Genomic DNA, 288,358 nt, shown 5'->3' with positions numbered 1-288,358 from the left:
TAGTGCACTTCATAGGGTGCCATTTGGGATGCAGACTTGGATGTTCTTTACATTCTACCCTCTCTGAAACTAACACATTAACCAAAACTAATTTACTGTCATGATCACTTCATTATTCCAATGGTATTAGTCTTAAATAGACTACAATCTAATTAAGCGAAGAGAAAATTGAATGAAATTCAATTAGACAATCCGACCAGCAACAACCAGCTAGAGCTCTGTCTAATGATCCATCTCATTTTCAAGGCAGTGATTGGAGAGGGCAACGTACAGCCTCATTTTACATTGACATTTTAGTCATTTAGCAGACGCTCTTATCCAGAGCGACTTACAGTTAGTGAGTGCATAATTTTTTTAAATTATTTTTTCATTTATTGTTTCATACTGTCCCCCCGTGGGAATCGAACCCACAACCCTGGCGTTGCTCTACCAACTGAGCTACACGGGGCCCATCGTGAGCTACACGGGGCCCAGCCTCCTCATCGTGTCAGACGTATCTCAATTCTCCACTGACATTGACCGGCCGTCTCTGGGGAATTAGTAAAATCTCTTTTAATCAGACCAAATGATTCCACAGCGGGGCTTGTGATTCCACTGTAGAGCAGCAGCACATGCCTCTATCTCTTTTCTGCTGTGAACCCACAGAATGTGAGAGTGTGTGTGCTCGTGTCTGTGTGTCTGTGTCTGTGTGTATGGGGGTTTGCACCTAGTGGTGGTCCGTCACAGACAGAACAAAAGATATCGCCATAAAATACACATTACAATGAACAGATTCAATTGGTCAAAGACAATCAGAAAGTAGAATTCTTGGAAGCCATGAATTGGGAAGGTGACATTGTTCTTCCTTTTCAGATTTGTGTGGCCGACCAGTCGTCTAAGCTTCATGTTGGCATTCTGATATGTGTCCTTATATCCCTGTGTCAATATTTGTGGATAAAATGTGCTGCTTTCTCTGGCATCGGTCTTGTTTTACTTCTAGACACTGTTTTTGCATACCTTCAATCCCAATTCTAGTAAGGAAGCAGATGCTTGATTCTAGTCTGTTTGATATGCAGGCTAGGACCCATGAGTCTGTCATGATCCAATTCTCTCATTGGATCATAGTGTCTGTACAGGTGTGTGAGGGTGTGTGTATGTGTCTGTGTGAATGTGTATGTGTGTGTGTGTGCGTGTGCGTGCGTGCATGATCCAATTCTCTCTCCCCGATGCTCACTAGACTGTTATTCCTAGTACTACGGTGTGAGACAGAATATGCCAGATTGCCTCAGATTGGACCAGGTCACTCAAGAGCCTGACAATAATGAGATTCATATCCTTTATCCTAAAATAAATTGCATATATCAATATCCTGTATTGATTTCAGTGGCCTTACGTCTTAGCTAGTACTACACCTTTTGGCTGATTGATTGATTGATTGAGCGAGTGAGTGTAGAAATATTGTTATGATTTATGGACAGCGGTATTACATGATTATGTTGGATACTGAACAAATGCGTTATTCTTAGGTTTATGTGGTTTTTGAACGCTGATTTGTTTCCTGTGGCCTGTAAGTTAGGTATGTAGATGCTGTTTGTTAGTATATGCCTGGCCTGCACATATTGATATTGAGTTGTGTATCGATTTCTACTTCTTAGTATGGACCATCTACTCTATCTATGTGTTCCCTATCGCTTTCACACACAACTGTCACTGGCAGGTTTCAATATCAGAGCCTGGACCCTGAAATGCCTTCACGTCTTCCTTTGCATGTTTGTTTGTTGCTTTGTTTGTTTGTGCCTTGCCTCAGGTTACTGTCCTACATCATGACAACATGCCAACATCCTTAAATAAATGACTAAACAGAATGTACGAGATGTATTTCACTGTAGGAGATATAAATCTGATCACATAATAAATCACATGGTCTTATTGAGGGGCATGACCACAGACCAGAGCCTATGTGGAAAGGTTATATATATACAAGCCTAACCTCCCTGGGGTATAACAAGAAACATGTTGCCCAGAAACATTAACTTATCAGCCAAGTGTAGCTGGTTAGTATTGTTAGTCACCAGCATATCTCAGTCCTTGACCTCAGCGGACAGTCCAGAGGAAGAAAGGGAAGCAATAGGAAGTAGGAAAGACGGGGCTATGACACAGTAAGAGATATGGATGTAGATTAGACCAATAAATACTAGCCCAGAGACAGGGAGGGGACAGATGCATTAGGCTACTTTAATCCACTTTGATAATTGTTGAGAGGCTGGCGATGCCAGGAGCAAGGTCCATATACTGTATAGTGTTCTCGGGATGAATTATGGGATCCTTGAGGGAAGTAACACCAAAATGTGTCTCATTACCATACAGTGGGGAAAAAAAGTATTTAGTCAGACACCAATTGTGCAAGTTCTCCCACTTAAAAAGATGAGAGAGGCCTGTAATTTTCATCATAGGTACACGTCAACTATGACAGACAAATTTAGATTTTTTTTTACAGAAAATCACATTGTAGGATTTTTTATGAATTTATTTGCAAATTATGGTGGAAAATAAGTATTTGGTCACCTAAAAACAAGCAAGATTTCTGGCTCTCACAGACCTGTAACTTCTTCTTTAAGAGGCTTCTCTGTCCTCCACTCATTACCTGTATTAATGACACCTGTTTGAACTTGTTATCAGTATAAAAGACACCTGTCCACAACCTCAAACAGTCACACTCCAAACTCCACTATGGCCAAGACCAAAGAGCTGTCAAAGGACACCAGAAACAAAATTGTAGACCTGCACCAGGCTGGGAAGACTGAATCTGCTATAGGTAAGCAGCTTGGTTTGAAGAAATCAACTGTGGGAGCAATTATTAGGAAATGAAAGACATACAAGACCACTGATAATCTCCCTCGATCTGGGGCTCCACGCAAGATCTCACCCCGTGGGGTCAAAATGATCACAAGAACGGTGAGCAAAAATCCCAGAACCACACGGGGGGACCTAGTGAATGACCTGCAGAGAGCTGGGACCAAAGTAACAAAGCCTACCATCAGTAACACACTACGCCGCCAGGGACTCAAATCCTGCAGTGCCAGACGTGTCCCCCTGCTTAAGCCAGTACATGTCCAGGCCCGTCTGAAGTTTGCTAGAGTGCATTTGGATGATCCAGAAGAGGATTGGGAGAATGTCATATGGTCAGATGAAACCAAAATAGAACTTTTTGGTAAAAACTCAACTCGTCGTGTTTGGAGGACAAAGAATGCTGAGTTGCATCCAAAGAACACCATACCTACTGTGAAGCATGGGGGTGGAAACATCATGCTTTGGGGCTGTTTTTCTGCAAAGGGACCAGGACGACTGATCCGTGTAAAGGAAAGAATGAATGGGGCCATGTATCGTGAGATTTTGAGTGAAAACCTCCTTCCATCAGCAAGGGCATTGAAGATGAAACATGGCTGGGTCTTTCAGCATGACAATGATCCCAAACACACCGCCCGGGCAACGAAGGAGTGGCTTCGTAAGAAGCATTTCAAGGTCCTGGAGTGGCCTAGCCAGTCTCCAGATCTCAACCCCATAGAAAATCTTTGGAGGGAGTTGAAAGTCCGTGTTGCCCAGCGACAGCCCCGAAACATCACTACTCTAGAGGAGATCTGCATGGAGGAATGGGCCAAAATACCAGCAACAGTGTGTGAAAACCTTGTGAAGACTTACAGAAAACGTTTGACCTTTGTCATTGCCAACAAAGGGTATATAACAAAGTATTGAGAAACTTTTGTTATTGACCAAATACTTATTTTCTACCATAATTTGCAAATAAATTCATTAAAAATCCTACAATGTGATTTTCTGGATTTTTTTTCTCTCATTTTGTCTGTCATAGTTGACGTGTACCTATGATGAAAATTACAGGCCTCTCTCATCTTTTTAAGTGGGAGAACTTGCACAATTGGTGGCTGACTGAAAACTTTTTTTCCACCACTGTATATTGAAATGGTGACAATAGTTACATTTAGCCATTGTTATATGTTATATGTCATCTAAACTGACTGTACACTCTGAAACATGTTGGGTTGTTTGGTTGACTCAGCTGCTGTGTTGCAGGTGTTGGGTTGTTTTCTTTAAAAAGAGCAAGGTTGGGTTGTTGATGTTGGGTTATTGGTGCTGGGTTATTGAGATTTGACCCAGCGGGTCAGATCAGAAGACTGGAGGCATTTAGTAGGGATGTGGTATTGATATTTTTGTAATTTCAATGAGGCTTACAGAAGTGTATGAGTTCTCTAAAAGCCTATGCAAATCACATTGTTGGGATAGTTACCACCTTATTATAATATGTAATAAATAAGCTTAATATACTAGAAGAATGTGTAAAATGCTTAACAACTTAAGAAAAAACTAAACTTAACAACTTGATGAACAGGAATGACATTTACTCTCACAGTTGGCCAATAAGAGCTATCTGAAAGCCATGCCCCTAATAAGCCACGCCTCCTGAAAATAACCTAAGAATTACGTTTAAAAAGACCAAGCTGCTAGGTCAACCCAGCATGAAAGTAAAAATACCCAACTGATGGTTAAATTAGCACATCTGAGTAATCCCAACAACCCAACATGTTTGGTTATTCACGCAACCCAACTGGCTGGGTCAAAATAATCTAGCGTGGGTTCTGTCCAATATTTACCCAGCGCTGGGTTACCAAATAACATAAATTGGGTTGTTTTTAACGTAGCATTGTTGTTTTTTTGTGTATATGTGACATAACTCTTGGAACCTGGTGGATAGGTTGCTTACTCTACAAGAGGACTTGGTCACCTCTGTGAAAGTCCTCACAATGACAATTACACCTATAGACATTGAGGATCATATATGTCAATGTTGCTATATTTTTTATTTTTTGGGGGGGTGGTGGGGTTAAATCAGAACCAGAATCAGAGTCCAAATGAAATTATCCTTATTTGACAAAACTGTGTTTGTAACTTGGCTGAGGCTACGAATAGAGTTTTCGCCCCCGGCCCGCCCTGCCCCCGTCTCGCCCCTTTCTCAAATCTAAGGATCCTAATCACGTTCTGCACGTATTATTTACATACATTCACGTTTCTCTCTTTACTCACCCTCTTCTGAAACCTCAACCAATTTGATCAATATTTCTGAACAGCTGTGATTTGAACTAGGAGTCTGCCTCCTGTTTAGCCAATGTTTGCAATGATGTTAAAAAATTAACATTAAATCATTATTGACTGCCTGTCTGTGTCTTGCTTGTTTGATATCTTGTGTAGGCTACATATACAGTGACTTCAGAAACTATTCATACCCCTTGACTTATTCTACATGTTGTTGTGTTACAGCCTGAATTCAAAATTGATTAAATACATTAAAACTCTCACCCATCTACCCACACTACCTCAAGTGAAAACATGTTTTTATAAATTTTTGCAAAAATGTATTGAAAATGAAACACATAAATATTTAATTTACATAAGTATTCACACCCTTGAGTCAATACTTTGTAGAAGCACCATTGGCGGCGATTACAGCTTTGAGTCGTCTTGGGTATGTCTGTATCAGCTTTGCACATCAGGATTTTTTTTACCTGTCTCTCCTCTCTGGGGAGGTTCCCAGTGCTTGGAAGGCAGCCACGGTATGTCCTTTATTTAAAGGGGGAATTTAAGCTGATCCTAACTGTTATAGGCCAATGTCTATCTTGCCCTGTTTATCAAAAGTGTTGGAAAAACTTGTCACTAGTCAACTGACTTGACATCTATAGTACTCTCTCCGGTATGCAATCTGGTTTCCGCTCAGGTTATGGATGTGTCACTGCAAGCTTAAAGGTCCTAAATGATGACACCACTGCCCTTGACTCTAAACAATGTTGTGCTGCTATCTTTGTTGACTTGGCCAAATCTTTTGACACTGTAGACCATTTCATTCTTGTGGGTCAGCTAAGGAGTATTGGTGTCTCTGAGGGGTCTTTGGCCTGGTTTGCTAACTACCGCTCTCAAAGAGTGCAATGTGTAAAGTCAGAACATCTGCTGTCTCAGCCACTGCCTGTCACCAAGGGAGCACCCCAAGGCTTGATCCTAGACCCCCTACTATTCTCAATTTACATCAACATCATAGCTCAGGCAGTAGGAAGCTCTTTCATCCATTTATATGCTGATTATACAGTCTTATATTCAGCTGGCCCCTTTTGTGTTGAACGCTCTACAACAAAGTGTTCTTAGTGTCCAGCAAGCTTTCTCTGCCCTTAACCTTGTTCTGAACACCAAACAAAGGTAATGTGGTTCAATACAGGATATCTTTTTCCTCTTGTTAGGCCAGTATTGTAAATAAGAATTGGTTCTTAATTGACTTGCTTAGCTAAATAAAGTTTAAATAAAAAATATTAATATTAGGTATTTTCACCGATTCTTCCTTGCAGATTTTCTCAAGCTCTGTTAAGTTAGATGGGGAGCGCCAGTGAAAAGCAATCTTCAAGCCTTTCCACAGATTTTCAATAGGATTCAAGTCTGGGCTTTGGCTGGGCCACTCAAGGATTTCACATTCTTGTTTTGAAGTCATTCCAGCGTTGCTTTGGCTGTATGCTTGGGGTCATTGTCCTGTTGGAATGTAAATCTTTGCCCCAGTATAGGGTCATTTGCACTCTGAAGCAGGTTCTCATCAAGGATTTGCCTGTATTTGGCTCCATTCATTGTTCCCTCTATCCTTACCAGTCTCCCAGTCCTTTTTGCTGAAAAGCATCCCCATAGCTTGATGCTGCAATCACCATGCTTCATGGTAGGGATGGTATTAGATGGGTGATGAGCTGTGCCTGGTTTTCTCCAGACATAGTACTTTGCATTCAAGCCAAAGAGTTACATTTTTGTCTCATCAGACCACATAATATTTTTCCTTATTATCTGAGTCTTTCACATGCGTTTCTGCAAACTACAGGCGTGCTGTCATGTGCCTTTTTCTCAGGAGTTGCTTCCGTCTGGCCACTCTCCCATAAAGCCCTGATTGGTAAGGTGCTGTAGAAACTGTTGTCCTTCTGGCAGGTTTTTCCATCTCAGCCAAGGAACGCTGTAGTTCTGTCAGAGTGGTCATTGGGTTCTTGGTCACCTCCCTGACCAGGGTCCTTCTTGCCCGTTGCTCAGTTTGGTCAGACGGCCAGCTCTACGCAGAGTCTGGGTAGTTCCATATTTTGTCCATTTTCCAATGATGGAGACCACTGTGCTCTAGAAATTGTTTTATACCCTTCCCCAGATATATGCCTCATCACAATTCTCAGAGCTCTACGGACAGTTCCTTGCACTTCATTGTATAGTTTCTGCTCTGACATGCAATGTCAACTGTGGAACCTTATATAGACAGGTGTCTTTCTTTCTAAATCATGTCCAAACAATTGAATTGGCCCCAACATGTAGTGATATCTCAAAGATGATCAAAACAAATTGGATGCACTTGAGCTCAATTTGGAGTGTAATAGCAAAGGGCTGTAAATACTTACAGTGCCTTGCAAAAGTATTCACCCCCCTTGGTGTTTTTCCTATTTTGTTGCATTACAACCTGTAATTTAAATGGATTTTCCTTTATATTTCATCTAATGGACATACACAAAATAGCCCAAATTGGTGAAGTGAAATGAAAAAAATAACTTGTTTCAAAAAATTCAAACAAATAAATAACAGAAAAGTGATGCGTGCATATGTATTTACCCCATTTACTATGAAGCCCCTAAATAAGATCTGGTGCAACCAATTACCTTCAGAAGTCACATAATTAGTTAAATAAAGTCCACCTGTGTGCAATCTAAGTGTCACATGATCTGTCACATGATCTCAGTATATATACACCTGTTCTGAAAGGCCCCAGAGTCTGCAACACCACTAAGCAAGGGGCACCACCAAGCAAGCGGCACCGTTAAGACCAAGGAGTTCTCCAAACAGGTCATGGACAAAGTTGTGGAGAAGTACAGATCAGGGTTGGGTTATAAAAAAATATCAGAAACTTTGAACATCCCACGGAGCACCATTAAATCCATTATTAAACAAATGGAAAGAATATGGCACCACAACAAACCTGCCAAGAGAAGGCCGCCCACCAAAACTCACGGACCAGGCAAGGACGGCATTAATCAGAGAGGCAACAAAGAGACCAAAGATAACCCTGAAGGAGCTGCAAAGCTCCACAGCGGATATTGGAGTATCTGTCCATAGGACCACTTTAAGCCGTACACTCCACATAGCTGGGCTTTACGGAAAAGTGGCCAGAAAAAAGCCATTGCTTAAAGAAAAAAATAAGCAAACACGTTTGGTGTTCGCCAAAAGGCATGTGGGAGACTCCCCAAACATATGGAAGAAGGTACTCTGGTCAGATGAGACTAAAATTTAGCTTTTTGGCCATCAAGGAAAACGTCTGGTGCAAACCCAACAGCTCTCATCACCCCAAGAACACCATCCCCACAGTGAAGCATGGTGGTGGCAGCATCATGCTGTGGGGATGTTTTTCATCGGCAGGGACTGGGAAACTGGTCAGAATTGAAGGAATGATGGATGGTGCTAAATACAGGGAAATTCTTGAGGGAAACCTGTTTCAGTCTTCCAGAGATTTGAGACTGGGACGGAGGTTCACCTTCCAGCAGGACAATGACCCTAAGCATACTGCTAAAGCAACACTCGAGTGGTTTAAGGGGAAACATTCAAATGTATTGGAATGGCCTAGTCAAAGCCCAGACCTCAATCCAATGGAGAATCTGTGGTATGACTTAAAGATTGCTGTACACCAGCGGAACCCATCCAACTTGAAGGAGCTGGAGCAGTTTTGCCTTGAAGAATGGGCAAAAATCCCAGTGGCTAGATATGCCAAGCTTATAGAGACATACCCCAAGAGACTTGCAGCTGTAATTGCTGGGGGGGGGGGGGGGTTTGGTCTAATTTTTTGTTTGTTTCATAATAAAAAATATGTTGCATCTTCAAAGTGGTAGGCATGTTGTGTAAATGAAATGATACAACCCCCCCAAAAGTCAATTTTAATTCCAGGTTGTAAGGCAACACAATAAGAAAAATGCCAAGGGGGGGTGAATACTTTCGCAAGCCACTGTATGTAAATAAGATATTTTTTTATTTCATTTTCAGTAACTCTGCAACATTTTCGACAAACTTGCTTTCACTTTGTCATTATGGGGTATTATGTGTAGATGGGTGAGAACAAATCTATTTCATCAATTTTGAAAACAGGCTGTAACACAACAGCATGTGGAATAAGGGGTATAAATACTTTCTGAAGTCATTGTAGCTTGCCTGAATAGCTGCATGTAACTCCCCTCCTGAAAAAATAACATTAAATTGGGAGACAACCTGTTTGTATCTTGCCTCTGTTTGCAATAGCCTACTGTAACAACAGACAGAACAGTTTGTACAAACTGTTTTGTGTACAAGCGGCAGCTGCTGAAAGGAGATAGGCTAGTGATCCCGCATGCGCAGAAATCTCCGTATTTTTAGCAACAGTAAGTTGTGTTCCAGAAAATCCGGAATCGCAGCCACTCCATTGTGATGTGAGGAACACAATGGCTGACAGAGCAAGAAAAAATTGTCAATCAATTTGAGTTTTGTTTGCATGGCAGATGTCTATAACAGAAAATATGTCCTTGGGTCTACATTGTGATTGATGAGGTGGGCCTCAGAGAAAATATAAATGTCTCTGACAGTCCAATTGCCGTGGCTATAAATCTATATGGAGAAAGTTTGGATGGATCTTTGGGTGTGTTCCAGATGGCACCCTATTGCCATTAGGCTTCGGTCAAAAGCATTGTACTAAATAGGAATAAGGGGCCATTGGGAATTGAGATGCATCCTGTCTGTCCGTGGTGTTGTGGACTGTCCAGTAATGGGAAAGATACAGTATCAGTTATTTACAGTACCTAGAGAGTTGGAGACCTAGTCCTTGTATTTTTTTACTTTTACCCCTTTTTCTCCCCAATTTCATGATATCCAATTGGTAGTTACAGTCTTGTCCCATCGCTGCAACTCCCCTACGGACTCGGGAGAGGCGAATGTCGAGAGCCATGCGTTCTCCGAAACACGACCCTGCCAAGCCGCACTGCTTCTTGACACACTGCTCGCTTAACCCGGAATGTGTCGGAGGAAACACCTTCCAGCTGGCGACCGTGGTCAGCTTGCAGGCACCCGGGCCCGCCACAAGGAGTCGCTAGAGCGCGATGGGACAAGGAAATCCCGGCCGGCCAAACCCTCCCCTAACCCGGACGACGCTGGGCCAATTGTGCACCACATCATGGGTCTCCCGGTCACGGCCGACTGTGACACAGCCTAGGATCGAACTCGGGTCTGTAGTGACGCCTCAAGCACTGCGATGCAGTGCCTTAGACCCTTGTCCTTTCTGTTGGTTCATTTAACCTTTATTCACAGGTCTCATTAAGATAAAATCTGTTACAAGAGAAATACCTGTTATTTTGTATACATCCATTCCACACAGACCCAGGCCGTAAAGAATACTTCTCTGAAGGGGGAGAAGAGGGGGAGGAGAGGTGGATTAGAGGGGGAGGAGAGGGGGAGGAGAGGGGGAGTAGAGGTGGATTAGAGGGGGAGGAGAGGGGGAGGAGAGGTGGAGAAGAGGGGGAGGAGAGGGGGAGCAGAGGGATGAGGCAGGGAACAGAGGGGAACTAGAAAGTGGAGAAGAGGGGGAGAGTTATGGGGGAGGAGAGGGAACAGCGATAACAGGTTCTGCTTCAGGCATCCCTCAGGACAAGAGCCAAATCACCGGCTCTAATGGTCTCTGTCTGACACGCTGGCTTTTCCTGTGAGGTCTTCCTTTCCTCAGCTACAGAGACAATACACCACAGTGGGAAAAAATGTATACTCACCCTTATGCATACAATGTACATAGGACAGCTAAAAATGAGCCATGCTTTCTTTTAAACAAACTCAAGCAGAGTCTGAATTAAATACATAAGGACAGTGACATACAGTATACGTAAAATGCCAATGCAGGTGACATACAACCAATACGTCAGCTATGGTGACATATAACCACTGTGGTTAAATGTCACTATTCTTGACGTATTCCAATGAGACCATGTTGTCCCAGTCCTGGATGTGCTGAATCCAAAAACAAACACAGAGATTTAAAAATGGCAGTCAGACTTTGGCTTTAGCAGAGGGTGTCATGCCATCGTGTTTTTGGCACCAGGGAAGATAATCTGTCCACAGAGGAGGAACAGCAAGATTAATTTGACACGTGGTTCTGCAGACTGCTATTGATACATGTCATCTATTATATCCCCTCTAACCGTCCCCATTTTGTGCCACTGCTCACAAATGGGAGGGAAATCAACGCTTAGTTCTGCAACGAGATGGATGGCAAACAATCTCTATCGAGCCACTATCAAGTTTCTCTCTTTGTTTTAGTAAGCATATTTGTTAACTGTTTAATGTACAGTAGAAAAGATAGAGAACGGAATCAGTGTCATTAATAATGTGAGGTCCGGCCGGCCTTGTCGGATGCAGAAAAACTGAGACAGACAACTTGACTCACCGTGTGTGTGTGTGTGTGTGTGTGTGTGTGTGTGTGTGTGCGTGTTGTGTTGTCTGCTGCGGCAGCATTATTGTACCCTACTCTGCCTGGGTAAGGAGATGCGCCTCGATGTCCTGTACCACATCCATCTTGCCCAGTGCCAACCTGGCATCATCCACTCAATCCTATTCCCTTTTAAAGTGTCTTTGTGAAGGACAACAGCAAGTCAAGCAAACCTAAACTTGACTGTACTGTTCTCTGTGTTTGCATCCCAAATGGCACCCTATTCCCTTTATAGTGCACTACTTTTGACCAGGGCACACAGGGCTCTGGTCTAAACTAGTGCACTATATAGGGAATAGGGTGCCTTTTGGGATGCCGCTGGGTGTCTGCTATACATATACCTGCTCAACAACAGCCGTCACCTCCACAATGCAAAGTTGACAGGACATGTCAATGACAGGGAGAAGAGGGCTCTAATGATGATTGATCAACCTTTTAGAGAGAAGAGCTGCTGCTGTGTGAAAGGAACATTCTGAATGAGCTGACATTTTATACCTTTGAAATTGAAACACTTTGGCAATCATTTGGTGTTATAGAAGCTCAATGACAGGCAGAAGTCCACCCACATGTGTGTCATGGTAGCCAACTTGATACTAAAACACCTTGAGAAAATTCTAATAGTAGCATTCCAATTGACATATTGAACGTGCAGGTTTGTTAACTCATACAGTGCATTCGGAAAATATTCAGACCCCCCTTTACTTTTTCATAAAAAAATGTATGTAACAGCCTTATTCTAAAATTGATTAAAAAAAGAAAAAACATAAATCTACACACAATACCCCATAATGACTAAGCGAAAACAGGTTTTTAGAAATGTTTGTAAATGTATTACAAATAAAAAACAGAAATACCTTATTTCCATATGTATTCAGACCCTTCGCTATGAGACTTGAAATTGAGCTCAGGTGCATCCTGTTTTCATTGATCATCCTTGAGATATTTCTACAACTTGATTGGAGTCCACCTGTGGTAAATTCAATTGATTGGACATGATTTGGAAAGGCACACACCTGTCTATATACTGCAAAAACCAAGCCATGAGGTCGAAGGAATTGTCCGTAGAGCTCTGAGACAGGATTGTGTCAAGGCACAGATCTGGGGAAGGGTACCAAAACATTTCTACAGTGTTGAAAGTCCCCAAGAAAACAGTGGCATCCATCATTCTTAAATGGAAGAAGTTTGGAACCACCAAGACTCCTCCTAGAGTTGGCCGCCTGGCCAAACTGAGAAATCAAAGAGAAGAGCATTGGTCACGGAGGTGACCAAGAACCCAATGGTCACTCTGACAGAGTTCCTCTGTGGAGATGGGAGAACCTTCCAGAAGGACAACCATCTCTGCAGCATTCTACCAATCAGGCCTTTATGGTAGAGTGGCCAGACGGAAGCCAGTCCTCAGTAAAAGGCACATGACAGCCTGCTTGGAGTTTGCCAAAAGGCACCTAGGGGACTCTCAGAAACAAGATTCTCTGGTCTGATGAAACTAAGATTGAACTCTTTGGCCTGAATGCCAAGCGTTACGTCTGGAGGAAACCAGGCACCACTCATCACCTGGCCAATACCATCCCTACGGTGAAGCATGATGGTGGCAGAATCATGCTGTGGGGAAGTTTTTCAGCGGCAGGGACATGGAGACTAGTCAGGATCAAGGGAAAGATGAACAGAGCAAAGTACAGAGAGATCCTTGATAAAAAACCTGCTCCAGAGTGCTTAGGACCTCAGACTGGGGTGAAGGTTCACCTTCCAATAGGACAACGACCCTAAGCACACAGCCAAGACAACGCAGGAGTGGCTCGGGACAAGTCTCTGAATGTCCTTGAGTGGCCCAGCCAGGGCCCGGACTTAAACCCGATCGACCATCTCTGGAGAGACCTGAAAATAGCTGTGCAGCGATGCTCCCCATTCAACCTGACAGGGCTTGAGAGGATCTGCAGAGAACAATGGGAGAAAATCCCCAAATACAGGTGTGCCAAGCTTGTAGCGTCATACCCAAGGAGACTCGAGACTGTAATCGCTGCCAAAGGTGCTTCAACAAAGTGCTTAGTAAAGGGTCTGAATACTTATGTAAATATGATATTTCCGGGGTTTTTTTAACCTGTTTTTGCTTTGTCATTATGCGGTATTGTGTTTAGATTGATGAGAAAAAACAACAACGTTTTAATCAATTTTAGAATAAGGCTGTAACGTAACAAAATGTGGAAAAAGTGAAGGGGTCTGTGCACTGTACATCTTACCGATCATGATTATTCTCATTCAATAACACCTGCAGGCAGTTGTGGGGTTATATTGACAGATATATGGAAATTAGGACATCATAATCCCGATCAGGTTGTGTTCTGTCGGCTCTTCGGTTTATCAAGTGCATGAGGCTCTGCAACCTCTCGGTAATTGCCTACTGCCAATCTGTTAATTCTTGCACGACGTACCGAGAGGTTGCAGAGCCTCATGCACTCGATAAGCCGAAGGCCCCTGTTGTTTTCACCAATGACTTTGGAAGAGTATAGAAGTCTCTCTCTCTCTCTCTCTCTCTCTCTCTCTCTCTCTCTCTCTCTCTCTCTCTCTCTCTCTCTCTCTCTCTCTCTCTCTCTCTCTCTCTCTCTCTCTCTCTCTCTCTCTCTCTCTCTCTCTCTCTCTCTCTCTCTCTCTCTCTCTCTCTCTCTCTCTCTCTCTCTCTCTCTCTCTCTCTCTGCCTGCTCTACTGCAGATGGATGGGGGGATGAAGAGGAAATAAGATTCTGTGGCAGTACAGTACTCACCCCGGTGGTGGAAGGGTGGGAGGGGACAGAGGACACGGTGGTCTGCTGGGTGGCTACAGAGGAAGACCTCTGCTGCAGCTCCACGGTCTTGGCGTGTGTGTAGCCTGCAGGAGGCGATAGGAAAGACATTAGTCAAGTCAGCTGTCAAAGTTAGGATGAGGGTTAGGTATGGATACTTCTTCCATAGAGGGCTGGGCACAGGGCACTGACTGTACCAAGTATTGAAGAGGCTTGAATATAAAGGTCTCACATCTACACTGAGTGTTAAAAACATGAGGAACACCTGCTCTTTCCATGACAGACTGACCAGGTGAAAGCTATGATCCCTTATTGTTTAAGTTAAACTGTGGCATTTCTCTTGCATTTTTGATTAATAAAAGAAGCTGTATCAAACAATGCAGTGGAACTGCAATATGTTTACCAAAAGAAGGGAGGGTATTTCCGGTAGGAAAGACTCAAGAGTCTTTCAAAATATGAAGGGTCCTCCTAAATTCTAACCCACCCCCACCCCCCCATCACTGTCGACAACTCCACGGTGTCCCCCTCCCAGAGTGCAAAGAACCCTGTTGTTCTCTGCAAACATCAAAACTCCTGCAGGTTTTGCTCCACAACATCTGTAGAGTGCGACCCTACCTCACACAGGAAGCGGCGCAGGTCCTAACCCAGGCACTCGTCATATCCCGTCTGGACTACTGCAAATCTCTGTTGGCTGGGCTCCCCATGCAACTTATCCAGAACGCCACAGCCCGTCTGGTGTTCAACCTTCCCAAGTTCTCCCATGTCACCCCACTCCTCTGGACACTCCAGTGGCTCCCAGTCTAAGCTCCTTCAGGCTATGCTCAAACCCTACATCCAAACCTGAGCACTCCATTCTGTCACCTCTGGTCTCTCCCACTTGGGAGGTCTGCTCCCGCTCAGCCCAGTCAAAGCTCTTCTCTGTCCTGGCACCCCAATGGTGGAAACAGCTTCCCCCATCTTCCAAAACGTCTGAAACCCTACCTCTTCAAAGAGTATCTTAAATAAGACATCTCAGAATTTTATTGAAATGAGGTTTACAGTAATTATCTTATACAGTAGGTCAGTATAGGTGGAAAGAAGGAAGTAAGGAAGGAAGGAAGGAAGGAAGTAAGGAAGGAAGGAAGGAAGGAAGGAAGGAAGGAAGGAAGGAAGGAAGGAAGGAAGGAAGGAAGGAAGGAAGGAAGGAAGGAAGGAAGGAAGGAAGGAAGGAAGGAAGGAAGGAAGGAAGGAAGGAAGGAAGGAAGGAAGGAAGGAAGGAAGGAAGGAAGGAAGGAAGGAAGGAACAAACTATTATGCTCAGAGGAGGACAGTCAGTGGAACAGGGAATATGTCTGACTGGAATCAGCATAGCACATATTTGCTGCTTCCTTAAATTGAATTAGAGACATGGATGGCAGCAGGTAAAAGACTGGGTAAGAGGCTTCTTGTATCGATTAAACTAATTGTGTCGCAAAGCAAGGGGCTGCATCGCAAATTACACCCTATTCCTTGTATAGTGAACTACTTTGACCAGAGCCCTATGGGTCCTGGTCAAAAGTAGTGTACTATATAAGGAATAGGGGATAATTTGAATAGGGGATAATTTGGGATGCAGACAGGGTTCAATAGAAAATCTGCTATAAACAATGGCCTGTGTTCTCTGAACTGGTCATCAGTCTGCCACCTTTATGCACCACTGACTCACTCCACTCACTGCTCTCTGTAACATAGGACTGTGTCCCAAATGGCACCCTATTTCCTATGTAGTGCACTACCTTTGACCAGGATGCCATTTGGGGTGCAACCAGGGCTGAGGCTAGCTGCACGGCAGAACCAACACTTTGGGTCTTCATGGAATACAACAATTGTAAGCAAAGGCATACTAGGCATATGATATGACTTTTGTTTGTATTACCGCATATACTGTACCGCATGTCAATATCCGTCCAACATATGAACAGGACCACTGTTGGACTTAGATGTACCTATCTAACACCAACCATCTAATGCTGTATCCTGTGCATGTGACAAATACATTTTGAAACTTGAAACACAACTTCACACCATTATCAAAAATAGGGCCATAATGTGACAGCAACATAGAGTCTGTGTCCCAATGGCACCCTATTCCCTATATAGTGCACTACTGGCCTTGGTCAAAAGTAGTGTACTATAAAGAGATTAGGGTGCCATTGAGAACAACAACACATTAGCCTTAGAGGTATATTTGCTACCCGTCTTTTTAACTATTGTATGGCATCACATTTGATGTGTGATTCACATAAATACAATGATGTTAAATAAACATGAGATTTAACCTTAAAGATTCATACAGGGTTCTGAGAAGAGCTGCATATGTTATAAATAATATATTATATGTACTGTATTTATTGATTTGTTGACCTCCACTTAACTCAACAGAGGCCTATTCTCACTCTTCTACATATCCATGGTTCCGCCCTCTTCACCCTCCGTCTTACGGTCATGACTTTGCCTAGTAGGACAGGTGTCTGTAACACTTAACTTGACGCCCAGCGTCATAACACGTTATGACATGGTCATTACCATGTCATAATATGTCATAACAGCTGATATAACTTGTCACCTGTTATAATATGGTCATAATACTGTCATGACTCATATATTTAGACCTGTTGTGACATACTGTATATTAACGTTATTTTATGGTTGGTTATGACACCTACATAGGATTGTAAAAACCCACAAAACCTACCACGGTAGTTATTTTATGGCTGGTTATGACACCTACATAAGAGTGTCAAAACCCACAAAACCTACCACAAAAGGCAAAACATTCCATTACACAATAGCCTACGTGTCAACAGTAGGTTTATGTTATACACCACCAGTCAAAAGTTTGGACACACCTACTCATTCAAGGGTTTTTCTTCATTTTTACAATTTTTTACATTGCAGAATAATAGTGATGACATCAAAAATATGAAATATATGGAATCATGTAGTAAACAAAAAAGTGTTGAACAAATCAAAATATATTTCATATTTGAGAATCTTCAAATAGCCACCCTTTGCCTTGATGACAGCTTTGCACACTCTTGGCATTCTCTCAACCAGCTTCACCTGGAATGCTTTTCCAGCAACATCTCAATTGGGTTGAGGTCGGGGGATTGTGGAGGCCAAGTCATCTGATGCAGCTCTCCATCACTCTCCTTCTTGGTAAAATAGCCCTTACACAACCTGGAGGTGTGTTGGGTCATTGTCCTGTTGAAAAACAAATGATAGCCCCACTAAGCCCAAACCAGAAGGGATGGCGTATCGCTGTAGAATGCTGTGGTAGCCATGCTGGTTAAGTGTGCCTTGAATTCTAAATAAATCACAGACAGTGTCACCAGGAAAGCACCCCTACAGCATAACACCTCCTCCTCCATGCTTTACGGTGGGAAATATACATGCGGAGATCATCCGTTCACCCACACCGCGTCTCACAAAGACACAGCGGTTGGAACCAAAAATCTCAAATTTGGACTCCAGACCAAAGGACACATTTCCACCGGTCTAATGCCCATTGCTCGTGTTTCTTGGCCCAAGCAGGTCTCTTCTTCTTATTGGTGTCCTTTAGTAGTGGTTTCTTTGCTGCAATTCGACCATGAAGGCCTGATTCACACAGTCCCCTCTGAACAGTTGATGTTAAGGTGTGTCTGTTACTTTAATTACTGGCTGCAATTTCTGAGGCTGGTAACTCTAATGAACTTATCCTCTGCAGCAGAGTTAACTCTGGGTCTTTCCTGTCGCGGTCCTCATGTGAGCCAGTTTCATCATACCGCTTGATGGTTTTTGCGACTGCACTTGAAGAAACTTTCATAGTTCTTGAAATGTTCCGTATTGACTGACCTTCATGTCTTAAAGTACATTTACATTTACATTTACATTTTCGTCATTTAGCAGACGCTCTTATCCAGAGCGACTTACAAATTGGTGCATTCACCTTATGATAGCCAGTGGGACAACCACTTTACAATATGTTTTTTTCTTTTTCTTTTTTTGTTCTTTTTTTGTGTGGGGTGGGGTAAGGGGGGGGTAGAAGGATTACTTTATCCTATCCCAGGTATTCCTTAAAGAGGTGGGGTTTCAAGTGTTTCCGGAGGGTGGTGAGTGACTCCTCTGTCCTGGCGTCGTGAGGGAGCTTGTTCCACCATTGGGGTGCCAGAGCAGCGAACAGTTTTGACTGGGCTGAGCGGGAACTGTGCTTCCGCAGAGGTAGGGGGGCCAGCAGGCCAGAGGTGGATTAACGCAATGCCCTCGTTTGGGTGTAGGGACTGATCAGAGCCTGGAGGTACGGAGGTGCCGTTCCCCTCACAGCTCCGTAGGCAAGCACCATGGTCTTGTAGCAGATGCGAGCTTCAACTGGAAGCCAGTGGAGTGTGCGGAGGAGTGGGGTGACGTGAGAGAACTTGGGAAGGTTGAACACCAGACGGGCTGCGACGTTCTGGATGTAGGGGTTTAATGGTCACAGGCAGGGAGCCCAGCCAACAGCGAGTTGCAGTAAACCAGACGGGAGATGACAAGTGCCTGGATTAGGACCTGTGCCGCTTCCTGTGTAAGGCAGGGTCGTACTCTGCGAATGTTGTAGAGCATGAACCTACAGGATCGGGTCACCCACAGCCTTGATGTTAGCGGAGAACGACAGGGTGTTGTCCAGGGTCATGCCAAGGCTCTTTGCACTCTGGGAGGAGTCTTGCCGAGGTTCAGCTTGAGGTGGTGATCCGTCATCCACACTGATATGTCTGCCAGACATGCAGAGATGCGATTCGCCACCTGGCTATCAGAAGGGGGAAAGGAGAAGATTAATTGTGTGTCGTCTGCGTAGCAATGATAGGAGAGGCCATGTGAGGATATGACAGAGCCAAGTGACTTGGTGTATAGCGAGAATAGGAGAGGGCCTAGAACTGAGCCCTGGGGGACACCAGTGGTGAGAGCACGTGGTGCGGAGACAGATTCTCGCCACACCACCTGGTAGGAGCGACCTGAAAGGTAGGACGCAATCCAAGAGTGAGCCGCGCCGGAGATGCCCAACTCGGAGAGGGTGGAGAGGAGGATCTGATGGTTCACAGTATCAATGGCAGCAGATAGGTCTAGAAGGACGAGAGCAGAGGAGAGAGAGTTAGCTTTAGCAGTGCGGAGAGCCTCCGTGACACAGAGAAGAGCAGTCTCAGTTGAATGACCAGTCTTGAAACCTGACTGGTTTGGATCAAGAAGGTCATTCTGAGAGAGATAGCAAGAGAGTTGTCTAAAGATGGCACGCTCAAGAGGTTTGGAGAGAAAAGAAAGAAGGGATACTGGTCTGTAGTTGTTGACATCGGAGGGATCGAGTGTAGGTTTTTTGAGTAGGGGTGCAACTCTCACTCTCTTGAAGATGGAAGGGACATAGCCAGCGGTCAAGGATGAGTTGATGAGCGAGGTGAGCTAAGGGAGAAGGTCTCCGGAAATGGTCTGGAGAAGAGAGGAGAGGAAAGGGTCAAGCAGGCAGGTTGTTGGGCAGCCGGCCTTCACAAGTCGCAAGATTTCATCTGGAGAGAGAGGGGAGAAAGAAGTCAAAGCATAGGGTAGGGCAGTGTGAGCAGGACCAGCGGTGTTATTTGACTTAACAAATGAGGATCGGATGTCGTCAACCTTCTTTTCAAAATGGTTGACTAAGTCATCCACAGAGAGGGAGGAGGGGGGGGGGGGGAGGAGGATTCAGCAGGGAGGAGAAGGTGGCAAAGAGCTTCCTAGGGTTAGAGGCAGATGCTTGGAATTTAGAGTGGTAGAAAGTGGCTTTAGCAGCAGAAACAGAGGAAGAAAATGTAGAGAGGAGGGAGTGAAAAGATGCCAGGTCCGCAGGGAGTCTAGTTTTCCTCCATTTCCGCTCAGCTGCCCGGAGCCCTGTTCTGTGAGCTCGCAATGAGTCGTCAAGCCACGGAGCAGGAGGGGAGGACCGAGCCGGCCGGGAGGATAGGGGACATAGCGAGTCAAAGGAAGCAGAAAGGGAGGAGAGGAGGGTTGAGGAGGCAGAATCAGGAGATTGGAGGGAGAAGGATTGAGCAGAGGAAAGAGATGATAGGATGGGAGAGGAGAGAGTAGCGGGAGAGAGAGAGAAAAGGTTGCGACAGAGCATTACCATCTGAGTAGGGGCAGAGTGAGTAGTGTTGGAGGAGAGCGAGAGAGAAAAGGATACAAAGTAGTGGTTGGAGACTTGGAGGGGAGTTGCAGTGAGATTAGTAGAAGAACAGCATCTAGTAAAGATGAGGTCAAGCGTATTGCCTGCCTTGTGAGTAGGGGGGGACGGTGAGAGGGTGAGGTCAAAAGAGGAGAGGAGTGGAAAGAAGGAGGCAGAGAGAAATTAGTCAAAGGTAGACGTAGGGAGGTTAAAGTCACCCAGAACTGTAAGAGGTGAGCCATCCTCAGGAAAGGAACTTATCAAGGCATCAAGCTCATTGATGAACTCTCCAAGGGAACCTGGAGGGCGATAAATGATAAGGATGTTAAGCTTGAATGGGCTAGTGACTGTGACAGCATGGAATTCAAATGAGGAGCTAGACAGATGGGTCAGGGGAGAAAGAGAGAATGTCCACTTGGGAGAGATGAGGATTCCTGTGCCGCCACCCCGCTGACCAGATGCTCTCGGGGTATGCGAGAACATATGGTCAGACGAGGAGAGAGCAGTAGGAGTAGCAGTGTTTTCTGTGGTTATCCATGTTTCCGTCAGCGCCAAGAAGTCGAGGGACTGGAGGGTAGCATAGGCTGAGATTAACTCTGCCTTGTTGGCCGCAGAACGGCAGTTCCAGAGGCTTCCGGAGACCTGGAACTCCACGTGGGTCGTGCGCGCAGGGACCACCAGGTTAGAGAGGCAGCAGCCACGCATTGTGAGGCATTTGTATAGCCTGTGCGGAGAGGAGAGAACAGGGATAGACAGACACATAGTTGACAGGCTACAGAAAAGGCTACACTAATGCAAAGGAGATCGGAATGAAATTAACTAAACATCTGGGGAAGGGAGGCCTCCCTCACTAACCTTTCACTGAAACACTCAAATACAACTCTTCCAACTTCCACTTTAGAAATTATAATTGTTGTAATCTACAGTGGTTCAATGTTTCCAGGAATAGACTCTAACTTAGTTCATTCAGCTAGCTAACTTGGTAGAGTATTCTTCCGTGAAAACCGCGCAGGGCACCGTATCCTATGACGCCATAGCTAACTAGCATCCAATAACAAACGGTTTAGCACCAATACTTGGTTACAACAAACTACCAACGGATCATTTGTGTCCGTGTCTAGTTCCTTTCATAACGCAGAAGTAATTAAACGTTGGCTAGCTAGCACAAAGTCAGTCATGCTAGCTACACAAGTTGACCACACATCTTGAATGTTCAGAAAGTGAAGCTTACGTTGCAAAATTCTCAATACTCGGTTACCACAGACTACCAATAGTGTGTTAACATGCTAAACAGATCATTTGTGTCCGTGTATAACGTTGTGTAAGGTTTTGGGTTAGTTTTGACAGTTTGAGTGAGTATGTCGTCAACTTATTCAGCCAGTTAGTTAGCTAGCTAGAATAGTTAGCATATTAGCTAGCCATTGCTCTCAGTCAGCGAACCAACCCCTCCCCCCACGATATTAAACACAGAGAGCCAAGCTAACGTTAAGTCACCCATGTCTTGAATTCCTATTGAAAGACTCTGGTTACCAGTATGTACAGATGAAAAATAAATATAGCTTATAACTTACCCTTAGTAGCTACTGATAGCTAGTTAAGTGTAGAGCTAGCTACTGAATTGATTTAGCCAGTTCGCGTCTGTCCCAACCGAGAGAAAGCGTCTCCAAATATTACGCTAGGTCGTTCCAGCTGTTGTTGAGTTAGCTACCCAGGTAGCAACAAGCTCGCTACATTTGAGTACAGTAGGTGCTAACTACCTAGCGTTAACGTTTCAGATAATGAGGTTAGAAAAACAGCTGAATGGTAGGTAGCTAGCTAGCATAATTACTGGTACTCTTAAGCATGAAATAACATTGGAAACAACTATCCACAGTTGCCAATAGTTACCAGTAGCTTCCCGCTAGCTAGCTAGCTATATTGGTCCAGGTAGTGGGTTAGCTAGCCTCGTGCTTCACCGGGCTCAGGCGAATACAATACAATAACTACAATAACTACCTACGATTCCAAACTACAATTCCTAACTACAATACCTATCTACAATCTAAATGCATGGTTTAAGCTTTACTTTACTTTACTCGACACCATTTAAAGAAGAAGCCAAGCTTACCTCCCGCTTATAGAAACACAACCTCACCCATCGCGTCCGTCTCTCATTAATGATGGACTGTCGTTTCTCTTTGATTATTTGAGCTGTTCTTGCATAATATGGACTTGGTATTTTACCAAATAGGGCTATCTTCTGCATTCCCCCCCTACCTTGTCACAAAACAACTGATTGGCTCAAACGCATTAAGAAGGAAATAAATTCCACAAATTAACTTTTAAGAAGGAACACCTGTTATTTGAAATGCATTCCAGTTGACTACCTCATGAAGCTGGTTGAGAGAATGCCAAGAGTGTGCAAAGCTGTCATCAAGGCAAAGGGTGGCTGTTTAAAGAATCTCAAATATTACATATATGTTGATTTGTTTAACACTTTTTTGATTACTACATGATTCCATAAGTGTTATTTCATAGTATTGATGTCTTCACTATTATTCTGCAATGTAGAAAATAGTAACAAATAAAGAAAAACCCTTGAATGAGTAGGTGTGTCCAAACTTTGGACTGGTACTGTATACAGTTGAAGTCGGAAGTTTACATATACCTTAGCCAAATAAATTTAAACTCATTTTTTCACAATTCCTGACATTTAATCCTAGTAAAAATTCCCTTTCTTAGGTCAGTTAGGATCACCACTTTATTTTAAGGGTCAGAAAAATAGTAGAGAGAATGATTTATTTCAGCTTTTATTTCTTTCATCATGCTTCCAGTGGGTCAGAAGTTTACATACACTCAATTAGTATTTGGTAGCATTGCCTTTAAATTGTTTAACTTGGGTCAAACATTTCGGGTAGCCTTCCACAAGCTTGCCACAATAAGTTGGGTGAATTTTGGCCCATTCCTCCTGACAGAGCTGGTGTAACTGAGTCAGGTTTGTAGGCCTCCTTGCTCGCACACGCTTTTTCAGTTCTGCCCACAAATGTTCTATAGGATTGAGGTCAGGGCTTTGTGATGGCCACTCCAATCCCTTGACTTTGTTGTCCTTAAGCCATTTTGCCACAACTTTGGAAGTATGCTTGGGGTCATTGTCCATTTGGAAGACCCATTTGCGACCAAGCTTTAACTTCCTGACTGATGTCTTGAGATGTTGCTTCAATATATCCACATAATTTTCCTTCCTCATGATGCCAGCTATTTTGTGAAGTGCACCAGTCCCTCCTGCAATAAAGTACCCCCACAGCATGATGCTGCCACCCCCGTGCTTCACGGTTGGGATGGTGTTCTTCTGCTTGCAAGCAACCCCCTTTTTCCTCCAAACATAACGATGGTCATTGTGGCCAAACAGTTCTATTTTTATTTCATCAGACCAGAGGATACTTCTCCAAAAAGTATCATCTTTGTCTCCATGTGCAGTTGCAAACCGTAGTCTGGCTTTTTTATGGCGGTTTTGGAGCAGTGGCTTCTTCCTTGCTCAGCGGCCTTTCAGGTTACTGTATGTCGATATAGGACTTGTTTTACTGTGGCTATAGATACTTTTGTACCTGTTTCCTCCAGCATCTTCACAAGGTCCTTTGCTGTTGTTCTGGGATTGATTTGCATTTTTCGCACCAAAGTACGTTCATCTCTAGGAGACAGAATGCGTCTCCTTCCTGAGCGGTATGACGGCTGCGTTGTCCCATGGTGTTTATACTTGCGTACTATTATTTGTACAGATGAACGTGGTACCTTCAGGTGTTTGGAAATTGCTCCCAAGGATGAACCAGACTTGTGGAGGTCTACACATTTTTTTCTGAGGTCTTGGCTGATTTCTTTAGATTTTCCCATGATGTCAAGCAAAGAGGCACTGAGTTTGAAGGTAGGCCTTGAAATACATCCACAGGTACACCTCCAATTGACTCAAATTATGTCAATTAACCTATCAGAAGCTTCTAAAGCCATTACATCATTTTCTGGAATTTTCCAAGCTGTTTAAAGGCACAGTCAACTTACTGTATGTAAACTTTTGACCCACTGGAATTGTGAAACAGTGAATTATAAGTGAAATAATATGTTTGTAAACAATTGTTGGAAAAATTACTTGTGTCATGCACAAAGTAGATGTCCTAACCGACTTGCCAAAACTATAGTTTGTTAACAAGAAATGTGTGTAGTGGTGGAAAAACAAGTTTTAATGACTCCAACCTAAGTGTATGTAAACTTCCGACTTCAACTGTATATATATTTTTTAATTGACCATATTAAATTATCATTGTAATTGCGCACACATTGATGTCAGATATGCACCTACCCCAATGCTCTATTGCTGATGACTGAGATGAATGCAGGAGCAGATTTCAGGAGCAGGACAAGACACCCTCTTTTTGTCTGATGACTGACAAAAGAGCATGTACGTGATAGGCCTATCAGGCTTGTATGTTCTGTAGTGGTCCTTTGTAGCTTATTTGGTAGAGCATGGTGCTTGTAATGCAGGGTAGCGGGTTCAATTCCCTTGCCCACCCATATGTAAAGATGTATGCACACATGACTGTTAGTCCCTTTTGATAAAAGTGTCTGCTAAATGGCATGTAATTATAAATCAAATCACATTTTATTTGTCATATACACGTGTTTAGCAGATGTTATTGCGGGTGTAGCGAAATGCTTGTGCTTATAGCGCCGACAGTGCAGTAATATCTAACAATTTCACAACATATACCCAATGCACATAAATCTAAGTAAGGAATGGAATTAAGAATATATACATAATTTATATGGACGAGTAATGACAGAGCAGCATGGACTAAGATAAAGTAGAATATTATAGAATACAGCATATACATATGAGATGAGTAATGCAAGATATGTAAACATTATTAAAGTGACTAGTGTTCAATTTCTTAAAGTGGCCAGTGATTTCTATAGGCAGCATCAGCCTCCAATGTGCTAGTGATTGCTATTTAACAGTCTGATGGCCTTGAGATAGAAGCTGTTTTTCAGTCTCTCTGTCCCATCTTTGATGCACCTGTACTGACCTCGCCTCCTGGATGATAGCGGGGTGAACAGGCAGTGGCTCGGGTGGTTGATGTCCTTGATGCTCTTTTTGGCCTTCCTGTGACATCAGGTGCTGTATGTGTCCTGAAGAGCGGGTAGTTTGCCCCCGGTAATGTGTTCTGCACACCGCACCACCCTCTGGAGAGTCCTGCGGTTGCGGGCAGTGCAGTTGCCGTACCAGGCAGAGATACAGCCTGACAGGATGCTCTCAATTGCGCATCTGTAAAAGTTTGTGAGGGGTTTTAGGTGCCAAGACACATTTCTTCAGCCTCCTGAGGTTGAAGAGGCTCTGTTGCGCCTTCTTCACAACACTGTCTGCGTGGGTCGACCATTTCAGTTTGTCAGTGATGTGTACACCAAGGACCTTGAAGCTTTCCACCTTCTCCACTGCGGTCCCGTCGATGTGGATAGGGGGGTGCACCCTCTGCTGTTTCCTGAAGTCCATGATCATCTCCTTTGTTTTGTTGACGTTGAGTGAGAGGTTATTTTCCTGGCACCACACTCCCAGAGCCCTCACCGCCTCCCTGTAGGCTGTCTTGTCATTGTTGGTAGTCAAGCCTACTACTGTTGTGTCGTCTGCAAACTTGATGATTGAGTTGGAGGCGTGCTTGGCCACGCAGTCATGTGTGAACAGGGAGTACAGGAGGGGGCTGAGCACGCACCCTTGTGGGGCCCCAGTGTTGAGGATTATCAAAGTGGAGGTGTTGTTTCATACCTTCATCACCTGAGGGCGGCCCATCAGGAAGTCCAGGATCCAGTTGCACAGGGCGGTGTTCAGACCCTCGAGCTTAATGATGAGCTTGGAGGGTACTATGGTGTTGAATGCTGAGCTATAGTCAATGAACAACATTCTTACATAGGTATTCCTCTTGTCCAGATGGAATAGGGCAGTGTGCAGTGTGATGGTGATTGCATCGTCTGAGGATCTATTGGGGCGGTAAGCAAATTGAAGTGGGTCTAGGGTGACAGGTAAGGTAGAGGTGATATGATCCTATATATTATATACTGTATATATAGTCATAATGCACCTTGACAGTTTCATAAAGTGTATTTACTTAGTCCAAGTAAAGTGACACAGGATGGTCATAATGCTTCTTGACAGTGTCATAAAGTGTATTTTCTTAGTCCAAGTAAAGTGACACAGGATGGTCATGATGCTACATAACTGTGTCATAAAGTGTACTGTATGTTCTATAAGTTATTTAAAATATGATGAAAACAAAAATCATTATAACAACAACAAAGGATTTAAGAAACAATCTTTCAAACAAAAGGAAACTTTTTGGCAGGGAAACAAACTAATTTGAATAAATGTGGGTTTTGACACTCTTATCTAGGTGTCATAACCAGACATAAAATAACACAATATGTCACAATAGGTGTACATATAAGGGTCATGACAGTGTTATGACCATATTATGGCAGGTTATGACAAGTCTGTCAGCTGGGTGTCAAGTAAAGTGTTCCCCAGGTGTCTATATTCAAGGTAAACCCTGGTAGCTTTATTATAGGGAGTGAGAACTAGATGTTTGGACAGCACTGTGCTGATAGAAGAGCACGGTTCTCTCTCTGTGGAATGAGTCAATGTCATCCAGTGTCTCTGATCTCCACACTCTGCATTCAGGCCACGTTATGCTACGCCTGATCGCTAGGGTAATAAATAAATGATTACAGTCAGTGAGAGACTGGGGATAGGAAGTGTGAAGTGTGTAGAGCCTGAAATAAAAGTACAATGGCATATTTGCAACAGCACAGTGATTTCCCTCTCTTTTAAATAGTGGCTTGGTGTTAAATATCATGCATGTAAATACAACATAGAGGCAGGCGTTTGGGGTTTGGACTGGTAAAGTGAGGCCATTCTCCTGGCTACTTCAGTGATCCCTGAACTGGCAATAATCACATCAGATGCCCTTGGCCTCCACACAGGGAGGGAGGCAACAAAGTGAAGAGAAGTCTTATTCTGTACTCTGGCAGGAAGGAAGCAGAGCACTGCTTGTTCCAAGTGGAGCATACAGTACTGTAGGACTTAAAGCGTAATGTAGTGCCAAGGCAAGCAGCCCCGCAGGCATGTCTGTTCTGCCTTGGAAAATTTGTACACTGGTAGTTCTTAAAGTGTCACTGAGGCATTTCCATGCTAAAGTAGAGAGCTTACCACCCGTGTGAGTAGTACAGATCAGAAGACATAACATAATGGTGATCATGCAGAACAAACATACTTTAACTAAACACGTTCTAGTGTACTGTAGGGAGCTTTGTTACACTAGGTATACATACACTGAGTGTTCAAAACATTATGAACATCCTGCTCTTTCCATAACATAGACTGACCAGGTGAATCCAGGTGAAAGCTATGATCCTTTGTTGATGTCACTTGTTAAAGCCACTTCAATCAGTGTAGATGAACGGAGGAGACAGGTAAAAAAAATATTTTTAAGCCTTTAGATAATTGAGACATGGATTGTGTATGTGTGCCATTCAATGGGCAAGACAAAATATTTAAGTGCCTTTAAACAGGGTATGGTAGTAGGTGCCAGACATACCGATTTGTGTCAAGAACTGCAACGCTGCTGGGTTTTTGACGCTCAAATGTTTCCCATGTGTATCATGAATTGTCCACCACCCAAAAGACATCCAGCCAACTTGACACAACTGTGGGAAGCATTGGAGCATGGGCGGCTTGTTCAATAGGGCGATATGGGCGACGCACTGCCAAACGGGAAAAGGAAGGGATTTTTTTTCTAATCAATTATATCACGGCAACAGCAGTTATCAGTGTTCACGTCTGATCTGCCAGCCACTAAATGTCAAATCAGGCTAAAGTCGTGCTTCAAATGGCCCCGCCCGTTTTTTGGGCGATTTCAGTCAGGTTGAAAATCGCCCAGAAGTCTCTCATAGCCTGTCATGTAAAATCAATTTTTTTCACATTTCAAAGCTTTCAATACATTCTCTATGGGTGTCTGTGGGCATGCACTTACGCGCTTTCGTCATACGTGACGTAACGTTGAACGTAACTAAGACAATGGCGGCTAGCAGCGTCTATGTTTCGACCTGCAGTGTGGCGTTATTTTATGTTTTTAATTTGTAGACTTAGTTTACAAACATTCTGCAAACATTCTGCTTTGGACTGATCTTCGGTTTTGGACTGATCTTGTTGATCGTGTACATACCCGCTACGAACGGACTAAATAATGAAAACGCTGCAGGCAGCTGTAATCCCAATACAGCTGGGAGACTTGGCTGGATGACAGAGTCCCGGACAGAGAAGTGGAGCCGGCCGGCTTCACCCTGGTCAGAGCGGACCGCGATCCTGGTAAGAGAGCGACTCTGTACCCCGACATTGAACTGCTTTCTGTGTCATTGAACCTTACTATTGTTGATAAAACAAGTTTACTGGAGAACGGAGACCAAGTAGAGACTTTTGGACAAGGTGGATAATTGTATAATATAAGGCAGTTTATTCAGAGGTAAAGATATCTGGAATCGCGTGCACGGACCCGTTCGTCAAACTCGTAGGGAGTTTATCAGAAGAGCCCCTAAACATTGTGTGCTGACATTTTATACAATAAAATGAAGTAGGTTGAATCTAGTAGTTCTGATCTTCTGATTGGTCCTGATGAGTTGGGCGAGGTCACCTCCAGGCTAGTGTCACTGTTGCATTGGCTCTGAGTCGGGTTCTCTGTCTTCAGATGTTCAGCCTAAGAGAAGAGGATTTGTGTGTGTGTGTGTGTGTTTGTTATCAGTGTGTGTGTGTGTGTGTGTTTGTTATCAGTGATGATGTGTGTGTGTGTGTGTGTGTTAATCAGTGATGATGTGTGTGTGTGTGTGTGTGGGTGTGTGTGGGTGTGTGTGTGTGTGTCCTCAGGGCAAGAACTCGTGAGTTGGAAGAACTGAGAGACCTATGGCGTGGGTGTTATCCTTAGCCACCTGCTGACAAGGCTGACAAGATAGGACTCTTGTTCATTATATTGAATACAAAGGCCCAACACAAAATGGGTCATGCACAAGATTTTAGTCAGACCAAGCTATAACATTATATATTTACTACGACAGTACATTCAACCAAAAGCTAATATAACAAAGGCATCAGAGATTATTTATAATCTGTCACAGAAACTGGAATCCATCTCCCCAGATCAGTCAATAAATGCTTCTGGTATTGACTTATATGCTGCCCCTGTCTTCATGTTGTTGCTGGACATATCTTTTTAAAAATGTGTGTAGGTCACCTAAATCATCAGAAAAATTGCCCCTCCTGAGAATTTTTTCAGGAGCCGCCACTGCATTGGAGTCAACATGGGACAGCATCCCTGTGGAACGCTTTCACCACATTGTAGAGTCCATGCCTCGACGAATTGAGGCTGTTTTGAGGGCAAAAGGAGGGTGGGTGGGGGGGTGCAACTGAATATTAGTAAGGTGTTCCTAATGTTTTGTACACTCAGTGTACAGTGAGGGGAAAAAAGTATTTGATCCCCTGCTGATTTTGTACATTTGCCCACTGACAACGAAATGATCAGTCTATAATTTTAATGGTAGGTTTATTTGAACAGTGAGAGACAGAATAACAACAAAAAGATCCAGAAAAACGCATGTCAAAAAATGTTATAAATTGATTTGCATTTTAATGAGGGAAATAAGAATTTGACCCCCTCTCAATCAGAAAGATTTCTGGCTCCCAGGTGTCTTTTAGACAGGTAATGAGGTGAGATTAGGAGCACACTCTTAAAGGGAGTGCTCCTAATCTCAGTTTGTTACCTGTATAAAAGACACCTGTCCACAGAAGCAATCAATCAATCAGATTCCAATCTCTCCACTATGGCCAAGACCAAAGAGCTCTCCAAGGATGTCAGGGACAAGATTGTAGACCTACAAAAGGCTGGAATGGGCTACAAGACCATCGCCAAACAGCTTGGTGAGAAGGTGACAACAGTTGGTGCGATTATTCGCAAATGGAAGAAACATAAAAGCACTGTCAATCTCCCTCGGCCTGGGGCTCCATGCAATATTTCACCTCGTGGAGTTGCAATGATCATGAGAACGGTGAGGGATCATCCCAGAACTATACGGGAGGATCTTGTCAATAATCTCAAGGCAGCTGGGACCATAGTCACCAAGAAAACAATTGGTAACACACTACGCCGTGAAGGACTGAAATCCTGCAGCGCCCGCAAGGTCCCCCTGCTCAAGAAAGCACATATACAGGCCCGTCTGAAGTTTGCCGATGAACATCTGAATGATTCAGAGGAGAACTGGGTGAAAGTGTTGTGGTCAGATAAGACCAAAATCGAGCTCTTTGGCATCAACTCAACTCACCGTGTTTGGAGGAGTAGGAATGCTGCCTATGACCCCAAGAACACCATCCCCACCGCCAAACATGGAGGTGGAAACATTATGCTTTGGGAGTGTTTTTCTGCTAAGGGGACAGGACAACTTCAACGCATCAAAGGGACGATGGACGGGGCCATGTACCGTCAAATCTTGGGTGAGAACCTCCTTCCCTCAGTCAGGGCATTGAAAATGGGTCGTGGATGGGTATTTCAGCATGACAATGACCCAAAACACACGGCCAAGGCAACAAAGGAGTGGCTCAAGAAGAGACACATTAAGGTCCTGGAGTGGCCTAGCCAGTCTCAAGACCTTAATCCCATAGAAAATCTGTGGAGGGAGCTGAAGGTTTGAGTTGTGTGGGACAAAATCCCTCCTGAGTGGGACAAAATCCCTCCTGAGATGTGTGCAAACCTTGTGGCCAACTACAAGAAACGTCTGACCTCTGTGATTGCCAACAAGGATTTTGCCACCATGTACTAAGTCATGTTTTGCAGACGTCCTTGGAGAGCTCTTTGGTCTTGGCCATGGTGGAGAGTTTGGAATATGATTGATTGATTGCTTCTGTGGACAGGTGTCTTTTATACAGGTAACAAGCTGAGATTAGGAGCACTCCCTTTAAGAGTGTGCTCCTAATCTCAGCTCGTTACCTGTATAAAAGGCACCTGGGAGCCAGAAATCTTTCTGATTGAGAGGGGGTCAAATACTTATTTCCCTCATTAAAATGCAAATCAATTTATAAAATTTTTGACATGCGTATTTCTGGATTTTTTTGTTGTTATTCTGTCTCTCACTGTTCAAATAAACCTACCATTAAAATTATACACTGATCGTGTCTTTGTCAGTGGGCAAACGCACAAAATCAGAAGGATATCAAATACTTTTTTCCCTCACTGTATATATTTAGGCCTGCAGTAAATGCATCTTGGGAGGAAATTAAAATATTTATCTGTGAAACAAATGCATGCACTGACATCATTGAATCCGTTAAATCTTTATTTTTGTGTTTCTTTGTATTGAAAGGAAAGGGTTTTCAATTCATAATGCTTTTAACTGCATGACTCAACCCACGACTTATATTATGTTGTTGTGCTTTTTGGTCTATAGTTGGATGGAGCCATCAAGGTCCTAAGTATTTCTTTAGCTAAAATAAAATGCAGAAGGGGCGAAGGGATGGAGGGACAGAGGGATGGAGGGGGGGGCTCTTGGGCTGTGTCCCAAATGGCATCCTAATTCCTACATAGTGCACTACTTTTGACCAGAAGCATATGGGGCACTGGTCAAAACTAATGTAGGGAATAGAGTGACATTTGGGACGCAGCCTTGAAAAACAGTGTTGTATGATGAAAACAAACAGTCTGGGCTTGTCCAGGTGACCTCTGCTGAGAATGACATTGTGAATCCTATGGGATTCCTGATGTGCTTGTCTGAGTGAAAGGCCTTTTATAACCCACACTCAGCTCTCTCTCCACCACTCAGATCTCTCTCCAATCCGTACCCGAGGTCGAATTCATTTTGGAATATTTGGTCCATATATAGTGACTTACAAGGATTGAGCAGTTTTCCACTGGCCTTCATATACAGACACTACATGACCAAAAGGTATGTGGACACCTGCTCGTCAAACATCTCATTCCAAAATCATGGGCATTAATATGGAGTTGGTCCCCTCTTTGCTGCTTTAATAGCCTCCACTCTTCTGGGAAGGCTTTTCACTAGATGTTGGAACATTGCTGCGGGGACTTGCTTACATTCAGCCACAAGAGCGTTAGTGATGTCGGGCACTGATGTTGAGCGATTAGGCCTGGCTCTCAATCAGCGTTCCAATTCATCCCAATGGTGTTCGATGGGGTTGAGGTCAGGGCTCTGTGCAGGCCAGTCAAATTCTTCCACACCAACCTTGACAAACCATTTGTATGGACCTCGCTTTGTGCACGGGGGCATTGTCATGGGGCGGCAGGTAGCTTAGTGGTTAAGAGCGTTGTGCCAGTAACCGAAAGGTCGCTGGTTCTAATCCCCGAGCCGACTAGGTGAAAAATCTGTCGATGTGCCCTTGAGCAAGGCACTTAACCCTAATTGCTCCTGTAAGTCGCTCTGGATAAGAGCGTCTGCTAAATGACGTAAATGTAAATGTAAATGGTGAAACAGGAAACTGTTGCCACAAACTGTTGCCACAAAGTTGGAAGCACAGAATCATCTAGAATGTCATCATTCCTCCTCCACCAAACTTTACAGTAGGCACTATGCGTTGGGGCAGGTAGCGTTCTCCCGGAATCCGCCAGATTCGTCCGTCGGACTGTCAGATGGTGAAGCATGATTCATCACTCCAGAGAACGTGTTTCCGCTGCTCCAGAGTCCAATAGTGGTGAGCTTTACACCGCTGACGCTTGGCATTTCGCATGGTGATCTTAGGCTTGTGTGCGGCTGCTCGGCCATGGAGTTCCCAACGAACAGTTCTTGTGCTGATGTTGCTTTCAGAGGCAGTTTGAAACTCGGTAGTGGGTGTTGCAACCGAGGACTGATTATTTTGACGCGCTGTGCGCTTCAGCACTCAGCAGTCCCGTTCTGTGAGCTTGTGTGGCCTACCACCATGCAGCTGAGCCGTTGATGCTCCTAGATGTTTCCACTTCACAATCACAAAACTTACAGTCGTGGTCAAAAGATTTGAGAATGACACAAGTATTGGTCTTCACAAAGTTCGCTGCTTCAGTGTTATGAGATATTTTTGTCAGATGTTAATATGGCGTACTGAAGTATAATTACAAGCATTCCATACGTGTCAAAGGCTTTTATTGACAATTACATTAAGTTTATGCAAAGAGTCATTATTTGCAGTGTTGACCCTTCTTTTTCAAGACCTCTACAATCCGCCCTGGCATACTGTCAATTAACTTCTGGGCCACATCCTGACTGATGGCAGCCCATTCTTGCATAATCAATGCTTGGAGTTTGTCAGAATTTGTGGGTTTTTGTTTGTCCACCCGTCTCTTGAGGAACAACCACAAGTTCTCAATGGGATTAAGGTCTGGGGAGTTTCCTGGCCATGGACCCAAAATGTTGATGTTTTGTTCCCAGAGCCACTTAGTTATCACTTTTGCCTTATGGCAAGGTGCTCCATCATGCTGGAAAAGGCATTGGTCGTCACCAAACTGTTCTTGAATGGTTGGGAGAAGTTGCTCTCGGAGGATGTGTTGGTACCATTCTTTATTCATGGCTGTGTTCTTAGGTAAAACTGTGAGTGAGCACACTCCCTTGGCTGAGAAGCAACCCCACACATGAATGGTCTCAGGATGCTTTACTGTTGGCATGACACAGGACTGATGGTAGCGCTCACCTTGTCTTCTCCGGACAAGGTGTTTTCCGGATGCCCCAAACAATCAAAAAGGGGATTCATTAGAGAAAATGACTTTACCCCAGTCCTCAGCAGTCCAATCCCTGTAACTTTTGCAGAATATCAGTCTGTCCCTGATGTTTTTCCTGGAGAGAAGTGGCTTCTTTGCTGCCCTTCTTGATAGCAGGCCATCCTCCAAATTCTTCGCCTCACTGTGCATGCAGATGCACTCACACCTGCCTGCTGCCATTCCTGAGCAAGCTCTGCACTGGTGGTGCCCCGATCTCGCAGCTGAATCAACTTTAGGAGACGGTCCTGGCGCTTGCTGGACTTTCTTGGGCGCCCTGACACCTTCTTCACAACAATTGAACCTCTCCTTGAAGTTCTTGATGATCCGATAAATGGTTGATTTAGGTGCAATCTTACTAGCAGCAATATCCTTGCCTGTGAAGCCCTTTTTGTGCAAAGCAATGATGACGGCACGTGTTTCCTTGCAGGTTACCATGGTTAACAGAGGAAGAACAATGATTTCAAGCACCACCCTCCTTTTAAAGCTTCCAGTCTGTTATTCTAACCCAATCAGCATGACAGAGTGATCTCCAGCCTTGTCCTTGTCAACACTCTCACCTGTGTTAACGAGAGAATCACTGACATGATGGCAGTTTTTGTGGCAGGGCTGAAATGCAGTGGAAATGTTTTTTGGGGATTAAGTTCTATTTCATGGCAAAGAGGGACTTTGCAATTAATTGCAATTCATCTGATCACTCTTAATGACATTCTGGAGTATATGCAAATTGCCATCATCAAAACTGAGGCAGCAAACTTTGTGAAAATTAGTAGTTGTGTCATTCTCAAAACTTTTGACCACGACTGTACAGCTGACTGGGGCAGCTCTAGCAGGGCAGAAATTGGACGAACTGACTTATTGGAAAGGTGGCATTCTATTGAAAGTTCTATTGAATATTCTATTGCCACGTTGAAAGTCACTGAGCACTTCAGTAAGGCCATTATATATTTGTCTATGGAGATTGCATGGATGTGTGCTCTATGTTATACACCTGTCAGCAACGCGTGTGGCTGAAATAGCCAAATCCACTAATTTGAAGGGGTGTCCACATACTTTTGTATATATAGTGTATGTTCTACAAAATACACCCAAAGATGGAGGGGTTTGTCCTGTCACTGGCCTTCATATAGTGACTTTGAAAGGGACAAAGATGGAGTTTTTTTTATTCCTGGCCTTTATATGTAACTTACTAACGAGACCCAAAGATGGAGGGATGCCCTAACCTTGAGGACCTCTGTCTCTGGAACTGAGGCATCAGTGTGGTCCATATCATTCTGTAACCCTTCTCTAGTGTGTTCCACTGTTCCATTTCATTCTCTAACCCCTCTTTAGTGTGTTCCATTCTTCCATTCCATTCTATAACACTTCTCTAGTGTGTTCCATTGTTCCATTCCATTCTATAACCCTTCTCTAGTGTGTTCCATTCTTCCGATATATTCTATAACCAGTGGATGAACTGCATATAATCTACACCCTGCTGTTTTCATAGGAAGCGATAAAGAAGAAGAATACGGATGTGGCCCCTCCACTTTAAGATACTGGAAGGAGTAATATAGAACAGTGTTAGATTACCCACCTAAAATATGACCCTTACAGTTATATTAGAATGTACTGATGCCTGATGCCATCAAAAAAAAAAAAGAGGAGACTAGCTGCTATGATAAATGATGACGTTTATTTGATTTTGGAGATATTACTGTAGGCTCTGTCAGGATATAGAAATGGATGAAGTTCCAAAATCGTTTTTCAGCTCCAAGACCAATACTTTTTGTCTGATGTCAGGCTCGATTGTCAAAGGCAGACGCTTTGCAGCATACAGTATATGGGGGGGCAAAGCATTTCTCCTTTGCCAATATAATCCATCCACCTGACAGGTGTGGCATATCAAGAAGCTGATTAATCAGCATGACCATTACACAGGTGCACCTTGTGCTGGGGACAATAAAAGGCCACTTTAAAATGTGCAGTTTTGTCACACAACACAATGCCACCGATGTCTCAAGTTTTGACGGAGCGTGCAATTAGCATGCTGACTGCCGGAATGTTCACCAGAGCTGTTGCCAGAGAATTTAATGTTCATTTCTCTACTATAAGCTGCCTCCAATGTCGTTTTAGAGATTTTGGCAGAGCATCCAACCGGCCTCACAACCGCAGACCACGTGTAACGTCAGCCCTGGACCTCCACATCCGGCTTTTTCATCTGCGGGATCTCTGAAGGGGGGTGCTGAGGAGTATTTCTGTCTGGAAATAAAGCCCTTTTGTTGGGAAAAACTCAATCTTTGAAATTGTTGCATGTTACGTTTATATTTTTGTTCAGTATAGTTGGGTATTGTTTTAGGGGGTATTGTTTTAGGGCTAAATCTTTGACAGCATTGCCAGACATGGGAATGCATATCTGAAGTATTATATGGCTTGCAGTTGATTTGTTTTTTTGCTTTTGTTTTTATGAATCTTGTTTATTTTTTGCTTTTGTTTTTATGAATCTTGTTTCTTTTTTGCTTTTATAGCTTTTTTGGGCTAAATTTAAAAGAACTGCCAATACCCATGGATATGGGAATTATACACATTTTGCTCCATCAGTTGAATAATTATTCAATAGACAGACTGTATACACAGTCATCCCTGTCATGGCACATCAACACCAATGTTGTATTCCAGGAATGTAACCCTTCAGGGAGGCCCTTTAACCCTTTATGTGATTCACATTGGCAAAACCCAGCTGAAAGCCAAGTCTTCTCACCACTGTTGGTGCCCAGACATGGCTTTATTAATGTCTCATTACTCTCTACTCAAGGGCTTTGAATACATTCATCTCAGTATCATAGGATAGTATAGTATGGTATAGTACAATATAGTATAGTAGTATAGTATAACATCATAGAGTGCAATAAGCTCTTTAGTTGCCCTCAGCCAAGCCCACCTCTAGTCTTGTGGGAGGTGATTGTGAGTTGGAGATTTATAGCATAGCAGCATGTGGGGATATTCTGCATTTTTAATAATGTCAATTTATCATTGTTTGGTTCATGACACTTCCCTAATACTCACTGGATCTATTATGAGTTGACTCACTGTTTGTAGCATTTGACATTTGTGGGGCATAAATTACAAATTATACACATCCTTCACAGAATGCCATAGAAGGTATTTACAGTTTGTTATAGTTTCCCCAATAACATCATAAAATGGCAACAGTTTAATCATCAGTATTATACAGTGGGGAAAAAAGTATTTAGTCAGCCACCAATTGTGCAAGTTCTCCCACTTAAAAAGATGAGAGAGGCCTGTAATTTTCATCATAGGTACACGTCAACTATGACAGACAAATTGAGAAGAAAAAAATCCAGAAAATCTCATTGTATGATTTTTTATGAATTTATTTGCAAATTATGGTGGAAAATAAGTATTTGGTCACCTACAAACAAGCAAGATTTCTGGCTCTCACAGACCTGTAACTTCTTCTTTAAGAGGCTGCTCTGTCCTCCACTCGTTACCTGTATTAATGGCACCTGTTTGAACTTGTTATCAGTATAAAAGACACCTGTCCACAACCTCAAACAGTCACACTCCAAACTCCACTATGGCCAAGACCAAAGAGCTGTCAAAGGACACCAGAAACAAAATTGTAGACCTGCACCAGGCTGGGAAGACTGAATCTGCAATAGGTAAGCAGCTTGGTTTGAAGAAATCAACTGTGGGAGCAATTATTAGGAAATGGAAGACATACAAGACCACTGATAATCTCCCTCGATCTGGGGCTCCACACAAGATCTCACCCTGTGGGGTCAAAATGATCACAAGAACGGTGAGCAAAAATCCCAGAACCACACGGGGGACCTAGTGAATGACCTGCAGAGAGCTGGGACCAAAGTAACAAAGCCTACCATCAGTAACACACTATGCCGCCAGGGACTCAAATCCTGCAGTGCCAGACGTGTCCCCCTGCTTAAGCCAGAACATGTCCAGGCCCGTCTGAAGTTTGCTAGAGTGCATTTGGATGATCCAGAAGAGGATTGGGAGAATATCATATGGTCAGATGAAACCAAAATATAACTTTTTGGTAAAAACTCAACTCGTCGTGTTTGGAGGACAAAGAATGCTGAGTTGCATCCAAAGAACACCATACCTACTGTGAAGCATGGGGTCGGAAACATCATGCTTTGGGGCTGTTTTTCTGCAAAGGGACCAGGACGACTGATCCGTGTAAAGGAAAGAATGAATGGGGCCATGTATCGTGAGATTTTGAGTGAAAACCTCCTTCCATCAGCAAGGGCATTTAAGATTAAACGTGGCTGGGTCTTTCAGCATGACAATGATCCCAAACACACCGCCCGGGCAACGAAGTAGTGGCTTCGTAAGAAGCATTTCAAGGTCCTGGAGTGGCCTAGCCAGTCTCCACATCTCAACCCCATAGAAAATCTTTGGAGGGAGTTGAAAGTCCGTGTTGCCCAGCGACAGCCCCAAAACATCACTGCTCTAGAGGAGATCTGCATGGAGAAATGGACCAAAATACCAGCAACAGTGTGTGAAAACCTTGTGAAGACTTACAGAAAATGTTTGACCTGTGTCATTGCCAACAAAGGGTATATAACAAAGTATTGAAAAACTTTTGTTATTGACCAAATACTTATTTTCCACCATAATTTGCAAATAAATTCATTAAAAATCCTACAATGTGATTTTCTGGATTTTCTTTTCTCATTTTGTCTGTCATAGTTGACGTGTACCTATGATGAAAATTACAGGCCTCTCTCATCTTTTTAAGTGGGAGAACTTGCACAATTGGTGGCTGACTAAATACATTTTTTCCCCACTGTATACTGTTTTACACACTAAAATGTGAATTAAAATGAGCTTGAGGTCATCAAGGTAAAGATACTCCACAAACAATTTATTCTCCTTTCTGTGACTGTCTAACTAACAGTACTGTCTGTAAAGATGCCTACCTCAGCGGGAAGCCGTGAGTCATAGGCTACCAAATAACCCTTACGGAAAAACCATACGAATTTCACATATGAACACATGATTTAATGTGAAGTTAATGTGATAACACGTGACAACATGTGAAGCAACATGTGAAGCAACATATGATAATTTAAAACTACACATGACAACATGTGAGCACATGTGAGAACATGATCTCATGTTAAATGAATATGAAATAAATGTGTCAACATGGGGATGCAAAATTTCAACATGTGATACCATGACACTGCACATGTGATAACATTTGAGTACATGTGAAAACCAAGGTGTCAAATGTAACTTAGAATATTTTACTTTGAAAGGCATAATTGGCATTCATTCAATTTAAACTGTCATGGTCCGGTGCAGATTTTGTCTTGTTCCCAGTTTGTTCCAGAGACGTCCCCAAGGACGTTTTTAGGACGTTCTTAGAACATTGTGTCTTGGTCCCCTCTAGGTTTTTGTCAAGTTGTGGTGAAAATAAGGTAAATCTACAACTAGGTAGTGTATTTTTACATCTAAAAGCAGGTGTTAATGGACAGTATGCTGATTACTTGGGACACAGCCTAACTTGGGATTTGAACTTTGGCTAAAGTTGCAGTAAAAATAAAGTTAATATATAGACGGGTTAGCTGACAACATCACAAAAACAATGTGCATGCTTCAATGGGGCAGAAGTCCGTGTGGTGTTGTGATTCTGGATGGCCAGATAGCTAGCAACAATGACAAGAAGCTGCCATGTGGGGAATCCTAGGTGTCTCGTTTCATCTTTTTGTATCTTTTTAGTGATACCATGTCTTGTTTTGAGGTGTTTTGACTGATGTCACGTCTATGCTTGTATGGGAAAAATCTGCAAGCTAGCTAACCAACAACTGTAACAATGTATTTGAGATACAACAAGTGTTCATTGTACAAATGTATTTGTTTTCAAGAAACATTGGAGACTAAATAAAGTTTACATGTTGTCAACAATCTAAGCCAAACCTGTCTGTTTTGCGCCCTAGTTGCACATGCGGGGGTTTTGTTGCTAAACAACCAACCCGTCTATACAACAACTTGAAGGCATTATTTCTATAAAATGACATTATGCGGCTGTATTCTGATTTCAGTTAGTGTAAAATAATTGTGTATAATCTTGTACTGTGACCCCCCTTGGGATTCCTGCTATAGTACAGCTATATCACCAGATCTGTGTGCGTGAAAGAGATATGGCCACAGATTTATAGGCAAAAATGCATTTCTGCACTTTTCTAAAAGCTGCCCAGAATCTAGTAAATAATTGTCCAATTATGCTAACTGCAGGAATGTCCACCAGAGCTGGTACCAGAGAATTTAATGTTTATTTCTCTACCATAAGCCGCCTCCAACATCAATTTAGAGAATTTGGCAGTACGTCCAACCGGCCTCACAACCCCAGACCACGTGTATGGCGTTGTGTGGGCGAGCGGCTTGCTGATGTCAACGTTGTGAACAGAGTGCCCCATGGTGGCGGTGGGGTTATGGTATGGGCAGGCATAAGCCTTGGACAACACACACAATTTCATTTTATCGATGGCAATTTGAATGCACAGAGATCCTGAGGTCCATTGTCGTGCCATTCATCCCCCACCATCACCTAATGTTTCAGCATGATAATGTTGAAGGCATTACACTATATGTAGTTGTGCTAACCGTCAGTAGAAGTGTTGTAGCAGTTTAGGTGTTTGATGGTTATGCCAATGCAAATACAGCATTGTCATTGACAAACTGTTCTGCAAACTTTGTAAGAGAATGTGGAAGTAATGAGCCACACTGTGAAGAGGTTATTTTGCATTTTCCATTACCTTAATGGCAACTTGTTCCTGTGAATTTGTAATTTTTTAACTGGAAACTACTTGATAGAAAGTTATTGTTAAAGTTACAAGAACTTACTGGCAACATTTTGCCAGTAAGTTCTTGGAACTTTAACAATAACTTTCTAGCAAGTAGTTCCAGTTAAGAAATAACAGTTAAGCTGATGTCCCAGTTCTTCCATGGCCTACATACTCACCAGACATGTCAGCTATTGAGCATATTTGGGATGCGCTGGATCTAGTCCTTTGTAGCTCAGTTGGTAGAGCATGGTGCTTGCAACGCCAGGGTTGTGGGTTTGATTCCCACGGGGTACCAGTATGAAAAAAAATATATGCACTCACTAACTGTAAGTTGCTCTGGATAAGAGCGTCTGCTAAATGACTGAAATGTAAATGTAATCGATGTGTACGACAGTGTGTTTCAGTTCCTGTCAATATCCAGCAACTTCGCACAGCCATTGAAGAGGAGTGGGACAACAGGTCACAATCAACAGCCTGATCAACTCTATGCATAGGAGATGTGTTGTGCCGCATGAAGCAAATGGTGGTCCACTCCCCTACATTTTTTTAAAGGTATCTGTGACCTAGAGATGCATATCTGTATTCCCAGTCATGTGAAATCCATAGATTAGGGCCTAATGAATTTATTTTAATTGACTGATTTCCTTATATGAACTGTAAATCAGTAAAATCTTTGAAATTGTCACATGTTGCGTTTATATTTTTGTTCAGTATTGTAATGATGAGTTTCTCAGGTATCAAAGAATCAAGGATGCAACAATTTACTTAGACATTCTGTGGAGATTTCATACCAAGTATTTATTGAATCACGAGCTCGTGGGTTCATCTAACAAACGGACATGGCTTTGCCCTTCATCAGTTGAACTAACTAGACAAAGAAGACTCTCTATCTTATATAGCCTTTGGTTCTCCTGCCTTTCACATACATCTGGCAACCATCATAGGCACTCCCTGTCTTTGATGTTCATCACTTTTTACCCCAAGTCAGTATCCTAAACATCACTCATGGTTTCCTAAACATCACTAATCTACCTTGACATAATGGAATGTAGACTTCATGGCCCCAAACCACTCATCTCTTAACTCTTCCTCATCATTATACCATAAAAACATCATATCAATCCACTCTTTTTTTCTTTTCTTTTGTGGTTAGTGACATGACTTAACCCCAACACTGCACATATAACTTTATATAAAAATACAATATTCTCCCATCAGTAGTACACACATCTCTGACTAGATCCTAAACTATGCTAGATAATTGAGAATTGATCCCCTTCTACATTCTATACCTGAATCCAACTCGATTCTCCATATATTTAATCAACACAGGTATAAATTCTCAGTCATCTATCTTATGCGATATCAAACCTCTCAAACCTCTATAAACTCAGTCTGAGTAAAAGATAAACACATAATTAACTACAATATATTCATGCTAGTAATCTATGTAGTCAAAACCTTATTTTTTATATATATAAGGAAAAATCCCACATAGATCATTATCCCCCCTTTTAAAATAACCCCTTTTTCTGATACACGCAATCAAAAAAAACATACATAGAAATAAATTGTGACCATCATGACATCATCCCCACCAATACCAAGATCCATGACACTTTGTAAATTACATGGATATTACAATATATTCAAATGAATATATCAAAAATAAAAATAACTTCAGTCTTCTTCATCTATGTTCAGTCAGAGGAACCCCAAGCTTTTCCTGGTCACTTGGGGCGCTATCTGATCCACTGATATTCATCTTATTCCTGTAACCCTTAATTCCATGGCATACAATTCAAATTTAACAGTCCCATACCTCAATCAACATTATCAATGGAATCTGAACTGAAACAAGCTGGAAAAGAAGAAAAATTAGTCCTCTCCCTCCTTGCATTAACATTAACTAACACATCTCTAACTGTAATAAATGGCATGTTAATAATCATTTTTACATATCCTAAAATCAATCCCCAATTTTTTTTTAAACAACACCCCATAACTATTGCTACAATAATTACTATGGCCACTATAGGACCTAGAATGCTTGCCATCCATGTTCCTATGGAATTATCACTAAAAAACCTTTAACTGCATTCAAATTACCATATCATCCTAATCTTAATATAATATCATCCAATGCCATGTGATTATCAATTAACCATTCTAATGATTAACATCTCAGACCCAATTCTTAAAACCTCATGATTGTTAAAATAAACAATATTCAACTCCGACTTTGTCCTCCTAATATACCTCAAATATAACATATTCACATTATAACACTCTAGTATCACTCCCTGTTAAATCATCATATCCCTCAACTATTCCTGCTTTAATAATTCAACCAAATTCATATAATATGAAAATATCATAACCCCATGATAATAACCAATTAATTACGTTCCTATCAACATAGATATTTACCACTCTAAACATCCATATCAATATCACCCAATACTCAAAATCTATATCATTACTATTATGTTAATACTTTAACCAAATTAATCAACATCTTCATTATTTCATCCACAATCCTCACCCTAACTTCCATATTAAAACAGTAGGAGTCAACAATGTGTATTCAAAATAAATCATATAAACGCATCTTAAGACATTACCCTAATGTATCACTGTTTTAACCCCTAATATCTATATAAAATATTTCTCAATTGAACAATCACTATCCTTCATTTTGAAAATAATTTTACTAATACATACCAATAATTCACTTAAATCACTCATTAATCTTATAAATTATAACCAACCAATTACTTAACTCAACCAAATTTAAAAATACCAATTGTTATCCACTTTATCCTTATCACTGAAAATTAAAACCCCCAACTTAATCACCCATTACAACTTTCCGAACGTATACTTATATTATCATACATTCATACTTCAATCATGACTTTCCTCCTCCTGAAAATAAATACAGATCATTATCTCAATGCATTCTTAATCCTATCAATTTATCAGTGTATATACCTACTACCCAACTTATCAAATTTAGATAAATCCAATTTTATTATTAACAAGCAACCCCTTTATTCCACCCAGCACTTAAATCTTCTGGCGTCTCTTCATTATGTTATTCATACATCTTCATATTTCAAAATGACTTGCCCATTATAATGTCACAACTATAATGTCCCATTCGATTTACCACCAACTCCACAACTTCAATGTTATGTCCATTTGCCAACCATTATACCAACAACATGAGAAATGTTGCATTTGAACAGATCTTTCTCCATTCTCACTCAATGGTGGACTCCTTTCCCACTCCTTCGATATAAAAACATGAGAAAATCCTTTGATACCTTCGATTGGTTGTTGTAGACCAGTTGCATGTAGAAATTGTATTTTACAAAAACGTCTTCAACGCCTCTGATATTCATCTTCAGCCGGTTCATAGTTTGTTACTTTTACTTATTTATAGGTACACACCATTCTATACCAAATTATCCCTTATTATGCATCACGATACCATCTGTATTTACCTCACTAGAAGACAAAAAACACAACAGTTTAATTGCTTTCATTTCTAAACCAATAAATCCCTATAAACATTCACCATATGACAAATTATTATGCTTTAACAATTATTCCTAATACCAATTCCTAATATATTTCCCTTATTATTAGATAAACCCTTTAAATACATATAACCGAATGGAATGACAACCATTTGATTCCTGAAAATCTGAAAATCTTGAAATTATTGTAGGTCTATAGCTCTGTTCCTCCACTGAGGTATCAGCCATAACCCACATCTCATCATTGTCATTCCTCAAACATCGTCCTCTATCACCTGATAATTGTCATCAACAGTATCCTCATCTCTAATCGTCAATTTCCTCGTAGCAATCCGTTGCATTGGTTGACATGATACCTGTTCAATCTCCCCTCTATCCATACCTCTGGTGTAGACTGTGTGATGCTGCATTAACTTTCTTCCTTCACTAGTTCTATGATCATGCAGAGTCCTTCTCCATTTATCACCATCTCTCTGTTGTTGTGTCCTTCTATCACCGTACCAATATTCCCTGCTTCCAAAAACACACAAATAAAACAAAACAATGCTCCGCCGAAGCAGTGCCACCTTCCTCCTTTGTGTTAGAAAAGTCCTACAATGTTACATATAGATCTAGGAATCTCTCTCTCTTACTTGCCCCTCCATCAAGGTAGCCATCAACACCTATTACTAACCTTCCCACTTGGGTGTTGTCCATCAATGACTTCATTAATCCTTTACCACCACATAGTCTCCAAGTTGCAAAAAATGTCCAGATTCTCCTGGTAGGTCTGTCAGAGAAGCCTTCACCTTTTCTAAAGAAAAATCTTCATAACATTGTTAGTTGAGACACAGCATGCTACTTCATCCTGTCTTCTTATCATTCCTGATAAGCCTTTTAGATTAGGAAGTGCACATTCTTGCAGCTTGTTATAGTCTCTAATGTCATAGAAAAACCTCCTCTACATTCTTCCTTACCACAAATACATTTTCCCCTAAAACATTTAATCTAACCCATACATTACTTACTACTGCTCAAATTCTTACTATGATATGCACATATACCAATAAATCTTCATACCATCAATACTACCCCCTTTTTGGAACACATGAGTCACAACGTGATTCATGCTTTCAAAAACAAAACACCAACATTGTTAATTAAATCATAATAAAAATGAAATTAAAAAGACAACCTTTGATAATACCTAAATGTACTTCTATCCCGTAAAGTAATCCAAGATTAGTACACTTAACTATCAACAGGTATCCCTCATTCAGGATAGCACTCTCTCTCCCTTGTTATTATATAGCCCAAACCATATATATCAAAATCAAATTATAAACCACTACACAATATTCAGTTATAATAAATTACCCCCAACTCAGTAAAATGAACTATCTTAAATTCCTCAGCCCTTGTTTCTATGAATACTAGTGTGGATGATCAGATCACACCAGCAAGTCAGAACAGAGTTCAGAGGTCATTGAAATCATTCAACGAATTGATAGTATACTAATCATTACCACATTCAAAACATCTAATAAATGTTATGTACCCCAAGTGTACATTAAATCCTCCATTTACTCTCATAAGAAATCATGTATACCCAAAACTCAGTCAAAAATAAAAACTTCATAAAATTGAAACTCCTAACTCTCAAAATAACAACCCTTTATAACATCAGACTAGGTATGTTGTGTGTTTATTTGAAAAACCCATTTGGAAAACAAATGAAACAAACATGGCCAGGACTTATTTAATTTGGTAGCTCCCTATTACAACCTAAAAATAAGACTATTTAATTTTACTAACTAGTTCCACCCTAGCCTACAGACTTTTTAAACATCCCAATGAGATATAAAGAAATCCCCATGTTCCTGGAAGAGAAAGTATACATGTCGTTAACATATAATCAACAATCCAAAGAAAGTAATTACACACAAAACATGATACATATATCCCCAGTCCTATCTCATCAATAATCATTTGTATCAATCTCACTCCTCATAACTACTCCATAAAACTATGACTATATAATACCTTTCACAAAATTAAAACCACTCAAAATTCCTCTGAGTTTACAATGATTATGTTGAATTGATTACCCTTCAGATCATATCCTCTTTAAATCTCACCATGATTATTGAACCCCTACATCTGCTCCGTATCCCATATCAAATAAACCATTATCGTTTACATTATCAACAACTTAAGAAATATCAGTTACCCCTAATTGTTCCTAACTTCCCTCTAAATGTCAAATTTTATACATTTTCCAATACAATCACACACTCCTCTTAAGTAAGACTAGATATTTTTTACATTTACGTCATTTAGCAGACGCTCTTATCCAGAGCAACTTACAAATAGGTGCATTCACCAAATAGCCAGTGGGATCACCACTTCACAATGTTTTTTTTTTTTTTTTTTTTTTTTTTGGGGTTGGGGTTTGGGTTGGGGTAAGGGGGGGGTAGAAGGATTACTTTATCCTATCCCAGGTATTCCTTAAAGAGGTGGGGTTTCAAATGTCTCCGGAGGGTGGTGAGTGACTCCGCTGTCCTGGCGTCGTGAGGGAGCTTGTTCCACCATTGGGGTGCCAGAGCAGCGAACAGTTTTGACTGGGCTGAGCGGGAACTATGCTTCCGCAGAGGTAGGGGAGCCAGCAGGCCAGAGGTGGATGAACGCAATGCCCTCGTTTGGGTGTAGGGACTGATCAGAGCCTGAAGGTACGGAGGTGCCGTTCCCCTCACAGCTCCGTAGGCAAGCACCATGGTCTTGTAGCAGATGCGAGCTTCAACTGGAAGCCAGTGGAGTGTGCGGAGGAGCGGGGTGACGTGAGAGAACTTGGGAAGGTTGAACACCAGACGGGCTGCGGCATTCTGGATGAGTTGTAGGGGTTTAATGGCACAGGCAGGGAGCCCAGCCAACAGCGAGTTGCAGTAATCCAGACGGGAGATGACAAGTGCCTGGATTAGGACCTGTGCCGCTTCCTGTGTAAGGCAGGGTCGTACTCTCCGAATGTTGTAGAGCATGAACCTACAGGTTCGGGTCACCGCCTTGATGTTAGCGGAGAACGACAGGGTGTTGTCCAGGGTCACGCCAAGGCTCTTCGCACTCTGGGAGGAGGACACAACGGAGTTGTCAACCGTGATGGCGAGATCATGGAACAGGCAGTCCTTCCCCGGGAGGAAGAGCAGCTCCGTCTTGCCAAGGTTCAGCTTGAGGTGGTGATCCGTCATCCATACTGATATGTCTGCCAGACATGCAGAGATGCCATTTGCCACCTGGTTATCAGAAGGGGGAAAGGAGAAGATTAGTTGTGTGTCGTCAGCGTAGCAATGATAGGAGAGGCCATGTGAGGATATGACAGAGCCAAGTGACTTGGTGTATAGGGAGAATAGGAGAGGGCCTAGAACTGAGCCCTGGGGGACACCAGTGGTGAGAGCACGTGGTGCGGAGACAGCTTCTCGCCACGCCACTTGGTAGGAGCGACCGGTCAGGTAGGACGCAATCCAAGAGTGAGCCGCGCCGGAGATGCCCAGCTCGGAGAGGGTGGAGAGGAGGATCTGATGGTTCACAGTATCAAAGGCAGCAGACAGGTCTAGAAGGACAAGAGCAGAGGAGAGAGAGTTAGCTTTAGCAGTGCGGAGAGCCTCCGTGACACAGAGAAGAGCAGTCTCAGTTGAATGACCAGTCTTGAAACCTGACTGGTTTGGATCAAGAAGGTCATTCTGAGAGAGATAGCAAGAGAGTTGGCTAAAGACGGCACGCTCAATAGTTTTGGAGAGAAAAGAAAGAAGGGATACTGGTCTGTAGTTGTTGACATCAGAGGGATCGAGTGTTGGTGTTTTGAGAAGGGGTGCAACTCTCGCTCTCTTGAAGACGGGTATCTTATCCCCAGCATCGATTTAAAAATTGTTTGATACGTTGTGTCCTACTTTACCCCTAACATAATATTATAGGAGACTTCCATCAATCCTGGAAAAAAAAAACACCCACTTAGAAGACACTAGATAATAACACGTTTCATTATGTTAACTACACCTTCCACTATAAACCTATAACCCCTTTTTAGTAATTCAATCATCGCAAACTGTTGCATTGATGTTATTACAATATAAACCTATTGCTTAATAACTTCAAAACCCACAAAAAGATGTCTACTTAATCCATTAGGCCAACAGCAACAACTATCTCCCATCGTTCAACGTACTATAAACAAATTATCGTTATCTGAAGTAATGAACCATCTTCATAATTCACCGCTGTTTAAACAAACTATATAATGACATAATAAAAGGATCAATTATCAAATATTGTTCCTTATTCAACTATCTAGACATGTTCTTCATTAGTAAATCGTCTCCACAAAGCAATACTACCTAATAACATATTCTCATTCTCCTAAATATAAATAATTACTTCTATTGAACAATCCCATTCAACATCAAGTCAACCTATCTCATCACCCAATTAACTTACTTACTTTTTAAACCCTCTACAATATCTATCATGCTCTACCACTAATTTTCCTCATAACGGTACCTCAACAGATGACAAATTATTTTACATTTATAGTAAAAACCAATAAAACATCAAATTCAAACCTATGCAATGTTAATTACTATGTTATCCTATCCGACATTGATTGGTAGGACAACATCTTTCCTATAATGTTATCAATGAAAGTAGTAATTCACGTCAATAGCATCAATGTAAAATATTTGCTTTCTCTCCCTTACTGGATTCGAACCAGGGACCCTCTGCACACATCTACAACATTCACCATCGAAGCACTGTTCCGTTCACCATCGAAGCCCTTGCAAAGCAACTACTTCCAGTTCATAGAGCAAGTGACGTCACCCAATGAAAACCGCACTAGCTCTCACCGCTAACTAGTTAGCCATTTCCTGCCGATAATATTCAACCTCCTATGACTTCCTACAAATACGCGATCCTTGTACACCTAACGTAACCCATATTATCCCTTACAGAGCTCTCACGTTTCAGCTAGCCCCAATGGTTAACACCCGCAGACAAAAACATGGAAATTCTTAAATTTTTACTAGCAGACCTACTAATAAAACACACTTTCAAACAGCGTTCTTCGTTTAAAAACGAACTTAACAACATTAACCATCCTAAATTGCCGTAGTAACGTCATGTTTGGTTCAGTTCATCTATTACCATATAAGACATTCACTTCTCCATACGTCGTAAACTATATCCTATTTCTCTTGTAATCAACTAAAATCATAGCCACGCAATGAAACCATCACTCCGCCATTATAAGACTGAATGAGATCTAGTCAACTATCCTTTCTAAGTAGGCTACAAGTAAAACCAAACACTTGTTGTAGTTTACCATCATATATCAAAATCATTTATCACTATCCAATTTATTTATTGACATATTCCACCATTCTCACTCGTTTAATCTAGCAAAACCTTAATCAATGCCCCCCCAAAAAATACTACCACGCATTCTTCTCTCCATACTCGTTAACATTTTTACATTTTATTCATTTAGCTGACGCTCCTATCCCGAGCGACCCACAATTAGTGAGCTCATACATTTTTATACTTATACTAACCCCCTTGGCAATCAAACACACAACCCTGGCGTTGCAAGCACCATTCTCCACCAAACGAGCTACCAGAGTCCTGCTATTTAAACCACACACACTTCAAATCATACATTCAACATCACCAAACCAAATACTCCGTCGTACCCATTCAATCAACACATCAGCAGTGGAATTTACACTCATAAATGCAGATTGTTACTCCACGCCTTGAAATGATAAATAAATTCCACAAATAGCGCCATTACAATGAATTCTCATGTTACCCTCTGATACAAAATGATGTTCCATCACTTTACTACGTTAGCTCTACCATGATAATTATTTCAATTGAACCCTCTATTAGCTTTGTACTATATTATACGTTACGTCTAAAACAACATTACTTATGGTCAGTTTATTCCACCATCACATGATCCAACAATGGTATAAATTTAGAAAACCCATATTAATTACTTTCTTCATCCACGACGTACGTCTACGTTTGGGTGAGAAAGTATAATACAGACATGGCACTCTAATTATGATTTTGTCATTACCATTTCCAAATCGTCACAACTCCTTATAGAACGTTAGAAAGTTCTATATACTCACATGAAATAATCCCTTCGTAGTGTTTTTAACCATTCTTAATCGACACAAATCTCTACAAACATTTTCCCAGCGGAACCAAAAAAAAATTCTCTTCCACCACTTTCTACAATAACATCAATCTCTATTTACCCCTTATAAATACTCTCCTGAGGATATTCATGATCACCCATGCAATGTTAGTAACATTCAATGTTAGTAATTTAAATACTTGCATCAAATCCACTTCTGATAATGTTTTTAAAATGTAGTTCGCCTTTACATGTCAAATTTTGGTGCTATGATTCAATATGTTACATGTCATTGGCTCCATCTCCTGGTCGTTTTGAGTATTACACAGGGATTTATTCTCCCTTCTGTTTATGACGATTTACTACATCAAAGGTCCATAACCTATTTCTCTCTTTTGTAATGTCTTTCACACTACGGGACTAAAAACCCACTACTTTATAATGTACCATACATTAAGGGTGTCTTCCGCCCATTCTCTTTATGATGTCTTTTAACATCAAGGGTTTACCTGAGGCCATCCAATGGAATCATCCACTCTCTTTATAATATAATGTTTTAAATCATATTAAAGGTGCTCTGCGCCTTATCTCACTATTCTGTTGCAATTACTCCTTACTTCGACCACACTCTAATTTGAATCATAGCACCATGTAATAGTCAAATTATATTTTCCTCCTTACATCCCTTTACATAATTCAGTACCACTCATCATCCCACTTTAAAAATATTGAATTTTAAAGGTCCGTTACAGCTATGCCTTACCACAGATAAGCAGATTTTGACATAATTAAAAAAATGAAAGTCTGCTTACCTGTTAGATGAGCTGTGAACTGCATCCTGTTCGTTTAGACGCCAGTCTGTTATGATGAGTTTCTCAGGTATCAAAGAATCAAGGATGCAAGAATTTACTTAGACATTCTGTGGAGATTTCATACCAAGTATTTATTGAATCACGAGCTCGTGGGTTCATCTAACAAACGGACATGGCTTTGCCCTTCATCAGTTTAACTAACTAGACAAAGAAGACTCTCTATCTTATATAGCCTTTGGTTCTCCTTCCTTTCACATACATCTGGCAACCATCATAGGCACTCCCTGTCTTTGATGTTAATCACTTTTTACCCCAAGTCAGTATCCTAAACATCACTCATGCTATCCTAAACATCACTAATCTACCTTGACATAATGGAATGTAGACTTCATGGCCCCAAACCACTCATCTCTTAACTCTTCCTCTGTCCTCACAACACTATGGCATGACATCATTATACCATAAAAACATCGTATCAAGTATAGTATGAATAAGTATGAACCTGATGGCAGAAACATCTATGCCCTCCCAACCAAGAGTTTGCAAGTTCAAATCCCCAAATAATTCATCTCTATGTCAAGTGTCCATGAGCACTGATAGTTTTATGTTGATGTTACGTTGGCGGTGATAATTTGACAATTATTTACTTGATTCTCGGCAGCTTTTAGAAAAGTGCAGAAATGCATTCTTGTCTATAAATCTGTGGCCATATCTCTTTCACACACACAGATCTGGTGGTGTAGCTGTACTATAGCAGGACATTTCAGCTGTTGCCAGTAACCTACAGGACACTAGCAGTAACCTACTGTGCCTTCACTGACTCTTCTGTTGACAACATGCACGTCACTTCCTGATTGGCAGCAAACTGTAACAATGGCAGCCTATCAGAAGATTGCAGGCGTGGCTTATTCAAGGCGTGGCTTTCAGTTAGCTGTTTTTAGTCTCCCAGAAGAGGGAATGTCATCCTCGATAATATAGTCTGTTCATAAACTTTCAGTGAATGAGGGTGATTGAGTAAGTTAGTGGATGAGCTGAAATTAACCAGTAAAATATAGTTGAAAAAGTACTCTGTATAATTCCCAAAAGTAATAATTAATCAATAACTAGTAATGCTGCATTCTTAAATGTTAAAATTTCACCTTTCAAGTGAAAATAGTTATACATTGCTGAGGTGTAGTCACTTTTGAGGACATAAGTGCAAGTACACAGTACAGATATGCAAAAAATATGAAATATTTTATATGATGTATTTCCTATTCAACAAAACTGTATGAATGAGGCTTGAAATGACTTATGCTTTCTAAATATAGCATCATCCAATTATATAATGACTGACTATAAGATTTCACCTTATAGCTCGCTTGCACACCTATTGGTGTCACCTCATTAGTCAGTATGTGTTACATAGTGTTTAATTTGTAAATCGGGAGGTGCCGGAACAAAAAGTGAGTGAGAGCGGGGTGACCTGTGGAGCTCTGAAGTACCGGAACGCATGAGAAAAACAATCACCTTTATAATAAAGCATTGCTTGTGGCACAGAGTAGAGGCACTTAAAGAAGTAACACACATGGGAAAATTGTTTAGTGGCCTAGGGTCCATTTTACATGACTGGAGACTTTGGCATAATCTTTTCTAATGGCGCGTTCAAAACAACTGGGAACTCTGAGCTGGGAAATCGAGAGCTCCGACTTTCCGACCTGAAGATCACTGACGTCATGATTCGACCTCGTTTTATTTTCGAGGTCCCAGTTGTCTTGAAAGCACCATAATACCGCACAAATGATCGAAATGGCAGTCTACTTTGACACTGACAAACTGAGAATCTGAGATCAATGAAAGTGACCTTGTCTTGAATCCGTCAATAGGCTAGGCCTAGGTGTGTGGAGACACATATTGTAGGCTACAATATGAGTAGGAAATTATAGTCCTAAAAATGCTTTTTAGTTTCACTGACTCACCCAATCATGCGCAGCTCACTCGCTATTGATGGCCGATGCGCTCGTGCCAAAAGCCTCTCTTTCTCTTGTTTTACTTGCTACTTTGTAAAACAATATTTGGAAGTTCATCAAATATTTTGGTATCCTACAGCAGACAGATTAGTATTCTCCATTTGTTTCCAACCTGTGTTTTCCCGCGATTTTTGGCTATTTGAAATATTGAGAAAGGACAGTTTTTTCTGCACGCTGTTTGTTCACTGTCATATTTGCTGCCCGTTCCCGGCTGTAGGCTATGCCTTGTTATTGGGCTACAAGCTATCTTTAAACTAAGCTATTTATGATCTGTGGCAAAATGTTTGGCTTTCTCATTGTGTAGTAGGCTATTCTGGATTATTTTATTTATTCATGAACAGACAGCTGTAACTCTATAACTTTGGCATATTTATTGAAATGTATCAGGCGTGCTGCAGCTCCTCCAGAACCTTTCGCACGGCTATGATTCTATAAGGAAATAAATTATGAAGTGCAACGCTGGAGAGATGAGCGTAGCAGGTGCATGTCTATCAGAGCAGAGAGAGGGAGAGAGATCACAGAAAGGGAATCTCATTCTAGTTCTGAGATATAGGCGCGCTTCGCACACAGCCACGACCATGGATTAGTCTCAAATGTATGTTGCAATGTTGCACAAACCATAAGCCCGGTCCGGCCCAACCCGAATCAACTCTTAGAATATCAGGCCAGGGTTGCTTACAACCATTTTCAAATAGATTTAAGTCAAAACTGTAACCAGGACACTCAGGAACATTCAGTGTTGTCTTGGTAAGCAACTCCAGTGTTTATTTGGTCTTGTGTTTTCGGTTATTGCCCTGCTGAAAGGTGAATTAATCTCCCAGTGTCTGGTGGAAAGCAGACAGAACCCGATTTTCCTCTAGGATTTTCTCTGTGCTTAGCTCCATTCCGTTTCTTTTTTTTTTTGTCCTGAAGAACTCCCCAACGATTACAAGCATAATAGTACTCAGTAATGTGTTGTATTGGATTTGCCCCAAACATAACACTTTGTATTCAGGGCAAAAAGTTATTTGCTTTGCCACATTTTTTGCAGTATTACTTTAGTGGCTAGTTGCAAACAGGATGCATGTTTTAGAATATTTGTATTCTGTACAGGCTTCCTTCTTTTCAATCTGTGAATTAGGTTAGTATTGTGGAGTAACTACAATGTTGTTGATCCATCCTCAGTTTTCTCCTATCACAGCCATTAAACTGTTTTCATGGTGAACACCTTGAGCGGTTTCCTTCCTCTCCGGCAACTTAGTTAGGAAGGACACCTGTATATTTGTAGTGACTGGGTGTATTGATACACCATCCAAAGTGTAATTAATAACTTCGCCATGCTCAAAGGGATATTCAATATCTGTGTAATTATATATTTTTCCGATCTAGCAATAGGTGCCCTTCTTTGTGAGGCATTGGAAAACCTCCCTGGTCTTTGAATCTGTGTTTGAAATTCACTGCTCGACAGAAGGACCTTACAGGTAATTGTAATGTATGTGTGGGGTACAGAGATGAGGTAGTCATTCAAAAATCATGTTAAACACTATTATTGAAGACAGAGTGAATCCATGCAACTTATAATAATAATAATAATTATAATATGCCATTTATTATGTTACTTATTAAGCAAATCTTTACTCCTGAACTTATTTAGGCTAGCCATAACAAAGGGGTTGAATACTTTTTGACTCAAGACATTTCCGCTTTTCATTTTTAATTAATTATATTTAATTACTTTTTTTTACATCATTCCACTGTGACATTATGAAAAATCGAAATTTAATCCACTTTAAATCCAGCCTGTAACACAACAAGTCAAGGGCTGTTAAGGCACTGTACGTCATGTATGTCAAATATGTACAGTTGAAAAAATTATGTTAAAAGCACTGTGTGTGTATCAACATTTTTGTTTGCACGGAATCACCTTTGAAAATCCACATGTGAAACTTGATGTGAAATATCATCACATGTAAAGTGTTCCAAAAACGCATGGTTTCACATGATTTCCCATGATTTCCCATGTAAAAATACACATCATCACATGTGGTGTTTGAAAAACACATGGTTTCCCATGATTTCACATGAGCAAAACATGTGTTTTTTCCATAAGGGAACGGCCTATTCCCTACAGTGCCTTCGGAAAGTATTCAGACCCCATGACTTTTTCCACATTTTGTTAGGTTATAGCCTTATTCTAAAGTATATATACACAATTTACAAATCTGAAATCTACACCAAATACCCAATAATGACAAAGCGAAAACAGGTTTTTAGAAATGTTTGCAAATGAATTACAAATTAAAAACAGAAATACCCTATATACATAAGTATTCAGACTCTTTGCTATGAGACTCAAAATTGAGTTCAGGTGCATCCTCTTTCCATTGATCATCCTTGAGATGTTTCTACAACTTGATTGGAGTCCACCTGTGGTAAATTCAATTGATTGGACATGATTTGGAAAGGCACATACCTGTTTATATATATATACCTGTCCATGAGGAGGAGAGGACGTGTTTTTCTCTGGCTGGAGGTAAGTAGGTAAGTAGGTAAGTAGGGGTAAGCTACATGTAGTGTTGAGTAAAGCTTAACCATGTATTAGATCGTAGGTAGGTAGTTAGCTGTAGTTAGGTATTGTATTTATTGTAGGTTAGTATTGTTGTTATTGTAGCTTTCCGTGGGTAATTTGTGGGTTAGTTTCGAGGCATGAGGCTAGCTAGCTAGCGGGTAGCTATTGGTAACGATTAGCAACGCTGGAGAGCTGGTTCCAACGGTAATGTACTCCTACCCAACGTTTAACTTTTGCTTAACCATGTATTAGATCGTAGGTAGGTAGCTAGCTGTAGTTAGGTATTGAATTTATTGTAGGTTAGTATTGTGGTTGTAGTAGCTTTCCATAGGTAATTGTGGACTAGTATCGAGGCACGAGGCTAGCTAGCTAGCGGGTAGCTATTGGTAACGATTAGCAACGCTGGAGAGCTGGTTCCAACGTTTAATTATTATTATTATTATTATTATTATTTTTTTTTTTTTTTTTTTTTGCTGCGTTGTGAAGGGAACTCGACACGGACTTGAATTGTCTGTTTGGTGTGCTGACACACTCTTGGCAGTTTGTTGTGGCCAGGTGTTGATGCTAAGTTGTGTGTTAATAGATGCTAGCTTGCAGGTTGGCTACGGCGTCATAGCTAGGCTTCGTGGGTTGTTGTGGGTAGTTACTGTGTCTTGGCAGTGTCCTCGGCCGTGCCAGCTGTAGCACGAAGCTAGCTAGCTAGCCGTTCTTCAAACAGAGTCGACACAGTGGCCATTGCTAGCTACCCAACATGACCATTTGGCTGTACTGTAGTAGCTAACCACAATTTACTTGTCCTAGCTAGCCAACGTCTAATCATTGCTGCGTCATATAAGGAACTTGACACAGACACGAATGATCTGTTTAGTGTGATATCACAATATTGGTGGTTTGTTGTGACCAAGTGTTGGCGCTAAACGGTGTGTTATTGTTATTGGATGCTAGTCTGCTAGTTGGCTATGGAGTCATAGTTGGCTAGCTGAACAAAGTGGGTTGAGTCTACTCCTTTAAACATTGAACCGCTGTGGTTCACAACAATTCTGATTTCCAAAGGCGGAAGTTGGGAGAGTTTTTGTTCGGGTGGTTCAGTGAAACAATTTTAGTTTCCGAGCTAGAAGATTTGGTGAGGGAGGCCCTGCTCTCTCCACTCCCAGATGCTTAGCCCATTTCATTCCGATCTCCTCTGCATTTTTGTAGCCATTTGCTACAGCCTGTCAACTATGCCTCTGCCTATCCCTGTTCTCTCCTCTCTGCACAGGCTACACAAACGCACCACACCGCGTGGCTGCTGCCTCTCCAATTTGGTGGTCCCTGCACGCACCACCCACGTGGAGTTCCAGGTCGCAGGCAGCCTCTGGAACTGCCGTTCTGCTGCCAACAAAGCTGACTTCATCCCAGCCTATGCCAACCTCCAGTCCCTCGACTTCCTGGCGCTGACGGAAACATGGATCACCACTGAAAACACCGCTACTCCTACTGCTCTCTCCTCGTCTGACCATGTGTTCTCGCATACCCCGAGAGCATCTGGTCAGAGGGGTGGTGGTACAGGAATCCTCATCTCTCCCAAGTGGACATTCTCAATTTTTCCCCTAACCCATCTGTCTATCTCCTCATTTGAATTCCATGCTGTCACAGTCACTAGCCCATTTAAGCTTAATATCCTTGTCATCTATCGCCCTCCAGGTTCCCTTGGAGAGTTCATCAATGAGCTTGACGCCTTGATAAGTTCCTTCCCTGAGGATGGCTCACCCCTCACAGTTTTGGGGGATTTCAACCTCCCTATGTCCACATTTGACTCATTTCTCTCTGCCTCCTTCTTTCCACTCCTCTCCTCTTTTGACCTCACCCTCTCACCGTCCCCCCCTACTCACAAGGCAGGCAATACGCTTGACCTCATCTTCACTAGATGCTGCTCCTCTACTAATCTCACTGCAACTCCCCTCCAAGTCTCCGACCACTACTTTGTTTCCTTTTCTCTCTCACTCTCCTCCCACACTACTCACTCTGCCCCTACACAGATGGTAATGCGCCGCCGCAACCTTCGCTCTCTCTCTCCCACTACTCTCTCCTCTTCCATCCTATCATCTCTTCCCTCTGCTCAATCCTTCTCCCTCCAATCTCCTGATTCTGCCTCCTCAACCCTCCTCTCCTCCCTTTCTGCATCCTTTGACTCTCTGTGTCCCCTATCCTCACGGCCGGCTCGGTCCTCCCCTCCAGCTCCGTGGCTTGATGACTCATTGCGAGCTCACAGAACAGAGCTCCGGGCAGCGGAGCGGAAATGGAAGAAAACTAAATTCCCTGCCGACCTGGCATCTTTTCACTCCCTCCTCTCTACATTTTCTTCATCTGTTTCTGCTGCTAAGGCCACCTTCTACCACTCTAAATTCCAAGCATCTGCCTCTAACCCTAGGAAGCTCTTTGCCACATTTTCCTCCCTCCTGAATCCTCCCCCCCCCCTCCCCCCCTCCTCTCTCTCTGTGGATGACTTCGTCAACCACTTTGAAAAGAAGGTTGACGACATCCGATCCTTGTTTGTTAAGCCTAATGACACTGCTGGTCCTGCTCACACTGCCCTACCCTATGCTTTGACTTCTTTCTCCCCTCTCTCTCCAGATAAGATCCTGCGACTTGTGACTGCAGGCCGCCCAACAACCTGCCCGCTTGACCCCATCCCCTCCTCCCTTCTCCAGACCATCTCCGGTGACCTTCTCCCCTACCTCACCTCGCTGATCAACTCATCCTTGACCGCTGGCCATGTCCCTTCCGTCTTCAAGAGAGCGAGAGTTACTCCCCTTCTCAAAAAACCAACACTCGACCCCACTGATGTCAACAACTACAGACCAGTATCCCTTCTTTCTTTTCTTTCCAAAACTATTGAGCGTGCCGTCTTTAGCCAACTCTCTTGCTATCTCTCTCAGAATGACCTTCTTGATCCAAACCAATCAGGTTTCAGGACTGGTCATTCAACTGAGACTGCTCTTCTCTGTGTCACAGAGACTCTCCGCACTGCTAAAGCTAACTCTCTCTCCTCTGCTCTTGTCCTTCTAGATCTGTCTGCTGCCTTTGATACTGTGAACCATCAGATCCTCCTCTCCACCCTCTCCGAAATGGGCATCTCCGGCGCGGCTCACTCCTGGATTGCGTCCTACCTGACCGGTCGCTCCTACCAAGTGGCGTGGCGGGAAGCTGTCTCCGCACCACGTGCTCTCACCACTGGTGTCCCCCAGGGATCGGTTTTGGGCCCTCTCCTTTTCTCCCTATACACCAAGTCACTTGGCTCTGTCATATCCTCACATGGCCTTTCCTATCATTGCTACGCTGACGATACACAACTAATCTTCTCCTTTCCCCCTTCTGATCACCAGGTGGCGAATCGCATCTCTGCATGTCTGGCAGACATATCAGTATGGATGACGGATCACCACCTCAAGCTGAACCCTGGCAAGACGGAGCTGCTCTTCCTCCCCGGGAAGGACTGCCCGTTCCATGATCTCGCCATCACGGTAGACAACTCCGCTGTGTCCTCCTCCCAGAGTGCGAAGAGCCTAGGCGTGACCCTGGACAACACCCTGTCGTTCTCCGCCAACATCAAGGCGGTGACCCGCTCCTGCAGGTTCATGCTCTACAACATTCGGAGAGTGCGACCCTGCCTTACACAGGAAGCGGCGCAGGTCCTGGTCCAGGCACTTGTCATCTCCCGTCTGGACTACTGCAACTCGCTGTTGGCTGGGCTCCCTGCCTGTGCCATTAAACCCCTACAACTCATCCAGAATGCCGCAGCCCGTCTGGTGTTCAACCTTCCCAAGTTCTCTCACGTCACCCCCCTCCTCCGCACACTCCACTGGCTTCCAATTGAAGCTCGCATCCGCTACAAGACCATGGTGCTTGCCTTTGGAGCAGTGAGGGGAACGGCACCCCTGTACCTTCAGGCTCTGATCAGTCCCTACACCCAAACGAGGACATTGCGTTCATCCACCTCTGGCCTGCTGGCTCCCCTTCCTCTGCGGAAGCACAGCTCCCCCTCAGCCCAGTCAAAACTGTTCGCTGCTCTGGCACCCCAATGGTGGAACAAGCTCCCTCACGACGCCAGGACAGCGGAGTCACTCACCACCTTCCGGAGACATTTGAAACCCCACCTCTTTAAGGAATACCTGGGATAGGCTAAAGTATTCCTTCTAACCCCCCCCCCCCCCCCCCCCCCCCCCCAAATTGTAAAGTGGTTATCCCACTGGCTATAGGGTGAACGCACCAATTCGTGAGTCGCTCTGGCTAAGAGCGTCTGCTAAATGACGTTAATGTGCCCTTGAGCAAGGCACTTAACCCTAATTGCTCCTGTAAGTCGCTCTGGTTAAGAGCGTCTGCTAAATGACTAAAATGTAAAATGTAAATGTAAATATAAGGTCCCACAGTTAACATTGCATGTCAGAGCAAAAACCAAGCCATGAGGTCGAAGGAATTGTCCGTAGAGTGCCGAGACAGGATTGTGTCGAGGCACAGATCTGGGGAAGGGCAACCAACATTTTCTGCAGCATTAAAGGTCCCCAAGAACACAGTGGCCATCATTCTTAAATGGAAGAAGATTGGAACCAGCAAGACTCTTCCTAGAGCTAGCCGCCCGGCCAAACTGAGCAATCGGGGGAGAAGGGCCTTGGTCAGGGAGGTGACCAACGACCCGATGGTCACTCTGAGAGAGTTCCAGAGTTCCTCTGTGGAGATGGGACAACCTTCCAGAAGGACAACCATCTATGCAGCGCTCCACCAATCAGGCCTTTATAGTAGAGTGGCCAGACGGAAGCCACTCCTCAGTAAAAGGCACATGACAGCCCGCTTGGAGTTTGCCAAAAGGCACCTAAAGACTCCCAGAACATGAGAAACAAGATTCTCTGGTCTGATGAAACCAAGATTGAACTCTTTGGCCTGAATGCCAAGCGTCACGTCTGGAGCAAACCTGGCACCATCCCTAAGGTGAAGCATGGTGGTGGCAGCATCATGCTGTGGTGAGGTTTTTCAGCGGCAGGGACTGGGAGACTAGTCAGGATCGAGGAAAAGATGAACGGAGCAAAGTATAGAGAGATCCTTGATGAAAACCTGCTCCAGAGTGCTCCGGAGCCCTCAGACTGGGGCGAAGGTTCACCTTCCAACAGGACAAAGACCCTAAGCATACAGCCAAGACAATGCAGGAGTGGCTTCAGGACAAGTCTCTGAATGTCCTTGAGTGGCCCAGCCAGAGCCCGGACTTAAACCTGATCGAACATCTCTGGAGAGACCTGAAAATGGTTGTGCAGCAACACTCCCCATCCAAGCTGACAGAGCTTGAGAGGATCTGCAGAGAACAATGGGAGAAAATCTCTAAATACAGGTGTGCCAGGCTTGTAGCGTCATACCCAAGAAGACCAGAGGCTGTAATCTGTTGCCAAAGGTGCTTCAACAAAGTGCTTAGTAAAGGGTCTGAATGCTTATGTAAATGTGATATTTCAGTTTTTATTTTTTATTTTCATAAATTAGCAAACATTTCTAAAAACCAGTTTTTGCTCCGTCATTATGGGGTATTGTGTCTAGATTGATGAAAAAAAGCTGTAACTTAAGAAAATGTTAAAAAAGTCAAGGGGTCTGATACTTTCCGAAGGCACTCTACATAGTGCACTAATTTTGACCAGATGCCTATGGGTTCTGGTCAAAAGTAGTGTACTACAGTGGGGAGAACAAGTATTTGATACACTGACGATTTTGCCGATTTTCCTACTTACAAAGCATGTAGAGGTCTGTAATTTTTATCATAGGTACACTTCAACTGTGAGAGACGGAATCTAAAACAAAAATCCAGAAAATCACATTGTATGATTTTTAAGTAATTAATTTGCATTTTATTGCATGACATAAGTATTTGATCACCTACCAACCAGTAAGAATTCCGGCTCTCACAGACCTGTTAGTTTTTCTTTAAGAAGCCCTCCTGTTCTCCACTCATTACCTGTATGAACTGCACCTGTTTGAACTCATTACCTGTATAAAAGACACCTGTCCACACACTCAATAAAACAGACTCCAACCTCACCACAATGGCCAAGACCAGAGAGCTGTGTAAGGACATCAGGGATAAAATTGTAGACCTGCACAAGGCTGGGATGGGCTACAGGACAATAGGCAAGCAGCTTGGTGAGAAGGCAACAACTGTTGGCGCAATTATTAGAAAATGGAAGAAGTTCAAGATGACTGTCAATCACCCTCGGTCTGGGGCTCCATGCAAGATCTCACCTCGTGGGGCATCAATGATCATGAGGAAGGTGAGGGATCAGCCCAGAACTACACGACAGGACTTGGTCAATGACCTGAAGAGAGCTGGGACCACAGTCTCAAAGAAAACCATTAGTAACACACTACGCCGTCATGGATTAATATCCTGCAGTGCACGCAAGGTCCCCCTGCTCAAGCCAGCGCATGTCCAGGCCCGTCTGTAGTTTGCCAATGACCATCTGGATGATCCAGAGGAGGAATGGGAGAAGGTCATGTGGTCTGATGAGACAAAAATAGAGCTTTTTGGTCTAAACTCCACTCGCCGTGTTTGGAGGAAGAAGAAGGATGAGTACAACCCCAAGAACACCATCCCAACCGTGAAGCATGGAGGTGGAAACATCATTCTTTGGGGATGCTTTTCTGCAAAGGGGACAGGACAACTGCACCGTATTGAGAGGAGGATGGATGGGGCCATGTATCGCGAGATCTTGGCCAACAACCTCCTTCCCTCAGTAAGAGCATTGAAGATGGGTCGTGGCTGGGGCTTCCAGCATGACAATGACCCGAAACACACAGCCAGGGCAACTAAGGAGTGGCTCCGCAAGAAGCATCTCAAGATCCTGGAGTGGCCTAGCCAGTCTCCAGACCTGAACCCAATAGAAAATCTTTGGAGGGAGCTGAAAGTCCGTATTGCCCAGTGACAGCCCCAAAACCTGAAGGATCTGGAGAAGGTCTGTATGGAGGAGTGGGCCAAAATCCCTGCTGCTGTGTGTGCAAAACTGGTCAAGACCTACAGGAAACGTATGATCTCTGTAATTGCAAACAAAGGTTTCTGTTCCAAATCTTAAGTTCTGATTTTCTGATGTATCAAATACTTATGTCATGCAATAAAATGCAAATTAATTACTTAAAAATCATACAATGTGATTTTCTGGATTTTTGTTTTAGATTCCGTCTCTCACAGTTGAAGTGTACCTACGATAAAAATTACAGACCTCTACATGCTTTGTAAGTAGGAAAATCGGCAAAATCGGCAGTGTATCAAATACTTGTTCTCCCCACTGTATATAGGGAATAAGGTGCCAGTTGGGACACAGCCACAGACAGTCAACTCCTCTCAGGCAACGCAGGATAATGTAATGATCAGCTGCACGATGTTAAGTAACCTGAAATAATGTGTGTGTGCGTGTGCATGTGTGCCCAACAAACAGGAAATGCTGACGTCTTATATAGTGGACCTAAAAATGATTAGTCATGGCTGGTTCCACCCCTCCCCGGCAGATCAGGAGCTACCTTGTTTTCTTCTAGTGGCTACGTGTATCGGGTCATAGCGCACAAACTAGTGATAACGTTAGTTCTGTTACTACTCATATCTCCACACAGCTGTGCCCTTTGAAGATAGTAAACGACAGGATGAACTGAAAAACTATGGTAACTCTGAGGCTCTTTGTCTTATGCCGTGTGAGCAGGTTACTCAGAAGCAACGAGAAATTGAAACAATACAGGTCTATCTGTTCCTGAAGTTTATCTCTATCCCATATCCTTGACTACATGCCCAGACCAGCTGCAGGGAGCTAGAGGGAACCATCCTTATGAAAAGCGCAGCAGTGGTAGTTAAGACATTTCTCTACTATTGTTAAACATATTAATTGTTAATTATTCATATTAAACAAATCAGGTAAATACGTGATTTTTCTCCCACATTCCCCTCTTAGAAGATTCAGTCTTAAATAAAATAATATGACAAATTCACACCATATGTAAAGTAAAAAAATAAATATATATAAAACCTTCCAGATGTAACATATAACATGTATATCATCCTTATGAGGAACCTCCCTTCGGGTTACTGAGTCTCAAACCTTTTACCTTCTACACATACCTTATACAGTTCTAACTTACCAGTGTCTGCTGATGGTTAGGTATAACAAAGATAGCCAAGTGGATTCCATGACCATGTAAAGGTCATCTGTCGAATACAGTTGTATTTTCCTCCCTATGGTGGTTGGCTGCATCATTATATCGATTTATATCAATTACTGCAACGTTACATCAAAGGGATATTTATCCAGCTCGACTGCTTCACGGCACAGACATTTGGCTCAAGCAGGCGGATCTAAATGTACATAATTTTCATAGCTACAATAAAGAATGCGACCTTCACACTTCCTTAAACCTAAAATAAATAAAGAAGTAATTTTGTGTGGAAGTCAAACATTTGTTTTACGTCGGAGGCAGACACATTGCATAGGCTCAGAATGACAAAATCGAGCCCTTTACATAGTCCTTCTCCCCTTGTCTATAGGAGGAAACACACTGTTTAAATGGCCCAAATGTTGATTTAGACGTTCACATATTAAGTCGATTTTGACTATCACTAATGTCATGATATGTTTGGTAAAGTAATAAAGAAGTTGAAATATTTTGGGTAGATGTTCCTAAAACAGATTATAACTATATATGGACATATTATAAAGTATGAAAAGGCTTATTCATTCACATTATTATTATTATTATTATATATTTTTTGTTATCATATCATCGTACTGTATTTGTATATGTTTTGTTATACTTTTATTGTGTAATAGATCATATGGGTTGAAAAGTGTTTTTTTCTCAGACGTAAATAAACAATTCCAGGTGAAAGTCAAAGGTCATAGCTTTCTGACTAAAGCCATAGCGAAATGGCTGTAAGCTCAACTGGTTTTAATTAAATACAATTGTTTGGTCCTTCTCTTTCTGTTTGCAAAGGGCAAAATGTCAATTTTAGTTGCTTTCCATTCAACCATATTTTTGTTGTTGTTGAAGTTGGTGTATGATGATGAATCATAGTCTTATATTGCCCAGGCCAGGACACCGAATATGAAGTTATTTCTGAGTTTGTGTTGTTGTTGTTGTTGTTGTTGTTGTTGTTGTTGTTGTTTGCCTCTGGCTCTGGAAATAAATATGATGGGTCAGAAGCATAACTAAAGGTTAAAAGTCAGAGAGGGGGAAGTAAACCAAGATGTTACTCATCCTTCCATCCTAAGGTATGCCCTCATAAGTTTACTGCCAATGGGATATTTGCTAATGAGTTCAGTGACCATTTACCCGTTGCTTGCATAAGAGACGTTAAGCTACTGTAGTGTACCTTGCTCTCGCATTAATTTTTTTCTGAGCTGGAGTTGAGTGACTGGTGGATTGTCTCAACTATCACTGACTCGGATCAGGCCCTTAATTGTTTTATTTTCCTTTTTAACTCTGTTGCAGATAAACATGCGCCATACAAAATCTAAGATTAAAAGACAGATCTAAGGGATGGATTGAAATGTACAGAATGGTTACCTGGAGGACAATGGGGTAGGGTAATGCTTTTAAAATTTCAGTCAAGGGGAGGGTTGAGTATTTTTTAAATCTAGTCCAGGGGAGGGTCATGTAATCTGTAATTGATGAATTTTTTTAGAATTAGTTTTAGAATTAGTTGCTTATTAGGCTATATATCAATGTGTGCCCGATGCCACCGCTCATCTCTGATTCTCCGCTGGGCGTGCAATATCAAGTGTTCCCATAGGCTATTTAGTGTGGTCTGAATCAAAATATCCATAGCCTATAGGCTACGAAGCGCATGCTTGAAGAAGCACAGAGCAAAGTTATATTTCTAAGATAGCTGCTGGCATGGTGTAAATAAAACTAGGATGCATTACACACTGCAATGGATATTCCAACGCTGAGCCCCGACCTGCTCTGCTCTTGCTGATTACAAAAAAATGTGTGTGCTGCCTAACCAATGGTTGTGCTGAATAATTGCTGAATCAGAAGGGATAGTGTTCCCCTGTGCAGTGTAGAGCCAGTGGAAGTAATTGGGATGGGAAAGAAGCCTGCTGACAGCGCAGTGGAACGTTTACACAGACTAATGGGCAGCAAGGAATGTCACTAACACTGTTTGGAAAAGACAAGGCAAGAGACAGAGAAAAGGTCCAAATGGCACCATATTCCCTATGTAGTGCACTTTTTCTGGTCAAAGGTAGTGCACTACATAGGGAATGGGTGCCATTTGGGACATAGTGTGATGTTTGGTTGTAATAACGTAGGAAGCAGGTAGACTGGGGAGACTGGCAATGTCACAGAGAGGTAGAGAGGTATTGGTGAAGGAGAGATTCTGTTGCGTGCCTGTGTGCGTGACTAGCATTACCACGCTACTCTGGAGAAAAGTGTCCGTATGCTTTGGTCAAGAATGGGGAATTGAACATCGACAGTGAACACCCACTATGGGCTTTGATCAGCTTGATTTTCTAGCTGTTAGAATCCTGTAGTAAACTTTCCTGCACTCCGTGGCCCAATATCAACTGTCTGTACCTGCGTCCCAAATGGCACCCTATCCCCTTTATAGTGCAGTACTTTTGACAAGGGCCCAAAGGCCTCTGGTCAAAAGTAGTGCACTACATAGGAAATGGGGTGCAATTTGGGATGCATGCCCTGTCTGCGTTAATTTTCTGAAGAGTCCTCCTGATGCTCTTAATGAAGAAACTGTGTCAGGAGCTCTTCTTAGACCTGCCATCACCTCCTCTTCAAAGCTACATTCACAGGTAGCTGGAACATAATATAGCACTATGGTAAGGTACTTCACAGCAAATTGGCCAGTGATACCTAGTGTTGATTTTTCAGTGTAACATTTACTGTATGTGTGGGAATAACTGTCGGCCACATGCAGAACTCCCATCCTTAGCGAACCCACACAGAATGTTTAATTTTGATTATACAATCTCCATTGCTTTATATAACTCAATGATGACACACCCCAGGAGCTGTGATGATCCATATACAGCAGCCCAAAATCTAAGTTTGCTATTTAATAAGTAAGTCCAGTGAAGATTGATATTTTGATCCTGTGAAATTAGTAGAGAAATACCAGTGCTTGTGTGTGTGTGTGTGATTTGCTCATTATCTAACACAACAATGATTGGCCATGACTGTTTTGTACTGTCCCAATCGTCCCTCAGTAGACAGAGAGAGAGGATTAATAGTAGAGGGTCCCCAATACAATCAAAGGGGAACACCCTTCAACTCCATCCCTTGTCTTGTCACCATGCAGCAATCAGAATTGTGCCTTTCTCCCTACTGGTTTGTGTGCATCCTGGATTCCCTCTGTCGGTAGGAACATAGGCTTGAATAAGAACAAGGCTTCAATAAGAACAAGGCTCATTTGCCTAACATGGTTAGCCAAATACCCACCAAACGCTTTTAACATGGTTAGCCAAATACCCACCAAACGCTTTTACACTCTCTTATCTTTGTTCAAAAAGAGATTGCTGCTTCACTTTTATATTTAAGCTGTCATTGCTTTCTATTTTTTTCAGCTTGCACTTTTTGTTATGTGTGAGTGGAGTTGGTTCAAGAACACAGTCTATGTTTGAAATAAAATAAAACGTAAAATGTACTGTTAGAATAAATGGCTGATGTAGAAAGATTCACATTGCAGAGGCTTTGAAGTGTCAGCACATTGACAGAGCAGAAAGTAGGCCTTGTCTACTTTACATTCAGACATTTTATATTCCTGTCATTGCTCAACAAAAGTTGACTGTAATGTCTTCATGAATAAAGTGATCATAAAGAATATGGCAGGACCACAGTCAAAGGACATTGCATATCATCACAAACAAACAACTGTATTACATTTGCCTATAGTTGATTGTCCATTGACAAAGATTTCCAAAGGACAAATACATTTACAGATTCATTTTCCAAGCAGAATGAAAGTAATGAATGCCTAACATATTCAATTTGGTCTGAAAATAAAGAAAAAGAAAGAGACCTCAACAACAACCTCCATCATCATATAAAGCTGCAAGGGGAAGGCTGATGCTGACGACGATGATGCTGACGACGGTACTGTTCCCAGATAGAGCCTTTTCTGACTGAGGAGGGTCCTGGATGCTTCTGGTTCTGCTACACACACAAACCTGCTGGAGGGATGATACATCTGCATGAAGTTTTGCTGCTCCAGCTGATTTGTGAGTGAATGGAAAGGAGCATCCATTAATTGTATTAGCATATTGGCTGTTGTCTTCTGTCCAAATTAAACTGAGCCACACATTTTGGACAATGGACACGACAGGTCTTTGGGAATCTGCTCTGGGAATTTTGCCCTGTTTTCTCTGAAATACATTGTAACCTCGTTTTTGGGGGTATGTTACTACACAGCACATTCTCCAGCGTTAAATAAACACTGAGGCCTAAATTCAATCAGATCAAGCATTAACTGGCAATAACCAATACCCGCATAGCTGATGTTTTGTCGTAGGTGGAACTGCGTTGGAGCTGTCAAATCAGTGAGCAGCTGCTCTTGTTATTATTGTCTCAAAGTCACACCCAACCCACTCGCATTAGAAGTTCAGACCGAGAAAGTACAGGCTATTGTTACAGGTTTTGTTTTTTCCATTTATGTTTGGAGGTTGGACTTTAGCACATATAGTTCGTTAGCACGTAGGGGGCACAGATTGGTGTTACCAGGATAGTCACTATGTGTTACACCTGTGCGCGTTGCCATCTCGTTAGTGGGAATGTTTTTCACCTGTGTTGGCCCGGGTGCTATTTAGATGTGGCTGGCTCAGTGCTCCAGTTGAACTTGAGAGATGTTGGGTAGAGTTATGCTTTACGTCAGCTGAGGTGCTTTTCGAGCTCAACCTATTTAAGATTGAAAGAAGCCTGAGTTTAGGTGTTTTCCCTGTTTGTTTTGCGCCATATTTTTTTTACTCTCTATCCTAAGTTGTTGTGGGTTTTTATTTTAGTCTTTTCAGAGGCATACCTAGTGGGCATCCATGGTGGGTGTCTTTCAGAACCCCTTAGTAGTGGCTTTGCCAACTTTCAATGGGCACCCACATGGGCACCCACATTTCAGAATGCTCAAATTGAAAATCGTTAAACAAAATAATGAGGATTTCTATCAGTCTTATCGAGGTGTAGATTACATCTCACATTCCAGTGTTCAAACTTGCAAACAAGGCTGCATGGGATTCCTCTTAATGTGAAATAGTGTAGCCAATGGCAATGTCCGCTTTAAGATTTGACAGCTCTAACACAGTTCCACCTCTGAAACCGTCAAAACATCAGCTATGTGAATTTTGGCTAAAGCGGATCTGATTGAATCGGCCTTGAGAGTGTTAAATCAACACTGGTCCAGTGTCTATGTGGGTCCACACTTTTCAGTGTTAAATTAACACACTGCTTAGTATAAAGACTTATTTGCATAATTCCCAGAGTGCCTTGCCTTTTGAGTGAATTGCAGAGTTACCAGCCATAACTGTATTTGTTAGTGACACAGACATGGTTGTTGCATTCATACATTGTTCAGTCCTGTGGCCTTCACCAAGTGAGATCCTAAGCAAACATGTGATCATTAAAAATCAATTATTTAACACAATACGTATTTCATAAGGACTTGTTTTGAGGGCCTAGCTTTACCCTATACAGCACAGAAGGTTGGTGGCACCTTAATTGGGGAGAACGGGCTCGTGGTATTGACTGGAGTGGAATGGTATCAAATACCTCAAACACATGGTTTCCATGGTTTCCATGTTTGATGCCATTACATTTGTTCCATTCTGTCCATTATTATGAGCCGTCCTCCCCTCAGCAGCCTCCTGTGCTATACAGTGGCCTGAAACTCATGGTTTAGAGGCCACATCAGGCCTGCAAGTCACTTTATGCTTGCTTGCAAAGTGATGTGCAATTCCTACTAGAATTCAGCCAGAGTGAGAATATCCAACATTTAGAATTTTTATTCACCCGCAACCTGCATTCAGAATGACTGCCGGGTTGGGAAGACTAAGATATGAGACTAACTAAAGCATCTAAACTAGAAAAACGATTTCAGTAACAGGTGCAACTAGTCCAAGTAACAAGATTGGATTAGTTTAGAAAAATGTATGTTATTTATATTTGAGTAGCATAAGATTAATTAGTCAATCAATGTAAATGCAAAAGCATAGTAATTGAAACAAACAATTCTAAAAACCAACCTGCAATAGAGCATGCAGGGAAATATGTTAATGTTGGTTTTGGTTTAATACTGGTTATTAACACCAACAATTAACATTTACGGTGTAGTACCTTACCTTAGTGCTATTTTCTGTTCCAGCTACCTGTGAATGTAGCTTTGAAGAGGAGATGATGGCATGTCTAAGAAGAGCTCCTGACACAGTTTCTTCTTTAACAGCACCAGGAGGACTCTTCAGAAATTTTACGCAGACAGGGCATGCATCCTAAAATTGCACCTTATTCCCTATGTAGCGCACAACTTTTGACCTGTGTAAATGTAGTGCACTATACAGGGGATAGGGTGCCATTTGGGACGTAGATACAGACAGTCGATATTGGGCCACGGAGTGCAGGAAAGTTTACTACAGGATTCTACCAGCTAGAAAATCAAGCTGATCAAAGCCCACAGTGGGTGTTCACTGTCGATGTTCAATTCCCCTTTCTGCGTGGTAATGCTAGTCACGCACGCAGGCACGCAACAAAATCTCTCCCTCACCAATACCTCTCTACCTCTGTGTGACATTGCCAGTCTCCCCAGTCTACCTCCTTCCTATGTTATTACAACCAAACATCACACTCTGTGTGTCCCAAGTGGCACCCATTCCCTATGTAGTGCACTACCTTTGACCAAAAAAAGTGCACTACATAGGGAATATGGTGCCATTTGGACCTTTTCTCTGTCTCTTGCCTTGTCTTTTCCAAACAGTGTTAGTGACATTCCTTGCTGCCCATTAGTCTGTGTAAACGTTCCACTGTGCTATCAGCAGGCTTCTTTCCCATCCCAATTACCTCCACTGGCTCTACACTGCACAGGGGAACACTATCCCTTCTGATTCAGCAATTATTAATGCTCTCTGTGAAAATGACCTAATGTCTCCAGAGACTCCTGTCCTGAGGCTCCTTCGCTTCTGCCACCTCGTCGTCTTCCTCCACCTCCTTCTCCTCTTCCTTTACCTCCTGCTTGGCTGTCTATATACTGAACAAAAATATAAACGCAACATGTAAAGTGTTGGCATGCTGACTGCAGGAATGTCCACCAGAGCTGTTGCAGGAGAATTTAATGTTCATTTCACCACCATAAGCCACCTCCAACGTCATTTTAGAGAATTTGTCAGAACGTCCAACCGGCTTCATAACCGCAGACCAAATGTAACCACACCAGCCCTGGACCTCCCCATCCGGCTTCTTCACCTGCGGGATCATCTGAAACCAGCCACCCAGACAGCTGATGAAACTGAGGAGTCTTTATGTCTGTAATAAAGCCCTTTTGTGGGGGAAAACTCATTCTGATTGGCTGGGCCTGGCTCCCCAGTGGGTCGGCCTGGCACATAAGTGGGTGGGCCTATGCCCTCCCAGGCCCACCCACGGCTGCACCCCTGCCCAGTCATGTGAAATCCATAGATTAGGGCCTGATTAATTTATTTCAATTGACTGATTTCCTTATATGAACTGTAACTCAGTAAAATCTTTATCCATGTTGCGTTTATATTTTTGTTCAGCATATATGGAGGGCTCTTTCACGTTCACCTCCTTCTCCAGAGGCTCCTTCACTAGTGCCTCCTCCTCCTGCTCTCTGTTATCTGTCCGGAGGGTACTTCAGATGGAGTGATAGTTGGACAGAGGCCAGGTTTGGAGAGAAATAGATATCAAATAAAAATCTAATTTTATTCATCACATGCTTTGTAAAGAACAGGTGTAGGCTAACAGTGAAATGTGGCTTCTCAACAATGCAGAGAGAAAGAAAAGAGAGAAATTTTAATAACACAATTTCTGCCTGCTGGATACTAACCCACCAGTATCCTTGTTGTAGATGTATTCCTCTTATGACTTACCATGTATCAAAGGGAGAAGGAGAGAAGGATTGTTGATTGAAAGATCATAAATATATCTTGATACCACATGATGTTGGTGGCACCTTAATTGGGGAGGTGTTGCTCGTGGTAATGGCTGGAGTGGTTTGAGTGGAATGGTATCAAATACATCAAACACATGGGTTGATGCCATTCCATTTGCTCCGTTCCAGCCATTATTATGAGCCGTCCTCCTCTTAGCAGCCTCCATTGCTTGACACCTCTTATTAATTGTAATGGGAAAATGAAGGAGAGGATAGTGGGAAAAAAAACTGTGCACTCTTCAAATGTCTTTCAGCACTTGTCATAATCAAAGCTTGTTGTCAGACAGACGACACCAAACCCACATTTAGTCCAATTTACTGATCCACAGATACTAATCCATCATCATCTCAGAGAGCAGTAGCCAGTGACATTGTTGATGGTTAGGGAAACAGTTGTTGTTCTATTTAAAGAAGGTTATAGGGGAAAATTGTTCAGCCAGGCAATTGCTCTCAATTGCTCACCTCGTGTAGCTCAGTTGGTAGAACATGGCGCTTACAATGCAATGGGTTGTGGGTTCGTTTCCCACGGGGGGCCAGTATGAAAAATGTATGCACTCACTAACTGTAAGTCACTCTGGATAAGAGCGTCTGCTAAATGACTAAAATGTAAAAAACTGACAATGACTTTGAGACAATGACTTTGAAACAACATCTGCATTCCGAATGGCACCCTATTCCCTAAATAGTGCACTACTTTTGAACAGAGCCCTGTGGTCAAAAGTAATGCACTTTATGTATGGAATAGGGACCATTTGTGATGCAGACAGTTTCTGAGGTTAGCTGACGTAACAGAATGGAGTGATACCTAGCCATACCATGCATCAACAGATTCTCATTGGGTTGAGAACAATGGCCACAACATGTCCAGGATGTAGTAGACACATTGTTTATCTGTTCCTTTTAAAGTCTTGTTTGGAAGTTGCTTGGAAAGCATTAATTACATATGTGTCTAGATGTACTGTATTTGGTGCTATCTGTTAGCATAGGACTAACCTTTGCTAAGCTCTAAACTGGTTTCATAAATATGCTAATGATTACCCAGTATTTTGGAGCACAGTAGACGTTTTCAGTTCTCCAAACTCCCTATCCCATTTCGGCAACACTTTATTTGGATAGTCCATTATACTGTAGATGCTCTGCAGCAGGGGTCTCCAACAGGTCGATCACCAGCTACCAGTGGTAGCTCGCAGCCCACCTATGAGTAGCTTGCCAAATAATTCTGAAAGTATATGCAATTTTCATGTGTTCTACCACAAACTGTCATAAACAGATTTCACTGGTATCAGACACCGCAAGCACCCAGCTACTACCTAATAAACGCAACTTGACATTATCCCACCCCTGGTTAGCCAATATTGGCTTAAAAAGCCAAACCTAACACATTATCTGCTAATTCATTTCCAGCAATATTGCCCCTTTCTGCCTGTGTGCTGCGTGCATTTGACTATCACTCTGGGAGTAGCCAGTGATAACCGTCTTTTGGGAAGACAGAAAGACTTTCCCCAAAAACCTTTACCCAAAAACCTTTACCCAAAAACCTCAATTAAATGTTAACTGCAAAGTAGGCTTAACTTACAACCGATAGTCCTCCAAAAAAATTGAAAGGAAGTTTGTTCTGAAGTGTCTGTCCTATATCTGAGAGATATAAGAACGATCAGGAAATGTATTTTTATTTTTTTAACTAAACAGTCTCCATATACTGTATACTTCCATTCATTTTTTTCAACTGGTACCAGAGTGGTCACATTAGTGTGTAGCCCAAACCGTTCGGACGCTACAGACAATTTTGTGAGAAGACCGATTTTCTGGGTGTCTCATGGTCTGACGAACACCGCTCTAGCTCTGTTATCTTTCACCGCAGATGCGGAAGTGTTACATAGGCGGAAGTGGTGGATTGAGACGATATCTCTAGCTTAAACTGATATCTCTAGCTTAAACTGGCAGTTTTGTATTATATTATTTCGATTTCCGCACGGACTTCCCCCTCTGCGTCACAATGGGATTCGATAAATTATTAGCGTCTGTTGCTATATCAACGGTGTGATGACTTAATGATTCACATTTTGGAGATCATTACAGCCTAAATTACATTATTTTCATCATCGCTATGCAAACAAGGCTGATTTCCGCAACAATTCCGCTGTTTAAACAAGTTTTGATTAGCTAATAAAATGAAAACATTAATTCAAACTACTTTTGGGTACCTTGTTAACATTACAACATGAAATCCATATCTTAAACGTTGCTACGGTTTGGAAATGGCAAAGAAAACGTGGAATCTGCTTGACACATTAAAGTTATTTGCCTTACAGATCACAAAGTCAGCTAATTTCCACTCCATTCATATGCAAATCAGTTTGATTCATACACTGGCTTATCTGGCTGTCATGTTTTTATTTTAACCCGCCCTTCCCTTATCTACACTGAAATAATATAATTTTAGTAGTCCTCTATTATGATTAAAAATAGATATATCTCGCATAGCTCATTAGTACACCGTTGTGGTTGAATGTATATGTATCTATTGTAGGTCCTAGGATACAACGATGAATAATGTGGAACACATAAACGTTTATATTTTTGTGATACAGGCGTGTCATTCATTTATTTTCACAGATTATTTTTTGTACACTCACATGGCAACCAGACTGAAATAATTAATTCTGGTGTGTGGAATAGAGAGGTGGGTGCTGTGTGGTTGGGAGGTTCTTCCTGCCACTTGTCCTCGACAGGCAGCCAGTCTCAGTCAGGGGTGGTGTGATGGAAAAGTAAACATAAAGGATACTTCATTTTCAATAACATGGACCTTGTTTAGTTGGAAGCCCTCTCACCATGTCAAGGTACAGGCCGAGAGAAGGTTATTTTTTTAAATCCAGTTTAATTAAGGCCTTTAACCCCCTACTTTTTAGAGTTTGACCCGATGGGGCTTGGATAGGTGTAGCAGTGTGGGGATGACTCAACCCTGCTGTGTAATGGACTCCGGGACACTTCTGCCATATTACGTACACAAATCTAGAACCTCCAGATATGCAAACACTAACTAGAAACCAATGTCCAATTCCATACCAACCCTGGCCTAAAATTTGATTTGGAATTGGGTACAAAAGATTAATGGCTAGGGAGAAGGGGTTAAGATCTGTAAGGAACTGGACAACTAAACAGGCAATTTCAGTCAATTGAAAATTGTACTTGCAATGAATACATTTAATATGCAAATGTATACATTTACAGCCAATTCAAGCAAGTTTCAAATATTTACCAGCAAACAAATGAAAAAATATACAAATATTTACATGCTTGTAAACGTTACTTGCAATACAAGACAGATACATGTGCTATATACTTACCAACCAACTTACCAACTTCACAGCCAATGTCTGCAAGAAAACACATCTTTATACAAATTAAAAACAATATTACAACCGGTTATTAAAGTTATTTACAATAACATGCAATTTACAACAAGATGGAATGTAGTAAAATACCTACCGTCTTGAGGTGGGGAGCCGGCCAAGCAGTGAAAACAAGGGTGGGGAAAACATCAGACAAAACAGATGACGGATGATGGACAGACAAATTCACGCACATTGTCGACATGAGACAAACAGGACACATGAAAATGCTTGCCGCATCTCCTGCTCCGGGCCACCTCCTTACCTTCTCTCACATATTTCCAACAGAAGCAGTGGATGCTGACCTATGTTGTGTAGGTTGTGGACACCTTGGGAGACCTGGACCCAGAACGGGGACTGGAATCGGGACCGGGAAATGGTGACAGGCGCCCAGCCTGAAAACAAGAGAAAATATGTTTCCTCATGGATTTCTGATGGTTTCGTGCCATGGAGGGTTCCTCATCTCTGCAGAGAGTTAGACTGTTTGCAATAGCAAACAGCCCACAATCTGTGCACCTTTTTGCAGCTGCACTGCCAGCCACTCCACTGTCACAGAGGTCCCTGGAAAAGATAAGAGAGAGGTGAGTTGTGAGAGAAACTCTGGGGTGGTGTCATGACCACTGGAGATTTTTTATATTTACCTTAATGGATGATGACCCCAGCTAGGAGTAAAAAATCAATGAGGTTTCCCAGGTCTCGCCTTCTTTTCGTCATTCTTCCAAACCAAGTCATTCGCCCGGATGTGGAAGCACTTCTTGATTCTCCTCCAGTAGCTCTCCTTCTGCTTATCCTGTGCCTTGTCGATGTTCAGTCTCACCTTGATTAATAACATAAATAAATGCAAATATATTTCATATTATTACAAATACATCTCTTACATATCTTTTGGAGGGCCAGAAAATAAATTAACAGCAGACAATGTTTACCTGGTCAAAAACCTCCACGTCCTTCTCAGCCCATGCCTGAACGTGGTCCTCGAAGGCATTCTGATCTGACAGCAGTATACGCAATAATTTGATATAATTGTATATACAATTGCATTGTTTACCTCAGTCAACAGCTTCGGCTCCCGTCCGTACAGCAGGCGATAGGGTGAGTACTTGGTGGAGGCCTGGACACTGTTGTTGTGTGCAAAGAGAATTACCTTAAGGTTGTCCTCCCACCGTTCCTGGTACCCGTCAAGGGACTTGCCCATGGCAGTCATGAGGGTCTGGTTGGTCCGTTCATCCAAACTTGGAGGAGGGGGTAGGAAAGGGATATCTGTTGACAATGTAAGATATTGAAATCTGTCTAATTATGTACTATGGAAAAACAATAAAAACTAATTGTAAAAAAACTAAAACAAACCGTTAGTCTGTGGATGATATGCAGCGGAGACCCGGTGCTTCACCCCCCCAGTCCTCAAGCAAGGCTTTGTTGGTCTAAAGAAAATCGCACATCAGTAAATACACTTGGCTATTTATATGGTGGTGACAGAATATATTGCCTATAATATTATTGCCTTGTTCCAGAGTTCACGACCTCGGTCACTCAAGATGACCTCAGGAGCATCGTGGGTGTTGAAGATGTCCATCATCGCCTTGGAGGTGGCCTCGCCAGTCTTGTCCGTGATGGGTATCATACAACAAGTAAATCACTTTTTTGGTTCCAAGCACCCTTTTCAATGAGTTACAGAAGGGAATTTAAAGTTAAGCACATTCTCTTCCTTTACTGACCTTAATGGGTGTTGCCTCAACCCACTTGGTGAAGTAATCGGTAGCTGTCAGACACCAGCGGTTGCCATTCCTGGATTTCGTGAAGGGTCCGATGAGGTCCACCCCTAACATTTAAAGTGTTAGAGAGAAGATTACTTTATTCTGACCCGTATCTGTGTCATACAGTATGCAGTTTTCATATTTGTAAGGATACTGACACAAACATTTGATCATATTGAACTCTGCTGTGGTCAAATAAAGCAACCATTAAAAAACAATTTATCAATGCAAAATTTGAATTGTGACACACTTACCGATCATGTGCCATGGTGAAACGACTTTGATGGGCTTCAACTCCGGCGCCACAGTCTTCACCCTCTCAAACTTCTGGCAGGCTAGACAGGTACTGACCTATAAGCACAAAGTGACAAATTGAAACACTGTGATGAAAATATAATAATTTCAGATATAATAGCATGTGATAGATAAACAAAAGGTTATTTCACTTGCCCAGCTGTCCACATCCTTGACAATCCCACGCCAGAAGAAGCGTAGGTTGATTTTGGCAATCATGCGCTTCACTCCGAAATATCCAGCATGCATCTCTGTCAGCACGGCCTCCTTCTCCTCCTTAGTGAAATTCACCCTCTTGTGTGGCTGGCCATCCTTCCCCCGTAGGTACATGTGATTGCCTAACAAGTTGGAAGACAAGAGTTGTTGAAATACTAAAGTCTAAGTAAATTTGCACTGCTGTCTTTCTCTTTCTGTTTCTCTCGCTCTCCATCTCTCTCTGTCATTCACTCTCTTCCCAACTCTCTCTCTCCCTCTGTCACTTTCTTTCTCACTTTCTTCCTCTCTCTCTTTCTGTATGGGTCTCTTTCTGTCTAGCGAAGACACTAGTTAAGGGCAGTTGGAGTTATCTAAATTACTTACATCTTTCCATTTGATTGATCAGGGTTAACTTATAGCTAGATACCTCAATGTGACAGACATATAACTAAATGTATAGCTAGCGACATGTAGATGACCAACTAACGTTATCTAGATGGAAAATGGTTGTTAAATGGTTGTACATAAATCCTTCCAGTTATCTAACAGTAACAGTAATGGAAATGAACTACCTAACGTTACCCTGAATTGTGAATTTCTCTGCCCCCCTACGAATGTTGCGCCTCTTGTTGAGATCAGTGGTGCCTTCATATTACTTCTTCTGGTTGGAAAGATAAAAGAAAATTTCCTTGAGGGACGCCATTAAAGTGCAAGCTACATACAAACATAACGCAGCTACAATAACAGTAAGTTAGCTAGATAATGTTAGCTAAATAAAACTGTCAGGCTAGCTAGCTAGCTGACTAGGCAGGCTGAGGTAAATAAGTAGCTAGCAATGTCAATATAAAATCAATCTAAAAACAGCTTCAATTATTTCTTCCTATTTAACAATATTTTCTTATATAAAAGACAAATATATGGTAAAGAAAGAGTGTTCTCTTTCCAGTCTTTTCAGTCCTCTTAAGCAGCAGGTAGTCAGAAGGTTGTCAGCATCAAATACACCATCCTTGGAGAGCAATTCTGAAGTAATAATTTTGTGTGGACTGAGCGAGTGCTTCTGAGTTCAAATAAAACTAGAACTGCCGGCGTCCTCCTTCCTTCGCTACCGCTACGAGGTAAAATAGGGCCAAGCAACCAGCATAGCAATGGACGCTTTGGTTCATTATTTAATCCGGTCAGAATTTTGCAAGTTCTAGCAACAGCCCTAGCAACAGAAGCTAGAATTTATCAAATCCCATTGTGATGCAGAGTGGGACAATATTTTGCCGGGGGACAATATTTGGCATGACAGGCCCCCATAACCTCTTAAAGATCGGACCCTTTTTTAAAATTGTCTTGGAAGTAAACTGCGAATCCTCAGGAAACCTGCTGTGTATAACAGTCTCAGCTCTCTCTCTTTCTCTCTCTCTCTCTGCACAATGTTCCTCCACATTGCGCAGTAGTCTACATCTCCTTTGTTTACATCCCACATTTAAATTCCCTCAGAAAATTCCTGCTAAAATTTTAAATGTTAACATTGAAAAACTGTATCTTCGATTCCGATAATTATCCCCTAAAAGTATTTTGGCATTGTTGCCTTCGGTTAAACTAGAATAGACAATGTGATAATTCAGTTCAATAGATAAGCAAGGGAAAGAATAGGTTGGCTCCAGCTCGAAACAATCTGTTCAGTCATCCATTTTAGTTACACAAGATTCTTACTTCAATGAAGACATTACTGTAGGAGGAATGCAGTGTGATGAAGAGAAACAGAGACAAAGAAAGGGTAATGAGTGTGCCAGAAAAGACTGTTCCTTCCCTCTCTTCTCCCCGGCATAACCTTGAGGCCCATGGCACTTATCCTTCTATAAATGGAAAGCTCTTGTATGTCACTGTCAACAATTGTGTCCAGCCTCTTGCTTTGAAATATGTTATTTTCTTCTCAAGACAAATAGGTCCCACTTTGTCTGTAGTGGACTATCCAAATAAAGTGTTATTGACAGATACAATGTGATTCAGACTAGAGACACTTATATTAGACCCAGTGAAAAGGCTATTCCCGTTCCAACACAGCGTGTTCTTCTAAACATTGGTTTGGAGTAAGTAACAAACACAGCATTCTCTTTTGTTGCCTAAATCATGAGATGAAACTGACACTCTAAGTTTACATCCCAAATGGCACCCTATTCCCTTTATAGTGCACTACTTTTGACCAGAGCCCTATAGGGAGTGGGGTGCCATTTGGGATTAAAGCCTGCTTGGCAGAGTGCTTGCTAAATGGGGATACCACAGTAAAGCTGATTTTTTTGTTAGAAAGATATCTCCCTGTAGATTCCAGATCAGCTCTGTAGGTTCTGGGCCATCAGGGTGCACTGATGCATGTACCACACAAGGCCTTTGACTGTCTGTCATTCCCTTAACTTCTGATGCATGAGCAGATAGGGAGTTCAATTCCATCATGGAAGGAGGACCCTGGTGACACTGTAAGTTCCCTATGGGCCTGGTCAAAAATAGGACACTATAAAGGGAATAGGGTGCCATTTGGGATTTAACCAGTCAGTTGAAGGATGACCCTGCCACTTATGGGGAATTACAAATGGACAAACTGAAATATATCAAGTGGAGCAGAAAGGCTTAAACTACTCAATTATGATTCCAGTCAGTGGAAGACAGTACCAGAATCATTATATTTCTATGGTATCATTCAATGTACAGTATGTTCAATGTACAGTATGCTGGTCATCTATGAACGTTTGAACATCTTGGAGAAAAATCTGGCCTTAAAGGCCATGTACTATTATAATCTCCACCCAGCACAGCCAGAAGGGGACTGGCCACCCCTCAGAGCCTGGTTCCTCTCTAGATTTCTTCCTAGGTGTCTGCCTTTCTAGGGAGTTTTTCCAAGCCACTGTGCTTCTACATCTGGATTGCTTGCTGTTTTGGGTTTTAGGCTGGGTTTCTGTATAGCACTTTTTGACATCTGCTGATGTAAAAAGGGCTTAATAAATAAAATGTGATTGATTGATTGATTCTAAATTTGTTCTAAATTTCATATGTATCGGTACCTGTAATGACAAAAAAGCAATAAAGTAGGCCTATACACGCAAAAAAAAAAAAGAATCGCCATGCTTCGGCAGTCCACTTTGAAAATGGCCATTACATTTGATCAGTGACATGTTCACCATTTGTATAAAAAAATTAAAAATAAAGCTGCCTCATCAATGTTAATTTAGTCAACATTAACAAAAAATATTTGTCAACAACCTATAATGAAACGAGGTGCCATGAAAAACATATGATAACTGTAACAAATTAGTTTTCATTTTAGTTTACGAAAATATGATGAGACGAGAATTCCACGTGAGACTAATGGACATTCAATGTGACATGAAGCTCCTTTTCATCTGTTTTGTCCAATCATACGCATGCATGCCTTTGTACAATATTTAATGCAATCCTCTCATTGGCAGAATGAACGTCTTTCAGTTGCGCGGTCTGATTGAGTTGATCTGCCCCGGCTCTCCCACACAGCTCCCGGGTGGTCACTCCAGTCACTCCAGTCACTCCAGTCACTCGTCAATCTTTTGAACTGATTGGCAAGCCAGGGCACTTCAAATGTAATTACACAAAAAAAAAAATCCTTGTGTTTTTATGGTAACTTACTGTCAGCCAGTTATCTGTCAGCTACTGTAAAAAAAAAAATCAGTATGTTACCGTAAATCCTAAAAAACGTTGGTTTCACAGTATATTACTGTAAAGTTTGCAGTAAAAACAAATCTAATGTATATCAACATTCATAGCAACATTACTTTCCCATTACTTTCTCCAATTGCAGTGCATGATATACCTTTTGAATCTCTGAGTCTGTACGTTTATAAACTGTAAAGAAACGTTTTTGTAAAAATTACAATAAGCCTAGGATCGTGTAAACAGTCACATTTACCATGATGTCTGCATTAATATGGAGGAATGAAAAATAATCTCTCTTTCATTTACTGGTGGTGCGTGGCTAAACTGAAAATGTTGACTCAATAGTTAACTTTGTGATAAAAGCACACATTTGGCACAGAGGTAGATGTATGTATCCTGAAAAGATATAGATATGGAGCCACCCCAGATTTGGCCCCCGGGGGCGTGGCTCAGTCAATGTCTTTATATCAAGTTGAGAGTCTCATCTTTCAGATGCAATAGGAACTGAGTTGAAAGCACATAGCGTTCCAAAGTTAGAGCTAAAAGTCTGATTTGCCTGTATTTCCCATATTGGTGGCCATCTTAGGTCGTACCGGTATGTTAGATAAGCTCAACCGCCAATTTCTCAGCCTCTGAGTATCACAGAAACACAGCACTTGGAATACATAACAGACACGTGTTCATAACAAGTTGCTAAGGATGACATTTATCAAAATATCTGTACAAAACATGAAAACATACGTCAAATTTGCCTCTGAATGTGTGATAAAAAATAATAATATATATACAGTACCAGTCAAAAGTTTGGACACACCTACTCATTCAAGGGTTTGTTCTTTATTTTTACTATTTTCTACATTGTAGAATAATAGTGAAGACATCAAAACAATGAAATAACACATATGGAATCATGTAGTAAACAAAAAGTGTTAAACAAATCAAAATATATTTTATATTTGAGATTCTTCAAATAGCCACCCTTTGCCTTGATGACAGCTTTGCACACTCTTGGCATTCTCTCAACCAGCTTCATGAGGTAGTCACCTGGAATGCATTTCCCGAGTGGTGCAGTGGTCTAAGGCTGTGCCACTAGAGATCCTGGTTCGAATCCAGGCTCTGTCGTAGCCGGCCGCGACCGGGAGACCCATGGGGCGGCACACAATTGGCCCAGCGTCGTCCAGGGTATGGGAGGGAATGGCCGACAGGGATGTAGCTCAGTTGGTAGAGCATGGCGTTTGCAACGCCAGGGTTGTGGGTTCGATTCCCACGGGGGGCCAGTATTATTATTTTTTTAGAAAAAAATAATGTATGCACTCACTAACTGTAAGTCGCTCTGGATAAGAGCATCTGCTAAATTACTAAAATGTAAATGTAAATGTAATTAACAGGTGTGCCTTCTTAAAAGTTAATTTGTGGAATGTCTTTCCTTCTTAATGGTTGTGTTGTGACAAGGTAGGGGTTGTGTACAGAAGATAGCCCTATCTGGTAAAAGACCAAGTCCATATTATGGCAAAAACAGCTCAAATAAGCAGAGAGAAGTGGAAAAGTGATGGACTACTTTCTGCACATGGTCAGTGTGAACCAGAGTGACTTGACACAATGCAGGCCAAACAAGCTGTACAAACAAAACAGAGTTAAAGGGGTTCCAGTCGGCCGTGAAGCGTTCATCCTTGTATACGGGTAAGTCTAGCAACATTTGGGGATATTATGTGTTTTTCGAATTTAGTCAGAAAGTCGTTTTCAATGCAATTTAAAGCGTACTGATAGCTAGCTAGCGAATGTTAGCTTGCTGGCTCGCTAGCTAACGATACATATATGATCTGTGTAGTAATATCATTTGTGTCTCAGAAATCTATTTGCATTGCTAGTTAAAGCCTAATGTTAGCTAGCTAGCTAACATTGAACCTAGTTGGTTAGCTTTAGCTACCTGCAGATTCCTATTACAGCATTGCATGCATGGTGGCTAGCTATGACAATCAGTTTGCATTGCTAGTAGTATGAATTGGGATTATGGTTAATTGTTTAGCTTGCTACATGTCTAAACAAAAGACTCCACTTAAATTACCCATCAAGTTAGCCAGGTGTCTGGGGGTGATTATTACATTTCATGAACATGTGTCTAGACAATAGTGACCCTCCACTTAGCTAGATGTGGCTGTGGGGTGGTTATAGCATTTATTTCACATGACCCATCAATTTAGACAAGTGTGTCTGGGTAAGCATAATCTAATAATCATAAAATATTTGTTTAATATTTTTTATGTTTACACTTTCTATTTTTGAAATTGCTACCATGCAAATATGCAAGTAACCATTTCACTGTGCCATTTATACCTTCTGTGTCCTGTGCATTTGACAAATAAACTTTGATTGTATTTCATATAGTGTGTGTTTACCAGAGACGGTAATGTGAAGAATAACATGATCTGCACCAAAGCCAGATTAGGATATAAATCAAGGACTAGATAAAGTATTGTTTTACCTGGAGTTTTTCCTTATTGTATGCTACTACTTCACCACTTTTAGTCTTGAAATCTTTGGTTGTTTACTACAATACCTTACTCACTCTGTTTAGCACATGGCCTCACAATTGAATCCTTAAAGGGATGGGTGGGGCTAAGGCTTAAGAGGGTGTGAACGATGCTGAATAAGTGTAGACAACAAAGATTCAAGGGCCAGATTCTCACAAGTGGGTTTACAAGTTTATCCACTTTCAAAGCAGAATTACTTTCCCATTGTTCCTCAACTACAGTGTATGATATACCATTTTGTAGCTCTGCTTTTATCCAATGTGAAAAACACAATTTCAAATGTTGCTATATAAGACCGAATTCGAGGTGGTCGCTCACATATATGCTCATTTTGGGGAATTTAAACCATTTACTTGTTACTAAAAGTTTATAAAATAAAATGTGTTACCGCTTGACAGACAGTTTCTCTTTGCAATCATTAACAATTTGGGGGGAAAAATGACCCTGTTGGCGCTTTTAGGGTTAAGTACTATGTGGTAAATTACAGAAAGCGATAGAGGGGATCCACAGGAAGACGGATATCTGTGGAATACATAATAACCATGGTTACGTCCTAAGTGGCCCCCTATTCCCTATATAGTGTGATACTTTTGACCAGATCAAAAGTAGAGCATTATATAGGGAATGAGATGCCATTCAGGACACAGTCAATGCAAAGCTTCAAGAGGCCATTCTCTCTGCTGTTCAGGTTCAACAACCCTAAGGTTCCTTCCCTCACCACTCTGCAGTATTTAACCCTCCTATTGATTTGGCTGGGATTTAATAATGAAGGTCTACAGCATGGAGAGAAGAGAGGAAAGCCCTAAGGACCAGGAATCAGCCCTGTCTTACAGCTGCGGTGTGTTTATCTCTCTCTGTGTGTGTGTGTGTGTGTGTGTGTGTGTGAGGGGGGGGGGGGGCATAACATACATAAACTGAGTGTACAAAACATTAGGAACACCTTCCTAATATTGAGTTGCACCCCTTTTCACCCTCCGAACAGCCTCAATTGGTCGGGGCATGGACTAAAAGGTGTCAAACGTTCCACAGGGATGCTGTCCCATGTTGAAACCAATGCTTCCCACAGTTGTGTCAAGTTGGTTGGATGTCCTTTGGGTGGTGGAACATTCTTGATACACACGGGAAACTGTTGAGTGTGAAAAATCCAGCAGCGCTGCAGTTCTTGACACACTCAAACCGGTGCGCCTGGCATCTACTACCATACCCTGTTTAAAGGCACTTAAATATTTTGTCTTGCCCATTCACCTTCTGAATGGCACACATACACAATCCATGTCTCAATTGTCTCAAGGTTTAAAATACTTCTTTAACCAGTCTCCTCCCCTTCAACCTGTCTCCTCCCCACTGATTGAAGTGGATTTAACAAGTGACATCAATAAGGGATTTCTTTCAGCTGGATTCACCTGGTCAGTCCATGTCATGTTCCTAATGTTTTGTACACTCAGTGTCAAAACATTTTGTACACATTTGTGACCGACGACCTCGTTTTTTTTTCTTTACATTGGATAAAAGTAGAGACTCAGAGCTACAAAATGGTATATCCTACACTACAGTTGAGGAACAATGGGAAAGTAATTATATTTTAAAGTTGATCAACTTGTAACCAATGTTCCCTCAAATGTTTGGCACTGAGCAAATTCAGGTCTGCTGAGCGCAAACTTGAATATCGTGAAAATTCTGTGCAACTTCCAGCACGCGTTTTCTGTGAACGCTGAGGCTGTACCCGGTTTAAGTTACAGTTTTAACAGTGGCCATGTAGGCTACTGTGGCTATTTTATCATAATGTAGGTCTACCAGAGTAGCCTACCATCAAAAGCAATGGAGAAAATGCATCCCATAACATTTTAACATGGAAATAGCTATTCTATCATTCAGCCTAAAGTAGCAGCCAATGTGTGGTGTTCAATGTAGGCCTACATTCCATGAGACTTTTGAAAAAACTAAACATGCAGGACTTGACATTAACGTGTTTATCCACTTGTCCTTAAGACAAGGTGACTGAAAATGTTGTGTTGTTTGATGCAAGAAACCACTTTACAAAATAAATATAATTATTATTCCCATACCGTTATTACAGAGAATCGAAAAAATTACGCTACACTCTGCCTATTGGCTACTAGCTTATTCAAGCCTGTCTCAAAATACAACATTGCTCCTTTAAGACAAAAAAAAGAGGGAGAGAGCAGCAGACTGAGGGTCCGCCTCTCAACATCACTTCACTCTCCCTTTCCTCCACTGACACTGACCAAAAAGGGACACTGTCTTCCAGCTGATGGCGAAACTCGAGTCGCACCGCATTATTTCTGCCTCATGCAAAAATTCCTGTTGTTACTCCTATGAACAGAGAAAATGAAATATTCCTTGATATTAAAAAAGACCCAAGCCGCTAATAATAACAACAACGCAAGCTTATTGATACACTTTCCTACTCATTCATTACTGCTGCAGTGCTTGTTTTAGCGCTGAGTGGAAATAGGAAGAATGCACATCTTATGGCTTATAAAAGTGTTGAATACAAAGTGTTGACAGTGCTGAGTAAGAACTTAAACATGAACTCACTCATAAAAACAGATTATTTTTGCTGTACTCGTTGACAGTCTCTCTTTAGTCATGGTTTTAAAAGTTTTGAAATCTCACAGTATCAACTTGGCTGTAGCTTTCTTTTATGCCTGCTACGTTACTACAGACACAGTCATCTGAGTCATCCAATTAGCCAGCGGTAGGCCTATAGTGCACTTGATTTGCTCTCTGGGCCCACCGGGAAGGTATAGTTTGTACCTTCAGACACATGAAATGGTTCAAAATGGCAACAGTTTGCCTACTGGGTGCACAAGGCAGCTGAATCGGGTGCACCTACCGCCAACAGCCTGTGCCGAATAATTTTTTGGGGAAAACAATGCTTTATCGTTGGGTTTTTAACAGAAATGTTTGGCAATCATTCTACATTTTTGTCATTTAGCAGATGCTCTTTTCCAGAGCAATTTACAGTTAGTGCATACATTATTTTATACCCCCTGTGGGAATCAAACCCACAACCCTGGCGTTGCAAACACCATGCTCTATCAACTGAGCTACATCCCTGCCAGCCATTCCCTCCCCTACCCTGGGCCAATTGCACGCCGCCCCATGGGTCTCCCGGTCGCGGCCGGCTACAACAGAGCCTGGATTTGAACCAGGATCTCTAGTGGCACAGCTAGCACTGCGATGCAGTGCCTTAGACCACTGCACCACTTGGGAGATTATCGACTAGGAATGCCTTGGAGATTGACGACCACTGCTCTAGAAAGTTTGGTGAAGTTCAATCTTCTCTCTGTGGGCTGATATTTCTGCACGCGCGCGCTCACAGCTTAGAAGGAACATTGCTTGTAACCCCACTTTTGAGAAAATGGCCCTTAAATGTTTTGGTACACCTACTGGAAAGCTTTTTTTGTCTACACCACAGGATATTGGTGGCACCTTAATTGGGGAGGACGGGCTCATGGCTGGAGCGGAATTTGTGGAATGGTATCAAATACATCCAACACATGGTTTCCATGTGTTTGATGCCATTCCATTTGCTCTGTTCCAGCCATTATTATGAACTGTCCTCCCCTCAGCAGCCTCCACTGGTCTACACCTATTCAGCATCGTTCAAACCCTCTTCAGCCTTAGCCCCATCCATCTCTTTAAGGATTCATGTGAGGCCATGTGCTAAACTGTAAGGTAGTGTAGTAAACAACCAAAGATTTCAAGACTAAAAGTGGTGAAAGTAGTAGCCTACAATAAGGAAAAACTCCAGGTAAAAATACACTTTATCTAGTCCTTGGCCTACAGTGGGGGAAAAAAGTATTTAGTCAGCCACAAATTGTGCAAGTTCTCCCACTTAAAAAGATGAGAGAGGCCTGTAATTTTCATCATAGGTACACGTCAACTATGACAGACAAATTGAGATTTTTTTTCTCCAGAAAATCACATTGTAGGATTTTTTAGGAATTTATTTGCAAATTATGGTGGAAAATAAGTATTTGGTCACCTACAAACAAGCAAGATTTCTGGCTCTCACAGACCTGTAACTTCTTCTTTAAGAGGCTCCTCTGTCCTCCACTCGTTACCTGTATTAATGGCACCTGTTTGAACTTGTTATCAGTATAAAAGACACCTGTCCACAACCTCAAACAGTCACACTCCAAACTCCACTATGGCCAAAACCAAAGAGCTGTCAAAGGACACCAGAAACAAAATTGTAGACCTGCACCAGGCTGGGAAGACTGAATCTGCAATAGGTAAGCAGCTTGGTTTGAAGAAATCAACTGTGGGAGCAATTATTAGGAAATGGAAGACATACAAAACCACTGATAATCTCCCTCGATCTGGGGCTCCACGCAAGATCTCCCCCGTGAGGTCAAAATGATCACAAGAACGGTGAGCAAAAATCCCAGAACCACACGGGGGGACCTAGTGAATGACCTGCAGAGAGCTGGGACCAAAGTAACAAAACCTACCATCAGTAACACACTACGCCACCAGGGACTCAAATCCTGCAGTGCCAGACGTGTCCCCCTGCTTAAGCCAGTACATGTCCAGGCCCGTCTGAAGTTTGCTAGAATGCATTTGGATGATCCAGAAGAGGATTGGGAGAATGTCATATGGTCAGATGAAACCAAAATATAACTTTTTGGTAAAAACTCAACTCGTCGTGTTTGGAGGACAAAGAATGCTGAGTTGCATCCAAAGAACACCATACCTACTGTGAAGCATGGGGGTGGAAACATCATGCTTTGGGGCTGTTTTTCTGCAAAGGGACCAGGACGACTGATCCGTGTAAAGGAAAGAATGAATGGGGCCATGTATCGTGAGATTTTGAGTGAAAACCTCCTTCCATCAGCAAGGGCATTGAAGATGAAACGTGGCTGGGTCTTTCAGCATGACAATGATCCCAAACACACCGCCCGGGCAACGAAGGAGTGGCTTCGTAAGAAGCATTTCAAGGTCCTGGAGTGGCCTAGCCAGTCTCCAGATCTCAACCCCATAGAACATCTTTGGAGGGAGTTGAAAGTCTGTGTTGCCCAGCAACAAACCCAAAACATCACTGCTCTAGAGGAGATTTGCATGGAGGAAAAGGCCAAAATACCAGCAACAGTGTGTGAAAACCTTGTGAAGACTTACAGAAAACGTTTGACCTGTGTCATTGCCAACAAAGGGTATATAACAAAGTATTGAGAAACTTTTGTTATTGACCAAATACTTATTTTCCACCATAATTTGCAAATAAAATCATTAAAAATCCTACAATGTGATTTTCAGGATTTTTTTTCCTCATTTAGTCTGTCATAATTAACATGTACCTATGATGAAAAGTACAGGCCTCTCTCATATTTTTAAGTGGGAGAACTTGCACAATTGGTGGCTGACTAAATACTTTTTTCCCCCGCTGTATATCCTAATCTGACTTTAGTGCAGGCATGTTGTTCTTCACATTACCGTCTCTGGTAAACACACACGATATCAAATAAAATCAAAATTTATTTGTCACATGCACAGGATACAGAAGGTATAAACGGTACAGTGAAATGGTTACTTGCATATTTGCAATATCAAAATAGAAAGTGTCCAGATATAAATATTTTATAATTATTAGATTATAATTATCCAGACACACTTGTCTAAATTGATGGGTCATGAGAAATAAATGCTATAACCACATCTACTGTAGCTGTGGATGGGTCATATTGTCTAGACATGCACACATGTTCATGAAATACAATAGATGGCTGTAATCACCCGCAGACGCACCTGGCTAACTTGATGGGTCATATAATCATCTGGCGAAGTGTAGTCTTTTGTTTAGACATGTAGCTAGCTAGCTAGCTAGCTAAACAATTAACCATAATCCCAACCCATACTACTAGCAATACAAAAGGATTGACATAGCTAGCCACCATGCATGAAATGCTGTAGTATGAATCTGCAGGTAGCTAAATGGATTTCTGAGACACAAATAATATTACTACACAAATCATACACGTAATGTTAGCTAGCGAGCCAGCAAGCTAACATTCGCTAGCTAGCAGCTAGCTAACAGTACGCTTTAACTTGCAATGAAAATTACTTTCTGATAAAATTAGAAATGTATAATGTCTGAAAATGTAGCTAGACTCTTACCCATTTACATGGATGAACGCTTCACGGCAGACTGAAACCCCTTTTAGCTAACTCTGTTATGTTTGTACAGCTTGTTTGGCGTGTGTTGTGTCAAGTTACTCCAGTTCACACTGACCAGGTGCAGAAAGTAGCCCATCACAACCTTTTCTCACTGATCTTTGTCGATAGCGCCTGCTAAATTCAGGGCAGCAACGTTGTTGAGAGCAGTAGCAACACTTTTGCAGTTCTCCATGGCTAACGTTATAGCTTTTAAAAAAGCAAGGTCGCAAGGATTATCTACGCATACTGAGCAGCTCATGGAAGAATGCTACATGGCAGACCAATCTGAAATCATCTCTCGGCATGTCCAGCCCATTCATTATCTCAGCCAATCATGGCTAGCAGGAAGGTTCCTGTATTTTTCCGTGGCTAAACCAACTAGGCTCGTAATTTAACAGTTGTATTCATATTTACAGATATCATACAAGTCTGTTATTAAGGCACATGAAAGTTCACATGTTCCAGAAGGCATTTATGCTCCCCAAAAAAGCATTTTGATATTTTGTTTAAAATTACATTCAAATTCCTCTCCTGTGAAGTAGTAACGTGCGACATACGTGTAGCTTCCTGAAACGGGTCTCATTTTACCAAAGAGTCTATTCCTAATCCATTTCATGAGCAAATGACTGAAAAACAACATGGCTAGATTCGAATGGTCCTAATGATACTATCAGGACACCACTAATGTATTCACAGACATTAATAACTTTCACCATGCCAGCCACATCTTTCTTTCTTTCTTTCTTTCTTTCTTTCTTTCTTTCTTTCTTTCTTTCTTTCTTTCTTTCTTTCTTTCTTTCTTTCTTTCTTTCTTTCTTTCTTTCTTTCTTTCTTTCTTTCTTTCTTTCTTTCTTTCTTTCTTTCTTTCTTTCTTTCTTTCTCTCTCTCCTTCTCCACCCCTGCCCCCCTACCCCTTTTTATGTAAGTGTCCTTAGCCAAATGGATGGTTGGTTTAGGCATTATCATCTATGAATATCAAAACACAAATGTTTGTTGAGTGAGCCAGCGTGGGATAGTGCCTGAGGCCATGCACCTGCTCCTGAGGATGACAAGGGAGAACACCCCCATTCAGAACCCTTCATTTTCAGCTATTTATTTGGATAAAGAAGGCTCTGGTCCCAATCGGCATTGCTGTGTATTATAGGAAATATTTGTCAGTTGTATCTATCTGATTAGTTATCTGCTTTGCTACTTATAATCTTCCTATCAACTGTAAAATGATGTCATTAAAATAAACAAATAGCATGTAGATGGGATTGCATGAAAGAAGCAATGGGCCAACAAAGGATTGTGTATCTGAAACTGTATTCACTGCAGCTTTTCTGAGTTCACTGTATTCAATAGAAAAAACTATAGGGAACGGTCGACAGCCCTAGCCGGAAGATCAGGGGCAGCACTGATTCTGAAGTCCTTATACCCCTGTAGGTAAAGGTAATGAGTACAAACTGCATTAGCCAAGCAGCTTTCCAGAAATATTTGATGGCAGGGGCTTGTCCTTTAAGACAATGGTGGTCATATTTCAAACAGGCATAACAGGAATGAGAATACATATGTGCTTTAGCGTTAGCTCAATGTCTCGTCTATGGAGGAATGGGACATGTGTCTGCATGTGGACACTGGCTATGTGTCTGCCAGTGGACACTGCTATCTATGAGGATAGATAGCAGTGGTGTAAAGTACTTAAGTAAAAATACTTTAAAGTACTACTTTAGTAGTTTTTTTGGGTATCTGTACTTTACTTTACTATTCATATTTTTGACAACTTTTACTTTTACTTCACTACGTTCTTAAAGAAAATATGGTACTTTTTACTCCATATATTTTCCCTGACAACCCAAAGTAATCATTACATTTTGAATGCTTAGCAGGACAGGAAAATTGTGTAATTCACGCACTCATCAAGAGAACATCCCTGGTCATCCCTACTGCCTCTGATCTGACGGACTCACTAAACACAAGTGCATCTTTGGTAAATAATGTCTGAGTGTTGGAGTGTGCCCCTGGCTATCCATACATTTTAAAAACAAGGAAAGGGTGCCGTCTGGTTTGCATAATGTAAGGAATTTGAAATGATTTATACTTTTACTTTTACTTTTGATACTTAAGTATATTTTAAACCAAATACTTTTAGACTGTTACTCAAGTAGTATTTTACTGGGTGACTTTCACTTTTACTTGAGTAACTTTCTATTTTGGTAGCTATACTTTTACTCAAGTATGACAATTGGGTACTTTTTCCACCACTGATAGATAGGCAGGGAAGCATTTACAAGGATGGGTCATACACATTACCAGAGGAACTGACGTAAAGGGAGAAATGTCACTCTATTGACTGTCCATACCATGTTGCCTTGCCACATATCTAATGCTAATGGTCTAATACATATCTTAGATAAACATATGAATTGGTAACACTTTACCATGGCACTATTTTGACATATTCTAATGAGACCATGTTGACGATAGGTAGTATGGTCAAGTCAGTGCAATACAATATCTTGGTGAAGTGAATTGAAGTGCCTGTCTCCAGTAGACCTATGTCCTGAGATGTAGCTATAAATGCCAGGCAGGCAGCTCAGATAGTGAATAGTTTAACACAGGGACAAAGATGGTTGAAGTAAGAGGAATAAGAGGAATTAAGATATATGGGTCTTACTAATTTATAAATAATGGGGCCAATGTGTGACATTGGGATAACATTTTCAAAATGGTTTGAAACAAAAATGAAAAGGATTTTCATGCATTTACACATGTGTACTTAGAGGAATAAAAGTGAATATATGCAAATTGGCCCATAATTCCACCTATACAACAAAATAGGCCTAGGACTATACATCCTGTAAGCAGAGGCCATAAAGCCATTGCCATGTCAAATTCAAGTATTTTCAGGGACATTTTCAAGCACTTAATTGTAATTTCCAAGGACCTCAAAGTTATACAAATGTATAATTTATATAGTTGTACATATATGGCCCCCCTTCCTCCCCCCCAAAAGCATGCAACAAGTATAAAAAAAGTAGGCCATTACCGATTTAAGAATAATACATTTTTATTACATTCTAAAATATGTGACAATAATGTGGACATTGCCTCACAAATACATTATACTGTATATACAAAAGTATGTGGACACACCTTCAAATTAGTGGATTCGGCTATTTCAGCCACACCCGTTGCTGACATCTGTATAAAATCAAGCACAGAGCCATGCAATCTCCATAGACAAACATTGGCAGTAGAATGGCCTCACCGTGGCACCGTCATAGGATGCCACCTTTCCAACAAGTCAGTGTCAAATTTCTGCCCTGCCAGAGCTGCCCCGGTCAACTGTAAGTGCTGTTATTGTGAAGTGGAAACCTCTAGGAACAACAACGGCTCAGCCGCTTAGTGGCAAGCTACACAAGATCACAGAACGGGACCGCCGAGTGCTGAAGCGAGCAGCGTGTAAAAATCGTCCGTCCTCAGTTGCAACATTCACTACAGAGTTCCTAACTGCCTCTGGAAGCAACATCAGCACAATAACTGTTTGTCGGGAGCTTCATGAAATGAGTTTACATGGCCGAGCAGCAGCACACAAGCCTAAGATCAACATGCGCAATGCCAAGAATCGGCTGGAGGGGTGTAAAGCTCGCCGCCATTGGACTCTGGAGCAGTGGAAATGCATTTTCTGGAGTGATGAATCACGCCTCACCATCAGGCAGTCCGACGGACTAATCTGGGTTTGGCAGATGCCAGGAGAACGCTAGGAGAGTTCTGAATGTATATACATTTTACGGACACAGTATATTTGACATTAGTTATCTTGTTGTTTTTAGTCCCACCCTCCAGCTACATTCAATCCCTCCCATCTATCTCTGAACACCATCCAGTTTTGATTTCTAGTTGCCATATATTTTTCAACTGTGCTGTGATGTTTCACAAAAGTTCTGAATCTTTCTATTCTCATACTCTCATACTACAGATTTTTGTTGCTAAAATTATTATTTTATTGATCGATTGACTATAACTTTTCAAATCACCCAGCAGTGCTATTTGCAGGGTTAGCTCCAGGAATATGTTGCAATTCTTCAGCCATTCCTGAACCTGCGACCAAAAACAAGCTACATATGGACAGTACCAAAACAATTGATCTAATGATTCTGTCTCTTCGCAGCAAAATCTGCAGAGCAGGGATGATTGTATCCCCCATATATACAACATTAGTTTGGTTGCAATAATTTTGTATAATAATTTAAATAGAAAAATTGTATGTTTTGAATCCGGCGTCGTTTTGTGTATTAGTTCATAAACCCTGTGCCATGGAATCGGTACATCGAAAATCTCTTCCCAACTATTTAGCAATCTACAGTGGGGAAAAAAAGTATTTAGTCTGCCACCAATTGTGCAAGTTCTCCCACGTAAAAAGATGAGAGAGGCCTGTAATTTTCTTCATAGGTACACGTCAACTATGACAGACAAAATGAGATTTTTTTTCTCCAGAAAATCACATTGTAGGATTTTTTATGAATTTATTTGCAAATTATGGTGGAAAATAAGTATTTGGTCAATAACAAAAGTTTCTCAATACTTTGTTATATACCCTTTGCTGACAATGACACAGGTCAAACGTTTTCTGTAAGTCTTCACAAGGTTTTCACACACTGTTGCTGGTATTTTGGCCCATTCTTCCATGCAGACCTCCTCTAGAGCAGTGATGTTTTGGGGCTGTCGCTGGGCAACACAGACTTTGAACTCCCTCCAAAGATTTTCTATGGGGTTGAGATCTGGAGACTGGCTAGGCCACTCCAGGACCTTGAAATGCTTCTTACGAAGCCACTCCTTCGTTGCCCGGGCGGTGTGTTTGGGATCATTGTCATGCTGAAAGACCCTGCCACGTTTCATCTTCAATGCCCTTGCTGATGGAAGGAGGTTTTCACTCAAAATCTCACGATACATGGCCCCATTCATTCTTTCCTTTACACGGATCAGTCGTCCTGGTCCCTTTGCAGAAAAACAGCCCCAAAGCATGATGTTTCCACCCCCATGCTTCACAGTAGGTATGGTGTTCTTTGAATGCAACTCAGCATTCTTTGTCCTCCAAACACGACGAGTTAAGTTTTTACCAAAAACGTATATTTTGGTTTCATCTGACCATATGACATTCTCCCAATCCTCTACTGGATCATCCAAATGCACTCTAGCAAACTTCAGACGGGCCTGGACATGTACTGGCTTAAGAAGGGCGACACGTCTGGCACTGCAGGATTTGAGTCCCTGGCGGCGTAGTGTGTTACTGATGGTAGGCTTTGTTACTTTGGTCCCAGCTCTCTGCAGGTCATTCACTAGGTCCCCCCGTGTGGTTCTGGGATTTTTGCTCACCGTTCTTGTGATCATTTTGACCCCACGGGGGAGATCTTGCGTGGAGCCCCAGATCGAGGGAGATTATCAGTGGTCTTGTATGTCTTCCATTTCCTAATAATTGCTCCCACAGTTGATTTCTTCAAACCAAGCTGCTTACCTTTTGCAGATTCAGTCTTCCCAGCCTGGTGCAGGTCTACAATTTTGTTTCTGGTGTCCTTTGACAGCTCTTTGGTCTTGGCCATAGTGGAGTTTGGAGTGTGACTGTTTGAGGTTGTGGACAGGTGTCTTTTATACTGATAACAAGTTCAAACAGGTGCCATTAATACAGGTAACGAGTGGAGGACAGAGGAGCCTCTTAAAGAAGAAGTTATAGGTCTGTGAGAGCCAGAAATCTTGCTTGTTTGTAGGTGACCAAATACTTATTTTCCACCATAATTTGCAAATAAATTCATAAAAAATCCTACAATGTGATTTTCTGGATTCTTTTTTCTCAATATGTCTGTCATAGTTGACGTGTACTTATGATGAAAATTACAGGCCTCTCTCATCTTTTTAAGTGGGAGAACTTGCACAATTGGTGGCTGAATAAATACTTTTTTCCCCCACTGTATATGGCATAGCTGTCAATTTTTGGGTCCTTAAATGAAACTGGTATACTTTTTTATTTATCATACTGTTTTTAAATCAATTTTGGTCTTTAATGCAGGGCCGACAGGCAAGTTCCTTGCTTTTCCCCCTTCCACTTGCCTCTTCCATTTTTGCGGTAATTTTGGGTAGAGCAGACATTTCCATATATGTTTGTTAGATGTACTGTATGTGTGACATAACTCCACCAGTCCTATTTATGATATCATTTACAAAGATTGTACCTTTTTTCTTTTAAAAAATCCCAAAACATATGTTTTTAATCAATTAGTATATTTGAGTTTAACCATAATATTATTTTTTTTATTTTTTTCTTGTGGATTAAACTGAAATTGCAACCAAATTTCTATGGCTTGTTTTAAAAATAGCGATATTTTGTAGATTATTTCATTTTCAAATAACCGAAAGTGAGAGGTTGTAATCTGAATAAAGGGAAAAAGGTCAATCTTGAACATGGGGTGAGACATTCTTACAAATCTGCTAGAGAACCAGTTCAGATTTAAGTATAACTTTTGTATGACTGAAGCCCTTAGTGAGAGGTCTAATGCTTTAATATTTCATTTCTGCCCTCCGAATTCATATTCATTATATAAACAGGACCGTTTAATTTTGTCTGGCTTGCGTTCCAAATAAAAATGAATATTTTTTGCTCATATAATTTTAAAAAGGTTCCTTTTTTAATGGAAGGATTTGTATGGAAAACCAATTTGAAGCCAACAGATGTTGTCGTCCTCATAATAACCGCACATGGTTTTACAGCAACAGAGTAGCACAACACCCTTCGCTTGAAGCGCCGGGAAACAAACGAAAGTGGCAACATCTCTCACAAAAACGGATCAAAAATGAAATCACAGATAAGTATAAGGGAGCAGGAGAACTTATAAACTGGCTACAGTCATTACAAGGACTTTTCAAGCACCAAATTGAGGAAATGTTATTTCATTACCAGATCATATTGTGAATGTAATTTGTTGTTATTATATCCAGAGATGATGATGTGTGAAAATATCATGGTGTAACTAATCAGTTGGACACCAAATACGCATCAAACAAGTATTATGCATAATTAATGAAGAACCACGTTAATGACAGTATCAAGATAAGGTGACTCTTTCTGTTTGAATAATTATATTTTGCAGTCGCACACATAGTTTTGGATTTTTGTGCCCATGAAAACTGTTTTCATAAGGAGACACTAAATGTTATGTACTTACACTGCATTTCTGAGATCACTATACAAAAAACTGCCAAACAGCTAGATCCAGGATTCTTGCAGGGTTCAAGTTCAATGTCTAATTTAACTGATTAATACTTAAATAATGACAATTTACATTGGCATAAATGAAGGACAGAAGAGTAATGTTTTATGTCACACAATTTTGGACAAATCTGTCAAGACACCAACCATGAAAGGTTTAAACGTGAATTGTATTGAATATGGCTATGATCCCACTTATATCTTTATGTAATAACATGGAACATAATTTGCAGATTATTATCAATGATTTATCAACAGCTGTAACAAGTTGTCCAGTGTAGGAAATCCTAACTGGTACTATACTTTATAGAAAGACCCATATAGGCTGTGTCTCAAATGGCACTCTATTCCCTATGTAGTGGCACTACTTTTGACCAGAGCTCTTTGGGCCCTGATCAAAAGTAGTGCACTATTTAAGGATTAGGATGACATTTGGGATGCAGAGATAGTTACTAGGAGAAGCTTACATTGGGAAGGAACTGATGTTTTTGTAAGTGCCCCCTCTTCCCCCCTGTCAAACACAGCGCAAAGAGGCTTAGAGCTATTGTCAAACGTTAAACTTCTAAAGTTTAGTAGAAAGTACGGGAACTGTGTCGTAATCTTCAATGTGTCTAGTAGCTTGCTGTACAATGATGTCCAACTCATCCCCAGTAACTGTGGCAGTACAGTGCACACCAGAGAAGCATACTAAATGCATGATATTTTTTAATGCTCACATTTGTCATGGCAAATTGAATATAAATAGGGAATAAGCATTGAGTGGTATTTGTTTGTGCCTGTGTGTCATGATGTCTCTACACACTTCTATCGGGGGCCGTTATGCCAGATGATGGTGTGTCAGATTAGGGAAGTCACACTGTAGGTGTGGAATTAGAAATCAAGGAAGGCGTGAAGCAAACAAATGAGATGAAGAACAAGCATTCAGTGTCCCTCTGAGCGAGCAAAGGAAAACAAAGCACTCCTAATCAGAGATTCAACGCAAATTTACTTGACATACTCGTCACCTTCACACTCTGTCTGTCTTTAATGAGAGTCATGCAAACTACTTGTACTGCTGCATGACATTTCGTGTTTTTTCCCAACCTCTAGTGCAGTTATAGACCATTTTTATTTATGTTTGATACAGGGTATTTCCTTTCGATTTAAATCACTTTTTGATCGCACCTGGTAGAAGTGGGCAGAAAGTGACTTTTTGGAGGTGCTCAAAGTTTACCCATTTTGCATACCCCACCATACCATGAGACATCCATGTCTTCATCACTGGAAAATATTAAAGGAAAAGTCCACCCAAACTATATTTTGGTATTTGTTTCATTAGTCTATTGTTTACATAGTCCCAAAATGTTTTGCTTGCCAGCAATCAAGTTTTCAAGATAGATAACATTCTAAATGCAGAAATCATCCCCGTATGATGCATTTTGCATCATATGATGAAAAATGCAGCATTATATGATGCAAAATGCATCATACGGGGATGATAGGGTGATATGGAAATTGAAATATATACAGGTTAAAAGTAATGACTAAATGTTCCACCCTTAAATATAGTTGTGAAATGTTCTTGTTTTAAGTGATTAGTACTTTCTTAGTAGTGACTAATTATTATACTCCGAAACTGTGTGAGATGTGTTAGAATCTACTACCTGGTAATGCTATTTAGCAATGTGAGTAAGAGTTAGGCCAGACAACAAAGGACAAGGAGAACTGTCTACAGGCAACTGAGAAACCAAGATAACTGATGAATTTAGGGAGGAGAGAAACTGTTAGGCTTGGAAGTGTGTGTGTGTGTGTGTGTGTGTGAACTGATGGTCAGGAGAGCAATGATAAAGTGGAAAATTACAGCCTGCCTACAGGAGGGATTTTTTCTATGACGTGTGCATATAAAAATATTGTACGACCATTTTGTTTTAGAACGTTCTCATGAATAAACCCTAATGATTGTATGCTGGGCTGCTTGGTCTGATTATTAGAGATTTACAACCTCAGGGATACAGACTGAGTAATAAGTTCATTTTTGAAACATTGGGATATAAATTCTCGTAACAGCTTGGTCCTTTCGAGCGGGATCTCAACACCCGTTGTCTGTCGTCCCAGGGAACCCAGAAACCGTGCACGGTTAGAAGTCCTGACCTCTAAGATTGAGGGTTAATTCAGGCCGGCGGTGAACTGGTTCATGACAGGAACGGTGACGAGATCCAACCAAATTGAGTCCCAGCTACAAGAATAAGGCTAGTAGTCTTTATTCATGAGTTTTGGGGGAAATTATCTGAACTTGCAATAACTGTTGTAATTCTTGTAAAGGACAGAGAATGATTACCAAAACCCTCAAGGAAGTCTTGCCATCGTGTTTTTAGACGCTTATCTATAAAAAACCACCCATGAGTATTCTAAATAAGTAGGAAATACGAGTGGTGTAGCAAAGAGGGGGGGTCCGAAATAGACTCCGGGTAGAGAGGCCATTAACGAACATAAACTAGCCTTGTGTTGAGACAATATGAAAGAGGGTTGTCAAAAGTACACCAGGAGGAATTAAAATAGTATGTGTGAGGAATAGAATATTATAAGTCACAAACAACTGTAGATTAGCAGTAACTCTATCCGTTCCATGAAACTGGAGCCGTAATTTGTCTTAGTACAAACTCCAAGTTGCCGGTAGTGTTAACCAATAATCTTGTGTGAGACTTAATATTTGCTCAAAAGTCATATGTAAGAATAAATTCCAAAGACAGTGACCAAAATAGGTCATGTGAGGAAGTAAGTAATTATAATTGACTATTTTGAGGAAGAAACATATAACAAGTTAATTAAAGATCGAATAAATCATTAAAAGCAAAATTGTAAAATTATTTCATACCTAACAACTCAGTTAAAGTGACAAAAACAATTCTTAGAGAGTTGGAAGTAATCTAAATTCAAATAAAGGTGAGATTCAGGAATTTGGTAAAAGCCATAAAGTAATTGTTCAAAGTTTTGGGTATAAGACGATCAAAGAGTCCTGCCAATATGGGAAGCAAACCCTCCAAGGAGGTCCCGGGGTCAACCAGAGATGAGAGATTTATGGAATCCAGGGATAGAAGAAATCTCCATTATGTAACCAGGTGGAGGGAGAGGTATGGTTTTGAGGGACGTCTGGACGCAGATAAACTCGAATCCATGCTTAAACAGATACATAAGGTGTGTAAAGGAGAAAGAAGCAGTGAGAGAGAGAGAGAGAGAGAGAGAGAGAGGTCTAAGACAGAACCCACAGCTCCCCCTGTAGAAAGGTCTAGATCAAGACTATACACCTCCCTGGCAGATCAGGCCTGGAGGAATAAATCCAGACGATGAGGTGGTAGTTGTGAGGGGAATGGTGCCACAGCAGGCTGCCATTTTGGAGTTTCCACCCCCTTACCAGAACCAAGGGGAAGCTGAGGGAGCACAGAGGGGGGTTGAGGATAACGCAAAGGAAGATAGTACAGTTGAGGTTCTAAGGAAATGTTTGGAATAACAGCAGCAACCCAATTGGTCATTGCAGAAATTTGAGAGAGAGAGAGAGACGGAAAGAGAAGGCTAAGAAAGTAACTAGAGTACTAGGGTACAATAGGGGGGTCAAGGGACCGAAGGGTGGAAGACCCAGGTCCCTGAGGAGACTTGAACACCACAACAAAAGTCCAGTTAGGAGCTGAGCTCAGGAGGGAGTCAGTGTGAGTCAGGAGATGAGAGAGTAGGAGGGGGACAGTACCCACTGATAGCCTTACCTAATCTATTGGCAGGGAAGAAGGGGCCCCAGCAACCGAGCGGTAGAAGGAATGACCCACCCCAAAACAGGAATAGTAAGGTTTGGGCTGCCGTTAGAGGGCAGTGGGTTTCAGGGGATGCCCAGAGTACACTTTTGCCATGGGCCGGTCACGGAGAGTATGTTGGGAAAACAACTGAATTGTGTAATAGCCTCAGAGAACATTACCATCGTCATGCAGACTTCTCTAAAGTACATGAGTGTAAACAAGAGGATAGTGAGACTGTCAGCCAGTACTTAGAGAGAGTTAAAGATGTGTTTAACGTGTTTGGTGTTATTTGTAGCCTACTTAGAAAGGACAGTTACCTATATCAGCTGTATTCTAAACAATGACAGATTGGGGGTTTCATTAAGAGGTGGCTATAATTTTTGTTGATAACAGAGGTAATTAGATTTGAGAAATTTTGAAAAGTAATGTTAGATGGAAAGTCAGCAATAGAGGATAGAGATTGTACAGGGTTTCCTGTGTGAAAAAAGTAATAGAAATTGGGTGATGAGAAATGTTGAATTGCATTGTTTAAGCAAGAATGGCATTAAATTCATGCTTTCTAGTTATGTGTATGCAAATATGTTATTCGTTTTTGGTGGTGTGTGGATAGAATTTACTAATGCCAGGATTTAGTAAACGAAGCAGAGAGATGTAGTGAGAGCAGTGGTAGGGATACTCCACCCTAAGACGGGGGTACACCAGTTCAGAAGAGATATGGAAGGGCTGACCGCCAGCTTTAAGCTGAATACAGGGGAACTAGAGAGGGCAGTCAGACAGATAGTGTTAAAGGACTGGGCGGCAGTGAGAGGAAACTGGGTTCCCGGAGATGGGAATGCGCCGGTTCTAGAGTGGGCAGAAGGAGGGATTATGGAGATAAATTGGCACAACTCTGTGATAATCTGAGAGAATATTGTCACAGACATGCCGACTTCTCCAAAGTCCACGAGTGTAAGCAGGGAGACAGTGAGACTATTAGTCAATACCTAGAGAGACTAAGAGATGTGTTCAATGCAAACAGTGGATTTATTAAACAATAGGTTTATATTTTAAAAACATCAATGCAACAGGTTGCGATGATTAAATTAATAGAAAGGGGTTATAGGTTTATATTAGGTGTAGTGAAATTAATGAAACGTGGTATTATATAGAGTCTTCCAGGATTGATGGAAGTCTCCTATAGCATTATGTTAAGGGGATGCCTGGGATAAAATATAATGTCTTACTTACACGGAGTATGTGATTGTATTGGCTAACGAATTAAATATGACATTTACAGGGGCGACAGGAACAATAGAAGGGGAGACAGATTTTCCTATGGTGTTGATCAAATAATTAATAATGGATCATTTGAGATGAGATCACATGGAGCAGATTTAGGGGTTCAATAATCATTGTGAGATTTAAAGAGGATATGATCTGAAGGGTAATCAATTAAACATAATCATTGTATACTCGAGGAATTTTGAGGGGTTTTATGGATTAGTTATGAGGAATTAGATTGATACAAACGATTATTAATGAGTTAGGACTGGGAATATCTGTATCATGTTTTGTGTGTATTTACCATCTTTAGATTACTGATGGTAATTGAAGGTTAATAAAATGTATAATTTATCTTCCAGGAGAAAGAGATTTGCTTATCTCATTGGAATGTTTCCCAGGGCTAGGGGGAGCAGTTTAGTGGAGTTAGGCAGTATTTAGGTCGTAAAAGTGAGCTACCAAATTAAGTGGGGCTGGCTATTTTTGGTTGTTGTTTTTCAATTGGGTTTTTCAAATAAAAAACAACACACCTATTATGATGCTTATAAAGGGTTGTTATTTTGATTTTAGGGGGTTTTCAACAGGTCAACGGTGATAAGTCTTAAAGGAGCACACACAGTGAATTTTATGGAGTTTTTCGGTTTTGACTGAGTTTAGGGTATATATGATTTTTTATGAGAATAAATGTCATGAGGACTTAATGAACACTTGGGATAAGTAACATTTATGAAATATTTAGAATGATGGTAATGTTTAGTATACTATGGGATGGAACAGTTCGTTGAATGATTTCAATTGTCTCTGAACTCTGTTTTGACTTTCTGGTGTTAATTAATCATCCACACTGGTAATTCTAAAGGCATGAGAGGAGGACTTTAAGATAGTTTATTTTACCAAGTTGAGGGTAATTTATAATACTGTGAAAAGTGTGAAGATTATAATTTGGTAATAATATATATGATTTGAACCATAAAATAACAGAAGAGAGAGCTTTCCCTGAATGAGGGATATATGTTGCTAGTCAATTGTACTAATCTTGGATTACTTTTACGGGATAGTAGTAAGTTGAGGTATTATCAAATGTTGTCATTTAAATTTCATTTTTATTATGCTTTAATAAACAACAAGTTGGTATTTGAAACTAAATTAATGCAATGAGCTGCAGTAATCAAAGGAAGGCACAATCTAATGCGAAACAGCTATTACCTAGATCATTGAAGATAGCAATAATAGGAAGCTGGAAATGAGAATTTAGGATAGGGACTAGCTGTCCAGAAATAGATGAAGAAGGATGATACATTACCAATATTACCTAAGTGATTGTTTAGGTAGGTAGTAATAATGGGCAGAGACATGTGTCAAGAGGGGGGATGATGGTAGATGGTAGGATTAAAGATAAAAAAAAGTTTTTTTAGATACAGTCTAGAAAGAGAATACTAATGTGAACGGTATGATTAGAGAGGGGTTAAGGAAAACACACAGGAGAGCAGGAAGAAGTGGGGTACAATGTCTACCGATAGTATTAATGACAATCAGGATAACTCCAGATAAAGAAGGGTTATTGCCATTGGAGAAGGGATTTGGTAGACCATACAGAATGCCCGAGTTAGAAGGACCGGAGCAGGCAGAAATAGAAATTGAGAGCACCCTAGCAGAACACGTGAGAAGTTGTTTATTAACCACACCTTTATGTCAGAGGTTTTGTCCCCCACAGGTGAACTAAAGGAGAAGGTGACCCACTCTATCTAACCAGGTGACTGGGTGTGGATCCAATCCTTAAAGAAGAAAAACTGGAAGCAGCCCTGTTGGTAAGGTCCATATCAGGTCCTGTTGGTGACGGCCTTCGCTGTAAGAATTGCGGAAAGATCCACCTGGGTGCATGTCACACACTGTAAAAAGGTAAACCCAGCTACACCTGACGAACAAACACGGAGTTAGGAGAAAGAACCGATCACCACTAGGGCTCGGGGGTTGGCTCCTTAACGAAGATTCCCTTACCCTGTCTGATCATCCCTGTGTGAGTTCAATAGAAGGTAAAGCAATGGGTTGGCCTCTGGCGTCTGACATGTTCTCAGGGTGAGGGTGGGGATTCACAGGTCTCCTGACGGTAGGTAGCTGTCTGATTGTGGGGGCCATATTCCTAGAACACTCAAACCCTCCTGATCCACCAGAAGTAGTAGTTAACCTAACACAAGTTGATAAAATAATACCCAAGCACAGTCTATGTAGGCATAGGAGACAGCTTGACGTAGGGAAAGGAGAAGTACTAGTGACTGTAGGAAAGGACATCACCTTTGAGGTCTTTGCGGACCAGTTGGGGAGTTGGGGACTACTGGCTGGTAGTATCGTAAAGGATGGGAGATATATATGTATGTCACCATGTACATCCTGGGACCATGTAGTTGCTCATACCAAGAGGGAGGGGGGGGGGGGGGGGATATGTCAATCTCTATACACAGTTTACCTGACAAGTGAGATATCCTCTTCAACTGGGGCACCCTATAGAGTACACCTTTCTGAGGGAGGTAGTGAGACTGGGGCTGTGGTGAAGATAGTGCAAACTATAGACCTGAAGGAAGTAGTACAGGTGGAGACTGGGTATAGGCATCCTAACCTATGGTTGGAATGGATACATTATACGGCAAGAACTATGTCCAAAGAAGACTGTTACGCCTGTTGGACAGCCAATCCAAGGTTAACAACTACTCCATTCCCCTTGACGGGCTTTAACGCTCTGTCAGGTTTATCCTGCATGATTAAACTGTTCAAGCCACCTGGTAATGTGGTGAAGGAGTCTTGTAGTAACTTGCACTATCTGTATCCCCCGATAACAAAGTCACCCCGACCTAGGTTACCTCCGTTTGAAGTCTCAGGGGATTCTTATTATTGTTTTTCTAGGACTAATACGATAGGATACAGGGTAGGGCATCTTCACTCCTGCTCCCACACAGAGAAAGTCACAACTGTTGCAGCAAGAGGATTTTAGGAACCAAAACCAGGCCCGTGCTGACATCTGGTGGTTGTGTGGTGATAACAGATTGTGGCCTCACCTACATACGCAAACAATCAAACATGTCAGAGACTGGTGAGTTGTCACGTAGAAAGCGGGACCTCCTCCCGGGATCCTTTAATGAAAGGATATATATTGATGGGATAGGAGTACTTCGAGGGGTTCCAGAAGAATTCAAAGCTAAGAATCAGATCGCAGCTGGGTTTGAATCAAGTCTTTTCTGGTGGTCAACAATTAATAAAAATGTAGATTGGATAAATTATATTTACTATAACCAGCAAAGATTTATAAACCACACTCGTGATGCAATAAAGGGATTGGCTGAGCAGACAGCGGCAACTAGCTTAATGGCATGGCAGAATAGAAAAGCTTTAGATATGCTTTTGGCTGAGCGGGGCGGAGTTTGTGTTATGTTTGGATCTATGTGCTGTACTTTCATCCCCAACAATACAGCACCGGACGGGTCCGTGACCAAAGCTCTTCAGGGACTCACCACGCTGGCGAACGAACTGGCCGAGAACTCTGGTATTGATAGCTCCCTAAAAGGTTGGTTTGATCAAATGTTTGGTAAATGGAAAACTATTGTTGTAACTATTTTAGGCGCGGCAATCGCGTCTATGGGTATGCTTGTTCTTTGTGGATGTTGTCTTATTCCCTGTTTCCCAACAGTTGGTGAGATACGGCCCAATCCCGGACTCCGACCTAAGGAATGAAGAATATGACCCACCAGGCTTGGTGGAGGACGACGACGATTCAGATAGTTTGAGAATGGATGTTTACCTAGAACTATAAACTCTAGTTTAAAAGTAATTGTAATGATTTTCTGTGTATTAAAGTGTTGATAATTTAGTCAAAGGGTGGATTGATATAGAAATTAAAATATATACAGGTTAAAAGTAATGACTAAATGTTCCACCCTTAAATATACAGTGAGGGAAAAAAGTATTTGGTCCTCTGCTGATTTTGTACGTTTGCCCACTGACAAAGAAATGATCAGTCTATAATTTTAATGGTAGGTTTATTTGAACAGTGAGAGACAGAATAACAACAACAAAAATCCAGAAAAACGCATGTCAGCAATGTTATAAATTAATTTGCATTTTAATGAGGGAAATAAGTATTTGACCCCCTCTCAATCAGAAAGATTTCTGGCTCCCAGGTATCTTTTATACAGGTAATGAACTGAGATTAGGAGAACACTCTTAAAGGGAGTGCTTGTTACCCGACATTATCCAAGATGGCGTAGCAGTGCGGTCGTGGTATTATTCTGTGTCCTAGTGTAAATATCCAGTTTCTTGTTTTTTTGTCTATTTTGTATATATTTCTCAATTTTACTTTTCATTCTTTAACTATATATACTTTCCTGCAACCCGCCTCACCCAACGTGGAAAGGATTCTATTATTTCTTTATAACTTTCATCAAGAACCTTAAGCTGAAACTAGTCTAGCTGCAACTGAATGGCTACTTGCTATTAGTCACCGTTAGCGTCTTCACCATTGTCCGTGGCCTACACTATCCACCAGCCAGCTCTAGCTCTAGCCTGGACAATTCGTCGGCCAGTCTGCACAGCGTGCTATCGACCCAGGGCATATCGGACTTTCTGCCGGAATCACTGGACCCTAGCGCCTGATCATCGCAACCAGCTAGCTGCAACCTGTTGTTGGCTAATTACCATTGCCCCATAGCAAGCACCAGTTAGCCTTGAGCTAGCCTCAGGCCCATCTCCCGGCTATCTACCTCTCTGTCAACCGGACGGGACCTCCTAGTGTTGACACTGAGCCCCGCCGATCCAACACGACTGGTTTGCCGACAAAATCGTCTGATGTGATTTCAACAGGCTTCCCGTTGCGACGACCACGAAGATCCATCTGCTAGCCCCGGCCCGCTAGCACACGCAAACTACAACTGTGCTTCCTGCTAGCTGTGCTGAAGCACCAATTTGAACTGCTCTCGGACTCACATATTGCTGTTCAATGGACCTTATGATCACTCAGCTGCACAGCTGATGCCTGCTGGACTGTTCCTTTACACGGTACCCTGTCCGGTTTATTCTGTTTAGCCTCAGCCCAAACTTTATCGCTATTACCAGTTGTTGTCTTAGCTCTCTCTAATAACACCTGTGATTGCTTTATGCCTCTCTCCCATGTCAATATGCCTTGCCTATTGCTGTTTGGGTTAGTTCTTATTATACAATTTCACTGTAGAACCCCAAGTCCCTCTCAAACTGCCTCAAATAGTTCCTTTGTTCCACCCCCCATACACGCCGAGACCGGCTCAATCGGTGCCTCCAGTGATGCTATCTCTTTCATTGTTACCCAGCGCTTAGGTTTACCTCAACTGTACTCATATCCTTCCATATACTTTTCTGTACATAATGCCCTGAATCTTTTCTACAACGCCCGGAAATCTGCCCCCTTTATTCTCTGTACCCAACGCACTAGAAAACCAGTTCTTAAAGCCTTTAGTCATATCCTTATTCTACTCCTCCTCTGTTCCTCTGGTGATGTAGAGGCTAACCCAGGCCCTGCAGCCCCCAGTATCACTCCTACTCCCCAGGAGCTATCATTTGTTGACTTCTGTAACCGTAAAAGCCTTGGTTTTCTGCACGTAAATATCAGAAGCCTCATTCCTAAGTTTGAGTTATTCACTGCGTTAGCACACTACGCCAACCCTGATGTTCTAGCAGTGTCTGAATCCTGGCTTAGGAAGGCCACCAAACATTCTGAAATTTCCATCCCCAACTATAACATTTTCCATCTAGATAGAACTGCCAAAGGGGGTGGAGTTGCAATCTACTGTAGAGATAGCCTGCAGAGCTCTATCATACTATCCAGGTCTGTGCCCAAACAGTTTGAGCTTCTACTTCTAAAAATCCACCTTTCCAGAAATAAGTCTCTCATTGTTGCCGCTTGCTACAGACCCCCCTCAGCCGCCAGCTGTGCCCTGGACACCATATGTGAATTGATTGCCCCCCATCTATCCTCAGAGTTCGTACTGCTTGGTGACCTAAATTGGGATATGCTTAACACCCCGGCCATCCTACAATCTAAACTAGATGCCCTGAATCTCACACAAATTTTTAACGAACCTACCAGGGACAACCCTAAATCCGTAAACATGGGTACCCTTATAGATATCATCCTAACTAACTTACCCTCTAAATACACCTCCGCTGTCTTCAACCAGGATCTCAGCGATCACTGCCTGCGTCCGTAACGGGTCCGCGGTCAAACGACCACCCCTCATCACTGTCAAACGCTCCCTAAAACACTTCAGCGAGCAGGCCTTCCTAATTGACCTGGCCCAGGTATCCTGGATGGATATAGATCTCATTCCGTCAGTAGAGGATGCCTGGTTGTTCTTTAAAAGTAATTTCCTTTCAATCTTAAATAAACATGCCCCATTCAAAAAATACAGAACTAAGAACAGATATAGCCCCTGGTTCTCCTCAGACTTGACTGCCCTTGACCAGCACAAAAACATCCTGTGGCGTACTGCATTAGCATCAAATAGCCCCCGCGATATGCAACTTTTCAGGGAAGTTAGGAACCAATATACACAAGCAGTTAGGAAAGCAAAGGCAAACTTTTTCAAACAGAAATTTGCATCCTGTAGCACTAACTCCAAAAAGTTTTGGGACACTCTAAAGTCCATGGAGAATAAGAGCACTTCCTCCCAGCTGCCCACTGCACTGAGGCTAGGAAACACTATCACCACCGATAAATCTACAATAATCGAGAATTTCAACAAGCATTTTGCTACGGCTGGCCATGCTTTCCACTTGGCTACGACTACCCCGGCCACCAGCTCTGCACCCTCCGCTGTAACTTGCCCATGCCCCCCCCGCTTCTCCTTCACAAAAATCTAGACAGCTTATGTTCTGAAAGAGCTGCAAAATCTGGACCCTTACAAATCATCTGGGCTAGACAATCTGGACCCTTTCTTTCTAAAACTAGCTGCCGAAATTGTCACAACCCCTATTATTAGCCTGTTCAACCTCTCTTTCGTAACGTCTGAGATCCCCAGAGATTGGAAAGCTGCCGCGGTTATCCCCCTCTTCAAAGGGGATGACACTGTAGATCCAAACTGTTACAGACCTATATTCATCCTGCCCTGCCTTTCGAAAGTTTTTGAAAGCCAAGTTAACAAACAGATCACTGACCATTTCGAATCCCACTGTACCTTCTCCGCTATGCAATCCGGTTTCCGAGCTGGTCATGGGTGCACTTCAGCCACGCTCAAGGTCCTAAACGATATTATAACCGCGATCGATAATAGACAGTACTGTGCAGCCGTCTTCATCGACCTGGCCAAGGCTTTCGACTCTGTCAACCACCGCATTCTTATTGGCAGACTAAATAGCCTTGGTTTCTCAAATGACTGCCTCGCCTGGTTCACCAACTACTTCTCAGATAGAGTTCAATGTGTCAAATCGGAGGGCCTGTTGTCTGGACCTATGGCAGTCTCTATGGGGGTGCCACAGGGTTCAATTCTTGGGCTGACTCTTTTCTCTGTGTATATCAATGATGTCGCTCTTGCTGCTGGTGACTCTCAGATCCACCTCTACGCAGACGACACCATTTTGTATACATCTGGCCCTTCATTGGACACTGTGTTAACAAACCTCCAAACGAGCTTCAATGCCATACAACACTCCTTCAGTAGCCTCCAACTGCTCTTAAACACTAGTAAAACTAAATGCATGCTCTTCAATCGAACGCTGCTGGCACCCGCCCACCCGACTAGAATCACTACTCTCGATGGGTCTGACCTAGAGTATGTGGACAACTACAAATACCTAGGTGTCTGGTTAGACTGTAAACTCTCCTTCCAGACTCACATTAAGCATCTCCAATCCAAAGTTAAATCTAGAATCGGTTTCCTATTTCGCAACAAAGCCTCCTTCACTCATGCTGCCAAACATGCCCTCGTAAAACTGACTATCCTACCGATCCTTGACTTCGGCGATGTCATTTACAAAATAGCCTCCAACACTCTACTCAGCAAATTGGATGTAGTCTATCACAGTGCCATCCGTTTTGTCTCCAAAGCCCCATATACTACCCACCACTGTGACCTGTACGCTCTTGTTGGCTGGTCCTCACTACATATTAGTCGCCAAACCCACTAGCTCCAGGCCATCTATAAATCACTGCTAGGCAAATCCCCGCCTTATCTTAGCTCATTGGTCACCATAGCAACACCCACCCGTAGTATGCGCTCCAGCAGGTATATCTCACTGGTCATCCTCAAAGCCAACACCTATTTTGGCCGCCATTCCTTCCAGTTCTCTGCTGCCAATGACTGGAACAAATTGCAAAAATCTCTGAAGCTGGAGACACTTATCTCCCTCACTAACTTTAAGCATCAGTTGTCAGAACACCTTACCGATCACTGCACCTGTACACAGCCCATCTGAAATTAGCCCGCCCCATCTACCTCATCCTTATATTGTTATTTATTTTGCTCATTTGCACCCCAGTATCTCTATTTGCACATCATCTCTTGCACATCTATCATTCCAGTGTTAATACTAATTGTAATGATTTTGCACTATAGCCTATTTATTGCCTTACCTCCATAACTTGCTAAATTTGCACACACTGTATATATATTTTTTTGTTGTATTTTTGACTTTATGTTTTGTTTTACCCCATATGTAACTCTGTGTTGTTGTTTTTATCGCACTGCTTTGCTTTATCTTGGCCAGGTCGCAGTTGTAAATGAGAACTTGTTCTCAACTGGCTTACCTGGTTAAATAAAGGTGAAATAAAATTTTTAAAAAAATAAATAAAAAAAAAGACACCTGTCCACAGAAGCAATCAATCAATCAGATTCCAAACTCTCCACCATGGCCAAGACCAAAGAGCTCTCCAAGGATGTCAGGGACAAGATTGTACACCTACACAAGGCTGGAATGGGCTACAAGACCATCGCCAAGCAGCTTGGTGAGAAGGTGACAACAGTTGGTGCGATTATTCGCAAATGGACGAAACACAAAATACCTGTCAATCTCCCTCGGCCTGGGGCTCCATGCAATATCTCAACTCGTGGAGTTGCAATGATCATGAGTATGGTGAGGAATCAGCCCAGTACTACATAGGAGGATCTTGTCAATGATCTCAAGGCAGCTGGGACCATAGTCACCAAGAAAACAATTGGTAACATACTACGCCGTGAAGGACTGAAATCCTGCAGCGCCCGCAAGGTCCCCCTGCTCAAGAAAGCACATATACAGGTCCGTCTGAAGTTTGCCAATGAACATCTGAATGGTTCAGAGGAGAACTGGGTGAAAGTGTTGTGGTCAGATGAGACCAAAATCGAGCTCTTTGGCATCAACTCAACTCGCCGTGTTTGGAGGAGGAGGAATGCTGCCTATGACCCCAAGAACACCATCCCCACCGTCAAACATGGAGGTGGAAACATTATGCTTTGGGGGTGTTTTTCTGCTAAGGGGACAGGACAACTTCACTGCATCAAAGGGACGATGGACAGGGCCATGTACCGTCAAATCATGGGTGAGAACCTCCTTCCCTCAGCCAGGGCATTGAAAATGGGTCGTGGATGGGTATTCCAGCATGACAATGACCCAAAACACACGGCCAAGGCAACAAAGGAGTGGCTCAAGAAGAAGCACATTAAGGTCCTGGAGTGGCCTAGCCAGTCTCCAGACCTTAAATCCCGTAGGAAATCTGTGGAGGGAGCTGAAGGTTCGAGTTGCCAAATGTCAGCCTCGAAACCTTAATGACTTGGAGAAGATCTGCAAAGAGGAGTGGAACAAAATCTCTCCTGAGATGTGTGCAAACCTGGTGGCCAACTACAAGAAACGTCTGACCTCTGTGATTGCCAACAAGGGTTTTGCCACCAAGTACTAAGTCATGTTTTGGAGAGGGGTCAAATACTTATTTCCCTCATTAAAATGCAAATCAATTTATAACATTTTTGACATGCGTTTTTCTGGATTCTTTTGTTGTTATTCTGTCTCTCACTGTTCAAATAAACTTACCATTAAAATGATAGACTGATCATTTCTTTGTCAGTGGGCAAACGTACAAAATCAGCAGGGGATCAAATACTTTTTTCCTTCACTGTAGTTGTGAAATTTTCTTGTTTTAAGTGATTAGTACTTTCTTAGTAGTGACTAATTATTATACTCCGAAACTGTGTGAGGTGTTAGAATCTACTACCTGGTAATGTAGTACATTGTGCTACTATTTAGCAATGTGAGTAAGAGTTAGGCCAGAAAACAAAAGACAAGGAGAACTGTCTACAGGCAATTGAGAAACCAAGATAACTGAGGAATTTAGGGAGGAGAGAAATTGTTAGGCTTGGAAGTGTGTGTGTGTGTGTGTGTGTGTGTGTGTGTGTGTGTGTGTGTGTGTGTGTGTGTGTGTGTGTGTGTGTGTGTGTGTGTGTGAACTGATGGTCAGGAGAGCAATTATAAAGTGGAAAACTACAGCCTGCCTACAGAGGGGAGGGATTTTTTCTCTGACGTGTGCATATAAAAATATTGTACAACCATTTTGTTTTAGAACGTTCTCATGAATAAACCCTGATGATTGTATGCTGGGCTGCTTGGTCTGATTATTAGAGATTTACAACCTCTGGGATACAGACTGAGTAATAAGTTCATTTTTGAAACATTGGGATAGAAATTCTCGTAACATACAGGGTTGGTACACCATTGACATTTAAATTTAATTGACATTTTTACTTCCAATTACTACCACAAATATGGCCGCTGGTCCACCCACTGTCGAATGTCAACTTAAATGGGAATGTCTAATCTATTATCTATATTTCTATGATTTCAATAAGTTTCATATGGAAGATTGACAGCGTCATTTAAAGCAGCTGATAATCCCATTCAATTAAGTCCATTCATTCTATGATGTGTGGACCTGCAACCATCTTTGTGGTACCATTTGAAAGTTGAAATGGCAATGTTATTCCCATTTTAGTACATTTATCAGCCAAAACATGTCACCAACCCTGTATTCAAGAGCATGCTGTGTTTCAACCAATGGCGGGTAAAACAAACACCTCAGATGATGTAAAATAGGGTCTAAGCTACAACATAGGAAAATGAAAAAAATCTGAGTTAAAAGACGTGATTCTCATAAAAATAAAAATAAAGAAATTATCAAATAGTTTGACAACCCTGTTTGTAAGCTTTTAAATGATATCAAAGTCAACCATTTATCTTTTCAAGTGATGAAGACATGGATGTCTCATGGTATGGTGGGGTATGCAAAATGGGTCAAGTTTGGCCACCTCTATCTCCTGAATGTTTTGGCATTCAGGTCCAAAAAGTAATGTTCTGTCCAAAGTTTCGTTCAAATCAAAAAGGGTGCGGTCAAACAGCTAAGGGAGAAAGCAACAGGAAGTAAAACAAAAACTGCTATAGGAAAAGCACAGTGACACAAGGCGTATCTCATGTAATGGGGCTGGCGTTAAAATGCACACACACACAAACACACGCACACACAGCACACACAAACACACACACACACACACACACACACACACACTAGGAAGACAACAGTGACACAGGGTGGATGTCATATGAGGAGCTATTAGCGTTACAGAGTAATGAGTTTTGACTCTTCCTGTCACATGGCTCCATCAGGTCCTACCACCTGTGATTAAAGACTCATATTGTCTACCACACACACGCACACACCCACGGACCCTTTAATGTTAAGCACTATTAATTGGACACACATGGGCCCATGGACTCTTATTAATTAACATAATTACCCCATTACGGCCTATCAGGACTCTAAAAACAAATGGTCCTCCATTAGACAGCAACACACCCTTAATGAGAGGAGAGAGGCTAGCAGATAACTGTGGTCATGAACATCTTGCAATGGGCATGTTCTTGTGTTTCATTATTCATAGTATATTTATGCTTAGTTACAACCAGTATGTTTCATTGTTGATTAACAAATTATTTTTCTGAACTCAGCGGGTGATTTTTAATGAGTTTATAAATTATTCAAAACTTGGGTGAATGAATAAACAAACAATTCCCCAGTTCAGAAAAATCACTGATTAGATATGGGTGACTTTGACTTCATTGATGCTTGATCACAATTTACAAAACTGAAGAAATGCAGAATTTACATAATAGACAATTACATAGAAAATAGCATAAACAATACTCACAGTAGATACACAATACAGGACATAAAAGCAAACAGGATAATACAGCTTTTTATTTTCTTGATTTGGAAAGTGTATTATTTAACATTTATTTAAAAGGCTCCCGAGTGGCGCAGTGGTCTAAGGCACTGCATCGCAGTGCTAGCTGTGCCACTAGAGATCCTGGTTCGAATCCAGGCTCTGTCGTAGCCGGCCGTGACCGGGAGACCTATGGGGCGGCGCACAATTGGCCCAGCGTCGTCTAGGGGAGGGAATGGCCGGCAGGGGATGTAGCTCAGTTTGTAGAGCATGGTGTTTGCAACGCCAGGGTTGTGGGTTCGATTCCCACGGGGGGTATGAAAAAAAGAAAATAAAAAAAAAGTAATCTATGCACTAACTGTAAGTCGCTCTGGATAAGAGTGTCTGCTAAATGTAATGTAAATGTAAATTATCACTTTGAAAAGGTGCAACCCTCGCTCACCATTTAAAAACTGAATGTTTAATTTCAGCAAAGTTAAAAAGCTTCTTAAAATATAAGATATTGAGTTTTTAATGGTGAGCAAGTGTTGCACCTTTTCCTTTTTAATGATGATCACAAGTTTTCCATAAAATGATTTGAAAAACATTTGAAAGCTACAGTCTGACAGCAGTGGGAACAGTGACGTTTCTCAGGCGGTTTGTACGGGCGTTGATACAGGACAGTTCATTACTTACTAATGAGCCTGTTGGTGCAGTCACCTCTTTTTCGAAGCTTAAAGTTGCACATAAAAATAATGTGACTATATCCAATCAGCTGATGTTTTCACGGTGTTTGAGGTGGAACTGCGTTGGAGCTGTCAAAGCCACACCCATCCCACTCGCGCTAGAATTTCAAACTGTGAAAGTGTAGGCTATATAGATATAATGACGCTCAAATTGAAAATCATGAGGATTAATGAAATCATGAGGATTTCTATCAGCCTAATCGATGTGTAGATTACCTCTCACATTCCAGTGTTCGAACTTGTAAACAAGGCTGCATGGGATTTATCTTAATGCGACGTAGTGCAGCCAATGGCAATGTCTGCTTTAGGTATAATTCCGGGAGCCACTTGTGGATTTGACAGCTATAATGCAGTACCACCTGTGACACCGGCAAAACATGCAGATGATGGCTAAAGCGGATCTGATTGACTCGGGCCGTAAGTCTTTAACTATGACCCTGTTAAACCCTGTAACTGGGTTTACTCACACGTCTCTCTTTCATTGTGTCTAAGAAGTGATGCATTGGTTGTGTTTGTCTAGGATCTGAAGAGCTACAGGCCAGCTAGCTGCAGGAAGATAAATGATACTGCTGGACTTGTAGAGTTGCATTTTCTCTGAGCACCAGATTTAGTCCTGCACTAGCTGGGAGGAAAATGGACAGAGAATTGAAGAGGTTGTTCTGAGGGTAAAGCTACTGTAATTGGTAGTCATTCTGAGAAAAAGAAAACTGCCTACAGAAATGGAGGACCTGATATGTCATCCCTGTTGTGGTAGGGATATGTATGATACAACTATTCTTACAATCTCAACCAGACTGCAATATTCTCATGGCTAGCTTTTTACTGCACTAGTCTTTGAAAGCTGACTGTGTAAGGTATAATAAATGGTTGACGTCAGTGGAAAATGTAGGCATTTTATGTTACATAATACCTTAGCTACAGCATATAGCTCAGGTGTAGAAATTACAGCACACACTTTGTTTACCAATTGCCAGAGTCCCAGAGAAAAATACACTCTAATAATGTACCAACTGACATCAAAATTCATGTTCATATCTTTACTTATAATGGCCACTCACTGGGTGAAAAGACGGTATCAGGTTCCTGCTGAAAATATATCTAGAAGTAATTATTAAAAGTCCTGAAAAGTCATTCTGAAAATTACTTTTTCTCTCCTGGTTAACTACAAGAAAGTTTACAAAGACATGCTGGGTGGGCAGGGAGCTTATAGTCATGAGCTCACCTTGACTGACATCTCTTTGAAATGCCTATGTCAAGCAACTTGGATGCAGTGAGCAGTGTAGTGTCGTATCGGGTGAATGGTGGCCATTATTGCTGTCAACAAAGAGTCCGTCTATGCTGCATCGTGTTAGAGGCTTTTATTAAAATCACGAGGTTACAGCATAAATGACAGGTGACATGACACCCGGAGAGCGACGCCTCCGAATGGCTGCTCGTTCTGCCGTTCTTCTTCGTTTTCCCCCCTATTTATAACCAATGATGCTCCCTCTTCTGGCCAATCACCAGTCTCCCCTGTCTACACACACTTCCGGTCTGTTGGATATGGCGTTACACCTAAAACATTCCCTCTTGATACTAACATAAACACATTCCATTTCTTCATGAAAAACATTTAACAAAGGCATAATCTTCAGATACGATATTCCCCCCTTCGAGACGAACTAAACGTCTCGAAAACAAACAGAATAGGATTATGACTAGTAACAATTTATCTTATTGAGTATCTTTAACATTAAACCAAAAACATTCTCCTCTAGAGTGTAAATACCTTTCTATGAAATAACTGTTTATGAAGTGTGAATACATTACTATGAAATATGAACAAATCTCTATGGAGTGTAAGAGCGAAAAACTGTCCGGCAGCCATCTTTTCAGATATCCATCCATCAATCAAGACAGTAAAATTCTCTCACGGTCCCTCTGCCCCAGGCAACCACCTTCGGTACTCCAGATAACCTCATAACCCATGTAAATGCATTTGAAAGTATGATGCAATTAAATACACATGTAAGCCCCTGCAAACAAAATCCTATCCAAAAACATCCATTGTAAGGCTGGTCAACCCATTGGACCTTACCGTGGAACTCTCCCTGCCTAGACTTTCTGTCCCTAAGCATTCACTGAAATAAACAAAAACATCTAAGATCCTCACATGTATTCAATAACATCAAACATCATTCTACAAAAATTAATACCTAAAAATATGACACAATTATGTATTACACATGTCTATATTTCATTGCAAACACTGGAATGTAGTCCACTACAATTCATCTCCCCGTAGTCTCCTCTTCCAATGGACTGTTGATGATGGAATCAGCCACACCCTCCTTGTTTCATCTCCTCCAGTCATATTGTCCCTTCATATTGTATTTTCATATTGTCCCTGTTTGAGTATTTCAATCTCCATATGTTCCCCAAATGCTTCTGGAAGAAAAGAAAAGAAACGACCAAACAGTATCTTTTGCAAAACAACATTTTCAAATTAAACCTCAATTTCACCTAAGAATTTAAAAATGATATATAAATGATGTATGAATCACATAAACCTATTCCCCCCTTTGATTCATAAATCATACTACAAATCACCCTAATATTGAAAAAAATTGAAAAATAATAAACTCATAAAAAAATTATATTTATCCATCAGTAGTCCATCCATCTTCCTCCAGATCAGGAACAGTCAACACCGGCATCTGAGTGTTGTCTCCAGGCATCACTCTCCAACCTATCTCAATATCATAACTTTCTCAAAGGTAAGTAACAAATTCACAGTGCTATCAAAGCTGCCATTAAAATGTAACCCATCACTGCCCCTACTGGCCTAACTGATCTTGCAACCAAGTCTTCCAAATGCATCCCTTATTTCCTTCAATGCATCTATAACCCCAGTGATATTATCTGAACTATCTGGACTCAAAGTATAACTAATATTTATCAATATGATCTTCCCAAATGTTACACCATACCATGAATAAAGTCCCCCCTTCTCCCTTAGACTTATCCTTCAATGATAGGCTTGAAGCCTATGACATGTCCCTTTTCATCCTATTTTGAACTCTAGTTTCATATTGATCTGTGTTCGGTGCTACCCCTCTTTTAATAGTAAAAGCCTCATATGGAAGCTTCAACGTTGACATTAACAACATCCTATCCATCCATAGGGTAAGAATATATACGTTTTATCATCACAAACCCACCAAATATCTCTAAAATTCCCAATAGTCACATTGTCAGTCAAAAGCTAATCGTTTAACCATCAAAGTCCTGCTCTTCTTACTACCTGGTATATTAAAAAGTAACCTTATATTTCTCATTACTACCCTTAAGGTCATGCTTATCCAAAGTCATCATATAATCATCACAATCTGATATTCCCATAAACATACCCTTTACCTCATATGTTTTATTAGAACAAAAACAACTTTTAGCCCTCAATGTTTCACCTGAATACTTCAGGGTTCCGTTGTTACCTGATTTTCCTTTCCCATTTAACAATTCCCATAGGGTAATTCATTTAACCAAGAACACTTAAACCTAGGCTTAAACCACTGTTCTGACAACGACATTATTTTATCTGTCAATGACTGTTGCTGATACCACAGTCATGACAAAGCATAAGACTGACCCATACCTGATAGAGGCCGCGCGACCGTCTAACATGTTTGGTGCTGGAATTCTCAACAGACATGGACCCTCAAGATTCCTCACTGATCTTACAGAATGAGTTAATCTATCTCTAATTTCCACAACAGAAGAACGAGCGGTACTGATCAGATATCTCTCCTTGTCTGTCATTAAAATCAAAGACCTCATCCTGTCCTCCATGATGAATCTATATTCTCTCTACTACTATCTGTTCTCCTATTTTAACCCTATTCGTACTATCATTGACAGCACTCTCCATCCGTAACATAACCCCTTAATTTCAGAAAAGTTGTTGTCGATGTCATACTCCCTACATTTGCTATTGCCATCGTATCATTAATCCCTTCCAAAGTTACCATTAAAGTAGTTGACTTAGTTGCTGTATCAACCCTAATTACTTCTAGTGCAACAGTTCCCATTATCCTCTGTGTATTATCTACTGTTGGAGTGACTACTATAATCTACTCTTCCTGAACTCCCTCGGTGACTGCGGAAGCTTCAACAGATTTCAAATCTTCCATCCTAAGCGTCACTTTACGAATTACATAGCCTTTTAACCAATAATTCTTAACCGGAACAACTTCTAATGCTTGCCCTAGATAAGTATACATATATTCTCCCTGACCTTTCGCTGTAACATTACGCCAAATAAGTGAACAGTCACTCCTAACCTCTTCCACTTCATATCGTTGTACAAACTATCCCTCCTTTGACTAGGTGCAACAGCTTCTACTCCTGGTCCTGATAACAATACTTATTCTCCATAATTATCTCTCCATATGGGAGGAACGTCCCCATCCTAACCCTAATAAGTATTCTTTCCCCTAAAATTGGTGCTGTATTGGTTCCCTTATAACCAAATGCGATATATTTATGGCTTTAATAACTATCAATGTTGAAAGAGTTAAATTGCTTCTCCCTGTTGTTCTAATAAACTGAAGTGTTAATGTCCTTAGTTACTCCTAGTTTTCCCCAAAGAAAAAAGTTGTCTTTGCTTGTACTTCCATCTATCACCACTAGTGTCACTTTTTCCCACTCTCAGTCCTATCTCTAATTCCTGACTTTCAAAATTTTGATTATAAAAAATACACCTATAATTACCTTGATCTTCCTGCTGGGAACTGTAACTATAGATACTCAATCACCCTCAATCTTCTCTTATCATTCAGCAACACATACTTTTTCAATGCATCTGCCCCTAACAGATCTAACCTCCTACCATATCTTCCCACTAAACTCTAAAACGTCCTTCCTCACTGTTCTCTCTCTGTCTTACTACTAACTTTGAAACTTAGCTTACTGTCTTAGAGTTCCTTCAACCTAGTTCTCCTAACTTATTTTAATCTAATCTTTTCCTCCTAACATTTAAACTTGTTCCACTGATTTATTCACAACATCCCTTTCCACCAAATATTTGGAATATGTGATGGGGAAGGTTCCCACCTGCTTCTGACTCATTACACACAGACTTGGCAAACGACTAAACACCTTTTAGCCTAGCCTGAAATCTCTTAGTGTAAGAATGTAACCCAGAATAAACAGTCACCCCTTTTAACTTTTCAGACAGATTGTCTAATAGACAGTCGTCTAGTGTACATCTTATTGTACAATTCAATTTAAACAATGCATCTCTTCCCAACACTGCCATAACAGTATCTTCTAATATTAGTATGTCTATTTTGATTTCTCTTTGATTTTTATAGCAGAGCTCCATTGATTCCCTAACTTCAATTGTTAGCTATTTTCTCTTCTTCTCTAATCGATTCTCTCAGCTGACACCCCCCTTCGTCTCTTCTAGGCACTAACAGGTGATCTTCACTTGCTCCTTTATCTTCCTCTGTTGTTTTCTCATGGCGCATTTCCATCCCAGGTAAAGTAACCAATCTGTCCACAATTATAACAGTCTTCTGAAAGTTGCTGGAAGTGTAGCTGAAATCTTCCTCCTTCTTCTATTTCTTCTTTGTTCTTCTCCAATTCTTGGGATCCTCTCAGCAGTTTCTCCTCTTCTGTATCTTCAGCGTCTCGAGCTGTTCCTCTAGCTCTCTTACCTCTCCCAAAGTCGTCGCTTCCTCCAGGCCTGATACGCCTCGGTCTATATCTCCTATTTCTTCTTTGCCAGTCATTGTAGGATAAAATCCTCTTGAACATAAAGCACCTTTAATCTCCAAATCTTCATCGCTTTCTTCATCAGAACTCGAATCTCTTGTCTCCTTCTTCTCAGAGATCAAATCTCGTGTATCCTTCTTCGTTTCTCTCTTGCCAACTTCCTTCTGATCACCGAGTCATATCCACCCATGACCTCTCTCAATCACTCTCATCTTCATCATCCTCATCTTCTTTAAGTTCCCAGACATCTCGGTTTTTCTTCCTTCTGGAGTTTTGGATTCATCTTTATCGTCGTTTCTGCTTGTCCTCTATCTATTATTCATCCATCTTCATCTCTGATGCAACAATCACCCTCCTGGATGATCACTGAAAGCTTCCTTCTCATAAGGTGGGTGTCTTTTTGCTGAATCCGTATGTGAGAAAGGTGTACTAACATCTGCCATTAGTTTCTCCTAACACTACTTTAGTTAAAGAATTACTATTTTAGTCAATTTTCCCCTATATCAACCCTTTTATATTCCTTTATTGTGAACTATGTTATTTTAGACTGTATAGCCTATGGCTTCCCCCCTTAAATTATTAATATAACCCTAACAACCCCAAAAAAAAAAAAAAATCTTTTTTTTTTTTTTTCCTCCCCAAAAAATCAAATCAAATCAAATATGAATATTAAAAAATTCAATTAAATGCCTTATTCAAAAACCATTTAATTAAAAATAAAAAACCAATTAAAACCTCAATTAAAAATTATGAATAATTTAAAACCAATTTTTTATTCCTATATTCTATGTCACCAATTTATCAATTAGTGTTGGCTATCTTACCACAACCCATCAAATGCAAGTAAGTTAGTCAACTTCAAAGCAATCCCAAAAACAAAGCCTTCTAACCTTACAACCCTTTGATTTTTATAAATTTACAGAAGAATGTCAGTCTTTGATTCCCAACACATCTGTAATCAAACCCCAGTGATACACAGAGCTTCCAAAATGCAATTTTTAATGAAATAGTATTTGCCAAGCCTATGTAAAATTGTCATAACATCACATATCTTGTAACAGTCTCAAAACCTTTTTTTTTTTGACTTGATCCTCGGCCGCGTCACGTGATCACTTCCTGTATCTCCTCGCTCCCCCTCTCTCCTGTCTCTCATGACAAGGGACAAAGACACAGAAACAGCTTTTAGTAGTTAATGCAATCACTGAGTATTTCCAACCATATTCAATATTCCTTCGTTCATATTATTCCCTCTAAGACTAAAATCAGAACCAAATAGATCGCTCAAAAACATTTAATTATATTTTAATCCGTCATTTTATTTAATTCATTATACTCCGTCAACATATATTTAATTTATAAAATCAATAGGTCACAAAACAAGTTTCATCTTTAACCAACCACCGATGTAACAACTAGAATATTCGTGTTAAAATTTCTCCTCTGTCTGTGTCCATTTCCCCCTTGCAGGGTAACGCCAAATGGGACCTATGACCTTAACCCACCATTTTGGTTTGTAGGCGTAGCACACCCGCATGTTGTAAATAATAATGTTGTAGTTTTAGCCCCGTAAAATCAAGCGCATGCGCACATCCATTTAACCCCATGCTTTTTCACCGTGGACTCTCTCCCCAAACAGACAGAATAACAGTCCAGCTGTAACTCCCGTTTCCCCCTTATAGTCAAACAACATTTAACAGCGCTCACAAAACATATAACCTGACTTACACACAGAGACAAGTTTAAGAGACTTTAATCCATCGCAATGGAGTCTCTAAGGATACATTAGCATGTAGCACACAACACAATTAGCATTTAGCATTAGCCGCCCTATACCATGTAGCATGAAACACACTCCCATTTAGCATTAACATTAGCCTTAGCCTTTAGCTAACTGCGGCCTACTACACAAAGACATACCCCGCACTGCCCTAGTTATTTTGAACCTATTTCTCCTACCGTTTTTGCTACCGGGACTAATGACCATTACACCGAGAAATCAAACCCAATCAGACATCCCGTCGGACGAAAGTCAAATCATAATCACAATCAGATAAACCTCATTAATCCGAGCTCTCTTTAAAAAAAGAAACCCACCGTCCACCCATTCTATCGAGCAAACGGATTTGCCAGCCCATTATCTAAAATGGCCCACCCGGGGTCTTAAAGCGGTACAGTGCCCTAAAGATGAATGCATATCGGCCTTCTCTAAATTTCCCATTGCCACCCGTTACCAATGGAATCTATTTTAATGCTCTAAATTTCCCCATTGCCAACCGTTACCAATGGAATCTATCTTAATGCTCCAAATTTCCCCATTGCCAACCGTTACCAATGGAATCTATCTTAATGCTCTAAATTTCCCATTGCCACCCGTTACCAATGGAATAACATTTTAGCAGACTCTAGTCAACAGCAACAACGCCACCCGAGGCAAGGTCGTATGGTACATCTCTCCAGTGTACACAAGTCGTATCCAATCTAACAAACTCCGAAGCGGTAAGAAAAACTCACCCTTTTTTTGGCCATGCTTCAAAGCGAGTTAGCCTGGCGGTTGACTGAAACAAGGAAGAGACGCAAACACAGCCCCACGTTGGGCGCCATTATGTCGTATCGGGTGAATGGTGGCCATTATTGCTGTCAACAAAGAGTCCGTCTATGCTGCATCGTGTTAGAGGCTTTTATTAAAATCACGAGGTTACAGCATAAATGACAGGTGACATGACACCCGGAGAGCGACGCCTCCGAATGGCTGCTCGTTCTGCCGTTCTTCTTCGTTTTCCCCCCTATTTATAACCAATGATGCTCCCTCTTCTGGCCAATCACCAGTCTCCCCTGTCTACACACACTTCCGGTCTGTTGGATATGGCGTTACACCTAAAACATTCCCTCTTGATACTAACATAAACACATTCCATTTCTTCATGAAAAACATTTAACAAAGGCATAATCTTCAGATACGATAGTAGCCATTTGATTAGATGTTCAGGAGTCTTATGGCTTGGGGGTAGAAGCTGTTTAGAGGCCTCTTGGCGCTCCGGTACCGCTTAGTGTGCGGTAGCAGAGAGAAAAGTCTATGACTAGGGTGGCTGGAATCTTTGACAATTTTTAGGGCCTTCCTCTGACACCGCCTGGTATAGAGGTCCTGGGTGGCAGGAAGCTTGGCCCCAGTGATGTACTGGGCCGTACGCACTACCCACTGTAGTGCCTTGTGGTCGGAGGCCGAGCAGTTGCCATACCAGGCAGTGATGCAACCAGTCAGGATGCTCTCGATGGTGCAGCTGTAGAACCTTTCGGGGATCTGAGGACCCGTGCCAAATCTTTTCAGTCTCCTTAGAGGGAATAGGTTTTGTCGTGCCCTCTTCACGACTCTTCTTGGTGTGCTTGGACCATATTAGTTTGTTGGTGATGTGGACACCAAGGAACTTGAAGCTGTCAACCTGCTCCACTATAGCCCCGTCGATGAGAATGGGGGCATGCTCGGTCCTCTTCTTTTTCCTGTAGTCCACAATCATCTCCTTTGTCTTAATCACGTTGAGGGAGAGGTTGTTGTCCTGGCACCACACGACCAGGTCTCTAACCTCCTCCCTATAGGCTGTCTCGACGTTGTCGTGATCAGGCCTACCACTGTTGTGTCATCGGCAAACATAATGATGGTGTTGGAGTTGTGCCTGGCCATGCAGTTATGGGTGAACAGGGAGTACAGGAGGGGACTGAGCACGCACCCCTGAGGGGCCCCCGTGTTGAGGATCAGCGTGGCGGATGTGTTGTTAACTACCCTTACCACCTGGGGGTGGCCCGTCAGAAAGTCCAGGATCCAGTTGCAGAGCGAGGTGTTTAGTCCCAGGGTCCTTTGCTTAGTGATGAGCTTTGAGGGCACTATGGTGTTGAACGCTGAGCTGTAGTCAATGAACATTATGCTCACATATGTTTTCCTTTTGTCCGGGTGTGAAGGGCAGTGTGGAGCGCAATAGAGATTGCATCATCTGTGGATCTGTTGGGGCGGTATGCAAATTGGAACGGGTCTAGTGTTTCTGGGAAAATGGTGTTGATGTGAGCCATGACCAGCCTTTCAAAGCACTTCATGGCTACAGATGTGAGTGCTACGGGTCAGTAGTCATTTAGGCAGGTTACCTTAGTGTTCTTGGGCACAGGGACTGTGGTGGTCTGCTTGAAACATGTTGGTATTACAGACTCAGACAGGGAGAGGTTGAAAATGTCAGTGAAGACACTTGCCAGTTGGTCAGCACATACTCGGAGTACATGTCCTGGTAATTTGTCTGGCCCTGTGGCCTTGTGAATGTTGACCTGTTTAAAGGTCTTACTCACATCGGTTACGGAGAGCGTGATCACACAGGGCGGTACTTATTTAAATTAGGTAAGAGAATATCATGTTACCATTGTGTATATAAATGAGAGTTAAGGTGATGCCACCTTGTCCCCTTAATAATGAATCCAAGTGTTTGACATGGGGGAGGGGACCAGTAACTTTATGATACAACTTTATCAATGTAGAAGCAACAGTCATTTTGATCTGGTTTCTTTCAAATCTCATCCAATTTCATGACAAACATGATTTTGACTGTTCATGACCTTCAAAACATCAGCTTCGCATCTTTTTCATGTCTTAAATAATTGAAGGCAAAGATCTCGAAAGAGCTCTCACAATCCTTTTTGTCTCGGTAAGGGTCACGATTACAACTCAGGATGATGCCTTTGAAAGAAACATCAGTCTGGTTTAATATTTAAAACCCTCTCATGGCTCTGTAAAATACTGAAGGGGCACTTTTACACACACAGTGTCATCAGGAAGGAACGAGACTACCAGTATTTTAAAAGTACTTTGTAAAAGCTATTTTGTCCTTTAGGGCCACCGTAGTTACAGTCTGCAGGTATGCTTGACAAAATTACAAATATTTTGCTAAACCACTACTTCATGGTTAGAAAGCAGAACACCGCTATAAGAAGTCCTTCTACATAAAATGTTACCCAACTTTGCACTGTATTATCGCACAATGAAACAGATACAGATACACGTGAACACATGAGTGAATATGAATCTGCATAATGAAATATGAATCTGCATAAGCAAACATGACACCCCATCTATCCCTCCATTGACAGTTTACCAAAAGAGTTACGAGGATGAGTTGGAGGTCTTCTGTTTTGTAATTTTGTGTGTGTGACTCATTAGAAATGACTCCACTGCCTCATTGCCCAAATAAGCCACCGCATCGCTGCATCTGTAAGATGGACAATTCTTCCCCCTCTAGCTAGTCCATGGCTGAATGAAAACTACCACCCTACATCCACCCCTCTCTTTCCCATCTAGTATTATTCTGCATTATCATCCCGGCCATGTGAAAGCTAGCTCTGCCTTGAAATTCTTTGAAAATTGCGTTCTCGCCCAGGGCTGTCAAACCAGCCAAAAAAGAGGAGGGATTGAGGAGCAGGATCGTGATAGTTTTCTGTCCTAGGCAACAGCTGACCTATTTTCCTCTCGCGTAATTCTATTTTGGTTGAAAAGAGAGAAAAATAATTTTCACAAACACATTGACTGGGACATGTTTTCAGGCTTAATGACTGGAAAGGGTTCAATGTGAAATGTCCACTGAAGTTTTATCTGTAAACTAACGTTATCTGCTTGCTATTAAACTATTATTTACAGAAAGTTCTGTTCATTCAAATCAACTCTTTTCTATAATACTTTTCATGCATGTATCTGTATTTGGAGCTGAAAGCGCAGTTGTGCAGAGAGTACAGTCAAACACATCAAACTGCTTCTGGTTCAAACAATGATTGATAGGTATTATTAAATGTTGACCACTATGAATGAATCCCAGTATATGTTGACCACTGTTCCACTCCACCTGAGGAGCTCAAGGAGGACAGATTGGGGGAAACAAACCCACAGGACCCACAAGAGACAGACCCTCTCAGTCCTGTCATGCTCCACGGTCACTGTCTCTGGCAGGCAGCTCTCCCCAGAGTATCAGACAGCAGCACCAGGCCCTGGCCATACCAGATAACATGGACAAACATAGAGCCCCTCTTCCCTGTCTCTAGACCTCAGGTAAACATAGGTAAAAGGATCCCCATCAGAAAATTATACTTGAAGCTGTCACGGTCGTCGTTAATAGAGGAAGCGGACCAAAGCGCAGCGTGTCCAAGAAACATGACTTTATTTAAATAACGTAACCAAAACAAAAGACGACTCAATGAAGTCCAACAGTAACACTGACTGAAAAGGAACAAAAACCCACAAACCAAGGAGAAACCACACAGTTTAAATATGGCTCCCAATCAGAGATAACGAGCCGACAGCTGACACTCGTTACCTCCGATTGGGAGTCATATGACTAATCAAGAACAATCACCAAACATAGAAATGAACAACTAGAATACCCAACATAGAAATACACCCAAACAATGAAAATGAACAACCCTGGCTCAATAATCAAAGTCCATGGAGCCAGAGTGTCACAGTACCCCCCCCTAAAGGTGCGAACTCCGGGCGCACCAGCATACAGTCTAGGGGAGGGTCTGGGTGGGCACGCACCATAGAGCCAGTGCGTGGAGGAGACACAGGGCTCTGAAGACGCACTGGAAACCTGGTGCGTGGTGTAGGTACTGGTGGTACTGGGCTGGAGCGAGGAGGTGGTACCGGAAATACCGGACCGTGCAGGCGTACTGGCTCCCTTGAGCACTGAGCCTGCCCAACCTTCCCTGGGTTGATGCTCCCCGTCGCCCGACCAGTACGGGGAGGTGTAATAACCCGCACCGGCCTATGTGGGCGAACCGGGAACACCATGCGCAAGGCTGGTGCCATGTACGCCGGCCCGAGGAGACGCACTGGTGACCAGCTGCGTGGGACCGGCTTCATGACATCCGGCTCAACACTCAATCTAGCCCGGCCGATACGTGGAGCTGGACTGTACCGAACCGGGCTATGCCTGCGTACAGGAGACACCATGCGCTCAACTGCGTAACACGGTGTCTGCCCGTACTCTCGCTCTCCACGGTCAGTCCAGGGAGTAGGCGCAGGTCTCCTACCTGACTTCGCCATACTCCCTCTTAGCCCCCCCCCAAGAAATTCTTGGGTAGTACCCACAGGCTTCCAGTCTTGCCTCCGTGCTGCCTCCTCATATCGCCGCCTCTCGGCTTTAGCTGCCTCCAGCTCTTCACGAGGACGGCGATATTCTCCCGGTTGTGCCCAAGGCCCCTTACCATCCAGAATCTCCTCCCGTCCATGAATCCTTTATGGGTGGATATAAATCCTGTGTAGGTGGATCCTGTTGCCGCTTGACACGCCGCTTGGTCCTTTTATGGTGGGTTTTTCTGTCACGGTCGTCGTTAATAGAGGAAGCGGACCAAAGCGCAGCGTGTCCAAGAAACATGACTTTATTTAAATAACGTAACCAAAACAAAAGACGACTCAATGAAGTCCAACAGTAACACTGACTGAAAAGGAACAAAAACCCACAAACCAAGGAGAAACCACACAGTTTAAATATGGCTCCCAATCAGAGATAACGAGCCGACAGCTGACACTCGTTACCTCCGATTGGGAGTCATATGACTAATCAAGAACAATCACCAAACATAGAAATGAACAACTAGAATACCCAACATAGAAATACACCCAAACAATGAAAATGAACAACCCTGGCTCAATAATCAAAGTCCATGGAGCCAGAGTGTCACAGTACCCCCCCCTAAAGGTGCGAACTCCGGGCGCACCAGCATACAGTCTAGGGGAGGGTCTGGGTGGGCGTCTGTCCATGGTGGCGGCTCTGGCCCAGGTCGTGGTCCCCACCCCACCTTAGTCACTATCCGCTTCCGTAGCCCCCTCCACCTGACCACCCCCCAATTAAACCCCACTGGATTAAGGGGCGGCACCGGACTAAGGGGCAGCACCGGACTAAGGGGCAGCACCGGACTAAGGGACAGTACCTGACTAAGGGGCAGCACCGGACTGAATGGCGGATCCTGGCTGGCTGGCTTTGGCGGATCCTGGCTGGACGGCTCTGGCGGATCCTGGCTGGACGGCTCTGGCGGATCCTGGCTGGCGGAAGGCTCTGGCTGATCCTGTCTGGCGGAAGGCTCTGGCTGATCCTGTCTGGCGGAAGGCTCTGGCTGATCCTGTCTGGCGGAAGGCTCTGGCTGCTCCTGTCTGGCGGAAGGCTCAGGCTGATCCTGTCTGGCGGAAGGCTCTGGCTGCTCCTGTCTGGCGGAGAGCTCTAGCGGCTCCGGTCTGGCGGACGGCTCTGAAGGCTCATGGCAGACGGGCGGCTTTGCAGGCTCAGTACAGACGGGCAGTTCCTGTGGCGCTTGGCAGACGGACAGTTCAGACGGCGTTGGGCAGACGGGCAGTTCAGACGGCGTTGGGCAGACGGACAGTTCAGGCCCCGTTGGGCAGACGGCAGACTCTGGCCGTCTGAGGCGCATCGTAGGCCTGGTGCGTGGTGCCGGAACAGGAGGTACCGGGCTGAGGACACGCATCTCAGGGCTAGTGCGGGGAGAAGCAACAGGGCATGCTGGACCCTGGGGACGCACCGTAGGCCTGATGCGTGGTGCCGGAACTGGAGGTACCGGGCTGAGGACACGCATCTCAGGGCTAGTGCGGAGAGCAACAACAGGACGCACAGGACTCTGGGGACACACAGGAGGCTTGGTGCGTGGTGTCTGCACTGGTGGTAAAAGGCTGGAGACACGCACCATAGAGCCAGTGCGTGGAGGAGACACAGGGCTCTGAAGACGCACTGGAAACCTGGTGCGTGGTGTAGGTACTGGTGGTACTGGGCTGGAGCGAGGAGGTGGTACCGGAAATACCGGACCGTGCAGGCGTACTGGCTCCCTTGAGCACTGAGCCTGCCCAACCTTCCCTGGGTTGATGCTCCCCGTCGCCCGACCAGTACGGGGAGGTGTAATAACCCGCACCGGCCTATGTGGGCGAACCGGGAACACCATGCGCAAGGCTGGTGCCAGCCGGCCCGAGGAGACGCACTGGTGACCAGCTGCGTGGGACCGGCTTCATGACATCCGGCTCAACACTCAATCTAGCCCGGCCGATACGTGGAGCTGGACTGTACCGAACCGGGCTATGCCTGCGTACAGGAGACACCATGCGCTCAACTGCGTAACACGGTGTCTGCCCGTACTCTCGCTCTCCACGGTCAGTCCAGGGAGTAGGCGCAGGTCTCCTACCTGACTTCGCCATACTCCCTCTTAGCCCCCCCCCAAGAAATTCTTGGGTAGTACCCACAGGCTTCCAGTCTTGCCTCCGTGCTGCCTCCTCATATCGCCGCCTCTCGGCTTTAGCTGCCTCCAGCTCTTCACGAGGACGGCGATATTCTCCCGGTTGTGCCCAAGGCCCCTTACCATCCAGAATCTCCTCCCGTCCATGAATCCTTTATGGGTGGATATAAATCCTGTGTAGGTGGATCCTGTTGCCGCTTGACACGCCGCTTGGTCCTTTTATGGTGGGTTTTTCTGTCACGGTCGTCGTTAATAGAGGAAGCGGACCAAAGCGCAGCGTGTCCAAGAAACATGACTTTATTTAAATAACGTAACCAAAACAAAAGACGACTCAATGAAGTCCAACAGTAACACTGACTGAAAAGGAACAAAAACCCACAAACCAAGGAGAAACCACACAGTTTAAATATGGCTCCCAATCAGAGATAACGAGCCGACAGCTGACACTCGTTACCTCCGATTGGGAGTCATATGACTAATCAAGAACAATCACCAAACATAGAAATGAACAACTAGAATACCCAACATAGAAATACACCCAAACAATGAAAATGAACAACCCTGGCTCAATAATCAAAGTCCATGGAGCCAGAGTGTCACAGAAGCCACAATCCTTCATTTGTTTTTAATTGAACAGCTGTAAGATTGCACCTTGTGTACTGCCATATACTCATCACAGAAATAAAAACAACAAAAACAAGAACAACAACAGCATCAACAGCCAACACAGAGATTATTATGAAACAGACAACAATTACTTATTCGAAATTTGTGACAGGCACACGAAAAAGTCATTTTCTTCGTGTCCACCACACAATTTTCTTCATAACGCATTTGTGTCCAGTACATAATTTTCTTCATAAATAATTCAAATTTGTTGTGGCTAACGTTAGCTAGGTTAACTAGATTGCTAACGTTAGCTAGGCTAGAGGTTAAGGTTAAGGTTAGGGGTTAAGGTTAGGGTTGGGGTAAAGTAACATGTTAGCTAAGTAGTTAAGGGTTAAGGTTAGAGTTAGCTAAAACATGCTAGGTAAGTAGTTCAAAGGTAGTAAGTAGTTGCAAATTAGCTTAAATGCAAAAGTTGTCCATTGTGATTCAAACACGCAACATTTGGTTGCTAGACCTTCAGTTTTATATGCCCATCCATCCTCCTTGACCAATCTCCCTCCTATTGTTTCTGTTTTAAGTAACCTACTGACTTAATCTGTGACTAAAATGCACTGTATACAAAATGGTGTGGTGGACACAAACAAATTGACTTTTTTTGTCTGTCACATTTTTCACATAAGTAATTTGTGTCTATTTCATGATCATTTGTGATAGTGGGTTGCAATAGCAGCAGCAGCAACTACAGGCAGGACATATAAACCCTCTTGGCAGCGTGAAAGCCCTGGCCCTGCAGAGTGATCAAAGTGGAACAACAAATGCTGCTTGTCTGTAAAATGGGGAATAGCTGTCTTATCTTGACAGTCAGGACACTGTTATGGGTATTAAAAGGGTGGGGAGCATCAATCTTCCTGTCGAGGCTATGGGCAATAAAATGTGGCCATGTTTTCTCTTGCACAATCTTTTTTAATGTGTACAAAAATACATTATTTCTGATTTCCCAGAATATATATATTTTTTGAATTAATAAAAGTAGTAGCTTCAAACCCCTGAAGCAGATTATGCACATGAAGCATCTGTCTGTCACATTCTGTCCACTGTAGAGTAGTCAAATTACGGTCCGTGATTTTGTACTAACATATAAATATACAGTGCCTTCCAAAATTATTCATACCCCTTGACTTATTCCACATTTTGTTGTGTTACAACCTGAATTCAAAATGGATTACACAATACCCCATAATGACAAAGTGAAAATATGTTTTTAGACATTCTTGCACATTTATTGATAATTAAATATCTAATTTGCATAAGTATTCACACCCCTGAATCAATACATGTTAGAATCACCTTTGGCAGCGATTACATCTGTGAGTCTTTCTGGGTAAGTCTTTCTGGGTAATATTTGCACATTATTATTATTAAAACAATTATTCAAGTTGGTTGTTGGAGCATCCTGACTGGTTGCATCACCGCCTGGTATGGCAACTGCTTGGCCTCCGACCGCAAGACACTACAGAGGGTACATCACTGGGGCCAAGCTTCCTGCCATCCAGGACCTCTATACCAGGCGGTGTCAGAGGAAAGCCCTCAAAATTGTCAAAGACTCCAGCCACCCTAGTCATAGACTGTTCTTTCTGCTACCGCACGGCAAGCGGTACCGGAGTGCCAAGTCTAGGTCCAAAAGACTTCTCAACAGCTTCTACCCCCAAGCCATAAGACTCCTGAACAGCTAATCATGGCTACCCGGACTATTTGCACTGCCCCCCCCACCCCATCCTTTTACGCTGCTACAACTCTGTTAATTATTTATGCAAAGTCACTTTAACTCTGCCCACATGTACATATTACTTCAACTACCTCAACTAGCCGGTGCCCCCGCACATTGACTCTGCACCGATACCTCCCTGTATATATAGCCTCCCTACTGTTATTATATTTTACTTCTGCTCTTTGTTTCTCAACACTTTTTTTGTTGTTGTTTTATTTTTACTTTTTTGTTAAAAATAAATGCACTGTTGGTTAAGGGCTGTAAGTAAGTATTTCACTACAATGTCTGCACCTGTTGTATTCGGCGCATGTGGCCAATAACATTTGATTTGATTTGATTTGTTGATCATTGCTAGACAGCCCTTTTCAAGTCTTGCCATAGATTTTCAAGCTGCTTTAAGTCAAAACTGTAACTAGGCTACTCAGGAACATATCTTTGTAGTGACTGGGCGTATTGATATACCATCCAAAGTTTAATAAACAACTTCACCATGCTCAAAGGTATATTCTATATCTGCTTTTTTGGGGAGGTACCAATGGGTGCCCTTCTTTAGAGGCATTGGAAAACCTCCCTGGTCTTTGTGGTTGAATCTGTGTTTGAAATTCACTGCTCAACTGAGGGACCTTACAGATAAATGTATGTGTTGGGTACAGAGATGAGGTAGTCATTAAAATAACATGTTAAACAGTACAGCAGCATGATTATGTGACTTGTTCAGCACATTTTTACTCCTGAACTTGTTTAGGCTTGCCATAACAAAGGGATTGAATACTTAATGACTCAAGATATTTCAGCTTTTCATTTTAAATTAATGTGTAAACATTTCGAAAAACATAATTCTACTTTGACATTATGGGGTATTTTGTGTAGGCCAGTGACAAAAAATGTCAGTTTAATCTATTTTAAATTCAGAGTGTAACACAACAAAATGTAGAACAAGTCAAGTGATGTGAATACTTTCTTAAGGCACTGTACATACAGTTTGTACACAAGTAAATAGTGTATTGGAAGGTTGTGCATCACTGCACCTTGAAATAAAATGTTCTATACGCATGCAATTCCATTGCTAAAATAATTAAGTTATTTCAGTGAAAGAAGTTACTCTACAGCACAGAGGTGAGAATCGAAACCACTGGGTGAATACATATGGTGTAACATTTATTGTTTCGCCTCACACTTGAGTAATCTGAATATTAAAATGTTAGTAGATTATGTACATTTTGAATTTGTAGTGGTTTACGTGTTCAGCACCACGGACAGTGACAACCAGATGGCTGAAATGACCTCTGTGCAATTGGCTGCAACACAGAACAAGTGGAGAGAGATGGCTATCACCTGGATGAACCATACAGGGACAAATGGTTCTAAAGATGACCTCTACTTGAACTTGACTGAGACAGTGTGGACATTGTGTTGGAGTAGTAGAAAAGGAAACTGGGTGTGCATCCCAAATGGTACCCTATCCCCTATATAGTTCAGTACTTTTGACCATGGCCCAAAGGGAATAGGGTGACTAGGGTGCCATAAGGGTGACAAAGCGTGGGCGTCTATGTGCTTACCAGCATCCTGCCCTTCCTACAGACCAGACCATGAATTCTCATTATGATGGCACTCACTGCACCAACTGTGTTAATGATGATGAATCACACTATAATGGAGTCAGCCCCTTTTATTTACCATTGCATTGTCTAGAAAATAAAACATTGATTTAAAAACTAACATTTAATGTCAATGTAATTTAATGGAGAGCGTTGGAATCGCAAAATTATTAAGAACTGCGATTTTGGGTGGAGTGAGGGACAGTTTGCATTTTGTCATTGTAACATCCACCAATCATAGTAAGTGACAGATGATGATGATGTACATGAGAATAACATGAACATACATGAAAATACTGTAGGTATAATGTTTTCACCCAACCACACATATTACTCCATAAAGTTTATCCAACATTCTCAGTTAATGACAAAGACAGAGCATGTTTTTGGCCCACTGGCAGAGAGAGACACAAACCCTCCACCACCGCATGCAGCAACTCTGTGATGAGTATTATTTTATGGACAGCATTAAATGCATCACACCAAGCTTTTTTACATGTTATGACCCCCATTACACTACAAAGCAACTTCACTTATACTTCTGCCCTTTGCTGGTGACACACTTCCCTGAAAAACTCTATTCTCTATTCACATCACAGGCTTGTAATATGGTTCTCTCTCTCTCTCTCTCTCTCTCTCTCTCTCTCTCTCTCTCTCTCTCTCTCTCTATGAATGATTTATGTTACAAAGTGAATCACGCTAATGTAAAATGCTTGTGTAAAATAATGTGTTGACTGAGATTGCAGCATGGCATATGCAGTAACATGTTAATACAATGTTGATTCTACAGTGGTTGTTACTGCATAGGAATAAGGGCAACTTCTCAAACCTCTCTTCAGGGATCCCCAGCCTTTAGAACGATTTGATCTATTCCATAGTTAGCATAACTGATTCAACTTCCCAAACCTCTCTTCAGGGATCCCCAGCCTTTAGAACTATTTGATCTATTCCATAGTTAGCATAACTGACACAACTTCTCGTCTGGGGGTTCCTGAGGAGAGATTTTAGAACCACTGCTCTTGCATACAATCATCACTGTGCAGAAATTAGTTTCTTCATGTGTCAAAGAAAAGTACAACCTTGGTGGCTGTCATTTTAGAGCTGTGTCACATGACATGGCCTGGGATCCTTTGTACTGAAGGAGGTCACAGAGGCCAGAGCATGCAGGATTATGGAAGCAAGCGGTTAAGAAATTGATTTTAACACTCAGTGAATAAAAGGGTCGTGAAATCCTGTGTGACAGAATGGGTGATTTGTGTGAGAGAGAGGAGGAATGGTGGACGGGTACAAACAACAGCGGTTATTTAAGAGAACAGGGAGAAGGTACCTCAACACAACACTTGGGCAGATAAAACATGAGAACTAGTTAAATGTAAATGTAAATGTAGTTGGCCACAACTAGTATCTCAGATTTTTATGTTGCTGAATCTTGTATAGAAAATGCACAGAAACACAATAACTACTACAAGGAACAATCAAACAATCAAACGTGTTGATGTACAGTACACCAGAAAAACAATAACACCATTTGTACTTAACAATTGGCAACAGAGGAAGGCTAGTATTTTTGTTTTCTCTTTGCAACGATAAGGCATAGAAAAGTGTTTGCATTTAAAGGACAATTTCAAAAATGTTCATCTTCATCTCCACCAACACCCCAACATCAACAAACTGTATGTGAATTCACTCCTGAGTGGCGCAGTGGTCTAAGGCACTGCATCGCAGTGCTAACTGTGCCACTAGAGATCATGGTTTGAATCCTGGCTCTGTCGCAGCCGGCCGCGACCGGGAGACTCATGGGCGGCGCACAATTGGCCCAGCGTCGTCCAGGGTAGGGGAGGGAATGGCCGGCAGGGATGTAGCTCAGTTGATAGAGCATGGCGTTTGCAACGCCAGGGTTGTGGGTTCGATTCCCACGGGGGGCCAGTATAAAATAAAAAATATATGTATTCACTAACTGTAAGTTGCTCTGGATAAGAGTGTCTGCTAAATGACTAAAATGTAAATGTAATATTGCTTGTTTCTATGATTTGTAGTAAAAAAAAGTTTTCAATGACATCATCAATCAATTAGTAGGCAATTAGCAGGCAATGCCAACTCATAATTGGTTAAAATCACATGATGCACGCTGATAATGTCAATGGAAACACTTATCTTCCTCTATCTTTTTTTACTACAAAACATAGAAACTCGCAATTTTCACATATGTTGACGTTGGGGTGGTGCTGGAGATGATGAATGTGAAGTTGAAACATTGTGAAATGTTCCTTTAAGTCACCAATTCATACAAACAGCACATATTGATTAGCTAAGGCTCTTTGTATGTGTCTCCTATCCCAGATAGACATTTACATTCCTGTCAGTCTTTACCAGGAATAAGTGTTTCCAGATAAAACGTGTCACAGCAACGGAGAGCCCTGAAGACAAATGTTAGCAGAATGAAAGATTTGTAACACAACAAATTGAATGTGAATAGAATAATAAATACTGCATGCTATGAAAGGTAAGGAGTTGTCAGATCTCACTGGATTACACGCAGGTACCTCCATCACCTGGTGAGGTAGAGGCTGTAGGGAGAGGTGAGGGGATATATCAGAGACAGGCTGTGGTTTGGGGGATGTGTGTGTGGCAGGTTGACATTTATTAAGATTAGTATTGTCCTTGAGGCAGAACTGAGTGATTTCCACTAGATGGAGCGGTGCAAAGTCAAAATTGGCTATATTATAAAAATGTGTGATTCTTTATTTGTTGTTGCTTTTTGGTCCTAATTTAAGGTTAGGTTTAAATTCAGATTTGATTACTTTGTGGCTGTGCCAGCTAGTGACCACTCTGCAGAGCTGCCCCCCGAACATGATTCATGATGAAAAACGTTAGTGTGCGTGCGTGTGTTTGTGTGTGTGTGCGTGCGTGCGTGCGTTGCATTTATACCACAGAAATGCATCTATAACCACGTGCCTCTTCAACCACTGCTAGTATTACCACCCAACACAATCACTGACACAACCCTACAGTAGCAGTCTGTCTGCACATATTGACAAACCAGTTAAGTTCTATACATTTGAGTCACTCCATCTAGAAACACAGAAGGGCCATTCCAAGCGACACAAATATGTGGTGTGGATTGTTGATGTCAGACTTTCATTTTGCAAAGCATTGTACCTGGCGCTCCTGATACCTTCCGGAAATCATGGCTTCTGTTTGTAACAATGAGATGACTGACAGAACCATAGAAAGAGGATGATCATTCTAGTTCTGTTGACAGGCCCCTCAGTGATTCCATCAATGTTCCAATCAGAACACGATGACAGTAGAGAACAAGCCTGGGTGAGGATCAGAATACAGAAGTAACACAGCCAGGAACACAGTCAGACAACATGATGCTCTAGTGACTAGTCTGCTGTGAAACCCGCAGGGATGTTTGTGTGTGGGTATGCTGGCAGACAGTCCTGTTAGAAGCCTGTAAATGAGAGCATGAACAGAGTCAGTAACACCTATATTCCAACCGGGTTTGCATAGACTTTGGCATTTACAGCACAAAAACATGCTGATGTGAAGGAAATCTACATTTGCATCACATTTTATTCCTTTTTTTATATATACTGTATAAATATTTTAGTCAAGCAAAACCATGTTATCAAGATGCTCCTCCAGACAAACTTGCCTGTAAATTACTCAAGACATCTTGTGGCAGTTTGGATGCAATGAAAAAAAGTAGTTTAATAAAAAAAAAGAAGAGGTAAACATTGGAGATTGGACAAAAATGTAGTCAAACAGATTGTGGATGTGGATGTGGATGGGAAAGGTTAAGAAAACAAACATGTTCTTCAATTAGTGGTGACATCCCTTTACCCAGGCTTTTTTCACCATTATGCAAATGCTATCTTTATTTACCCATCTATGATAAATAAATGTCAACTGGAATGCTATTGTTTTGTTTTTGTGAAGGCCTTTCTGACAGTACGTCAGACCGCTGTGATACGCTTCAACTCTTGAACCTAAGCATAGTGTTTTGTATAACGAGGGAAAGGTCAGAAGTAATCTTTTTTATTTTATTTATTTTAAATTTTACCCCTTTTTCGTGATATCCAATTGGTAGTTACAGTATTTTCCCATCGCTGCAACTCCCCTACAGACTCGGGAGAGGCGAAGGTCAAGAGCCATGCGTCCTCCAAAACACGACCCTGCCAAGCTGCACTGCTTCTTGACACACTGCTCGCTCAACATGGAAGCCAGTTGCAGAAATGTGTCAGAGGAAACACCATCCAGCTGGCAACAGAGTCAGCTTGCAGGCGCCCAGCCCGCCACAAGGAGTCGCTAGAGCACAATTGGACAAGGAAATCCAGGCCGGCCAAACCCTCCGCTAACTCGGACGACGCTGGTCCAATTGTGCGCCGCCTCATGGGTCTCCCAGTCACGGCCGGCTGTGACACAGCCTTGGATCAAACCCGGGTCTGTAGTGACGTCTCAAGCACGGCGATGCAGTGCCTTAGACCACTGCGCCACTTGGGAGGCCAGAAGAAATAGATGTGTGCCTGTTGTATGATTGGTAAAGAAAAATTATGAGAATCTTGTTAACTCTCTCTCTCTCTAGCTCTCTCTCCTTCTCGCTTTATCTCACTCTCTCTCTCTAGCTCTCTCTCCTTCTCGCTTTATCTCTCTAGCTCATTCTCGCTCTCTCTCTCTCTCTCTCTCTCTCTCTCTCTCTCTCTCTCTCTCTCTCTCTCTCTCTCTCTCTCTCATTAGTATCCTGGCTGCAGGGCCGGACTATTGCATTTGGGGCCCCGGTGGGGCACCGACCTCTGGGAATACGGCCCTGCCTGGGTGGCTGGGAAACCTTTATGGTGACTAAGCTTCTCAGTACTGGAGAGAAATGGAGCATGTCTCCCAATCAGATCTTCTGTTTCCCCCATCGTTCGCTGTAGGGAACATTACATGTAATAAAATGAGGATGCATTGACAGGCAGCGATGGGCAAAAATGACAAAATACCATAAAGACCAATGTATCAAAATAAACTAAAAAATACTTGTATTTTGAAATGTATTTAACTAAAATACATCTATTTTATATTATAAAATGCAGAAATACATTTGCAAGTAGCCAGCCAGAAACAGCAACAATATTCTCAGTGACGGTACCATTAACATTTTACTTTCTAAAACTGTGATATGTTGTTGTTTATCTACCTTAGTTGAATGCACTGACTGCAACTCACTCTGGATACAAGTGTCTGCTAAATGACCAAAATGGACACTACCGTTCAAAAGTTTGGGGTCACTTAGAAATGTCCTTGTTTTCGAAAGAAAAGCAATTTATTTGTCCATTAAAATATCATCAAATTGATCAGAAATACAGTGTAGACATTGTTAATGTTGTAAATGGCTATTGTAGCTGGAAATGGCTGATTTTTAATGGAATATCTACATAGGCGTACAGAGGCCCATTATCAGCAACCATCAGTCCTGTGTTCCTATGGCACGTTGTGTTTGCTGATCCAAGTTTATCATTTTAAAAGGCTAATTGATCATTAGAAAACCCTTTTGCAATTATGTTAGCACAGCTGAAAACTGTTGTGCTGATTAAAGAAGCAATAAAACTGGCCTTCTTGAGACTATTTGAGTATCTGGAGCATCAGCAATTGTGGGTTCGATTACAGGCTCAAAATGGTCAGAAACAAATAACTTTCTTCTGAAACTCGTCAGTCTATTCTTGTTCTGAGAAATGAAGGCTATTCCATGCGAGAAATTGCCAAGAAACTGAAGATCTCGTACAACGCTGTGTACTACTCCCTTCACAGAACAGCACAAACTGGCTTTAACCAGAAGAGAAAGAGGAGTGGGAGGCCCTGGTGCACAACTGAGCAAGAGGACAAATACGTTAGTGTCTAGTTTAAGAAACAGGAGCCTCACAGGTCCTCAACTGGCAGCTTCATTAAAAAGTACCCGCAAAACACCAGTCTCAATGTCAACAGTGAAGAGGCGACTCCAGGATGCTGTCCTTCTAGGCAGAGTTGCAAAGAATAAGCCATATCTCAGACTGGCCAATACAAATAAAAGATTAAGATGGGCAGTCTGAGATATGGCTTTTTCTTTGCAACTCTGCCTAGAAGGTCAGCATCCCGGCGTTGCCTCTTCACTGTTGATGTTGAGACCGGTGTTTTGCGGGTATTATTTAATGAAGCTGCCAGTTGAGGACCTGTGAGGTGCCTGTTTCTCAAACGAGACACTCTAATGTATTTGTCCTCTTGTTCAGTTGTGCACCGGGGCCTCCCACTCCTCTTTCTATTCTGGTTAAAGCCAGTTTGTGCTGTTCTGTGAAGGGAGTAGTACACAGCGTTGTGGTGGCCAGGTCATCTGATGCAACCCTCCATCACGCTCCTTCTTGGTAAAATAGCACTTACACAGCCTGGAGGTGTGTTGGGTCATTGTCCTGTTGAAAAACAAATGACAATTGGCGTTATGAGAGGGCACATGAGAGAGGGATGACGCAAGGCGCGCTTGTCCAGGATGGAGAAGCAGAGACTTCTGTGCCAGGGACGTTGCCTGTTCTGCGACTGGCAGGTTACCACTGCGACTCATGCCCAGAGAAGCTGGGAAACAGGAGGGCTCGCTAATATCGGGAGGGGTGCTAGCGAGCTGGAACCGAAACCCCAACCCCAGAAACTCCCAGACTTTTCTCCTCGTCAGGGTTCAGTGGGCCAGCGCTGCGCGTCGGCCGCATGCACTGGTGGATTCGGGGGCCTGATGGACGCAGGGCTGGCCCAAGGGTGGAGCGTTCCGTTACTCTCCCTCTCCGAGCCGATTCAGGTAATGGGCCTGGACGGCCGGCCGTTGGGGTCGGGCTTCATCACCCGGCGCACTGTCGCCGTGCGTGTCCGGGTGGCAGGGGGGCTATGGTAGGATATCCAGTTTTTCGTTGTGGACTCTCCGGAGTGTCCCCTTGTCCTCGGGCACACCTGGCTGGTCGCCCACAAATCCCGAGTAGACTGGTCCACATAGCGGCTCATCCTGGAGGGAGGCTCCGCCTCCATCCTCTTCCGGTCTCCACCGACCACTCATCAGCCGAAACGAGGGCGATTGTTTTCCTTGTCCAGGCCGGAGACACTGGCCATGAGGGAGTATATCGACGAGGCACTCGTCGAGGGTCACATCCATCCCTCTATCTCACCCACGGGTGCGGGCTTCTTCTTCATAGGGAAAAAGGACGATGGGCAGTGGCCGTGCATTGATTACCGGGTGCTCAACGACATCACGGTTAAGAACCGCTACCCACTCCCCCTGATGACGACGGCATTTGAGTCGTTGCAGGGAACCTGGGTCTTCACCAAGCTGGACTTACGAAATGCCTACAACTTGGTGAGGATTCGGGAGGGGGACGAGTGGAAGACGGCTTTTAACACACCCAATGGGCATTACGAGTACCAAGTCATGCCGTTCGGTCTAGCCAACGCGCCTGCGGTGTTCTAGACATTGGTCAATGATGTGCTCCGGGACCTCCTCGACTACAGCGTCTTCATGTATTTGGATGACATCCTAATATTTTCAAAGGACATGATTGAACACCAGCAGCATGGTCGGCATGTCCTCCAACGCCATCTCCGTCACCAGCTCTACGTCAAGGCGGAGAAGTGCATGTTCCACACAGAGACAGTCTCCTTTCTGGGGTTCATCGTCACCCAGGGGGACCAACAGATGGACCCAGCCAAGGTCAGCGCGGTACTGGATTGGCCCCAGCCCTCATCCCTCTAGCAACACAACGGTTTTTAGGGTTCGTTCATTTTTATAGGCGATTTATTTGCAATTTTAGCTCCCTAGCCGCTCCCCTGACAGCCCTCACCCAAACGAGCGTGCGCTCCTTCGCCTGGACCCCAGAAGTGGGGAACGCATTTGATGCGCATAAGCGACGCTTTACATCGGCCCCGGTCCTGGGGCATCCTGATCCATCCCTGCCGTTCATTGTGGAGGTATATGCTTCAGACGTTGCGGTGGGAGCAATCCTGTCCCAGTGGTTCCCTACTGACAGTAAAACTCACCCCTGCGCGTTTTTCTCCCGTTGGCTGTCCCCGGCAGAGCGGAATTACGATGTGGGGAACCGTGAGCTGCTAGCGGTCAAGCTCGCCCTGGGGAAGAGGAGGCATTTGCTAGAGGGGGTCGCCCATCCATTCGTCGTATGGACTGACCATGAGAACTTAGCCTACATTCAGGGGGCCAAGAGGCTCAACACGCGCCAGGCGGCGTTGTTCTTCACCAGGTACCGGTTCACGATCTCATACCGTCCGGGGTCGAAGAACACCAAGCCTGACGCGCTCTCCTGGCAGTTCGACCCCGTGGACCTGGTGGAGAGGGACGACCCCATTGTCCCCAATGTTGGAGTTCCTGCGTAGGAAGCTCTGGTGGCCATCAGCTGAGGGGGATACATGCGCCTTTGTGGCTGCTTGCCCGGGTGCGCGCACACGAAGAGCTCATGTCAGCCCGCGGCAGGGCTGCTCCGACCCCTGCCTATCCGCAAGCGCCCCTGGTCCCACTTCTCGCTGGATTTTATTTCCGCCCTACCCCCCTCTGACACAGTCATCCTGGTCGTTGTGGACCGGTTTTCGAAGGCTGCCCACTTCATTCCCCTTCTCAAACTCCTGTCGGCCCGGGAGACGGCTAAATTGGTTATGCAGCACCTTTTCCAGGTCCACGACCTTCCCAAAGATGTGGTGTCATATCGGGGTCCTCAGTTCGCCTCCAGATTCTGGAAGGCATTCACCACTTGCCTCGGCGCCTCCGTCAGCTTGTCTTCTGGCTTCCATCCCCAGTCGAACGGGCAGACAGAGCACGTCAACCAGGATCTGGAGGGGGTGCTGAAGTGCTACGCCTCCAGAAACCCAGCTACGTGGAGTCAGCGACTGGCGTGGGCAGAGTATGCCCACAACACCCTTCTCTGCTCGTCCACCGGCCTGTCTCCCTTCCAGTGCCAATACGGGTACCAACCCCCCTTATTCCCCGACCAAGAGGAGGAGGCGTCGGTCCCGTCGGTCCCATTACAGTTGCTGTCGCCGCACCTGGAAGGGAGACGGGCCTCGGTAAGGTCTCAACATCAGGCCAACCGCAGGCGTCGCCTGGCCCCGGTTTTTCACCCAGGTCAGAGGGTGTGGCTCTCCCCCCGGTTCGTTGGGCCTTTCAGAGAGGTCCGGGGAGTCAACCCAGTGGCATACTGCCTGCAACTTCCCCCCACCATGCGGGTGCATCCCACGTTCCATGTGTCCCTTCTCAAGGGGGGGGGGGGCACTGTTACAGGAGGGGGTCACAGTTCCGGAGCGACCCACTAGGTGTCATCCTCCGACAACCTTAGGTACCTCCTCACTCATAGTTTGGACTAGTCATTATCTTATTGGTGTCACCTGTGTCTACCTGTTCACCTGTGTATTTATGCCCTCACTTCCCTGTGTTCCCTTGCTCTGTTTTCTCTGCTAGTTCTCGAATCCAAACAGTACTAATCAGTGTCTGATCGCGATGACGTATGTACAGGCACTTGAGAAGTGTTCTCCCTGTTTAATTGTTGTCCGTTATTTTGTCCGTTGTCCTTCCCGAACACAGCCTTATTTGTCACTGTCACATCGATGGAGAGGGAGACAGCTAGGGGTGAAGTGACCTGTGACTGTTTAACATGCTAAACCAGCTGAACAATACATGTTAACGCAGGTTTGGAATGACGAATCACTGGCCGGGTGAACTCAACATGCTGTTCCTCTCATTGTCTCTTTTGATCGTCCTCCTCCTCTCCTCCTCCTCCTCTCCTTTTATCCTCTTCTTCTCTCCTTACCCCCCTCCCTCCATTCTGTTCCTCTCCTCCACACGTAATATAGAGTAAGGAGGTACCTCTGCACTGGCTGAACACAGGAAGGATATAGTTGATAGGCCTCAGTCCTGTGCTTGTAGGAGGTGTGACTGGTGCCATATTAGATCAAATAAAAATAAACACTTCCTTTATCATCATCCTAAGAAATAGGATAATCCACTACACAAATGGTGCCCCGTGTGAGGACTCACCTGTAAGCAGGATACTTATTAACTCACTGAATTGACTGAACTCCATTCCTGGCTCCAACCAATATGCTCAGCAGATTTATACTGTCTCTAGAAGTTATTCAGGTAGAATCAAAGATGGATACAATAAGAGCATGAAAGCAGTGGGTAATCTCAGGACATACAGTAATTGCATTCATCTCTAATGGTGAGTTGAACTTGAATGACGTCCAAATACTGTATGTCTGACAACAATCTCTCTGACCAGGTAGGCTAACAGTCCTGAAAAATGAGCTGCCAGCACACTGCCGTGTACAAATATGTAATATCATCAGATCCTTGGTAAATTGGTGTGCTGTTTTCATAGTATCTCTCTATAACCCCTCGTTATAGCCCTTCTATAGCTCATAGCCCTGATTTGTTGACCACATTGGACCTGAACAATCTTATACAACAAATAAAATAATGAAGAAATCTATATTTTCTGTCAAGGATGTGCCCTCTCTCTGCCATCTTTTGTACTGTGCTCACTCATAAATCCAATTTATGGTACGAGGGTTGATGTGTGAATAGATAAGTCCATAGATTTTTTATTTTATGTTTTGTTGAACTCCTCAAAGTACAACAAGTCTCTGAACCAGAAAAGCTATAATATAAACAGCACTCTCTCATACAGTCAGGTAAACAGAGAAGAATTTCTGAAATTACATGGATGGAATCCTTTTAACACACACTCCGTTACCAGAGGATTGGCCTTAGTGTGGTTAGTCAACAGTGGGTACTGGTGGTAGAAACAAACTGCAATAGACCAAAAACAATGACAATTGTAATCTCAAACGGCACCCTATTCTGATTTGGTTGTGACCAAAATAGCTTTTTACCAACTGAGGAACATTGCCAAGGTGCGGCCGTTTCTCTCTCAGGCTGATACAGAGAGACTCATCCATGCTTTTATTACAAGCAGGCTTTACTGCTGTAATGCTCTCCTGTCTGGTCTACCAAAGACAGCCATTGGTCGACTACAAAACATACAGAATGCTGCAGCAAGGGTACTGACCAAGACCAGACGGAAAGCACACATTACATCGTTTTTAAAGTCTCTGCACTTAGTGTTTTAGAATTAATTTTAAGATGTTTTGTTGTTTTTTTAAATCAATCCACGATTGTGCACGCCAATACATGTCAGACATGCTTTTGAGTTATGTACCCAGTAGGTCCCTCAGATCCTCTGGCACTGGCCTTTGAACTATCCATAAGCCTAGGACCAAGAGGCATGGAGAGGCAGCCTTTAGTTACTATGCCCCCTGCCTCTGGAATAGCCTGCCAGAGAATCTGAGGGGGGGGCGAAACTGTATTTAAAATAAATCTTAAAACACACCTTTTTAGCTTTGCTTTTCCTTCGGTTGCTTTTGTAGTCTTTCAGTTTTTATTGTAATTCTTTTGTTTTTTCTTCACTTATGTTTGTTGTGTAGTAAATATTTCTGTTTTTATTTTCATTGTTTTTTTCTTTCTGTTTTATTTTTGGGGGAAGCACATTGTGTTGCATTCATGTTTGAAATGTGCTATATAAATCAAGCTGATTTGATTTGAAGTCCTTGTGACATGTATGCAACTATTTTCCATAGTTAGTTAATGTCACTCCCCACAAAGGCAGCATTGTTATTGTACCACATCAAGGCCCATGCATTTTGTCAATAATTGAAAAATGTGCTTGCCAGTCAATTCATTGCCTTGAAAATAACAGTCATATTCTCTCGCGTTCAGATTCTCATTACCGATTCCAGTCTTCTCCTGGGAGCATTATGCACCTGAAGCGGCTGTCTGTCACTTTCCTGTCCAAATACAGACAGACAGACAGACAGACTCACAGACAGACAGACAGACTCACAGACAGACAGACAGACAGACAGACAGACAGACAGACAGACAGACAGACAGACAGACAGACACACACACAGAGTCACACACACACACAAACACACACACACACACACACACACACACACACACACACACACACACACACACACACACACACACACACACACACACAAATACACTGTCACTTTCCTGTCCACCGCAGAGAACAGGGTGAGCCCAGGGGACTGTGGTGCTGCAGACTGAGCATCCTCAGCCCTGCAGTCTGTGTACAGTAGCAGCCTGGCCAAGGATATGGCCCATCGATATTATTCTGTCATCTAAACCGATAGTGACAACACCGATGTTGAATCACCAAAGATGAGAATAGGGCCCATGTTTTGTCAGACACATTTGAACCACTATCTATCACACACTACTGGAGGTAGAGAATAGGATGCTATGTAGGGAATAAGATGCCATTTGGGACGTAACCCTTGAGACAAAGAATACTCAGAGTCAATTGTCTGAAAAACTACCTGTTAATATGTTGTTACTATAGTTTACTGTGTAGTTACAAATGTTAAATCAACTGTTATACACTATCAGTCAAAAGTTTGGACACACCTACTCATTCAAGGGTTTTTATTTAGTTTACTATTTTTTACATTGTAGAATAATAGTGAAGACATCAAAACGATGAAATAACACATATGGAATCATGTAGTAATAAAAATTTTTTTTAACAAATCAAAATATATTTGAGATTTGACATTCTTCAAATAGCCACCCTTTGCCTTGATGCCAGCTTTGCAAACTCTTGGAATTCTCTCAACCAGCTTCACCTGAAATGCTTTTCCAATAGTCCTGAAGTAGTTCCCACATATGCTGAGCACTTGTTGGCTGCTTTTCCTTCACTCTGCGATCCAACTCATCCCAAACCATCTCAATTGGGTTGCGGTCGGGTGATTGTGGAGGCCAGGTCATCTGAGTCAGCACTCCATCACTCTCCTTCTTGTTCAAATAGCCCTTACACAGCCTGGAGGTGTGTTGGGTCATTGTCCTGTTCATAGTTTTGATGTCTTCACTATTATTCTACAATGTAGAAAATAGTAAAATAAAGAAAAACCCTTGAATGAGTAGGTGTGTCCAAATTTGTGAGTGGTACTGTATATAGGGGAGGCAACTCACTTTACATAAACACAAAGGTTGATTGTCTCCTTTTGTTAACGTTATTTCATTGCACCACCTGCCAACAATGGCTCACGTTCCTTCCAATTTAGATGGCTCCCCTTAAATGTTTAATAAATCTATTAATCTGTTAATGTCAACACTAGGGAGGCAAACTAGCCCACAAGATCAGGACGTGTTTAGAATACGGAGGACTGAATGGCTGGGTAGGCTGGGAAAGTATTTTATCACCTGCTGATTTTGTACGTTTGCCCACTGACAAAGACATGATCAGTCTATAATTTTAATGGTAGGTTTATTTGAACAGTGAGAGACCGAATAACAACAAAAAAAACAGAAAAATGCATGTCAAAAATTTTATAAATTGATTTGCATTTTAATGAGGGAAATAAGTATTTGACCAACTCTGCAAAACATGACTTAGTACTTGGTGGCAAAACCCTTGTTGGCAATCACAGAGGTCAGACATTTCTTGTAGTTGGCCACCAGGTTTGCACACATCTCAGGAGGTATATTGTCCCACTCCTCTTTGCAGATCTTCTCCAAGTCATTACGGTTTCGAGGCTGACGTTTGGCAACTTGAACCATCAGCTCCCTCCACAGATTTTCTATGGGATTAAGGTCTGGAGACTGGCTAGGCCACTCCAGGACCTTAATGTGCTTCTTCTTGAGCCACTCCTTTGTTCCCTTGCCATGTGTTTTGGGTCATTGTCATGCTGGAATACCCATCCACAACCCATTTTCAATGCCCTGGCTGAGGGAAGGAGGTTCTCACCCAAGATTTGACGGTACATGGCCCCGTCCATCGTCCCATTGATGCGGTGAAGTTGTCCTGTCCTCTTAGCAGAAAAACACCCCCAAAGCATAATGTTTCCACCTCCATGTTTGACGGTGGGGATGGTGTTCTTGGGGTCATAGGTAGCATTCCTCCTCCTCCAAACATGGCGAGTTGAGTTGATAGCAAAGAGCTCGATTTTGGTCTAATCTGATCACAACACTTTCACCCAGTTCTCCTCTGAGTCATTCAGATGTTCATTGGCAAACTTCAGTCGGGCCTGTATATGTGCTTTCTTGAGCAGGGGGACCTTGCGGGCGCTGCAGGATTTCAGTCCTTCACGGCGTAGTGTATTACCAATTATTTTCTTGGTGACTATGGTCCCAGCTGCCTTGAGATCATTGACAAGATCCTCCCGTGTATTTCTGGGCTGATTCCTCACCTTTCTCATGATCATTGCAACTCCACGAGGTGAGATCTTGCATGGAGCCCCAGGCCGAGGGAGATTGACAGTTATTTTGTGACCTTCTCACCATGCTGCTTGGCGATGGTCTTGTAGCCCATTCCAGCCTTGTGTAAGTCTACAATCTTGTCTCTGATGTCCTTGGAGAGCTCTTTGGTCTTGGCCATGGTGGAGAGTTTGGAATCTGATTGATTGATTGCTTCTGTGGACAGGTGTCTTTTATCCAGGTAACAAACTGAGATTAGGAGCACTCCCTTTAAGAGTGTGCTCCTAATCTCAGCTCGTTACCTGTATAAAAGACACCTGGGAGCCAGAAATCTTTTTGATTGAGAGGGGGTCAAATACTTATTTCCCTCATTAAAATGCAAATCAATTTATAACATTTTTGACATGCGTTTTTCTGGATTTTTGTTGTTGTTATTCTGTCTCTCACTGTTCAAATAAACCTACCATTAAAATTATAGACTGATCATGTCTTTGTCAGTGGGCAAACTTACAAAAACCATGGGCCCTGGTCAAAAGTAGTGCACTACGTAGGGAATAGGGTGCCTTTTGGGAGACAACCTACTGTATGTCTTCAAATAAGCGCAACTCAGCCAGTCATTAGAGCTGCAGTGCTCCTCTCATTGAAGGCCCTAATTGCTTCCTGCTTGGGACAGGTGCTCCGCAAATTGCTTCACCTAAATGATTAACGAGCTGAGATTCATATGGTTGTGTGTGTGTCAGCGTGTATTTTTAGATATAGGCCTATTGTAAATATGCATTATTGTTGCGTCACCATCTTTATTGCAAAAAGAAATACAAGTACAAACATAACTTTAAGCTTTGTTTTAAACTTTGTTATTTGTTATTCTCACTGTGACGATTAAAACCTATCCAAACCAACAACCGTGTATAGATGGCAGCATTTGCGCGAACCACCTCATTTAGCCACTGCAAGGTGACTGAGAAAATGATTGAATACAAACAGTCTAGTTATGCCCTCCGTAAGGCAATCAAACAGGCAGAACGTCCGTATAGAGACAAAGTGGAGTCAAAATTCAACGGCTCACTAGAAGTATGTGGATTATAAAGGGAAAACCAGACATCGACGTCTTGCTCCTGGACAAGCTAAATATCTTCTTCGCCCGCTTTGAGGATAACACAGTGCCACCGACACGGGCCGCTCCCAAGGACTGTGAGGACTGTGAGCTCTCGTTCTCTTTGACCGACGTGATTTAGACATTTAAGCGTGTTAACCCTCGCAAGGCTGCCGGCCCAGATAGCATCCCGAGCCGCGTCCTCAGTGCATGCGCAGACCAGCTGGCTGGAGTGTTTATGGACATATTCAATCTCTCCCTACCCCAGTCTGCTGTCCCCACTTCCTTCAAGATGTCCACCATTGTTCCTGTAACCAAGAAAGCGAAGTTAACTGAACTAAATGCCTATCAACCCGTAGCACTCACTTCTGTCATCATGAAGTGCTTTGAAAGGCTAGTTAAGGAGCATATTACCTCCACCTTACCCGACACCCTAAACCCACTGCAATTTGCATACTGCCCAATAGATCAATGGATGATGCGATCGCCATCGCACTGCACATTGCCCTATCCCACCTGGGCAAGTGGAATACCTACGTAAGAATGCTGTTCAATGACTACAGCTCAGCCTTCAACACCATAGTACCCTCCAAACTCATCATTAAGCTTGGAGCCCTGCGTCTGAACCCTGCCCTGTGCAACTGGGTCTTCCTGATGGGCCGCCCCCAGGTGGTGAAGGTAGGCAACAACACATCTGCCATTTAAGAATGATGGAGGCCACTGTGTTCTTGGGTCCTTCAATGCTGCAGAATTGTTTTGGTACCCTTCCCCAGATCTGTCCTTCGACACAATCCTGTCTCGGGGGCTCTACGGACAATTCCTTCGACCTCATGGCTTGGTTTTTGCTCTGACATGCACTGTCAACTGTGGGACCTTATATAGACAGGTGTGTGACTTTCCAAATCATGTCCAATCATGTGAGTCAAGGGGTGTGCTTAGGGTCGTTGTCCTGTTGGAAGGTGAACCTTCGCCCCAGTCTGAGGTCCTGAGTGCTCTGAAGAAGGTTTTCATCAAGGATCTCTCTGTACTTTGCTCCATTCATCTTTCCCTCAATCCTAACTAGTCTCCCAGTCCCTGCCACTGAAAAACATCCCCACAGCATGATGCTGCCACCAAAATGCTTCACAGTAGGAATGGTGCCAGGTTTCCTACAGATGTGATGCTTGGCATTCAGGCCAAAGAGTTCAATCTTGGTTTCATCAGACCAGAGAATCTTGTTTTTCATGGTCTGAGAGTCCTTTAAGTGCCTTTTGGCAAACTCCAAGCGGGCTGTCATGTGCCTTTTACTGAGGTGTGGCTTCTGTCAAGGGGTCTGAATACTTTCCGAATGCACTATTTATACAGAGAGTATATATATACATACAATCCGGACTCTGACATTGGTCATCCTAATGTTTCTATATTTCTTAATTCTACAGTGCCTTGCAAAAGTATTGATCCCCCTTTGCGTTTTTCCTTAAATAAATGTAAATGTATTTTTATTTGGATTTCATGTAATGGTCATACACAAAATAGTCCATATTGGTGAAGTGAAATTCTAAAAAATAAATAACGGAAAAGTGGTGCGTGCATATGCATTCACCCCCTTTGCTATGAAGCCCCTAAATAAGATCTGGTGCAACCAATTACCTTCAGAAGTCACATAATTAGTTAAATAAAGTCCACCTGTGTGCAATCTAAGTGTCACATGATCTGTCACATGATCTCAGTGTATATACACCTGTTCTGAAAGGCCCCAAAGTCTGCAACACCACTAAGCAAAGGGCACCACCAAGCAACCGACACCATGAAGACCAAGGAACTCTCCAAACAGGTCAGGGACAAAGTTGTGGAGAAGTACAGATCAGGGTTGGGTTATAAAAAAATATAAGAAACTTTGAACATCCCACGGAGCACCATTAAAAATTTAAAGAATATGGAACCACAACATACCTGCCAAGAGAAGGCCGCCCACCAACACTCACGGACCAGGCAAGGAGGGCATTAATCAGAGAGGCAACAAAGAGACCAAAGTTAACCCTGAAGGAGCTGCAAAGCTCCACAGCGGATATTGGAGTATCTGTCCATAGGACAACTTTGAGCCGTACACTCCACAGAGCTGGATTTACAGAAGAGTGGCCAGAAAAAAAGCCATTGCTTTAAGAAAAAAATAAGCAAACACATTTGGTAGTAATGCACACTCAAGTTTTCTTGTTTGTTTCACAATAAAAAAGATGTTGCATCTTCAAAGTGGTAGGCATGTTGTGAAATTCAAATGATACAAACCCCCCAAAAATCTGTTTTCATTCCAGGTTGTAAGGCAACATAATAGGTAAAATGCCAAAGGGGGTGAATACACTCGCAAGCCACTGTATTCTTTTACTTTTAGATTTGTGTGTATTGTTGTGTATTGTTAGATATTACTGCACTTTTGGAGCTAGGAACACAAGCATTTCGCTACACCCGCAGTAACATCTGCTAAACATGTGTATGCAACCAATACAATTTGATTTGATTTAAAATAAAGGTGTAAGGAAATACAGGCATGTGCTGTATTACTACATGACAAACATCTAAATCAAGCCTGTTGGTCTTGTAAGTATAAAAGCAAAGCTTGCTTTCATTTAATTAAAAAAAAATATGAAAAGGTAGTGTAATGGGATAATGTCTTACTGTGGTGTGTGAAGAATCCAATGCTTTACCTTGTATGCAGTACAAATCACATTATTGTTGAAGCACCTCCTCTAAGAGTATGAATTAGGCTGTTTGAGAAGGTTTGAATCCTAAACAACCTGCCTACACAGAATTTGAACATACTGTAGGTAGTATAGCAGGCCAAAGCTGTGTGCATGGGTGAATAGGCATTGTGGTGCTCATGTGAATTTCCTTTTTTTTTTGCCTTCAGACCAATGCCTACTTCTCACTTAAAACATTTGTTTTTAATGGTTTTACATTTGACACCCCAACTACTGTATCTCCCGCAGAGAGCCGTGACTATGTCATAATGGGGGTCAATAGTTCAAATGTATAATGTTAAAACTATCATATGTTACAAGCTCACCGTTTCTCACATGGCTCCTCGATGGAAGGTCAGTGTGAGGAATTTATAGTAAAATTACATCTTGGCGTAATTCACAACATATATGAACAATGTATAGAAATATAACATAATGTTCATTTGCATGTGTTAATCATACACATTACATCATAATACTGTAGAAGTCAATCTAGCTAATGAAACAATGTGAAATGCTGTGAGGTTAAGTCTGAGGCTGCGTGCCAGATGGCACCCTACATTTCACACTCTGTTAGCAAATTACATTCAGAGGTGCTAAGTACTATCGGCAAAAAACGTTCAGAGGTGCTAAGTACTCTCGTCAAATAATGTTCAGAGGTGCTAAGTACTCTCTGCAAATAACATTCAGAGGTGCTTAGTACTCTCGGCCAGCAACCGCTACTGGTGTGTCTGAGTCCTTACCGTAATGCATTAATCTTAAGATAGCTAGGGGAGACAACCACATATCACAGTTGTAGTAAGTACATTTTTCCTCTATAATGAAGTTATCAGCAAGTCAGTGCTAGTAGAAAAAGACAAGTGCAAGGTTTCCTTTTTTTATTCTGATTACTTTTTTCATAATGCACGACTTTTGACCAGGGCCCATAGGGCACTATACAGGGAATAAGGTGCCGTTTCGGATGCAGCCCTAGTCTGAGGTTAAAGCCTTTTCACACCACCTGTATGACTTCTAATGCACATCATGTTGTGCATTGCTTTCATAACACCAAACAACATCGTTATGGACTGCTCTGCAGAAGAGTAGTATAACCTCAGAACTAGAATGAGTATTATTTCTAAATAGAATCATTCTATGTCTATGACTAGAACCTCCACCATGAATCATACATATATCATACTCCTATAAAGGCATGGGTTATTGAGCTTTGAAGTGAATAGGCACCATGTAATGAAGTCCTTGACCTGGTCTTTTCACCTCACTGAATCTCAAAGAAAACTCTGTATTTCTATACAGGCCATACATAAGACTACTACCATAACTGGGCCTGTATTCACAAAGTCTTAGAGTATCTAGGATCTTCCCTGTCCATATAAGCTTATGAATGATGATCTAAAAAGCTAAACTTATCCTAGATCATAATAATAATAATAATAATAACTTTATTATAGAGCGCTTTTTAAAAACAAGTTAACAAAGTGCTTCACATGAAGTGCATAATTAAAACAAATAAAATACTACAAAGATACAGAGACAGAAAAATGGAGAAGGAAAACAAAATAGCTGTATAAAATAGAAAAGATTAGCAACACTCTTCCTCCTACTCACTTTATGACTATGGCCCCAGGTGTCTTTGAGTGATTAGAGGAACCACAGAGGTTCTAGCTACAGTGGCTACCAGCAGCAAAGTGCACAAGCAGGCACAGTAATGTCTCCCATATTCAACACATACAATGGACCAGCATGAGACCGCCTTGGGCTTTTAGCAAAGCTCGCCCCCATAATTGTACGTTTATTTTTTCTCCTTCTTCCTCTTCCCTTTTGTGGTAATTTTTTTATCATCAAAGCCTCTTCTGATCTTAAAGGGTTGGCTTGCTTTAGTGCTACAGCAGTTTTATCCTACTTTACTAATGTCCTGTTCCTCTCTCTAATGATGGCTGGTGCTGGTGGAGGGACTGGAGCCCTCAAATGAATTATAGAGAGATAGGACCTAGGCTCAATCAAAAATAGACCTCTAAACCCTACACCACATGCACTTGTGGAGATCTCAAAGGATTTGATTGGTAAAAGTAACATGGAAAAAATTCCCTGTAGCAGATCAAAGGGGAAGGTAGATGTATTACTATACTGCTTACACCTGCCAAATCCTCTAGGTTCTCCACAAGTGCATAAGGTGTAGGGGTACATTTGGGATTGGGCCCTAGTCTATTTATAGTTATGAGAGAACAGAGGGGGTAAAGGGCATACACCTGGAAATTGACACTGATGTAGCCTGGGAGTCAGAATGGGGACAAAATGTTGACAAAAGAATGTCATAAAATGGCATTGATTCTATTTTTTCAGGTAAGATGTACAGTCCAACTATTCTTTAGAGAATCTAATCCTGAATGTGTGAAAACCATAACATGCACAAACCAAGCACCTGACACATGAACAGACCATGCTATAGTCCACAGCATCCTAACAGGCAGAGGGGCGTTTGAATGTCAGTTCATCATCTTAGTTAATTGGATTTCTCTGCTGTTCCCATGGCAGCCTCTCTCGCACACACACACACGCACACGCAGACGCACACACCACCTCAAATGTGACGATAGCCACACTTGTGAGCCATCGCTAATTTGTTAGTTTATCTCACCGATGTATGGCACATTTGTTCATGCAAACATCCAGCTTTTCCCCCTAGTAATCCCCCCCCCACTGTACTTTCTTCTAATTACTTTCTAGCTTCATAAATTAACATGTAGCTCCCATATTCATGATACTGCTTTTTGCAACTTAGTCAATAACGTGCTCCGCCTAATGCCCCACCACCAATTAATTAGGGAAAACACTTGGTTTTGATAGGTGATTACACATTCAGTGGACACTTGTTGGGTTCCTCAGTCCTCTAAGGTCTATCAAAGTGCTCCCTCTGTACATGTATTTCCCATTATGCAAAGCATGAAGATAACTGGGTGTGTGTGCCAAATGCCACCCCATTCCCTATATAGTGCATTACTTTTGCCCTAAATAGGGAGTAGGGTGCCATTTGGGACGCAGTGTTTTGAACTGAAGCATGCATGACCACAGCCACATTCAACTACTTTAAAGCTTTTCCAATTGAGCATGTCAGAAAACAGGGAAATAGAAAACAGGAAAGTAGCTACTACTTGACTATTTATCTTTGCCTCTGGAAATTGTGTAATTTTGTTTTCAAGTAGGGGACCCCATGGTGAAATTGCCAACGAGTGCCCCATAGGGCTCTGGTCAAAAGTAGTGCACTGTATATGGAAAGGGTTCCATTTGGGACACATTCAAAGCAGAAGTCTCACTCAGAGAGAACTTCACATTTTCTTGAGAGGAGGTGAACAAATGTATTGGTTCAATGAAGTCTGACATTTCTTTGAGTTCTTTAGCCAACTTTTCTTTGAAGCCTTTAGTTTTACATTATCATTCCAATAACCATATTATGCACTGAAAAATGCATGAGGAGGACCTTGAGGCTGAATCCCCACTGAAGCGTCTATTAGAGGCAATGTAAACAACTGGGCGTTGAATCAGGGAGACTAAATACTGTGTTAGCTAGCTGAGCTAAAGCCTAGTCTAGCATAACATGAGTCTTCATGTCTCAGGTAAGGTCACTAATCATGGAAACATAAAGCTGAGGACTACTATGTGACTGATCTGAAATTAAATTTCAAGTTGTTCTCATTAACCCTACAAGTGCCAACATATTTATAACCTAACCCTAAAAGCCCAACTCTTCATTTTTTCAGTTTACTGGATTTGACCCGAAACCTGGTGCACAGCAAATTCTCCAGCGTTAAATCAACTATAACCAGGTTTCCATCCAACCTTTTTATGCGAGTAAAGTACGTTGCATACAAAATGTCATGACAGGACTGATGGAAACAGCTAAGTTGTTGGTAAACTTTCCAAATGTCAACAAAACAAAATACTCTAGACAAGGTGGGATCTTTTTGTGTCTGTAAAATTAATTGCGTGAGAAATGACAATGGAAATGCGCAAATATTGATATAATAACCATTATATCGATGTAAACTTGGAGTCACGCGATGAGATGTTGTGTGGTCCTCCCACTACAACTCAGGAAGGTTTATTATACTACAGATAAAATAAGTTATGATGAACTTCACAAGGTGGTGAAAGTGCACGCGGCGATTGATGCTCCTTTCCAATAAATATCGAGGGTCTTATTCTGGAGAGATTATGATCGATGCTTGCCTGCCTTTTGACAGATAAAATAAATCTCTCTCTTTTGTCCATAATAATCTCATCATGTACGCTATCCTACCCGCACTGTACCTGCAAGCTGTTGGTTAGAGTGCATGTGCAAAGACCAGAGTGGGCACATTCTCAATGTAACACTTTTTTTTTGTTGACAAAAACCATCAGTACAGTTGAAAATCCTATGGAAACCCATTTAACTTGCATATTCTTTATTCGGTACATGGGAATTTAACCTCAAAAGTTATTTTTATGTGCACTATGTCAGCACAGCCCTTTATCGATGCCCATCATTATCATATTTCCCAGTATCCTCTTTTGGAGGTTGATTTGAATAATTATTTGTTTCAATATCTATGTTTTTGCGTGTACATTGATTGATTAATTAATCTTATGCTTCTCAAATATAAATGTCATACATTTTCTAAACTAATCTAATATGTTATTTGGACTTGCACCCATTCCTGACATGTTATTTTTTTCCAGTTTAGATGCTTTAGGTAGTCTCATATTTCAGTATTCCCAACCATGTCATTCATTCTGAATACAGGTTATTGGTGCAACAGTTCTTTGAAGGTTGGATATCTACACTCTGGCTGGATTTCAATAGGACTAACACACAACTGCAAGTCAGCATAATATGACAGGTTGTGTGAATTAAATTTAAATGTCAAATGGGTTTCTATTAACTTTCATGATGGGTTAACCAAGCAGCCGTGTCTTTTTTAATGTAATCCATGTTATTTTCAGGAGGTGTGGCTTTTTAGGGGCATGGCTGTATATATATATATATATATATACAGCTGTGGAAAAAATTAAGAGACAACTGCAATTTAAAAAAAAATCAGCATCTCTACATGTATGACAGCCATTCCATTCCAGGGTCTGTTGAATTCCAACACAGGCACACCTCATTCTACTGAATTAGGTACTGATTAGGTGATCACATGAACCAAATCTTATTTAACGAGAAAAAGTATAAAAACCACTGCTGTGGTCATCACTATCCTCTTGCAATAGGACCAGCTGGATGGCAAAAACAGTCTTAAAAGTACCTCAAAAGTAATATTAATCAAAAAATAACTATTGACCATGCCAAAAGAGTTTTGTTTTTCTGAGATACAGGGGAAAAAAATTGTCAAGTGTCTTAGAAATTCCCGGGCCAATTGCAGGTCCCAGTTTAGCTCTAGTCTAGAGCCAGACACTCCTGCTTTCTGTCTCCCTGCTAGTAAACTGACGATAGAGTCCCAGGATATACTCACTGTGCTGCTGATTCCAATGGTCAGGCTTGTACTCCTCCCTCTGATGACCACTTGGACTCTTCCCTCCGATGACCACTCAAGCCATGATGACCACCCCTCCCTCCGATGACCACTCAAGCCTGTACAGTTTTTATTTTGTGTACAGCAGCACTATGCATCTAAGACAATTTTCCCATCAGGAATATTAACCTTGATCCGATCTTATCCTATCCTTTCCTACCCTATCCCATCCCACCCCATCATTTCCTATCCCATCCCATCCCACACCATCCTTTCCTATCCCACCCCATCCTTTCCTATCCCATCCCATTCCACCCCATCCTTTCCTACCCTATCCCATCCCACCCCATTCTTTCCTATCCCATCCCACTCAACCCCATCCTTTCCCATCCCATCCCACCCCATCCTTTCCCATCCCATCCTACTCTATCCCATCCCACCGCATCCTTTCCTATCCCATCCCATCCCACCCCATTCTTTCCCATCCCTTCACATCCCATCCTTTCCCATACCATCCCATCCCACCCCATCATTTCCTATCCCATCCCATCCCACACCATCCTTTCCTATCCCACCCCATCCTTTCCTATCCCATCCCATCCCACCCCATCCTTTCCTACCCTATCCCATCCCACCCCATCCTTTCCTATCCCATCCCACCCAACCCCATCCTTTCCCATCCCATCCCACCCAACCCCATCCTTTCCCATCCCATCCTACTCTATCCCATCCCACCGCATCCTTTCCTATCCCATCCCATCCCACCCCATTCTTTCCCATCCCTTCCCATCCCATCCTTTCCCATACCATCCCATCCCACCCCATCCTTTCCCATACCATCCCATCCCACCCCATCCTTTCCTATCCCATCCCATCCCAACGCATCCTTTCCTATCCCATCCCACCCTACCCTATCCCATCCCACCCCATCCTTTCCTATCCCATCCCACCGCATCCTTTCCTATCCTATCCCATCCCATCCCACCACATCCTTTCCATCCCATCCCATCCCATCCTTTCCCATCCCATTCCACCCCATCCTTTCCTATCCCATCCCATCCCACCCCATCCTTACCTATCTTATCCCATCCCACCCCATCCTTTACTTTCCATTCCTATCCCATCCCATCCCATCCTTTCTTTTCCTATCCTATCCTATCCTAGATATTATTTAGTGATCGGAGTAGCCCTTTCCTGCAGTCAAACGACCAAATTGCCCTCTAGTGGCCTCATGGGTGGAATGTTCTTAATACTTTTCATAATTTAATCATTAATAACCATTATTTAAACAACAACCGCTGAAAATCTGGTGTTTCTATGTCAAACGGTGTTGTTATATTTCAGTCTTCTGTGATGTATATAAAGTGTAACATTGGGATGCAAACTCAAAATTGAATACATTTCAACACTATATCTGACATGGTGCAAGTGTCTTCTTTTTATAAGCCAATAACTGTCACGACTTCCGCCGAGGCTGCCTCCCCTCCTTGTTCGGGCAGGTTTCGGCTTTGGCGTCACCGGCTTACTAGCTACTGCCTATCCATTTATCATCACTCCATTTGTCTTGTCTTCAATCACACACACCTGGTCCTTATTCCCACATTAGTCATGGTATAAGAGTTCCCTCTGCTTCCTTGTCTGTGTGGGTGATTGTTTATTGTGGAGGTTTGTGAAGCTCGGTGGAGCTTGTGTATTGTGTATTGTGTATTGTGTATTGTGTATTGTGTATTGTGTATTGTGTATTGTGTATTGTGTATCGACGGGAGTATTTCCCGTGTGCCTTGTATTTTCCAGTGCGCCTGTTTTGTGCCCTGGAGTGTGTTTGACGCATTTCTGCGTAAACCTGTATTTTGCGGATTAAAACCTGTTATTCTGTGATTTACCCTCCTGCGCCTGACTTCTTCAACACCACCTCATCACAATAACCATGTGTGTGAGGTGTATACTTTTGTTTCCAAGTAGATTTGTTGAAGACTACCATGAAACACGCTGTGTGACACTGATTTAGCCCACTGCAGTAAAAGGTTAACCTTCATATCTGTAAGATATTTCCCAGAGGATACACGTTTAAACCTCACACATAAATAAACCAATGGAACAATACTGAGTATTTATCTGACAGCCATAGATTTGCATGTATATTCAATGCATAGACAAGTACCTGTACTGTACTGTATTTGTTTATGTATGCAATATACAATGCTGAATTAATTGCATGAAGAAAAACTATACATTTGACCTCCAAAAGTGAAATAAGTATGTATTTAACACTCAGTGGACAGTATATTAGGTACATTCACAAAAAATGGTTCGCTCCTACAGACAGAGTGGCCGTGGCTTGCTATATAAAGCAGGCAGACAGCCATTGAGGCATTCAGTTACTGTTCGTTTGAACGTTAGAATGGGCAAAACGAGTGACCTATACGACTTTGAGCGTCGTATGATTGTCTGTGCCAGGCACACTGGTTCCAGTATCTCAGAAATGGCCGGCCTCCTGGGCTTTTCATGCATGACAGTTTACCAAGAATGGTGTGACAAACAAAAAACATCCAGTCAGCAGCAGTCCTGTGAGCGAAAACAGCTTGTTGATGAGAGAGGTCAAAGGAGAATGGCAAGAATCGGCGCAGTACAACAGTTGTGTGCAGAACACACAACTCGTCGGTCTTTGTCACGGATGGGCTGTTGCAGTGGACGACCACACTGGGTTCCACTCCTATCAGCTAAAAACAAGAAGAAGTGGCTCCAGTGGGCACACGATCACAAACACTGGACAATTGAGGAAAAACATTGCCAGGGCCGACAAATCCCAGTTCCTGTTGCGTCATGCTGATGACATAGTCAGGATTTGGCGTAAGCAGCATGAGTCCATGGCCCCATCCTGCCTGATGTCAAAGGTACAGGCTGGTGTCGGTGGTGTAATGGTGTGGGGAAAGTTTTCCTGGCACACGTTAGGTCACTTGACACCAATTGAGCAACATTTGAACGCCACACATTGTAGAATCCATGCCCTGAAGAGTTCAGGCTGTTCTGGATGCAAAATGGGGTCTGACCCCATACTAGCTGGGTGTACCTGATAATCTGGCCAATGAGTGTATAAACCCCATATACAGTTGAAGTCGGAAGTTTACATACACTTAGGTTGGTGTCATTAAAACTTGTTTTTCAAAACATGTTTTTCTTGTTAACAAACTATAGTTTTGGCAAGACGGTTAGCACATCTACTTTGTGCATGACACAAGTAATTTTTCCAACAATTCTTTACAGACAGATTATTTCATTTATAATTCACTATATCACAATTCCAGTGGGTGAGAAGTTTACATACACTAAGTTGACTGTGCCTTTAAACAGCTTGGAAAATTCCAGAAAATGATGTCATGGCTTTAGAAGCATTTGATAGGCTAATTTACATAATTTGAGTCAATTGGAGGTGTACCTGTGGATGTATTTCAAGGCCTACCTTCAAACTCAGTGCCTGTTTGCTTGACATCATGGGAAAATCAAAAGAAATCAGCCAAGACCTCAGAAAAAAATGGTAGACCTCCACAAGTCTGGTTCATCCTTGGGAGCAATTTCCAAACACCTGAAGGTACCACGTTCATCTGTACAAACAATAGTACGCAAGTATAAACACCATGGGACGACGCAGCCGTCATACCGCTCAGGAAGGAGACACGTTCTGTCTCCTAGAGATGAACGTACTTTGGTGCGATAAGTGCAAATAAATCGCAAAACAACAGCAAAGGACCTTGTGAAGATGCTGGAGGAAACAGGTACAAAAGTATCTATATCCACAGTAAATCGAGTCCTATATCGACATAACCTGAAAGGCCGCTCAGCAAGGAAGAAGCCACTGCTCCAAAATCGCCATAAAAAAACAGACTATGGTTTGCAACTGCACATGGGGACAAAGATTGTACTTTTTGGAGAAATTTCCTCTGGTCTGATGAAACAAAAATATAACTCTTTGGCCATAATGACCATCGTTATGGCCAGCTCCTGAGTGGCGCAGTGGTCTAAGGCACTGCATCGCAGTGCTAACTGTGCCACTAGAGATCCTGGTTAGAATCCACGCTCTGTCGCAGCCGGCCGCGACCGGGAGACTCATGGGCGGCGCACAATTGGCCCAGCGTCGTCCAGGGTAGGGGAGGGAATGGCCGGCAGGGATGTAGCTCAGTTGATAGAGCATGGCGTTTGCAACGCCACGGTTGCGGGTTCGATTCCCACAGGGGGCCAGTATAAAAAAATATGTATTCACTAACTGTAAGTCGCTCTGGTTAAGAGCGTCTGCTAAATGACTAAAATGTAATGTAAAAATGTTATGTTTGGAGGAAAAAGGGGGTTGCTTGCAAGTTGAAGAAAACCATCCCAACCGTGAAGCACGGGAGTGGCAGCATCATGCTGTGGGGGTGCTTTGCTGCAGGAGGGACTGGTGCACTTCACAAAATAGATGGCATCATGAGGAAGGAAAATTATGTGAATATATTGAAGCAACATCTCAAAACATCAGTCAGGAAGTTAAAACTTGGTCGCAAATGGGTCTTCCAAATGGACAATGACCCCAAGCATACTTCCAAAGTTGTGGCAAAATGGCTTAAAGACAACAAAGTCAAGGTATTGGAGTGGCTATCACAAAGCCCTGACCTCAATCCTATAGAACATTTTTATTTTATTTTTATTTTATTTTATTTATTTTATTTCACCTTTATTTAACCAGGTAAACCAGTTGAGAACAAGTTCTCATTTACAACTGCGACCTGGCCAAGATAAAGCAATGCAGTGCGATAAAAACAACACAGAGTTACATATGGGGTAAAACAAAACAAAATCAAAAATACAACATAAATAAATATATATACAGTGTGTGCAAATGTAGCAAGTTATGGAGGTAAGGCAATAAATAGGCTATAGTGCAAAATAATTACAATTAGTATTAACACTGGAATGATAGATGTGCAAGAGATTATGTGCAAATAGAGATACTGGGGTACAAATGAGCAAAATAAATAACAATATAAGGATGAGGTAGTTGGGCGGGATAATTTCAGACCCATTTGTGGGCAGAACTGAAAAGCGTGTGCGAGCAAGGAGGCCTACAAATCTGACTCAGTTACACCAGCTCTGTCAGGAGGAATGGGCCAAAATTCACCCAACGTATTGTTGTAAGCTGGTGGAAGGCTAGCTGAAATGTTTGACCCAAGTTAAACAATTTAAAGGCAGTGCTACCAAATACTAATTGAGTGTATGTAAACTTCTGACCCACTGGGAATGTGATGAAATAAATAAAAGCTGAAATAAATAATTCTCTCTACTATTATTCTGACATTTCACATTCTTAAAATAAAGTGGTGATCCTAACTGACCTAAAACAGGGAATTTTTACTAGGATTAAATGTCAGGAATTGTGAAAAACTGAGTTTAAATGTATTTGGCTAAGGTGTATGTAAACTTCCGATTTCAACTGTATGGGAAATGAAAGAAATACTAAAGTTTAATCACCCTTGGCAAGGTTTTTCTACTTAATTTCAGTTTTGGGGCTCACGCAGTGATGAATTATGCATGCTATTTTACTCTAGAGAAAGTTAACTATCTCTCTCTCTCCCTCCTAGATATAGGAGATAAAAAAATATATTTATATCCGACTAGGCATTTATTTTATATTTCTTTATTTAGAGAGTAGCCATCTTGAATTAAATGTGTGGAGGTAATTACACATTTGAGTGGGTTTGGTGTGCGCCTCATGTTTTCTTATTAGGAAATGTAGGGTGTGTGAATCACCTACTTATGAAGTTATTTGTTTACTGGACTTAATTTGGTTTAGTTCTAATCTTGCTATAGGTTAATCAAACAGCAAGCTGTATTCCACTCAGACAGCTGTGCTGTATACTGTATGGTTTTACCAATTATTTATGTATTTACCCATATCGTACTGTATCTTTCCAATATGAAACATTGGCCTATCTGGTCTCAAGTACTTGGCCCAAAACAAAAAACATTTTAATTTTATCACCATGTATTTTCTTCTTGGCCCAAAGTAAAAGACAAAGGTTGAAAACAATGGGAAAGACTGCTGTGATATCCTCTCCTCCACACACACCTACCTGGACCATGGTTGAATCCCAAATGGCACCCTATTCCCTATATAGTGCAGTACTTTTGACCATAGCCCTTTGGGCCCTGGTCAAAAGTATTAAACTTAATAGGGAATAGGGTGCCAAGATGTAATTAATCTCTCTCTAATGACCACGGCAGAGCAGCTATCTAGGTCCCAATCCTCCTGGTTGACAGACACTTACTGGGCTCTGTGGGACTAAGGGAATAGGTACTGAGGTGTCAAGCCCATCACCAGGGCTGTGTCACATCATCTCCACTCCTGTTCAAACACCTTGTTGATCTCCCTGTCAGCTATTAGCCTTTAGCGCCAAACACTGCATCTGTTCACCACTGAAACAGGAACTGAAGCCTGCGCTGTAAAACCGGAAAAGTTCTGGCTACTCAAACATTTTGAGGAAACCGATTGCCTAAAAAATTTTTTGTTGAGGAACTTAAATAGCTGAAGTGAGCAGTACTACCTTCATATGAGTAACACAAATGCCATATTTTTTTAGTAAGGTATTCTTAAATTTTGCGCCCCCACTGAGCCACATCACATTTCCCAGTGTGCCTTTCCTTTCCGATTGAATTGTAAAGTTACCACCCATTACTGTATTTGTTAGTGACAGAGACATGCTTGTTGAATTCGTTCATTTTCAGGCCATGTGGCCTTCACCAAATGAGTTCATAGGTGAATATTATCATTATAATTGAACCATTACATATATCATGAGGCCTTATACAGTAACCTGAAATGCGTAGTTTACAGGCCACATCAGGGTTTAAAAATTCCACGAACATTCACCTGAAAAATTCAAAAAATGTTTAATCAATCACTCAATGCAGATGCAAAAACACAGATATTAAAAACAATTCTTTAAAAATCAACCAGCAGTATTGCATGCTGGGAAAAAAGTTCATTTGTTATCATATCTTTAAAAAATGTAGTTGGTGTGACGTCTCATTTAGTGTTGAATCAGTACCACATAAACATTTTTAGGAATAGTGACTTTTCATTGACTTTGAGTACAACTTACTAACAGTATTTTAGTTAAAAATGCCTTGGGGTTTACAGTGTGCTGCATGTGGCTTAAAATGAGACCATTTGAAAAGGTGCCATTAAGATGGGCTTCAGTTGCAACCATTGCATATATTCGGATTAGACAGGTATTGCAAAAGAGATGACAGACAGAGAAGCTGCAAAGGTGAGGGTCAAAATCGATTCAACACAATTTAATCAAAGTCAAAATGAGGAGCAGAATGATGGAAAGAATACATAAAACAAAATAACTGTCCTTACCTTGCTCTCAAATAAATTACACAAACAAAATAGTTTAAGAAAAACCCACATACAATAGTAACAGTGTTGGGATAGAGTGAAGACAGAGACGACATGTTAGGTTGAACACTGGAGCTCGAGAGGTCTAGCCACCATCTGTATCATATCCATAACTTGACTACATCAATATATGTATTTTCATTTCTTTCTCACCAGCCTCTTCTGCAATTTTTTTCCCTCTGGAGATGATTATCAGGACAAATTCAGTTAGATAAAAGTAACATTGGCTTAGCAGAGTAAATATTACAGCCTGGAGAAATGTGTGATTCTCCCTCCGATAGCCCTGAATCTGTCTGGCAGCCATTTCGACTCAGACCGCAAATTGAAGCAGGGCCATCAGCACCACAGAGGGACTGGCCCCTGATCACTACGAGTCAACTGATTTTATCTGTCTTTGGGCTGGAACAAGAAGAAGAGAAGAAACGTCTACTCTGACTTGTGTGTGCACCTCTCCCCTCAACGCCCCTTATATTTTCTAAACGCATACCTACTTATGAATTTGTTATGCTCTAGTCAGCCTTGGCTACCTACATAGGAAGACTCATTCTCATTCCAGACAGTGATGCCGTCTTTTTATTTTATTTACTTGTATTTATTCAGGAGAGCCCAATTGAGACCAGTGTCTCATTTGTAATGGTGCCCTGAGGACAAAAATTCCATCAACACAACAACAAAAATATAAAAAATTACATGACAGCTATAAATACATTACATCAGGTTATTACAACAAGTTATAATATTCTATTGCACACTTCAGTAAACTCAGTAAACAACAGAGTTTCAAACTGCCCTATCGGCACCAGGGAATCCAGGTGTAATTGGTTTTGTAAGGTATTCCATAAATGTGGTGCATTAAAACTAAATTTACATTTACATTTACATTACATTTTAGTCATTTAGCAGACGCTCTTATCCAGAGCGACTTACAGGAGCAATTAGGGTTAAGTGCCTTGCTCAAGGGCACATTAACGTCATTTAGCAGACGCTCTTAGCCAGAGCGACTCACAAATTGGTGCGTTCACCCTATAGCCAGTGGGATAACCACTTTACAATTTGGGGGGGGGGGGGGGTAGAAGGATTACTTCATCCTATCCCAGGTATTCCTTAAAGAGGTGGGGTTTCAAATGTCTCCGAAAGGTGGTGAGTGACTCCGCTGTCCTGGCGTCGTGAGGGAGCTTGTTCCACCATTGGGGTGCCAGAGCAGCGAACAGTTTTGACTGTTTACCAAACTTTGTGGAGGCAAGTGGGATCTCAAGAGTTAACCAACCCTGCAAACGGGTTGGTATCTCATATTGTTATATTTCAACAGGAAAGTGAGGTATGTTGGAAACTTATGGAGCAGAGCTTTGAAAACAGGAAGGGAGTAATGCGGTGATCTATGTAACTTTAGTGAGGTCCAGCCGACCTTCTGATACAGGATGCAAATCAAATCAAATCAAATTGTATTTGCCACATGCACCGAATACAACAGGGCAATGCAAATAGTCCGGGTAGCCATGATTAGCTGTTCAGGAGTCTTAAGGCTTGGGGGTAGAAGCTGTTAAGAAGCCTTTTGGACCTAGACTTGGCGCTCCAGTACCGCTAGCCGTACGGTAGCAGAGAGAACAGTCTATGACTAGGGTGGCTGGAGTCTTTGACAATTTTTAGGGCCTTCCTCTGACACCGCCTGGTATAGAGGTCCTGGATGGCAGGAAGCTTTGCCCCAGTGATGTACTGGGCCGTACATCACTGATGGGTATTAAAACTGTCACCTTTAATAAAGCGAGGGACGCTATGTTAGACAGCATCCAATGGTTTTAGAGTAGTGGCTGCTGTATTCTGGTAAATAGTGTCACTATAGTCCAGAACTGGCAGGAAAGTTGACTGCACAATCTGCTTCCTGCTGTTCATTAAGAAGCTAGATCTATTTCAAAAAAGAAGCCCACTTGAAATCTTAGCTTTTTCACTAGCTCATCAGTATGTTTTTTAAACGTTAGATCTTTATCAATCCAGACGTCCAGATATTTATAGGCGGGAACCCGCTCGATGAGGGAGTCATCCAATGAGTAAATATGTAGCCCATCTGAGACATTTAGAGAACAACATATATTTAGTTTTGCCCACATTAAGTACACGTTTTAAATCAACAAGGGCTTTCTGTAATGCAACAAAATCAGATTGCAGCTCTAACATAGCTTGGTCAACAGTCGGTGCAATGGCATACTTAATCGTATCGTTTGCATACAGATGAATATTATTACAGGATTTAATAAATAGACCAATATTAGTTATATAAATAGTAAAGAGAACAGGTCCCAATACGGTACACCTTTTGTAATATCGAGGAAACTAGACTTGATACCATCAGAAAGCACACATTGTGTCCTGTCTGTGGATAGCTCTTAAACCATTTGCAAGACTCCTTGTCCAGGCCCATTTCAGACAATTTTTGTAGAGTAGAGAATTGTCAACAGTGTCGAATGCCTTGGAAAGGTCTATAGATAGGGCAGCACAATGTTTTTTTTTATGATCTAGGCAATTTAACACATCATCTAAAACAAGAATAGTGGCTGAAACAGTGCTATGCCCCGATCTAAAACCAGACCATATTTAGAATAGAGTGAGAAGTAAAAAATAGTTATTAGCTGGGAGTTGGTCAGATATTCTATTACCTTGGCTAGTCAAGATAACTTGGAGATTGGGTGGTAATTATCTAAGTCAGAAGGATCTCTGCCTTTATGCAGGGTAGGACATTGCCACTTTCCAAATCAAGTAAAAAATACAGGTTAAAGATTCAACAATGAGTGGGGTGGAGAGCTGTAGTATAAAGGGTTCAAGTGAATCAGCCCCTGTGGATTTTTTTTTACATCAATCTATAGCAAGGCACTTAATACATCGTAGACATCAAACAGTTGAAATTAAAATGAAGTATGTGAGTCTGGACATATTTGGCATGTTAAACCTTTACCATTGCTCCAGGGTGAAGTTTTCCCTAGGGCCTAGGAACAGATGTAGGATCAACTTACCCTCCCCCTAACCTTAACCATTAGCGGAGAAAATCTAAAACTGACCCAAGATCAGTGTCTAGGGGCAACTTCACCCTATACTGTGATCAGACTACAACGAGGCTTAAACCTACTCCTATAAAAAATAGTTATATATCAGTGGTCTAATGTTCCATGTCAGGTCATGTATAGTTGTGAAAATGAAGCCATTACTCTCCATAGTGTTCAATACCAATACCTGATAATAGGAGGGGATAAAATGTAGCCCTGAATGGAAATAGAAAGTCCAGTGGATTTAAAGGTTGCATCCCAAATGGCACCCTATTCCCTACATTTAGTCCAGGTGTGATGAGAATAGAGAGACCCTCCTCTCTTTGGTAACGGCGACATTTCGTCCCCATCACAGGCACAAAGACCTGATTCAATGTGTTTGATTACTGCCATTGATTCTGCCATTGTGAGCTCGTTTTATCAGGGGAGACAAATTGACTTCTCCAGACAGCCGTGTGGGGGGTGGACAGAGACGTGACTGAAATCTAAGGGGTAGCCAGGATCCATGGACTTGCCTTGCCATAATGTCTCTCCATAAAGAGACATTGGTTCAGTCAGAATTTACAAATCTAAATAATGATCACTGATAATGTTTAGCTTCCTTACTTCCATGAAATGGTTAAGTTAATGTTATTCAGATTACCTATCTGCATTTGATACCCTTACCTACACAGAACATTACCCAGTGTTAAATGAACACTGAATAGTGTGGACCCATATAGACACTAAACAGTGTTGAATTAACAGACTGCTTAGTGTAAAGCTTTATTTGCATATTTCCCAGAATGCTTTGTTTCCACCTATGACTGAATTTGTTAGTGACAGAGACATTATTGTTGCATACATCCATTTTCAGTCCTGTGGACTTCACCAATTGAGATCCTAAGTGAATGAATATGTTATTGTTCAAATTGAATTATATAATACAGCACAATATGTATTTCATAAGGCCTTATTTTGAGGGGTTACGCAAAAAAAATACTGGGTTGTTTGGATGACCCAACTGCTGGGTTGCAGGCATTGGGTCACTTAGTTGTTTTTATATTTTTTTAAAGAGCAAGGTTGGTTTGTTGATGCTGGGTTATTGAGATATGACCCAGTGGGTCAGATCAGAAGACTGGAGGCTTGGTTTAGTAGGAGCGTGGATTTTAGGAAGTTATTTTTAGGCCACCCGTGTAACTATCAATCCGGTTCATCTGTTCTGCTGAATTGTTATGGTCAAACTGTCACTTTCATAGTTTTAAAGGGGTTACAGCAGTGCGTAAGTTTCTTAAAAGCCTATGTAAATCCCAATGTGATAGTAACCACTTTTGTTTATAATATGCAAATAAAAATGTTAATATTTATTAGAAATTTGTAATGTGCGATATTGTTCAAGGAAAATTTAACATTGCAGTGTACTAACTTAACATGATCAACAGGATTGACATTTACTCTCACAGGTGGCCAAATATAACTACATAAAAGCCACACCCAGAATAAGGCAAGCCTGCTGAAAATAATCTATGGATTACATAAAAAAAGACCCAGGTGCTTGGTCAACCCAGCATGAAAGTGAATAAAAACCCAACTGATGGTTAAATTAACCCATCTTTGAGTAATCCCAAGGTTGGGTTATTCACGCAACCTGTCACATTTTGCTGGCTTGCTGATGTTTAAACATTGCTGATGTTTAATTCCTATTGAAATCCAGCCAGAGTGGGGATATGAAAAACTGAAATATGAGACTACCAAAAGCAGGGGTGTCACACTCATTCCATGTAGGGTCTAGTGTCTGCTGGTTTTAGTTTTTTTCCTTTCAATTAAGACCTAAACAACCAGGTGAGGGGAGTTCCTTACTAATTAGTGACCTTAATTCATCAATCAAGTACAAGGGAGAAGCGAAAACCCGCAGATACTCAGCCCTCTGCGGAATGAGTTTTACATGTGACAGGGGTGTCAAACTCTTTCCATTGAGGGCCTAGTGTCTTCTGGTTTTATGCTTTTTGTTTTCAATTATAACATAGACAACCAGGTGACAACCAATACTTTCTGAAGGCACTGTATGCAACACAGGAGGTTGGTGGAACCTTAATTGGGGAGGACGGGCTCGTGGTAATGGCTGGAGCAGAATGAGTGGAATGGTATCAAATACATGGTTTCCATGTGTTTGATACCATTCCATTTGCTCTGTTCCAGCCATTATTATGAGCCGTCCTCCCCTCAGCAGCCTCAACTGTATAAAACATGGATATATGACACAGTTGTGGATAGGTGACAACTGAGCCATATTTAGTGTTCAACAAACCCTCTGTTTGATTAAACCAAAACAAAGGACTCCATGATGGTGAAGGGCAAAGTTCTTGTCAAAGACAAAATAACACTTTTGCATACAGTTCTTTAAGGCAACTCTGGGGGCTGGGTCGCACCTACATAACACCGACAGTTCTATGTAGACAAAGGGAATGCAGAACGAGTCATATTACCAGACAGAGAACTTTATAACATCATTGTTTTTTGTTGCCTTCCCTGCTTTTTTTTATAAAGCAATATCACAATTAACTCCTCTGATGAGATTTGTTGGGAAACAAAAAAAAAAGATGAATACATTCTGGCAACAATTCCCCTCCCTAAATGTTAAGAAAGAAGTACTAGACAATTAACAATACAGTAGAAGGCTTTTGGTTTTGAAAGGAACACTACTGGTAGGGAAAATGCAAATGATAAGTGTTCTAAAAGGAGTTGAGATCTGCTTTGGTAGAAACTTTGCATAAAGTGACTACAGTCAGAGGAATGGTGCAGTGAACTTTTAAATTACACCGTTTGCTAAGTACGGCCCCAGAATTTTGGGCATTAGTTGCAGATCTCAACTCCTTTTAGAACACTTTTCATTTGCATTTTCCCTAACAGTAGTGTTCCTTTCAAAACCAAAAGCCTTCTACTGTATAGCAACTGTCGTCAACTCTGACACCTCGGACAAGCTCACATTTGAAAAACCATTGAGGGCATTACAAAAACAGAGGTTTCATCCAAAAACAAATTATTGAAATGTCTAAATAATTGAACAGCGCAACAGGGGTACTTTCTACTGTGATTCCTGAAATGCAGAGCCTGTTGATGTAGTACTTTTCTAATCCGAAGTTATACTTTTGCAACATTGTTTGAAAGATATTTTATTTTTTTATTATAATTATTTGTATTTAACAGGGGGTGATGTACAGTGGCTTGCGAAAGTATTCACCCCCTTGGTATTTTTCCTATTTTGTTGCCTTACAACCTGGAATTAAAATAGATTTTTGGGGTGTTTGTATCATTTGATTTGCACAACATGCCTACCACTTTGAAGATGCAAAATATTTTTTATTGTGAAACAAACAAGAAATAAGACAAAAAAACTGAAAACTTGAGCGTGCATAACTATTCACCCCGTCCCAAAGTCAATACTTTGTAGAGCCACCTTTTGCAGTAATTACAGCTGCAAGTCTTGTCTCTATAAGCTTGGCACATCTAGCCACTGGGATTTATGCCCATTCTTCAAGGCAAAACTGCTCCATCTCCTTCAAGTTTGATGGGTTCCGCTGGTGTACAGCAATCTTTAAGTCATACCACACATTCTCAATTGGATTGAGGTCTGGGCTTTGACTAGGCCATTCCAAGACATTTAAATGTTTCCCCTTAAACCACTCGAGTGTTGCTTTAGCAGTATGCTTAGGGTCATTGTCCTGCTGGAAGGTGAACCTTCCAAATCTCTGGAAGACTGAAACAGGTTTCCCTCAAGAATTTCCCTGTATTTAGCGCCATCCATCATCCCTTCAATTCTGACCAGTTTCCCAGTCCCTGCCGATGTAGAACATCCCCACAGCATGATGCTGCCACCACCATGCTTCACTGTGGGGATGGTGTTCTCGGGGTGATGAGAGGTGTTGGGTTTGCGCCAGACATATAATTTCCCTTGATGGCCAAAAAGCTAAATTTTAGTCTCATCTGACCAGAGTACCCTTTTCCATATGTTCGGGGAGTCTCCCACATGGCTTCTGGTGAACACCAAACGTGTTTGCTTATTTTTTTCTTTCCACAAAGCCCAGCTCTGTGGAGTGTACGGCTTAAAGTGGTCCTATGGACAGAAACTCCATTATCCGCTGTTGAGCTTTGCAGCTCCTTCAGGGTTATCTTTGGTCGCCTCTCTGATTAATGCCCTCCTTGCCTGGTCCATGAGTTTTGGCGGGCTGCCCTCTCTTGGCAAGTTTGTTGTGGTGCAATATTCTTTCAATTTTTTAATAATGGATTTAATGGTGCTCCGCGGGATGTTCAAAGTTTCAGATATTTTTTTACAACCCAACCCTGATCTGTACTTCTCCACAACTTTGTCCCTGACCTGTTTGGAGAGCTCCTTGGTCTTCATGGTGCAAAATGCTTGGTGGTGCCCCTTGCTTATTTATGTTGCAGACTCTGGGGCCTTTCAGAACAGGTGTGTATATACTGAGAACATGTGACAGATTATGTGACACTTAGATTGCATACAGGTGGACTTTATTTAACTAATTCTGTGACTTCTGAAGGTAATTGGTTGCACCAGATCTTATTTAGGAGCTTCATAGCAAAGGGGTTTAATACATATGCACACACCACTTTTCCATTATTTTCATTTCACTTCACCAATTTGGACTATTTTGTGTATGTCCATTACATGAAGTCCAAATAAAAATCAATTTAAATTACAGGTTGTAATGCAACAAAATAGGAAAAACGCTAAGGGGGATGAATACTTTTACTGTATATATATATACTGTATATGTATACCACCCCTACATTGTCACAACACAACTGATTGGCTCAAACTTATTAACTTTTAACAAGGCACACCTGTTAATTGAAATGCATTCCAGGTGTCTACCTCATGAAGCTGGTTGAGAGAATGCCAAGAGTGTGCAAAGTTGTCATCAAGGCAATGGGTGGCTACGTTGAATAATTTGTTTAACACTTTCTGGGTTACTACATGATTCCATATGTGTTATTTCATAATTTTGATGTCTTCACTATTATTCTACAATGTAGAAAATATAAAAAATACTTAGTAGTTTTGTCCAAACTCTTCACTGGTACTGTATATATATATATATATATATATATATATATATATATATATATATATATATATATATATATATATCACAGGAGGTTGGTGGCACGTTAATTGGGAAGGACGGGCTCGTGGCAACATCTGGAGCGGAATAAGTGGAATGCTATCAAATATATCAAACACATAGCCTGTGGAATGTTGTCCCACTCCTCTTCAATGGATGTTCAATGTTGCTGGATATTGGAGGGAACTGGAACATGCTGTCGTACACATCGATCCAGAGCATCCCAAGCCTGCTCAATGGGTGACATGTCTGGTGAGTATGCAGGCCATGAAAGAACTGGGACATTTTCAGCTTCCAGGAATTGTGTACAAATCCTTGCGACATGGGGCCGTACATTATCATGCTGAAACATGAGGTGATGGCGATGGATGAATGGCACGACAATGGGCCTCGGGATCTTGTCATGGTATCTCTGTGCCTTCAAATTGCCATCGATAAAATCCAGTTGTGTTCATTGTCCGTAGCTTATGCCATAAACCCACCGCCACCTTGGGGCACTCTGTTCACAATGTTGACCTAACCACTCGCCCACACAACGCCATACACGTGGTCTTCGGTTGTGAAGCCATTTGGACGTACTGCCAAATTCTCTAAAACAACGCTGGTGGTGGCTTATGGTAGAGAAATGAACATTACATTCTCTGGGAACTGCTCTGGTGCTCCCTCAAAACATCTGTGGCATTGTGTTGTGTGACAAAACTGCACATTTTAGAGTGGCCTGTATAAGGATCATGCTGTTTAATCAGCTTCTTGATATGCCACACCTGTTAGGTGGATGGATTATCTTGGTAAAGGAGAAATGTTGACTAACAGGGATGTAAACAAATGTGTGGACAAAATTTGAGAGGAGTATGCTTTTTGTGCATATGGAAAGTTTCTGGGATCTTTTATTTCAGCTAATGAAACATGGGACCAACGCTTTATATGTTGCATAAATATTTTTGTTCAGTGGGCATTGGTCAAAATACGTTAACTATATTTAGCATGCAGCCCCTGTTTGTTTTTTCAGATTGTAACTCTTCCCTCTTAATCAATCAAATGTATTTATAAAGCCCTTTTTACATCAGCAGATGTCAAAAAGCACTTATACAGAAACGCAGCGTAAAATCCCAAACAGCAAGCAATGCAGATGTAGAATCACGGTGGCTAGAAAAAACTCCCTAGAAAGGCAGGAACATAGGAAGAAACCTAGAGAGGAACCAGGCTCTGAGGGGTGGCTAGTTCTCATCTGGCTGTGCTGGTGGAGATTATATGAGTAAATGACTATTAATTACGGCCAGATCATTCTTCAAGATGTTCAAACATCACAGTGGTTAGTTATAAATGGTGCAACAGGCCTGCGCGTCAGGAGTCAATGTCAGTTGGTTTTTCATAGCCAAGCTTTATCAGAAGTACGTCATCAATGACGTCCAAAACATTGTTTGATCACGTGCTTTTTCAAACTGTGTGTTGCAAAATGCGAGATCCCACTGATTTCACCGTGGTTCCAGTGCGTTCTTCGATTCCAAGCTGCTTTCCAACACTGACCTCTACTAGACACCGTACTTTCAAATAGTTAGGATTTTGTACATGTTGTTTCACCTGACCGGTAGCTTAGCAGGTAGAGTAGGGAACTCAGGGAAGTGAGGGTCTGAGGTTGTATCCTGTTTTGAAAGCACTCTGTTTAGAATTGTTTTTATGTGAAACTACACTTTCTGCATTGTTGTTCAACTAATTTGTTTTATTTAGTATAGTATAAGCTTCTGTCTCAAGCATGCCATAGATTCAATTTTTTTAAAATAGTCAACTTGAAGGCAAAAAGGGAAGCGTGATGTAAGATGCAAATCTAGTTTTCCAACTGTTTATAGGCTACTAAAGCTAACAACTTACGATTGCGGCACAGAGTTTTGATTAAAATAACGGGAAAAAAAGTACATCTAATAATCACACTGCTGTTTATTGCTGACCAGCAGATGTCACTAACATGCATTGTGAACCAATAGTGAAGCTCTGAGTAATGAATTGTTTTTCAGCACAATTTGGTGAAAGCTCTGAAGCCTTCAGAGAGCTTTCTCATCACTACCAGAAACTAATGCTTTACAGGAAACATCAGGCCTGCAATACACATTATGCTAATGTACAAAGTGATGTGTCGTTCCTATTGGGCTCCAGCGCGGATATCCAACATTTAGGATTTATATTCACCCACCACTTGCATTCAGAACGACGGCCGGGTTGTGAGGAACAATATATCTACCTAAACAATCTAAACTGGAACAACCATTTCAGTAATGGGTGCAATAAATCCAAGTAACGGATTGGATTAGTTCAGAAACATTTATGTTAATTATATTTGAGTAGCATAGGATTAATTAATCTATCAATGTACATGCAAAAACATAGACATTGAAACAAACAATAATAAAAATTAACCAGCAATTGGGCATGCTGGGAAATACGATAATGATGGGCGTGGTTTTGGTTTAACACTGGTTATTAACGCCAACATTTTACCCTGAATCAACACTATACATTTTACACTGAAAAATCAACACTAGGTAACACTGGCCAATTTGCTTTGAAGGCAACACTGGATGTTGGATCACTTACAGTGCCTTCAGAAAGTATTCATACCTCTTGATTTATTCCACATTTTGTTATGTTACAGCCGGAAAACAAAATGTATAAAAAAAAAAATCTCACCCATCTACACACAATACCTCATAATGACGAAGTGAAAACATAAGTTTTTACTCCCCAGAGTCAATGCATGTTAGAATCACAGTTGGCAGCGATTACATCTGTGAGTCAGTGTATATTTGGACTTGTGTTTTAGGTTATTGTCCTTCTGAAAGGTGAATTTATCTCCCAGTGTCTGGTGGAAATCGGACTGAATCAGGTTTTCCTCTAGGATTTTGCCTGTGCTTAGCGCCAATCCGTTAATTTTTTTCCTGAAAAACTCAATAGTCCTTAACGATTACAAGCGTACCCATAACATGATGCAGCCACCACTATGCTTGAAAATATGGAGAGTGGTACTCAGTAATGTATTGGATTTGCTCCAAACATAACACTTTGTATTAAGGACAAAAATTGCTTTGCCACATCCTTTGCAGTATTACTTTGGTGCCTTATTGCCAACAGGATGCATGTTTTGGAATATTCTTTATTCTGTACAGGCTTCCTTCTTTTCACTCTGTCAATTAGGTTAGTATTGTGGAGTAACTACAATGTTGTTGATTCATCCTCAGTTTTCTCCTATCACAGCAATTCAACTCTGTAACTATTTTAAAGTCATCATTGCTCTCATGGTGAACTCCCTGAGCGGTTTCCTTCCTCTCCGGCAACTGAGTTAGGAAGGACGCCTGTATCTTTTTAGTGACTAGGTGTATTGATACACCATCCAAAGTGTAACTTCACCATGCTCAAAGGATATTCAATGTCTGCTTTATTTATTTATTACACACCAATAGGTGCCCTTCTTTGCGAGGCATTGGAAAACCTCCTTGGTCTTTATGGTTGAATCTATGGGGTACAGAGATGAGGTAGTCATTCAAAAATCATGTTATACACTATTATTGTACACAGAGTGAGTCCATGCAACGTATTATGTAACTCATTAAGCACATTCTTGCTATAACAACGGGGTTATTTAATTATTGAGTCAAGACATTTCAGCTTTTAATTTTTTATAAATGTGTAAACATTTCGAAAAAACATAATTCCTCTTTGATATTATAGGGTATTGCGGAAAAAGTCAAGGGGTGTGAATGCTTTATGAAGACACTATATATGCCCAAATGTTGAGCAAACTCACAATCCTATTGCAGCTGTTTGTCTTGACTCAATAATTAAATAACCCCGTTGTTATAGCAAGAATGTGCTTAATGAGTTACATAATACGTTGCATGGACTCACTCTGTGTACAATAATAGTGTATAACATGATTTTTGAATGACTACCTCATCTCTGTACCCCATAGATTCAACCATAAAGACCAAGGAGGTTTTCCAATGCCTCGCAAAGAAGGGCACCTATTGGTGTGTAATAAATAAATAAAGCAGACATTGAATATCCTTTGAGCATGGTGAAGTTACACTTTGGATGGTGTATCAATGGTGCTCAGCTGGTAGAGCACGGCGCTTGTAACGCCAAGGTAGTGGGTTCGATCCCCGGGACCACCCATACACAAAAAAATGTATGCACGCACGACTGTAAGTCGCTTTGGATAAAAGCGTCTGCTAAATGGCATATTATTATTATTATTATTATTATTTTAATTGTATGTTGAATCAAGAAACTCTGCACGAAGTGAGCTGAATTTGAACAAGCATGTTGAGTAAAATTATAAATGTATGTCTGCTCAAAACCACGCCCTTCATAATCATATTTCCCAGCTTGCTCTATTGCAGGTTGAACTTCAGAATTGTTTGCTTCAATATCTATGTTCAAACCGGAAGCATTTTGTGATGGGTGGGGTTACATTTGGAACCTTTTGAATAATATATTATGTGGTTGACCTTGTGAAACAGAAATGTAGAGTTCCATTAGCGAACACATAGCTACTATTTCATATACTGTATTTTATTTTCTTAACTCACCTTTATTCTGGGAGAAGACAGTCTGAAGGTTAGCTATCCCCAAGGTGAGTGATTGTGCGGCAGGGTGAGCTTTGTTGTGGCACTGTCTCCTCTTTAAATGCTTTGTCCCTCTCCCTGTCCCATGGGGTTATGTCCTTGACACCAGCAGCACTACAACACAACCTTGCCTTTTCAGGGTATATAATTCATATCTCCTTCACTTACCTGACTTCTCCATCTCAGCAGTAGAGACTACAAGACAGCCTTGCCTTTTCAAATAATTTAATATAACTAATTTTTTCTTAACCACCGGACTCTTCAAACTTCTCAGCAATACATGTACAACTACTGCAGAAAGGTTACCCTTTCACCCTTCTGTGAATTAAGACATTTGTGTTTGAGCATGTATTTATATTAGGACATGGTATCCTTGAGATTGACTGAAAAAATAAGCAACGGTTGGTATGTCTTTGAATTCCTGTCACGGAATCCAAACTAAACACACAACGATGTCAGCTTATGGCTGCTGTGAGGGCAATGGATCATCACAGTATAAGAAACAACAGAGAAATGGAATAAAATAATACCCCAGAAATGCTAGGCCTCCCACAGAACTGATAATTAGAATGGACTCCAGAGAGCTAGAACCACCGTCATGCTCCGGAACTTTGGAATGACTGATAACCGTAATTACCCTCAGAACATAAACAAACCCAACACTCTGAATTAGAACCCTCAAAGGCAGGCATGTGGAAGGCGACCAACGGGCCTGGGGCATGGAGGCACATAGCAGAAAGGATGCAAAGCAAAAGGGACATGCCTGTTGTAATATGTGTGATCAACAAGAACAGAATGTCAGGCTGTAATAGCGTGGCATGCCATTTCACACTGCCACGGCTCTCGTTTGTGTTGAACTCAGTTTAGCCACAGAGCCACAGAGCCACAGTCACAGACTGCTCTGCTCTGCTCGGTTCCATTTTTTGCATGGCATTACATTGTGACATAGCAGGTCAATGGTGGATTGATGGAGTCTAAAAAGGGAAACATTGTTGTGAATGCAGGTCAGAAAGGTGTTTCGAATCAGGGACCTAGGGCACACACTAACCAACTTTATATACTAACCAGCAACATCACAATAGCCTGAATAGACTGGGGACAGGGTTGAATTTATGCATGGGCCGAGGGAGGCTTGAGTCATTTCCATCAAAATCAGAGGTAGATAATCCTTTTATACATTTATGTCTCTAGAATATGAGATCAGTATTCTGCCAAACAGCCCTAAATGGAGATTATGCCACTGCTGCTGTAAATTGAATTATACACAACAGCACCCCTCCTCTCTCTTGTTCTCTTTCTCTACACTGTCTCATTTTCTCTCGCTTTCTGGATATCTCTCTCTTTTCTCCACTCTCTCTCTCTATCTCTCCCTCTTTCTCCACCCTCTATATATCTTCATCTCTCTACTCATTTGGCAACCCTTTTCCTGTCTTTGATGAAATCTAGATAATAATCACACAGCTCGCTGTTGCTACATCTCAGCTCTGCATCACATTTGTATATTGTACTGTATTTCTTCTCCTTATGTTCGGCACCATTCTGCTATCTCAGTCACAAAATAATTCATTTTGCCCTCTACATAGTAGTTTGTTTGAGTCCGAGGTTTTATCAATGTGATGAATCTGTTTTGATAAATGTGTCTAAACCAGTCAGTTCGGGTAGAGGGATTCACCATGCGTCAGTATGATTAAATAGTATTAGGAAATGACCTTTTGTATTGATGTGCATTCATTCATTACCAGGCCTAGGTGGGTGTAATTGTCTACTGTTCTGCTTCCAGGCAGGATGGGTCCGTAATATGTAATCAACTATATTACGTTCCAAGATGGCGTAGCAGTGCGTTCGTGTATTCTGTTGTGTCCTCGTGTAAATAGCCTGTTTCTTTTTTTTTCTTTTTTTCTTTTTTAATATATATGTCTCTATCTCAATTTTCCATCCTTTCACAAAATTTACTTTCCTGCAACCTGCCTCACCCAATGTGGAACGGATTCTATTATTTCTTTATACCTTTTATTAAGAACCTCTGACTGAAGCTAGCCAGCTAGCCAGTTAGCCAGATAACTAGCTACTTGCTATTAGCCACCGTTAGCGGTCTTCACCACTGTCCGTGTCCTGCACTACCTACCAGCCAGCTCTAGCCTGGACAATTATCGGCCAGTCTGCACAGCGTGCTATCGACCCAGAGCATATTGGATTTTCTGCCGGAATCACTGAATCACTGGACCTTAACACCGGATCATCACAACTAGCTAGCTGCAACCGAATGGCTGTTGTTGTTGTTGTTAGATAATCACCACTGTCCAAAGCACGCACCAGTTAGCTTTGAGCTAGCCTCGAGCCAGGCCCATCTCCCGGCTATCTACCTCTCTGTCAACCGGACAGGACCTCCTAGTGTTGACACGGAGCCCCGCCGATCCATCACGACTGGTCTGCCGACGTAATCGTCTGATGTGGTTTCAACAGGCTTCCCGTTGCGATGACCACAAAGATCCATCTGCTAGCCCCGGCCCGCTAGCACATGCAATCAACAGCCGTGCCTCCTGCTCCCTGTGCTGTTGCAGCCTACGAACTGCTCCCGGTCTCACCTATTGCTGTTCACTGGACCTTATGATCACTCAGCTACACAGCTGATGCCTGCTGGACTGTTCCTTTACACGGTACCACATCCTGTTTATCTGTTTAGCCTCAGCCCAAACTTTCATCACCATTACCAGTTGTTGTCTTAGCTCTTAGCGTTATGCCTCTCTCCCATGTCAATATGCCTTTCCTATTGCTGTTTGGGTTAGTTCTTATTGTACTATTTCACTGTAGAGCCCCCAGTCCCGCTCAACCTGCCTCAGATAGCTCCTTTGTCCCACCCCCCATACATGTGGAGACCGGCTCAATCGGTGCCTCCAGTGATGCTATCTCTTTCATCGTTACCCAATGCTTAGGTTTACCTCCACTGTACTCAAATCCTTCCATATCCTTGTCTGTAAATAATGCCCTGAATCTATTCTACAACGCGTGGAAATCTGCCCCTTTTATTTTCTGTACCCAACGCACTAGAATACCAGTTCTTAAAGCCTTTAGCCATATCCTTATTCTATTCCTCCTCTGTTCCTCTGGTGATGTAGAGGTTAACCCAGGCCATGTAGCCCCCATTATCACTCCTACTCCCCAGGCGCTATCATTTGTTGACTTCTGTAACCGTAAAAGCCTTGGTTTCTTGCATGTTAACATCAGAAGCCTCCTCCCTAAGTTTGAGTTATTCACTGAGTTAGCACACTCTGCCAACCCTGATGTTCTAGCAGTGTCTGAATCCTGGCTTAGGAAGGCCACCAAAAATTCAGAAATGTCCATCCGAACATCAGGGTTGGCAGAGTGGTGGAGTGCTGCAGAGATGGTTGTCCTTCTGGAAGGTTCTCCCATCTCCACAGAGGAACTCTGGAGCTCTCTCTGAGTGACCATCGGGTTCTTGGTCACCTCCCTGACCACGGCCCTTCTCCCCCGATTGCTCAGTTTGGCTGGGCGGCCAGCTCTAGGAAGAGTCTTGGTGATTCCAAACTTCTTCCATTTAACAATGATGGAGGACACTGTGATCTTGGGGACCTTCAATGCTGCAGACATTATTTGGTACCCATCCCCAGATCTGTGCCTCGACACAATCCTGTCTCGGAGCTTAACAGACAGTTCATTCAACTTCATGGCTTGGATTTTGCTCTGATATGCACTGTCTACTGTGGGACCCTATATAGACAGGTGGGTGCCTTTCCAAATCATGTCCAATCAATTGAATTTACCACAGGTGTATTTCAATCAAGTTGTAGAAATATCTCACAGATGATCAATGGAAACAAGATGCACCTGAGCTCAAATTCAAGTCTCATAGCAAAGGGTCTGAATACTTATGTAAATAAGATTTTTTATTTTTAATAGATTTGCCAACATGTCACGCCCTGACTCTAGGACTCGTATTTGTTGAGTCAGGGTGTGTATTTTCTGTGTCGTGTTGTGCTATGTTTATTGTCTATGGTTAGATCTAGTATGTATAGATCTATGTTGGCCAGGGTGGTTCCCAATCAGAGGCAGCTGTAGCTCATTGTCTCTGATTGGGGACAATACTTAGGTAGCCTGTTGGCACTAGTGGGTTGTGGGATCTTGTTCCGTAAAGGTATGTTGTTTGTATGCTACCTTGGACTTCACGTTTCGTTTGTTGTTTTGTCGTGTGTTTAGTCGTTAATAAATATGAATGCATATCACGCTGCGCCTTGGTCCTTCTCGTTCATGAACGATCGTGACAGAAGATCCCACCAAATGAGGACCAAGCAGCGTGTCCAGGAGCAGACAGCCTGGACCTGGGAGGAGATCCTGGACGGGAAGGGATCCTGGACTTGGGAGGAGATTCATGCCGGAATGGATCGCCGTCCTTGGGAGGAGACAGTGGAGGCGCGCTATAGAGAGGAGCAGCGGCAACGCAGAAGGTGCCGGCCGAGGAGGAAGCCCGAGAGACAGCCCCAATAAAAATGTTTGGGTGGGCTAAAAGGGTGGTTGGCGGAGCCTAGTGTTAGAGCAGAGCCAACTCCCCGTACTCATGCTAGGAAGCGTGTGACTGGGCAGGCTCCGTGTTATGCGGAGCTACGTACTGTGCCGCGTGTGTTCCGGCACAGTACTGTACGTCCTGTGCTAGCACCACGCACGTGTCGTGCGAAGATGGGCATTCAGCCAGAACGGGGTGTGCCGGCTCAAAGCTCATGGTCTCCAGTACGCCTCCTCGGTCCCGTATTTCCTGCGCCGGTGCTACGTACTGTATCGCCAGTACGCGTGCACAGCCCCGTACGTCCTGTGCTAATGCCTCACACATATTGTGTGGAAGTAGGCATCCAGCCAGAACGGGTTGTGTCAGCTCTCCGCTCCAGACCTCCAGTCCGCCTCCACAGTCCGGTACGGCCCGTTCCTGCGCCCCGCACTAAGCCAGTGGTGCGTGTTCCCAGTCCGGCCCGGCCCGTTCCTGCTCCCCGCACCAAGCCAGTGGTGCGTGTTCCCAGTCCGGCCCGGCCCGTTCCTGCTCCCCGCACCAAGCCAGTGGTGCGTGTTTCCAGTCCGGCCCGGCCCGTTCCTGCTCCTCGCACCAAGTCAGTGGTGCGCGTCTCCAGCCCGGTCCGGCCTGTTCCTGTCCCTCGCACCAAGCCAGTGGTGAGCGTCGCCAGCCTGGTCCGGCCCGTTCCTGTCCCTCGCACCAAGCCAGTGGTGCGCGTCGCCAGCCCGGTCCGGCCCGTTCCTGTCCCTCGCACCAAGCCAGTGTTGCGCGTCGCCAGCCCGGTCCGGCCTGTTCCTGTTCCTCGCACCAAGCCAGTGGTGCGCGTCGCCAGCCCGGCCCGGCCTGTTCCTGCCCCTCGCACCAAGCCAGTGGTGCACGTCGCCAGCCCGGCCCGGTCTGTTCCTGCTCCCCGCACCAGGCCAGTGGTGCGCGTCGCCAGTCCGGTACGTACCGTTCCTGCTCCCCGCACCAAGCCAGTGGTGCGTGTCGTCAGCCCGGTCCGGCCCGTTCCTGTCCCTGGCATCAAGCCAGTGGTGCGTGTGTCCAGTCCACTCCGGAGCCAGAGCAATCCGCTCCACCGGGGTCAAGTCCAGCTCCGGTCAGCGGATCCACTCCGGAGCCAGAGCAGTCCGCTCCACCGGTGCCTAGTTCAGCTCCGTTCAGCTGCTCCACTCCGGAGCCAGAGCAATCCGCTCCACCGGGGTCCAGTCCAGATCCGGTCAGCGGCTCCAGTCCGGAGCCTGAGCAGTTCGGTCCACCGTCGTCGGGTCCAGCTCCAGTCAGCGGTTCCAGTCCAGACCCAGACGTCAGCCCCTCTCCAGGTTCGGGGTCTCCCACACCAGGGTCCAGACAGGACTTGGTACGTCGTGGGAGGAAGGAGAGGGGAAGCAGCGCGCCGAGGTCCAGACCAGACCAGGGGCGCAACAGGGAGGTGGCGAGTAAGTGGTGGTCACGCCCGGAGCCGGATCCGCCTCCAAGGCGGAATGCCCACCCGGCCCCTACCCTGTTATGTTTATGTGGCGCGGTCGGAGTCCGTACCTTTGGGGGGGGGGGGGGGGTACTGTCACGCCCTGACTCTAGGACTCGTATTTGTTGAGTCAGGGTGTGTATTTTCTGTGTCGTGTTGTGCTATGTTTATTGTCTATGGTTAGATCTAGTATGTATAGATCTATGTTGGCCAGGGTGGTTCCCAATCAGAGGCAGCTGTAGCTCGTTGTCTCTGATTGGGGCATACTTAGGTAGCCTGTTGGCACTAGTGGGTTGTGGGATCTTGTTCCGTAAAGGTATGTTGTTTGTGTGCTACCTTGGACTTCACGTTTCGTTTGTTGTTTTGTCGTGTGTTTAGTCGTTAATAAATATGAATGCATATCACGCTGCGCCTTGGTCCTTCTCGTTCATGAACGATCGTGACACAACATTTCTAAAAACAATTTTCACTTCGTCATTAAGAGGTGTTGTGTGTAGATTGATGGATTTTTTATTTATTTCATCCATTTTAGAATAAGGCTGTAACTTAACACTTTCCGAATGCACTGTATATACCATCCTCCGTTCTTCAACACAAACCTCAAACATAATAAATCAGTACAATTACACCATTCTTCTCTCTGTGATACAGAATGCTTGGCCCTCTCTGCAAGGTTGATTCATAGCTGTGGTAAATGTCACAATGATGGTTTTGTGAAAGTGATCTTTAGAAATAGGATTTGTTTTGGTTCTGAATTATGACGCTCAAGGTCCCTGACACAAATGTTTTTCTTAAGTTTAGCCCAAAAGTTTTTCATGCCCTCTTTGTTTTATTGTATAGTAATAGGGCAATATAAATGTGTAGAAATAATCCAAAGCGATTTACAGTCATGCATGCATAGATTTTACATATGGGTGGCCCCGGGAAACCATTAACAAAGTGTGGAATAGTATGTGTTTGTGTGTGGAAATTACCTTTTAATCAGTGCTCTAGCCTAATGCACTGTACATCATGTCATTTACTATAATAAATTGTCATTCTTCATGCTAATGCTTGATATTAGGCTAATGATGTGGACTGGATGCTGAACATCTGGTTGTTCCTGGTTTGGTTGATAATCAATTAGAGTGTGTTAGTGGTGCATGTGGCCTCCCCATGCTGCACTCTGAGAGAGGGGGGGGGGGAGAGCGAGAGAGGGGGGGGGTAGAGAGAGATGGGGGAGAGAGAGAGAGAGAGAGGGGAGAGAGGGGGAGAGGGGGGGAGAGAGGGGGAGAGGGGGGAGAGAGGGGGGGAGAGAGAGGGGGGAGAGAGGGGGGGAGAGAGAGAAAACCCTCCATTGACTGTCTATACACAGACAAATCTAAACAAAACCTGTCCCTCTCTCCTGAGGACCTTTCATCTCTGCATCGCATTCCCTCCATTCCTGAAGGAGAAGAGCAGAGGAGGAGAGGAGGGAATAGTAACTCTCTGAAGTACTTACATGACAACTACAACACAGGTTAGGGATTTTTACAGCACCTGCAATAAAGTACAGTCAGAGGTAGAACATTTAAACTAAGGTATTCCTGTCACAAAAAGCAAGATGAGTATACTACGCCTCGGTTAAATTATTGAGCATACAGAAAGTATTTGATAAAACATTATTACAAGAATGTTCTTACCTAGTTTATATTCCTTCACAACTAATAGATACTGTATTAACTGTGTTCAGCTCAAGACTTGTCTGATTCTTCATGAAAGCACAAACAACACATCCCCAATGACAAGCTGCGTGACAAATTGTTCTCTGCCAAAGTGCATCATCCTTGACCGCTGGCTATGTCCCTTCCGCCTTGGAAGGTCGTCGGGTAAGCTTGGCGTCGGGTAAGCTTGGCTTTACACATAGCTTGGGCTTTGTCGAGTAAGGATTAAACTATGTGTTTAGATTGTAGTTAGGTATTGTAGGTAGTTATTGTGGGTTGTTGTATGTAATTATTGTAGGTTAGTATTGTATTCGGCTGTGCCCAGCGTAGCCCAGCGTAGCACGAAGCTAGCTAGCTAACCCACCACCGGGACTAGCTGGCGAGTAGCTATTAGCAACGGTATAGTTATTTCACGCCTGAGAGTGCCTGTAATTACGCCAGCTGGCTGCCTACAATAATTACATACAATAATTGCCTACCATTCAGCTGTTTCCTAACCTCGTTGTCTGAACCGTTAACGTTAGGTAGCAAGTGGCTACTGTGCTTGAAATATTAGCTAGCTTGTTGCTACCTGGATAGCTACTAGTAAACAATAGCTGGAACGACCGTGCGAACAGACGCGAACTGGCTGAGTCAATTCAGTGGCTAGCTTTGCACTTGGCTAGCTAACAGTAGCTGCTAGGGGTAAGTCATAACCTACATTTGTGTTTTGTTTTTTACACATTGATAGCCCGAGTCGTTCAAGGAATTTGGGACATGGGTGACTAGTTAACGTTAGTTTGTCTCTCTCTGTGTGTTCGTGCCGTGAAAGGACGGGTTCTTCTTTGTCTGAAAGCAATGGCTAGCTAGTTTGCTAACTATTCTAGCTAACTAACTGGCTGAATAAGTTGACGACGGACTCGCTCAAGCTGTCGGGACTAACCCACAACGTTAGACACGGACACGAACGATCTGCTTGCGTGTTGATACACTGGTGGTTTGTTGTGGCAGAGTATTGGCGCTAAACCGTGTTGCTGGAGTCCGGCATGCTAGCTGGCTGTGGCGTCATATGACTTGATGCCCGGACGATTTTCACGGAATAATACTGCACCTAGTTAGCTAGCTGAATAAACTGAGTTAGTCTATTCCTAGAAATATTGAACCGCTGTAGTTTACAACAATTATAGTTTCTGAGGTGGAAGTTGGGAGAGTTATATTTGGGAGTTGTGCTGAGGGAGGCCCCGCTCTCTCCTTTCCCAGATGTTTAGTTCATTTCATTCCGATCTCCTCTGCATTATTGTAGCCATTTGCTGCAGCCTGTCAACTATGCCTCTGCCTATCCCTGTTCTCTCCTCTCCGCACAGGCTACACAAACGCCTCACACCGCGTGGCTGCTGCCTCTCTAACCTGGTGGTCCCTGCACGCACCACCCACCTGGAGTTCCAGGTCTCAGGCAGCCTCTGGAACTGCCGTTCTGCTGCCAACAAGGCAGACTTCATCCCAGCCTATGCTACCCTCCAGTCCCTCGACTTCTTGGCGCTGACGGAAACATGGATTACCACTGAAAACACTGCTACTCCTACTGCTCTCTCCTCGTCTGACCATGTGTTCTCGCATACCCCGAGAGCATCTGGTCAGCGGGGTGGTGGCACAGGAATCCTCATCTCTCCCAAGTGGACATTCTCAATTTTTCCCCTAACCCATCTGTCTATCTCCTCATTTGAATTCCATGCTGTCACAGTCACTAGCCCATTTACGCTTAATATCCTTGTCATCTATCGCCCTCCAGGTTCCCTTGGAGAGTTCATCAATGAGCTTGACGCCTTGATAAGTTCCTTTCCTGAGGATGGCTCACCCCTCACAGTTCTGGGGGATTTCAACCTCCCTACGTCTACATTTGACTCATTTCTCTCTGCCTCCTTCTTTCCACTCCTCTCCTCTTTTGACCTCACCCTCTCACCGCCCCCCCCTACTCACAAGGCAGGCAATACGCTTGACCTCATCTTTACTAGATGCTGTTCTTCTACTAATCTCACTGCAACTCCCCTCCATGTCTCCGACCACTACTTTGTATCCTTTTCTCTCTCGCTCTCCTCCAACACTACTCACTCTGCCCCTACACAGATGGTAATGCGCCGTCGCAACATTCGCTCTCTCTCTCCCGCTACTCTCTCCTCTTCCATCCTATCATCTCTTCCCTCTGCTCAAACCTTCTCCCTCCAATCTCCTGATTCTGCCTCCTCAACCCTCCTCTCTTCCCTTTCTGCATCCTTTGACTCTCTATGTCCCCTATCCTCCCGGTCGGCTCGGTCCTCCCCTCCAGCTCCGTGGCTTGATGACTCATTGCGAGCTCACAGAACAGAGCTCCGGGCAGCTGAGCGGAAATGGAAGAAAACTAGACTCCCTGCGGACCTGGCATCTTTTCACTCCCTCCTCTCTACATTTTCTTCATCTGTTTCTGCTGCTAAGGCCACTTTCTACCACGCTAAATTCCAAGCATCTGCCTCTAACCCTAGGAAGCTCTTTTCCACATTCTCCTCCCTGCTGAATCCCCCCCCCCTCCCTCTCTGTGGATGACTTCGTCAACCACTGAAAAGAAGGTTGACGACATCCGATCCTCGTTTGTTAAGTCAAATGACACTGCTGGTCCTGCTCACACTGCCCTACCCTATGCTTTGACTTATTTCTCCCCTCTCTCTCCAGATAAAATCTTGCGACTTGTGATTGCAGGCCGCCCAACAACCTGCCCGCTTGACCCTATCCCCTCCTCTCTTCTCCAGACCATCTCCGGTGACCTTCTCCCCTACCTCACCTCGCTGATCAACTCATCCTTGACCGCTGGCTATGTCCCTTCCATCTTCAAGAGAGCGAGAGTTGCACCCCTTCTCAAAAAAACAACACTCGATCCCTCTGATGTCAACAACTACAGACCAGTATCCCTTCTTTCTTTTCTCTCCAAAACTATTGAGCGTGCCGTCTTTAGCCAACTCTCTTGCTATCTCTCTCAGAATGACCTTCTTGATCCAAACCAGTCAGGTTTCAAGACTGGTCATTCAACTGAGACTGCTCTTCTCTGTGTCACGGAGGCTCTCCACACTGCTAAAGCTAACTCTCTCTCCTCTGCTCTTGTCCTTCTAGACCTGTCTGCTGCCTTTGATACTGTGAACCATCAGATCCTCCTCTCCACCCACTCCGAGCTGGGCATCTCCGGCGCGGCTCACTCTTGGATTGCGTCCTACCTGACCGGTAGCTCCTACCAAGTGGCGTGGCGAGAAGCTGTCTCCGCACCACGTGCTCTCACCACTGGTGTCCCCCAGGGCTCAGTTCTAGGCCCTCTCCTATTCTCGCTATACACCAAGTCACTTGGTTCTGTCATATCCTCACATGGCCTCTCCTATCATTGCCACGCTGACGACACACAACTAATCTTCTCCTTTCCCCCTTCTGATAACCAGGTGGCGAATCGCATCTCTGCATGTCTGGCAGACATATCAGTATGGATGACGGATCACCACCTCAAGCTGAACCTTGGCAAGACGGAGCTGCTCTTCCTCCCGGGGAACGACTGTCTGTTCCATGATCTCGCCATCACGGTTGACAACTCTGTTGTGTCCTCCTCCCAGAGTGCGAAGAGCCTTGGCGTGACCCTGGACAACACCCTGTCGTTCTCCGCTAACATCAAGGCGGTGACCCGATCCTGTAGGTTCATGCTCTACAACATTCGGAGAGTACGACCCTGCCTTACACAGGACGCGGCACTGGTCCTAATCCAGGCACTTGTCATCTCCCGTCTGGATTACTGCAACTCGCTGTTGGCTGGGCTCCCTGCCTGTGCCATTAAACCCCTACAACTCATCCAGAATGCCGCAGCCCGTCTGGTGTTCAACCTTCCCAAGTTCTCTCACGTCACCCCCCTCCTCCTCACACTCCACTGGCTTCCAGTTGAAGCTCGCATCTGTTACAAGACCATGGTGCTTGCCTATGGAGCTGTGAGGGGAACGGCACCTCCGTACCTTCAGGCTCTGATCAGTCCCTACACCCAAACGAGGGCATTGCTTTCATCCACCTCTGGCCTGCTGGCTCTCCTTCCTCTGTGGAAGCATAGTTCCCGCTCAGCCCAGTCAAAACTGTTCGCTGCTCTGGCACCCCAATGTGGAACAAGCTCCCTCACGACGCCAGGACAGCGGAGTCACTCACCACCTTCCGGAGACATTTGAAACCCCACCTCTTTAAGGAATACCTGGGATAGGATAAAGTTATCCTTCTACCCCTCCCTTACCCCAACCCACCCCCCCCAAAAAAAATAATAATATATATATAAATAAATAAATAAAAATGATAAAAAAAATTTAATAAAAAAAAGTAATAAAAAAAAAAACATTGTAAAGTGGTTATCCCACTGGCTATAAGGTGAATGCACCAATTTGTAAGTCGCTCTGGATAAGAGTGTCTGCTAAATGACGTAAATGTAAATGTAAAATGTACTGTACGTCATGATTCATTTTCACCAGAAAACATCTGCAGAGATACAATACTGTGGTACTGAGTCTATAGGTATAAGCCCTGCAGTTACTCTACGTATAAGGGGCCGATTCCGACTTAGGAATTTACATATTTTCTACTCACTTTTCAATATTTGGTATTCAGACACCTTATTCAGTCGTGTAACCTGCTCTGCAGGTGTGGCTATGTTGCACACTCTGAATACATTTCATTAAACCGCTGAAAACCCTCCCACTTGCTGGCCAGCAGATTTCTTTAGTGGAGTTTTTATTCAATACGGTTTTCAGTACATTTATCTTAAACCATCCCTTTAAATATGGTGTACCTTTTAGTTAGAATTTTGTTGACAGACTCGATAGAACGGGTTCAGAATATTAGCGATCAATGAAAGAAAGCCATCTAAATAAAGTATATGCATATTCGTCTCCATTTCAGCACCAACTGGTAGATTTTAAAATACTCTGATATTGTAGATTATTTAGATTTAGGAAAGCAGGTTGGAGAGCCTTTACGCACAAAAGAAAGAAAATGGTAGTTTGATTCATTCTGAAAATTGCCACATTCAGTTCTTCAACTCATGGTGATTTTGGAAGATTAGTGTACATAGAATTATAATAGGGAGAATAGTGTACAATAGCAGGCTATACCCTTGTCTATTGCCTGCACTAACCATGGAAGTATTGCGCCAAGTGTCAGGTTGAAACTGTTACGGATTGGTCTGCGATTTAATTAGCCTACATGTCTTTTTTTGTATATTGTCAACTGTTACTAATGATCCTCAGCAACAACCACATAGCCTTGACAGCGTTTACAGAGGAAGAAAATGAAGGTAAACTAAATAATGTAGTTAAATGGAATGATAATGTGGGCTATACCAATTGAAGGGGACTATTATCAAATTGGCAGTTGAATATGTATGGTTATTAGGCCTACTACTGAATTTGTAGGCCTCCTGTAGCTCAGTTGGTAGAGCATGGCGCTTGCAACACTTACATTTACATTTTAGTCATTTAGCAGACGCTCTTATCCAGAGCGACTTACAGTTAGTGAGTGCATACATTATTTAATTTGTTAATTTTTCATATTCATTTGGTGTTACTGCTATTAGCCAAGACAATAACAGATTCACTACATGGAACAACAGATAGTACCCCCAAAATTCTAAAGGAAGTTCTGAAGTGTCTGTCCTGTATCTGAGAGATGTAAGAAAGATCAGGAAACTATTATAAAAATATATATATATATATATATATATATATATATATATATATATATATATATATATATATATATATATTACGTATTTTATCCCCTTATTTTAGGCACTAAACTATCTCCATATATACTATACTTCCATTCATTTTTTAAAGTTGTACCGGGAACATTCAGATGAGTCTTGTGAGCATTTTACAGCAAAACGGAGAACACCATCGTGTTCATGAGAGTCTTTCATCTTTCAATACAGTGGTCATAATAGTTTATTGGCCAAACCATTTGGACGCTACAGATGTTTTCGTGAGAAGACCGATTTTTGGGAAGTCTCATGGTCTGAAAAATACCACTCTAGCTCTGTCACCTTTCACTGCAGTTGCGGAAGGGCGATATCGGCGGATACAGTGGATTGAGAGGCAACCCATGCAAAAAAGCACATACTGTATCTCTAGCTTAAACAGACAGATTTTGATGGGGACTTTTTTATTATGATAATAAGATTTCCGCGGGGGTGCAGAAATTGTAGGCTAAGGGTTAAAAGGCTGTACAATAACAATTATGCATAATGGCATAGCATTTCGTAAACTTTACTGTGGGAAAGTTGATAAAGTATGTTGATATGCTTTAGTTTGATGACATATGACTGGTTTCACATATATCTCCAGCAATTATAAGGTCAAAGACATCTAAAAGAGGTGTAATTTATATTTACAATTGCTTATCCAAATGGATTACTCAGTTACCTATCTCTTATCAATAGCTCTTATCAAGTTGTAAATTACAGTGCATGGAGAATGGTGTTTTTTCTATCGGGGTAAAAAAAAGTTGATGCTTTTTCCAGTTGAATCCAGTAGGTTTGCTAGACCTTATTAATGGTTTCCTCACACCTAAAGGTGGTGGAATTATTAGGGAATTAAGTCAAGGTCAGAACACTGCATATCTGTAGACATACAGTTGAAGTCGGAAGTTTACATACTGTCACGTTCGTTCATGAATGGGTCAGACCAAGGCGCAGCGTGATATGCATACATGTTTATTTGACTATTAAACACAACGACAAAACAAGAAACGAAACGTGAAGTCCAAGGTACACAAACAACATACCTAACACGGAACAAGATCCCACAACCCACTAGTGCCAATAGGCTGCCTAAGTATGGTCCCCAATCAGAGACAACGAGCGACAGCTGCCTCTGATTGGGAACCACACCGGCCAACATAGATCTAGACATACTAGATCTAAACATAGAAAATACAACATAGAACATCACAACAAGGAATATACACACCCTGACTCAACATATAAGCGTCCTCTGAGTCAGGGCGTGACAGTACCCCCCCCCCAAAGGTGCGGACTCCGACCGCACAACATACACATTACAGGGTAGGGGCCGGGTGGGCATTCCGCCTCGGAGGCGGATCCGGCTCAGGGCGTGACGACCTCTCACTCTTCGCCTCCCTGTTGCGCCCCTGGTCTGGTCTAGACCTCGGCGTGTTGCTTCCCCTCTCCTTCCTCCCACTATACTCCAAGCCCTGTCTGGACCCTGGTGTGGGAGACCCCGAACCTGGAGAGGGGCTGACGTCTGGGTCTGGACTGGAGCCGCTGACCGGAGCTGGACCGGGCACCGGTGGAGCGGACTGCTCAGGCTCCGGACTGGAGCCGCTGACCGGAGCTGGACTTGGCACCGGTGGATTGGACTGCTCTGGCTCCGGAGTGGAGCCGCTGACCGGATCTGGACTGGACCCCGGTGGAGCGGACTGCTCTGGCTCCGGAGTGGAGCCGCTAACCGGAGCTGGATCAGGCACCGGTGGAGCGGACTGCTCTGGCTCCGGAGTAGAGCAGCTGAACGGTGCCGTCCAGTCCGGCTTGGGCCGTGCCGGACTGGACACACGCACCACTGGCTTGGTGCGAGGGACAGGAACAGGCCGGACCGGGCTGGCGATGCGCACCACTGGCTTGGTGCGAGGGGAAGGAACAGGCCGGGCCGGCTGGCAACGCGCACCACTGGCTTGGTGCGAGGGGCAGGAACAGGCCAGGCCGGGCTGGCGACGCGCACCACTAGCTTGGTGCGAGGGGCAGGAACAGGCTGGGCCGGGCTGGCGAAGCGCTCCACTAGCTTAGTGCGAGGAGCAGGAACAGGCCGGACCGGGCTGGCAACGTGCACCACTGGCTTGGTGCGAGGGGCAGGAATAGGCCGGGCTGGCGACGCGCACCACTGGCTTGGTGCGAGGGACAGGAACAGGCCGGGCCGGGCTGGCGACGCGCACCACTAACTTGGTGCGAGGGGCAGGAACAGGCCGGACCGGGCTGGCGACGCGCACCACTGGCTTGGTGCGAGGGGCAGGAACAGGCCGGGCCGGGCTTGGCGACGCGCACCACTGGTTTGGTGCGAGGGACAGGAACAGGCTGGACCGGACTGCGAAGGCAGACTGGAGGTCTGGAGCGGAGAGCTGGCACAACCCATCCTGGCTGGCTACCCACTTTCGCACTACACGTGCGGGGCGCTGGCACAGGACGCACTGGGCTGTGCACGCGTACTGGCGATACAGCTCGTAGAACCGGCGCAGCATATGCGGGACAGAGGAGGCTTACTGGAGACCAGGAGCGTTGAGCCGGCACACCCCGTCCTGGCTGGATGCCCATCTTCGCACGGCACGTGCGTGGTGCTAGCACAGGACATACAGGACTGTGCCGGCACACTGGCGACACAGTACGTAGCTCCGCATAACACGGAGCCTGCCCAGTCACATGCCTCCTCGCGTGAGTACGGGGAGTTGGCTCTGCTCTAACGCTAGGCTCCGCCAACCACCCTTTTAGCCCCCCAATTTATTTTTTCTTGGGGCTGTCTCTCGGGCTTCCTCCTCGACCGGCGTCCTCTGTGTTGCCGTTGCTCCTCTCCTGCCTGGGCATCTACCTTCGCCCATGGCCCTTTCCCCGCAAATATCTCTTCCCATGACCACAATTTGCTTACCTGTGACATGGCTATTCGCTCCTCCTGGGCACGCTGCTTGGTCCTCGTTTGGTGGGATCTTCTGTCACGTTCGTTCATGAACGGGTCAGACCAAGGCGCAGCGTGATATGCATACATGTTTATTTGACTATTAAACACAACGACAAAACAAGAAACGAAACGTGAAGTCCAAGGTACACAAACAACATACCTAACACGGAACAAGATCCCACAACCCACTAGTGCCAATAGGCTGCCTATGTATGGTCCCCAATCAGAGACAACGAGCGACAGCTGCCTCTGATTGGGAACCACAGAAAATACAACATAGAACATCACAACAAGGAATATACACACCCTGACTCAACATATAAGCGTCAGGGCGTGACACTTACACTTAGGTTGGTGTCATTAAAACTTGTTTTTCAACCACTCCACAAATTTCTTGTTAACAAACTATAGTTTTGGCAAGACGGTTGGGACATCTACTTTGTGCATGACACAAGTAATTTTTCCAACAATTCTTTACAGACAGATTATTTAATTTATAATTCACTGTATCACAATTCCAGTGGGTCAGAAGTTTACATACACTAAGTTGACTGTGCCTTTAAACAGCTTGGAAAATTCCAGAAAATGATGTCATGGCTTTAGAAGCTTTGAATTTACATAATTTGAGTCAATTGGAGGTGTACCTGTGGATGTATTTCAAGGCCTACCTTCAAACTCAGTGCCTCTTTGCTTGAGATAATGGGAAAATCAAAAGAAATCAGCCAAGACCTCATAAAAAAATGGTAGACCTCCACAAGTCCTGTAACAGGAGGAGGTTGTCGGGTGAGGTCGTCGGGTAAGCTTGGCTTTATACATAGTTTGGGCTTTGTCGAGTAAAGCTTAACTATGTATTTAGATTGTAGTTAGGTATTGTAGGTAGTTATCGTGGGTTGTTGTATATAATTATTGTAGGTTAGTATTGTATTCGGCTGAGCCTGGTGAAGCACGAAGCTAGCTAGCTAACCCACTACCTGGACTAGCTGGCAGGTTGCTACTGGCAACTATTAGCAACGGTATAGTTGTTTCATGCCTGAGAGTGCCTGTAATTATGCCAGCTGGCTGCCTACAATAATTACATACAATAATGCCTACCATTCAGCTGTTTTCTAACCTCATTGTCTGAACCATTAACGTTAGGTAGTAAGTGGCTACTGTGCTTGAAATTTAGCTAGCTTGTTGCTACCTGGATAGCTACTAGTAAACAATAGCTGGAACGACCTAGCGAACAGACGCGAACTGGCTGAGTCAATTCAGTAGGTAGCTTTGCACTTGGCTAGCTAACAGTAGTTGCTAGGGGTAAGTCATAACCTACATTTGTGTTTTGTTTTTACATATTGGTAGTCAGAGTCATTCAAGGAATTCGGGACATGGGTGACTAGTTAATGTTAGCTTGGCTCTCTCTGTGTGTTCGTGCCGTGAAAGGAGGGGTTTCTTCTTTGTCTGAAAGCAATGGCTAGCTAGTATGCTAACTATTCTAGCTAACTAACTGGCTGAATAAGTTGACGACGGACTCGCTCAAGCTGTCGGGACTAACCCACAACGTTAGACACGAACACGAACGATCTGCTTGGCGTGTTGACACACTGGTGGTTTGTTGTGGCCGAGTATTGGTGCTAAACCGTGTTGTTGGAGTCCGGTATGCTAGCTGGCTGTGGCGTCTTATGACTAGGTGCCCTGGGCGATTTTCACGGAAGAATACTGTACCAAGTTAGCTAGCTGAATAAACTAAGTTAGTCTATTCCTAGAAAACATTGAACCGCTGTAGTTTACAACAATTATAGTTTCTGAGGTGGAAGTTGGGAGAGTTATATTTGAGTGTTGTGGTGAGGGAGGCCCCGCTCTCTCCTTTCCCAGATGTTTAGTTCATTTCATTCCGATCTCCTTTGCATTATTGTAGCCATTTTCTGCAGCCTGTCAACTATGCCTCTGTCTATCCCTGTTCTCTCCTCTCCGCACAGGCTATACAAACGCCTCACACCGCGTGGCTGCTGCCTCTCTAACCTGGTGGTCCCTGCACGCACCACCCACGTGGAGTTCCAGGTCTCAGGCAGCCTCTGGAACTGCCGTTCTGCTGCCGAATTCTTGGCGCTGACAGAAACATGGATTACCACAGAAAACACTGCTACTCCTACTGCTCTCTCCTCGTCTGACCATGTGTTCTCGCATACCCCGAGAGCATCTGGTCATCGGGGTGGTGGCACAGGAATCCTCATCTCTCCCCAAGTGGACATTCTCTATTTTTCCCCTGACCCACGTCTATCTCCTCATTTGAATTCCATGCAGTCACAGTCACTAGCCCATTTAAGCTTAACATCCTTGTCATTTATCGCCCTCCAGGTTCCCTTGGAGAGTTCATCAATGAGCTTGATGCCTTGATAAGTTCCTTTCCTGAGGATGGCTCACCCCTCACTGTTCTGGGGGACTTCAACCTCCCTACGTCTACATTTGACTCATTTCTCTCTGCCTCCTTCTTTCCACTCCTCTCCTCTTTTGACCTCACCCTCTCACCGTCCCCCCTTACTCACAAGGCAGGCAATACGCTTGACCTCATCTTTACTAGATGCTGACACTGCTGGTCCTGCTCACACTGCCCTACCCTATGCTTTGACTTCTTTCTCCCCTCTCTCTCCAGATAACATCTTGCGACTTGTGACGGCCGGCCGCCCAACAACCTGCCCGCTTGACCCAATCCCCTCCTCTCTTCTCCAGACCATCTCCGGTAACCTTCTCCCTTACCTCACCTCGCTGATCAACTCATCCTTGACCGCTGGCTATGTCCCTTCCGTCTTCAAGAGAGCGAGAGTTGCACCCCTTCTCAAAAAACCAACACTCGATCCCTCTGATGTCAACAACTACAGACCAGTATCCCTTCTTTCTTTTCTCTCCAAAACTATTGAGCGTGCCGTCTTTAGCCAACTCTCTTGCTATCTCTCTCAGAATGACCTTCTTGATCCAAACCAGTCAGGTTTCAAGACTGGTCATTCAACTGAGACTGCTCTTCTCTGTGTCACGGAGGCTCTCCGCACTGCTAAAGCTAACTCTCTCTCCTCTGCTCTTGTCCTTCTAGACCTGTCTGCTGCCTTTGATACTGTGAACCATCAGATCCTCCTTTCCAACCTCGCCGAGCTGGGAATCTCCGGCGCGGCTCACTCTTGGATTGCGTCCTACCTGACCGGTCGCTCCTACCAAGTGGCGTGGCGAGAAGCTGTCTCCGCACCACGTGCTCTCAACTCTGGTGTCCCCCAGGGTCAGTTCTAGGCCCTCTCCTATTCTCGCTATACACCAAGTCACTTGGCTCTGTCATATCCTCACATGGCCTCTCCTATCATTGCTACGCAGACAACACACAACTAATCTTCTCCTTTCCCCCTTCTGATAACCAGGTGGCGAATCGCATCTCTGCATGTCTGGCAGACATATCAGTATGGATGACAGATCACCACCTCAAGCTGAACCTTGGCAAGACGGAGCTGCTCTTCCTCCCGGGGAAGGACTGCCCGTTCCATGATCTCGCCATCACGGTTGACAACTCCGTTGTGTCCTCCTCCCAGAGTGCGAAGAGCCTTGGCGTGACCCTGGACAACACCCTGTCGTTCTCCACTAACATCAAGGCGGTGACCCGATCCTGTAGGTTCATGCTCTACAACATTTGGAGAGTACGGCCCTGCCTTACACAGGAAGCGGCACAGGTCCTAATCCAGGCACTTGCCATCTCCCGTCTGGATTAATGCAACTCGCTGTTGGCTGTGCTCCCTGCCTGTGCCATTAAACCCCTACAACTCATCCAGAATGCCGCAGCCCGTCTGGTGTTCAACCTTCCCAAGTTCTCTTACGTCACCCCGCTCCTCCGCACACTCCACTGGCTTCCAGTTGAAGCTCACAACTGCTACAAGACCATGGTGCTTGCCTACGGAGCTGTGAGGGGAACGGCACCTCCGTACCTTCAGGCTCTGATCAGTCCCTACACCCAAACGAGGGCATTGCGTTCATCCACCTCTGGCCTGCTGGCTCCCCTACCTCTGCGGAAGCACAGTTCCTTCTCAGCCCAGTCAAAACTGTTCGCTGCTCTGGCACCCCAATGGTGGAACAAGCTCCCTCACGACACCAGGACAGCGGAGTCACTCACCACCTTCCAGAGACATTTGAAACCCCACCTCTTTAAGGAATACCTGGGATAGGATAAAGTAATCATTCTACCCCCCCTTACCCCACCCCACCCCCCAAAAAAAAAAAAAAAAAAAAAAACATTGTAAAGTGGTTATCCCACTGGCTATAAGGTGAATGCACCAATTTGTAAGTCGCTCTGGATAAGAGCGTCTGCTAAATGACGTAAATGTAATGTAAATGTAAGTCTGGTTCATCCTTGGGAGCAATTTCCAAACGCCTGACGGTACCACGTTCATCTGTACAAACAATAGTACGCAAGTATAAACACCATGGGACGACGCAGCCGTCATACCGCTCAGGAAGGAGATGCGTTCTGTCTCCTAGAGATGAACGTACTTTGGTGCGATAAGTGCAAATCAATCCCAGAACAACAGCAAAGGACCTTGTGAAGATGCTGGAGGAAACAGGTACAAAAGTATCTATATCCACAGTAAAATGAGTCCTATATCGACATAACCTGAAAGGCCGCTCAGCAAGGAAGAAGCCACTGCTCCAAAACCGCCATAAAAAAAACAGACTACGGTTTGCAACTGCACATGGGGACAAAGATTGTACTTTTTGGAGAAATGTCCTCTGGTCTGATGAAACAAAAATATAACTGTTTGGCCATAATGACCATCGTTATGTTTGGAGGAAAAAGGGGGTTGCTTGCAAGCCGAAGAAAACCATCCCAACCGTGAAGCACAGGGGTGGCAGCATCATGCTGTGGGGATGCTTTGCTGCAGGAGGGACTGGTGCACTTCACAAAATAGATGGCATCATGAGGAAGGAAATGTATGTGGATATATTGAAGCAACATCTCAAGACATCAGTCAGGAAGTTAAAGCTTGGTCACAAATGGGTCTTCCAAATGGACAATGACCCCAAGCATGCTTCCAAAATTGTGGCAAAATGGCTTAAAGACAACAGAGTCAAGGTATTGGAGTGGCTATCACAAAGCCCTGACCTCAATCCTATAGAACATTTGTGGGCAGAACTGAAAAGTGTGTGCGAGCAAGGAGGCCTACAAACCTGACCCAGTTACACCAGCTCTGTCAGGAGGAATGGGCCAAAATTCACCCAACTTATTGTGAAAAACTTGTGGAAGGCTACCTGAAATGTTTGACCCAAGTTAAACAATTTAAAGGCAATGCTACCAAATACCAATTGAGTGTATGTAATCTTCTGACCCACTGGGAATGTGATGAAAGAAATAAAAGCTGAAATAAATCATTCTCTCTACTATTATTTTGACATTTCACATTCTTAAAATAAAGTGGTGATCCTAACTGACATAAAACAGGGAATTTTTACTAGGATTAAATGTCTGGAATTGTGAAAAACTGAGTTTAAATGTATTTGGCTAAGGTGTATGTAAACTTCCGACTTCAACTGTATCTCCACCCCAAACGAAAAGTGGGTGAATAGCATTCTATTGTCATGTTTAAGTTCAAGGTCAGAATATGTATGGAGAGAAAAGTGCATAAAAAGTGATATACTTTCCATTTACGTGAGCTTAACTCGGGTCGGAATCGGGCCATAACAGAATACCTAATTGAAAACACAACATGGTTATGTTTCCTATCATCCTTTAATTAATTAATTATACGGTGAAGATAGAATCCTAAGGTATTATTTTCCGTTTCTAATTCCTAAACATTGCCACTGGTTATTCTCTTCCTCAACACCAATGATATAACCAACACAAATCCAGAAATGACAATTGCCTGTACCAAGGTGGTGATTTGGTCGTAGTTCTCTACCAAGTTATCCCATGCATACAATCAGAACGGTAAACAAAAGGTGCCAAACCATATAATGGCTGGTTGTATTGTATGGGCTTATAGCCTCGTTCCCTTTGGTGTAGCTAGCCTACCTTCCATCCATGGCCCTGACTACATTTTGTTTTACCGCTTTGAACTTGCATTGGATTCATTTGCATGACAATTAACTTGCAAATGAATTCTTAATTCCGATTTTGTATTGCACGACTCTAGTATTTGTTCTGAATAACTTGGATCTAAACCATTAGCAGACAGGCTAATACGAGGTTTGCCTGTAAATGGGGCCCTTTTCTAATGTTTTATTAAAGTCCATTGAAATAAATTACACCCATGTTGAAACAGAGAGGTCGGGCCTTTTAATAATTTACAACCTTATCATCACAGGGACATAAAGCACGCATTGATTGCTTTTTTCAAAAGAATAGCCCACAGTTGAGATAAAAGTCATTTGGGACTAAAAGCATTTTGGTTGAATCATAAGAGATTGAAGTTACAATCTTAAACAATGAGGCTATATTTACAGTCCCAATGCCTATACAAAGCCATCGGATTGCATATAGAAGCTGTTGTGTGATTGTGTGCGTATGTGTGTCTATGTCACGATCGTTTACATACGAGAAGGACCAAGGCGCAGCGTGATAAGCATACATGTTTATTTAACGAATAAACACCACGACAAGTCCAAGGTAGCATAACCACAACATACCTTACACGGAACAAGATCCCACAACGAACAGGTGCCAAAAGGCTGCCTAAGTATGGTCCCCAATCAGAGAAAACGAGCGACAGCTGCCTCTGATTGGGAACCACACAGGCCAACATAGATCTAGACATACTAGAATCTAACATAGACACTCAACATAGCCAAACACAACACAGAAAATACACACCCTGACTCAACAAATACAAGTCCCTTGAGTCAGGGCGTGACAGTACCTCCCCCCCCCCCCCAAAGGTGCGGACTCCGACCGTGCCACATAAACATAACAGGGTAGGGGCCGGGTGGGCATTCTGCCTCGGAGGCGGATCCGGCTCCGGGCGTGACCACCATTTACTCTCCACCTCCCTGTTGCGCCCCTGGTCTGGTCTGGACATCGGCGCGCTGCTTCCCCTCTCCTTCCTCCCATGACGTACCAAGCCCTGTCTGGACCCTGGTGTGGGAGACCCCGAACCTGGAGAGGGGCTGACGTCTGGGTCTGGACTGGAACCGCTGACTGGAGCTGGACCCGACGACGGTGGATCGAACTGCTCAGGCTCCGGAGTGGAGCGGCTGACCGGAGCTGGACTGGACCCCGGTGGAGCGGATTGCTCTGGCTCCGGAGTGGATCCGCTGACCGGAGTTGGACCGGACCCCGGTGGAGCGGATTACTCTGGCTCCGGAGTGGAGCAGCTGACCGGTGCCGGACCAGGCACCGGTGGAACAGACACGGGCCGTGCCGGACTGGACACACGCACCACTGGCTTAGTGCGGGGATCAGGAACGGGCCGGACCGGACTGGCGACACGCACCACTTGCTTGGTGCGAGGAGCGGGACTGGGTTCCCTTATAAACCCCCGCTCCTTCTGCTGCCTAACCAGCTCCTCTCGCTGTGCCTCTACACTCTCCTTCTCCCTTATAGCCTCCTGTAGCTCCTCCCCCTGACCAAATAACTCCTGCTCCCTCTGAACCAATAGCCCCCTTAACCTGGTGGCCTCCTCTTCTAACCTGCAGAATCGCCCTGTCGCTGCCTCCTGCTGCCTCGTCGTCCACACCGTGTGCCACCCCCCCAATTTTTTTTATTGGGGTTGCCTCTCGGGTCTCCGTCGTCTGCATTGTTGGTGCCGTTTCACCTCTCCTACCTGGGCATCCTCCTTCATCGTCTTCCGGTAATGGACGGCCTCCTCATCCGTGATTCTCCCCCAACCGAGGAGGACATCTACTAATGTAACCTCCTGTTTAATTCCCAGTGTTTGCTCCTGAACACGCTGCTTGGTCCTCGTTTGGTGGGATCTTCTGTCACGATCGTTTACGAACGAGAAGGACCAAGGCGCAGCGTGATAAGCATACATGTTTATTTAAACGAATAAACACCCGACAAAACAACAAACGAAACTTGAAGTCCAAGGTAGCATACAAACAACATACCTTACACGGAACAAGTTCCCACAACCCACTAGTGCCAACCGGCTACCTAAGTATGGTCCCCAATCAGAGACAACGAGCTACAGCTGCCTCTGATTGGGAACCACCCTGGCCAACATAGATCTAAACGATCTAGAAACTAAACATAGAAAACACAACATAGCAACACACAACACGGAAAATACACACCCTGACTCAACAAATACAAGTCCTCAGAGTCAGGGCGTGACAGTCTATGCATTGTATTTCAACATTTTGCATTTATTTTGTGTTTGAACGTTTTTGGCTGTTTGTACATATTCCTTTTCGAGTTTGCTTTTGTCTATGTCTGCTTGCTCTGTATCACTCATAGAAAATGCCAAACTCATACTGAATCAAAACAGCAGGTACCTTATACAGGGTTGTGGTCAATTCTACAAATTATATTCCAATGCAATTCCCTCTCCCTAATAGATTCCGTTAATTCAATTCAAAACTCCAGAGCAGTTCTTCAATTCAGAGTCAATTCAACTCATTTCGAATTCTAACAAGCAGATGTGTGCTTCCCACCAAAGACCAAGGTACAATTCCTGTCTCCACCTTTCATGATATGTGTCTGTCTAAATAAAGCAAACATACTAAAGTTAAAGTGGAACTGCACTCTCCATAAAATAAATGAGAGCTTTATTAATTCAGGAGTTAAATTAACACTCAGTGGTGTAAAATAACCAGAGTGTTGGTGTTATTATGAGTTGTAATGTGTTATCATAAAGGGTTATATTTTATGGATCAAATATTCACTTAGGTACTCAGTTGGTGAAGGCTACAGGACTGATATGAATTTAATGCAGTCATTCATGGGTGGTAATGGCAAAGTTCACTCTAAACAAACACTGGGATATATGCAAATATTTGCCTATATTTGTATATATCCCAGGTTGCCTTTAGACTGGAAAGACATTAGAATTACCACCCATGATTGTGTTTATTAGTGAAAAAGACTAGGTCATTGCGTTCACTTTTGTTCAGAGTCACAGTACATATAATTATTTGATCATAAGTGTGTTAAAAAAAAAAAATCAATCTTCGGTTATCCGTATTACAGCAACATTAAATATTTGATTTGCACACCACATCAGGCCAGATTATAAAATTATCATGACCTTCAAGGTGGTGTCTAATTCCCATTGAAATCCATCCAGATTTCCATAATTTGGAATAGTTCATTGCCTACCTTTTGCATTTTAGACTGATTGCAAGGTAGGGAGTATGAAGTTGACAAGACAACCTAAATCATATGAACTGGCTCCACCATTTCAATAACGGGTGCAATAAATCCAACCACTAACAGATCAGAGTAGATTCTATTTATGTTATTTACCTTTGTGCTGCATAATATAAATAAATATCAATGTGCATCCAAAAACACAGGCATAGAAACAAATAATTTGAAAAATTGACCTGCACAACAGCATGCTGGGAAATGTGTTAATCAGCCCCCTGACACAATTTCAAGCTAAAAGTGGGTAATACACCATGTTGTAGAATTATAGAGCAATACAGAATAATTGAGTAAACAATACTGAGTGGAATTAGAATTAAGCTTCCATATATACAGTCGGGAGAACAAGTATTTGATAAACTGCCGATTTTGCAGGTTTTCCTACTTACAAAGCATGTAGAGGTCTGTAATTGTTATCATAGGTACACTTCAACTGTGAGAGACGGAATCTAAAACAAAAATCCAAAAAATCACATTGTATGATTTTTAAGTAATGAATTTGCATTGTATTGCATGACATAAGTATTTGATAACCTACCAAACAGTAAGAATTCGGGCTCTCACAGACCTGTTAGTTTTTCTTTAAGAAGCCCTCCTGTTCTCCACTCATTACCTGTATTAACTGCACCTTTTTGAACTCGTTACCTGTATAAAAGACACCTGTCCACACACTCAATTAAACTGACTCCAACCTCTCCACAATGGCCAAGACCAGAGAGCTGTGTAAGGACATCAGGGATAAAATTGCAGACCTGCACAAGGCTGGGATGGGCTACAGGACAATAAGCAAGCAGCTTGGTGAGAAGGCAACAACTGTTGGCGCAATTATTAGAAAATGGAAGAAGTTCAAGATGACGGTCAATCACCCTCGGTCTGGGGCTCCATGCAAGATCTCACCTCGTGGGGCATCAATGATCATGAGGAAGGTGAGGGATCAGCCCAGAACTACATGGCAGAACCTGGTCAATGACCTGAAGAGAGCTGGGACCACAGTCTCAAAGAAAACCATTAGTAACACACTACGCCGTCAGGGATTAATATCCTGCAGCGCACGCAAGGTCCCCCTGCTCAAGCCAGCTCATGTCCAGGCCCGTCTTAAGTTTGCCAATGACCATCTGGATGATCCAGAGGAGGAATGGGAGAAGGTCATGTGGTCTGATGAGACAAAAATAGAGCTTTTTGGTCTAAACTCCACTCGCCGTGTTTGGAGGACGAAGAACGTTGAGTCCAACCCCAAGAACACCATCCCAACCGTGAAGCATGGAGGTGGAAACATCATTCTTTGGGGATGCTTTTCTGCAAAGGGGACAGGACGACTGCACCGTATTTAGGGGAGGATGGATGGGGCCATGTATCGCGAGATCTTGGCCAACAACCTCCTTCCCTCAGTAAGAGCATTGAAGATGGGTCGTGGCTGGGTCTTCCAGCATGACAATGACCCAAAACACACAGCCAGGGCAACTAAGGAGTGGCTCTGTAAGAAGCATCTCAAGGTCCTGGAGTGGCCTAGCCAGTCTCCAGACCTGAACCCAATAGAACATTTTTGGAGGGAGCTGAAAGTCCGTATTGCCCAGCGACAGCCCCGAAACCTAAAGGATCTGGAGAAGGTCTGTATGGAGGAGTGGGCCAAAATCCCTGCTGCAGTGTGCAAACCTGGTCAAGACCTACAGGAAACGTATGATCTCTGTAATTGCAAACAAAGGTTTCTGTACCAATTATTAAGTTCTACTTTTCTGATGTATCAAATACTTATGTCATGCAATAAAATGTAAATTAATTACTTAAAAATCATACAATGTGATTTTCTGGATTTTCGTTTTAGATTCCGTCTCTCACAGTTAAAGTGTACCTATGATAAAAATTACAGACCTCTACATGCTTTGTAAGTAGGAGAACCTGCAAAATAGGCAGTGTATCAATTACTTGTTCTCCCCACTGTGTATATATATATATATATATATATATATATATATATATATATATATATATATATGGCATCCTTAAGGGATAGTTCACCCAAATTACAAAATTACAATGTCATAGTTCAAAGACTGCTTAAGGGTAAGGAAACCAATATGTAAATTGGGTGAATTTATCCCTTTCATTTGGACCAAAATAACTTAACCGGAAATATATTGCACGTCCTCATTAGAAAACATTTAAAATATAATGTATATACTGAATATAGTTATAATTATTTGATCAAACATCCTAATACGTGGTCACAGTTTGTGTGTAAAACAATTTTTTAACTAAGTTTGCATTAAACTCCAGTAACTGGAATTTGCACAGTTATAGTACAATTCAAATTTTACAATTGTAAATTCCAATTTCATTCCAAGGACGTTTTTATTTTACTATTCAAAATGAATTCACATGACTGGGCAGGGAAGCAGATCCCAGGGCCATCCACTGGGGAGCAAGGCCCAGCCAATCAGAATGAGTTTTTCCCCACGAAAGGGCTTTATTACAGACAGATATACATTTTTTGTGCATATGGAACATGTCTGGGATCTTTTATTTCTGCTCATGAAACATGGGACCAACACTTTACATGTTGCATTTATAGTTTTGTTCAGTATAGCTAGCTAGCTTCCTAGCGCTAACATTAGCCTACCTCAATACAACTCGAATTTGGCTTGGAAACACAATAACATGTCAAAAGAAGGCAAATAATTAGTAGGAAAACCTTTTGTCATGATTGTGACGTCGCCAGATTGACTTCAGATGCAGTATAACTTTAGCCAGGTAACTAAGATTGAGGGACCATTAAAAAGGTATTGTCGGATATTATTCATTCAAATCAGACAGGTTTTTTACATGGAAGATACATTGGAGATAATATAAGGCAAGTATTGGAAACAATAGAACACTATGGAAAATATGGGAAACCAGGCCTGCTATTCATAGCAGACTTCGAAAAGGCATTTGATAAAGTTCGACTGGAATTTATATATAAATGCCTGGTAGCATTTCAATTTTGGAGAATATCTTATAAAATGGGTCAAAATCATGTATAGTAACCCTAGGTGTAAAATAGTAAATAATGGCTATTTCTCAGAAAGTTTTAAACTGTCAAGAGGAGTGAAACAAGGTTGTCCACTATCGGCATATCTATTTATTGTGGCCATTGAGATGTTAGCTATTAAAATCAGATCCAATAATAATATCAGAGGATTAGAAATACAGGGCTTAAAAACAAAGGTGTCATTGTACGCAGATGATTCATGTTTTCTTTTAGATCCACAACTAGAATCCCTCCACAGCCTCATAGAGGATCTAGATACATTTTCTAACCTCTCTGGATTAAAACCAAATTATGACAAATGTACTATATTACATATTGGATCACTAAAAAATACAATTTTTACATTACCATGTAGTTTACCAATAAAATGGTCTGATGGTGATGTAGATATACTCGGAATAAATATCCCAAAGGAAATAAATGATCTCACTTCAATAAATTTTAATAGAAAGTTAGCAAAAATAGATAAGATCTTACTACCATGGAAAGGAAAATACCTGTCAATTTGTGGAAAAATCACCCTGATTAACTCTTTAGTATTATCCCAGTTTACCTATTTGCTTATGGTCTTGCCTACGCCTAGCAAACAGTTTTTTAAATTATATGAGAAAAAAATATTCCATTTTATTTGGAACGGCAAGCCAGACAAAATTAAAATAGCATATTTATATAATGAATATGAATTCGGAGGACAGAAATTATTAAATATTAAAGCATTAGACCTATCACTAAAATCTTCAGTCATCCAAAAGTTATACTTAAATCCGAACTGGTTCTCAAGCAAATTAGTAAGATTGTCTCACCCACTGTTCAAGAAAGGCCTTTTTCCCTTTATTCAGATTACAACCTCTCACTTTCAGTTATTTGAAAAGGAAATCATCTCTCAAATGTCACTATTTCTAAAACAAGCCATAGAAAGTTGGTTGCAATTTCAATTTAATCCTCCAGAAACGACAGAACAAATAATGCAACAAATATTGTGGTTAAATTCAAATATACTAATTGACAAAAAACCTTTATTTTTTGACAGAATGTTTAAAAAAGGTATAATCTTCGTAAATGATATCATCGGTAGGACTGGTGGAGTTATGTCGCACATGCAGCTAACAAAAACATATGGAAATGTCTGCTCTACCCAAAATTACAACCAAATAATTGCAGCCTTACCGCAAAAGTGGAAGAGGAAAGTTGAAGGGGGAGAAAGTAAGGAACTTGTCTGTCGGCCTTGCATTAAAGAACATAATTGGTTAAGGAAAACTGTGATAAATAAAAAAGTATATCAGTTTCACTTAAGGACCAAAGGATTGACAGCCGTCCCATATAGATTGCAAAATAGTTGGGAAGAGATCTTTGACGTACCGATCCCATGGCATAGTGTTTATGAACTGACACGCAAAACGACACCGGATTCAAAAATTAGAATCTTTCAATTTAAATTATTATATAAAATTCTTGCTACCAATAGAATGTTATTTATATGGGGGATACAATCTTCCCAGCTCTGCAGATTTTGCTGTGAAGAGATAGAATCATTAGATCATTTGTTTTGGTTCTGTCCATTTGTAGTTATTTTTTTGGACACAGGTCCAGGAATGGCTAAAGGATTGCAATATTTACCTGGAACTAACCTTGCAGATAGCATTACTGGGTGATCTGAAAAGTCATAGTCAATCAATCAATAATATAATAATACTTTTAGCAAAAATGTTTATTTTTAATTCACAATCTGTAGAAGCAATGAGAATAGAAAGGTTCAGAACTTTTGTAAAACATCACAGTACGGTTGAAATATATATGGCAAATAGAAATCCTATATGGATGGTGTTAAGAGATAGATGGGAGGTATTGAATAGAGTTGAAGGATGGGACTAATAACAAATAACAACAAATAATAACAAAGATAGCTAATAATGTAAGCATACTGTGTCCATAATAAGTATATAGGTTGTATGTTGGGAGCTTTTGGGAAAGAGCACAGTTAGAAAGATATGGCATTTAGAAGCAAACCGGATGGACATCATGAAAATGATCGGAGAGGTTGAGAGTAGAAGAAGTTCAGGAGCAAAAAAATAAATAAATATATATATATATATATATATATATATATATATATATATATATATATATATATATATATATATATAGATATAGAATTATTGTAAAATTAACTCTGTCCATAAGGTGTAGATAGTAAGTATAGACCGGAAGTAGAGCCCTGGGCGTTGTTGTTCACTAATTTAAAGGGGAATATATATATAAAAAATAATAAAAAACATGGGGGATTGGAAGTGATGCAGACAATTACATTGATAGAAGATGCAATCTATCTGCAATATTAAGCTGATCCATGCCCCCTAAAAAAAGAAAAAAAGAAAAATAAAAAAATGAAAAAATGAAAAAAATAATAAATAAATAAATATATATATATATATATTGAGGGACCACCGTATTTTAGCTAGTTAACATTAGCATTGCTAGATATTTTGGACAAACTTATGCATATGCACCAAAAAACGTATTTCTCTCAAATGTTGTGCAATTTTTTTTTACATCCCTGTTAGTGAGCATTTCTCCTTTGCCAAGACAATCCATCCACCTGACAGGTGTGGCATATCAAGAAGCTGATTAAACAGGTGCACCTTGTGCTGGAGACAATAAAAGGCCACTCTAAAAATGTGTGTGTGTGTGCAATTGGCAGGCTGACTGCAGAATGTCCACCAGAGCTGTTGCCAGATAATTGAATGTTAATTTCTCTACCATAAGCCGCCTCCAACGTTGTTTTTAAAGAATCTGGCAGTATGTCCAACTGGCCTTACAACCGCAGACCATGTGTAACCACGCCAGTCCAGGACCTCCACAACCGGCATCTTCACCTGCGGGATTGTCTAAGACCAGCCACCCGGACAGCTGATGAAACTGAGTATTTCTGTCTGTAATAAAGCCCTTTTGTGGGGAAAGACTCATCCTGATTGCCTGGGTCTTGGTCCCAAGTGGGTGGGCCAGTCTCCCAAGTGGGTGGGCCAATGCCATCCCATGCCCACCCATGGCTGCGATCCCTGCCCAGTCATGTGAAATCCATAGATTAGGGCCTAAGGAATGTATTTAAATTGACTGATTTCCTTATATGAACTGTAACTCAGTGAAATCGTTGAAATCGTTCCATGTTACATTTATATTTTTGTTCAGTATAGTTACAGTGAGGGAAAAAAGTATTTGATCCCCTGCTGATTTTGTACGTTTGCCCACTGACAAAGAAATGATCAGTCTATAATTTTAATGGTAGGTTTATTTGAACAGTGAGAGACAGAATAACAACAGAAAATATCCAGAAAAACGCATGTCAAAAATGTTATAAATTGATTTGCATTTTCATGAGGGAAATAAGTATTTGACCCCCTCTCAATCAGAAAGATTTCTGGCTCCCAGGTGTCTTTTCGACAGGTAATGAGCTGAGATTAGGAGCACACTCTTAAAGGGAGTGCTCCTAATCTCAGCTTGTTACCTGTATAAAAGACACCTGTCCACAGAAGCAATCAATCAATCAGATTCCAAACTCTCCACCATGGCCAAGACCAAAGAGCTCTCCAAGGATGTCAGAGACAAGATTGTAGACCTACACAAGGCTGGAATGGGCTACAAGACCATCGCCAAGCAGGTTGGTGAGAAGGTGACAACAGTTGGTGCGATTATTCGCAAATGGAAGAAACACAAAAGACCTGTCAATCTCCCTCGGCCTGGGGCTCCATGCAAGATCTCACCTCGTGGAGTTGCAATGATCATGAGAACGGTGAGGAATCAGCACAGAACTACACGGGAGGATCTTGTCAATGACCTCAAGGCAGCTGTGACCATAGTCACCAAGAAAACAATTGGTAACCCACTACGCCGTGAAGGACTGAAATCCTGCAGCGCCCGCAAGGTCCCCCTGCTCAAGAAAGCACATATACATGCCCGTCTGAAGTTTGCCAATGAACATCTGAATGATTCAGAGGAGAACTGGGTGAAAGTGTTGTGGTCAGATGAGACCAAAATGGAACTCTTTGGAGGAGGAATGTTGCCTATGACCCCAAGAACACCATCCCCACCGTCAAACATGGAGGTGGAAACATTATGCTTTGGGGGTGTTTTTCTGCTAAGGGGACAGGACAACTTCAACGCATCAAAGGGACGATGGACGGGGCCATGTACCGTCAAATCTTGGGTGAGAACACCAAGTAGGCTACTGAGAAGACAGGCAACACTTAAAGTAGATGGCCCTGTCTAGCAGAAAGACAGTACTAGACAACAACAGATAAATACAAAAATTATACTATAGAATGGATCCTTTCAATCTGATTCATCTGAAATAAATATAGAGTAGATGACAGACATGAAATAGATTTTTTCCCCACCCATGTTTCATTTATTGGCTGTTGCCCTCCCTCTTTCCCCTGAGACACTATGCGTTAACCTTGTGTTGAGAAACATTGTGACCCCTGTTCTCTTTCTGTGGCAGTTATCATCGTTTCACTGCTTTTCCCACAGAGAGCTGCCAGGCCTAATATGCGCTTAGGTAGTGGCCACTGAACAAGGAACGGAGAACATGTGATTGTTTTCTGAGTGACCAACACCACAACACACTACTACAAATGCCTCTCTCTGCACTGCCACCATTCAACATTCAACCTCTGTTGAAAGGCACTGAAAACAAACACATTCTGAAGCAAACATATTGGCACATTGTGCTACTTAAAAATAAATTACTGCCATGGAAATCACTTTCATGGTAATTGTTATCTTCATTCCCCATATGATGCATTACTTGATTTTAAGTATTATTTTATATCAATATTGCTATTCATATCAATTTATATGGAATATACTTTATATCAATAGACAGCATTGTTCCTGTGTCCCGTCACTTCCCTCTCAGGAGTCAGCCTGGCCTAGGAGACTTGACACCTCATCAAGTCCAATGACGAAACCAGCTATGAAAAACAGTACTGAGCTCTCTATGTATTTGAACTCCAGTCCTCTTACAAAAATGTACCATAGTAGTAGAATGAAAAAAATACCATGGTACTATCATGTTTTTTTGGTTACTACCATGGCAGGAAAATACTATGGTACTAGAGCAAATTACATTATACTTTCCTGCCACAGTAGTGACCAAAACAACATAATAGTACAATGGTATTTTTTTCATTATACTACCATAACAGGAAAACACCATTGTATTTGCACAAGTACCATGGTGTTCTTCTCCTATGGTAGTGACCAAAAAACATGATATTATTTTAATTGTATTACCATGGTACAAAAATGCTCTTTAGCCTAACTTCCTTTTTATGGGCAACATTAGCTAGTTAACAATAGCCTTCTACATCTAGCTACATATTGAACTTCCATCCTCTTAGTCCAGGGGCACAATGTATTTTATGGTTGAATCAGAATCACCGTTATAATCTTTGGCCAGTACGAAGAATATATAATGGCTGCCGTTTTACAGGCTCCTAACCAACTGTGCTATTTTCTTTAGTTTTTTTTTTTTGCGTTGTTTGTAACTTATTTTGTAACTTATTGTTTACATAATGTTGCTGCTACCGTCTCTTATGACCAAAAATTACTTCTGGACATCAGAACAGCGAATACTCACCTCACACTAGACGGAAAAAAAAATATTTAAAGAGTTTGACGCGAAGGATATACTGCTTTCTCGGGAACGGGCCCAAATCCCTGTCATTTGCGTGAAGAAAAACATAGAAAAAGTGGGCGGAGGTCGGGCTGCCTTCTGAGAATTCATAGGCGAGTGAGTAAACTTCCACTACCATCCGTTCTGTTGGCCAATGTGCAATCATTGGAAAACAAAAAGGATGATCTACGATCAAGAATATTCTACCAACGGGACATTAAAAACTGTAATAGCTTATGATTCACTGAGTCGTGGCTGAACGACGACACAGATAATATAGAGCTGGCGGGATTTTCGATGCATCGGCAGGACAGAGAAGCTACGTCTGGTAAGACGAGGGGCGGGGGTGTGTCTATTTGTCAATAACAGCTGGTGGGCGATGTCTAATATTAAAGAAGGCTCAAGGTATTGCTCGCCTGAGGTAGAGTACCTTATGATAAGTTCTAGACCACAGTATCTACCAAGAGAGTTCTCATCTATATTATTCGTAGACGTCTATTTACCACCACAAATCAAATCAAATCAAATTGTATTTGTCACATGCGCCGAATACAACAGGTGTAGACCTTACAGTGAAATGCTTACTAACAAGACCTAACCAACAATGCAATTTTAAGAGTAAATAATAGGTAAGTAAAAAATAAAAGCAGTAAAATAACAGTAAAAATAAGTAGCGAGGCTATATACAGGGGGTACGGGTACAGAGTCAATGTGCGGTGGCACCGGTTAGTCAAATTAATTGCGGTAATACACTGCTCAAAAAAATTAAGGGAACACTAAAATAACACATCCTAGATCTGAATGAATGAAATAATCTTATTAAATACTTTTTTCTTTACATAGTTGAAAATCACAAAAAAATTATTTCATGGAAAACCACACTACAGGCTGATCCAACTTTGATGTAATGTCCTTAAAACAAGTCAAAATGAGGCTCAGTAGTGTGTGTGGCCTCCACGTGCCTGTATGACCTCCCTACAATGCCTGGGCATGCTCCTGATGAGGTGACGGATGGTCTCCTGAGGGATCTCCTCCCAGACCTGGACTAAAGCATCCGCCAACTCCTGGACAGTCTGTGGTGCAACGTGGCGTTGGTGGATGGAGCGAGACATGATGTCCTAGATGTGCTCAAATGGATTCAGGTCTGGGGAACGGACGGGCCAGTCCATAGCATCAATGCCTTCCTCTTGCAGGAACTGCTGACACACTCCAGCCACATGAGGTCTAGCTTTGTCTTGCATTAGGAGGAACCCAGGGCCAACCGCACCAGCATATGGTCTCACAAGGGGTCTGAGGATCTCATCTCGGTACCTAATGGCAGTCAGGTTACCTCTGGCGAGCACATGGAGGGCTGTGCGGCCCCCCAAAGAAATGCCACCCCACACCATGACTGACCCACCGCCAAACCGGTCATGCTGGAGGATGTTGCAGGCAGCAGAACGTTCTCCACGGCGTCTCCAGACTCTGTCACATGTGCTCAGTGTGAACCTGCTTTCATCTGTGAAGAGCACAGGGCGCCAGTGGCGAATTTGCCAATCTTGGTGTTCTCTGGCAGATGCCAAACGTCCTGCACGGTGTTGGGCTGTAAGCACAACCCCCACCTGTGGACGTCGGGCCCTCATACCACCCTCATGGAGTCTGTTTCTGACCGTTTGAGCAGACACATGCACATTTGTGGCCTGCTGGAGGTCATTTTGCAGGGCTCTGGCAGTGCTCCTCCTGCTCCTCCCTGCACAAAGGCGGAGGTAGCAGTCCTGCTGCTGGGTTGTTGCCCTCCTACGGCCTCCTCCACGTCTCCTGATGTACTGGCCTGTCTCCTGGTAGCGCCTCCATGCTCTGGACACTACGCTGAGAGACACAGCAAACCTTCTCGCCACATCTCGCATTGATGTGCCATCCTGGATGAGCTGCACTACCTGAGCCACTTGTGTGGGTTGTAGACTCCGCCTCATGCTACCACTAGAGTGAAAGCACCGGCAGCATTCAAAAGTGACCAAAACATCAGCCAGGAAGCATAGGAACTGAGAAGTGGTCTGTGGTCACCACCAGCAAAACAAGTCCTTTATTGGGGGTCTTGCTAATTGCCTATAATTTCCACCTGTTGTCTATTCCATTTGCACAACAGAATGTGAAATGTATTGTCAATCAGTGTTGCTTCCTAAGTGGACAGTTTGATTTCACAGACGTGTGATTGACTTGGAGTTACATTGTGTTGTTTAAGTGTTCCCTTTATTTTTTTGAGCAGTGTATGTACATGTAGGTATAGTTAAAGTGACTATGCATAGATAGTAAACAGAGTAGCAGCAGTGTAAAAGGGGGGGTGGGGGAACACAATGCAAATAGTCCAGATAGCCATTTGATTACCTGTTCAGGAGTCTTATGGCTTGGGGGTAGAAGCTGTTAAGAAGCCTTTTGGACCTAGACTTGGCGCACCGGTAACGCTTGCCATGCGGTAGCAGAGAGAACAGTCTATGACTAGGGTGGCTGGAATCTTTGACAATTTTTAGGGCCTTCCTCTGACACCACCTGGTATAGAGGTCCTGGATGGCAGGAAGCTTGGCCCCAGTGATGTACTGGGCCGTACGCACTACCCTCTGTAGTGCCTTGCAGTCGGAGGCTGAGCAGTTGCCATACCAGGCAGTGATGCAACCAGTCAGGATGCTCTTGATGGTGCAGCTGTATAACTTTTTGTGGATCTGAGGACCCATGCCAAATATTTTCAGTCTCCTGAGGGGGAATAGGCTTTGTCGTGCCCTCTTCACGACTGTCTTGGTGTGTTTGGTGGTGATGTGGACAACAAGGAACTTGAAGTTCTCAACCTGCTCCACTACAGCCCGTCAATGAGAATGGGGGTGTGCTCGGTCCTCTTCTTTTTCCTGTAGTCCACAATCAGCTCCTTTGTCTTGATCACGTTGTTATCCTGGCACCACACGGACAGGTCTCTGACCTCCTCCCTATAGGCTGTCTCATTGTTGTCGGTGATCAGGCCTACCACTGTTGTGTTGTCGTCAACTTAATGATGGTGTTGGAGTCGTGCCTGGCCATGCAGTCATGGGTGAACAGGGAGTACAGGAGGGGACTGAGCACGCACCCCTGAGGGGCCCCCGTGTTGAGGATCAGTGTGGCAGATGTGTTGTTACCTACCCTTACCACCTGGTGGCGGCCTGTCAGGAAGTCCAGGATCCAGTTGCAGAGGGAGGTGTATAGTCCCAGGGTCCTTAGCTTAGTGATGAGCTTTGAGGACACTATGGTGTTGAACGCTGAGATGTAGTCAATGAATAGCATTCTCACGTAGGTGTTCATTTTGTCCAGGTGGGAAAGGGCAGTGTGGAGTGCAATGGAGATTGCATCACCTGTCAGCTTGAGATCGAATTTGAATATTGAAACAATGTTGCAAATGTCGGAGAGACAGACAGCAAGGTTTATACAAATCTCTGCTGTTGAAAACTAAATGTTAATCTAAAAGAAATGTGAGATAATGTCTAGATGCTTGTTATAGTGGAGATCAAGTTTATGATATACCTAGCTGAGCTGATGAGACAGTGGATTGCACAGTCAGATGGAACAGAGTAAATAGGCATTTAAACGTCATAGATTTAGCCGGTGGTAACTTGTGGAATAGACACCGGCTGGAATGCGGTTTTAACCAATCAGCATTCAGGATTAGACCCACCCGTTGTATAATTGGACATTTGACATTGTAACATGTATCAGACCTTACTCAGCAAAGGTTTGACTTCTGTGAAACAGCAGCAACGGCAATGGCAGAGAGAGAAGTCTCATGGGTGACCCAGGTGTCAGTAGTCCTGTAAATTAGACCAGACAGATCTGATATGTTACCTGTAAGAAGCCTGAGGTCCTGTAGTGGTACTAATTAGACATAGCAGAAACTGACCCCAGGCCTGTCATACAGTGACCCTACTTACACCTCCCTTATTAATCAGCATGTCTACACATGCCCAGACCTTGAAGGTCAATACTGAAAATCAATGTGTGTACACCCTTGAATTGCAGTAGTAGAAGTTAGATGAAACCACAGTCAGTCACACACAGTAGCTAGCTAGTAGTGCTCAATAAATATTGAGCAAATGTCTTAAAATATATAGATCTACAGCATACCTCTAACATTGTTGAGAAATTGTATTGTTTCACTTTCACACAAATAACAGAGTGAGGAGACGAAACGTGTATTTATCACAAGTGCAGAAATACATCTCTAAAAGTATTACCACTAAAACAATATCAGACAGACAGGAGATTGATTTGTTTACCCATTCTGCTATTTGTAGATTTGGCAGGAATTGGAAGCCTAGCTGTGACAGGTCTGTATCACAAAGACCATAAAACATGAAACCTCCACAGAAACATGATTGTAGGACCAAATCTAATTATATTTCTAGACATAGTTCACAGCAATAGTACCGGAATGTAATCAACCTCAGCGTCTATCAAATGATACATACCTTTTAGATATGAAGTGCACTTACCCAACATTCACTCAAACCATGACCTTTCTAATGTTTTACCTGATTGTATGTTTAACACTCTTTTTATAATGAAACCATGGAAATTGAAAAATTGCAATTCAGACTCTTTCAATAAATGAACCAAATATTGATGTTAACTTCGACTAAATACAAGGTTCATCATGTGTTTAGTACATCAGGCCAATGCTGATCAGATAGTGCAGTGATGAGGAATTAGAGCCTGTAATATTGCTTCAATGTGCCAAGGGTTTCTCTAAGGGTTTGTTCTATTATTCTCAAAATGCTTTTTTATCTCTTGCTTCATTAGGACTGTGAATACTGGAGAATTTAAATCAGTTTGATCTGACAATGGATTAACATAGATTAAACTTTGAAATTACATTGGAAAACATTTGCAATATCAAACGGCATGGAGTGGGAAGTAGTGGGGGTGGTAGTGGGAGGGGAAAAGGAGGTAGTGGGGGGTAACCTAGGCTCCCCAATAAAAAGCAATCGCTGCTCAATAAAACGGCAGTAGTCACATCTTCAGTGTCTGAGATAAATCTTCCCCCATCAGAAAGCTAGGAATAGTCCCCTCTCTTTATGATGAATGTGAGTTTAAGAATACTTCATAGAGCATGGAGTGGAAGAAGAAGACAGCAAAGTGAGAGAAGGACATTTTAAACGTTGGCATTTTATTCATGAGGTATATTCCATCGTGTGCTGCTTAGAATATTTATTTGAAAGTAGATGAGCACTCAGAGAGTGGAGTGGTAGGCTGTTGGGTAAAGAGGAGGAGAAGGAAGAGGAGGAGGAGGAGAGGGTCTGAAAAGGAAAGGACTGTCTCCTGGTCTGCTCCTGTCTTCAAGGAGTAATTAGTTATGTTTAGTGAGGTGAGACAGCAGTGAGTCAGACAGACACTAGAGAATATTTATCCCTTTCCCTTTACACACTTTCTTTATCAGGAATATCTCTCCCATTCCCTTTAATAATAATAGTTAATAATTACGCAAAGGTTCTAAAGAAACTACGCTAGCTACAGTATACAGCGCATTAACGCAAGCTTCTTTATGTAAACCTTTCTCTAAACATATCTCTCATTCACTTTACACAATGTCTTTGTCAAGTTTTGTACAGTAAACAACATTTTAGCTACAGTACTGCATGTATGCTACATGAATGTGTGAGAGAGCAGGTGATATCTTACTCCACCTTTAGTGTCAGGGACTCCATCCTGATATTACTCTGCACAGAAGGGGGTTAAAGGGAGAACTAAGCCCATGCTGAGACCCAGTACAAGACCCATGCTGCCCAGTCTGCCCTTCAATCAGTCCTGTGGTACAGAGAAGAGTCAGTTGTGCAGAGAGGTTATACACTGATGGCCCGGAACAAGAACTCTGCCTCTGATTGTAGCAGCAGCTCTCTCATGAAGTCCTGCAATACACTCAAAGATATACTGTAATTTCTTGCTCTCATACAAGTCTGTAAATAACGTTCTATGTGATAAGCTGTTAGTCATAAGGACAAGTTCCCTAAGCTGTGATATTGATGATGATTAACCACTGTGGTCTGTCCTAATCATAAACGCTTGAGAGTTGAAAGGTGACAGGATCTATTGTGTGCTTGTGTGTGTGCGTGATGTGTGCCTGCCTGTGTGCTTGTTCGAGTGAACTACCGTGGCTCCCAATACTAATTGACTTCAGTGAGTGAGTGAAAAAATCAACAAGTGTTTGAAGACAACGTTACACTGATCAACACCTTCTTCTTCTTTGGGTTTTATGGTGAACTACAAGCAAAAAGGTGTATTGTAGTCCCAAAAGACAATCTATGTGGCTAAAAATATTCATACTGACTACCCGAAAATTACTCATCAACAAGCTCCTTGGATCATCTGTTAAAATCAATAATCCATGTCTGATCCCTACACAGCCTCAGGAGCCTGGGAGGGTGGCACATCTTCTGTCGCCAATAACCCTTCTACATCCGCTGTGAATTCCTGAAGCCCTGGATACTTTCCTGCCACAGCCACAATGATGTCCAATTTCTTTGATTTCCTTTCTACTTGAGCCGTGCAGTTTATCACAGTTGCAATGAATGCCACAAAATCCACTTTCTTTATATACAGCATGTCTGGTTCTCTTGGTTCTCTTGGTCTATTCACTATGGGCATTGGTGTATCCACTACCATTTATTCAACTTCACTTGCTCTCTCAATTCTTTCGATTGCCTCTGCATAAGAGATCCGATGGACTGCCCTAACTTTTGCCACCTCAACCTCCTTCACCCTTACAAGGCACCTCACAAACTCTGGGTCATGATCCCCACCACAATTGCAACACAGCCGTTCTTCACTCCGATCTTCTTTATACTCTACCTGTTTGCACACACTTGAAACATGGCCAAATCCTTTAAAATATTTACACTGTAATGGTTTGGGGAAAAAACCTCATTTCCCAGCTTTACATGTGTAGGGAGGTGCTCATCATTTAAAAAAACAATGGAACTGACACATTTTCTTCCTTTCTTCCATCCACCATGCGAGTCAAGCGATGGGCACTAACAACACCTGGTATTCATGTTGTGAGATTTTTCTCCTTAACTTCCATCGACACCCCGGAGATGACTCTCTTAACAGCTCCGGAGTTCGAAGCACGATACTTCGGATGACTCGATTCTTGTGAGGCCCACTGCCCTCTTCCTCTGTTCCTCAGACACCCAATTAATCAGGACAAGCCCACTCCTGGTCACTCTGATTGATTTAACTTTTCCCAACATACAATTCACCCTCTTCGAGACCCCAAACAAATTTCCCAGATAAACATCCTCATAAAAAAAATCGCATCCCAACATAAACAAATCCTTGTCCGATATACTATCACCCCCTTAAATTATCCAAGCTTTTTTATTTTTCATTCTATTCTTCGACACTACTGTTGTCCATTCCTCTTCTCCAACTCCACTTGACGCGCTTCTCATTTCAAACTCGGCATTCACTTCTGCCATCAGTTCTAGCTCTCCTGATCAACACCTCATGACAGGGAATAGTGTGCAATAATTCCCCTCTGCGACCAAGCCGTTCCCTCCCTCCATCCCTCTGCCAGTAGACCAATAAATAATAAGGCTGTCAGGTTCATTTAAAGAGCCGGTCACAGTATTATGAGACACCATCAGATTTACAATCATTCATAAATCTAAAGCAATAAAGGATAAGTCAATAGAAGTGTGAGTATAAACCGTTTTTCCTTCCTCTTTTCTCTTAGTGTCAACGCTCAGGGGAAAGGGCACAATTTAATGGTGGAAGAATTGCTCTTCTCCTTATGTTGACATTTAGCGGAACTGCTGAACAAAATTGCGGAGAAGAAAAAAGAATCCCTGGCTCCATCTGCAAAGTCCTTCTTGATTCTCATACCACAGAGTCCCGGTCTCCTATCACGGAGTCCCGGTCTCCTATCACGGAGTTCCGGTCTCATACCACAGAGTCCGGGTCTCCTATCACAGACAGAATCCTCTAGCCAATACAGATGGCTTAAACCTGTGATAAACAGGTTGATTGAAAAGTGTATTAAAAAACATTAGGGCAAGCAATGGATCTAACTATTGTCTACAGTACTGAACAGATGTCGGATCTACATTTTACCTATATATTGTCACAGCAAAATAATCCTACAACAACAGGATTTAAACGTTTAGTCCATAATGTTGCTTGATCGCTAGTTAGACTATTAGCTGGCCAAAAAGGCCACATGAAAAGTGCAATACTGTTAATATAACAGTGTGTTAGTATGGGTTTTCAGTTAATTTATGTAAATTCCTGCAGTGCAGGAAATGTCTCAGCAACAAAAGAGTGATCAAATTAAGATCCTACATTTGTACCTGTACCATGTGGTCTTAATCTCTGGCTGCATCCCAGTTGGCACCCTACTCCCTATAGGCTCTGGTCAGAAGTAATGCACTATATAGGGAATAGGGTGGCATTTGTGACTACAATGTGTAAATCAGTGCTATAGGCTTATAGGAAGATAGGAGGAGAGACGCCATAGAGAGATATTTACTGCTGGATGAGAATAAGCAGAGACAAGGAGGCATGGAGCTACTAAAAGAACACATCAAAGTGGCGTAAACGCATGTTGACATTCATCACTTCCCCTAATGGAGAAAGTAGTGGGGAAAGAGGAGCATGGGAGGGAGGTAAAGTAAAAGACAGATTTGATTACTCATTGCCAGCCTCTACTTTGGGAAAGAAAAATGCCCAGCAAATACAACTTAATCTAAGCCTCTTTGTTTTACTGTTTATGCATGCCATCTCTAATATGTCATTGCTTGCAGGAGCTATATTTGTTTGTTGGAGCTGGATTTCAAGTGAAATTAGTAATGTGTGAAAAATAACCATGTACAGCATATAATATATGGATTGTGCCCAGAAAAAGTATATTTAACAACATTGTTTGTTGATGTCAAAGCATTATAGAAATTGAATGGTCTGTTAGAGCAGTCCTTTTCCTTAATTACCTTTGATTTGGCAGGATTTGGGGGTTGAAACTGGCAACATTACCCTGAGAGATGTGTGGTGAGGCTGCTGTCAATATTTTAAACCCTCAAGAAAGCAGCAGATCTGTCTTATATAGTACATTGTCATGGTAATGGGTTATCTTCTCCTCTCTGTCCCAAATGGCATCCTATTCCTTAAATAGTGCACTACTTTTGACCAGTGCCTATAGAGCTCTGGTCAAATGCAGTGCACTATATAGAGAATAAGGTGCAATTTGGGACATACACAGTCTGTGTTCCTTCTTTGAGGGACAATAACCCACTTCAGCCCTCCAGCATTAAAGTGTTGGTCTTTTTCCTCCTGCATAAGGATGGCAAGTAACGAGCAGCACACAAGTGTCGTTCCAATTCTGTTTGTACTGGATGAACAGTGTTTCATCAACCACAACACAGGCATGCACACACACCAGACCAACCACCCACCCATGGAACAGTGCTTATTCTAGTGGAAGTATAATAGTTGGTAATAAAGCATCTATAAGCATTTATAATGGTGTATAAATGAGCGTTATTATAAAGTGTTATCGATCTATCTTCTCCACTATGTCCGACCCTTTCTCTCTCCCACCCCTCCTAGTCAGAGTGAACCTGTCTCATTTTGTGAAAATTGCCTTTAATTAATAGCAATTTTCCATAATCATGGAGAGAGCTCTTTGAGCTGGTGTGTCTTTTGTTAAGTGCACAGCAAATTCTCCATTATAAACCCCCCCCCGAAATGAACACTAAGAGCGTTAAATCAAAACTGAAAGTGTTGCGTCTATGGACCCATATAGACACTGGAACAGTGTTAAATTAACACACTGCTTAGTATAAAGCATTATTTGAAATATTTCCCAGAGTGCCTTGCCTTTCGAGTAAATTGTAGAGTTACAACCCATGACTGTATTTGTTAGTGAGAGAGACATGTTTGTTGCATTCATCCGTTTTTTATCTTATGGACTTCACCAAGTGACATCCTCAGGGAATATGTCATCATTAAACATATTTCAAGGTCCTGAATGGTTTTTCTGATAAGTATTTTTTCTCTCATGGCTAACAACCAGGAAGTTTGAAAGACAGGCTGAGTGGGCGGGTAGCTTATATTCATGAGCTCGCCTTGACTGACCGCTCTTCAAAATGCCTTAGTTAACGCTGTAACTTTATAGTGAGAGAGATCAGTGAAGAATTCTAATTCCTCCTCCTTTCATGTATTTTCCTCTCTCTCGCTCTCACTCACTCGCTCGCTCTCTCTCGCTTTCTCTCTCTCTCATTTATTTGAGAGTTCAGCACTCCCTACTTCTCAGATGACTTCAGAGAGAGCTGCAGACAGAAAACACTAGGGAGGCAGCAGCACTTATGAAGGGGGAGGTTTTCTCTGACTCTTAGTTTTTATATGTATTTGAAGTTTGTTGATTAATCATGACAAGCGGCTACAGAGTCTCCATTGGGAGAGAATCATTTCAATTATTCTCTTAAAGTGAAGTGTAATTAAGACTCTTATACAGACACAGACAGCTATACTCAGTGTGATCCTTGGGCTTATACTTTCTGATATTTTTTTGTTTTTGACAAAAGTGTGGATAGTTGGCTATTATTTAAGGTCAAAAGCAGTTTCTAACTTTGACATTCCCAAACCTTATCTATCGGTGGTATTTCCATTTTCTTGATGAATATATGGGTATGTATCACAGCCATGGACATAAAAATAACGTTTAAATAAGAGTGATAATACCACTCTAAAGTTTCCATATTCTCTGCAGGGAAAATGTGCTTAATCTGCCAAGCAGCTAAAGGGGTAAGAATGAGGGCCTGGCCAAACAGGGAGATTACCATTCCAAATCCTTCCCTCTATGGTGCCATGATCCCTTTCCTCATTGTGTCTGTCCCCTGCCTATCTCACACCAACACTGACACACAGCCAATATAGACTGTTAGCACCAGCCACAAACAACTCTCTCATTCCTCATCAGTCATGACTGAAAAACAAAAGAGTCACTTTTTCATGATAGCTATACACAAATTCCCAATCATATACAATAGTTACTGGGTTCCTTTCAATGTATGGTAGGATAATTAGTTGTTTTGTATTTGAATGGCTGTAGCCTACACTGGATTGCTTTTCTGCTATCAAGGGAAGTGAGTCTTTGGAGGAGATTTGTAAGTCATGTGTATTATGATAATTAGCACCAACTATGTGATTAAGAATGCTACGCTACATTGCATTCTCTGGTAATCACTAGAGTAGAGAAACCATCTTGCACCAATGCTTTTGTTTCATGCTTGGCTTGATTTTTTATTTTAGAGGTGCAATGGGATACACTTATCAAACAAACAGACAATTGCTACACATGCTGATGAGAATCCACATTGCACAGATCCAATGGAAAATAGGAAAAAACTAGCATCGTCACTTGTTATGTTATGCAGATTATATATTCTGTGAGTCGTTCTCTCTAATTGTTAGATAGGAGCATACATCCTTTCTGTCTTTTGTTTTATTATGGAAAACTACAGAGCTGTGAACTGTTTGAATAAACAACACAATAACTGACAAGGTGACTTTGAAAGGTTCAGTTGACTTTAATCGCTCAATATAAAACGAGTAAAACAAAAGTTAACCTTTTGGCGTATTCAGGACACAAATTAGCTTTGGGATTATGGCTTCCTCTGTAAGGTAGTGTAGATGGTTTGTGAATAACTGAAGTCTTTACACTGTAATTGTAGCGGTGGATACTTTTGACGTGTTTTACAGAAAATATTAACTAGATTCGGTTGTCATCTGCGATAAAGATATTATTCTATCATGGTCTACAGAGATGTTTACTTACTTAAGGTTAGCTGAGATGATGTGACATGATGTATTGCTCTTCCCTCCCCTCTCTCATGATTCAACCAGCATCTCCAGGCTTGCCTGGCTCAAGTGATTTAAGGCCTAACGAGCAGCGAGCACACTGTTAACCTGTTATGAGAAGGAGCATATCTCACATTAGCATAGAGACCAGAGGGCACTGTACTGAATAGCACAGAGAACTGACTAATGATAGTTAAAAGGAGGATTATGAGTGCATTTTTACTAAGGGATTAAGCTCTCTATCCATTTCCTCTGTAAATCAAGACTGAGAATGATTACATCCTTTACACCAGAGAGAAATTATAATGCTCAGACATTTTACTTTTTTAAATCTAAATATTTGTATCATTATCTAGTGTAGGATATCCTGAGCTACTAGTGTATGTCAGTTACACATCATTTAGAGCGGATCTTTGTCATAATATATATCTTAATATTGCATCATGGATTTATTTTTAACATTATATAAGGTTAACAGTACATGCTCACTATATGAGTGGTGCTATGACACGGTTATGTGGATTGGGATCAAAGTCTTATCACCCTGTTGGTTCCAGTGAGGGATGAGAAATTGAAAGGAAAGAAATCTTTGAAAGGAGAAAGGGAGCCTTTTTGTAAATTGAAGGTTTAGACTATTTAAGTAGCCTCCATTGGCTGGTGGTGAATTTTTCACATCATTGTGCCACCTCTCTAAGTGGGTCAATGATTGACTGGGATGCAGACTTCTGCAGAATGAGAAGACGCCAATCAACGGCAGCAATTAAGTCAATCGGGCTGCCCAGCTGTGAAGGGATGAATGCGAACCAACCAGCCTGATTCTAATCAAATCCAGCATTACTTCTCTAATGTCTTTGATTGACCAGGAACACAATCATATTGTAGTATAGCTGTATGAAGGCGGAAATAGTTACACTGTAGTTACACTCTTTCTGTAATTTCAACAGTAAAACACTGTAGAATGCACAGTAAAATACCTTAAATGTGTTTTATAGACATAATTATGTTGTGGGCAGGGAAAGAGTCTCTGGCTCATTAACATATTTTAAGGCATCTTGTAAGAGGGTATATTTGTTGCACCCGTGATTGAGAATGCTGTACCTCCACAGAATACAGTAATATACAGTATTTTAGAAATTCTACAAACATTGTCCTGAAAAACAACAGTAACTTACTGGCCATCTGCTGGCAGTAATTTATTGTAATTCAGAATACAGTGCCATACTGCATTTTTGGTAGTGGTTCCCTAACAATTTAATTTATCTAGGGGACATATCAGTGGTAGAAAGTCTCAAACCTTTAATGGTTCAGTGGTATTGTCTTTTTGATCTGTTTTGCCCTGTAGTCACTGTCAGTTTAGAAGCCTTTGTTAAGACCTAAAGTGCAAGTGATGTAAAACACCAAATATCAGTTGGTATGCAATAATATATAATTAGTATGTTTTTAACGGTACAAATACTTACATTGGAGGTGACTACAACTATTTGAATACAGATGTCAGGAAGTGACTACTTTTCAGAAACTATTGGATTGGCTGCCTTCAATTCATTTTATGATACCTGAAAATACTGCAGAGAAATTCAAAGCCATTTGCAAACTTTGCAAACAACAATTTTGAATGGCTGAAGAAATGCAACATCTACCTGGAGCAAACTCTGCAAATAGTAGTGATGTTACATTTGATACCGGAGCTCCGAGGCATGCGTCGAAATCGCTAAGCAGCTAACTTTGAAGCAGTGTGCCGATGCGTGTATCACTTTATCGGAAATATTCATCAATGACGTCTGAAGTTTAGTTTGATCATGTGCTTTTTCAAACCGTGTGTTGCAAAATGCGAGATCCCACTGATTTCGCCATGGTTCCGGTGATTTCTTCTATTCCAAGCTGCTTTCAAACATCCTTACAAATACATTTATGTTTTTGTACAAAACGTTTCTCCTAACCAGTAGCTTAGCAGATGGATTAGGGATCTATGGAATATTCAGGCGTGTGAGGGTATAATGTCGGATCCCATTGAAAATTGTTTCTGCACTTTCTGCACTGTTGTTCAAATCATTTGATTTATTTATTATAGTATAAGCTTCTGTCTTAGGCATCCTAAATAACGCCATAGATTACGTTTTTGAAAAGTAGGAAACTTGAGGGCAAAAAAGGGAAGCATGATATAAGATGCAATCCTGGTATTCCAACTAATTATAGGCAACTAAAGCCAACGACTTATCGCTGCGCCACGGTGTTTTGATGAAAACAGTGGACAATTTTTTTACTATCTGATAATCACACATTGATATTTATTACTAATCAGCAGATGTCACTATTGTGCATTGTGAACAAATAAAGACGCTCCGAGTAATGAATAGTTTTTCGGCACAATTTGGTGAAAGCGCTGACGCCTTCAGAAAGCCTTGGTTTCCCATCATTGGTAAATAATAGTGATGTTAAGTTTAATATCGTTGCTCCGAAACATGCGTCGAATTCGCTAAGGAGTTTACTTCGAAGCAGTGTGCCGATGCTTGTGTCACTTTATCAGAAGCACGTGATCAATGACGTCCAAAGCTTTGTTTTGTCGAACAACCACCTGATTGGTTTGGTATTGGTTTTGGTAGAAGAACAAAAAGCCTACCCTGCGCACGCACCATGGCGTGTGCGACGTCATCTATAATACTTTGGCTGCTCTAAATTCTTTTGACCAGCAGGTGCCACTAGTGTACAACGTGTTGATCGAAGCCTTGGTTAATGAACCTATGTTTGAAACAATTGGTTGGAAATGGTCAATGCTTCAGGAAACTTAGTTTCCCATCACTCATTTCAGGCCCCTGTACAGTGCCTTGCAAAAGTATTCATCCCCCTTGGCGTTTTTCCTATTTTGTTGCAATAAAAATGTAATTTAAATGGATTTTTCTTTGGATTTCATGTAATGGACATACAGAAAATAGTCCAAATTGGTGAAGTGAAATGAAAAAAATAACTTTGCTATGAAGCTCATAAATAAGGTTTGGTGCCACCAATTACCTTCAGAAGTCACATAGTTAGATTGCATACAGATGAACTTTATTTAACTAAGTGTCACATGAAATGTCACATGATCTCAGTAAATATACACCAGTTCTGAAAGGCCCCAGAGTCTGCAACACCACTAAGCAAGGGGCACCACCAAGCAAGTGGCACCATGATGACCAAGGAGCTCTCCAAACAGGTCAGGGACAAAGTTGTGGAGAAGCACAAATCAGGGTTGGGTTATAAAAAATATCAGAAACTTTGAACATCCCACGGAGCACCATTTTAAATCCATTATTAAAAAATGGAAAGAATATGGCACCACAGCAAACTTGCCAAGAGAGGGCCGCCCACCAAAACTCACAGACCAGGCAAGGAAAGCATTAATTAGAGGCAACAAAGAGAATTAAGAGAACCCTGAAGGAGCTGCAAAACTCCACAGCGGAGATTGGAGTATCTGTCCATAGGACCACTTTAAGCCTTACACACCACAGAGCTGGGCTTTACGGAAGAGTGGCCAGAAAAAAGCCATTGCTTAAAGAAAAAAAAAAGCAAACACTTTTGGTGTTCGCCAAAAGGCATGTGGGAGACTCCCCAAACATATGGAAGAAGGTGCTCTGGTCAGATGAGACTAAAACTGGTTAGAATTTAAGGAATGATGGGGTGGAGCTAAATACAGGGACATTCTTGAGGGAAACCTGTTTCAGTCTTCCAGAGATTTGAGACTGGGACAGAGGTTCACCTTCCAGCAGGACAATGACCCTAAGCATGCTGCTAAAGCAACACTCGAGTGGTTTAAGGGGAAACATTTAAATGTATTGGAATGGCCTGGTCAAAGCCCAAACCTCAATCCAATTGAGAATCTGTGGTATGACTTAAAGATTGCTGTACACCAGCAGAACCCATCCAACTTGAAGGAGCTGGAGCAGTTTTGCCTTGAAGAATGGGCAAAAAGCCCAGTGGCTAGATGTGCCAAGCTTATAGAGACATACCCCAAGAGACTTGCAGCTGTAATTGCTCAAGTTGTCCGTTTTTTTGTATTATTTCTAGTTTATTTCATTAAAAAAAATATTTTGCAAAATCAATTTTAATACAAGGTAAGGCAACAAAATAGGAAAAATGCCAAGGGGGGTGAAAACTTTCGCAAGCCACTGTATTTGGGTAAAACTAGACCCTCATAAGGCCTTATGAAATACGTACGGTATTGTGTTAAAGAAATGTTGTTCTTGTTTTTTTATAACATATTCACTTAGAAACTCACTTGAAGTCCATAGGAATGAAAATGGATGAATGCAACAAGCATGTCTCCGTCACTAACAAATACAGTCATGGGTGGTAACTCTACAATTTACTCAAAAGTCAAGGCACTCTGGGAAATATTTGAATAAGGCTTTTCATTAAGCAGTGTGTTAATTTAACACTGTTCCAGTGTCTATATGTGTCCACAGACTCCACACTTTCAGTGTTGATTTAACACACCCTAGAGTTAATTTCCGCGGCCCCGTGGAAATCAAATTACAATAATCCAAAAATCTGTCAATTTAAGCTAGAGATATTTTGCATTGAATGCGTCTCAATCCCACCGCATTGGCCGATGTCATACTTCCGCATCTGCGGTGAAAGGTGGCAGAGCTAGAGCAGTGTTTGTCAAACCTGAAAATCGCTCTTCTTAGTAAATCGCATGTAGCGTCCAAACGGTTTGGCCTACAAAATATTATTAAAGATGAGACTCTCACGAACACGTACATGTCGGTTGTTTTACTCTAGGATGCCCACAAGACTCGTCTGAAGGTTCCCCGGTACCAGTTTTGCTGCAAGTGTATGTGTCACTGTGGATCTTTGGTCATCATCCCAGATTAAGTCATTCTTGGAAATTACTGGCTATTTTATTCATGACTGGGACATGTACAATGGCATGCTGGCCGCCAAAAGGTTTAAGGGGTGTCACACAGGGGACAACAACGGAGAAGGATCCTGTAACTATTGATTTAATACCCAACTGTGAGTCCTGTTTTGCACGTTTTACAGTTTGTAGGATGGAATTTAAATGTGTCGAATGTCACAGAAGGTTCTTGCCAAAGCAGGGACTCTTTTGACCCATGCCCACAAGTCCACCATTGCAGCAGACCTTCTGGATGGAGATACAGCCTCCAACTGCTGTACGCTGGAACTCACAATTAAGAATGATCCATCCTGAGAGCAGGCCAGGACAAAATAAAACAGCTGAAGGCACCAGTGAAACTCAGCCAAAAGGACATTCAGTGCCTTCAAGAACTGGTTACCGTATTAGTTTTTCAATACAATTCAACAAAAAGTAAGATATTGCTGTTTTGCTGAATATTTAATGTAGCATACTGTACATTCTGGTGCATTGTGGGAGGGGAAAGAATCACAGGATCATTAACATACTTTAAGCCGTGCCTTGTAAGTGGCTATATTTGTTGCACCCGTTAGTGAGAGTCCTGTACCAATTTAAACTATATACTGTATGTGATAGTAGTCCCCTGACAAGTAAATGTATATAGGAATCAGATTGGAGTAGCAGTGTGTTTTTAAACGTTTAATGGTTGAATAGTTACCCATGTCCGTATGATCTGTTTAGCCATGTATTTAATGATGGGAAACCGAGGCTTTCTGAATTCTTTGGAGCTTTCACCAAATGGTGTTGAAAAACGTTTCAGTAGTCAGAGCTTCATTAGCGGTTCACAATGCATAATATTGAGTCAGCAATAAGTAGCAGCATGTGATTATCTGATAGACATTGTTTTTGTTTTACTGTGGTAAGTCATTGGCTTTAGTAGCCTATAATTAGGTGGAATACCAGGTTCACATCGTATATCATGCTTCCCTTTTTTGCCTTCAAGTTTATTTGTCAAAAAAGGAATCTATGGCATTACTTAGGGTGCTTAAGACAGAAGCTTATACTATTAAGTGATAAAGCCCGTTAAGCCTCCAAACACCGGCTTCGAGGGCATTATCACATTTATACAACGGGTTACCAACATATTTAAATAATGATTAACATATTTTCATTAAAATAGTTATTTTGATTAATTTAATCATACTATTGCATCCTTCCACAAGATATAGTCCCGACACAAATCTAGGGTTGCTACCCAAGTCGGCTGGTCGTTCGATCTATTGGTTCGGTTGCCAGAGACGCGACCCAGTCGTTCAGTCTATTTGTTCTGTATCTATGGATGCGACCCTGTCGTTCGTTCTAAATGTTCCATTGCCATACTGGCTGGCAATGTTCTTATCCCTTGCTTGCTAGCTAGCCAACTACGGCTAACTTTCAGTCACGTCAAACTTCAAAAAGAAGAACAATAGTAGCTGCATTTGCATTTGTTTAAGCTGTTTTCTAGTGACATTTATTTGGATATATCCATAACAATGAGCTAATGAGGCACGATTTCACCTAGCATTGAAAATGAATGTGCTCGCTCGTCAGGACAATGTTGTTCAGAGGAGCTAGCCAACAACACAGCTAACACAATCACTTCAAACACTGAATCTAGCTGCACTGAACTAGCTGCACTTCATTTTGTTTGACCTTTTTTCAATTGACATTTCATTGTATATATCCATAGAAATGCTGCCTATATGTCTGTCTTGTCCCGATTCGGTGTTTGAAAGCATCTTGGAATCGAAGAAATCACCGGAACCATGGCGAAATCAATGGGATCTCGCATTTTGCAACACACGGTTTGAAAAAGCACGTGATCAAAACAGTTTTGAACATCATTGATGACGTACTTCTGATAAAGTGATACACACATCGGCACACTGCTTCGAAGTTAGCTGCTTAACGATTTCGACCCATGCCTCGGAGCTCCGGTATCAAACTGTTAAGATAATTTATTAACTAACTATTTCAGTGTCTTTGTGCGTTTCCTAAAGTTTGTAAGACTTTGGTTCAAGAAACTGACAGAGCCTCAGTGCAATAGCCAGGTCTGTATTCAGAGAATTCTGCCCAGAGAATTCTGTTATCACAATTTCAGAGTCCATCTTTTATACACACACGTCATACAAAAATCCCACCCCGCTTTATGCGGGCTGTATTTTTCCACTGTACATGGGTTTAGCTCATGTTTTCCTCTGCTATCCTGACCATCAGGTCACACACACACACACACACACACACACACACACACACACACACACACACACACACACACACACACACACACACACACACACACACACACACACACACACACACATGTTCTTATCATAGACTACTCCCTGCTCGGGCAGGCTGCATTCCTCAGTTATCGCCGTCCTCACAATATTCTGCAACATGTTTCATACTCTCTTTCAAGCCTAACAGTTCTCCTTCTTCTTCGCCGTCCTGCCCAACTCCCACTCACATTGCCAAACAGCAACACAATGTAATCTCAACTTGCCCTACGCTCACACATTACCAGGTAGTAGATTCTAACACATCTCACACAGTTTCGGAGTGTAATAATTAGTCACTACCAAGAAAGTACTAATTATATTTAAAACAAGAACATTTCACAACTCTATTTAAGGGTGGAACATTTAGTCATTACTTTTAACCTGTATATATATTTTTTAATTTTTATATCAATCCACCCTTTGACTAAATTATCCACACTTTAATACACAGAAAATCATTACAATTACTTTTAAAAAAGAGATTTATAGTTCTAGGAAAACATCCAGTCACAGTTCTTCGTTAGATTTTCACTGCAACCTTCACACATTAGAACTAATAAAAGTTTCATCCAGTCTCAAACTATCTGAATTGTCGTCATCCTCCACCAAGCCTGGTGGGTCATATTCTTCATTCTTTAGGTCGGAGTCTGGGATTGGGCCGTATCTCACCATCTGCTGTAATACTGCATTCTCCAACGCCTTGCTCACCAACCCTCGGACACAGAGAATAAGACAACATCCACAAAGAACAAGCATACCCACACAAGCTATAGCTGCACCCAGAATAGTTTCAACAATAGCTTTCCATTTTCCAAACATGTTATCAAACCAACCAGTCAATGATGTATTCACCCCCCAGTTCCCAGCCCATTATTTACTCAATGCAGTGAGACCTGCCAGTGCTCTAGTTACTGTACCATCTGGGGCTGTATTGTTGTGGATAAACGTACAACAATGACCTCCCACCATCTTACAAACTCCGCCCTTCTCTGCTAAAAGCATATCGAGAACCAACCTATTCTGCCAGGTCATGAGTGAGGTGGTGGATAGTTGGTCTGAGATTCCCTTTACTGCATCCCTTGTCTGATTAATGAACCTTAATAAATGTAATTAATCCAGTCAACATTTTTATTAATTGTAACCCACCAGAAAAACGTTTTTGTAAACCCTTCTCCAATTTGATCTGCGATTGGCATTACTTTGGTGTCTATAACTTTGATAATCTCTGGGGGTCATGGTGAATTGGGGTGCCTTAGTATTATCCTTTTTAAGAGTGGTTGTTTTAATATCAGAACAATAAGGTGAGGTTTGGTTTGATCCCAAATCTATCACACAAGAGAACATGGTCTGAGGCATAGGTGCAGTTAAAGGGTTGGCCTACCTGTTGAACAGGCATAACAATTAGTTTGACCCAACGCCCTAGCTGTGTAGTTCATCCACCTTACCCAGAAGTTCTCATTTGAAATTACTTCTACTTCTCCTTGGTTCATTTCCTACAACTACTATTTAGGATTCCTTCTGAGGGCCTTCGAAGGGGTATTAGACTATTTTTTGATACCTCTGGTGATAACATTGGATCTACCTGCTGTTCTGTCTCGGAGGTGGAAGATTCATTTCTCTCCTGAAAAATGAACCTCACACATGTATCTGCCCCGTGCTCATCAACACAGGCCCAATAGTTCCTTGCTATGTCATCTTGCATAATTGACTTTACCGTTATCACCAGTTCCGTTTTACATTTATTATGGGTTTGTTTAATTCCCCATCGGTGTACTGTGTCCATCCCATTCTCATAGTATGTTCCCCAGGTATGTTTAAACACCCTTGCCCAAGGACATAAGCGTTCCCCAGTGCAAATGTATTTACCATACCTAGGACCTAACTTTCTTGTACACGCCCCCAAAACCTCCTAACTCTTCATGGGAGAAGTCGAATGGTATCTTGAATCCCCCATCTTGTCCTAAACTGACTTTAACTATAAAATAATCATTCCCCCAATAGTCTTTCTTGGTTTCAGTATCGAATCAGTGCCTTGGTATTATTTTGTTCATCATTTCCCTGTTTAGGTTGACCTGGATTAATCCATAATATGGTTAACACGATGATGCAGCGCAGAGTCCCCCAAAATCCCCAAAACCGCCATCCCAATCCTGTCCCTGACCCACCTGCCTGGTACTTCCCCATACCCACACCTCTAGGAACACCCCACAGAGAGGTCGGGGTAGAGTTTCTTCGTTAACAGAGTTTACCCCCGAACCCTAGTGGTTCAGTTATTCTCTTTAACTCTGTGTGTGTTCAACAGTGTTGGTATGTGGGCCTACCTTTTTGCAGTGGGTAACATGGACCCAAGTGGCTCTCTCAGCTATTCTTATAGCGAAGGCAGTTACCAATAGGACTTGGTATGGTCCCTCCCAGCGTGGCTGCTTTCAATCCTTTTTCCTCAACGATTGGATCCACACCCAGTCTCCAGGTTGTATACTATGAGTCACCTTCTCCTTTAATTCTCCTGTAGGACACAAATTCTTAGACATACGGGTATGGTTAACGAACAATTTTCTCATGTGTTCTGCTAGTTTATTCTCTAGTTCTATGTCTGCCTGTTCTGGTCCTGCCAACTGTCATTCTGTAAGGTCTTCCAAACACTTTTTCAAAGGGGTACAACCCAATTTATCTGGTGTTACCCTAATCGTCATTCATATTATCGGTAGACATTGTACCCAATTTCTTCCTTTCACTCCATGATATCTATATTAAATCAATTTCCAATTGCTGGACTGGATATTTTGCCAAAGGGATATTCCCCCTGGGGTGCTCTTTGTCTATCTTGGTGATTATTCTGTGCACAGATGACACATCTGGAACCCCACTTTTTTTTTGTAATTCGTTATATCATAGGCCACAAAGTGTTTCCTAACCTGCTCTACCATCTAACCTGCTCTACCATCCCCCCTATTGACACATTGCTTTACCCATGTGTCAATATTTCCGCATATCAAAACAGTGACTTAAATAAATTTAATAATTTATCCTTATGCCAGACATTATCTCGTAGGATTGCCCCTTTCATTACAGTATGAAAATGTATGCACTCATCAACTGTAAGTCGCTCCGGATAATAGCATCTGCTAAATGGCATACCATTATTATTATTATTATTATTATTATTATTATTTCCCTCATTCCTGGGAAAAAACAAAAAACTCCCCAGAACACATCGGACAACTCCACGTTTCATTAACTTCACTAAACCTATAAAGAACAAGCCCATAACCACCTTCCGGTAATCTACAGATGTAAACCTGTTGCATTAATTTATTAAAATATAAACCTATTGTTTAACAAATCCAGAACCTACGAAAAATGTTTACTACGCCATCAGCCTAATAGTAAAAACAATCTCCCATTGTTCAACTTGAACTGTCTGCATAACTCACTGTTGTATAAACAAACTATTCAGACATCCGCTTCACATTACCCTCTGCTTCGTTTACTAAATCCTGGCATTAGTAAATTCTATCCAAACACCACCAAAAACGAATAACATATTTGCATACACATAACTACAACGAATTAATTTAATACCATTCTTGCTTAAAAAATGCAATTCAAAATTTCTCATCACCCAATTTCTATTACTTTTTTTCACACAGTAAACCCTGTACAATCTCTATCCTCTATTGCTGACTTTCCATCTAACATTACTTTAACAGATAACCAATTATTTTTAACTTTTAGTCAAAACAAACAAAACATATGTTCCCAGAGCTGCAACATAAACTACTCTGTTATACTAACCACTATGTGTTGCCAGGACAATCTCTTTTCTCACCCATGACGTATATCTGTGTTTGGCTGAGCAAGTCAATATATTATTATTCTTCCAATGATTATTTAATGAAATCTCTAGTCTCTCATTTATACTGCCCATCTGCTACCTGTTTGCACTCATGGATTTTAGAAAAATCAGCATGTCTATGGTAGTCATCTCTAAGATTGTTACGTAGTTGATTAAGTTTATCTCGATACTCTCCATCTACGGCCCACTGTTAAATAACTCTGTCCCCCCTTCCTGGGGTCCAGTCTCCCTTCAACAGCTGCCCAATCCTTTCCTACCACTATCTGTCTCACTGCTCTTTCCAGTTCCCCCGTCTTTAACTTAAAATTTGCAGTGAGCCCTTCCATACCTCTCCTGAATTTCTACTCCTATTTTCGGGTGTACCACCCCTTCTACGGCTCGGACCACATTTCTCTGGGTCCATGCCCTGTATACATCTAAGGTTGTACCCATATCATTGGGTACCGGCCCCCTCCTATTCTCTCATCTCCTGACTCATACGGACTCCCTCCTGAGCTCAGCTCCTAACTGGACTTTTGTTGTGGGGTTCAAGTCTCCTCAGGGACCTGGGTCTTCCACCCTTCGGTCCCTTGACCCCCCTATTGTACCCTCGTCTCATCTCCCATTTAAGATAACACACCTGCTCTCCTGTCCTTATGTGCTATCGCATTACCCAAAGTAATACGATCCTTCGCTGTAGTATGCGCCTCGCACTTACATATTGCAAGCTTTTTTGGTAATAGTACTACATCTAGGAGGTCAAGAATCAACTCTGCAATTGTAATTGGTTTACCCAAAGTCGTAACCATTCCTCTATTCTTCCACTGGGCAGCAAAGACATGTACAGTATTAAAGGCGTATGCACTATCGGTATAGATAGTTAAAACCTTCCCTTTACCCAGTTGGCATGCTTTTGTTAATGCCACTATCTCTGCCTGCTGGGCAGAGTAGTTTCTTGGCAAGGGTTCAGCAGCTAGAACCTCGTTCTCTGTCACCACAGCATAACCAGTTGCATTGGTGCCATCAGGATTCTTCCTAGAAGATCCATCAACAAACATTGTTACTTCACAACATGGTATAGCTAAGTCTGTTAAGTCAGGCCTGGGTAGTACTATTTTTTCAGTTTCTTCAATACAGTTATGGGGACTACCATCATTTACAACAGGAACTAATGTTGCAGGATTCAATGTTGTACATTGTTCAATAGTTAGATTTGGCATGTTCAGCAATACTATCATACAAGATAGGTGTCGTGCTGGTGACATGTACACCATCTTGTGTTCCAATAGCAGAATTGATACTGCATGTGGAACTTTTAAGGTTAGATCATGGTATAGTACAATTGAAGCTGAATCCTGCACTACATTAGCAGCTGCCACAACTGATTGCAAACAGACAGGCATTGCCTGAGCCACCTCATCAAGTCTTGAAGAAAAATATGCAACCGGTTTATTTTTGTCCCCATGTTTTTGTGTCAGTACTGATGTCATATAGCCCTCTCTACAAACCACAGTTTGAGTAAATGGTCTATCATATCTAGGAAACGCCAGCACCATTTGAAGAGGTCAATAATTGCTTAATTTCCTCAAATTGCAAATCAGCCTAGTTATTCCAAATTATTTTATCATGTGCTGCCATAGCTTTTCCATAGATAAGATCACTCAATTTTCCAGAGTGTAATGCATAATGGGGAATCCATGCTCGACAGTAATTAATCATTCCCAAAAAGCTCATCATTTGTTTCTTATTCAGAGGTTTAGGAGCTTCTAATATTGCCGTTTTTCTTGGTGAGTTTACGGTTCTCCCATCCTGCGTTATCGTGTGACCTTTCTGCCAGAGTTGTAGTTTCTTTTTACTGACCTTGTGTCCTTGTCCTAACATAAAGGTTAACAACTGGAGAGTATCCTTTTTACACCCCTCCTCTGAGGGGTTTGCTGCCAGTATATCATCGATGTATATCAACATTTGGCTCCCCTCTTGGGGTTCGAACATTCCCATATTCATACGACTTTCATATCACATTCAAACAACACCTGGAATCACCCCTTTCTGTTTATGTAGTCTTGACTAGTCCCCCTGAATTATCTCATACCGTTACAGAGGAATTTATCCCCTCAAATGTAATCTTGACAATTCCTGACAGTCTCATACAACAGAAATGGGTTCTCCCTCCTCTAGCCACCTTTTCTATATAACAAGTAATTCAAAACAGTTTCACACAACACCTGGAAGCATCCCTTCCTGTATAGGTAGTATTGACTAGTCCCTCAGAATTATCTCATACTGTTACAGAGGAATTGATCACCTCAAATGTAATCTTGACAATTCCTGACAGTCTCATTCAACAGGAATGGGTTCTCCCTCTTCTCTAAACAACCACCTGGAATCACCCCTTTCTGTTTATGTAGTAGTGGTCTATTGACTGTCTCGCCTTTAGTGGTCTATTGACTGTCTCACCTTTAGTGGTCTATTGACTGTCTCACCTTTAGTGGTCTATTGACTATCTCACCTTTAGTGGTCTATTGACAGTCTCACCTTTAGTTTCTTTTGGTAATGGCCTATTACCGTGAATCGTTACGGACCCACCAACATTTCACTAATGAATAAAGACTACTGACCTTATCCTTGCAGCTGAGATTCAATGTAGGTTGGATTCCGTCACCGTCTCTGTCATTATCAGGTGTTCTCTGGCCTGTGTTATTGAACCCTTAATGCCAAAGGACAGGTCTTTCTATTTACGAATGTATCATTCGCCCATCGACGGTTTTCAGAGTTACCTGGAATGACAGAGGTAGGTATTGGAATCCTGCTCGAAGGACCAAGCTGTTAAGATAATGTATTAACTAACTATTTCAGTGTCTCTATGTGTTTCCTAAAGTTTGAAAGACTTTGGTTCAAGAAACGGACAGAGCCTCAGTGCAATAGCCAGGTCTTTATTCAGAGAATTCTGCCCAGAGAATTCTGTTATCACAATTTCAGAGTCCATCTTTTATACACACACGTCATACAAAAATCCCACCCCGCTTTAGGCGGGCTGTATGTTTCCACTGTACATGGGTTTAGCTCATGTTTTCCTCTGCTCTCCTGACCATCAGGTCACACACACACACACACACACACACACACACATACACATACACATACACACACACACACACACACATGTTCTTATCATAGACTACTCCCTGCTCGGGCAGGCTGCATTCCTCAGTTATCGCCGCCCTCACAATATTCTGCAACATGTTTCATACTCTCTTCCAAGCCTAACAGTTCTCCTTCTTCTTCGCCGTCTGGCCCAACTCCCACTCACATTGCCAAACAGCAACACAATGTAATCTCAACTTGCCCTACGCTCACACATTACCAGGTAGTAGATTCTAACACATCTCACACAGTTTCGGAGTGTAATAATTAGTCACTACCAAGAAAGTACTAATCATACTTAAAACAAGAACATTTCACAACTCTATTTAAGGGTGGAACATTTAGTCATTACTTTTAACCTGTATATATATTTTAATTTCTATATCACAAACGTAACATCACTACCTGTATTCACTGCCAGTTTGGAAGACTTAGTTTAGGCCTCTAGAAGTTCAAGTGATTTAATACACCTAGTATTAATTAATATGCTGTAATATACAAATGCCTCACATCCAACCTGCTTGCTCAAATCCCTTGTAATTACATTAAAATACTGTAAAATTAACTTTCCAAATGTTTATTAGTCACTTTTACAGTTTTGTACTGTGTTTCATTGTTTTGACATTATTGTATTTTACAGGAAGCTGGCATTAAGTTCCATGAATATCTCAGTAAAGTATTCGCACTATCCAGAGATAGAGATATACTGTATATAGACAGAGCCTTCAGAAAGTATTCACACCCCTTAGACTTTTTCCACATTTTGTTGATCCAGCCTGAATTTAACATTGATTCAATTGAGATGTTGTGTCACTGGCCTACACACAATACCCCATAATGTCAAAGTGGAAATATGTTTTTTTAAATGTTAAAAAAATTATAAGAAATGAAGCTGAAATGTCTTGTCAATAAGTATTCAACCCCTTTGTTACGGCAAGCCAAAATAAATTCAGGAGTAAAAATGTTCTAAACAAGTCAAATAATAAGTTGCATGGACTCCTGTGTGCAATAATAGTGTTTAACATAATTTTTGAATGACTACCTCGTCTCTGTACCGCACACATACAAGTATCTGTCAGTAGTGAATATCAATCAAATTTCAATCTATCAAATGTATTTATACAGCCCTTTTTACATCAGCAGATATCACAAAGTGCTATACAGAAACCCAGCCTAAAACCCCAAACAGCAAGCAATGCAGATGTAAAAGCACGGTGGCTAGGAAAAACTCCCTAGAAAGGCAGGAACCTAAGAAGAAACCTAGAGAGGAACCAGGCTCTGAGGGGTGGCCAGTCCTCTTCTGGCTGTCCCTGGTGGAGATTATAAGAGTACATGGCCAATATGTTCAAACGTTCATAGATGACCATCAGGGTTAAATAATAATCAGTGGTTGTAGAGGGTGCAACCAGTCAGTACCTCAGGAGTATATGTCAGTTGGCTTTTCATAGCCGAGCATTCAGAGGTCGAGACAGCAGGTGCGGTAGAGAACGAGAGAGAGTCGAAAACAGCAGGTCCGGGACAAGGTAGCACATCCGGTGAACAGGTCAGGGTTCCCTAGCCGCAGGCAGAACAGATTAAACTGGAGCAGCAGCACGACCAGGTGGACTGGGAACAGCCAGGAATCATAAGGCCAGGTAGTCCTGACGCATGATCCTAGGGCTCAGGTCCTCCGGGAGGGGAGGGAGCATACTTAAATTCACACAGGACACCATATAAGACAGGAGAATTACACCAGATATAACAGACTGACCCTAGCCCCCCGGCACATGGACTATTTTAGCATAGATACTGGAGACTGAGACGGGTGGATTGGGGGGACACTGTGGCCTCGTCCAACGATACCCCCGGACAGGGCCAACCAGGCAGGATATATAACCCCACCCACTTTGCCAAAGCACAGCCCCCACACCACTAGAGGGATATCAACAGACCACCAACTTACTACCCTGAGACAAGGCTGAGTATAGCCCATGTGTTACCAGGAGACGAGGCCTCATTTAACACAGTACATTCATCAGGTTTGAGCCATGTTTCAGTCAGGCCAATCACATCAAGGTTATGATCAGTGATTAGTTCATTGACTATGACTGCCTTGGAAGTGAGGGATCTAACATTAAGTGACCCTATTTTGAGATGTGAGATATCACAATCTCTTTCAACAATGACAGGAATGGAGGAGGTCCAGTGAGATTGCTAAGGCAAACACTGCTATATTTTGTTTTGCTCAACCTAGATCGACGCACAGACTACACTGACTGTGCTAGTGGCAGACTCTACTAAGCTGACAGGCTAGCTTACAACCTGCTGCCTGGCCTGCACCAGAGAAGAAGGGAGGGGGCCAGAGACAATAACTCGATGCCAACACATCTTTCTAGCTGATTTACACACTGAAGTCTTGCGCTTGGTGACCTCTGACTGTTTCATCCTAACATCGTTGGTGCCGACGTGGATAACGATATCCCTATACTCTCTACACTTGCCAGTTTTAGCTTTAGCCAGCACCATCTTCAGATTAGCCTTTACGTCGGTAGCCCTGCTCCCTGGTAAACAGTGTATGATCGCTGGATGATTCTTTTTAAGTCTAATATTGCGGGTAATGGAGTCGCCAAAGACTAGGGTTTTTAATTTGTCCAAGCTAATGGTGAGAATCTTCGGCAGCTCAGACCCCGTAACGGGTGGAGGAGAGACCTGAGAAGCCTCGGCCTCTGACTAAGACTCGTTGCTTAACGGGGAGAACCGGTTGAAAGTTTCTGTCGGTTGAATGAGCGACACCGGTTGAGCATTCCGACAGCATTTCTTTCCAGAAGTCTTGAGAGAATTGTCCGGCTGCTGGGACTGTGCAGGGGGATTTATACTACTATCTGTACTTACTGGTGCCACAGACGCTGTTTCATCCTTTCCTACACTTAAATTTACCTTGCCTAACGATTGTATCTGAACCTGTGCTTGCCACACAGCTATCCTCACCATTAGGCAATAGTTCGTACATTATGAGTACAGTGACTGCAATTATATGGCATAGTGTTAATGTTACTACTTAGCTTTTTCGGCTGGTGGAGGTCCTGTAGAACCATGTCCAGATAAAGCATCCGGGGTGAAAAAGTTGAATGAAAAATGTAGAGCGAGGACAAAACTAAGACATTGGTAGATTTGTTAAATTCAGAGTTTTGATTAAACGATTATTAAAAGTAAAATACGAAATGTTTGGCAGGTAGCCAAGTAGCAACAAACAGAACAGCAGCACGGAGACAACGCAGAAGTGTGAAGTGTGTGATGAAGTAGGGCACCTACTGGTAGATGGTTAAAATAAAAAACGCAGACATTGAATATCCCCTTGAGCATGGTGAAGTTATTCATTACACTTTGGATGGTGTATCAATACACCCAGTCACTACAAAGATACAGGCGTCCATCCTAACTGTTGCCAGAGAAAAAGGAAACCACTCAGGGATTGTGACTTTAAAACAGTTACATAGTTTAATGGCTGTGATAGGAGAAAACTGAGGATGGGATCAACAACATTGCAGTTACTCCACAATACTAACCTAATTGAGATAGTGAAAAGAAGGAAACCTGTACAGAATAAAAATATATTGCAACAGGGCACTAAAGTAATATCACAACAAATGTGGCAAAGCAATACAATTTTTGTCCTGAATTCAAAGTGTTATGTTCGGGGCAAATCCAATACAACACATTACTGAGTACCACTTTCCATATTTTTAAGCATAGTGGTGGCTGCATCATGTTATGTGTATGTTTGTAATTGTTCAGGACTGGGGAGTTTTTCAGGATAAAAAAGAAACTGAATGGAGCTAAGCACAGGCAAAATCCAAGAGGAAAACATTGTTCAGTCTGCTTTCCACTAGACACTGGGACATGAATTCACCTGTCAGCAGGACAATAACCTAAAACACGAGATCAAATCTACACTGGAGTTGCTTAGTAAGAAGATAGTGAATGTTCCAGAGTGGACGAGTTATAGTTTTGATTTAAATCAGCTTGAAAATCTATGGCAAGACTTGAATATTTTTGGCTGTTAATGATCAACAACCAATTTGGCAGAGCTTGAAGAATTTTGAAAAGAATAATGGGCAAATATCATACAATATCATTCAAAATGGTCGAATTCGGAGTGGACTTCTAGTCCAACTCTGGAGGCTTGCACACCATCCACCGCTTCTGAGTATATTACTCCCTAATTAATGTTCAGTCTCTGGACAATAAAGTAGACGAGCTCAGGGCGAGGATCTCCTTCCAGAGAGACATCAGGGACTGTAACATACTCTGTTTCACAGAATCATGGCGCTCTCGGGATATACTGTCCCCGTCCATACAGCCAGCTGGGTTCTCAGTACATCGCGCAGACAGGAATAAAGAACTCTGGTGTGATTGTGATAACATACAGAAACTCAAGTCCTTTTGTTCACCCGACCTAGAAGACCTCACAATCAAATGCCTACCGTATTACGTCCCAAGAGAATTCTCTTCGGTTATAGTCACAGCCGTGTATATTCCCCCTCAAGCCGATACCACGACGGCCCTCAAGGTACTACACTGGACTTCATGCAAACTGGAAACCACATATCCTGAGGCCGCATTTATTGTAACTGGGGATTTTAACAAAGTAAATTTGAGGACAATGCTACTGAAGTTCTATCAACACATTGAATGTAGTACTCACTCTGGAAAAACACTCGACCACTGCAACTCCACCTTTCGAGATGCCTGCAAGGCCCTCCCCCGCCCTCCCTTCGGCAAATCAGATCACGACTCCATTTTGGTCCTACCTTCCTATAGGCAGAAAATCAAACAGGAAGTCCCCGTGCTAAGGTCTATTCAACGCTGGTCTGACCAATCAGAATCCATGCTTCAATATTATTTTGAACATGCGGACTGGTTTATGTTCTGGGTAGGCTCTGAGAATAACATTGACGTATACACGGACACAGTGACTGAGTTCTTCAGGAAGTGTATAGGGGATGTTGTTCCCACTGACTATTAAAACCTACCCAAACCAGAAACCGTGGATAGATGACAGCATTTGCACAAAACTGAAAGTGTGAACCACCGCATATAACCATGGCAAGGTGACTGGGAATATGGTTGAATGCAAACAGTGTAGTTATTCCCTCTGTAAGGCAATCAAACAGGCAAAACGTCAGTACAGACACATCGTGGAGTCTCAATTCAACTGCTCAGACACAAGACGCATGTGGCAGGGCCTACAGACGATCACGGATTACAAAGGGAAAATCAGCCACGTCGCAGACACCGACGTCTTGCTCCCGGACAAGATAAACACCTTCTTCACCCGCTTTGAGGATAACACAGTGCCACCAACGTGGCCCGCTCCCAAGGACTGTGGGCTCTCGTTCTCCATGGCTGACTTGAGTAAGACATTTAAGCGTGTTAACCCTCGTTTGGCTGCTGGCCCAGACGGCATTCCTAGCCGTGTCCTCAGAGCAAGTGGGGACAGCACCAGCTGGCTGGAGTGTTTACAGACATATTCAATCTCTCCCTATCCCAGTCTGCTGTCCCCACTTGCTTCAAGATGTCCACCATTGTTCCTGTACCCAAGAAAGCAAAGGGAACTGAACTAAATTACTATCGCCCCGTAGCACTAACTTCTGTCATCATAAAGTGCGTTGAGAGGCTAGTTAAGGATCATATCACCTCTACCTTATCTGACACCCTAGACCCACTTCAATTTGCTTACTGCCCCAATAGATCCACAGACGATGCAATCGCCATCGCACTGCACACTGCCCTATCCCATCTGGACAAGAGGAATACCTACGTAAGAATGCTGTTAATTGACTATAGCTCAGCCTTCAACACCATAGTACCCTCCAAGCTCATCATTAAGCTCGGAGCCCTGGGTCTGAACCCCGCCCTGTGCAACTGGGTCCTGGACTTCCTGACGGGTCGCCCCCAGATGGTTAACAGGGGCTCCACAAGGGTGCGTGCTCAGCCCCCTCCTGTACTCCCTGTTCACCCATGACTGCGTGGCCATGCATGACTCCAACTCAATCATCAAGTTTGAGGCGACACAACAGTAGTAGGCCTGAGAGAGCCTACAAGTAGGAGGTGAGGGATCTGGCAGAGTGGTGCCAGGAAAATAACCTCTCCCTCAACGTCAACAAAATGAAGGAGCTGATTGTGGACTTCAGGAAACAGCAGAGGGAGCACGCCCCTATTCACATCGACGGGACCGCACTGGAGAAGGTGGAAAGCTTCAAGTTCCTCGGCGTACACATCAATGTCAATCTGAAATTGTCCACTCACACAGACAGTGTGGTGAAGAAGGCGCAACAGCGCCTCTTCAACCTCAAGAGGCTGAAGAAATTCGGCTTGGCCCCTCACAAACTTTTACAGATGCACAATTGAGAGCATCCTGTCGGGTTGTATCACCGCCTGGTACGGCAACTGCACCACCCGCAACCGCAGGGCTCTCCAGAGGGTGGCGCGGTCTGCCCAACGCATCACTGGGGGAACACTTCCTGCCCTCCAGGACCCCTACAGGACCCAATGTCACAGGAAGGTTAAAAAGATAATCAAGGACATCAACCACCCGAGCCATGGCCTGTTCACCCCGTTAGTCACTTTTGTAATGTTTACATACTGCTTTACTCATCTTATATGTTGAGTTGAGTTGAGTTTGAGTTTATTTTTACAGGGACAGTGCACATTAATCAACGTTTCAGTAAAAGTGCCGGTTTTAGCCAGCCGGCTAATTTTCAACCGCAGTCCCTGGGCAGGTTATTAAAAACAATTACAATATAGACAATAACAACATAGAACAAGACATAGCATACAGACATAGCAACATAGGACAAGCAAGACGTAGCATACAGACAGAGCAACATAGAACAAAAAGCAGCAAGACAAAATTCATAAAAGCAACAAAGTGTTTCCACACCTCACAAGTTACAGACAACAGACATGGAAAGCGGCAACACACAGCTAGGGACCATGTTCACAAATCTGATTGACCTTTAGCCATGTCTTCAAGCATTTTGTGAAAGTGTGATATGTGGTGCAGTTATGTGTGTCTGATGGCAGTGTATTCCAGACATGGGAAGCTCTCACAGAAAAAGCGGATTTTAGGGGAACTACACAGTCACCTCTCATGGCAGACCTTGTGGATCTGCTGCCATATGTTTGGGTTTTCTGTTTAACAAAAATACTGAGTGGAGGGGGAGCCAAGCCATTTAGGATCTTGAATACAAGACATGCATCTGTGTATTGCACAAGAATTTCCCAACTCAGGAGCTCATGCTTTCTAAGGATGTGACAGTGATGATGGCTATTGGGCTTCCTATCAAGCACTTTGAGAGCCTGTTTGTAGACAGACTGAATAGGTCTTACTGTTGTACAGCAAGCTTGGGCCCAACTAGCCAAACAGTATGTTAAGTGGGGGAGTATCATAGATTTGAAGTACAGTTTTGCTACCTCTGTAGTCAAACAATTTCGTATAAATCGGAAATTAGCTAGGTTGAATTTGGTTATTTGAATTACCTTTTTCACATGCTTTTTAAAAGAGAGGTTGGAATCAAGTATGATGCCAAGGTACTTAAAATCAGATACCCCCTGGAGCTTCTCCCCTGACACATAGACTTCTGGCTCAGTAGCATCTGTTGCCCTCTTTGTGAAGAACATGCAAACAGTTTTTTTCACATTGAGATGCAAACACGAGTCACTGAGCCACTTTGTAACCTGGACCATTACAGTAGTGAGTTCTTGTGCAGCTTGTTGTTTGCTCTTTGCATGCACATATATCACTGTATCATCTGCATACATTTGAACTTCAGACCCAGTACAGACAGAAGGCAGATCATTAATGTACAGGCTGAACAGGAGGGGCCCCAGTATTGACCCTTGGGGCACACCCACATCATAGCTAAGAGTGGGCGACAGCTCATTGCTCACTCTGACACACTGAGTTCTGCCTTCAAGGTATGATTTCATCCATCTCAAGGCACCGGGGGAAAAGTTGAACTTGGACAATTTTGTGATGAGAATCTCATGGTTAACAGTATCAAAATCCTTCCTTAGGTCCAGAAACACAGCCCCAACAACGCCCCCTTTGTCCATCTTGGACTTCACATTTTCCAGAAAAAAGCAGTTGGCCATTTCTGTGGAGTGTTTCGCTCTGAAGCCAAACTGCATGCAATGTAATGTGAAGGGGCTGTTGTTGAGGTGGGCAATCAGTTGTTCTGCTACACACTTTTCAACAACCTTTGACACCACAGGTAGTATACTAATGGGCCTGTAGTTACTCACGTCAGCAGGGTCGCCTGATTTAAAGATGGCCGTTATTATGGCCGACTTCCATACCCTTGGAAACACCCCGAGACCAATAGATGTGTTGGTGACCTTAGTAATGGGGCCAATGAGTGACTCTTTGTAGTTTTTAAGAAAGGTAGAGTCCATCCCAAACACATCTTTGGCTTTAGAGTTCTTTAGTGAGCTAATCACCTTGTCTACCTTTGACTCAGAAACCTCCCTTATGATGAAGACAGATTGAGCATCATTTACTAGCACTGAGCCCAAGAAACCAGTGGAGGGGTTCTGTGTCAGTACCCTGACAGAGTCAATAAAGTAGGAATTGAAGGCTATTGCTATTTCGACTGCATCCTGTGTTAGATTGTTATTCACCATGATTTCTAGTCTTTTTGCAGTGTTACTATGGTCTTTCCCTGTTAACTTTTTTAGATTCTCCCAGATCAGTTTAGAATTTCCCTTTGCTTCACCAATTATGTTAATAAAAAAGTCTGCCTTGGCCTGTCTGATTTCTTTCATCACCTTATTTCTCAACATGGTAAACCTACGTCTGTCATGCTCTAATTTGGATCTTAGGGCTATTTTTAGATAATAATCTCGTTCTTTCATCAATTTCCAGATTTCTCCATTTAGCCAAGGAAGAGTGTTCTTTTGGCCAGGTTTGGATTTGATTTTCTTTAGGAAACCATTTAATGTAGTCTGGATTGTGGATAGAAAAACTTGACTATCAGCTTCCACGTCTGCATAGGACAAGAGATCATTCCAGTTAATTCCCTTAATTGCATTTTCAAAATAGCTTAATTCACTCTTAGGTATTCTTAGTTGATCAGGCTTTCTAACAGTAGAGAGGTTAAACCTGCTCTTAGACAGCTTTCTGGCTATAAGTGTCAGATTATGATCAGATAGCCCAGTAACCATATTGAATGATTTAGTCACTCTCTCTGGTTTATTACTGAACACCAAATCAATCTGTGTTTTAGAGCAACAAGTCACCCTGGTTGGCCCTTTAACTAGCTGTGTAAGGTCAAAGGTATTAGTGATCCGTTTGAGGGTTTTCCTACAACACTTGTCTTCATAATTAATGTTAAAATCTCCCATTAAGATGACCTCTTTCCCAAAATCACATTCCCTAAGCATGTTATTAAACTGATCAAAAAACACACTTTTGGTGGAAGGTGGCCTATACATTCCAATGAGGGTAAAAGACATTTGGGGAGACAGTGTAATGTTCAGGCCAATGCATTCTAGTTCATTATCACCTGACCACTCAATTTGTTTACATCGGATATGTTCTTTAATATAAATCATCACACCCCCTCCTCTTCCTTCAGTCCTGTCTCTCCTGAAAACATTGTAGCCAGGCACAATCAAAGCAGCAGATGGAGAGTTTCTATGGAGCCATGTCTCTGAGAGGCAGAGAAAGTCAAGGTTGGAGTCTGTGAGTAGATGTTGAATTTGATCACTTTTTGGAATGACACTACGAATGTTCAAGTGCCCCCCTAGTAGTCCCTTAGGCTTAGCTCGTGAGTCCCAGATGACTCGAGAGTGATTGACACATTGAAAAAAGTTAAATTTTCTGTGTTTTCTGACGGCTGGGTTTAGGCCGTTTTGTTTCGTTTTGATTAGGGGCAGTTCGGTAGCGCAATTAACAATCCCTCCCGCCTGCACTGGATGCGGGAAACTAATTAAAACAGCTTGCATACCAGAAGCAGAGTCAGGGATCGCATATAGCGACTTTGGTATGTTTGAAGAGTCAAAATCCATCCTGGAGCCGGGTGAGTCGAGAGAAACCACAGGACCATAGCACTCACCCACCTCCACAGCGGCGACGATCAGTGGACGAGGCCATCCACCACCCTCCACTCCGGTGCGTATCGCTGGCTCGGTGATGTTGGGCCCAGGATTGAGTTGCACATCCCCAGGGGGGTAGTGAACAGGTAGTTTAACAGTTTCCGATAAATGTTGGACTTGTGTTTGTTGCGCCTAAGCGGTTCAGTAGAATAAGGAGCGAGGTAGACTTGGCCATTATTCAGAACATTATGGTATGCTGTGTACTGTCCGCTCCCGTGGAACGGTGAACCAATGTGTTTGTGTTTGGTGTTAATATTCTCCGGTAGTAGACTGATTGTGTCATCCCAGCAAGGACGCACTGAGATTATCAGTAGAGCAGCTACATAACTGACAATCATGGCAGAGTACTGGAGATAAAACACATAATTGCGCTTTAACTCTTTGCATGAGTTACTTAGCTGGGGTCGGCGTACACCTGATGGTTTAGATAAAATTACAGCATTCGAATGAGAAGCGGCACCTGCCGCACCACCCTGTCTTCCGTCCGCCATTTTTTTATTCCCTGACAGAGCTGGTGTAATTGACTCAGGTTTGTAGGCCTCCTTGCTCGCACACGCTTTTTCAGTTCTGCCCACAAACTTTCTATAGGATTGAGGTCAGGGCTTTGTGATGGCCACTCCAATGCCTTGACTTTGTTGTCCTTAAGCCATTTTGCCACAACTTTGGAAGTATGCTTGTGGTCATTGTCCATTTGGAAGACCCATTTACGACCAAGCTATAACTTCTTGACTGATGTCTTGAGATGTTGCTTCAATATATCCACATAATTGTCCTTCCTCATGATGCCATCTTTTTTGTGAAGTGCACCAGTCCCTCCTGCAGCAAAGCACCCCCACAGCATGATGCTGCCACCCCCGTGCTTCACGGTTGGGATGGTTTTCTTCGGCTTGCAAGCAGCCCCCTTTTTCCTCCAAACACAACGATGGTCATTATTGCCAAAAGTTATATTTTTGTTTCATCAGACCAGAGGACATTTCTCCAAAAAGTACTATCTTTGGCCCCATGTACATTTGCAAACCGTAGTCTGGCTTTTTTATGGCAGTTTTGGAGCAGTGGCTTCTTCCTTGCTGAGCGGCCTTTCAGGTTATGTCGATATAGGACTCGTTTTACTGTGGATATAGATACTTTTGTACCTGTGTCCTCCAGCACCTTCACAAGGTCCTTTGCTGTTGTTCTGGTATTGATTTGCACTTTTCGCACCAAAGTAGGTTCATCTCTAGGAGACAGAACGCGTCTCCTTCCTGAGCGGTATGACGGCTGCGTGGTCCCATGGTGTTTATACTTACGTACTATTATTTGTACAGATGAACGTGGTACCTTCAGGCGTTTGGAAATTGCTCCCAAGGATGAACCAGACTTGTGGAGGTCTACAATTTTGGCTGATTTCTTTTGATTTTCCCATGATGTCAAGCAAAGAGGCACTGAGTTTGAAGGTAGGCCTTGAAATACATACACATATACACCTCCAATTGACTCAAATGATGTCAATTATCCTATCAGAAACTTCTAAAGCCATGACATCATTTTCTGGAATTTTCCAAGCTGTTTCAAGGCAGAATCAACATAGGGTATGTAAACTTCTGACAAACTGGAATTGTGATACAGTGAATTATAAGTGAAACATTCTGTCTGTAAACAATTGTTGGAAAAATTAATTGTGTCATGCACAAAGTAGATGTCCTAACCAACTTGCCAAGACTATAGTTTGTTAACAAGAAATTTGTGTAGTGGTAGAAAAATTAGTTTTAATGACTCCAACCTAAGTGAATGTAAATGTCCGACTTCAACTGTATATACTGTATTCTATTCTACTGTATTTTAGTCAATGCCACTCTGACATTGCTCGTCCTAATATTTATATATTTCTTAATTCCATTATTTTACTTTTAGATTTGTGTGAATTGTTAGATACTGCTGCACTGTTGGAGCTAGGAACACAAGCATTTCGCTAAACCCACAATAACATACTGTACTGTAGTAGCTAACCACAATATACTTGTCCTAGCTAGCCAACGTCTAATCATTGCTGCGTCATGAAAGGAACTTGACACAGACACGAATGATCTGTTTAGTGTGTTATCACATTATTGGTGGTTTGTTGTGACCAAGTGTTGGTGCTAAACGGTGTGTTATTGTTATTGGATGCTAGTCTGCTAGTTGGCTATGGTGTCATAGTTGGCTAGCTGAACAAAGTGGGTTGAGTCTATTCCTTTAAACATTGAACCGCTGTGGTTCACAACAATTCTGATTTCCAAAGGCGGAAGTTGGGAGAGTTTTTTGTTCGGGTGGTTCAGTGAAACAATTTTAGTTTCTGAGGTAGAAGTTTTTGGTGAGGGAGGCCCTGCTCTCTCCGCTCCCAGATGCTTAGTCCATTTCATTCCGATCTCCTCTGCATTTTTGTAGCCATTTGCTACAGCCTGTCAACTATGCCTCTGCCTATCCCTGTTCTCTCCTCTCTGCACAGGCTACACAAACGCACCACACCGCGTGGCTGCTGCCTCTCCAACCTGGTGGTCCCTGCACGCACCACCCACGTGGAGTTCCAGGTCGCAGGCAGCCTCTGGAACTGCCGTTCTGCTGCCAACAAAGCTGACTTCATCCCAGCCTATGCCAACCTCCAGTCCCTCGACTTCCTGGCGCTGACGGAAACATGGATCACCACTGAAAACACCGCTACTCCTACTGCTCTCTCCTCGTCTGACCATGTGTTCTCGCATACCCCGAGAGCATCTGGTCAGAGGGGTGGTGGTACAGGAATCCTCATCTCTCCCAAGTGGACATTCTCAATTTTTCCCCTAACCCATCTGTCTATCTCCTCATTTGAATTCCATGCTGTCACAGTCACTAGCCCATTTAAGCTTAATATCCTTGTCATCTATCGCCCTCCAGGTTCCCTTGGAGAGTACATCAATGAGCTTGACGCCTTGATAAGTTCCTTCCCTGAGGATGGCTCACCCCTCACAGTTTTGGGGGATTTCAACCTCCCTATGTCCACATTTGACTCATTTCTCTCTGCCTCCTTCTTTCCACTCCTCTCCTCTTTTGACCTCACCCTCTCACCGTCCCCCCCTACTCACAAGGCAGGCAATACGCTTGACCTCATCTTCACTAGATGCTGCTCCTCTACTAATCTCACTGCAACTCCCCTCCATGTCTCCGACCACTACTTTGTTTCCTTTTCTCTCTCACTCTCCTCCCACACTACTCACTCTGCCCCTACACAGATGGTAATGCGCCGCCGCAACCTTCGCTCTCTCTCTCCCACTACTCTCTCCTCTTCCATCCTATCATCTCTTCCCTCTGCTCAATCCTTCTCCCTCCAATCTCCTGATTCTGCCTCCTCAACCCTCCTCTCCTCCCTTTCTGCATCCTTTGACTCTCTGTGTCCCCTATCCTCCCGGCCGGCTCGGTCCTCCCCTCCAGCTCCGTGGCTTGATGACTCATTGCGAGCTCACAGAACAGAGCTCCGGGCAGCGGAGCGGAAATGGAAGAAAACTAAACTCCCTGCCGACCTGGCATCTTTTCACTCCCTCCTCTCTACATTTTCTTCATCTGTTTCTGCTGCTAAGGCCACCTTCTACCACTCTAAATTCCAAGCATCTGCCTCTAACCCTAGGAAGCTCTTTGCCACATTTTCCTCCCTCCTGAATCCTCCCCCCCCCCCCCCTCCTCTCTCTCTGTGGATGACTTCGTCAACCACTTTGAAAAGAAGGTTGACGACATCCGATCCTCGTTTGTTAAGTCTAATGACACTGCTGGTCCTGCTCACACTGCCCTACCCTATGCTTTGACTTCTTTCTCCCCTCTCTCTCCAGATAAAATCCTGCGACTTGTGACTGCAGGCTGCCCAACAACCTGCCCGCTTGACCCCATCCCCTCCTCCCTTCTCCAGACCATCTCCGGTGACCTTCTCCCCTACCTCACCTCGCTGATCAACTCATCCTTGACCGCTGGCCATGTCCCTTCCGTCTTCAAGAGAGCGAGAGTTACTCCCCTTCTCAAAAAACCAACACTCGACCCCTCTGATGTCAACAACTACAGACCAGTATCCCTTCTTTCTTTTCTTTCCAAAACTATTGAGCGTGCCGTCTTTAGCCAACTCTCTTGCTATCTCTCTCAGAATGACCTTCTTGATCCAAACCAATCAGGTTTCAGGACTGGTCATTCAACTGAGACTGCTCTTCTCTGTGTCACGGAGACTCTCCGCACTGCTAAAGCTAACTCTCTCTCCTCTGCTCTTGTCCTTCTAGACCTGTCTGCTGCCTTTGATACTGTGAACCATCAGATCCTCCTCTCCACCCTCTCCGAGATGGGCATCTCCGGCGCGGCTCACTCCTGGATTGCGTCCTACCTGACCGGTCGCTCCTACCAAGTGGCGTGGCGGGAAGCTGTCTCCGCACCACGTGCTCTCACCACTGGTGTCCCCCAGGGATCGGTTCTGGGCCCTCTCCTTTTCTCCCTATACACCAAGTCACTTGGCTCTGTCATATCCTCACATGGCCTTTCCTATCATTGCTACGCTGACGATACACAACTAATCTTCTCCTTTCCCCCTTCTGATAACCAGGTGGCGAATCGCATCTCTGCATGTCTGGCAGACATATCAGTATGGATGACGGATCACCACCTCAAGCTGAACCCTGGCAAGACGGAGCTGCTCTTCCTCCCGGGGAAGGACTGCCCGTTCCATGATCTCGCCATCACGGTTGACAACTCCGCTGTGTCCTCCTCCCAGAGTGCGAAGAGCCTAGGCGTGACCCTGGACAACACCCTGTCATTCTCCGCCAACATCAAGGCGGTGACCCGCTCCTGCAGGTTCATGCTCTTCAACATTCGGAGAGTGCGACCCTGCCTTACACAGGAAGCGGCGCAGGTCCTGGTCCAGGCACTTGTCATCTCCCGTCTGGACTACTGCAACTCGCTGTTGGCTGGGCTCCCTGCCTGTGCCATTAAACCCCTACAACTCATCCAGAATGCCGCAGCCCGTCTGGTGTTCAACCTTCCCAAGTTCTCTCACGTCACCCCCCTCCTCCGCACACTCCACTGGCTTCCAGTTGAAGCTCGCATCCGCTACAAGACCATGGTGCTTGCCTATGGAGCAGTGAGGGGAACGGCACCTCTGTACCTTCAGGCTCTGATCAGTCCCTACACCCAAACGAGGACATTGCGTTCATCCACCTCTGGCCTGCTGGCTCCCCTTCCTCTGCGGAAGCATAGCTCCCGCTCAGCCCAGTCAAAACTGTTCGCTGCTCTGGCACCCCAATGGTGGAACAAGCTCCCTCACGACGCCAGGACAGCGGAGTCACTCACCACCTTCCGGAGACATTTGAAACCCCACCTCTTTAAGGAATACCTGGGATAGGATAAAGTATTCCTTCTAACCCCCCCCCCCCCCCCCCCCCCCCCCAAATTGTAAAGTGGTTATCCCACTGGCTATAGGGTGAACGCACCAATTTGTGAGTCGCTCTGGCTAAGAGCGTCTGCTAAATGACGTTAATGTGCCCTTGAGCAAGGCACTTAACCCTAATTGCTCCTGTAAGTCGCTCTGGTTAAGAGCGTCTGCTAAATGACTAAAATGTAAAATGTAAATGTAACATCTGCTAAATTTGTGTATGTGACCAATATCATTTGATTTGATTTGAAAGCTCTTAGAGACTTACCCAGAAAGACTCACTACTGTAATCGCTGCCAAAGTTGATTCTATCATTTATTGACTCAGGGGTCTAAATACTTATGTAAATTCTATATTTCTATATTTCATTTTCAGTAAATGTTCAAACATTTCAAAAAACATGTTTTCTACTTTGTCATTATGGGGTATTGTGTGTAGATGGTAAAAAATAAATAAATAAAAAGTAACCCATTTTGAATTCAGGCTGTAACGCAACAAAATGTGGAATAAGTCAAGGGGTATGAATACTTTCTGAAGGCACTGTGATCTTGATGCTCCTTTCCAATAAATATTGAGGGTCTGATTCTGGTGACATGATGATCAATGCTTGACTGCAATTTGACAAATACAAATACTTTTACTTTTTCATAATAATCTCATTATGTAGACTAGCCTACCCGCACAGCCTTCCTGCACTGTATCTGCGAGCTGTTGGCTAGAGCGCACGTGCCAAGACCAGAGTAGGCACATTTGCTATTTAACGCAACAGTTTTTGTGATAAAACTATTGGTAGAGTTAAAAATGTGATGGAAACACATTGACCTTTAGATCTTTATTCAGTACATGAAAACTTAAGGGAAAAAGTACATTTTGTGTGCACTACATCATCACGCACTTTTTTATCTGCAACAAGTCAGTTTGGTGGAAACACTACTGGTGGGAAAATGTGAATATTTTCTTTATGCAGATTTTAGAATATTCACATAAAAATCTGTCGCCAATTGTATGGAAACCTAGGTCACGTCTCAATTGTCTCAAGGCTTAAAAATCCTTCTTTAACCTGTCTCCTCCCCTTCATCTACACTGATTGAAGTGGATTTAACAGGTGACATCAATAAAGGATCATAGCTTCCACTTGGCATCACCTGGTCAATCTATGTTACAACCCTTACCCTAACACTGTTCCTAATGTTTTGTACAATCAATGTATATTTATATAAAATCAAATTAAACGTATTTATACAGAAACCCAGCCTAAAACCCCAAACAGCAAGCAATGCAGATGTAGAAGCACAGTGGTTAGGAAAAACTCCCTAGAAATGCAGAAACCTAGGAAGAAACCTAGAGAGGAACCAGGCTTTGATAGGAGGCCAGTCCTCTTCTGGCTGTGCCGGGTGGAAATTATAAGAGTACATGGCCATTAAGGCCAGATCGTTCTTCAAGATGTTCAAACGTTCATAGATGACCAGCAGGGTCAAATAATAATTACAGTGGTTGTAGAGGGTGCAAAAAGTCAGCACCTCAGGAGTAAATGTCAGTTGGCTTTTCATAGCCGAGCATTCAGAGGTCGAGACAGCAGGTGCGGTAGAGCGAACGGGAGGGAGAGCGAGAGGGAGGGGGAGAGGGTCGACAATAGCAGGTCCGGGACAAGGTAGCACGTCCAGTGAACAGGTCAGGGTTCCATAGCCGCAGGCAAAACAGTAGAAACTGGATCAGCAGCACGACCAGGTGGACTGGGGACAGCCAGGAGTCATCAGACCAGGTAGTCCTGAGGCATGGTCTTAGTGCTCAGGTCCTCAGCGAGAGAGAGAGAGAGAGATGGGAGAATTAGAGGGAGTATACTTAATTTCACACAGGACACCAGATAGGACAGGCACATAGACTAGTGCAGCATAGATACTGGAGTCTGAGACACTGTGGCCCCGTCCGACGATACCCCCGAACAGGGCCAACCGGACAGGTCCAACCAGGTAGGATTTAACCCCACCCACTTTGCCAAAGCACAGCCCCCCATACATCTCTAGAGGGATATCAACAGACCACCAACTTACTACCTTGAGACAAGGCTGAGTATAGCCCACAAAGATCTCCTCCACCGCACGAGCCTGGACAAAACCGGACAGGAAGATCACGTCAGTGATTAAACCCACTCAAGTCTAGTACAGCAAAAAAAGCCTGGCACGACGTGACGCACCCCTCCTAGGGACAGCATGGAAAAGCAGTAGTAAGCATGTGACTCAGCCCCCGTTATAGGGTCAGAGGCAGAGATTCCCAGTGGAGAGAGGGGAGCCGGCCAGATAGAGACAGCAAGGGTGGTTCATCATTCCAGTGCCTTGCCATTAACCTTCGCACCACTGGGCAAGACTACACTCAATCATAGAGAGATGAATCTTCAGTAAAAACGTAAAGGTCAAGACCGAGTCTGCGTCTCTCACATGGATAGGCAGACCATTCCATAAAAATTGAGCTCTAAAGGAGAAAGCCCTGCCTCCAGCTGCTTAGAAATTCTAGGGACAATGAGGCCTGAACGTAGCGTACGTGTAGGTATGTATGGCAGGACCAAATTATAGAGATAGGTAGGAGCAAGTCCATGTAATGCTTTGTAGGTTAGCAGAAAGTTTTTAAAAAATGTTGGGGGGAGAAATGGGAGAAAGCCTTTTCGAGTGGGTCTGTGGGCTTTTCCATGTCTTGCGCTTGGTGACCTCTGACTGTTTCATCCTAACGTTGTTGGTGCCGACGTAGAAAACAATACCCCTATACTCTCTATGCTCGCCAGTTTTAGCTTTAGCCAGCACCAACTTCAGATTAGCCTTTACGTCGGTAGGCCTGCCCCCTGGTAAACAGTGTATGATCGCTGGATTATTATTTTAAAGTCTAATATTACGGGTAATGGAGTCACCAATGACTAGGGCTTTCAATTTGTCAAAGCTAATGGTGGAAGGCTTCGGCGGCTCAGACCCCGTAACGAGTGGAAGAGAGACCTGAGAAGGCAAGTGCTCTGACTACAATTTGTTGCTTAATGGTGAGAACCGGTTGAAAGTTATGGTTATCCTCACCATAAGGCGAAACTTCTCCTGCATATTATGAGTACAGCAACTGCAATTATATGGCATAGTGTTAATGTTACTACTTAGCTTTTTCGGCTGGTGGAGGTCCTGTAGAACCATGTCCAGATAAAGCGTCCGGGGTGAAAAAGTTGAATGAAAAAAGTAAAGCGAGGACAAAACGAAGACGTTGGTAGATTTGTTAAATGCAGAGTTTTGATTAAACTATTATTAAAAGTAAAAAAACTGAAATTTTGGCAGGTAACCAAGTAGCAACAAACAGCACAACAACGCGGAAGTGTGAAGTGTATGATGATTTGTTATTTTCAGAACTCAATGTGGGATAATTATCAATTATTTCACCTCATCTTTCAAACACTGGAAATGAAATTGACCTTGCTGGTCATTCTCACTTAAACGCTGAATGGCCAGCAGTCACATGGCCACACATCACCACGCCAGGGATACACATCCAGAGAAACTTTTCACTCTCTGGCATTCACTTTGACATCAGATTACTTTGGAATTCCGATTTGTATGCAAATGTTTAATAGTAAGGCATTGGGGTTGCATGAGATTAATGGTGGCTGGCAGTGCATTGCCTCATGAATTAGTACTCTATTCCTCTAGTCTAGGCTCTGTCCTGCTCCTGTCTACCTGAAAGATGACAGGCCAAACCGCCAAACTTTACTCCACGGACAGAACCGTCTCTGATGACAATGAAACAACAACATCTCAACACAGTCCATTAACTGAATTATTAAGGATGGTGGCGAATGGTGGCAACTTGAACAAAACCATAAAAGTTTATTTGAACAAGTACACTTGTCTAACACATAGACAGCTCCAGTCAATCAATCCATTGCCATGGACTCATTTCCCAGGCCCAGTCTTTCCCACCAATAAGGTGTTAAAGGAAAACCGTTAACTAAAGCCCCTTACACAAAGCCTTCTTTGTGTTACAATCCAAAAATGGCTATTCTGATGCAGTGTAATGCACCTCAGTTAAACCTTAAAGTGTGGAACAATAGCCATGGCTATCAAATGTGAGCTAATTTCCTCTGGCTTTGTCTCCCTTTACATTAGCCTCTGAAGCTCTCTGTCCATTTTTACATTACTATGCCATCTAACTCCTTCCTCAACCCTTATAGAGATTAGCTAGTAATGAATAACGAACCAATTTAATTGGGATGACACATTTGCTTTATTAAAAAAAATTATATAATTCATATTTCAGTCAGGAACTATTTTAATTGGGTTCATCATGTGACCAATGTACTTTACCCCCTAGAGACGATGCCCGTGCCCAAGCAGAAATCTAATTAGCATAATAATCAAATAAAAAACCCAAAATCTGTCAGTTTAAGCTAGAGATATATGCGGTGAAAGGTGACAGAGCTTGCTCTATGACACCCACAAGTGTCTTGGGACTCATCCGAATTCGGTACAGTCGATATGCCAACTTCTGTCTGTAGCGTCCGAACAGTTTGTGCTACACACTAATATGATCCCTCTGTTGAAAGGTGAGACTCTCACGAATACGTACATGTTTTGCCACAGGAATCACAATACTTGTCTGAAGGTCCCCCGGAAGCAGTTGAAATAATTTATGGAAGTATACTGTATATGGAGACTGTTTAGTGTCACAAATAAGGGGTTAAATACATGTAAAAAAATATATGTTTCCTGATCTTTCTTATATCTCTCAGCTATAGGACAGACACCAGAACAAACGTCCTTAAGAATTTTTTTTCAGAGACTATCTGTTGTTCCATGTAGGTAATCTGTTATTCATTGTGTTTGTATTGGCTAATAGCATTAAGGCCAAATAAAACATTTAATCAAATAATTTTCTTATATCATTTTTTGTTACTTCAAGGGGTCTTAAAATTAAAAAACAGTTCCATATAGCTTAGTAGATCCCCCCGGTTTAGACAGGGCTTAGACTGTAATGGGTTAATGCAACAAACGTGTAATCACATATCCTACAATATGATGACGTGATGTGATTTAAATACTATTGTAATGTCATTTATGTAGATCAATCTGTGTCATGGTAGTTCGTTAATCCTGAGTTTCATAGGATGAGTTTGTTCATCCTAAATCAATTTTACACTACCTTTGCTTGAACAACTTGGTTCTTACACCCCAAACTCAAATGATATCCGTTTGTGTACCTCACCCAAATGATGTGGTGTGTGTCTCTCATACAAAAGCTACAGTTTTAACTAACTCCCAGCATGTTATTGAAAAATCACAGGAGAATCTCCAGAAGCTGTTGAATTTCAAACTCTTTGATTTTAGATAAGTCCTTGAGGCCCCCCGAAGGAAATATTTAGTCAGTCAAACTTCAGAATGACTGCCAAGTTGGAAAGAATAAAATATTAGACTACCTAAATCATCTTAACTGGATCAACCATTTCAGTAACGGCTGCAACAAATCCAAGTAACAGATTGGATGAGTTTAGAAAAAATTATGTTATCTATATTTGAGTAGCATAAGATTAATGCTTCAATCCATATACAGTGGGGAGAACAAGTATTTGATACACTGCCGATTTAGCAGGTTTTCAAAGAATGTAGAGGTCTGTAATTTTATCAAAGGTACACTTCAACTGTGAGAGACATTGTATGATTTTTAAGTAATTAATTTGCATTTTATTGCATGACATAAGTATTTGATCACCTACCAACCAGTAAGAATTCCAGCTCTCACAGACCTGTTAGTTTTTCTTTAAGAAGCCCTCCTGTTCTCCACTCATTACCTGTTAACTGCACCTGTTTGAACTCGTTACCTCTATAAAAGACACCTGGCCACACACTCAATCAAACAGACTCCAACCTCTCCACAATGGCCAAGACCAGAGAGCTGTGTAAGGACATCAGGGATAAAATTGTAGACCTGCACAAGGCTGGGATGGGCTACAGGACAATAGGCAAGCAGCTTGGGGAGAAGGCAACAACTGTTGAAGTTCAAGATGACGGTCAATCACCCTCGATCTGGGGCTCCATGCAAGATCTCACCCCGTGGGGCATCAATGATCATGAGAAACACACACTCCCCAAGCCTCTCTACACCTGTCATTAATCTAACCTATAATGTAATCTCTGTTCAGGGCTGTTAAACTTGTCATTAGTTAAGTTTAGTTTCAAATGTATTTTGTATAGTGTATTATATAATGTATATTTTATGAATGCTTTGGAAATATAATTCACTCGACATTTGCAAGGTCAATGTGGCTGACTGGTTGCATTTAAGGTTGTCTCTATCAGGATCGATGGGAAAATGCTATCTATTTATCAGCCATGCCTGTATTGATACTGTAGAGAGAGGTTTCAGAGTCCATGGATAGCCCCTGATATTGGATGATAAGTAGCAGATACAGTGAGGGGAAAAAAGTATTTGATCCCCTGCTGATTTTGTACGTTTGCCCACTGACAAAGAAATGATCAGTCTATAATTTTAATGGTAGGTTTATTTGAACAGTGAGAGACAGAATAACAACAAAAAAATCCAGAAAAACGCATGTCAAAAATGTTATAAATTGATTTGCATTTTAATGAGGGAAATAAGTATTTGACCACTCTGCAAAACATTACTTAGTACTTGGTGGCAAAACCCTTGTTGGTAATCACAGAGGTCAGACATTTCTTGTAGTTGGCCACCAGGTTTGCACACATCTCAGGAGGGATTCTGTTCCACTCCTCTTTGCAGATCTTCTCCAAGTCATTAAGGTTTCGAGGCTGACATTTGGCAACTCGAACCTTCAGCTCCCTCCACAGATTTTCTATGGGATTAAGGTCTGGAGACTGGCTAGGCCACTCCAGGACCTTAATGTGCTTCTTCTTGAGCCACTCCTTTGTTGCCTTGGCCGTGTGTTTTGGGTCATTGTCATGCTGGAATACCCATCCACGACCCATTTTCAATGCCCTGGCTGAGGGAAGGAGGTTCTCACCCAAGATTTGACGGTACATGGCCCCGTCCATCGTCCCTTTGATGCGGTGAAGTTGTCCTGTCCCCTTAGCAGAAAAACACCCCCAAAGCATAATGTTTCCACCTCCATGTTTGGCGGTATGGATGGTGTTCTTGGGGTCATAGGCAGCATTCCTCCTCCTCCAAACACGGCGAGTTGAGTTGATGCCAAAGAGCTCCATTTTGGTCTCATCTGACCACAACACTTTCACCCAGTTCTCCTCTGAATCATTCAGGTGTTCATTGGCAAACTTCAGACGGGCATGTATATGTGCTTTCTTGAGCAGGAGGACCTGCGGGCGCTGCAGGATTTCAGTCCTTCACGGCGTAGTGTGTTACCAATTGTTTTCTTGGTGACTATGGTCCCAGCTATCTTGAGATCATTGACAAGATCCTCCTGTGTAGTTCTGGGCTGATTCCTCACCGTTCTCATGATCATTGCAACTCCACAAGGTGAGATCTTGCATGGAGCTCCAGGCCGAGGGAGATTGACAGTTATTTTGTGTTTCTTCCATTTGCGAATAATCGCACCAACTGTTGTCACCTTCTCACCAAGCTGCTTGGCGATGGTCTTGTATCCCATTCCAGCCTTGTGTAGGTCTACAATCTTGTCCCTGACATCCTTGGAGAGCTCTTTGGTCTTGGCCATGGTGGAGAGTTTGGAATCTGATTGATTGATTGCTTCTGTGGACAGGTGTCTTTTATACAGGTAACAAGCTGAGATTAGGAGCACTCCCTTTAAGAGTGTGCTCCTAATCTCAGCTCGTTACCTGTATAAAAGACACCTGGGAGCCAGAAATCTTTCTGATTGAGAGGGGGTCATACTTATTTCCCTCATTAAAATGCAAATCAATTCATAACATTTTTGACATGTGTTTTTCTGGATTTTTTTGTTGTTATTCTGTCTCTCACTGTTCAAATAAACCTACCATTAAAATTATAGACTGATCATTTCTTTGTCAGTGGGCAAACGTACAAAATCAGCAGGGGATCAAATACTTTTTTCCCTCACTGTATACTTCCATCTGTCCTCAGGGATTAAGGGAAGAATGACCAGTTGAAGTGTGATGACAGATTGCTTTCCTAAGGTTTTGTCCCAAATGGCATCCATAGGGCTCAAAAGTAGTGCATTATGTAGGTAATAGATTGACTCCACGTTTGTAACAATGTCTGTCTGTCTGGTACTGTAGCTGGTTTTTGGACATGAACACATCATGCCCAGCCTGTCAATCCCCCTAGCAACACACATTAAACTCATACAGTATCCATCCTTACATAATTATTTCACACACTATTGCTATTCCACAAACAGACCCCTCTGAGAACAAATGCTTCAAGTCTCCAGCTGAACCCTCCACTCTCCTCCAGTCTATCTCATGGGAGGAGAGTGTCGTTATATGAAAAAGTAATCTGGTTTCTCAGGGGAAGCATTCTAAAATGTCTGTTGGGACTGGAAGATGTCTGCCATGACTCCCGTTATGATCACAGCTGAGAGGTCCTCCTAAGCTCATCTCAGAAAACAAGAGGAGAAAGGGGATAGTTTTCTCCCAGAATGGCAGCAGAAACAGACTGGCCAAAGGGCAATTCCAAATGCTAGATGGGCTGGTCCATCTTTAGCTCAGTGGGACGGTGTAAATTGGGGGTTTTGCAAGAATTATCATTATTTGGCTAATAAAGGGCAGGTTGATGTTTATTGAGATTAGTCTTGTCCTGGATGCATATCTGAGGGATTTCCACTAGATGGGCCTCTCAAGGAATACAATGGGCCAGTGTGGGTGTCACTAGGGCAGAAATTAGCAAGTGTGTTAGAAATGCCGGGGCTGATTTCTGGTCCCAGTCTGTCCCTGGCTGGCAATGCTGTAGGACTTAACTGCTGTGAGCCCAGAAGAGAACAGCATCCTGTGTCAACTCTCTGCCCAGTGCTGACTGCATGGCACTCTGGACACTCCTCTGAGAGGAGAGTTGGCATCCAAACAACAGTAATCCTTTATGCATTACCCCCTGCCCCACTAAGCTGGCATCCTGGAAAGAGGAAAACAGGAAGAATTGATTGCAGTAAGAGGGAAAGAAATGGAGTTACCAACAGAAGCTGATTTTAGAGGGAGGTTCATTGGTGAGGTACAGTATGAACTGCAATTCCGTTTTCACATGTATTTGTGTGTAAATAAAAACAATATCTATGTACGTAAGTTGTAATTTACTGTAACTGTAAATGTTGATGAGGTCAGGTCTGCTATGTTGTTGCTTGATATCGTATCTAGTATGTTTGTTGTACAGGAACCCTGACTAGCCGTGTCCATGTTCAGTCGATCCCTGAGAGTAAAGACTCCAGAGACCTTGGCGCGGTAAGGTAGCTCACAGCAGCACCATTAATTACAATCAGCAGCTTTTGTAGTGGAAAATAACCACTATACTTTATTACAAATCAGTCCTTCCAGAGTGTTTGTGGGATTAAAAATGACTTTATTATAATGTCAACAAAGCCAGGCCAATCTGCAGATTCACCCCTCTCTCTCTCTCTCCCTGCTCTCTATATAGTCTCCTTCACACACGCAAGTTTAAAATCCCTCCCTCTTCAGTTTCCCGCTCTATATCACTCCGCCCACTTCCTTAGCCGCCCTCAGAGACAAAATTCGACTTTCATTAAGTTCAGAATCAATCACTCCCCTGTCTTGCAAAAACACTCATGTTTAGTTTAAACTCTGTTCAACCCCGGCTCTCTCTTCACTGTGTTTGAAAAGAGAAACAAAAGGCACAAGCTAGTTTCAGTCTCTGATAAGATAAGACAGCCATGGATTTAAGTAAGAGCGAGCAATTTGACCCTAGGTCAGATTCCCTCTTTAGCCCCTTTATGGGCTGAACACTGAACACTTCTGCATAGAAAAATTTGCTGGTTAGCCCATGTAGCCAGCTCAACATACAATCCAAATAATGCAATATTTCTCTAAACTATCTCTGCTCTCACCCATTAAAGCTGCAGTGTTCCTATCATTGGAGGCCAGTGGAGGCTGCTGAGGGCAGGACGGCTCATAATAATGGCTGGAATGGAGTTAATGGAAATGTATCAAACACATAAAACACGTGGTTTCCATGTGGTTTATGCCATTCCATTGACTCCATTCCAGCCATTATTATGAGTCCCTCGGCAGCCTCCACTGTTGGAGGCCCTAATAGCCTCTTGCTTGGGACAGGTGCTCCGAAATTGCTTTCCCTAAATTATTAATGAGTTAAACTTGGTCTTATTTAGGAGCGAGATGTGGGGCCTGCAGCTAAAGGCTGTATTCCAAATGGTTCCAAATTGTAGTTCAGTACTTTTGACCAGAACCCTTTCGGACAGGACCTATAACAGGATTCTAGGATGAATACACATAAAGTGGCATTTTTCCTATTTTGTTGCCTTACAACCTGGAATTAAAATGGATGTTTTGGGGGTTTGTATCATTTTGATTTACACAACATGCCTACCACTTTGAAGATGCAACATATTTTTGGGGGTGAAAAAAACAAGAAATAAGACAGCAAAACAGAAAACTTGAGCGTACATAACTATCCCCCCGCCCCGCCACCTTTTGCAGCAATTACAGCTGCAAGTCTCTTGGGGTATGTCTCTATAAGCTTGGCACATCTAGCCACTGGGATTTTGCCCATTCTTCAAGGCAAAACTGCTCCAGCTCCTTCAAATTGGATGAGTTCCGCTGGTGTACAGCAATCTTTAAGTCATACCACAGATTCACAATTGGATTGAGGTCTTGGCTTTGACTAGGCCATTCCAAGACATTTAAATGTTTCCCCTTAAACCACTCAAGTGTTGCTTTAGCAGTATGTCCTGCTGGAAGGTGAACCTCCATCCCAGTCTCAAATCTCTGGAAGACTGAAACAGGTTTCCCTCTAAAATGTCCCTGTATTTAGTGTCATCCATCATTGCTTCAATTCTGACCAGTTTCCCAGTCCCTACCGATGAAAAACATCCCCACAGCATGATGCTTTCACCAACATGCTAAACTTTGGGGATTGTGTTCTCGGGGTGATGAGAGGTGTTGGGTTTGTGCCAGACATAGCATTTTCCTTGATGGCCAAAAAGCTCAATTTTTGTCTCATCTGACCAGAGTACCTTCTTCCATATGTTTGGGGAGTCTCCCACATGCATTTTGGCGAACACAACGTGTTTTCTTTTTTTTTTCTTTAAGCAATGGCTTTTTTCTGGCCACTCTTCTGTAAAGCCCAGCTCTGTGGAGTGTACAGCTTAAAGTGGTCCTATGGACAGATACTCAAATTTCTGATGTGGAGCTTTGCAGCTCCTTCAGGATTATTTGTTCTCTTTGTTGCCTCTCTGATTAATGCCCTCCTTGCCTGGTCCGTGAGTTTTGGTGGGCGGACCTCACTTGGCAGGTTTGTTGTGGTGCCATATTCTTTCAATTTTTTAAATAATGGATTTAATGGTGCTCCTTGGGATTTTAAAAGTTTCTGATATTTCTTTATAACCCAACCCTGATCTGTACTTCTCCACAACTTTGTCCCTGACCTGTTTGGAGAGCTCCTTGGTCTTCATGGTGCCCCTTGCTTAGTGGTGTTGCAGACTCTGGGGCCTTTCAGAACATGTGTATATATACTGAGATCATGTGACAGATCATGTGACACTTAGATTGCACACAGGTGGACTTTACTTAACTAATTATGTGACTTCTGAAGGTAATTGGTTGCACCAGATCTTATTTAGGGGCTTCATAGCAAAGGGGGTGAATACATATGCACACACCACTTTTCCGTTATTTATTTTTGAGATTTTTTTTCTTTTCACTTCACCAATTTGGACTATTTTTGGATCTTCATTTGATCATCATGTTGCAGGAGATTTAAAAAACCTGTAGTGTATTTACATTTTGAAAGGCTTCTGAAATTTGTAATTTCCACTTTGAAATGTCAGATTTGATTTTCCCTTATGAAAAATGTAGCAACACATACAAAAATGTCCATGAATTATAATCCACATAATAATTCACATTTCCTATTGCTGCAGGATTATTTTCCTACTGTAGCAAACTGGCTCAAATTAAGATCCTACATCTGTAACTCAACAGGTCTTCCATTCTCTGCAAACATGCCTGTCGTCTTAATTTGTCCTATGTTGTGAATTTCATCATCCTAAACATTACTGATTAGAGCAGAGGGGTATCCTACGAAGAAAGCTAGATCTACTCAGGGTTTTCTAAAGATAACCAGCTTAATTTAGCTCCACATTCCAGCTCAGGCTTCATCCAGGTGAAGGCTGATGTCAAGCTCTGACGTATGTCATTTTACGACGGTTGACGAACAGACAGGGATTTTTGAAATCGTTGAAAAACAAACAAACTTTACTCGGTGTGGCGGAGGTTCGGCACGGCCGTGCTGTGAATGGGTCAGAGATGGTAGGAGATAGTGATGGAGAGGAAAGTGAAGCAAGTATGGAACATAGTGGTACAAATAAAGGAGGGAGTAAGAAAGAGAAAAATAAAGCGGGAGAGAAGGGAGTAGGGGTATGAAGGGGAGCGAGAGGTTTACGGAGGTAGAGAGGAGGCAGAAAAGGAAGTTTGAGGAGAGCAACCTAGCTTCCAACGCTAGCGGAAGTTCGGAGGTAGAAAGTGCAGAGGAAGGGCAAGATATGACACGAGAGGAAAATGGAGGTGAGGAGGAGCATAAAGTGATTATGAAGGGAGGAAGGGGGAGTTGGGGCGATGTGTCCGATAAGGTTTACGGCTGTGATAAAAGAGTTGATTGAGGAAGTTGTTAATGCTAAAGTGTTAAGAGATGGGAGATTGTTGGTGTGCTGTAAGGACATGGCGCAGAGGGAAAAAGCTATCGGAGTGAAGCAAATAGGGAAGTGTAAGGTGGAGCCGAGCAGCTGGACTGATCAAGCAGGGAAGCAGTGGAGTAAAGGGGTGATAACAGGAATGCCTGTGGGTGTTAGCACTAAAGAAGTAGGGGAAAATTTGAGAGGAGGCGTTCTAGTGAATGTACACAGATTGCAAGTAACAAGGGGTGGAGATAGGGTAGATAGCGCGTCTATTCTGTTACATTTTAAGGACCGGGTACTGCCAGATAAGGTAATAATAGGATATATGAGTTATTATGTGAGGGCTTATGTACCGAAGCCTTTAAGATGTTATAAATGCCAGAGGTTTGGGCATGTGGCAACAGTCTGTAAAGAGAAAAAGAGGTGTGCCAGGTTTATAGGAGAGCATGAGTATGGGGAAGTGTGGAGATGGTGTACAACCAAAGTGCTGCAACTGTGGGGGTGCTCATAGTGTGGCATATAGTGGGTGTGAGGCTATGAAGAAGGCAGTGGAGGTGCAACAAGTGAGAGCGGAGAGAAGGGTGTCATATGCTGAGGCAGTGAGGGTGGTCCAGGAGAGAAGGGTGTCATATGCTGAGGCAGCGAGGGTGGTCCAGGTCCAGGGAGATACAGGTTCAAGGGAGAGATGGGTAGGAGCATCTAGACCGGGGATTACGGGGCAGGTGGGCAGCGATATGGTATACATAGAAAAGAGAAAGCTGGTGACGTTCATATCAATAGCACTGATAAAGTAGAGTCTAAAACGGAGAGGATTAAACTAATAGTGAAAGCTGCTGGGAGACATTTGAGAATGACAGGGTTGACATGGGAAGAGGTTTGAGATTACCTCAATCAGGGGGGGGCGGATGGATGGAAATGGCCAAGTGATGGAATATTTTGATAGAAAAGGAAGATCTGGTGTGCCTGAATGATGGCCGAGGGACCAGGTTTGATATAGACACAGGGAAAGAGTCTGCCTTGGACCTCACTCTGGTATCTAGTGCGATGGCAGGAATATGTGAGTGGGAGGTAGGGGAGGAGTCGACAGTAGGGAGTGATCATTACACCATTGTATGTACAGTAGGCTGGAGGGAGGAGGAGGTGTCAGTGGATGGAGTAGGCAGGTGGGTGTTTGGAAGGGCAAAGTGGGATCAGTTTCAGTGAGTGAGCAGGTGATGGCTCGGGTGGATATGAGAGGGGATGTAGATAGTATGAATAACTGGGTGAGAACAGCGTTAGTGGGGGCAGCTACTGAGGCTATACCTAAGAGTTCAGGGAGCAGGAGGAGGAAAGCAGACCCATGGTGGACGGATGAATGTGGGGCAATGGTGAGGATTTGGAACAGGGCATTTAGAGTACTGAAAAGGACACATAACTTCCAACATTTGATTCAGTATAAGCAGGCCCAGGCCATGGTGAGGAGAACTATCCGTCAGGCAAAGAGGTCATGTTGGCATCTGTTCTGTGACACCATTGGGAGAAGTGTGGGGGATGATTAAGAGGATGAGTGGGATCAGAAGGGAGTGGGATTATCCAGTGTTGACGAGTGGGGAGGATGTGGCAGTAACAGATGAGGAGAAAGCAGAGATGATGACCAAAGCATTTGTCCAAGTGCATAGCTCCGCAAATCTGTCAGAGGGGCAGAGGGGGAGAGCGAACACGAGAGAGGAGCATCCTGGAGGGAGGATGTAAATGATGCGTTGAGTGCACCATTTACCAGGGCAGAGGTGAAAAGAGCAATAGGTAAGGGTGGGTTAACTTCACCTGGGAAAGATGAGGTGTGCTATGTTATGTTGGCCCATCTTAGTGATGAAGCACTGGATAAGGTATTGGTGTTGTACACCAGAGTGTGGGAGGAGGGGAAACTACCAGGCAGTTGGAAGGAGGCAGTAGTGGTACCAATCCGGAAGCCCGGGAAGGATCCAACGAAGCCAACAAGCTATCGGCCAATAGCTTTAACATCACATGTATGTAAGATTATGGAACGTATGATTACGAGAGGCTAACGTACTTCCTGGGGAGCAGAGGGCTAGTAACGCCATATCAGAGTGGGTTCAGGAAGGGTAGGGGAACTATGGATCCAGTGCTCTGCTTAGAAGCAGCGGTCAGGAAGGCTCAGGTGAACAAGGAAACTGTTGTAGCTGTCTTTTTTGATGTGGAGAAGGCGTATGATATGATGTGGAAGGAGGGGTTGTTAATCAAGCTTGATATTATGGGGGAGGAGGAAGAATGTACAACTGGATAAAGGACTTCCTGTTTGGAAGGTCTATCCAGGTGAAGGTGGGGAAGTCTTTATCAGGTAGATACTTGGTGGATAATGGTACACCGCAGGGGAGCGTGATTAGTCCTCTGTTGTTCTCAATCATGATCAATGATGTTTACTCTCAGGTACAGCCGGATATAGGGAGGTCGTTATTTGCAGATGATGGTACCTTATGGAAGAGGGGAAGAAATGTGCCATACATAGTCAGGAAGGTACAGGAAGCAATTGATGAGGTAGAGTGGTGGGCATTAATGTGGGGATTCAGGTTCTCTGTAGAGAAAACTCAAACAGTGTTCTTTACCAGGAGGAAGGTGTGAGATGAGGTATGCTTGATGTTATATGGGAGAAACTTGGAGAGGGTGGGGGCCTTCAGGTTCCTTGGGGTATACTTTGATACTAGACTGACCTGGGCAGAACACATTGAGAGAGTGGTGGGAAAGTGTAAGAAGGTGCTAAATGTAATGCCCTGTCTGACGGGGAAGGAATGGGGGGCTGGGCGTTCCTCATTGAAGACCATGTATATTGCATTGATCCGATCTGTAATAGACTATGGAAGTATAGCATATGGTTCGACAGCCCGGACATCACTGGAAAGGCTAGATGTCATACAGGGGCAAGGACTCAGAATAAGTAGTGGTGCGTTTCGGACGTCCCCGGTGGCTACATTACAGGTGGAGATGGGGGATATGCCGTTGCAGATTAGGAGAGAGCAGCTGGCAATGAATTATTGGGTCAACCTATAAGGACATGTAGGTTGACCCAATAATGTCTCATCCTGCGAACACGAGCTTTGGGTGGGTGGGTAATACCCAGGCGAAGGAGGTGGGACTGTATGGAAGGGAGTTTAGTCCAACAGTAGTTATTCCTGTAAATCCACCATGGCTAGTCCCGCCTCCAGTAGTTGATCTACAAGTGTTGGAAAGACTACAGAAAGATAGGGAGGGGGTTGATCCAGCTGATTTCTTTAAGAGACATCTGGAAACAGGACATACTGGGTCAGCATTTGTACTGCAGGAGTGTGGGGTGGCAGTCAGGAAACGTATTACAGATCATCTGGCTGTATATACGGCAGAGCTGATGGCCATACTGTTGGCAATGCAGTGGGTGGAGGAAGTTAAGCCAGACAGAATAGTTATTTGCTCTGACTCAAGTGCAGTGTTAATGAGTGTCCAGTCCTTTAGCTCACGTAGCAGACAAGACCTGCTTTATGAGGTGCTATTGCAGGATTAAACAGATGGGTATTCAGACAAGATTTACTTGGGTTCCAGCCCATGTGGGGGTGGAGGGGAACGAGGCAGTAGATGAACAAGCTAAACAAGCACTTAGTAGTGGGGATGTTGATGTTGAAGTGTTAATGAGCAAGGCAGAGGCAAAAAGACTGATATATACAGTGATGGTGCAGAGATGGAAGGAGCAGTGGAATATAAATAATAAGGGAAGGCATTTATTTCAGGTACAGAGGAAAGTCGGGGAGGGGAGGACGGCAGGAAGGGACAGAAGAGAGGAGGCTATTTTTTTACAAGATTAAGGTGGGACACAGCCAGTTGAATAAGATATTAAACGTGATAGGAAAGCATCCATCAGGAAAGTGTGATTATTGTCAGGAAATAGACTGTGGAGCATGTATTGCTACAGTGTGGGCAGTATCAGTGGGAAAGAGAGAGGATGAGATTTAGTATGAGGGAGAAGGGGATACAGGAAATTAGTTTAAAGAGTATATTGAGCAGAACGTCATTAGATATAGTCTCAAATATTTTGTTATCTTTTTTAAGAGAAACAGGGTTGGCAGGTAGGATTTAGTTTCTCCCTGTCTCTGGCCCACATTCCAGTACGGTAGGTGGCAGTAATGCACCATAATGTTGGATGCCAACCGCCGACAAACCCACTGAAGAAGAAGAAGAAGAACAGGCTTCATCCATACTATGACGGTGGATATTGCTCGTCCGCCTGCCGCTAACTGTAGCAGACCTTGTAACTGCGCATACATTTCACACATGGCTTGTTTATCGCCAAACTATTCATTGAGACGATGCTGAACCATCAATCAATGGGCGAGTTAGTGCCACTTTTTCATTTGTGCCGAAATCAAAATGAAAGAAAAGTTATCTTGCAAATTCAGCAGTCTATGGTGTGAAAGAGGCTTTTAGAAATGCTGTCTTTATTTGATTACTTATCTTTAATGCCGTCTTTGGTGTGTTTGTCTTTGCATAGGCATTGCACAGGTAGCCTGGTGGGTAGGAGCGTTGGGCCAGTAATCGAAAGGTTGCTGGATCGAATCACCTAGCTGACAAGTTAAAATCTGGCATTTTGCCCCTGAGCAAGGCAGTTAATCCACAGTTCCCTGTGTGCCGATGACAGGAATGTCAATTAAGGCACCACACCTCTCTGATTTCAGAAGGGTTGGGTTAAATATGGAAGACACATTTCAGTTGAATGCATTCAGTTGTACAACTGACTATGTATCCTTCTTTCCCCACTCCTATCGATATTTATTTATTTATTTATTTATTAAGAAATACAAAAGCATCACATTGTGTGAAGTTTAAAATGCATTCTGTCATCACTAAATGTATAATGTGTTATATTTGTGATAACATTTTAACATTTTTGGGGGGATTAATACAATATATGATCAGTCGTCTTCTTCAAATCAAGGTGATGATTGCACAGTCTTTGCAAGTGCGAGTGAATCTGATTTCAAAGTGTCCTCAATTCGTGGCTCAGTCCTTTCATTCAGAGTAAGCCTGCCCCGGAGAAGGTCAGTTCTGAAGGATTTTTTGCCTTAGAAATGTATCTGGCTAAAAGTTGAGGCACTTTCGTATGACAGGTTATCCCGAGTTGAACTCAGAGTTGACCAAAGTTACCTCGCTAACTCCTCAAACTTGCTTCGTAGAATCGTTTAAAAAAAAATACAACCAGCTAATTATTAAAATCCAACCAGCTAATTATTAGAATCAGGCGCTAGATTAGGGTTGAGATAAAACCTACAGGATGGTAGCTCTCCAGGAACAGGCTTGGAGAGCCCTGGATTAGAGCTACAGTATTTTCATTAATTAATCAAATTGTTAATGGTGAATACAAATACACTGCTCAAAAAAATAAAGGGAAAACTAAAATAACACATCCTAGATCTGAATGAATGAAATAATCTTATTAAATACTTTTTTCTTTACATAGTTGAATGTGCTGACAACAAAATCACACAAAAAAATTATCAACGGAAATCAAATTTATCAACCCATGGAGGTCTGGATTTGGAGTCACACTCAAAATTAAAGTGGAAAACCACACTACAGGCTGATCCAACTTTGATGTAATGTCTTTAAAACAAGTCAAAATTAGGCTCAGTAGTGTGTGTGGCCTCCACGTGCCTGTATGACCTCCCTACAACGCCTGTGCATGCTCCTGATGAGGTGCCGGATGGTCTCCTGAGGGATCTCCTCCCAGACCTGGACTAAAGCATCCACCAACTCCTGGACAGTCTGTGGTGCAACGTGGCGTTGGTGGATGGAGCGAGACATGATGTCTCAGATGTGCTCAATTGGATTCAGGTCTGGGGAACGGGCGGGCCAGTCCATAGCATCAATGCCTTCCTCTTGCAGGAACTGCTGACACACTCCAGCCACATGAGGTCTAGCATTGTCTTGCATTAGGAGGAACCCAGGGCCAACCGCACCAGCATATGTTCTCACAAGGGGTCTGAGGATCTCATCTCGGTACATAATGGCAGTCAGGCTACCTCTGGCGAGCACATGGAGGGCTGTGCGGCCCCCCAAAGAAATGCCACCCCACAACATGACTGACCCACCGCCAAACCGGTCATGCTGGAGGATGTTGCAGGCAGCAGAACGTTCTCCACGGCATCTCCAGACTCTGTCACGTCTGTCACATGTGCTCAGTGTGAACCTGCTTTCATCTGTGAAGAGCACAGGGCACCAGTGGCGAATTTGCCAATCTTGGTGTTCTCTGGCAAATGCCAAACGTCCTGCACGGTGTTGGGCTGTAAGCACAACCCCCACCTGTGGACGTCGGGCCCTCATACCACCCTCATGGAGTCTGTTTCTGACCGTTTGAGCAGATACATGCACATTTGTGGCCTGCTGGAGGTCATTTTGCAGGGCTCTGGCAGTGCTCCTCCTGCTCCTCCTTGCACAAAGGCGGAGGTAGCAGTCCTGCTGCTGGGTTGTTGCCCTCCTACGGCCTCCTCCACGTCTCCTGATGTACTGGCCTGTCTCCTGGTAGCGCCTCCATGCTCTGGACACTACGCTGACAGACACAGCAAACCTTCTTGCCACAGCTCGCATTGATGTGCCATCCTGGATGAGCTGCACTACCTGAGCCACTTGTGTGGGTTGTAGACTCCGTCTCATGCTACCACTAGAGTGAAAGCACCGGCAGCATTCAAAAGTGACCAAAACATCAGCCAGGAAGCATAGGAACTGAGAGGTGGTCTGTGGTCACCACCTGCAGAACCACTCCTTTATTGGGGGTGTCTTGCTAATTGCCTATAATTTCCACCTGTTGTCTATTCCATTTGCACAACAGCATGTGAAATGTATTGTCAATCAGTGTTGCTTCCTAAGTGGACAGTTTGATTTCACAGAAGTGTGATTGACTTGGAGTTACATTGTATTGTTTAAGTGTTCCTTTTATTTTTTTGAGCAGTGTATTTAACATCTTCTGATGTAATAGAATTGAGTTCCCGCCGGAATTACATACACATACTAAACAAGTATGCACTCACCATACTGTAAGTTGCTCTGGATAAAAGCATTTGGTAGTGGCATATGAGTGCTGTGACATTTATTATTTTATTAGTAGACAGAAAATCCCCTGTATTTTCCTCAGGAAACGTGGCCACACACAGCCCCATCACCTGTTTATGAATGCAGACGCATCAACAGCTCTGAGCTAGCTAGTGTCTGAACCTCAACAAAGTCCCAGTGTGCCTTCCAAATGGCACCCTATTCCCTATGTGTGCACTTATTTTGACCAGAGCTCAGGTCAGAAGTAGTGCACTATATAGTAAATAGGGTGCCATTTGGGAATCAGCCCGAGCTATAACATCCAACCCCCCGGCTGACTAGCCAAATATGCTCGGAAATAGACTACGCTACAGGGGTAAATATATGAATGTGTTGGTGATGTCAGATGTGTATTTGGGTAGTGGGTCCTGTGGGGTCCTGTGGGGTCTGTGTGTGTTAGTGGGTAGTGAGGGTTATTTACCTAATGAGACAGTAATGAGTAGCTACCGCATCAGCTCTTATCTGTCTGCTCCGGCTAGAGCCTCGGGCAAGCTGAGACCAACCTAACTTACCTTTAAACAGGAGAGAAATTTCTATTAGACACGCTTCGGTTTCCTCATTCAACAAACACAGAGATGAAACACGTTTCTTTCAACACTCTCAGGCAGATTGTTTGTAGGGCATCTGTATGTACCTACATATTTCATAAAAAAGCATCTTGGTTGCATGCAAGTATTCCCATAACAAGATCTGTGGCTAATGTCTGAAACCTGGGTTGCTCTGGCACTTCAAATAAAAATTCAATATATTAAAGTAATAGATGCATAGGGACAGGTAGGAGATTATTAAAATGATTCAATTTACCAGCTTTGCAATCTAACCTGAGTTGGCATTTCCCTCAGAGGCCTTTGAGATTCACCTAGCCTGCCTGGCAGTCATCTACCTCACTGTTTGTTCTCCCGATCTCTGCCAGGGCTGTAGGGCTGAGGGCTCCGAGCCTCTCAGAGCAGGGTCTGGTCTGGGTGTCTGGGAACATCAAAGGGCTGTCTGGTCTAGTCTGAGACACAGTTTGCTTATCAACACTACAGAGACAGACAGACTGGAGGAACACAAAATGGTAGCCAGAGGCTGAGCCACAGTGAACCAGCCTGTCAGTGGTGAGAGGAGAAGATACTTTGGTAAACAAAGAAGCAGGGAGACAGAGGAAAAGGGCACTCAGTAAAATGTTCGTTTATTTCTCTCTTTTTATAAAATTCCAGAGGCTAAGCTTATTAAAAAGACATGCTGGCCCCTCTAATGCAATTCTGATGTGCAGCTGTGCTGTGGAGCCCATTATCGTTATGGCTAATAGACTTTAATGGAATTGTTTTTAAAAGCTAAATAAATAGGCCCCCACTGTTGGCTGTTGAAACTATTTTGACAGAAGGCTAGATTTGCATGGGCCCTAGAGGGAGGAAATACAATGGGTAGAGAGCGAGAGAGTGAGAGAGAAAGCAAAAAATTAGCTGAGAGCGCAATGTCAAAGATGAATTCATCCTCCCCTCCTGCTACCTCATGAATCTCACACCTGGGGAGATGAAATATAGTGAGTGGTGCAGGTTTATGAATGGCAGTTCACATGTGGTCTTCATTTCAGGGAAGAGCTGTGAACTGATGGGTTGGCTGCTGTTTAAAGGGGCGATCTGGGATTCTAAAAACAACTCAGCAACAAAACAACAAAACAATGACATTGTTTATAAACAATGGAGTAAAACAAGCTTATAGTTTTGGTCCTGATGGCGTACCACAAGCAAATTCTCCAGTGTAAAAAAAAAAAGATCAAATGAACACTTAGAGTGTTAAATCAACACTGAAAGTGTTGTCTGTGGACCCATAGGCTGCATTAAACAGGCAGCCCAATTCTGATCTTTTTTAAATTTATTTTTTACTGATTGGTCTTTTCACCAATCAGATCAGCTCTGTTTCTCATAATTGGGCAAAATATCAGAATTGGGCTGCCTGTGTAAATGCAGCCATAGAGAAATAGGAACAGTGTTAAATTAACACAGTGCTTAGTGCAAAGCCTTATTCAAATATTTCCCAGAGTGCATTGCCTTTCAAGTAAATTGTAGAGTAACCACCCATTGCTGTATTGCTAGTGACAGAGACATGGTTGTTGCATTCGTTCAATTCGGTCCTGTGGACTTAATCAAGTGAGATCCTAACCAAGTAGGTAATCATATATATATATATATATATATATATATATATATATATATATATATATTTAAAGGTCCTGAACAGTCATTCTGATTCCCATGGAAAATAGCCTTTTGAGTGATTAAGATATCACCCGTAATAAATAACATGGAAATTGCATCAGTAGCAAGGTTTCCATCCAATTGGCAACAGATTTTCATACGAATATTCTAAAATCCGCATGAAGAAAATATGCACATTTTCCCACCAGTGGTGTGTTTCCACCAAACGGACTTGTTGCGGATGAAAGTCAGTGTGTGATGTAGTGCACAGAAAATGTACTGTTTCGCTTAAGTTTTCATGTACCGAATAAAAATCAAAAGTTCAATGTGCTTCCATCGCATTTTCAACTCTACCGATAGCTTTGTCACAAAAACTGTTGCGTTAAATAGCAAAAGTGCCTAGTTGTCAAACGGCAGTCAAGTATTGATCATCATGTCACCAGAATAAGACCCTCGATATTTATCAAGATCACTGTGCACTTTCACCACCATGTGAAGTTCATTGTAACTTATTTCATCTGTAGCCTAATAAACTGCATGGTTTCCCGTCATAGTGGGAGGACCACACACCATATCATCGTGAGACTCCAAGTTGACTTCGATATGATGGTTATTATATCAATACTTGCACATACAGTGGCTTGCGAAAGTATTCAACCCCCTTGGCATTTTTCCTATTTTGTTGATTTCAACCTGGAATTAAAATTGTTTTTTGGGGGGTTTGTATCATTTGATTTACACAACATGCCTACAACTTTGAAGATGCAACATATTTTTTATTGTGAAACAAACAAGAAATAAGACAAAAAAACAGAAAACTTGAGCGTGCATAACTATGTCCTGCTGGAAGGTGAACATCCGTCCCAGTCTCAAATCTCTGGAAGACTGAAACAGGTTTCCCTTAAGAATTTCCCTGTATTTAGCGCCATCAATCATTCCTTCAATTCTGACCAATTTCCCTGTCCCTGCTGATGAAAAACATCCCCACAGCATGATGCTGCCACCACCATGTTTCACTGTGGGGATGGTGTTCTCGGGGTGATGAGAGGTGTTGGCTTTGCACCAGACATTTTCCTTGATGGCCAAAAAGCTAAATTTTTGTCTCATCTGACCAGAGTACCTTCTTCCATATGTTTGGGGAGTCTCCCACATACCTTTTGGCGAACACCAGTGTTTGCTTATTTTTTTCTTTAATCAATGGCTTTTTTCTGGCCACTCTTCCATAAAGCCCAGCTCTGTGGAGTATACGGCTTAAAGTGGTCCTATGGACAGATGCTCCAATCTCCACTGTGGAGCTTTGCAGCTCCTTCAGGGTTATCTTTGATCTCTTTGTTGCCTCTCTGATTAATACCCTCCTTGCCTGGTCCGTGAGTTTTGGTGGGCGGCCCTCTCTTGGCAGGTTTGTTGTGGTGCCAGATTCTTTCCATTTTTTAATAATGAATTTAATGGTGCTCCGTGGGATGTTCAAAGTTTCGTATATTTTTTTATAACCCAACCCTGATCTGTACTTCTCCACAACGTGCTTAGTGGTGTTGCAGACTCTGGGGCCTTTCAGAACAGGTGTATATATACTGAGATCATGTGACACTTAGATTGCACACAGGTCGACTTTATTTAACTAATTATTTGACTTGTGAAGGTAATTGGTTGCACCAGATCTTATTTAGCGGCGTCAAAGTAAAGGGGGTGAATACATATGCACACACCACTTTTCCATTATTTATTTTTAGAAACAAGTTATTTTTTTCATTTCACTTCACCAATTTGGTCGATTTTGTGTATGTCCATTACATGAAATCCAATGGGAAATCAAATTAAATTACAGGTTGTAATGCAACAAAATAGGAAAAACACCAAGGGGGATGAATACTTTTGCAAGGCACTGTAAAGGCCACCATTTCTCACATAATTAATTTTACTGACACAAAACGATCCCACCATGTTGAATGAACAACTTATCTGGCGCCATTTATTAAATTGTACCAAAAATACCAGTTTCCATTAAAACTGTAGTGATTTCTGATACTGTATGACTTCACTCGCATAAAAATTGCGGATGGAAACATGGTTAATGATGTCCATTTTTTATACATCTCCTGTTTGGCATATCACTTGTGATGCAGCTCACAGCAACACTGATGGATGTGTTGACATGACAACTGAATCAGGGTTTTGAATGACACTTTTGGTCCATGCTGGCTGAAGACCTAGATAGCCAGTAACTAGCTAACACCAGACACAGATGAAAGGGGAAACATATAAGTATCTTTTCCATAGATGAATAGTGTAAGCTTTTAATTATATTTGCTGACAACCTATAGTCAAATTTTGCCACCTTTAGAGTAGCTATCTAGCACACATTCGCCGATGTTGGTTACAAGGCGGTACTTATACTGAACAAAAATATAAACGCAACATGCAACAATTTCAAATATTTTACTGAGTTACAGTTCATATAAAGAAATCAGTCAATTTAAATAAATTCATTAGGCCATAATCTATAGATGTCACATGACTGGGAATACAGATATGCATCGGTTGGCCACAGATACACACACCTACTTTTTTAAAAAGGTATCAGAAAACCAGTCAGTATCTGGTGTGACCACCATTTGCCTCATGCAGCGTGACACATCTCCTTCGCATTGAGTTGATCAGTTTGTTGATTGTGGCGTGTGGAATGTTGTCCCACTCCTCTTCAATGGCTGTATGAAGTTGCTGGATATTGGCAGGAACTGGAACACACTGTCATACACGTCAATACAGAGCATCCCAAACATTCTCAATAGGTGATATGTCTGGTGAGTATGCAGGCCATGGAAGAACTGGGACATTTTCAGAACATTCAGTTATCTGGCAACAGCTCTGGTGGACATTAGTAGATCATATGTAACTAAAGTCTTGGCACCCCTGCTCTAAAGGCATAATATCCTGTAGTCCACAAATTCTTCCATGTACAGTACCAGTCAAAAGTTTGGACACACCTACAATAATAGTGAAGACATCAGAACTATGAAATAACACATGTGGAATCATGTAGTAACCAAAAAAAAGTGTTAAACAAATGAAAATACATGTTATATTTGAGATTCTTCAAATACCCACCCTTTGCCTTGAAGACAGCTTTGCACATTCTTGGCATGATCTCAACCAGCTTCATGAGGTAGTCACCTGGAATGCATTTCGATTAACAGGTGTGCCTTCTTTGTGGAATTTCTTTCCTACTTATTGCGTTTGAGCCAATCAGTTGTGATGTGACAAGGCGGGGGGGTATACAGAAGATAGCCCTGTTTGGTAAAATACCAAGTCCATATTATGTAAAGAACAGCTCAAATAAGCAAAGAGAAAAGACAGTCCATCATTACTTTAACACATGAAGATCAGTCAATACGGAACATTTCAAGAAATTGTAGCCCAAATAAATGCTTCACAGAGTTCAAGTAACAGACACATCTCAACATCAACTGTTCAGAGGAGACTGTGTGAATCAGGCCTTCATGGTTGAATTTCTGCAAAGAAACCACTACTAAAGGACACCAATAAGAAGAAGAGACCTACTTGGGCCAAGAAACACGAGCAATGGACATTAGACTGGTTTAAATTTGTCCTTTGATCTGGAGTCCAAATTGGAGATTTTTGGTTCCAACTACCGTGTCTTTGTGAGACGCGGTGTGGGTGAATGGATGATCTCCGCATGTGTATTTCCCACCGTAAAGCAAGGAGGAGGAGGTGTTATGCTGGTGACACTGTCAGTGATTTATTTAGAATTCAAGGCACACTTAACCAGCATGGCTACCACAGCATTCTGCAGCGATACGCCATCCAACTGGTTTGGGTTTAGTGGGACTATCATTTGTTTTTCAACAGGACAATGACCCAACACACCTCCAGGCTGTGTAAGTGCTATTTTACCAAGAAGGAGAGTGATGGAGTGCTGCATCAGATGACCTGGCCTCTACAATCCCCCCGACCTCAACCCAATTGAGATTGTTTGGGATGAGTCGGACCTCAGAGTGAAGGAAAAGCAGCCAACAAGTGCTCAGCATATGTGGGAACTCCTTCAAGATTGTTGGAAAAGCATTCCAGGTGAAGCTGGTTGAGGGAAGGCCAAGAGTATGCAAAGTTGTCATCAATTCAAAGTGTGGTTATTTGAAGATTCTCAAATATAAAATATACTTTGATTTGTTGAACACTTTTTTGTTTACTACATGATTCCATATGTGTTATTTCATTTTTTTAATGTCTTCACTATTATTCTACAATGTAAAAAATACCTTGAATGAGTAGGTGTGTCCAAACTTATGACTGGTAGTGTAAGTCTCATCCGTTGTGAGAATGAGTTTAAAACCTTTAACACTTTACCGATCATATACAGTTCTAACTTGCCAGTTTCTGCTGATGATTAGGTACAATTTTAATATAAATATTCAAAGAATAGATTTTTCTTCAAGAGCTGAAGTGTGAGGGGTGGAAACCCAATTGCACACTGGATAAAGGTCAAGCCAGACATCACTGTCTTTAGCGGTAAAGGGTAGCTCAGCTAATCCTTCACAACCTGCATTCTGGCCTGAGGTCATATCAACATTTAACATTATATATGGCCTTGAGTTTGTTACCAGTTTTAAACACACATTACAGCAGAACTTCAACATGAGGATGAGCAGCAAAATCAATACAATTACTAAGACAACTGCTAAACACAGTTGCATTATCCATCTTCCAAACCCAGTTTACTACTGCAGGCTCTCTCTCCCACATGATTACTACCTTTACCTTTAATGCACCAGGGGGCCACCAGAGAACCCACAATAAGGATAGGGGGGTTACTACTATTATCAGGACCTGCATAAGTATCACAGAGTTTGGGGGCTTTATACATCTGGTAAAAGGTCATGTCATCTGGTCTCTTTGGGGGATAGGTGTTAAAGGGCAGGAATGACATCACACTTAGGGTGTAATTCACTCCCAGGGGGACCCCCATATATGGTAGTCCCTTGTTTTGCCATTGAAGAGCAAGCCCACAGACCCAACATGATCTCTCACCAACTGTTACTTTAGCCAAGGCAGAGTCTTTCTCAATTTATCAGTATCGGTCTGTGGAGTGTGTCCTTCTGGCAGTTTACCAATAGGGAGGCTGAGAGTCGCTGCTGCAAAGACACACAGGCACAGAGAGACAGAAAATAAAACGGTACTACGCAGTGGCAGGGCCATCTTCCTCTCCTGGGGTTGGAACTCTCCTACAGTGGGACACGTGGATCCAGGTATCTCTCTCAGTGATCCTGACCGCAGTTGGGGTGGTCAGCAGCACCTGGTATGGTCCCCTCCACCGAGGGGGGTGCCAGTGCTTTCGTCTCAGATCCTTCACCACGATCCAGTCACCAGGGGAGGTTTTATGGAGCTGTCCTCCCTTTGGCTCTGGCAGGGCAGCTCGCACCTGTGTATAGATAGAACTGAACAAAACTCTGAAGTCTATCATATACTTTACCATCTGGTCGTCCACACCCGTCAAGGTAAGCTGGGCCTGCTTCACCGGCGCGTTGTCCATCTTCATCTGCCTTCCTGTAAGTAAATTATGGGGCGACATTCCAGTAGAACAATGGGCTCTACCTCTAATATAAATTAAAACCAGTGGGAGGATGGTAACCCATGGGAGAGAAGTCTCCTCCACTATTTTCCTCAACCTTTGCTCAGCCAGAACTTTGCATATCTTTATTTTCAAGGTCTGATTGGCATGTTCTACCGTGTCCCAACTGCCCGGATGATATGAACAGTGCCTAGACACTCAGATAAACTCTTTATTACATTATTTACAAAATATTAGCCATTGTTTGTATTTGTATTTATTATGGATCCCCATTAGCTGCTGCCAAGGCAGCAGCTACTCTTCCTGGGGTCCAGCTAAATTAAGGCAGTTCATACAATTTTATAAACATTACAATACATTCACAGATTTCACAACACACTGTGTGCCCTCAGGCCCCTACTTCACCACTACCACATATCTACAGTACAAAAATCCATGTGTGCATATATGTATAGTGCGTATGTTATCGTGTGTGTGTATGCATGTGTCTGCGCCTATGTTTGTGTTGCTTCACAGTCCCCGGTGTTCCATAAGGTGTTTTATTATCTGATTTTTAAATCAAATTTTACTACTTGCATCAGTTACTTGATGTGGAATAGAGTTCCATGTAGTCATGGCTGTATGTAGTGCTGTGCACTTCCCATAGTCTGTTCTGGACTTGGGGACTGTGAAGAGACCTCTGGTGGCATGTCTTGTGGGGTATGCCTGGGTGACCGAGCTGTGCGCCAGTAGATCAAACAGACAGCTCGGTGCATCCAACATGTCAACACCTCTCATAAACACAAGTAGTGATGAAGTCAATCTCTCCTCCACTTTGAGCCAGGAGAGATCGACATGCTCATATTAATATTAGCTCTCTGTGTACATCCAAGGGCCAGCCGTGCTGCCCTGTTCTGAGCCAATTGCAATTTTCCTAAGTCATTGTTTTTGGCACCTGACCACATGACTGAACAGTAGTCCAGGTGTGACAAAACTAGGGCCTGTAGGACCTGCCTTGTTGATAGTGCTGTTAAGAAGGTAGAGAAGCGCTTTATTATGGACATACTCCTCCCCATCTTAGCTACTGTTGTAACAATATGTTTTGACCATGACAGTTTACAATCCAGGGTTACTCCAAGCAGTTTAGTCACCTCAACTTGCTGATTTATTACACGATTTAGCTGAGGTTTAGGGTATAGTGAATGATTTGTCCCAAATACAATGCTTTTAGTTTTAGAAATATTTAGGACTAACTTATTTATTGCCACCCACTCTGAAACTAACTGCAACTCTTTGTTAAGTGTTGCAGTCATTTCAGTCACTGTAGTAGCTGACATGTATAGTGTTGAGTCATCCGCATACATAGACACTCTGGCTTTACTCAAAGCCAATGTCATGTCATTAGTAAAAATTGAAAAAAGTAATGGGCCTAGACAGCTGCCCTGGGGAATTCCTGATTCTACCTGTATGTTGGAGAGGCTTCCATTAAAGAACACCCTCTGTGTTCTGTTAGACAGGTAACTCTGTATCCACAATATAGCAGGTGGAGTAAAGCCATAACACATACGTTTTTCCAGCAGCAGACTATGATCGATAATGTAAAAAGCCGCACTGAAGTCTAACAAAACAGCCCCACAATCTTTTTATCATCAATTTCTCTCAGCCAATCATCAGTCATTTGTGTAAGTGCTGTGCTTGTTGAATGTCCTTCTCTATAAGCATGCTGAAAGTTTGTTGTCAATTTGTTTACTGTAAAATAGCATTGTATCTGGTCAAACACAATTTTTTCCAATAGTTTACTAAGGGTTGGAAACAGGCTAATTGGTCGGTTATTTGAGCCAGTAAAGGGGGCTTTACTATGTTTAGGTAGCGGATTGACTTTTGCTTCCCTCCAGGCCTGGGGGCACACACATTCTAATAGGCTTAAATTGAAAATATGGCAAATAGGAGTGGCAATATCTTCCACTATTATTCTCAGTAATTATCCACCCAAGTTGTCAGACCCCGGTGGCTTGTCATTGTTGATAGACAACAATATTTTTTTCACCTCTTCCACACTCACTTTACGGAATTCAAAATTACAATGCTTGTCTTTCATAATTTGGTCAGATATACTTGGATGTGTAGTGTCAGCAATTGTTGCTGGCATGTCATGCCTAAATTTGCTAATCTTGCCAATGAACAAATCATTAAAGTAGTTGGCACTATCAGTTGGTTTTGTGATGAATGAGCCATCTGATTCAATGAATGATGGAGCTGAGTTTGCCTTTTTTCCCAAAATTTCTTTTAAGGTGCTCCAAAGCTTTTTACTATCATTCTTTATGTCATTTATCTTTGTTTCATAGTGTAGTTTCTTCTTCTTTTTATTCACTTTAGTAACATGATTTCTCAATTTGCAATATTTTTGCCAATCGGTTGTGCAGCCAGACATATTTGCCATTCCTTTTGCCTCATCCCTCTCAACCATACAATTTTTCAATTCCTCATCAATCCACAGGGATTTAACAGTGTTTATAGTCATTTTCTTAATGGGTGCATGCTTATTAGTAACTGGAATAAGCAATTTCATAAATGTGTCAAGTGCAGTGTCTGTCTGCTCCTCATTACACACCACGGACCAACATATATATTCTTTACATCAACAACATAGGAATCACTACAAAACATATTGTATTCTCTCTTATACACAATTGTAGGCCCAGCCTTTGGAACTTTGGTTTTCCTAGATATGGCTACTATTTTGTGACCACTACATCCAATGGATTTGGATACTGCTTTCAAACAAATCTCTGCAGCATTAGTAAAGATATGATCAATACACGTTGATAATTAAGTCCTGTACTGTTTGTAACTACCCTGGTAGGTTGACTGATAACCTGAACCAGGTTGCAGGCACTGGTTACAATTTGAAGCTTTCTCTTGAGTGGGCAGCCTGATGAAAGCCAATCAATATTTAAATGACCCAGAAAGTATACTTCTCTATTGATACATACATTATCAAGCATTTCACAAATGTTATCCAGATACTGACTGTTAGCACTTGGTGGTCTATAGCAACTTCCCTCCAGAATGGGGTTTAGGTGAGGCAGATGAACCTGTAGCCACATTACTAATCTTCACAGGAATGTGGTTCTGAATATAAAGAGCAACACCTCCACCATTGGCATTTCTATATTTTCTGTAAATGTTATAATGTTGTATTGCTACCACTGTGTCATCAAAGGTATTATCTAAGTGAGTTTCAGAGATAGTCAGTGTCACGATCGTCAACTGAAGACACGGACCAAGGCGCAGCGTGATAAGCGTACATTTTATTTGTACTCAACACACGATCAAAACAACAAACCAAACGATACGTGATGTCCTAGGTTAACACCAAAACAAACCTTATGGAACAAGATCCCTCAAAGACTAGTGCAAAACAGGCTGTCTAAGTATGGTCCCCAATCAGAGACAACGAGCTACAGCTGCCTCTGATTGGGAACCACCCTGGCCAACATAGATCTAAACGATCTAGAACGAAAACATAGAAAAACGAAACATAGAAAAATCAACACCCTGGCTCAACCTTTAAGAGTCCCCAGAGCCAGGGCGTGACAGTATCCCCCCCCCCCAAAGGTGCAGACTGCGACCGCACCACACAAACACAAGAGGGTAGGGGCCGGGTGGGCATTCCGCCACGGAGGCGGATCCGGCTCCGGGCGCGACCACCACTCTCTCTCCACCCCCCCGTTGCGCCCCTGATCTGGTCCGGCCCCGCTGGCCGGAGCTGGACTGGACACCGGTGGAGCGGATTGCTCTGGCTCCGGAGTGGAGCAGCTGACCGGTGCCGGACCAGGCACCGGTGGAACAGGCACGGGCCGTGCCGGACTGGACACACGCACCACTGGCTTGGTGCGGGGAGCAGGAACGGGCCGGACTGGGCTGGCGACGCGCACCACAGGCTTGGTGCGAGGGGCAGGAACAGGCCGGACCGGGCTTGCGACGCGCACCACTGGTTTGGTGCGAGGTGCAGGAACAGGCCGGACCGGGCTGGCGACGCGCACCACTGGCTTGGTGCGTGGGACAGGAACAGGCCGGACCGGGCTGGCGACGCGCACCACTGGCTTGGTGCGGGGAGCAGGAACGGGCCGGACCGGGCTGACGACGCGCACCACTGGCTTGGTGCGAGGTGCAGGAACAGGCCGGACCGGGCTGGCGACGCGCACCACTGGCTTGGTGCGTGGGACAGGAACAGGCCGGACCGGGCTGGCGACGCGCACCACTGGCTTGGTGCGGGGAGCAGGAACGGGCCGGACCGGGCTGACGACGCGCACCACTGGCTTGGTGCGGGGAGCAGGAACGGGCCGGACCGGGCTGACGACGCGCACCACTGGCTTGGTGCGGGGAGCAGGAGCGGGCCGGACCGGGCTGACGACGCGCACCACTGGCTTGGTGCGGGGAGCAGGAACGGGCCGGACCGGGCTGACAACGCGCACCACTGGCTTGGTGCGGGGAGCAGGAACGGGCCAGACCGGGCTGGCGATGCGCACCACAGGCTTGGTGCGAGTGACAGGAACAGGCCGGACAGGAACAGGCCGGACCGGGCTGGCGACGCGCACCACTGGTTTGGTGCGAGGGGAAGGAACAGTCCGGACCGGGCTTGCGACGCGCACCACTGGTTTGGTGCGAGGGGCAGGAACAGGCCGGACCGGGCTGGTGATGCGCACCACTGGCTTGGTGCGTGGGACAGGAACAGGCTGGACCGGGCTGGCGACGCGCACCACTGGCTTGGTACGAGGGGCAGGAACAGGCCGGACCGGGCTGGCGACGCGCACCACTGGCTTGGTGCGAGTGGCAGGAACAGGCCGGACCGGGATGGCGACGCGCACCACTGGCTTGATGCGGGGAGCAGGAACAGGCCGGGCTGGACTGGGAACACGCACCATTGGCTTGGTGCGGGGAGCTGGAACGGGCCGGGCCGGACTGTGGAGGCGGACTGGAGGTCTGGAGCGGAGAGCTGACAAAACCCGTCCTGGCTGAATGCCTATTTCCGCACAATATGTGTGAGGCATCAGCACAGGACGTACAGGGCTGTGCACTCGTACTGGCGCTACAGCACGTGGCACTGGCGCAGAATATCCGGGACCGAGGAGGGGTACTGGAGGCCACGAGCGTTGAGCCGGAACACCCCGTCCTGGCTGCATGCCCACCTTAGCACGACATGTGCGTGGTGCTAGCACAGGACGTACAGGACTGTGCCGGAACACTCGCGGCACAGTACGTGGCTCCGCATAACACGGAGCCTGCCCAGTCTCACGCTTCCTAGCCTGAGTACGGGGAGTTTGCTCTGCTCTACCTCTATGCTCCGCCAACCACCCTTTTAGCCCCCCAAAAAAATGTTATTGGGGCTGTCTCTCGGGCTTCCTCCTCGGCTGGTACCCTCTGCGTTGCCGCTGCTCCTCTCCGTAGCGCGCCTCCACAGTCTCCTCTCCTGCCTGGGTATTCACCTTTGCCCATGGCCCTTTGCCTGCGAATATCTCCTCCCAACACCACCATTTGCCCACCTGGGACATCGCCATCTTCTCCTCCTGGGCACGCTGCTTGGTCCTCTTATGTTGGGATCTTCTGTCATGATCGTCGACTGAAGACACGGACCAAGGCGCAGCGTGATAAGCGTAAATTTTATTTGTACTCAACACACGATCAAAACAACAAACCAAACGATACGTGAAGTCCTAGGTTAACACCAAAACAAACATTACGCAACAAGATCCCACAAAGACTAATGCAAAACAGGCTGCCTAAGTATGGTCCCCAATCAGAGACAACGAGCTACAGCTCCCTGGCCAACATGGATCTAAACGATCTAGAACAAAAACATAGAACAACTAAACATAGAAAAATCCACACCCTGGCTCAACCTTTAAGAGTCCCCAGAGCCAGGGTGTGACAGTCAGAATATGAATGTAATCTGTTTCTAGCAAATTGTTGATTTCATGAACCTTGTTTCTTAAGCTACATATGTTATCATGGGCTATTTTGAGCACTTTTCTTCTGGGATGCTTACTTGTTTTTATTGCTTTACTGGGAAGCTTAGCAGCAGTAAATGTGCTCATGTTTTTTATGTTAGTGCAGGGTGAGCTGCACACAGTGGCCTTCCTCCGTGGGCACACCGGCTCAGAGCTAACAGTATAAATCTGGTTCTTAGGCACATGACTACTGCATACAATAGCTGTAGGATCAGCAGAGGCACTCAGGGCAGTTAGAGGGACATAAATTATGTTACTTATATTGTCTCTACCGACACCCCTGGTGTAATGTACATTTGCTGAAGCATTTTGACAACTATGTGTCACAATGGTAGGGATTAGCTGAGCTGGCCTTGGGGCATTGCTAAGTCAATGTCTCAACGCAGCCTCATAATGCTGTGAAAGGATCTGGGAACCCAAATGATTTGGCTGGATCCCATCCTCCTTATAAAACGTGTTTTGCTTCCAAAAGGTATCGAAATTGTCAACAAAAGTTACACCCATTGAGCTGCAATAATCAAATAGCCAG

This window comes from Coregonus lavaretus (genome assembly GCF_964263955.1).
Source record: "Coregonus lavaretus genome assembly, chromosome: 5".
NCBI classification, from domain to species: domain Eukaryota; kingdom Metazoa; phylum Chordata; class Actinopteri; order Salmoniformes; family Salmonidae; genus Coregonus; species Coregonus lavaretus.
Note: the sequence above shows the minus strand (reverse complement) of the source record.